A 247,579-nucleotide genomic window follows, 5' to 3' on the forward strand; every position below is an offset into this window, starting at 1 on the left:
GGAGGAGCCGGGGGCGCGGCTGGAGAGTCGGCGCTCGCTCGGGGCGGACCCCTGGGGAGTGGCTTGGCGCACGCAGCCCACCCTCCCGCACCCTGGGACCGGTAAGGCCGGGAGCGGGGAGTCGGCAGGGCTTTGCCCGAGGGCGGGCGTCTGGCGTGGGGAACTCTCCGCGGGGACGGGATGGGAAAAGAGCCGGGCACGTGGAGGCGCTGCGGGGACGCGGTCGGGGCGGGGGTGGGCGCCGGGAACTTGGAGGGAGAGGGGTCCGGGCTGCCGAAGGGACCAGAGAGGCAGGACCGAGCGCACCGGCGACGTGAGAGACCCAGCACCCCTGCCTCTTTCAGCGGGGCCCTTTGGGGCCTGGAAGAGCCCTCTGGAGTTCCCTGGAGGTAGGTGCCTGTTTTCAGGGCTAAAGCGATGCGAAAGTGTGGGGACCTCTGGGAAAGCTCCCGCTCCCCGCAGCACTCCCAAAGCCCGCGGTGAACATCTGCCCGGCCGGCAGGCCGCAGGGGATCTCGCCTCTGTGCACGTGCTGCCAGGGGGACCCCGGCACACCTCCCGCGTGTCTCTGCTGTGTGAGTCCACGGGCCGTGTGGCTGTGCGAGTTTCCTTAGCTTTGGGTGTATGTGGGGGGTGATAGCTGTCCCCGTGTGACGCCCTTTGGCTTCCAGTAGGCGTATTTGTTTGTGCTGAAGGTGAGTGACAGTGTGTATATTTCTATTCAGAAGGGTGCTGTCGTCTGTCTGAAAGCGCGAGTGTCTCTGAGTAGGTTTGCATCTTTCTGTGAGGATGTGACAGTGTCTCTGGTTGTATGTGCGCAGGGATACGTTGACTGTGGTTGTTGGAGTGTGTGACCCCCAGGCTTTATTTCCCCCTGGACTGGGAGGTGTGTTCGCGGGAGAGTGGATCCTGTTCTTGCCTGGAATAGTTTAGAGAACAAGCTGGTAGAAGGCTAAAGGCAGTTGAGATCTTTGCCTTTAGGTGATGGGGTGGGTTGGTGATAGTGTGAGTTGGGAACGTTTGTGGGGGTGCCCCCCCCAAAAAAGAGGAGACTTGGATTTTGAGACTTATGGAGCTAATGCTATGTTGGCCCCAAGGACAAATAGGTATCCCGTAACCAGCCCGAACAACTTCTTACTGGCTCAGCTCTCCTTGGAGCTGACCAAGCAGTCCAGTGGAGGAATCCTTCATTCTTCACAACTTGCTAGACCACTGGACACTGTCCTGGGGGAAAGGAAGCGAGTAGCTCACTGCACGAGCGTGTCAGTGCGGCCTGTCTGGGAAGTCAGGGCTGCTTCCCATTTGCTGGTTGTGCCCGGGAGATTGGCAGAAGTCAGGGCTGCTTCCCATTTGCTGGTTGTGCCCGGGAGATTGGCAGAAGTCAGAGCTGCTTCCCATTCGCTGGTTGTGCCCGGGAGGTTAGCAGAAGTGTAAGACTTGTGCACCGTGCACAAATCCCACACATTGGGACGGCTCACCTCACAAAGACCACGAGACAGAGACCACTGCAATCAAGCAAGAGGAGTTTATTCCAGCATGCTGGGGTCACTTAGTCTCCTGGACAGGAGCGACCCGAGCTCTTAACACAAGTGTGTTTTTTTTGTTTGTTTGTTTGTTTGTTTTTTGTCGTTTTTTCGTGACCGGCACTCAGCCAGTGAGTGCACTGGTCATTCCACAAGTATGTTTTATACAGTTTTTTAGACAGACTTTGGCAACAGGATGAGTTGTATACTGCTTACAGGTTATCAGAGGTGACCTTTGGATTTATTGGTGGGCTTTAGCGGGCTGGCACACTGATAAGGAATAGGGTATTTCCCAATCGTTTATCTTCCTTGTGGCCAGGTAGCCTCTAGAGAAGGAACTGGTCAGTTCCTGGAACTGAGTGGTGATTACGCCCTTCCTGAAATTTAGCGTGCCTGGGCCTGCCTTGATTTGCCTGGCCTCTGCATATCCCCTTAGAAGCTGCCTTACTTAAAATGGCATTAGTTATGTTTTCTCGTTTTTATTAGTACAGAAGCAAATTGTGCATGTTAAAGTTATATTTTATTCTTACAATCCCCCCTTTTTCTTGTGCGTATTTCAATCATGAAATACTTGTCTCTTGTTGATTTAATGCTTGATATTGTTGTCTTAACATCATAATTTGAACAGTACTAACACGTTCTCTAACAAAAGCTAGCAGGTGATTTAAAATGCAGGGACTGAAGGTCAGAAGCAATATTAAAATAATTAGTGGTCCTAAAAGGGTTGACACGAGGGTCGTGAGCCAGGGGGAGGAGTTTAAACATGACTCAAACCAGCCCTGATTTTGTTCTCTTACCTCTCTTTAAAAAACCTTAATCCCCACATATGTCCTTTGTCCCATCCGCTAGCCCTTTTCCCTGCTTCTGTGAAAGACACCCTGAGGGGGTGGCACCACCCATTGCAGGTAGGGACTTGTGTCCACTGAAAGTTGCTGCTTCCTGATCGGCCTGCCCACCCTTCAGCACGGGGGGAGGGGTGGGTATAATCAGCGATTACCTTTATATGGTCCCAGGAGGATGAGGGATGCCAATATGGGTCTAAATCCCAGTTGCCTGGGGCTCCTAGTGCTAGTTTACACACATCTGGAAACAAGTCAGGCCACCACCCTCCTGTGATCACCTTGGATTGACTCCAGGTTGTATCTCCCACCCCATTTACAACATACCAAGTGAAATTTCTGGAGATATGTGGGCTGCTAGCTCTTGGGCCCTGGAAGAGAATTGTTAGGCATAAGAGGAGCAAGAGAGTTTTCATCTTACAACATTTAGGGTGTCCAAACAATTTTCAGTCTTAAGGGGTGTTCCTTGGAACTCTGGACTCTCCAGGCAGTTTCTCCCGGTCCTTGGTCCTCTGGCGGCGCAGGTTTTATGTGCAAGGCATGGATCCAAGCGGAGATCCTGTCTACCTTTACAGCCGTTGGTGTTGTCAGGAGCACCAAGTAAGGTCCCTTCCAGCGGGGTTCCAGAGATTGGGAGTGGTGTCGCCTTACATAGACTGTGTCCCCAACCTGGAACTGGGAGAAACTTCGGGGGTCCCAGGCTGATAGGCGGCCACCAGCTGCATCCAGACTGCCTTCTGCACCACTTGCAGTCCTTTTAACCTGGCATGTGAGTCACTGTTACTGTGGCAAACGGGTTCAAAGGCATCCCCCAGTAAAGTCAAGGGGGCAGGGGTACCATAGAGAATTTCAAATGGAGTCAGGTTGAACCGGGAGGGGGTGTTCCTAGCTCTAAACAGGGCCAAGGGAAGGAGCACCACCCAGTCCATGCCAGTCTCCATGGTTAATTTAGTCAGGGTCTCTTTTAGAGTTCTGTTCATCCTTTCTACCTGTCCTGAACTCTGGGGTCTGTAGACACAATGTAATTTCCAATCACCCCTAGGTATCTGGCCACTCCCTGACTTACCTTGGCAACAAAGGCGGGTCCATTGTCAGACCTGATTACCTTGGGCACTCCGAAGCGTGGGAAGATTTCTTCCAGGATTTTCTTGACCACGACTGTGGCTGTTTCTTGTTTCGTTGGAAATGCTTCGACCCATCCGGAGAAGATGTCTATAAAAACTAGGAGATACTTGTAACCATATTTACCTGGCTTGATCTCTGTAAAGTCTACTTCTCAATCTACCCCAGGTCTGTCTCCCCTAAGTCTCCTGCTAGGTCCCGCTGTATTTTTGCAGACATTTACTTTTTTGACAAGGTACACAGCTTTTAACTATCTGCTCTACTAATTGTTTTAGCCCTATGATATGATATTTTGTTCTTAGGGAAGAACGAATTTGTTTACTCCCAGATGAGTCCATTGGTGCATTTGTTTGATCGTGGCGCATGCTTGTTCTTGTAGCAAGATAGGCTTGCCTGACGCTGCATGCCAGCGCCCTTTTTCCTGATTATAATAGTTATTAGAGTCCCTTGAGATCACTGCTACGTCCTCAGCAGAGTATTTAAACTTGGGCTTTTCTAGCTCAGGGACATTAACTAACAGAATAGACATAGACCCGTGGGCTGCCACCCTTGCTTCAGAATCGGCAAAGTTGTTCCCTCTGGCGATGGGGGAATCCCCTTTCTGGTGGCCCGGGCAGTGCATAATACTCACTTTTAGCGGTCAGTGAAGGGCCTCCAGCAGGGCTACAATCTCTGCCTTGTTTTTGATTTCTTTTCCTCCAGAGGTTAGCAGGCCCCACTGTTGATAGATGGCACCGTGCACATGGGCAGGGGCAAAGGCATACCTGCTGTCTGTGTAGATGTTGATTCTTTTGCCCTCTCCTAGTTCAAGGGCTTTTGTGAAGGTGATGAGTTCTGCCTTCTGAGCGGACGTTCTGACAGGTAAAGTCTGTGCCCATATCAGATTCTGGCCATCTACTATAGCAGCTCCTGCCTTTTGTACCCCATCCTCCAGGAAACTGCTGCCGTCAGTAAACCAGGTGGCTTCGGCGTCCATTAGAGGCTGATCTGACAAGTCTTTCCGCCATCCATGTGCCTCAGCAAGCGCCCATTGGCAGTTGTGGATAGGAGGGTCAAGGTCAGGGTCTGGGAGCAGCATGGCTGGATTTAGGCTCGCTGGGGGAGCGAAAGTAACCCAGTCTGAATTCAGTAACAGAGTCTGATAGTGAGTCATGCGAGCATTTGTGAGCCAGCGGTTGGGGGACTGGTGGACAATACTCTCTAAGGCATGAGGTGCCGAGATCACTAAACTCTGCCCCATAGTCAATTTGTCAGCATCTTTTACCAGAACTACAACTGCCGCTGTGATTCTTAGACAAGCTGGCCACCCCGAGGCTACTGGGTCTAGTTTTTTAGACAGATATGCTACAGGCCTTTTCCAGGGGCCTAGTTTTTGAGTTAGGACCCCTTTTGCAACCCCCTTATTTTCTGCCTCATATAGGTGGGAGGGCTTGGTTACGTCGGGGAGCCCTAGGGCCCGAGCGGACATCAAAGCCATCTTAATGTTGTCAAAAGCTTGTTGCTCCTCTTTTCCCCACTTGAAGGGCTGACTGTTTTTACTGAGGGGATATAACGGGGCTGCCATCTCAGCAAAACCAGGTATCCATAGGCGGTAGAACCCGGCAATACCTAAAAATGCCCTGACTTGTCTTGGATTAGCGGGTGGCAGAATGTGAAACACTGTCTCTTTTCTGGCCTCAGAAAGCCATCTTTTCCTGTCTTTAAGAAGTTACCCCAAGTAACTGACCTGTCGCTTGCAGATCTGAGCTTTTTTGGTGGAGGCTCGATAGCCCAGTTTTCCCAACTCTGTGAGGAGACGCTTTGTTCCTTCCAAACACAGTTCTTTGTCAGCCGCCGCCAGGAGGAGGTCATCTACATACTGCAACAGAGTTACCTGGGGATTAGAGGCCCGGAACACAGCCAAGTCTTGATGGAGGGCCTCGTCAAAGATGGTGGGCGAGTTCTTGAATCCTTGAGGCAGGCGGGTCCACGTGAGTTGCCTTGCTAGGCCAGTCCCTGGATCTTTCCATTCGAAGGCAAAATAATCTTGACTTTTTACAGCCAGCAGTAAACAGAAGAAGGCATCTTTGAGGTCCAGTACCGAGTACTAGGTCCTGTCTGGGGGTAGAGAGCTTTAAAGGTTATAGGGGTTAGGAGCTGTGGAGTGGAGGTCGGCCACCTGCTTGTTTACCTCTCAGAGGTCTTGGACTGGTCGGTAGTCATTAGTCCCAGGTTTTCGGGCCGGTAGCAAGGGCGTATTCCAGGACGATTGGCACTTTTGTAGGATCCCCAGCTGGAGCAAACAGGCAATGTGAGGTCGGATGCCTTCGTGTGCCCCTTGGGACATTGGGTATTGTCAGACAGCTATAGGACTGGCCTGAGCCTTCAGCTCTATGTGGACGGGGGGCCGGTTTTTAGCCTTCCCTGTCCCTGCAGTTTCTGCCCACGCCTGGGGATAGTTTTCTAACCACCAGTCCATCTGTCTGGTCTCCCGCCCTTGTTTTTCAAACAATTGGTATTCATCTTCCAGCCTGAGAGTTAATACCTGGAGAGGCTTTCCTTGCCAATTTAACACCCGAGGTCCCTCGGGGTCAAAATGAATTTGAGCACCCATTTTGGTGAGGAGGTCTCTTCCCAGTAGTGGGTAGGGGTACTCAGGAATGACAATGAATGAGTGGGATACCCGGCCCACGCCTAGGTCCACCGTCCTTCGGGTAGTCCATGAGTACTGCCTGTACCCTGTAGCCCCTTGTACCCACGACTTCTTTTTGAGAAGGGGCATTTGCTCATTGTAATACTGAATTTTCGGCTCCAGTATCTACCACGAACTGAGTAGGCTTCCCCTCCACTGTTAGGGTTACCCTGGGTTCGGGGAGGGGGTCTGAACCCCGTCCCCTCTAATCACTGTCTTCCTGCAGGGCCAAGACCTCGGGGGCTTGAGGCTTTTTCTTTTTCTTGGTGCATTCTCGAGCCCAGTGTCCCTTCTCCTTGCAGTACACACACTGATCCTTTGCTAGGGGTTCCTTCTTGTTGCCCGGTACTATCTTTCTGGGTTCCCTAGTTTCCCTGACTACAGTGGCCAGAATTTTATGAAAGTTTCTTTCTTGGCGCTTTTCCCTCTTTATTTCTTTAGCTTCCTGCTCTTTCTGCTTTCTCTCTTCCTTTTCTTCTTCTGACTCTATATTATGATAAACCTCTTCAGCCTCCTGCACTAATTCCCTCAATGACTTATCTTGTAACCCTTCAAGCTTCTGCAGTTTCTTCCTGATGTCTCTACTAGACTGGTCAATAAAAGCAACTGTCACTGTAGCCTTGTGCTCCTCACTACTAGGATCATACAGGGTAAACTGACGGAATGCCTCCATGAGTCTCTCCAAAAATGCTGATGGAGACTCATTGAGCCCCTGGATCACCTCTCTTACCTTAGTCAAATTGGTGGGGTGTTTTGCTGCCCCTCGGAGACCTGCCATTAGAGCCTGGCGATAGACATTCAGGTGCTCCCTACTTTCTGCCGAGTTAAAATCCCAGTTAGGTCTGGTCAACGGGAATCCTGCATATATGACATCAGGGAGGAGGGTAGGTCGCTCATCGGCTCCTGGAACGTTCTTTCAAGCCTCCAGGAGGATCCGTTGTTTCTCCTCGGTGGTGAACAGGACCTGGAGGAGCTGCTGGCAGTCATCCCAGGTGGGCTGATGAGTAAAGAGAAGGGATTCTACAAGGTTAGTGAGACCCTGGGGGTTTTCAGAGAAAGGGGGATTCTGAGATTTCCAATTGTAAAGATCGGAAGAGGAAAAAGGCCTGTACTGTAAGGGCCGGTTGCCCTCTTCATCAGGAGGGCCATAAGCCCACAGGGGGAAGATAGGAATTGCCTCTGAAGAGGCCACTCGTTTACTGCGTGTCCCTTGAGCAGGCCCTCTCTTGGGTCCTTGTGGATCCTCTGGCAGAGCTGACGGGCAGACTGCCTGTGGTCGGAGAGAAGGGGGATAGGGAGGGGGAGAGTCTAGAAGAAGCCAGTCTGATTCGGTGGGAGGTAGGACTTCTGCCTTCTTTTCCATCCCTTGAAGAGCAAACACAGCCGATGGACCTGCAAGGGGTACAAAGGGATGGACCCACAGAGGAGGATCCATGACTAGATCTTCCCAGACAATGATATAAGGTATCTAGTCTGGGTAACTTTCAGAACTAAAAATCTTTCTTTTTACTGCCGTGATCAGCGGCGGAGAGAAGGAACCTTCAGTGGGCCACCCGAGTTGGAAAGTCGGCCACTCTGAAGAACAAAGTGCCGCCCACTTATTCCTTCTGACCTGCACAGACAAATTATTAGCTCTGTCCGTCGTGTCAGTCCAGAATTTCAGAGTCAGAGTTAAAGGGGTAGAGACAGTCTGCCCCATGTCGCCCCAGAAAATCATCAGTCCCAACACACATGCAACCAGACAAACAAAAACCAAAACACTGACATGCCCCTTCCACGGGCACCACAACCAGATTATCAGAGAATGCGGGAGGGGTCTCCTTCCTAGAGATCTCCCGTGGAGCCGAACTTGTTCATCTCCCACAGAGGAATCTGGAGCGTCCTCCAGGATTCCTGTGGCTGCGACATGCCAGTATGTCTACCCGCCGCTATGACCACCACAGACCGGTGACTCCGTCTCGGAGCCTCCGAAAAACTGAAACCAGACCAATGACTCCATCCCAGAGCCACCAAAAAGCCAAAACCAGATTACAGTAAACAACAAAGACACAAAGACAGACACAGCAGACTGACAGAGACAACTGGGGTACTTGCTCGAGCGATCCTCCGTTCTCTAGTCTCTGGTCCCAGAGAGAGAGAGCCGTTTCCCGGCCCATGCACCAAAATTGTAAGACTTGTGCACCATGCACAAATCCCACACGCTGGGATGGCTCACCTCACAAAGACCACGAGACAGAGACCGCTGCAATGAAGCAAGAGGAGTTTATTCCAGGATGCTGGGGTCACTCAGTCTCCTGGACAGGAGCGACCCTGAGCTCTTAACACAAGCACGTTTTATACAGTTTTTTTAGACAGACTTTGGCAACAGGATGAGTTGTATACTGCTTACAGGTTATCAGAGGTGACCTTTGGATTTATTGGTGGGCTTTAGCAGGCTGGCACACTGTGTATTTCCCAATCGTTTATCTTCCTTGTAGCCAGGTGGCCTCTAGAGAAGGAACTGGTCAGTTCCTGGAACCGAGTGGTGATTACTCCCTTCCTGGAATTTAGCGTGCCTGGGCCTGCTTTGACTTGCCTGGCCTCTGCATATCCCCTTAGAAGCTGCCTTACTTAAAATGGCTTTAGTTATGTTTTATCGTTTTTATTAGTACAGAAGCAAATTGCACATGTTAAAGTTATATTTTCTTCTTACAGAAGTCAGGGCTGCTTCCCATTTGCTGGTTGTGCCGGGGAGATTGGCAGAAGTGATGTAGCACGTGGTGGAGCACGGATGGGGGCTGAGGCACGCAGGCAGACCTAGCATCGGAGTTCTGTCCACATTCCCCCCACAAGACCGAGTGGACGTGATATTTAGGGCTTGGAAGGAAGGAGCGAGAAACTCTCAGAGGGGTGGGGGCTCTTGTCCTCGCGCCTCCATTCATCCACCTCAGGATGTTCTGGTGGGAAACACCTCACTGTCTCACCTGCTTAGGCAAGGTGTGTGGCTAGTCTAAAAGCAGCACTGATGGAGTGGGAAGGGTACAGGTTTGGGGTCAGACAGACCTGGGTACAAATCCTGGCAGCCACACTACCTTTAAGGCTCTCAGGCTCAGTTTCCTGATGAGTAATATGGGATGGGGTGGGGGATAATTAATATCTATCCAGAAAGTTTTTTGTGAAAATTCAGTTTTTGCAGAGAGCCTGGCACATCCTGGGGACCCAATAGATATTGTATCCAATGTTACCTAAGCTTGTTTCAGCAAGGAACCTCTTTCTTCCTGTGGATTAGTGTTCTTCAGATTAGTGTTTCTCTGAACATCCTTTGAGAAACCCTGTCCTAGTCATCATGTTTATTTAAGAAACATGAATTGAGCATTTACTTAGGAAACGAGGGTGGGTAGTGGAAGTGGGGGGCAGGGCTTGCCACTGGGACTTGCAGAGTCTCCAACTCTTTATGTTCTAATTCTAGTTTTGCCTTGAGCCCAAGGTGCATTTGCTGAACATTACTGGATACTTTATTTATTTATTTATTTATTTATTTGGTAGTTGGCCAGTAAGGGGATCTGAACCCTTGACCTTGGTGTTGTCAGCACCACACTCTACCGAACTGAGCTAACCGGCCATCCCCAACTGGATACTATAACGTTAGCATCTGGGGAAACTGAGGCCCCTAGAGGAACAATAGCTTGCTTAAGGTTACATAACCAGTAAGTGGCAGAGCTGGGACTAGAACCCACTCTTCACTCTGCATTCTGTTTTTCTTCGTTTGTTTTTCTTTTTTGTATTCATTTTTTCTCCTTTGCTCTGCATTCTGTCTCCTGCTCTGTGGATCCCACACCCCGACACCCCCCACTCCCCCAGCCACCTTCATCTAACAGTCGTGGAAGCTGGAACAGTCTGACTTGGGCGATGTCTACCATCTCGCGGCTCAGATGAGATTGTTAGGAGGCAGAAGTACTCTCCGGCGTGTCAGCAGAAAGCCCTTGGCTGCCAGGGAAGGAGCTGTTTTACTGTAGAATCTGAGAATGCCAAGTTGCACAGGGCTCTCCGGAGATATTTAAAACACACCCTCCTTTCTCCTGGGTGGTCTGTACATTACTCTGCCGGGTGGAGAAGGGTCTCCCTATCATTTTAGATCTCCTGGGGTGCAAATGTCACAACCTCCTTTGGCTTCCATTCTGGAGTCTTGTGCTGGTAACTGTCACCAAGCAGTACCTATTGCCAAGCCTGTGGCTCCTCCTCCTCCTTCCCAGTTGGAAGTGGAGGACATTGGTCCCCAGCTTTGCTTCTTGCCTTTCCTGTAGTTGAGGTCAGTCCAGTGGTGGCTGGAAATTCAGGGCTTGCTTGGGCGGCTTTACCTTGCCTGTCTTCCTGTGCCCCGTGACCCTTTGTTGACAGGAGTTGGGATGACGGCTCCTTTAAAGCTCTGAAATTGGAGCTGAACAGCTGCTCTCCAGCACCCCCCTCCCCCCGACAGGGGGTGGGTAGAGCCAACCCAGTGGCCCAGGTGGGGGGGCGGGGAGGGCTTTGTCAGTGGGGAACACAGAGTCTCTAACTGCTATATTCTAATTCCAGTTTTGCCTTGACCTCTTTTGAAATGACAGCTCTTCCCTTGCTTTTGGTTTTTCTGTCTCGATATCGGGGAGATTCTAATCACACCTGTGTGATCTGGCCCTGGGCCCTTCAGCTGGTAGGGACTGGAGCTTTGGGAGAAATTCCACTAGAACCCCAATGTCTAAGACCTGTGCCCACTCCTCCTGCATTTAATACAGGCAGGCTCCTGGGAAAGCAGGAGGACGGGCAGGCTCCCTGTAGCGTGGCCAGCACCTTGGCCTGCTGTGTGTGGGCACGCAGCCCCATGGGTGGGGACTCTGCTTCCTCTGACCCAAACTTCACAGGAACGATGGACTTGAGAGGAGTCACCAGGGGCAGGAAATGGGAGCTGTGGGAAGGCAGGGGTGACCCTCCTGGGGGGTGGGGCTGCACATCCGGTGGAGTGCTGGGACAGAGCAGAGGACACTGGGAGGGGCGGGTGACACACAAGGTGGGCCTCTGGGCTGGGGCTCTCCTCTAAAGGGGGCTGTGGACTCAGAGGAAGCCTGAGCGCCCACTCACTGTTTGGCTGAGCGTTCCGCTTTGTGTGCTGCTGGCAAAGGTGCTGTGGTGTCCGGCAGCCTCTGCTCAGGCCACGCTCAGCCCGGCGGGAACCACGTCTCCCCTTCCCTTCAAGCCCCTGAGATGCCTTCGCAATCATCCCGGCCAGGATGAAAGGCTGGTGTGGCTTCTTCCCGGCTGATCTCCATCTCAGCAGCGGGGAGCCTTGAGTCATAGTCGTCGGGCAGGGAGGGACTGAGCAGTGGGCCGAGGGCTGGGTGGGGAGTCAGCAGGCCTGGGTCAGCCGCACAGCAGGCGGGAGATTCCTGCCTGAGGCAGGTGGGGAACGTTCTGGGCGGCAGAGAACTCTTATCTCGCCTTCATCTTTGAGAGGGCAGAGCAGACTTTGTGAGAGGGCCGAGGTGCGCTTTGGGACAAGTGAGTCAGACCACTCGGGGCTGCTTTTTGTGAGGTCAGATTGCCACATTCTCACAGGTCAGATTTTGGGGTCCTGAGAGAAGCCCCAGGAGTCGCCACAGAAACACGGACAGGACCTGGGAGGAGGGCGTGGGGGTGGAGGTGACAGACGCCGTCTTGGTTTATTTCTTCAGGGGGGAAAGGTGGGGATTCTGGATGTGGCAGAGGCTAAGCTTCTTATTGATTGCCTGTCCAATTCTAGGTCAGAGTTTTGAATACACAGTCTGTGCAGACTTTGCAAGTGAAGCTGCGACAGCTGGTAGCCAACACGCGTTCACGCTACCAAGTCTTGGGGCAAAAAGTTACACAGAGATGAATCTGAGTGGAGGAATGTTCAGTAAGGATTTTCCATCTAATGATTTTCTGAGGAGCAAGAGAGATGATGTGTCCTGGCTGATACAGCAGTGAGGAGCTGGCGGCACGCGTCCCCAGGTACCAGTACTCAGCACACATCACCCAAGGGGGTTTTCGTGGTGTGCCACCAAGCTCTCTTTGGCTTTGTCCTCTGTGGACACTCCCATAGGAATGAGCCCCTCTGTCATCCTGTGTGGCCCATGCCCTCAGTTTCTCATTTCTGTGGTGCTTAGGATGGCAAGCTTTGGGGGACAGACCAGGACTCACAATCATCTCATTTGACTGGAACGCTGAGACGGAGTAGAAAGATGAAAGGAAAACTATTTTTTTCTAACTCTTAAAATTAATACACACTCATTGTAGAAAACCTGGAAAATAAGGAAACTGACAGAAGAGAAAACAAAGTGGTACGTAAGACCTCAGCTCAGGGATGAGTTAGTGTTTTGGTCTATGTCTCGCCAAATTTGTGTCCATGCAAATCTATGAGTATATGTTTTAACATAGTTGCAATTGTCCGTTATCCTATTTTTTCTCTACTGAATTCTGTATAGTAATATCCCGTGTCATAAAAGATGATGAAAAACACTAATTTTAAGGGTCTGCATAATATTGCGTTATGTGACTATAGCTTAATTTATTTAACCGAGCCCTACTGAATTTTTAAAAATTGTTTTCAGGCCGGCCCCGTGGCTCACTCGGGAGAGTGCGGTGCTGGTAGCACCGAGGCCGCGGGTTCGGATCCTATATAGGCATGGCCAGTGCTCTCACTGGCTGAGCGTGGTGCAGACCACACCGTGCCGAGGGTTGTGATCCCCTTACCAGTCAAAAAAAAAAATGTTTTCAATTTTTAGCCATTAAAGATTACTTGGCTTGAATCCCCTTACTGGCCAGCTACCCCCCCCCCCCAAAAAAAAGTTTACTTGGTGTTAGGGCTGGCCGAGCAGCTCACATGGCAGTGCATGGTGCCTATAACACCAGGGTCAAGGGTTTGGAACCCTGTACTGGCCAGCCACCCCAAAAAAACAAAACCAAAGAACAGTACTTGACATTGAGCAATGCTGAACATGTATAGTTATCTCAAGATGAAATCTAATAGGTTTAAATGTAAAACCCTGTATTTAAATTCAAAACATCAGTTATATAAGTATAGAATAGGGTGGGACATACTATCATGTGGGGGAAGGAAAAAGTTGGGATTTTTGGTTGCTGAAGGAGGGGGAAGGAAAATGAATATTTATTAAGTGCCTGCTAGGTGCCAGACATTATTCTAGACATTTCTGCCTCAGTCATCTCGTTTTACCCTCATAGCAGCCCTGTGATGGGGGGTTGTTTGTTTGTATTTTTTAATCTCTATAGAAGAGGAAAAAGTTACACAGAGATTAATGCTGAGGTTGGGGTTTGGGATCGACTCTTTCCACTGGCGCATTAAACCTTGAGTCTGCAGGGCCAATGGTGTGGTGAGTTCTGTGACACTCCAGCCACGTTGGTTTTGGAAGGTGGATACTTCCTGACCTATTAAATATTGAGCTGGCTGTTACTGTGAATGTCTTAACGGACATTGGATGAGGACTTAGAACCTGCCTGTCCCATCAGGGTGCTGTCATTTCTCACTTGCAAAAGGCAGGCACCATTTGCTGCAATAGCAAATTGAGTTCATGTGGAACTACAGAAAACTACATAGAATTCCATTATGCAGAAGTGTGTAGAACTTGTCAGGGATGCTCTGGAGAAGTCTCTGCACTGGGTGGGGAATTGGACTAGATGACTTCTAGGGCCTCTGCTTCCTTGAAGATTCTGTGGTTCTGGGCCTCAGTTTCTCCACATAGTAGCATGTGCAGTTGCACTAGATGACATGTGAAGTATTCTCCCGCCTTGACATTCTGGGATTCCTGCTGGAAGGAGGGAGATCTTAGCTCTCTCCAGAGCCAGAGGTAAAGCTGGGAGAGGGGCAGTCCTAGGAGGCAGAATGCAGAGTGGTGGGAGTGATGGCCCGGCCCCTGTCCCTGTCCTCTGTACACGCTCAGTGCGCCGGGTGTGAGGGACAGTCTGCACCTTAGACAGCAACACCAGACTGGTGCTGCCTAATAGAAATAAAAGTAAGCCACATAATATGCAATTTTAAGTAATCTAGGAGCCGCATTTAAAAAGTTAATAGAAACTGGTAAAATGAGTTGTAATAATATGATGGTACTTCAAAAAGTTCATAGGAGAAATAGAATTAAAAGATAATATAAATCCTTTCATGAACTTTTTGAAGACCCTTCATACGTTTTATTTAACCTACTGTATCTATGATATTATCATTTTAACATGTCACCAGTAGTAAAAACTATTGGTAAACATCTTTTTCATACAAAGTGTAGGAAATCCAGTATGTATTTTACACTTAATGGCACATCTCAGTTCAGACAGTCATATTTCACGTCCGTAATAGCCACATAAGGCTAGTGGCTGCTGTGTGGAGAGTGTAGCTTTGCAGCCAGCCTGCCTGGGCTTGAATCCCTGGTCTGCCACTTACCAGCTGTGTAACCTTGGGCAAGTTATCTAAATGTAACGTGTCTCAGTTTCCCACCTCTGCAAAGTAGGGATGATAATAATAGAACCAACCTTATACAGTTGATGTGAAGAATTAAATGAGTTAATATTTGGAAAGTGCTCACTTCTTTGCCTGGCACATACTAAGCACTGTATAAGTGTCTGTCAAATAAATGGTCCTTAAAAACTGGTCAAGCTGGAATTTGTAAGAGGGAGAGGCCAGTAATATGCTTTGAAAAACCCAGTCGTAGAGTGGGCCTGGGAGTAACTGGTAGACTATGCGTGTACCACAGTAGTTCTGCATAATGAACTTGAAATCAGATTGCTGCAAAGAGGGCCTGCCTGCTGGAAATGAGAAATGACAGCATTCTGATGATGGGACAGATTCCAGTCCTTCAGCAGGTGTGTCCTGGGCATCTGTCTGCCTGGGGCTTGGAACTGTGCTGGGTGACAAGCAGGAAGCAAAAGCATCCTCAGAAGTGCTGCATCATGAATTGCATGACCTCATGTTGGAAAGGGAGGTGGGGTCATTTCCAGCACTTGGAGGTTTAAGCAGTAGTTGTGCTGCTTATGCAAGAGAAGTAAAGCTGTATCAGTGGGTTCCGATGCCCTCTTGAGCACTGCCCGCCCCAGCACTGCCAGCTCTCCTCTCTTGTCCTCAGCCGCCTCTGCTTGCACCTGCCCTCGGCCTATCCACAGCAGTCTCAGAGCATGCACTGTGTGTCTGGCACTGCACTAGGTGCTACGGGGGCAATATGGGTAGAAGACCTGGTCCCTGTCCTCAAGGAGCTTGCTATCCAGTGGGGGAGACAGACAGTGACTAGCTAACAGGAATAACCTGCAAGATGAGAGAAGGGCTAACTAGAGGCACACACAAGTGCGGCGGGGGTGCCTGGTAAAGGGTGATTCATTCTGACGGGGCTGGGAGGGGTCAGGGAAGGCTTCACAGAGCAGGAGGCACTCGAGCTGGCTTTGAGGATGGGTAGGGTTGTGTGTGTGTGTGTGTGTGTGTGTGTGTGTGTGTGAGGGAAAAATACCTGTGAGAAGAAAGAGAAATGTGATTTGAGGGCTGTAGTCATAAAGTGATTAGAGGAGGGGAGATAACACCTTGTTTTATGAACAAGGTGGATTTGAGCTGGGCCCTCTGGCCAGGATTAGGAAGACTTATTTTAAGTTTACTTTTAATTTACATACAGCAAAATTTACTCTTTACTGTATACAATTTTATGGGTTTTGACAAATGCATGGAGTTGTATATTCACCGCTGCAATCAAAGAACAGAACAGCTCCGTCTCCCAGACAATCCCCTCATGCAGCTGCCCCTTGGCGGTCCAACCCCGCACCACCCATGCCCCTCCCCTGGCAACATTGATCTGTTCTCCATTCCTGTAATTTTGCCTTTTCAAGAATGTCATGTCAGTAAAATCGTACAGTTTTGTAGCGTTTTGGGTCTGGCTCCTCCATTCGGCACGATGCCTTTGAGATTCATGCCATTGTCACGTGTGGTATATTGATAGTTTGTTCCTTCCCATTGCTGAGTAGTAACCCATCATGTGGCTGTACCAGTGTGTTTATCCATCACAGGTTGAAGGACGTTTGGGTTGTTTCCAACTTCTGTTAACTATGCGTAAAGCTGCTACCAATATTGGTGCACAGGTTTTTGTGTTAATAGGCTTTCATTTCTCTTGGGTAAATACCTGGGAGTGGGATTCCTGGGCCATGTGGTAGACATATGTTTAATGTTTTAAGAAACTGCCAAAGTGTCCTCCAAAGTATATACCATTTTGCATTCCCACCAGCAAAGTACAAGAGTTCCATTGTTCCACATTCTCATCAGCACCTGGCATTGTCAGGTTGATTTTGGGCTTTTTTCTACCATTCTAATTGGTGTGTAATGGAAGCTCACTGTGGTTGCAATTTATATTTCCCTAACTCCTGAGGCTACTGAGGTCTTTTCATGTGCTTATTCGCCATTTGTTTTACTTCTTTGGTGAAGTGTCCAAACATTTTTGCCCACTTTTTTCTTTTGATCGTTTTGAGATTTCTTTAATTTTCTGGGTTACAAGTCCTTTGTCAGATATATGATTTATAAATTTTTGGAGAAAATTCATTTCACAAGAAAATCTCTAAAAGAAGATGATGGGTGTGGAGGGACCTGAAAGTGAGATCAGAGTCTGGTAAAGGTGGGCCCAGGCATGAGGAGTGGGTTACACCTAGAGAATGGCCCATAAAGAAGAGGAGGATCTTCCGTGAAGTGCTGTTCCTGAACCTGCCATTGAGTGTGCTTCAGAATAAGAGGCACATGTGGGTGTCCTCCTTGGCTGGCCAGCTGTGCCTCGTCCCCTCCGTGTGGCCTCCTGCGTTAGGCTGGGCTTGCCCCAGAAAAACAAATGCTGGTGCCCAGCCTTGTTCCAGCCACTTACATGGCCTTGTTTCCCAACCGGATGACCATGCATTCTGGAATGGGAGGTGGGGTGACTGTCAGACCTGCAAGGGTAAGCCACTGGGGGTGTGGCTGGTGTGAGAGGGCCAGTGGGGGTGAGTTTTCTGGGTTAGGGTGGATCCTCTGTGATGGTGACCTCAGCCTAGGGCTGAGGGCTTTGGGCCTTACATTTATGGAGGTGGCATCCATCCTAGCCTTGGTCATTTTTCATAGAAACGTTGTGTTCCAGAGCTACCCGTGTGGTATATTGATAATCCAGATGCTGGAGTCTTCATTCTTCCCAGGGACAGGCCCTTTTCCAGAGGTGATGGGTCTAGGGGCGGAGAGGAGGGCAGGGCAGAGGAACCCTGCTTTCCTGGAGCTTCTAGTGCCGGCTGCCTCCAGGCCCTGCAGGGCTCCTGCAGCCCCCTGTGTTCTGGGTTCTGGAGGGCTGCTTCTCAGCACTGAGAACCGCCTGGGTCCTTCTTCTGCCTGGGCGGGGCATGCTCTGAGCCCCATGCAGGGTGCCTGTGCGCATGGGCGCCTGATTTGGGCTCATCCTCTGGTCCTGCAGGGTGGGGACAGTCTGTCTGTTGTCCCCTGAGGCTGGGGAAACAGGCATTTGGTGTTCTGTCAGCACCCTGGACTTTGAGGGGACTCAGTGGCAAGTCCTGTCATGCAAAGACCCTGCTGCGTCTGTTTCGAGATCCACATTTCTATAGGACAGACCTGTGTAAAGTGAGGGCAGCTGGTTTGGTTCAGTACTTTCATGACTTTTGACTTCTGCTTTATTTTAGAACCCTGCAGAAGGCTGTGAGGAGAAAAGAGTGCAAGGCTTACTTTCCCCGCCATTTTTTTTTTAATAATCGACTTTATTTTTTGGAGCAATTTTGGGTTTACAGAAAAAATTGAGCAGAAAGTACAGAATTCTCATGTTTGCTCCCCCACAATTTCTCTGTTATTCACATCTTGCATCGGTGGGGTACGTCTGTGACAGCTGCTGAGCCGTCCTGCTCCACCGTTACAGTCCACAGTTACCGTAGGGATCATGCTTCGTGCTACACATTCTGTGGGGTTTGACAAATGTGTAATGACAGGCGCCCTCCATAGCAGTATCAGACAGAATATGAAGGTATTTCAAAAAGTTTGTGGATTCTTGTAGACCTCGTGTAGCTAAAAAGAAAAAGAAAACAAGTTCACGGAAAAGTAGAATTAAAAGTTAATACAATTCTTTCCATGAACTTTTTGAAGTCCACGTGTGGTTTCACGGCCCTGAAAATCCCCCGTGCTCTGCCTGTCCATCCCTCCTCCGTCCTGCCAGCCCCTGGTGACCTCAGATCTCTGTCATCTCTGTGGGTTTGCCTTTTCTAGCAGGCCATATAGTTGGAATCATTCAGCTTTTTCATGTTGGCTTCTTTCCCTTAACAATTCAATCCCTTAAGTTTCCTGTGTCTTTTCATGGCTTGATAGCTCATTTCTTCTTTTTTTGCTGAATAATATTCCAGTCTCCCCACTTTTTCTTGGCAAATGGGGACACAGGCCCAGAGAGGGAAGTGACTGGGTCAAGAGGTTCCACGTTCCGTGGAGAAGCTGAACACGGAGCCTCGTTCGCATTCCTTCCACGAGCCTGTCCCTAGAGCCTCTGTGCCAGGCAGTGTGCTGGAGCCTGAGGCCAGTTCTGTCACAGCTTCATCACCCCCTTTAGTGGCTCCGGGGCAGGCAGCAGAGGGGGGAGGGGGCGTAGGACGGTGGACACCTAATTGCTGTGACCCACTTCCTGCATGTGTTAGGCCTGCAGACACCCACGTCCCTGACTGCTGGGAAGGGGTGGCCGGGTGCTGGGTTCCAGCTTCCACCTACGGGGGAGCTGAGGGCTGGGATGTGGGAGCCCGCCCTGTCCTCAGGCCTGGGGACAGGGTGGAAGGAGACTGCGTGGTTGGGCCGTGGGCTCGGGGCCTAGACCCACTTAAGAATCTTATCTCCCTCCATTTCTCTTATCTCTGAGCTGCCCTTCCCACTGAAGCTCCTCCTGACCTGCTTCCCGGGACTGTCCCCACCTGTTTACTTATCTCCCTTCACTCCTGCTCCTCCCTCCACTGGTCCTGCAGCCTGAATTGCCAGCCCTCCATCGTCCCTCTGCAGGGAGGACGCAGCAGTGACCTCAGATGTGCAGGACCCCTCTGTGTGCCAGGCTCTGTGCCTGTACCTTAGGGATATGACTGAATTTCATCCTCACAGCAGTCCTGTGAGAGGGGAACGTTATTCCCCCTTGGGTGTGCTTGGAGGACAGTGAGGCTTAGGGAGGTCGAGTGGCTTGCCCAGGATTCCAGGGTCCCTGGGAGGCTGAGCCGTGATCTGAGCCAGGCCAGGCCTCTGGAGCCCAAGTGCAGGATCTGCCTGCCACACTGCTTCCCCACCCTTCCTTGTGGAGGACACCAGCATTAATAAAGCAAATGTATTTTACAGGGCCTAGCTTTTTAGAATTGCACGTAGAAATGCTCAGCCTGGGAAAGACAGAAAACTTTCCCTGGGCTAAAGTCTCTGTTGTAGATAAAGAATTGTAACACAGCAAAAATGCTTGCTGTTAGGGCAAATGTCCTTGGTGCAGCTAAACCTTATGATGGGAAAGTGCAATGATTATCTCATTATTCTTTTTGTAACCACCTGTGTTCTTTTTCTGTAACTTTCTTGCCTGGAGAATAAAAATGGAGAGAAAACCTGATATGGGGCTGTTCCCAGGATCTTTCTTCTCTCAAAAGAATTATTCCTGGGGGTAATTGTTTTGGGCCTCTCACTGCTCTGGAGAAATGGGCTTTGAATAATCCTTTGTGTCTCCATCAACCTGGGAGAGGTGACAAATGGTGCCCTGTGTGAGGAATTTATGATTCCACAGATCAGAGACTGACCTGCCAAGCCTTGGGGAGGAAAAGGACATCCGACTTTCATATTTACACATCCCAGCAAGGGAAGTCTCAGCAAGGGAAATGCATCCCTCAGCAAAAGGAATCACAGGTGGCTCTAGATTAGCAGTGCATGCCTGCGGCAGGTCAAGTCAGGTCTTTTCAGCCCAAAAGTTTTGTTTCTTTCTTTCATTTTTAAAATATGGGAACTCCCTTATCTAAAGAGGAGACTCAGCATAAATTACAACTCTAATGTCGCCTTAAAGCAGCCAGCTGTAAAGTAACTAAACGGCAGCTTGTGAAACTGTTAGTGGTTATTAAACAACAAAGTCCTTAGTATCCCAAGGAAGGAAGTCTTGACAGAAAAATTTGGAAACTAACTGGTCACTGGTTAATTATGCAATGGGTTTCGTCAAGGCTTCCCACCTAACAGTTTGGAATCTATATCAAGTCGCCCTGAGACCTACTCTAGACCTTGACGAAAAAACCAAGACATATCTGTGTCACCGAAAAGGATAAAACTTAATCTTTGCCAGTGACTGAAAGAACTTTAAATTGGACAAAATAAAGTAAAAGAAGTTAATATTTCTTTGCAACATTGGTTTTGTTTGAGCATGTCTTCTTTTTTTTAACTGCATGTGCTTCTCTTCTTGGCCAGGGACTCTGAGGCTTTATGAGAAATGCAGCCCTGGTGCCAACCAGATGTCCTTTTGAGTCTGCTGCCTTTCTCTGGAAGCCCCAAAAGTCAAGGGTTTTATCTCTATCTGCTCTTTGGCTCAGCCTTAAGCTTAGTAACCCATTTGTAAAACAAAAAACTAAACTAATATCAACCTGTTTTGTTGCCTTATTTTGTCTAAAGCACGGTGATGCCTCACAGATAAATTTTGACATTTTTTAACAAAGGAAAACAACTTAAATCTAACTGTCCTTTTATACTAGTGAGTTTTCTATTTTATCTGTCTGTTTATATCTACATATATATATACAAAAATGTATGTTATGTCTACATGTTCATGGGTTCATGTCTATATGTGTGTTTGTATTGTCTGCATGGTACCAAATTGGCTTATAATTAATGCATGCTCATTAAATAAGTATACCTTTCAAGTTCATGTGCCTTTAACTTTCTAAATTTTTGGTAAAATAAATATATTTTCAAAATTTGATTTAAACCTTCTGCCTAAATTTGCCTTTAGGTTAGCACATTTTGTGGTATGTTTGATAATTGTTTAATTTTTGTTTAAGGACTAAAAGCTATAAAAGAACTGACTGCTAGGTTTCTCCCAAAGCCCTATGTTTGGTTTACTAGTCAAGCAGGATTATATATGTCTTTACTAGAGGCTTTTAAGTTATGAACCCAACCTATAACAATATGATCTCTAATTATGAAATTTTTAGGTCATTGAGGCTAATTTAGTATCGTTGATGAAAAAGGAATCAGTATGTAAAATAAGAGATGTGAAAAAAAGGGATGTGGATGTAAAGATGTAGTAGTGGTTAGGAAGGCTAAAGGAAAGAAAATATTTTTATGTGAGAAGGCAGCTGGTACAATGTGTTCTTGTCTTAGAGTAAAATAACTGGCTATTTAAAAAGTAGGAAGTATAGGACAAAATGAAAATTCTAAAGCATGTCATCAAATGTCTGAGTAAGTCATGATAATGGTTTGTGTGGGTAAGTTTGCTAAAAAGGTTTTACAGTAGAAAGGTTGACTGGATTTCAAAGCAATTTTTTTTTTTTAAAGATGACTGGTAAGGGGATCTTAACCCTTGACTTGGTGTTGTCAGCACCACGCTCTCCCAAGTGAGCGAACCAGCTATCCCTATATAAGGATCTGAACTCACGGCCTTGGTGTTATCAGCACCACACTCTCCCAAGTGAGCCACAGGCCGGCCTTGAAAGCAAATTATGTGTGAGTTCTTCTAAAAATTAATATCAAAAATATTCTATACAGGGTTAAAGTTTGCTCTCCTACATTAAAACAACCAGATTTCCTGAAAACACTTAACTGCTCTTAGCAAAAATTGTAGACAGTTTATCTTTTACATAACTGCCTGGGGAAACTTATTTCATGTTTTGTCATAATTTCTTGTGCTCTCTACCTTTAAAATCCTTTGTCACTTTAGTTTTATTTTTGTAATGATTTGTGAGTGTTTTAAGCCTTTGTTATTTGACTAACTTTCCAAAACCAAATTCTAAAAACTCGGACTTGAACTAACTTTGGGAGATTCCAAGGGCCCTGGAGCTTCTCAAGGGATATATAAGAGATGTATCAAAACCAATTGGCTTATTTGATAAATTAGACTATATGAAAAACATCGTCAAAACAAGAAATACTGTTTGACCTTCTTTGGTTATACTAAGATGTTATTAATATGTGTTCCAGAATTTTGTAAGGTTCTTGGAAATCTGTATCTTGATATAAATGCTACTGGTCATAATCTTGATTTAATTATAATTTTAAAATGTTATATCTTCAAAAATTTCATGAAAAATCTCTGACAGGTACAGTTTCCTGACAAACTTTGAGTTCATACCATTGAACTGAATTTCCAAAATTCTAATGAAGAAACTGATGGGTTTGTGAAAATATTCACCAAGGTCAAAACAACGAAAGTTAATTACATAAAACTAATGAACTGATTAAAAAGAATTATAGGTTTTTACAATTTTTATTTTAAAACATTGCTCTTCTTTTTAATGTCTTGTTTTCCAGATTTAAGAAAACTCTCTCTCTTAAGCTATCTATAACTAATAACAGTTTGGTAAAATATAACTTAAAACAGAGATAAAAACATTTGTTTTCTCCCTATTTGTTCCCCCCCAAATTTAAAAACTTTGAGTATCTTTATTATTATTACAGCAATGTGGCTATTTTCATAAGTTCAATAAAAATTGACTCTCTCTTTATAACTAGATACAATTGGAAAGATTGGTTAAAAAATAGCATGTTTCTTCTAAGTTCCTGACCCCACTTCATGTTGCCTTAATTTGGCCTAACTGCTGTTTCATCCCCCCCCCCCACCATGTGGGACATGACAACCTGGGAATGAGCCTTCCCAGCACCAAGGGATTGATAGAAAGAAGAGTGAAACCTTTTCAATGAGAAAATTGATCATCAATGCTTTTATGAGGAATGCTTTGATTGAAAAGGGGGAAATATTATCTTGTCTACAAAAGCAGTTCTCTAAAGTTCCATGGCCTTGAAGGGGGTGCTCATGACTTGGATGAGACATCCTGTTCCTAAACAAAGTATTCATAATTGATCAAGAAATTTTATGAAGGTTAGATGCTTTGGAAGCAACAGTGTCCTGGATGGGTGAACACCAACAAGCTCTCTGGACTCAAAATAAACTGTTACACAGAACAGAACCCCATTCCAGAGTTTCAAAAATTGGCAATAACACTGCAATTCACACCATCAAAAATGATGCTGATGCAACAGCCCTGAGAGACGAAGACATCATCAGTCCCCACCTGGGATAAATTAAAAAGACTTCCCATGCTAAAATGATACTAACTTTGCTTTAACAATATGTTTTTGTCTTAACTGTGCAACCTTGATTTATAGCTTTTGCTTTTTCTTTTTAAAAAAATTTAAAAAGGAAGATATGTGGAGGACACCAACATTAATAAAGCAAATGTATTTTACAGGGCCTAACTTTTTAGAATTGTATACAGAAATGCTAAGCCTAGGAAAGATAGAAAACTTTCCCTGGGCTAAAGTCTCTGTTGTAGATAAAGAATTGTAACACAGCACAAATGCTTGCTATTAGGGCAAATGTCCTTGGTGCAGCTAAACCTTATGATGGGAAAGTACAATGATTATCTCTTTGTTCTTTCTGTAACCACCTATGTTCCTTTTCTGTAACTTTCTTGCCTGCAGAATAAAAACAGAGAGAAAACCTGATTCAGGGCTATTCACAGGACCTTTCTTCTCTTGAAAGAATTATTCCTCGGGGTAACCATTTTGGGCCTCTCAGTGCTCAGAAGAAATGGGCTTTGAGTAATCCTTTGCATCTCCATCACCCTGGGGGAGAGGTGACACTTCCTCTCTCCTGGCTGGGCAGCTCTGGAGCTGAGGGGTCCAGTGCTCTTGGCTTTGTTCCTGCTCATCCTCACCCTGGCAAGTGTTGCAATATCTTACCCCCTTTTCCCTTCCTTCCTTTCACCCCCTCCCTGTCCATCTGGCCAAGAAGCATGGTGTGGCCATTGTCCCCACACCTAAGGTTGGTAAGGGGGTGGCATGGCTGCCTTGCCTGTGCTCCAGGTGCTTTTCCTGCTTGCTGCCCTTGACCTGACAGTGGCTCTGCCAGGCAGGTCTTCTCAGCCCCTCCTGACAGGTACGGAAGCAGGGGCTTTAGCAGTTCAGCCAGTCATTGAACAGCCACATAGCTGGCAAGAGGCAGGTTTTAACAGGTCACACGACTCTGAAGCTGCTTTATTTTATATATATATGTATGTATGTATTTAGCCTGTAACCTTGACATTGATGTTACCAGCACCACGCTCTCCCAAGTGAGCTATGAAGCTTCTTTAAAGCGTACCAGACTGACTGCTGTGCCTTCGAGGGAGGGTGTCCCATGGTGGGAATTCAGGGATTGGGACACCTAGGTTTTGTTTGGTCTTGTTATTTAGTGAGAAGGGCCTGTTTCTGGCCTCCAGCGAGCCCTGACCTGGTGTTCTAAGGTCACTCTGGGATCTGTGTTTTTCCAGCTGAGTACGTGGCCCAGCCTTGCCCACTGTTTCTCTGCAGAGCTGTCTCCTCCTTCCTTCCATCCCTGGGGATTCTCTTGTCTTCTCTCTCTTTTCATTTCTGGCTGTAAATGGGACATTTTCATTTGTCCTCTGTATTTTGGGCCCAGGTCCATCACAGTAGCCCATCTCCTTCTCTGTCCCTGTCTTCTTTTTCCCTTCTGTCTCCTGTTGTCCTATAGAAAATTTTTTTGGTAAAATATGCATAACATAAAATTTACAGTTTTAATTATTTCTGAGTGTATAGTTCAGTGGCATTCAGTGTTGTGCAACCATCACCTTCCCGATCTCCAGAACATTTTCATCATCCCAAACTGGAACTCTGGGCCCACTAAACAGTTACTGCCCACTCCCCTCCCCAGCCCCTGGCACCCACTGTCCCACTTTCTGTCACTAGAATTTGCCTATTCTGGGTAGCTCACAGAACTGGAATCATATGGTATTTGTCCTTTTGTGTCTGGTCTGTTTCACTTAACATAATGCACGTTGTAGCATAGGTCAGAATGTCTTTGCTTTTAAAGGCTGAATAATATTCCATTTTATGGATATACTGTATATTGTTTATTCATTCTCCTGCCGATGGACATTGGTGCTGTTTCCACCTTTTGGCTAACCTGGTGCTTTTTGACATTTCTCTCTGTCAGGCTTGATATTCCCAGAGCCTTGAGCTCCATATCATTAAAATCCTCCCCCTCATCCCAAGATGTTTACCTACAATGGTTTAACATGTTATCCTCCCTACGTGCAGTGAGTTCTTGTTATTTGTGATTGTTATGCCTTATATGAAGTTGAGGTGAACACTGAATTAGGAAATACTGAACTATTGCCCCAAAGAGAGATACAAGCTTGGGTTCCTGCGAGCCTCTGGTCACATTTTTGTCAGCTGATTGATTTGTAACCTTATTTTGTGTGTGTGTGTGTGTGTGTGTGTGTGTGTGTGTGTGTGTGTGTGTGTGTGTGTTTGCAGCTGGCCAGCATGGGGATCAGAACCCTATAATGTGTGTTGTGTAAAGATACCTTATTTAATATATATTGTTGATTCATTGTCATTGAACTTATGGCCAACAGCACTGTATGAAGGTACTTCAAAAATTTCACAGGACAACTTGCATTACCCTATGAACTTTTTTTTTCCCCGTGAACTTTCCGAAGTTCTCTAATATTGCATACATGGATGAAACTTATCTAAGACGTGCATTTTCTCCGTAAGGCACGTCATAGCCTTCTTGCACTAGGTACACTGGACAGCACTTCAGCACTATGCATGTAGCTGTTTTAAACTGCAAAATCACCAACAAAAAGCACAAAAATGTGAAGAACATGGCACTAAATAGGCTGTGAAAAGGACACTTACTTGCAGAATGACAGCTGAGTCAAGAAGGTGGAGGGCAGCCGTGTTTGACCTCAGGTGGGAGCACAAATACCAGACAGCTCTATATTTGTGGCAGCTCAGCACATGCACTTGTCTGTGAATGACCATGACAGCTCTGCAAGTGTTGAATTTTGGGGTTGAGATTTTAGCGAGGAGGCAAATTTGCAGACATGGAATCCATAACTGTTCTGCGATTCGTGATGAGTGACTGTACCCGCATCTTCACAGTGACTCTGCACCCCTGACACAGCCTAGACAGAAGGACGGTGACGGCAGGACTGTGTCTTATTTGACCTTGTTCCTGTCTTAGTCCGTTTGTGCTGCTGTAACAGAATACCACAGACTGGGTAATTGATAAAGAACAGGGATTTACTTCTTACGGTGCTGGAGGCTGGGAAGTCCAAGGATGAGGGGCCTGACTCTGGTGAGGACCATCTTGCTGCATCGTCTCATGGCAGAAGGAGGAAGGGTGAGAGAGCACAGAGGAGAGAGAGGGAGGGGAAGGGGGCCACTCTTTTATCAGGAATCGACTCCTGCGGCAACAAACCCACTGCCGTGATGACGGCGTTAATCCACTCACGAGGGCTCTGCCTAATCACCTCTGAGAGGACCCACCTCTCAACAGTGTTGTATTGGGGATTAAGCTTCCAGCACATGAACTTTGGGAGACACATTCAAACCATTGCAGCCCACAATGCCTGGCATATAGTATGTGCTCAGTGTACAATTTTGAGGGCTGGCTGGTTAGCTCAGTTGGTTAGAGCTTGGTACTGATAACTCCAAGGTCTAGGGTTCGATTCCTGTACCAGACAGCTTCCCCCAAAAAATCAATATGCAGTTTTGAATGAGTGAATGAAAGACATAGGGGCTGAAGCACGAACAGTGCGGTGTCAGGCAGGAAAATAAGCAGGAAGGGAGAGATTTTTGGCTGGGGAACCTGCTCATCCACCTACGTGGGTCGCCTGGTCCTTCCTAGGAACAGCCCTCTCTTCCCGTCTTCGAGAGGGTGCAGATGACGGTCATGGTAGTGGTCACTGTGTAGCAGAAAAGCGCAGGCCTGAGATGCCGTTCTGGTCCCAGTTTTAACTAGTTGTGCGGCCTTCACCTCTCAGGGCCTCAGTCTCCTCTCCAGTGAACTGGAGGCACCTTGCTGCTCCACAGTTTGCTCCTCAGTCACACAAACCTGGGGAGCCCTGCAGCTCCCGGCAGGGACCTTCACCAGAGGCTGAAGGAGCAGCGGGTTCATGCTAAGAAAGAGACCGGGAAGGCTCTCGCCTCCACAGAGAGCAACTTCTCCTGCTGCCCTCGGCCGCCAGCCCAGAGTCTGGTCCCGTCCCTGTGAGTCTTCACATCGGACGAGCATCCCTCATGCTGCCGAGTCAGCCCACTTCCCCCTCCTGCTGTCCACAGAAGCGTTGGCAAAATAGGTGAGAGAAGCGTCGTGGTGCGCAGGTGGCGGCGCACGGCGGTGACGGGCTTCAGAGCCGGCAGACTGCGCCTCGCCACTTTCTAGCTTTGGGGCTCGGGCACAGCACTTCACCCTGGAGAGCCTCAGCATCTTCATCTGCGAAGTGGGGTGGGGACAGCTACTTCACAGGGACGTTGGGAGCACTCGAGAAGATGCTGTCAAGGCTTAGCCCAGTGCCTGGCACAGATTGGGCGTTCAAAACTGGGACCTCCTTGTATTGATATCAGTGTAGCTCCTCTCGGCGGAGCAGAATATGTGTGTTCTGCAGGGGCATCTGCCCAGTACACAGGGGCATCTGCCCAGTACGCACGGGCTGCACTGTGTGCTGCCTGAGGGACAGGTCTCCCTTCCTACCCCAAATCCCCTGTCCTCATCCCCTTCTCTCTGGCTCCTGAGTTGGAAGTCAGCATGGAAGACAGAGGACACCCGACAGGCCGAAGCAGTCCTTGCCAAGGCCAGAGGAGCGCTGTGGGCAGTGAGTGCTACAGCTTAGAGCCTTTGTGGCCTGGGGCTCAGGGAGCCCTATGGGGGTGTGGGCAGGCCTGGAGTTGAGCTTGATGCATGCAGTGTGCCCTGTACCTTCTGCCTCAGGCATCTAATGCTTTGCAGCACCTACGTGTTAACATATCTGTGCCAGCCTCCTGCCCCTCACTCAACACCTGAACCCCTTAAGAGCCTGAACTCATTTCTCCGGAGTTGTCTGAGAATAGATGCTCAGTAGATGTTTGCTGATGGACTGTTGGCAAGAACTGGGTACAGATGCCCACCCCGAGCAGGGGAGCAGTGTGAATACACTTGGGGTTCAGGAGATGGTGTGAAGACCAGGGGGCTGCAGGGGAGAGTGGAGATGAGTCTGGAAGAAGGCTGGGGTCCACTGTTCCTACTTTTTCCCCTCTCTCTCTTACTTTAAGAAATGAGGTCGGGGCAGTGAGGGCTCAGAGACCCCAGAATCGGGCTGTTTGCAGCAGTATCTATTTTGGGGGTTTTTTTTGGCGGCTGGTGCAGGGATCCGAACCTTTGACCTTGGTGTCATAACACTGTGCTGTTACCAGCTGAGCCAACTGGCCAGCCCCTGCTGCGGTGTCTTATACCTGCTTCTGCTTCAGCAGGTGCAGCACCTCACGGCACTGGCACAGTTGGGCCCAGTCCAGCTGGGATGAACCGGGGCAGAGATGGGAGCAGCCATTTTCTTCTCTGCTCTGATACGTGCTGGGTGGGGATGACCCACATTCCCTCCAGTGTAGATGTTTACTAACCACAGCTGTGTAGGGCTGGGGCAAAGCACCTGGGATTCAGAGGCATGACTCCCCCTGGCCTTGGTAACCAAGCCTTGCAGATAAGTCCACGAGCCTGCAGAAAGATTCCTGTGCTGGGTTGAGGCTGAAGGAGACATTAGCCAATCTCTTGGCCCCCTACATCTTTATACCTCTGAGACTCGTGTATCTGGAAGATTAGGATGGGTTTTCTTTTCTTTTCTCAATTTTTCTTTTTGCTCCCAGCTTCTCAGTTACTGGCAGCCACTGGGATGAAAGGCAGGCGTCTTTCAAAGGGCCCAGGGAGGGACGCAGCTGAATAAGAGCTGAGGCAGCAGTGGGCCGGGTGTCAGCCCACAGGGAAGAGGATCGGGATGTGGCTGGAACCTGTAGCCTGGACCCCAGAGCTCTTGGAATCAGCGGGGGTGGCGAAGGGCAGAGGGAATCATTTCTGTCCTTGTGATCGGGAGACTCAGGCCCTCTCCTAATTGTCTAGCCCTGTCTCTCTGATGACAGCAGGCCAGACATAAACTTTCTGAGCTTCAGTCCTGGGGTTGGGGAGCATGGGGCGTTGGTTTTAACATGTTGGCCGCAGAGAGTTAGAGATGCTGGGGTGGAGGAAATGAGCAGTAGATCGTCCTGGTCTGAGTGAGGAAAGGTGTCAGTGGAGGAGTCAGCTCCTAAGGTTGACGTCCGCTACCTAAATGCCCAGCGTGGAGCCAGGCGTGGCGGAGGATGCTGATCTTGTACTCAAGTCGGGGAAGCAGGTGAACACAGAGGACGTCACTTTACAGGACCAGGCCTCGTCACACATTGATTGTGTGCTGCAGACTCTAGAGGATAGGGGGATTTAGGCAAGGCTTAGAGGTCACTGAGGGTCTTGGAAGGCTGCTGAAAGGTGGGCTTTGAGAGTGCAAGATTACCAGGCTAAGGGAGGACTTTGGGGTCTGAAGTCTGGTTTTGCCACTTTCTTGGGGCAAATTGTCTGCCCTCCCTGAGTCTTGGTTTCTCCACTTACACTTGGGGATTGTGAGTCCCTTCCTCTCCTGAGAGTGTTTTTGGAGGAGCTTATTGTTCTGATTATTAGGAAGATCTCAATAAAAATCCATAAATTCCTGATTCTTCTGAAAATTCCTGAGTAACCAGCATCTGTGTGCCCTGAGCTACAGCAGCATGTGGTCTGGGCTTGGGGTTGCCCTGGGTAGGCCATCTGGAGGCTTGGGTGGGGCCAGGCAGAGCTGGAGGCCCCTGGGCCAGGACCTGAGAGCCAAGCCAGAGATTATTTTTATCCCTGTGTCCATGGCACATGGCCCAGGCTCAATGGTGCCATCTGTCCCCCCCGCCACCAAACTCCTACACTGGCAGGCCCTCGAGGGTCACTGAGGAACACATGTGGATGGGGAGGAGGCGGGGGTCCCTCTCTGGGCTGGTGTCGGCTTACCCTCCGCTCTATAGGCTGCAGGGCAGGGCACGTGGGAGGTTTGCCTGGTGGGGGCCAACAGCTGCCAGGCCTGGGGCTGTGGGTGTGGGAGGGGCTGGCCAGTGGTCGGGTGGACCAGGAGCAGCAGGGCCACACAGGGCTGCAGGCAACTCCCTTTTGGTACCGAGTCCTGTGGCCCAGGGCCTTGGGTGATCTGCTGCCCTGCTTTCCCTGGGACGGACCCAGTCTTGGGACATGGAGTGCAGGTTCTAAGAAAACCCCACTCGTGGGTCAGAGTCTGGCATGAGGAGTCTCCTGTACCCCCCAGGTCCGGTGTTCTCCTGGGCTGCACCGTGCCCAACTTCTGCAGGGACTGACCGTGCTCCTTTCACTGGGCCAGCCCAGCTCGGCTCGGGTGAAGGAAGGGGAGCTCTGAGAGGGGCATGGCAGGGAGGTGCTGCCCGCCTCCCCCTCTCTCCTAATCTTGGCCTCCACAGCACCCTTCACCTGGTTTGGTGTTTATGTCTTCGCTTTGTGTCAGGTCCGAGAAGAAAATCAAGGTTAAAGCCAGGACTTTGAGGCCTTAGGTATTAATATTATTAATTAGCTAATATTAGGTGTTAGGGCTTGAAGTATACGTACCTGTCAGATCTGTTTAGGGCTTTAGACCTTCCATTGGAGGCATCATTTGTAGCTTAATAATAATGATGATGACAAAAAATAGCTCTTTTGAGCACTGACTCTGTGTCGAGTTCTGTACTGTGTAACTTCTTATCTTAGTGGCTGTCACATGGGACATCTCTCCACAGCAGAGCAGTCCCCCAGCCTTCTTTGAGCAAAGCCATGTGTGAAAGACTGCAAGGCATGTTTAGAGGCCCCTGGAGAAGCAGAGGGTCTGGGTGGAGAGTATGAGCCACAGACTGCGAGAAAGGGCTTAAGTCCCCATGAGAGCAGCCCCCTCGTTTCACAGACAGACAAACAGGCCCAGAGAAATGAAGGGATTTGTGCATGGTCACACGGTTGGTTGTGGAACTGGAAGCAAAACCAGTCTCTAGATTGCCACACGTCACACTTTCATTTTACAGGCATCCAAAATAAATCCCAATTCATATAATTCAAGCTCTCTGTCTCTTGTGCCGAAATCCAGACGTTTATTGAGTGTTTCTTTCTTTTCCTGAAACTAAGCACAGCACAGTTCATTCTCCCCGCAGAGAAATCATTACTCCACAAAGAACACTTTCCAACCATCCATTCATTGGCTCATTCTTCGTTCACCAGCACTGTGCAGTGCACCGATGACTTGGTAGAGACATCCCTGTTCTCAAGGTGGCTAAAGTGTGGTCAAGGAGAGCAGTAATTACTGGGAGTTGGGGGCTAGGATGTGGAAAGACAGGGGTAGAGGGCTGGCTGGTAGCTCAGGTGGTTAGAGCACAGCCTTGTAACACTGAGGTCACGTTCAGATCCCTGAACCAGCCAGCCTCCACAAGAAAAAAAAAAGAAAGAAAGAAAGGGATCCGTTGAGGCTCAGGGCTCATGAGAGGGTACCTGATCTAGACTTGGGGTTGGAATCTTCTTCCCAGAAGATGAGACATTTGGCTGTACCTTAAGGATGAGTAGGGGTGGTCATGTGAGAGGGGGATGGGGAGGAAAGTTACAGACGACTTCCACCAGGAGTGGAGAAAGAGCTTAGCATGTCGGGCATGCTGGATTCTTGAGCTTGGGGCTTGGAGGTGAGTTCAAAGGGAGGGCAGGAGGGTTTTTTTGTTTTTGTTTTTTTTCCAGCTGGCCAGTATGGGGACTGAACCCTTGACCTTGGTGGTGTTGTGTTATGGCACTCTCACTAACTGACCTAACCGGCCAGCCCTGTTGAGAGATTTTAAGTAGAGTAAGTAGAGTAATCACACAATCAGAGTTGTATTTTAGAAAATCACTCTGGCTGCAGTGAAAAGAGTACAGAATCCGAATGGGGTTGCCACAGTTGTCCAGGTGTGCATTGGTGGAGGCTTGGATTAGGACTCTGAGATAGAAAGCAAGCAGGGTCAGGAGACGTCTAGGAGACAGACTGGATGTGGTCATTAATTGGATATGGGAGATCAGAGAGAAAATTCAAAACACACTCCTAGGTTTCCGTCCTCTGGGTGGGTGGAAGTTCATTTCCTGAGAGAGAGCAGGGGAGGAAGGACCAGACTGAGGCTGAAAATTTGGATTTGAACATGTTGAGTTGGAGGAGCTTTGGAGACGTCTGAGTGGAGGTGTCTGGTCGGCAGTTGCTGTATAGGCCCGGACCTCGGGAAAAATATACGGACTTGGGGGTTACAAACATACAGTGGAAGTGGAAGTCAGGGGAGGGCATCCCCAGGGAGTCCGGGTAGGGTTTAGAAAGGAGAGCTCAGGTCAGAACCCTGAGGAAAAGATTTATAGAAGGAGCCTGGCAAAGTACGAAGCCGAGGGAGTGTGCAGGAGCGAGAGGCAGTGAGCCCAACAGCTTGAGAGTCGTTTGGTGCTTCCGTGTATTTGAGAATCAGCTCGTTAAGTTTTGTGGATAATAGATCTGCAACATAACCAGCGCCATCTTAGACAAGCCCAAGCACGAAACGGCGCCGTCCACCGCCTCCCTCCCCTCCCCCGTTCTCTCTTACAAAAAGCCTCACGGTTTTGGAGGAAAAAAAAAAACTTTCTGCGTTTTCGCATGCGCAGAACTCTCCATTCCCATGACCTAACTCAATGCCCACCCTGGAATTGCATCACCCAGCTCTTGGCACCAACATACCAATATAAGCTCTACCACCCCCACACCTGGGGCTGTCCCCCATTTTCAGGGCAGCCCCGGGCTGTCCTACATTTTGAGTACAGCCCGGCAGATTTCTTTCTTTAATAAAGCTTGAATGGTAGCTGGCATCTCGGCTCACTTTCTTTCAGTGGAAAACCTTGTAGAATTTTGGTCATAATTTCCTTGAATTTATGATTTATTTCTAGAGATTCAACATCTGTATGATATTGTTCTCACATCCATGAACACAGTTTCTCTCCATTTATTTAGGCATAGTGATAATGTGAAATATTTGTTTGCTCTTCGTTCCTATCTCCTGGCACACTACTCCTAAAATTCTTGGAATCTTCAAAGTGGCAAGTGTCCTTTTGTATGCTGATGTTGACTGGTGGCTGGCAGCACCTAGGTAGCTTCAGGATTGGGGCAGGTTGTGGGAAAGACCAAGGCAGGATTGGAGAGTTGGGACTTTCAGCCCCACCCCCTTCCTCCTGGGAGGGGAAAGGGCTGCAGGTTAGGTTCCCTTTGCCAGTGATTTAATCAGTCATGTCTACATAATGAAGCTTCGATAAAAACCCCAAAGGACTGAGTTTGGAGAGCTTCCTGGTAGCTGAACACGGGGAGGTTCATGCGGGGTGGTGCACCCGGAGAGGGCATGGAAACTCTGCACCCTTTTCCCTGGCCCTCTGCATCTCTTTATCGGTATCCCTTCTAATATCCTTTAAATAAACCTGTAAATAAAGCGTTTCCCTGAGTTTTGTGAGCCGCTCTAGCAAATTACTTGAATCCATGGAGAGTGTCGTGGGAACCCTGATCTGTAGCTGGTCGGTCAGAAGCACAGGTAAAAGGGGCTTGGCATCGGAAGTGGGGGGCGCTGAGCCCTCAGCCTGTGCATCTGACGCTGTCTCCAGGTAGATGGTATCAGAATTGACTTGAATCAGAAGACATGCAGCTGATGTCCTCTGCAGAACTGGTTGTTGGTGGGGAGAAATCCCCATACACTTCCTGGTGACCAGAGGTCACAGTGGTCTTCTGTGTTGCTTGTTGTTGAGTGAGAGAATAGAAAAAACACTTGTTTTTGCTCCTGTATTCTCAGAGCTAGTTTATATCTTTCAAAGTAGTTATAATTTTCTCTGTAAAAGTCTTGTACTCTGAAGGTAAGACAAGCGAGGGACCTAGGGCACAGATGGGCCAGCTTCCCAGAAAGTGGGGCTCTTTTTCCAGTAGGAAAGGTCTCCCTTCTGGGTTCAGGGGGTAGCTGCTGGAGTGCTGAGTCAGTGTGCTTCTATCATTGAGGAGAGTCAGGGTCAGCCTGTGCCCTCTCTCCTGTCCACACAGGGAGGGCCACAGTCCCTTGGAGCTGCAGCCCGTCTCCTGATGTGCCCCACCAGCTCCAGCTCAGAGCAGCCGGAGCGTCCTCCAGACCCCTTTCCTTGAGAGACGCTGGCCCCCCGCAGGAGCCCTACTGGCCCCTTAGTGCCATCGCCCAGAGCCTGCGGAAGTGGCAGAGCCTGGGAGGCTCTGCTGGGGGGCGGGGATTCCTTCCCTCCCTGGGTCAGCCCCACTGTACAGGGCCTCTGCTGACGGATTCCCCTCGGGGCTGCCTGCTCCCATGAAGCCAGGGCTCTTGGGTCCTGGAAGCAGGGGCCCTGCTGGTGAGCACTGGGAGGGAGTGAGCGCTCCTTCACGAGTGTTAACAGCAGAGCCTGTGCGGCAGCTGGGTGGGGAGAGCTAGACGGTAGTTTACATACTTTTTGTTAAAGCAATGGAAGCCCCTTTTCTTTCCCCCCCAACACACTATCATACCAATATGCTATCAAAAGGAGCTGTTCTGGTCCAAGCTAGGTTGATGAGGAGCAGGCTGGAGATCTCCCATGCAGTGCAGCTGTCCCCTGCCCCTGCAGCTGTGGGCGGCACCTCGCCCCTTTGTCCCTGGGACAGCTGGTCAGGCTGCAGCTGTCGATCCCTTCTCCCCTGGAACACCTGGCCCCAGAGCCCACTTGTTTCGTTTCCCGGCCCTGGTCTGCCCTGGACTCACTGGGACCCAGGCAGGTGACCAGAGTGGAGAACAGACTTTCCAGTGCTATGCTTAGAGCATCAAGGGGACTGTGTACTTCCCTCGGGGCCCGGCTGCACGGTGCACGTTTGCTTCAGGGAATCGCACCCGTCCTTGTCCACAGGTTCTAGCTTGGGCCGAGGACGCTTTCAGTGGATCGCTGGACAGGCACCAGAGGGAGCAACAAACCCCTTAAGACACACAAATTTTCACGCCTGTGTGCGTTTTCCTGGAGAGATTGGTCTGAGGCCTTTGTCATACTCTCAGGGTTGTGGGTGGACAGCAAGGACAGGTAGAATCCTCAGGTTGCGAAGCTGGGTTCCAGCCCTGGCTCTGCCCTTGTGGCTGTGGCTCTTGGGCAAGTCACTGGACCTCCTTGAGCTCCATTCAGTTTCCTCCTCCGTCAAATGACAGGAGTTAGCAAGGTAATGTCTGAGGTTCCCTCCATCTACAAAATTCAGGGATGCCCTGGCCCCGCTACCTGGCCACTGATGTCACTCGACATGATGTCCTTCCACTTCCTCCTGACTCTGCTCCACCCCGCTTGGCATGTGGCTTCCTGTGCCCCCGTCATTTGTTTAGGTCAGGCATCCAAGCAGGACGCATGTTGCTGACCCTGAGTGGGTGGAGCTCCCGGCCTCATGCTGCGGTCCTTTCCCACTGAGATCTGCAGCTTCCTGTGGGTACGGCTTGCAGGTCACTCATGTCCTCGTGGACTTGGGCCTGGGTGTGTTTGGCTTTTCCCTCCTGACAGGTGGAATGTCCTTGGGAAGAGGATACCTTAGGCTGATTGGCTCCCTCTTTGGTTGTCAGAGACTTGTGTTGTAGAGGCGTCTCAGCAAGGCCCAAGTTTGGCCCCAAAAGGACAGTGGGGAGGGGCCCCAGAAAGGGCCATTGACAAACTTCATCTATTTTACTGCTTCGTCCAGGTGGGGGATGACCCCACCACTCAGAATGGTCTCCCATGCCCTCTGTGGTGTTTGCTGGGGCTGTCAAATCCTGGCATGTCCCCACCCCTCACCCCCTTGGTTTTCACGGCCTGCTCTGTGCCAATCTGGACCAAGCCAACAGGGCCCACCACCACCACTGTCAGCACCTGGGCACCTAAATCCTCTCAGCCTCAGTTTCTTCTTAAAATGGGGATCCTACTGGTCCTGCTGTTCTCACAGGAATCAGAGTGAGGTAGCGTTCTTGAAAACCTCCTGTGGGCTATCTCGTGCTGTACACACATAAATGATCACCACGAGTGGCTGGGCAAAAGGGCACGCTGGGCTCTGGCTCCACAGCTGTGCAGTGCTGGGACGTGAGTGGACCACCTAGACTCTTCTGAACCTGATGGCGGCAGTCCTGCCTACTGCACAGGGCCATTGTGTGGACTAAGTGAGATCATTCTGCAGAAGTGCTTATGAGCTGCAAGGATTGCCGTCAACTTTATATCACACAAGGCGGATCTGGGTCTACCTTATTAATTGTTAAATAATGGCTAATTTATTTAACCATTTAAAAGACATTCATCATGACCAGCCAGCCACCAAAAATTACTCATCATAAAGATACAGAATTTCTTTTTTTTTTTGGCAGCTGACTGGTATGGGGATCCAAACCCTTGACCTTGGTGTTATCAGCACCACACTCTAACCAAGTGACCTAACCAGGCAGCCCAAGATATGTAATTTCTAATCAGAGTCCTGAGGTGATATAATAGGACCATTGACTAGTACTGTACACACTGAATAATACTCAATACTTGCTGTCGTGGTCCCTGTGCATGGGTCTTATTTCGTACAAAGACAAACTCCCATTAGGCTTTTTGAAGTAGGGAATGTTATCTCAGTTCTTAAGACCTTTGAGATTAGGGAGCTACCAGTGGTTTATACAAGTATGAAAAAATTGTTATTACTATTATAATTACCTGTGTCATACACACAGCTTTCCTGAGTGCTTGTCTGTTCAGGGCCTGTGCAGGGTGAACCTTCTTTGGGGTCTTTGAACTCATGGAGGGCAGCCAGTGGGTATTTGCATTCTGATCCGTGAAAGCTAGCTGAGTCCTGGGCACCCACAGTGCAGGGGAGACCCCCAGGGAAGGAACGAGGCAGGTGGGGCCAAGGAGATGTCCCTTACCTGCAAACAGCCCATATGGCCAAGTTGCATTTGAGGATGGAGCCGCATGTATTTATGCATCGCCTGCCCTGAGCCAGGGGTTGAGCTCGTACCAGGGTACAGAAGAGAACAGGGCATAAACGCCCTGTTCTCTAGGTGTCCCTGCAGTGAGTAAACTGAAAGGTCCCCTTGGCAGGTGGCCTCCAACGTCTCCTTAAGCTCTGGGGGAACAGACAGGGCTAGTGTCACACTCCTTTGTTTGACAGGTGAGGAAGTGGATCGGGGAAACTGAGTGGCTTACTCACAAAGCAGGTTGGCACTCACCAACTGAGCCAGCCCCCAGGCTCTGGCCACTGGCAGTGGAGCAGCCTCCCTGTTCCCTGCTGAGGTCCCATGCAATGTCTCCCCAGGACCAGGCAGCTAAGGACAAGGCCCTGCAGAGCATGGCCGCCATGTCGTCTGCCCAGATCATCTCTGCCTCAGCCTTCCACAGCAAGATGGCCCTCGCCCGGGGCCCTGGCCATCCGGCAGTCTCAGGGGTAAGTGGGGCTGCCAGAGCCAGAGGCCAGGCAGCCTACTCCTCTCTGCCGGGAGCCAGGGGAAGAGGGAACAAGAGGACCGGGGCCATTCTGAGTCACGGCTCCACTGGTACTGGAACCGCCTTCTCAGTGTCTTCGGCAGTGACATGGCAGACCTTTTACAAGGGGGAAAGGGGCCACCCCCATGGGCTGAGCAGCTGGAAGCTCTGCATAGTTGGTCCTATTTGCAGAGGAGGAAGCTGAAGTCCAGGGGATGGAGCTGGAGCTGCACAGCAGCACACGTCCCTGAGCAGCCTGTCGCCCACTCATCCCTGCTGCTCCTGCTCAGGACTCAGCCCTGCTCTCCTTCCAGGCGGAGAGTTGATGTCCAGGAACAAACCCTGGCTTGGATTTTAAATTCTCGGCCTCAGGACTGCCTCTCAGCCATGGCCAAGTTAGCCACACTTTCAAAATGGTCCAGAAGGGTCCCCCTTCCCAGAGCTGCGTCCTCTCAGGGTTTCTTGGCTATAGGCACGGAGTGGGTCTTGGAGATGCACCTGCAGCACTGCCCTAGGGCCTCGTGCCCGGCCCTGTCCTAAGGGGGTCTCGCCCAGGTTCCTCAAAGTGCGTTCTGGAGAGCGCTGGTCCAGCAGGATGTTAACTAGACATGACACAAGATGAGTTTGAGGACAAGTGCGTTTGGACACTTGGAATTAAATGGGTGTCTAGACTCCAGGACTTTTGGAGCTTTGAGTGCTGATGGGCGCTGTGAATCCCCTCAGGAGGAACACAGTAGTGCACGTGGGTGTTTCCCCATGGAGCACCTGGTCCACGGAGCCTTTCTGGAGACTAGAGCTCCTTGAAACACACTTCAAGGATGCTGCTCTGGCCTGTTAGCATTAACAAGCTAGACAAGGGCATCAGCCTTCCCGCCTGCCACCCACTGGGCCCGGGCTTGCAGCCGAGGGCCCTGCTCTGTCCTCCATGCCATGGCCCGTGGGCCGGGGGGCTGTGCTGATTCTGTGCTTTTTGCTTCCTCAGTTTTGGCAAGGAGCTTTGTCGGGCCAAGCCGGAACATCCCATGAGTAAGTATGGCCTGGTTTCTGCTCCTAGTTGCTCCCTGAACTGATCTTGAACCTATAAACTCAGGAAAGTGAGCCTGGCCCCCAGGGTAGGATGGGCCCCCAGCCAGGGTTGGCCTTCAGCATGGCCCTGAGCTTAGGGATCAGGCTTTCCTGCTGTCTGCATTGCTTGGCCCAGTCTGAGATGTCGCCCCAGGGGGTGACATTTGCCCAAACTCCAGTTTGTCCCGGGTATGGGTATGGCCAAGGCTTGGGACCCAAAGGGAAGGAGGCTGGGAGTGAGACCTCTGGCTGGCCTGGGAGGGAGAGGGCAGGTGGATCACCCCTGCAGCTGCTGCTTCTGCGGATCAGCCACGAAACCCGAGGGAGCTGGTGGGATGGGCTGGAAGCCAGAGCTCACCCAGGACACTGCCGGCCAGACCACCAGGGCCTGTGCACAGAAGGCGCTGAGGCTCAGCTCCGGGCCTGCCCCACACCGACGCCTCTCTCCTCTCTCCCGCAGTGTGAAACCTTTCTCTCAGCAGACCTACACTGCCCAGCCTGCGCTGCCTCTGCCAGGTGGGTCCACGTGCCTGGCTCCCTGCACACCACACCCTGTGGCTTCTGCCCCCAGGGCCCAGGCCCCCAACAGCTGCATGTCCCTCTCCCTGCCCCCGGCACACAAACCTCACCCCTCTGTGCCCCTCAGGCTGTCTGGACAGCCGTCCTCCCCAGCTGTGCTCACGGCTGGCCAGGCATGTCCAGTTCAAAGGGCAGCGCCCGTGTCCTGCCGCCTACCTGGCCTTGGCTCCTGGGCTGGCCTCCCTCTTGGTGACGCTAATCCTCTCCTTCAGAATGGGAGGTCTGAGGAGTGCCCAGCTTTCCAGCCTGGGACCCCTGTCTCCAAGAGACCCCTGTGGGCAGAGGCCAGGACACTGTGGAGGGCAGCCCAGGACCCCCACCCTCCCACTGCTGGAGGACCCTGCTCTATCCTGGCCTCTTTCTCATGAGGGCCCCTCACCACCTTCCACTCTGCAGGGCAGGACAGGGTCCTCATCCCTGGCCACCTGCTCTGGCTTGCACACTGATCACCTGCCTGCATGCCAGCTTCTGTGCCTCTGAGAGCAGCCCTGCCGCCCCCCAGGTCCCCGATCGCTGCTTCTCTCGTGCCCTCAGTGAAACAAGTCACGGTGTGCGCAGTCCACCCCTGTGTCTCTGTCCTCTCCTCTCTGTCCACTCAGGCCTTCCTTGTCCTTGCCTGGGTGACTGCAGCAGCTGCTTAACTGGCTCCCATCTCCAGTCCCATCTCCTCTCGTCACCCTGTGATTCACCAGAGCCTCAATCTCACCATGTTGCTTCCAGGCTTAAAAGATGCTTTCATGGTTCCCTGGTGCCTTCAACACATTCTAAACCCTGCAGCAGGACTTAGCGGCTTCTCCGGTTAACCTCGGCCTTCCCTCGCTCCGTCCAGTCCACCACCCCTGTCCCCGCCTGCCTCTGGCCCAGGCTTGCCTCCTTGGGCAAGGCTTCTCTGAGCTGCCCCCCACCCAAGTCAGGGCCCTCCTCCGCCTGCACTGGATGCTCCTGGCTGGCTTGTCTCTGCGTCTCTGTGGATCTGGTCCCGTGCGGTGCACAGCAGCTCCCCAGTGAGCAGTGGCTGAACGAATGAGTGAACGAATGATCAGCCGAGGCACTGGCTCCCCTGCTGGGCCCGGCGCGGCCTTTCACCTCCCTGTGCCCGTTCCTGCCCTCTCCTGCCTTGGCACAGGGCGTGCCTGGATGCCCAGGTGGAAAACCTGGTGTGGTCTAGAGTCCTCCCGAGCCGGCAGCCACCAGCGCTGGGGTCAACTCCGCCCATGTCTGTCCCCCTTGTCTCTCGTCCTCCTTCTGCCGTGTGCCCCCTCGGGTTGTCTTCACGTCCAGCCTGGGAAACTGCAGGCCCTTGATTCCGACCTGCCCCCACGCTGCCCGGTGCTTCCTCTGTACGGGAGCAGGGCCTTCGGGAGCGCAGGTGTGAGCCCCGTGCCCGCCACACTCGGGCCGCAGGCTGGGCCGTCTCTCCAGCCTCGCTCTTGCTGCTGGCCCAGACCTGCCCCCTCTGCAGTGCTGCCCCCTGAGTGTCCAGACTCTCTGCCATGCTGTTCTGCCCCATCGGCAGTGCTGCCCCTGAGTGTCAGACTCTCTGCTGTCCTGCCCCGTCTGCAGTGCTGCCCCTGAGTGTCAGACTCTCTGCTGTCCTGCCCCGTCTGTAGTGCTGCCCCTGAGTGTCAGACTCTCTGCCATGCAGTGCCTTCTGCTGCGAGCGCCCCTCCCTCCGTCACGTCCTGCTCCCGCTGCCCTCACTGCCCTCCGTGGTGTCCCTCAAGTGTCCCTTCCTCGCACAACCTTTCCCCAGTGCCCTGCAGCGAGGCCTCCTCTCCGGTGCTGCATTGCTGGTGCTGCGTCGTGCCTTCCTTGTCGCAGCACGTTCACTCACTCGCTCATTTGTCAGCAGCCCCATGTCCAGTGCCTGTTCTGGGCCACGCTCCCCCAGTTGTAATTGTTGATTTATGTGGTCAGAAGCTGCTCGAGGGCAAGAACGTACCCGTGCCTGCTCTGGAAGCTTCTCAGCCCACAGGTCCCCCGCCCCCTCCAGGTTCTGCACAGAGGCTTGCGGGGACTGAGTTGGATCAAGCTATCCACCACCCCGCTGCCAAGAGGCCTGGTTAGGGAGACAGGAGCTCCCCCAGCCAGCAAAGGTCTCCCCGGTGGGGCCTGGGGTCCTCACAGAGGGTGTGGCAGGGAGGTGTCTGTGGACAGGGACCATGTGCCTCTTCCACTGCATGCAGGGTTTGAGTCTCCTGCAGGACCCACCCCGTTGCCCTCCGCGCCCCCAGCACCCCCGTGGCAGGGCTGCAGTGTGGCCAGCTCCAAGCTCTGGATGTTGGAGTTCTCTGCCTTCCTGGAGCAGCAGCAGGACCCTGACACGGTAGGTCCCAACCTCCCGCTCCTCTAGCTTCTTTTCTGCCTGCTTCTAGCTTTCTTCCCTGCTCTCCTGCCCACTCCACTTTGGGGCTTAGCTTCGGTGCCCTGTTCCTTTCTGGTCTTCCCTTCCTGTTGGCCCTTTTCTCCCCTTTCCTGTCCTCCCTCCCCTCCCCCCCTCACCTGTCCTCCCCTCTTCCCCTGCATGTGTCGGCTCCCACCCCAAGCCCTCCCTGTCCTGTATCCGTCCTCCCCTCCTAACCAGCCAGCTCTTCGTCCAAAGCCACTTGCGTCCCAGCCCACCCCCCACCGGTCCGTCCCTTTCCTGGCTCTGAGGGGCAGACAGGAAGCTGTGGAGCCTCCTGCGTCTGAGCCACATCCTATGGGACACCAGCAGGGAGCAGAGCCTGCCCCAGCCTGTCCCTTCAGTGTCCAGTTCCTGGGTGGCCAGCGTCACGGAGGCCACCTGACAGGTTGCCAGAAACCATCTCACTCCGACATTTTCAAACTTAGTTTTTAGCTGAGGAACCCATTAATCAAAAAGAGTCTTAGAAGCCCTGTATATAAAACAAAAGAAGTAGACGTTTACTGTCTCCATTCTACCAGTGGGGAAACTGAGGCCGGGAGAGGTGAAGCTCCTTGCTGCAGGGCAGGTGGCGGGTGAGCAGCAGAGCTGAGCTCTGAGCCCTGGGCCGTCACAGGTCTGCGCTGCTGTGCCCTGGCCTCCCTCAGACCGCCACTCTCTCTGCAGTATAACAAGCACCTGTTCGTGCACATTGGCCAGTCGAGCCCAAGCTACAGCGACCCCTACCTCGAAGCCGTGGACATCCGCCAGATCTATGACAAATTCCCGGAGAAGAAGGGGGGGCTCAAGGAGCTCTTTGAACGGGGACCCTCCAATGCCTTTTTTCTCGTGAAGTTCTGGGTAAGCCTGTTCATAAATGCTCCCTTCCTGCCCTCAGCGCATCCACAGCAGCGAGGGGAGCAGGGAACAGCGGGCCTGAGGCGCCCTTGCCACAGGGAAGCTCGGGGAGGGCAGCACCTGAGCCGAGGCGGGGAATGGGCCCGCGAGGCCGGAGAGCGGGTGCACAGGATGAGGTCATTTTCCAGTAGGAGGTCACAGCAGCCCACCTGGGTAGGGGCCTCAGGAGGTGCCCTGCTGGGAAGACGTGCAGGAGACCCTGCAGGGGTAGGTGAAGAGCCAGCCTGCAGCACCCAGTCACCCAGGTCTTGGAATGGCAGATCCTGTGTTGGTTTTGGGTCGTGGAGCCAGGCAGCCATCCTCAGGAGCTCATCTCCAAGACATGCTGGGCTGGACCGAGCTTGGAGAAGGGGAGTGTGGGGCTAGGATAGGTCACCAGGCTGCTGCTGCTGCAGGGCTGGGCCACACCTAAAGAAATGCCAGCCCAGCCTCTCAAACCCTCGCCAGCCTGTTGACTTGCCCTCTGCTCTCCCCACTGCCCCCCTGGACAGTGCTGTGTAGGTAGAGCCAGGAGGCATTGTCCTGCTTGGGAGCTTACCTTGCAGGGGGACCAGTGCACAGAGAAAAGGGGTGCAGGGGAGAGAGTCAGACAGGGGAGTGCAGACCATGCCACTGGCGAGGAGGTGCAGGAATCCTTCAGGCTTTGAACATTCTCAGGGCGTCCACACTGGGCTGGTGGCTCCTCCCACATTCCTCTTCCCCTCCCTTTCAGCTCTGTTAGCAAACGTCTCCTAATACCCTTTATTTGCTCCCAGCCCACTTTGATAATCCAAAAGCTTTGCATATTCACGGAAAAATTTATATATAGTTCCAGGTGGCTTACAGATCCCTGGCTAGGAACTGCCAGCCTAGCCCTCATCCATGGGCAAACCCGGGGGGCTGGCTATGTCCAGAAGAGGCAGGTGCTGGACCTGAGACCCAGGGCTCCTGGTCTTTGAGATGCTTTGTTTTTGTGCTCTGTGAGACAGCGTGTTCTGTGAGCAGGGTGGAATTTGGACCTGGGCCTTAGGGATGGGCAGGATCTGTTAAGCAGAGATGGGAAAGGCTGTTACAGTCCAGGGGAGTATGTGAGAAGTAAAGTCATGGGTTAAGGTGTGTAAGAGGGAATAACAGAAAACAAAAACTGGAAAGGTGAGTTAGATCCTGAAAGGTCCTGATCATTCAAAAGTCTGAGTTTTAATCTATGCCGACATGAAAAATGGGTAATATTTTCTTTTAAACATGATCTTTTTAAATCAATGCATGTTCATAGTTATATTATTAACACCAAGAGGCTCATAATGAAAAGCATCAGATTTTTGTCCTACCTCTCCCCAAACCCCATCCCGATCCCCAGAAGCAGTCACTGTTGATGTTAGCTGTTTATTCTGGGTTTTATCTCCTTAGTTCTAAATAATGTGCTCATATTGCTACGTGTCGATGTCACGGCTAAGACATTATATTTTTATTCCATTATGGTAGAAAAAAATGAGCTCCATTATGGCACTTTCCCCCTTGTCTTCCCAGCGTAATCACATCCTATAAGTTACGTCATTTAGTAGGAGCAATAAAATGTCTGCATTTTTGACAATGTGGATAATCACCAAAGAGCCAAGACGTGTGTTACGATTACATTTCACTTCTTGTACAACTTTTTGTTTTTTCCTGCAAATAAATGGCTTTTTCACTTGCATGTTTTTACATAAACCTATTCTTAAATTTTACAAAATGCTTCATCAGAACCACCATATAAAATTTTTCGAAAGATTTTGTCCAAATGCTCAAACCTATTAGATAATTTATCAGCCCTCCTGTCCCCTGGAGATCGTCATTTGGCACACCTGTTCTGTCCCAGTCTCAACTGCTTGCTCTCCAGGCCTGCGCACCATCATCGTCTTGAGACTGTCCCATGTTGAATCTACGGTTTCCTGGATCTCCTGCTTCTCTTTTTATCGGTGTACCCCGTCATTTACACATCCTCTAGTACCTTCTAAGAAAAGGTGCATAGTAGATAAATGACCCCGCCTCTTTGAAATGTCATTTTTGGTACCTTTATCCTTGATTGATTGATAGTTTGACCAGGTAAAGGATCTAGATCATAAATTATTTTCCCTAGAAATGATTTTCAGGAATCATTTTTTAATGCCCTGCCTGTCTTCTGACACAAGTCGCCTGATACCATTCTAATTCCCTCGCCTTTGTTATGTGTTTTTTTTTTTTCTCTCTGGAAGGTCTAGTTTCCTCTGTCCCGTACGTTCTTCATTAATTGATGAGCTCAGGGTGTGTGTAGCTTTACTTCCCCTTTTTGAGCCAGGAACTTAGTAGGCACTTTTAATTTGTGAAATTACTGTCTTTCAGTTTTGGGAAATTTACTTGTATTATTTCTTTCCCTCTGTTTTCTGTGTGTTCTTTTCCGGGAACCTCTGATGTTGGAACCCCTTGGACTCATCCTCTGTGATTTTTACCATTTTAAAATTTATTTTCCAATTCATTTTCTTGGTATGTTTTCTTGGAGATTTCCTTAACTTTATCTTCTAACTCTTCTGAATTAGTTAAGATCATATCTGCGTGCACATTACATAAAGCCCAAAGTCAGGGTGGCGTAAATAAATCGCTTGTGAAAGGAAGTCTGGAGGTGGACTGTCCGGGGCTGGTGGGCAACCAGTAAAGTCACAAGGGACCTGACTCTTCTCCACCTGCCATCCTCAGGGTATGGCTCTGTCCTCCAGGTCAGGACTGCTAGGCTCCCACCGGCATATCCATGTGTTAAACATCAAAGACCACTGATTTCACATTCTGTCGGGCCTTCCTGGAGGTCTTACACACCACGTAATTAGTGGTATGGTTGCACCTAACTGCGGAGGAGCCAGGGAAACGTACCAAGTTCAGCAAGTTGCTGTTCTGAATAAAATCAGAGTTCTAGTACTTTCTGTTGATGCTGTGTCTTGGTTGAATTGATGGCATGCTCTTGTTTCTTAGTAGTTCATAAGTTAATGGTGAGGTAGATGAATGGAATATGGCAGCATCTCTGCCATACCTTCTGTTGAATATTTAATTTTGACTATGAAATTTCAGTCTTTTAATTTGCAAGAGCTCTGTTTTCTTCTTTGCTTGCATCTTGATCTTGTTTGATGGGTACAGGTGTTCTCTAACCTTTCTTGGGGATATGCGGTGGGAATTATTTTTTAAGTTTTCTTCTGCTCTTTGTCTGTTTCCTTTTAATCCTTGTTTTCTGTCTCTTTTGGTCTCCGTCTTTCAAGTTGGAGGGCTTTCTCAAATGTCTATAATTCTTGGCCATCTGTACATATTTTTAGTATCTTTATGGTGATACTAACTTACCGTATGATTCACCTATTTAAAGTGTATGATTCAGTGGTTTTTAGTGTATTCACAGAGTTGTGCAACCATCACCATGATCAATTTTGGAACATTTTCGTCACCCCCAAATTAAACCCTGTTCCCTTTAGCTATCACTCCCTACCCCCAACCCCCAGCCTTATGCAGTAATCTACTCTGTCTCTGAAGCGTTGCCTATTCTGGACATTTCATATAAATGGATTCATATAATACGTGATCTTTTGTGACTGGCTGCTTTGACTTAGTGTAATGTTTTCAAGGTTCACCCACATTTTAGCACGTGTTAATACTTCGTTCCCCTTTCTGGCTGAATACCTTTCCGTCGTACGGATATACCACCTTTTGTTTACTCATCGTCTGTTGATGGGCATTAGGGCTGTTCCCACCTCTTGGCTCTTGTGACGTACAAGTTGTTGCGTGGACATACGTTTTCATTTCTCTTCGGCATGTACTTCATTGTGGAATTGCTGAGTCACATGATAACTCTTCGTTTAACTCTTCGAGACTGTTCTTCTCCAGCTGCCAGACTGGCTCGCAGAGCGGCTGCACCGTTTCACATCCCCACCAGCAGCATGTGAGCGTCCCAGTTTCTCCACGTCCTCACCAACACCTGACATTCTGACTGTAGCCATGCTGGTGGGTATGCAGTGGCACCTCACTGTGGTTTTGATTTGTATTTCCCTAATGACTGATGATGTTGAGAATCTTTTCGTGTACTTATTGGCCATTTTGATTATTGGCCATTTGTATATCTTCTTTGGAAAAATGTATATTCAGATTCTTTGCCCATTTTTAAATAGGGTTATTTATGTTTCTATTACTGAGTTATGAGTTCCTTATGTATTCTGGATAGAAGTCCCTTATCGAGATATGATTTGTGAATATTTTTCCCCATCCTGTTGGCTGTCTTTTCACATTCTTGATGGTGTCCTTTCAAACACAAAAATTTTTAATTCTGATGAAGTCCAATTTATCTATTTCTTCTTTTGTCATTTGTGCCAGTTGCCCGTATTTGCTAGTGACTGGGAGCTCTGTGTGCAAGCTACAAGGTAGGACTCACTTGCTGGGCTTCACTTTGAGATGACTGGGATTGGGGAGCCAGCTGTTTTATTGGGGAATCCAGTAAATGTCAGTATTTTACTGGACTTTTTTTTCCTGAGGTGATTCTGTTTCTCCAGAGACAACTGCTTTATCTCCCTGGAAGGGGTCACAGCATTCTGAGGGTGGGATGAAGGAGGGGGCTTGGGGGCCCAGCCATTTCTGATGCTGGTGTTCACTTAACTCTGTGTTCAGACTTTTGTCATGCTTGTGTTGCACCCTGTGCCTCCCCTGGTCCCTCCACTCGCCCCTCCAGTGCTGGGCCACCCAGCTCACCTCTTACCTGCAATCCCTCTGAAGGCACCTGTAGGTTGTAATTCCTTTCGCCTCCTTTGTCCTGCAGAATCCATTCTGGTCCTAATGGGCCTGTAGTCTCCTGAAATTTGTTGAACTCTCCTGTTAGTTTGGTTTCTTTACCTTTTTGTTCATCGTTGTGGTGCAGCACATTTTAAAAAGTTCTTTGCTATTTTCACTCTAGTTGGGTGTCTGGAAGGGGAAAAAATAAACTTTTATGGTCAGTCTCCCACCTTTAAGCAGATGTCTGAGAAAATGGATTTCGTTTGAGTGTCACCCCCCAATGGATTGGCAGTCATTATTTGAAATGCTCGGTTAAGAAGGATCTGGAGGGAAAAGTGCTGGGCTGATCGGTAATGTCTGCCATGAGTGTGGCAGGGGAAGAGTAGCATGCTTGTGACGGATCTGTCATCCCTTCTCTTTGGGTAACAAAGAGTCATCGAAGGTTTTTGAACAGGAGAGGACATGGCCAGAGGTGGGCTTAGTTGGATAAGTCAGCCGTCCAGAGTGGAAGCAAGTGGGGGAGACTCCTATAACACAGACCAGGCCAGAGACACCGGCCTCGTCAGGACCTCAGCCAGGAGTGGCTTCAGCTGTGAGGTACGAGGTGGGAAGCTGGTCTCTGTTTCAGGAAGGGCTTAAACCCCTCCATTTCCCTTTCCATCTCCTTGCTGTCCCTGCCAGCCCTGGCCATGGGAATTGGAACCGAGAGGCTTTGCTGTGGACAGCCCATCCACATGGTCGCTGTACAGCCAGCAATGGTGACACCTGGCTCCTGCTGTGTGTCTGAGGAGGTTCCTGGGCTGTCCTGGAGAAGCCTGCACCCTGTGTTGAGTAACCTTCCCCCGACCTTGCTCCCTGCCCCGTCCAGGCTCAGCCATGACTCGGAAGGAGGAGCTTGGGTGAGGTGATCTGTGGCTCTTTCCCAGCACTGACTCAGTTTCCCTTAAGGCGAGATTTGGAGTCAGAAGGGAGGCCAGTTGGCAATGGAGGAAACATTTGTGGGCACCCTGCCCTGGAGGGGGAGGTGGCATATTTGGGGTCCTTTTCACTAGTTCCTGCCTTCTTTCAGTTGTTGGGAGTATTCTGTATTCTTCTAGCCACCCTCCCGATGAAGATCATCCTAGGCCCCTCATTTGACAAGTGAGGGACTGAGGCTTGGAGCAAGAAAGGCCTGGCTTTGCGGCACCCGGCTGGGGTGAGCCTCTTTCCTGTGGTCACTGTTGTTATGTCTGTGCCATGAGACCGTGAGACCCAACCGTGGAAGAGCACAACAGCACTGTTCTCATCACCTCACGTCACGTATCAACACGCTGAATGCCTGCCTCATCCCCAAGGTTGATAACCTTATCCGAAAAGGGGAAGCTGAGGCACAGAACGTTAAATAACTTGCTATAGTTAGTTGGGATCCAGACCCAAGCAGCCGGGCTCCAGAGTGTATGTGTGGAACCATTTCCCTGAACTGCCCTACCTTGCAGAGGGCCTGGGTGCCCTCCCTGCAGGGTCCTGGTGCTTCTGCTCCAGCTGGAGAAGGCTCCGATTGTCTAGAGAAGATCCCCAGCCCCCTGCTGAACAGCAGATAGTGGGAGCGTGGAGAAAGCAGACTTTACTCCGCTTGTGCAGTCAGTGTAGAGTTGGACACTTGGGCATTTTCTACACCTCAGACTTCCTTCCAGAAAATGGGAAATTGTCCAGCCTGGAGGTTAAGGCCAGTGGGAAGGAAGGAGGAACTAGACTGTTCTTCTCCAGCCTTGCTCATGGCCCATGTCCTCTCCTTCCTTCTGACTCTTCGGGTGGGTTGGAGTTGGGACTCATGGGAGAAGAGGAGGAGGGGACGGCTGGTGCTGAGGAAATGGGATTAGGCGGATGCCACGCATGGACGTTGCACCCGGCATGTGCTGTGCACACAGCCCGTGCTCGCGGGCCCAACATGGGCTCACGCTGTGGGTGGGAGAGTCCAGCATGGATCTCGGGGTCCTGGGGTAGTAACCACTGTACAGGGGAGCATGGTGGGTTACATGTAAGGTCTCTAGTGTGTGGAGGTGGGCGAGGCAGGCAGCCCCAGGTGGACATGGAGGCCCTAGTCTCGGTTCTGCCATTTGAGAGCTGTGTCCTGAGCACACGTTGGCTTCTCTTTGCCTGTTTCTCTCTGAAAAGCCAGCAGTATGTTCTTGAGGGCTGCAAAGGGCCATGTCTCCAAGGACCCCCGATTTGTGTGTGTGGTCAGCTGGTGGTGAAGGGGACGCTCTGCCCTGCCCCCACCCCACCCCTTGCTGGAGCCTCAGGGGACAGGTGGGGTGAGGACAGGCGAAATCAGAGACAGGGCATGTGGAGGCCAGGGCAGCTTGGCAGCCATCTGGTCCCTGCTCCTAGTGTGTAGGGAGGGCAGAGGCACCAGAGAAAGACAAATGGATGATGGGGGAAATAGATATTTGTGTTTGCTGACAGTGAAATTTCGGGTCAGTCGTGGGGCACTCGCAGCTGACGCGAACACATCCCTCCGCCCTCGGTCCTAGCTGGGCGCAGCGCTCGGGGGACCAAGCTCAGGCGCGTCGCCCCCGTCCCCTCCCCCGCGCAGGCGCTTTTCGCTCCGGGCCCCTCCGCCCCTAGAAACCCTCCCGCATCGCCGGCTGGAGGCAGCAGCCAATGAGGCAGGCGCGGCCGACACGCGGGCCAATGGGCGGCGGCGACAGTGCGGGGTGCGGTTGCCAGGGGCGGGGTCCGGCCGCCGGCCAGACTTGCCACCCTAGCTGCGGCGTCCGGGCTCGGGACGCGGTTGCCGCTTGCCCGGCGGCCAGCATGGAGGCGTCGCGCCACCGCCTCGGACCCCGCGCGGACAGGTCGGCGAGGGCTGCGGGCTGGCGCCCTCTTGAGCGGGGCGGAGGGCCGAGGCGACGAGGCGGAGGTCCTGTCCGGGACCCCGCGGGGAGAGGCGGGGCTCGGGAGGGAGGCCGGTGGCCGCGGGAGGCGAGCCCCGCTCCCCGCGGGGGACCCCCGTGTGAAGGGCGCGCGGCGGGAGCGGGGCTCCGCAGCCTGCGCCGTGAGCAGAGATTTTCCGTTCAGTCCCGCGTGGGAACCCTTGGAGTTGTCGTTACCAGCTCGGCCTGGCCCCGCTGGGCCTCCGCTGTCCCTTAAAACGCGTTAGCCCTCTCGGCTCGCACTGCCTGAGAGTGTCCCAGACCAGACTGGCCAGGTCTTTCCCCGACGGCTGTGGGGACGTTAGTGGTGTGCCCCATTGCCGCTGCTCTGGGCAGGCGACGCTGGATTCTAGAACGGAGTCCGAGGGCTGAAGAAGCCAGACTTCTGTCCTCCGTCTGCCTTCCAGGAGCGTCTCTTATCCGGGCCGGGCCGTCTTGTTTGAGAGTGTCGTGCCCCTGTGAGTGCTCCTCTCCCGGCCGTGACCCCTTTTCCTGCCTTCGCCAGAGGGAGACCTGGGGAAAGGAAACGACCCGAAATCTCAGCCTTTCCGCATCTTGTTTGCTGGGTTAATGAAAAGTTAATGGGCAGCCGCGTGAAGTCACTGGCTTAAAACCAGCCACGTGGATCCCGCTTTTTATTGTGTTGCCACGGCAAATAAAGACTTGGGTGTAAGGATTTAGCCTGTTACTTAGACGGTAGATTTTTAAACAGTTCTAAGCCATTTTTAAAAATTGTCACTGAGGGGCGACCCCGTGGCTCACTCGGGAGAGTGCGGCACCGAGGCTGCGGGTTCGGATCCTATGTAGGGATGGCCGGTGCCCTCACTGGCTGAGCGTGGTGCGGGCGACACCGAGCAGGGGGTTGCGATCCCCGTACCGGTCAGAAAAAAAGGGAAAAAAAATTGTCACTGAGGAGGTCTTGGGGTAGAGAACACTCATTTTCCTCTTTCGTCAAGTTCTATTTGGTGATACAGCACTCAAATTTGTTCACTGTGCTTTTTTTTTTACCCCCTAGTCGAGAAAAAAACTGTATTTGCAAGTATAAATATGGAAGTGCTAGGAGAGATAAAATTAGTATTCAGCACCTCCGGGTGAATTCACACGGTACTTGTTCAGTTGTGGGCACTCCACAAATTTTAATTGAGTGAACTTAAAGCAGTGAATTTCATGGGTACCAGAAGTTTGGTATAACTATGATGTTTGAAAGGGAAAAAAAAGGAATTCACTTTGAAATTGGGATCAGGAGGCAAAATGGTTTTTAACTTATTGGACTTTAATTTAAAGGTATAATTTTGAAGTGTCTCTCCCTTCTACTTCCCCCCAAAACCGGCTCTTTGACTTTTAAAATTGACATCAGAGGGGATGTGTAAGTCACCAAATGTTTTTCCTGCCATAGGTAATGTTAGTGCAATGCCTGTCACTGTTTAACTCATCTGTTGCCAGGAGGGTGTGAAGGTCTCTTGCTTTTTTGACTTTAGGTTTTGTCTTCAATGTTTTGTTTTTATCTACTTGTGCTTCTTACTTTTGTTTTGTTTTGTTTTTTTTTTTTTGAACCATACATAAGATTTAATGATTTAATGTTTAATGTTTTTGATAAAATACATTGATAGAATTTTCAGTATTAATGCCTTTCTATGTGAGGATAACATCCGACTTTTTTTTTTTTTTTTTTGGCATTTGTTAATTATTTTAATGGGAAAACATTTAATGTGTAATTTATGTGACATCTGACTTTTAATTTTCCTGTGATTTTTTTCCTTTGAATTTTGTGACTTTTTTACCATGAGGCAGATTTATTGTCAGCAAAGTGGAAAAATTATTAACGAGTAAATTTCAAATATTTTTCCTGTAGTTGAAGTATTTAGTGAAAATTGGTAACGGGATTTGAAACAACACTCGACCTTTCTTGCACCTAGGCGTTTTGTATGATAGTTTCCCTGGAGATGGTAGGGGTTGGCTAGTACTGGAACTTGAGCTCTATCTGGCCTTTTGTTAGTGATAGAGAATCAAAGGGTGGTTCATGGTGTAGTGTGACCTTGTGACCTAGAGTCTTCTAAGAAAGTCCTGGTCTATGGTTTTGCATATGCTGCAGTTTTTCTTTAGAAATATGAACAGTACTCATGGCTCAAACAGTAGTCCTAGCCAGTCTTGTTACCTTCTCTCATTCTCTCCCTTTTTAAAAAACGTTTCATCAGATCACCTAATTGTTGACAAACAGACTTACCCAGTGCTTAAAAATACTTGGATTGACTAATACATGATTATAGTATGTTTGGTAAATATCAAAGCGACAGTGAAGACCTAATAACGGCTAACGTGCATTTATTTCTTCAATTGTGAACACTACGTAGAGACCTAGAAAGGAAAGAATAATCTCTGTAATACATTCTTTTCTTTAAGGTCCCTCTGTTCCAAGCAGGTATATTCAGACATTTTTGGGAATCGTTTTAATTTCTGGCTTCTGTTATTCTTTTCTGTGGAATCGTCCTCCCTGTATTTGTGCTCACTGAAAGAATAAGTTAATGTTTCTTCTTACCAAGAGAAAAAGAATGCTTGCATTACTCAGAGGAGGAGTTAAAGCTGCCTTGTTCCTCTGTGTTTGAGGGTTTTAGGGCTAGAAGGAGCCTTGATTCTTCCCTTAGTTCTACTGGTGGAGAGCAGCTCCACAGTGGAATTTAGTCTTCTGTCAAACTAGAATTTCCCGTAGGCTGCTTTTGCTTTATTTCCTCTGAGTCGATTCAATAGAAAAAACTCGTATTACTAAATCTCTTCTGCCTCATTGGACATCCTTACTGTTAGTAATAAATGACTGCTGCAAAATTTTCCTGGCCAGATTAAAGCATGAATCCACTTATGTCTTGAAAGAAGGCACACTGTCCACATGTTGGATCCGTGTGCTGTCTTTATTAACTTGGTAGGAATCTTGATAATGAAGATTGTCATATCTGTCCTTTTGCCTAAGATCTTCTCGGAAAACATTAGTGATTAGTATTGTGTGAGTCACCAGGATCTCTGGAAGACCACAATTCTGAAAAGGATTATCGTGGTACTTTTACTATTTATAAAAATTTGCTGTTTTACCACCTAGCATTATGGTGAAGGGAAGACACCGGAAGCTTTCACTGGGTTCTAGCAGGGTGATCCTGCACAGGTTGTCTACCTCAATTTTCTCCTCCAGATATGAGGGCTTCTTTGGATTCCCTCCATGATTTATTATGAATTAATAAAATAACAAATTTATATATTTAAACTGCACATGAGGGCAGGCCAGTTAGCCCCATTGGTTAGAGCACTGTGTTATAACACCAAGGTCAAGGATTTGGATCCCTTTACCAGCCAGCTGCCAAAAAAACAAAACAAAGAAAAAATTAAATGCACATGGCTAAAATTTCAAAATGTACAAAATGAAATTCAGTGAAAAGTATTTCTTGTTTTCTCATTGACTCCATGTCACCTAGTTCATTCATTGATAAGTTTTTTAGGGGGCCTTCCAAAGATATTCTATGTGTTAAAAAATCTCTTAATATTTCTTTCCCACTTTTAAAGTTTAATGTTGTAATTTTAAGGGTAATATAAGGTAATCTAAACTCTGATATCTACTTTAATCATGGGCAAGATGTCTTTTTAGAATATGAACTATAGTTGTGAGGTTTTTTTGTTTTGGGGATTTTTTGGGGGGGGGGGGGTGGCTGGCCAGTACAGAGATTGAATCCTGGACCTTGGTATCATTAGCACCATGCTGTAACCACCTAATCTAACCAACTAGCCCTAGTTGCAAGTTTAAAATTTTTTCCATGTTGTATAGAAAATAAGACTACATCAAGAAAACAAGAATTATTTTTCAGACAGGCTTGTAGAAAAATCATTGCTATTTAGCTTATCAGGAAGAAATTTCAATAAATCTATAATTTGCCTTTGAGTTTAGCTTTCATCTATTTTTTTAATTTTATTTTTTAACATTTACTTTTGCATATTTGTGAGGTACAGTGTGTTTCTTTTTTACGTGCATGCCTTTTTATTATTTCAATACATGCATATACTGCACAATGATTCACTTAGAGTAGATAGCATAGTTTTGTACCTGTTAATCCACCACTTCTCTTCCCCCTCTGCCCCCCTCCCCTCCTGGTCTTTGGTAACCATCATTCTACTTTCTAGTTCTCTGAGAACCCCCCCCCTTTTTTTATTTTTGGTTCCACATGTAAGTGAGATCATGTGGTATTTGTCTTTTTGTAGCTGACTTACTTCACTTAACATGATGGTTTCCAGTTCCATCCACATTGCTGCAAATGATAGGATATCATTTATTTTCATAGCTGAATAGTACTCCATTGTGCGTATATACCACAGTTTTTCTGTCATTCATCCGTTGATGGGCATTTAGGTTGATTCCATCTTTTGGCTATTGTGAATAGCATTTCGATGAACATGGGAGTGCAGGTGTCTTTTTGATATATTGATTTCATTTCCTTTGGGTATATGCCTAGTAGTATATGGTGGGGTGATACGGTAGATCTATTTTAGTTGTCTGAGAAACCTCCATACTGTTTTCCATAGTGGCTGTATCAATTTACATTCCCACCACAATGTAGGAGGATTCCAAAGGGATCCTGGCATCCTCACCAGCATTTGTTATTTTGTGTTGTTGGTGATAGCCATTCTAACTTGGGTGAGACGAAATCTTGAAAGGGACCTTAGCCAGAAAAACAACTATCTTTGGGGTAACTAAGACCAAGCTGAACATTTTTGTGAGCCCTTAACTTGGAAACTGATAATTATCAGGTTCTTGAGGTTAGCAGAAGAATTAAAAAACTGCCCGGAGATGAAATCATTGCCTCTTATGTTGATTTACTTCAGAGGGGGTGCACCTACAATTCAGGACTGAAACTAAGTTTCTTGTTTTTCTTACCTCTCTAATTGACTGTAAACAAGAGGAGATATGAGAGAGGCAAGACAACCTAGCTGGTTGTAAACTCCCCCTCTTACTTAAAGGAAAACTGCATTCACGTTAATTAGAAATCCAAGTCAGGTATATTTATGATGTTTGACTAAGGTTATTATCTTTGAGCTCTCCCTTAGGAGATAAAGACTCCTACCTCAAGGTAACATCAAGGACTTGAAGCTGACCACAGACTCTGATGCTGAAGTTTCCAATCCATCATGGGACCCTGACATTTGACTCAGACCATCTGCTTCTCCCAGACTCTTCCCCCTTTTTTCTTTAGAACAAAGACCCTTATCTCATCTTCCTGCCTCTTCCCCTTTATAAACCCCAGAACAGGCATCAGAAGTTGGGATGATTTTAGCTTGGTCACCCCCAGGTGCCAGTTATCTGAATAAACCTTCAAATCCTTGCGCCAACTTCTGGACTTTTGAGTCATTTGTTTACTGCGAGAGGGCAAGCTGAGCCTGGTCTGTCGGTAACAATCTCATTGTGGTTTTAATTTGCATTCCCCTGATGATTAGTGATTTTTAGCACTTTTTCATGTGCTTGTTGGCCATTTGTACGTCTTCTTTTGAGATAAATGTCTGTTTAGGTCTTTTGCCCATGTTTTACTTGGGTCATTTGGTTTTTTGCTATTATTTGTGATATTAGGTTTTAGAATGAAACAAGTTTAATGGAGGATTGATTTGTTTCCCTGCTGATACATAGTGTAATTTTGTTGTAATGATTTGATATGTCAGGTAAACTAGGGGCAAAAGTAGGGAGGAGTGTTTTGACTGAATAAAGTTCATAAGCCCTGTATTGGGGGAGTTCTTTTGTTGTTTTTTTTTTAAAAGATGACTAGTAAGGGGATCTTAACCCTCAACTTGGTGTTGTCAGCACCAGGCTCTCCCAAGTGAGCTAACTAGCCATCCCTATATAGGGATCCGAACCTGTGGCCTTGGTGTTATCAGCACTACACTCTCCCAAGTGAGCTACGGGCCAACCCTATAAGCCCTGTTTTTAAAGAGGTAAGATCTGGCGAGATAAAATTATCAATAACATACCCTACTGAAGTTTTGGGCTAAAAAAAAAAAAAAAAAAAGATCAGTAATAATGGCTTACATTTGTGTGTCCTGTGCTTTCATATACTTGATCTCATTCAAGTTTCATAACTCTGAAGAAAGCATAGCAGGTGACATTATCTTCATTTTATAGATGGGGAAATTAAGGCTCAGAAAAGTTGTGCTTGTCATGTTCTGACTTAGGGGAAAAAAAAAAATAGCATGGAGCTGAAAACACTAAAGTCAAGGGTTTGGATCCCGGTCCCAGCCAGCTGCCAAAAAAGAGAAGAAAAGTTATGCTGTAGCTAAGATTACATGATGAATAAATTATGTAGTCAGAAGTAAGATCCAGACTTTTGACTTACAGTCTCCTCTTTTCTTTTTCTCACATATTGTCAAAGTAGCTATTACAGATATTCTGGATGCCATTCGTGCATATAAATGATAACTGGAACTGATTACATTCTTACTATTTTTAGAGTAAGCAGTTGAAGAAATTAGATATTTTAGCAATGTATAAATGAGAATTAATTTTATCCAAAGGAAGAGGAGTGGAAATATTTACTTGGTTTTGTTGGGCAAAAGACTGTGCTTTCATCTTTACACAAGAAAGAGAAGGAAAGTAAACAACATTCCTGAGGAGAGAAAATGTAACCCCCGGGGAAGGGGAGAGTCAGGCAAAAGGAGAATGAATCTAGGTTCTGAGAAATGCCCGCTTTTGAACCTCCGAGGAATAAGTGCATTCTTTACCTTCTGGATCAAACCGTACAACTTGACCTTTCTGTTTGGTTCAGTCAAAAGAATGCGTTTTGCTTTTGCAGCGTGGGACGCGCAGTCTGGAGATAGGGGTTCGCTCGAGGGTGGTGTTGGAGCCGTGTGAATGCTCGAGTCGGCGCCAGCTTCCCTGCTCTTTGCCCACCTGTCCCGCGGCTTCTGCCTTCCGAGGCCTCTGCCGAACCGGCCCCTGGGGAGTGGGTGTTCGTTCCCAGCTTCCACTGAGTCAGCGCCGACCGTGGCGGTCTTTCCCGTGGAAGACAGCTGAGCCTCGATGCCAGCACGTCCCCTTAGATGAGGAGGGGAACTTCGGAAGGAATCCTTTCTGGCGGTTCTAATTTGACCTTCACGTGTCTTTTCCCAGAAGCAGTGTTTTGTTCCTGCCACACGTGGTCTCGGTGTCTCAGTCAGCAGCCGCGCACCCTTCACTGCAGGCGGCCACTTTCCGCTTCTCTTTGGCGTACCCCAGTCGCCAGCGTCGCTGCCCTGCGCTGCTCCCAAGTCACACACGGCTCCCGTGGACACGAGCGCGGCGCCCTGACCGGAGGACGGGTCACTGGGGCCACTCGATTTAAAACATAAATTGTTCCTCCCTGGAATTTCCCATTTCATAGTTTCGGACCGCAGGTAGCGGGAACTGCAGAAAGCGAAACCACGGATGAGGGGGACCACTGCAGTAAGTAGTCACGAAGTGGAACTGTACTGCAGCCAGCAAAGTGACAGCGTATTTTAACAATGTTTCAATAGCAATACAATTTTGAACTTTTGAAGATTTATCTAATTCTAGGAATGTCTGGGTTTCTAACATTAGAAAGACTGTGCAGAAGTTTTTGTAAGGTGTTAATGTCTTGGTGAAATCCTTAAAATCTTGTCAATAAAGACAAGATTAAGGTAATACATTTCTTTGTAGTTATTAAAAAAGTAATATGGAGCAAAAATCTTATATCATAGCAGTAGTTGCCATTTATTGAGTGCTTACTATGGGCTGAATCACATTTAATCCTCACGATAACTTTATGAATTAAGTGTCATTATTCTTCCTCTACAGATGTGGAAACTTGAGGCCCCATAAGGTTAAGTTGTATAAGAAACTCAACTCTAATCATCAGCCTTGCTCCTCTAAACAGGCAATGCAACCCCTTAGTCTGAACTAATATATGTTAAGCAGGGGATCAGCAGATCTTTTCTGTAAAGGGCCAAATACTAAATATTTTAGGTTTTTTAGGCTATCTGGTCTCTGTCCCAATTACTCATTTTTGCTGTTGCAGTGCAAAAACAGCCGTAGATAATACTTAAACAGAGGAGCGTGGCTGTGTCAATAAGTCTTTAGTTATGGACACTGAGATTTGAATTTAATATAATTTTTACATGTCTCAAAATATTATTCTTCTGATTTTTTCTAACCTTTTAAAAATGTGAAAAATTCTTAGCTCACAGGCAATATAAAAACAGGCAGCAGGCCAAATCTGGCCCGTGGGCTGTAGTTTGCAGCCCCTGTGCTAAATCACAAGATAAGAATATTTCTTCCTGGAAGATTGTAGTTGTTCTTATTATGAACATTATTATAAGAGCTTAGTGGGGGTTGTTGTATATTAAAATAGAACTAGTTACATTATGGAGTAGAATCCAGACTTTAATTTTCAGGTTGAAATTTGAGTTCTAAAGATGCACGTATTGTTTGGTAGCCAGTCTCTTTGGCTGTACCTCCCCCTTTCCAGTTTCATACTGAGCATGAAATCACTCTCTTTGGCTGTTAGAGGCACTTTGATGGAAATTTTGCCTACAGTAACTGTATTACTGTATTACTGTAAAAAAAAAAACCATTTTTGTGCTGCTTATAACGGAATACCTGAAACTAGATAATTTATAAAGAAAATAACTTTATTTGGCTCACGATTCTGGGACAGCTGCATCCGATATGGGCCTCAGGCTGCTGCTACTAACAGCAGAAATCAGCAGGCAGTCTGTGGGTACAGGCAGATCACATGGCCAGGAAGCTGGAGGGGGTGGTGGTGCTAGGCTCCTGTAAACAACCAGCTCTCAGGGGAACTGATAGAGTGAGAACTCACTCACTACCCCCACCCTCAGCAAGAGCATTAATCCATTCATGAGGGATCTATCCCCATGACTCAAACAGCTCCCAGCACTGCCACATTGGGGATCAGATTTCCACATCAGTTTTAGGGGGACAGCACATCCAAACTCTATCACTAGCCCATATATAAACATCATTGTGCTAATAACAGATTATTAAGTGCAAAATTAGAACTTGAAGGCTATTTAAGTGTCCGTAAACTGAAAGGAAGTAATGATTGGTGATTGGTTCTATGAAATTACAAAAGTAAAACGTGGGACATGGAACCTTTTTCTGTTCTACTACCCTCGTCTCTGATTTACAACTGCTGTCCTGGTATGACTACTAATAATATGCTTTTTTAATTCTCAGAAATGTCTGTTTTGAATAATTTATTTTTTATTTTATTTTTATTACAGTTGATTGTACTTATCTCTGGGGTACAGAGTTGACTATCAATACCTGTGTGCAATATGTGATATTCAAATTAGGATAATTAGTCTATTCAGCATTATACAATGTAATTGTTTTCTGTGGCCCTTTACCAATTCCTCCCTTCCCCCTTCCCCTTGCCACCTGTGTAACCTCAGTTTTGTTCTGTCCTTTTGAAAATTCAACATATTATTTTGATTGTTGTATCTTTCTTTTTTTTTTCTTAATTTATTTGTTTATTATTTAGCTCCCACTTATGAGTGAGGACATATGCAGTATTTCTTTTTCTGTGCCTGGCTTAATTCACTTAACGTGATTTTCTCTAAGCTCATCCATTTGCTGCAAATGGCAGTATTTCATTCTTTTTTATGGCAGAGTAGTATTTCATTGTGTATATATACCACGTTTTCCTTATCCAGTTGTCCAACGACAGATATTTAGGTTGGTTCCAACTCTTGGCTACTGTAAATAGAGCTGCAATAAACATGGGGTTGCAGGTATCCCTTCAACATGATGATTTCCATTCCTTTGGATATAAACTCAGCAGTGGAATTGCTGGATTGTATGGCTGTTCGATCTGCAGTTGTTTGAGGAACCCCCATACTGTTTTCCATAATGGCTGAATATATCATCCCATTTTCCTTTGACCTGCAGAGTTTTTGTTGAGAAGTCTGCTGTTAGTCTGATGGGGACTCCCTTATAGATGACTTGATGATTTTCTCTTCCCATTTTTAGGATTCTCTCTGTCTTTGAGCCAGTTGGACTATAATTTGCCATGTAGAGGACCTTTTGGGATCTGTTTGGGCATCTTTGATCCTCGTGAATCTGAAGGTCCGTGTCCCTCCCTATACCTGGAAAGTTTTCTGCTATTCTTTCATTGAATATGTCTTCAGTGCTTTTTACTTCCTCCTCCCCTTCAGGAATACCTATGATTCAGATGTTTGTGTGCTTAATGTTGTCTGCTATCTCTCTTCAATTTTATTCATTTTTTAAAATTATTTTTTCTTTTGTTTGCCTGAGTTATTTCAAAGACACTGTCTTCAAGATCAGAAATTTTCTTCTGCTTGCTTTAGCCTGCTGCTTAAGCTCTCCATTTTGTTTTTCGTTTTGTTCAATGATTTCTTCAGTTCTTGAGTTCTGCTACATTCTTTTTTAAAGTATTAATCTGTTTGTAAATTTTCTCTTTCATATCCTGGATAGTTTTACTCAGGTCATTGTGTGGTCTAACTGCATTGTCTTGTATCTCATTGAGTTTCCTTAAGATTTTTACTCAGAATTCCTTTTCAGTCATTTCAAGTGTTTCCTGTTCTGTGTGGTCTGGTACTTGAGAGTTATTGGATTCCTTTGGTGGACTCATATTTTCTTGTTTTTTTGTATTTCTTGTATCCCTATGTTGATGTCTGGTCATCTGGTAGAACAATTCTATTACTCTTCTTCCCTGGACTCTGCTGGTGACCCTCCTTGTGTCAGGGCAATGGAGTGGTTGGTGGTCCATCTGCACAGCAGTGATGGCTGCTGCTGTGGTAACAGGCTGCCCTTGCACTGGCAGTGGTTGTGGAGGTGGCTTTGGTGGGCTGCCTGCATGGCAGTGGTGGTTCCAGTGGTGGTGGGCTGCTCGCATGACAATGGTAGCTGCCTGGGGGTGCTGGTGGTGATGACGACTGCAGCAGTGGCAGTTGCAGCAGCTGCCTGCTTGGCTGCCATGTTCACAGTGACAACCCACACAGCTTTGGTGTCTGCAGCAGCAGCAGCAGAATTACCTTGTGCCAGTGGCAGCAGTGTCGGTGGCTGCAACTCCCTGCCTGGCATCTGTGCTGTCCTTAGTGAGAGCAGCCATCTTCCTCATGTCTGCAGTGTCTTTGGCAGCAGCTGGGTTAACTTGTGGCAGCAGCGGTGGCTGTGGTTGCAGCCTTCTTCCTTGTGTCTGCAGAGTCTGTGGCTGTAGTGACAGGCCACCCACAGGACTGCTGCTCTGTGGGGAGCTTGAATAATAAATTTTTTGGTATCCTACCTTTGAGGTAACGATTGTTAACAGTTTGTGTATATCCTTCTGGAATTCTTCTATGCCTGTAAATATCACAGAATTTTTTTTTTGTTTGCACTTACATTTATATAAAGAAAATACAGTACATACACTGAGCCTTTATCAACTCTATTTAGTTATAATATACATACCATAAAATTCACTCATTTTAAGTGTGCAGTTCAGTAGTTCTTAGTATATTTGCAGAATCGTGCAACTATCAATGAAATCTAATCTTGGAACATTTCCATCACCCTCCAAAATAAACCTGCACATTTACAGTCACTCTCTTTTCCCCCTCCTCCACTCCTGGACAACCACTAATGTACTTTCTGTCTCTATAGATATGCCTATTCTGGACATTTTATATAAGTGGAATCATATGATATATGTGGTATTTTGTGACTGGTTTCTTTGACTTAGATAAACATTTTCACAGTTCATTCATGTTGCTATATGTTGCATATATCAGTACTTCAGTTTTTTTTATTGCCGAGTAGTATTCTATTTGTATTCCATGTTTTGTTTATTCATTTTTTAGTTGATGGACATTTGGGTTGTTTCCACTTCTTTTTGACTGTTATGAATAATGATGCTTATGAACATTAGTGTCCAAGTCTTTGTTTAGACATATATTTTCATTTTTCTTGGTTATATACCTAATAGTAGAATTTTAAGTCATATGGTGACTCTTTAACAATTTAAGGAACTGCCAGAATGTTTTTCAAAGTGGCTGCCATTTTACATTCTTGCCAGCAATGTATGAGGGTTCCAATTTCTCTGCATCCTTACCAGCACTCGTTACTGCTTCTTTTTTTGATTATAACCATCCTAGTGGGTGTGATGTGGTATCTCATTGTGCTTTTGACTTGCATTTTCCTAAAGATGAATAATGTTGAACATTTTTCATGTGCTTATTGGTCATTTCTCTGTCTTCTTTAGAGAAGTGTCTGTTCATTTAGTTTGCTCTTTTTGGGGTGGAGGAGGTTGTGTGGTATATTTTGTTTTTTTAAATAGACTTTATTTTTTAGAGCAGTTTTAGGTTCACAGCAAAATTGATTGGGAGGTATAGAGATTTTCCATATACCCTCTCCTTAAACACATGTATAGCCTCCCTCATTATCAGCTTGCTTCCCTCACCAGTGTATGTTTGTTACAGGTGATGAGCCCACATTGACAAATCATTATCACTTAGAGTTCATAGTTTACATTAGGGTTCACTTTTGGTATTGTACGTTCTGTGCGTTTGGACAAATGCATAATGACATGTATCACTCAGAGTAGTTTCACTGCTCTAAAAATCTTCTGTGCTCTGCTTGTTAATCCCTTCTTTCCCCCTAACTCCTGGCAGTCACTGATCTTTTACTGTCTCCATAGTTTTGCCTTTTCCAGATGTCATGTGTTTAGAATCACACAGTATGTATGTAGCCTTTTCACATTGGCTTCTTTCCCTTGGCAGTGTGCATTTGTTTCCTCTGTGTCTTTTCATGGCTTGATAGCTCATTTCTTTTTATTGCTGAATAATACTCCATTGTGGATATACCACAGTTTGTCTATGCATTCGCTTATTGAAGGACATCTTGGTTGTTTCTATTTTGGCAATTATGATAAAGCTACCATGAGTATCTGTGTGCAGGTTTTTGTGTGAATGTAAGTTTTAAACTCTTCTGGATAAATATCAAGGAGAGATATTGCTGTATCATAGGGTAAGAGTCTGTTTAGTTTAGGAAGAAACTGCCAGACTGTCTTCCAAAGTGTCCATACCATTTTGCATTCCCACCAGCTATGAATGAGAGTTTCTGTTGCTCCAAATCCTCACCAGCATTTTGTGTTGTCAGCATTCAGGATTTTGGCCATTCTTGCAGTTGTATAGTGGAATCTTATTTTAATTTGCACTTCTGTGATGGGAGCATTTTTTCATATGCTTATCTGCTGTGTGAATATATTTTTTGATGAGGTTTCTGCTAAGGTCTTTGGCTGATTTTTTAAATTGGGTTGTTTTCTTATTTTTGAGTGTTAAGAGTTCTTTGCATCTTTTGGATAAGTTCTTTGTCAGATATGTCTTTTGCAAAATATTTTCTCATAGTCTATGGCTTGTGTTTTCATTCTCTTGACAGTGCCTTTCACAGAGAAGAAGGTTTTGATTTTATTGAAGCCCAGCTTATCAGTTCTTTTTTCCCTGGATCATGCCTTTGGTGTTGTATGTAGAAAGTCATTGCCATAACCTAGATCATCTTGGTTTTCACCTGTATTATCTTCTAGGATTTTATTGTTTTGTGTTTTACATTTGGATCTGCAATCCATTTTAAGTTATTTTTTTTTGAAAGGAATAAATCTCTGTCTAGATTCTTTTTTTTTTTTTTACACGTGGATGTCTAGTTGTTTCAGCATCATTTGTTGAAAAGATTATCTTTTCTCCATTGTGTTGCCTTTGCATTTTTGTTAAAGATCAGTTGACTGTATTTATGTGTGTCTGCTTCTGGGTTCCCTATTCTCTGTTTCATTGATCTATTTGTCTCTTCTTGCTTATTATGGTTACTGTAGCTTTATAATAAGTCTTGAAGTCAGGTAGTATCAGTCCTCCAACTTTGTTCTTCCTCAGTATTGTGTTGGCTATTCTGGCCTTTTTGTCTCTCCATATAAACTTTAAATCAGTTTGTCAATAATCATAAAATAACTTACTGGGATTTTGATTGGGATTGCATTGAATTTATAGATCAAGTTGGGAATAAGTGATATCTTAACAATATCAAATCTTCCAACTCACGAACATGAAATATCTCCCCATTTGTTTAGTTCTTTGATGTCTTTCATCAGAGTTTTCTTCTCTCTTTCCGTCTTACTTTTTTTTTGATAGCTCACCTGTACAGGGATCAAACCGTGGACCTTGGTATTATCAGCACCACACTCTAACCTACTGAACTAACCAGCCAGCCCTCATCAGAGTTTGGAGTTTTCCTCATATAGATCCTGTACATATTTTGTTGGATATATACCTAAGTATTTCATTTTGGGGGATGCTAATGTAAATGGTTTTGTGTTTTTAATGTGAAATTCCAATTGTTCATTGATGATACATGGGAAGATGATTGATATCTTTATATCAGCCTTCCATCCTGCAATCTTGCTGTAATCACTTATTAGTTTCAGGAGTTTTTTATATATTGATCAGATTTTCTATATAGATGATCTTGTGATCTGCAAACAAAGACAGTTTTTATCTCTCCCTTCCCCATCTGTATATCTTTTATTTCCTTTTCTTGTCTTATTGCATTAGGTAGGATTTCTAATATGCTGTTGAAAAACAGTCAAGAGTGGGGATGTCTTTGCCTTGTTCCTGATCTAAGTGGGAAAGCATCTAGTTTCTCACCATCAAGTATGATGTTAGCTGTAGGGGTTTTGTAGATATTCTTTTTTCAACTAATCCTATTTTACTGAGAATTTTCTTTATCATGAATGGTGTTAGATTTTGTCAAATGCTTTTTCTCTATCTGTTGATATGATCGTGTGTTTTTTCTTCTTTAGCCTCTTGATGTGATGAACTACGTTATTTGATTTTTGAATGTTGAATCAGGCTTGCATACCTGGGATAAATCCCACTTAGTTGCCATGTATAATTCTGTTTATACATTATTGTGCTTAATTTGCTAATATTTTGTTGAAGATTTTTGTATTTATGCTCATTAGAGATAGCGGTCTGTAGTTTTCTTGTAATGTCTTTGGTTTTGGCAGTACACTACTGCTGGCCTCATAGAATGAGTAAGGAAACATTCTTTTGGCTTTCACCTCTTAAAGAGATTGTACAGAATTGGCATAATTTCTCCTTAAATGTTTGGTAGAATTTACCATTAAACACATCTAGGCCTGGTGCTCTCTGTTTTGGAAGATAATTAATTATTGATTTAACTTTTTGGATAGATGTCTTATCTTAGTTCATCCAGTCTGCTATAACAAAATACCATAAATTGGTTAGCTTATAAATAAGAGAAATTATTTTTCACAGTTCTGAAGGCTGGGAAGTACAAGATCAAAGTGCCAGCAGATTTGGTGTTTAGTAAGGTCATTCTTCCCAGTTCAAGGACAGATGGTCATCTTTTTACTCTGCCCTTACATGGTGGAAGGAAGGGAGAATCTTTCTGGGCCTTATATAAGGGCACTAGTCCCATTTATGGGGGCTCCACCCTCATGACTTAACCACCTCCCAGAGGCTCCTCTTCCAAATACCATCACCTTGGGCGTTGGGATTTGGTCATATGAATTTGGGGGAAGATACAAAGGTTCCAACTACAGCAATAGGTATAGGGCTATTCAGCTTGTGTGTTTCTTCTTGTGTGAGTTTTGGTAGATTGTGTCTTTCAAGGAATTGACTCATTTCATCTAGGTTGTATACTTTATCCCCTGACCTTTTTTTTTTGTGGCTGGCCAGTACGAGGATCTGAACCCCTGACCTTGAGGTTGTAAGGCAGTGTTCTCACCAACTGAACTAATCAGCCAGCCCCTTTACCCATTTTTTAATTGGTTTTTCTTTTTATTACTGAGTTGTAAGAGTTCTTTATATGTTCTGGAGACAAGTCCCTCATCAGATACGTAATTTGCAAATATTATCTCTCAGTCTGTGAGTTGTCTTTTCATTTTCTTGATGGTATCATTAGAAGTGCAAACATTTTTTTTTTTTTTAATTTTGATGTAGTCCAATTTGTTAATTTTTCCTTTATCCCTTTCATGTTTGGTGTTGTATCTATGAAATCATTGCCTAGCCCAAATTTACAAAGATTTACTCTGTTTTCCTCTATTGGCTTTACAGTTTTAGCTCTTAGATTTTTTTAGGTTTTCAATCCATTTTGAGTTAGTCTTTGTGTATGCTGTGAGATAGGGGTCCAAATACATCCTTTTGTATGTGTATATCTAGCTGTCGTAGCACCATTTGTTGAAAAGACTATTCTGAACCTATTTTTAAGATAAAATGTCATTGACATCTTTACATTAAGTACCTCTAGACCTACCCCTTTTTTTTCCTTTGTTTTTGTTTTGTGGCAGCTGGCCAGTATGGGGATCCGACCCCTTGACCTTGGTGGTATTAATACTGCACTCTAACCAACTGCGGTAATTGGACAGCCCCCTCTTTTCTTTTTAATGACCACAAAGTATTATTTTTCATAAATGTATCTTATTAATTGTCCACCCATTGACAAACATTGAAATTATTTACGTTGATTTTTCTTTTCCCCAATGGAAAGCAATGAAGCAATAACATTCTAGTTACATTTATCTTTGTATATTTGGGGTATGCAGAGTTTAAGTTTTGATAGAAGTGCCAATTTTTCCTTCCAAAAGGTTTTATAAACCTTTTCTTCAACAGATTATGAAAGCTCATTTTGAAGTGCAGCAATTATCATCCTTTCTTGTTGCTTGGTCACTTGTACGTATGTGATGAGTACACAGTGGGCATCAGAAGTATTTCTAGGTGATAACAATGGGAGTAGAACTGAAGGCTGTCTGCTGTTTCCATCAGAGTCTACTTAAGCTCATCAGTAAAGAGAATCCCAAAATGACACTAAAAACTTGGTGAAATAAAGAATTTAAAGTCAACAAATGCAAAATTGAACAATGAACAGCAAATTTACATATGAAAGGTAGACAAGATTATGTAGCTTACATTTTTATGTTCTTTGTGGCTGATACAAAGCCTATTGTTTGTTGAGTCTAAGATTTTATTGACAGTTATGATAGGGAATTGCCACAAAAACTTTGTCAAAAGTATATAGTGAAAGAAGTTTTTATTGATAGTTGCTGAGTTCAAAAGTTCTGGTTAACAAAATATAATTGAATGTATAGTTGGAGGATATACCACCTTACAGGTGCTAAGGTTAATCAGCATTTGGCTTTCACGTATGGTTTGATAAAAGAATTAACAGTACTTTAATTTCAAATTTGATAATGTATTTTAATAGCACTGATGCCAGCTTTTCTGATATAGAATCATAATCCCAGACTGACTAATCCTGGCCAACAAAACAAAAGGTCTGTTATGTGATAAAACTGATACTACTGTATAGTTTGAAACATTGTCCCAATTAAGCACATAACTGACGGAGGAAATGAAATGATGAGACCAAAGAACAGAGTAGAAGCCTCTGTCATCTCAACAGCCAGGGTGATTGCATCTCTAGAGATTTACTTTTCTAAAAGTAGACTATTATGTACAGCCAATAAAGTAGGCACTACTGTATTAAATCTGTAAATGGTTCATCTGAGGTTTGAAACTAAACAAGTTTATTTCTTTTTTCTTTTTAAACAAATAATTTTAGGCTTACAGTAACCTCTATTGGAATTATTTCTTATAATTAGGCGAGGTAATCAATCGGGATACTTCCTGACTGGGCATTCGAAAACTTCATGATATACTTCTACATTCCTACTCTCGTTTTTGTCATTTTCTTAATTATTTTCCACAGCCCTGCAGCTATAAAATCGGGATGATAATATTTAATTTTTACCTACTTTACAAAGTCAAAGCAAGGAATTATGAATTAGAATGTTTCTTTACGGCATAAGTAAGAGGAATTTTCTTTCATGTAATTAAAAAAAATCATTTGTTTATAACTTTCATGTTCTGGGCACTATGTGCCATTTAGTAGTGTTGAGTAATGTTAGAAAGTACTGAGTTTCCTTTGTAATTTTCTTCTGTAATTCTTTTCTTTTGAGTGTCACAAGTGTTGTCTCTAAAGTCATGAAAGAAGTTACTTGTATGTCACTGAAGAGCTTAGCGGAGGCATTGTTTTGGAACTTGCTCTGCGGTTGGGGAGAGCAAGAGAATTCCCAGAGAAGTGTAGAGTGTATCTCCTGACACCGCAGCTGTAGCATAAACACCCTGTGAAAAAGAGTGATGTGGGTAAATTTAGCTCCACTACCCACCCACATGCCTGCACTGGAACCAGATGAGTCCTCCTCCTCCTTTAACAGACCCCTGCTAAAAGTGTCAACTGTCTTATCAAACTGAGAGCAAGTTGTTCCTGAGGTTGTCCTGGGAGTTCATGTTATTAACAGTGACATTGGCATCAGTAAAAATAATTAAATTTGCAATCTTTTAAAATTTTATAATGCAGCTGTTTAAGAGCCTCTGAGTACATTTGAGTGAGCATGTGCAGCAGTTGGTGATGAGACAAATGTGCTTGTGACTTAGAAACTGGCTTTATTCATGCTCAGCAGAACATGCTAGCTCATATTGATTTCAGCCATTTATAATTTAAATTGTTCTTATAATTTAATATAAATTACATTGTTCTTAAGCGTGACTAAGAATGGCACATTTAGCGGACTAAAAAGCTGACTTTTTATATGTGTGTGTGTATATTTTTGGGGGGCAGCTATCCAGTATGGCGATCTGAACCCTTGACTTTGGTGTTAGTAGCACCACATTCTAACCAAGTGAGCTCACTGGCCAGTTCTGATATATTCTTTTAAATGCATTCACATGGCATAAAATTCCAAAGTTTCAAAAGGGTATAGCCCTTTAGGAAAAAAACTCAATTGGTTAGAACATAATGCTGATAACAGCAAGGTCAGCCAGCCAAAATGAACAAACAAACAAAACAGTAGAGTGTATAATGAAAAGTAAGATTGTTTGCCTCCCCATTTCCTACCTATTTAATTTTCTTCTCTAAAGGCAACACTGATACCAGCTTACTGTGTAGCCTTCCAAAGATATTCTCTGCATCTCAAATGTAAATATATATTTATGTATTTTTTCCTTTCATAAATGGTAGCAAATACTACTCCCCAGTGTTGCATGCCTTGCCTTTTTCTGATTAACAAAACATCTTTGAGATCTTTCCAAATCAGCACCTCTGTATTTTTTTATTTTGTTCATATCAGTGCTGCTTTTTTCTTTTAAACAGCTGTATAGTGTTCCATTGTGTGGATATACTTACTATACTTTAACCAGTCCCCTATTAATGAGTATTAGGGTGTGCTATTTTTGCTATTACAAACGACTGCAAAGTCATACAAAGTTTAATTTTTACTCACACTGGAAAATTGGCTAAAGTCAGAAAGTAGTAAGTTAACAAGAAGCATAAAAACAATAATTCTGCAGATATGTACAATCAACTGTGCTTCGATAATAAGTTTTTTAAAACCCAATAATTCTGTGGAATTGCCTGAAGATGAGTTTCTCTGAGTGTAAGTTTGCATTCATTGATGATTAGAAATTTTATATTTCATACCAAGGTAGTTTTAGGATTTCAGAAACATGTTAAAAAGAACAACTATGAGATAATTATATACAGTTGGGTGTTTTATTTATTGGGAATAAAGAAATAATGAAACTCTGGGACCCATTGGACAGTTGGAGTGAAGGGGAAAGAGGAACGGAGTGGGACTTGTGTCTGTTACTTTTTTTATTTCTTCATTGACAGTGTTTATGATAATTCTTTGTGGAAGCCTCAGGGTAAAATTTTTCCCCTTGATAAATTATGTTAACAGGTCACATAGTTTATTTGTAGCTGCTTAAATTTATTGGGTGCTCATTTTTATTTTATAATTAGTAGATCTCTTTTTTTTGACACAAAGATTTTTTTAACTTTTATTAATGTTAGTACTACTAATTAAATATAAGCTATTTTGAACAGTAACTATATCTTTAACTCTTGCATAACACGCAGGCAAAATAGGAATTCAGAAAATAATATTAAAGATTTAATAAGTGGGGGGGTTGGGGAAGGATAATTTGGGTAAAGGGCATAAAGAAAAATCACGATTTATAATAATAATATACTTAAAAAGAAAGATTTAATGAGTGCTTTTTGTGTGCCTGACACTGTTCTATGCATCTCATATTTATTAACTTGTTTAAATCTTATATAGTTGTATGAAATAAATCTTATTATCTTCATGTTATGCTTGAGACTGAAGTAAGCAGAGGTTAAGTAACTTGTCCAAGCTAGTAAGCAGAGGGGCCATGATCAGAAAAGCCAGTAGTCTGGCTGCAAAGCCTACACTTATATTTATTCTTTTATGTAGTTGATTGACTTTCCATTTACTGTTAAGTGTTTTATGAGATCATTATTATTATTATTATTATTATTATTATCCCTGTTACTAGGGGAGGAAAATGCAGAAAAGTAAAATTGCTTGCCCAAGGTATCTACTTGCCCGTCAGGATACATTTAGGAAGGCCTCAAGGTAGTGTTGTTAGTTTAAAAGCATGGACAGATAAAGGTCTTAGTGGGGAGAAGACAACCAGATTTCCCCTCCTGGACTTTGAATAGCATGGCTATTGAGCAGTGACTGGTTTTAAGATGGCAAATGGTATGTTTAAGTAGATTGTTTTTGTCCTTTCTGTTTATTTTATCGGTCAACGTCGTGGTTTTTTTATTTTATACTAAAAATAATTCACAAGGAAGCACGTGTTGTTTAAAAATATAACAGAGTTGAGGTAGTAAGAAATAAGAATGGTTATGTATCCACTTCACTTCCTAGAGAGGAGGAGTTTATTGTTGAGTTTCTATGTTAATTCCACAAAAAACTTTCCAGGAATCGTGAGCATTATATTCTGCTGTAGTTGTTGACTTTCATCGGATTATTTAATTCACCTGCAGGGTTCTATGTCCATCTACTGGAGGCTTGAAATGCCCTTCCTCTTTAATATTTTGTCATATAATGTCCCATAGGAAGGTGTGAAATTCATAATGAGGATGGTAGTTGAAAGAATTAGAAAAGAACATCAGGAAGCCCTAAGAAGCAAAGACCTGGTAATGTATTTTGGGGAAAAAGGAATCTCTTCATTGTTGTCAGCAGTGGTCTGGTATTTATTAAAACAAGCCTCTGCAAGTCCTCCAGGGGTGTGTGTAAGGTGGGGACCTGGAATGGTGACAGGTGGGAGCTGCCTTGCTGTTCTCTTTCCATTGGCTTTTCTGGTCTTTTTGATTCATCTCAATACCTTTGCCAATTCACCCACAGTCACATTTTTAAATGTTTGTAATATACATATAAATTAATGAAACTAGCTTGTGTGCAGCTTATTCTGATTTTTTGGTTATACGTACTGTATATAATCTCACATGACACATGCCAGAATTCATTGGCAGTGGGAAATAAGGAAGTGCAGGATGTCACAATATAAGAAAATATCATGAATCAGTGATTGGAAATAAATATATTAAAGTATTATGTGCCTTAATTTGAAAGGCATGTGGATTTTTTTTTTTTTTTTTTTGGCGACTGGTAAGAGGATCAGAACCGTTGACCTTATATACACCATGCTCTAACCAGCTGAGCTAACTGGCCAGTCCTGGAAAATTTAGTAATTTCATATAAAAGGAGAAATTCAAAAAGAAAATTGTATCTTGAAAGTGCCTTTAAAATATGAAGTACAAAACATTACTTTGCGTTGGTTGATGTCATAGTTGAAAAGTAGACGGGGGGTCAGGGGGGTGAAGAGCAGTATTAACTGTTTATGGAGCATTTATATAAATATCCATATTTTTTTTTCCTTAGATCTCAACTTGTTCGTCCTTTTCAGAGTTAGAGATGGCAGTTGTGGCCATCTATCAGCTTGCGTCAGTACCATCTTCTTAGTAGGTGTCTCAGTATTGTTGGTTACAAATTAAGTGTAAAGTACAATATCCTTTAATACCTATTTTAGTGCAGTCCTTGAGAGCGCAGACTCTGGAAGCAGAATGCCTGGCTCTTAAATCCTGTCCCTACCACTTACTAATTGTGGGACCACATAACTTAGCTGTGTTTCAGTTTTCTCAACTATAAAATAGAGATAAGGATTTATATTACTACACAGCTAAGTAGCCCATACTGAACTAGGTCTCTCAGCTCCAATATAAAAATCCCAGGCAAGAGAGTCTAATTGTTCATCTTGGAGCAGGTATCTACATCAGTCTTCAGTTTACGGTCACAGAGAAAGGGTAGTACAGAATAGACAAGCCGTACCGATGAGCTCTAGTCTTGTCAGTCTATTTAAGGAATCATTGTGGGCTAGGCAGAAACTGCAGACGGTGCTTTTAAGCATAAAATTGATACTTTTTTTTTTTTTTTTCAGTTAATAGACTTTTTTTTTAAATAATGATCTTGCACAGCTATTTTAATTTTTTTTTTTGGTGTTAAAATCATTACTTTGTTATTTTTAAATAATTAAAATGCATTATAATCTTATTTAATTATGTTTTTACCCTTCTTCATTAAGAGTTTTTATTACTGAAAAATAACAAACATATAAAAGTAGAAAAGATTATATTTTATTCATGTTTTATAAATCAGCCAGGAGCCTAAGAGACCCTGATTTACACTTGTCATTTCTCTTTTGCCAAAAATTTCACTTATCTAGTGAAAAGTTTATTCCTGAACATGAAAGATGGAATCCCATGCATTATTAAAGCTATTGACTAAATACTCAAAGAAGAATGTTCCCATTGAGAATATCAATAAAAACCCTATAGCTACCTTTGGATTTTTGTATTTTCCAAAACAAACCCAATTATGTAAAGAATTGGCCACTGATTTGTTTTTTAGTTAAAAGAAACCGGTCAAAGACACATAATCACATATTTAGGAGTATACAGGAAAAAGAACTTTCAGAATTAAGCACACTAGCAAGCCACAAAGACCTGGCCATAAACTCGTTAGTTTTCCTGGAAAGTTGTATTTCCTTGTTTACTTTTTGAGTATTTCCTAGTTTAGGACCATCCAGCTGTTTATTCTAATACTTTGTCAGGATGTATGGTTAACAAGATGCCAAAAAGGTCACGTCTGGGTGACAACCTGGTGCTGCCTGGTTGTTATCAGATTTTAGTAGCCTGCATTTCTCAAATTAACGTCCTCTGGTAGGCATCTAATAAAAGATTAAGCTGTTCAATTTGTATTTTTATTATTATTTGGCAGGAGAATTTAACGCATTTTTTAAATGCAGTTTCCCATCTAAAATGATTTTTCATTAATTTTTATCACATTATGGTTTTTTCTTTTTGGCAAATAGTAGGCCTTAGAAAAGACTCATGAGAAGACCCAATTAAAAAAGAAAATAGCTATATACTATGGAAATTTAAAATCAGTAATAATAGTAGTAGTAATGTGGTGTTAGCAGTAGTAAAGTAAAAAAGTTGCTAAGGCCTGACATTTAAGTTTTGAAGAGCTCCCATTCAATACTAGACTTAAAGTCTCTCACCATGGTTGCAATCTGTAAGAAGTGAGCAAGTGGAGAGGAGAACTTCAAATGGTTAGGGCTGGACTCTAGTCGTCCTTTAGGATGTCCAGACAGATCACACCCTGGCTGTTAATATTACAGGGATAGATTCTTGTTCAGAAGGGAACCTTTGGAGGTTTAGACGGATAGTCTAGTGAAAAGGTAATGTCAAGAAAGAGCACCTCTCCTTCTTAGACAAATGCTGGGGGTCCCAGTATAGTTGACCTCCATTCATAAATGTTGTCTCCTTTGGGTCCAGCACTGCAATTGGGAGGAGCACCCAACATAATTTCTGCAAGTTCCTTCTGAATTCTTTTAGCACTAGTTGACAATTTAGCAGCTGTTTTGCTTGGTATTTGTCCCTCCTTTTTCTTGGGCTGAACTTGCTCTCTTTCTGGTTCTTGCTGAACACTTTCAACGTTGGTCTCCACCAGAGCTTTCTCCACTAGTGTTTGGACTGTTATCAACTCTTTGTGACTCAGGGGACATTTTAGATCCCTCAGAGCCTCCGTCTCCACCCACTGTCATTCTAGCTCTGGCTTCCACGGCTGCTGCCCGTGACTGCCACCACGGCCGCCCCGGAGTCCTGGAAAGTGAAGCCACCACCTCCGGAGCCACAGCTGCCGCTGCCTGGCCATCCACGTGCACCAACAGACTTTATTTTGTGAAGAGTTTTAGTTTTACAGAAAAATGGAAAGTACAGAGTTGCCCCATGCCACCTCACTCCTTATCCCAGTTTCCCCTATTAACATCTTGTGTTAGTGTAGTGCATTTGTTACAATTGATGAGCCTATATCAATACGATTATCAACTAAAGTCGTAGTTTACATGGGAGTACACTCTTTGTTTTAAACATTCTATAGGTTTTGACAAGTGTATCCACCCCCCCTTTTTTTCTTTAACATGTATCCACCATTGCAGTATCATACAGAATAATTTTACTGCTCTAAAAATCTACCATGCTCTAGCTCTTTGTCCTCTGTACTCCCCCCAGAACCCCTGGCAACCCCCAGTCTTTTTACTGTATTTCGAGTTTTGCCTTTTCCAGATGTCATATGGTTAGAATCATACCATATGTAGCTTTTTTAGATTGGCTTCTTTCTCTTGGCAGTATGCATTAAGTTTCCTCTGTGTCTTTTCATGGCTTGATAGCTCATTTCTTTTTATTGCTGAATAATACTCCGTTGTGTGGATGTACCACAGTTTGTCCATGTATTCTCTTATAGAAGGACATCTTGGTTGTATCTGTGTTTTGGCAGTTATGAATAAAGCTGCCATAAGCATCTGTGTGCAGTTTTTTTGTGTGAATAAGTTCTCAACTCCTGGATAAATACCAAGGAGTGATATTGCTTTATGATAAGGTAAGAGTCTGTTTAGTTTAGGAAGAAACTGCCGAACTGTCTTCCAAAGTGGCCATACTATTTTGTGCTCTCACCAGCAATAAATGAGTTTCTGTTGCTCCTCATACTGACCAGCATTTCGTGTTGTGTGTTGGAATTTAGCCATTCTAGTAGATGCGTAGTGGTATCTCGTGATTTAAATTTGCAATTGCTTAATGACCCCACAGGTAATCACTATTCTGATTTCTATGACCATAGATTAATTTTGCCTATTCTTGAACTTAATATAAATGAAACCATTACTCTTTTGTGTAATGCGGTTTTCAGTCGGCATAATGTTTTTTATGATTCAACCATGTTATTATATGTATTAGTCAGTTTTCTTTTGCTTATAACAAGATATCTGAAACTTGGTAATCTATAAAGAAACAAAATTTATTTCTTACAGTTTTGGGGCTGGGGAGTCCAAGGTCGAGGGAGCACATCTAGTGAGGGCCTTCTTCTGGGTGGGAACCCTACAGGGGATCACATGGGGAGAACGGCAGAGCTCCTCAGCATGCTCATTTACTCTCCCAGTGAAGAGTGAAGCCATGAGTACCACTCCTGTGACAACCCACTAAACCATTAACCCATTACTCCATGAATGGATTAATCCATTCACAAGGGCACAGTCCTCACAGTCCAGTCACGCCTCAAAGGCTCCACCTTTCAAATACCATAATCAGATTTCCCACCCTTTCAACACTGTTACAGTGGAGATCAGATTTCCAGTATGTAAAGTTTTGGGGGACACATTTGACCCACAGCATTGTATATATTAAGTTTCTTTTTTATTGCTAAGTAATATCCCATTGGATGAATACACCACAATTTGTTTACCCATTCTCCTGCTCATAGACATGCGATTCCAGTTTTTGGCTATCCTGAATAAAGCTGCTGTGAACATGAACTGTGAACTTCTTATACAAGTCTTTTGTGGACATAAATACTAATTTCTCTTGAGTACATATCTGCAACACTTTTTATTATTTAAAAAATTAGCAACAACATAAATATCCAACAATAGGGGATAGGATTAATATGCTGTTATATTGGCTAAATATTATGTATCCATTAAAAATTGTGCTTATAAAATTGTTAATTGATGGAAAAAGTTTATGATATATAGCATGGGAAAAAAGGATGCATAATTATTTGTGTAGCTTGTTTTTCTTTTACACTTTTTTATGATGGAAATAAATTGCTTTTCTAATTGGAAAAATATATACTTTAAAAAGTATGTGTGAGGATAATTACACTTTATTTGTTTTAGGCTTTATGTGGACTGTAGAGAGTGGTTAAGTTGAACTTCTTTTGAATCTTTGCTTATATGATTTTTGGGATTTAAATTCCAAATTTTCCCAGTTGTAGATCAATATTTTATCAGGGAAATAGTTATTCATTATATAGCAAAATACTCCTCCTCCCTAGAACTAGACATATGCAAATTAAACAAACTTAAATTAAGTTAGCACACCATTAAGCTAACAGAAATAACATCCCAAATTGGCAAGAGCATAATGGAATAGGTTATTGACTGGCTGGTAGCAATATATGTTGATAAATTATTATTTGGAGGGAAACAGTCTGGAAGAATTATACCTAAGAAGCCACGATAGTATGTCAGTTTATAACTTTTGACTTAAAAATCCCACTTTGGAGAATAAAGATGCTAATTGCAGTTTTATAGTAGCAAAAACAGAAGAAAAAAGCATTTTTAACAGAGGGAAAGTGATAAGAGTACAACTTATCAGTGGGATAGAGCTCTTTAATCATTAAAAGGTTATATGCATATGAACTTTATTAATAAAAGGAAATATATATATATAATAATTGAAAATGTAGACCAAAATAAAATCTTTGTGGTGTTCACAACGAATCTATTCAAGTGTTAAAATTTATAGAACAGTACATCAAAAAAATCAATTTTATTGTATCATAAGTAAAAAATAAAATAAAAACAAACTGAAGTTGGGAAAAAGTATATGAATGTACAGGGGTCAGAAATTAATTCATCGTGATGTTAGAGTTTGGCATATTGGGGTTTTTTTTTCTGTAAAGTTCTTTTTAATGCTTTATAAGCTAAGCGATGTATACTTGTGTGTGTGTATTTGTACAAGTGTACTTCAAAAAGTTCATGGAGAAATGGAATTAAAAGATAATATGAATCCTTCCATGAACTTTTCGAAGACCCCTCTTTTATGTGTGTGTGCCGAATTACAATGAATAATGTATTTCTTCTTGTGGCCTGCTGTCAACAATTTTTGAATGTCACTGCTCTAATGGGTAAAAAACTGATACAAATATAACATCAGGATAGTCATGATAAGTGCTATAACTTAGAAATGTTTAAAGTGCATTTGAGGTAGGGTGGAGGAAATTACTTACTGTGGAGAAACTGTGGAGGACCTCTTCCTAGAGGAAGTGACAGTTGAACTTATGGGAGGGCATGTGTTTGCACATATTCTGTTTGGGGTTCACTGGGTTTCCTGAATCTATGAATTTCTGTCTTTCAACAAATTTGTGAGAATTTCAGTAATTATTATTTTATTTTTTTGGAGAAAATTATCAAACTTTATTGAAAGATATTTAAAAGGTCTAAATAAATGGAGAACTATACCATGTTCATTGGAAGACAGCATTATAAAGGTGACAAGGCTCACCAGATTAATTTATAAATTTAATACAAATCCAGTAAAATTTCTGTGTTTTTGTTTTGTTTGTTTGATTCAGATCTAGTCAATCTGATTCTAGAATTTGTTTGGAAGAGCAATCGGCTAAGAGTAGCCAAGACACTCCCAAAGGAGAAAAGTTTGGTGGTGATGTTGGAGGTAGAGGTGGGATTGGTCAACATTATAATAAAATGTGGAGTCATCTTGGCTTTTAATCAAGACCTTTTTACAAAGGTGTAGTAATCAGGACTACAGTACTGCCACAAAGTTAGACGAACTGACCAGTGAGTCAGAATAGAAACCATAAACAGAGTCACACGTATACACAGAAACTCAATTTATTCTTTGTTTTTTGGTTTGTTTGTTTATTTAGAAACTCAGCTTATGAAAGAGCCAGTGTGAAAGATCAGTAGTGAAAGGATGAACTTTTCAGTAAATGCTGCTGCGACAACCACTTATCCATATGGAAAAATATTAAATTGAACTTCTACCTCATACTTTTCACAAATATCAGTTCAGAGTAGACTAAAGACAAATGAGAAAAGCAAAACTATGAAATTGTTACAAAGCAGTAAAGAGTATCTTTATAACTTTGGGTAGAAAAAAATCCGTCCCCCCCGCCCTGGCAGACTTGTATCCAGCTTTGTAAAATACTTTTCAAAAACAGTGACTTCCAGCAGGACATAGATGATGACCTATAGTATTTTACAACTTATGAACTCCTCTCCCCAAAAAGTCACTGTAAAAGCCAGCAGCGTCTTTTGTTGCTGCTTTGAGCAGTGAAAGCTTTCACACTGGTGGACACGTCACATGAGCATGAAAGAACTTTTCACAGGCCGACTCTGACACGGTGGAAATGAGCTGACACCTGTAGGACTCTCAGTGGGACGAACCCACATAGTAAAACAGGAATCTGAGCTCTTTTGAGTGACACCATCTTAATGTCATCACCAGAAAGCCTGAGTTTTGTTACCTGACACAGTTGACGGAGGGGTGCCAAGGCCACATGAAGACTCTTGGTTTAGGGAAGTCAAGTCGATGCTGATGGCATCAAGGAAGGAGAGACATGAAGCTTTGCTTCCCCACACTGTAAGGCTTCTGTGCCGAAGTGGCTAGCAAGGGTGAATGTCAGAGAACACTCTTCCAAAACGAGAACAGAAGATCCTGTTTCCCCCATTTCAATTCAGCTTCTGACACACTCTATTAGTGGTATTTGCCCTCTCCACCAAAGACAGCAATGAAGCGTCCTGTGTGCTAACAACAAAACTTTTAAAAATGAACCAAAATTCTACATTTTTATAAAACTTCGTTTAAAAAAAAATGTTACTTCAAACAGTCAGGTGCCTAGACGTACAGAGCTAAAGTGCACATTTCACTTGGCTTCCCCAGCGCCTTCCACCTTCTGGACTGGGCTGTGGAGGCATCTCGGTTTTCGCAGGGTTGTTCCCATCCTTGCCAGCGTCTGCTTTCCCCCTTCTCCCTTTGGAAAGCTTCTCTCCCTTCTTTGCTGGAGCCTGGGCTGTGGTTTGGAGGGGAAGTTTAGCAGACAGCCGCGCCAGTCTCCTCTGTGGCTCATCTCTCATTTTTGCCTTGTCACCTTTAGCATGTCCTTTTGCCTTTCTCTTGGGCATGGTGGCAGCAGTGCTTGGCAGGTGGCTTTGCCAGTACAAGGGGTGCTCCTGTCTTCCTCACACTGCTCCTGAGTTTCGTAGCCGTCCAACGGGCACGGGGATGCCAGCTACGGCCCTCGTTGTGCTGGTGCCCTCAGCTTGGGCAGGGCCATCATGGACCGTGGAACAGAGGAGACGAACAAGCTGGGCACTGCCAGGAACAGGAGGGCCAGTAATTATTTTTTAATTACACTATATTAAAAATTTTTATATTGTCTCACAGGTCCCCGAGTCTCTGTTCTTTTTTAAAAAAATAGTTTTTCTTGCTGTTAGACTGGATAATTTCTGTTGGTCTATCATATTTTTCATGTTTCTTTGTGTGTAATTTTCTGTTGTGTCCAGGACATTATGAATGACACATTATAAAGACCCTGGATCCTGTTATGTTCTTGTGAAGAGCACTGGGGTTTTGGGGGGTTTTGTTTGTTTGTTTGTTTGTTTTGTTTTTTGTCTGAACTCTTTTTTTTTTTTTTTTTTTTTTTTTGTCGTTTTTCGTGACTGGCACTCAGCCAGTGAGTGCACCGGTCAGTCTTATATAGGATCCGAACCCGCGGCGGGAGCGTCGCCGCGCTCCCAGCGCGGCACTCTACCAAGTGCGCCACGGGCTCGGCCCTTTGTCTGAACTCTTAACTGCAAACTCTGCTGGGAAGGCAGCTCTTGAAATCTCAGCTTAGTTCTTTTAGTCTTATCAGGGTTGCCTAGAGTCTGCCTTTTGCAACCAGACATTTGGACAGAGTACAGAATTTGGAACTCTTCCTCCTTGGGTTTTTCTCCTTTCTGGGATTTCCCCCTTTACTTTTTAGCTATGGTGATTGCCCCAATCTCTGACCATGGGGTTCTTTCTCAGTTTTCATCTCCCCATTTGCAGCCTAGGGCATGCTCTCAGACTTAAAAAACAAAGAGAGGCTGGCTGGTTAGCTTGGTTGGTTAGAGTGCAGCCTTGTACACCAAGGTCAAGGGTTGGGTTTCCTGTACCAGCTAGCTGCCAAAAAAAAAAGAGAGAGAGAAACTCACCCAATACTTTTCTCTTCTTCCAAGTGTCAAGTCCCCCTCTAATATCTGCTCATTTGGGGTTGTTCTCCAGTGCCTTCGGGTAATTATTTTTTATATTTTGTCTGGAGTTATGATTGTTCTTTGTGGGAGGGTTGCTTTGATAGGAGCTTCTCAGATCTTACTAAAGGAGGAGGAACCTCTCAGATGAGTATGAGGTTTTAAGTGTGGATGCTAGAGATGAAGATTCAGGAGTCATCAGTCATGGGAATAGATTAGATGGCAGAGAAAGGGCCTGAAGATCAGCGCATAATCCTGACCACAATAAGGGTGACCGGGGAGGAGGAGAGAAGACAAAGGAGTGTAAGTGCCGTAAAGCTGAGACTGTTGGCTCCCCTGCTAATTCTCATATCCTGAGTGCTGAGCGCAGTGCCTGGCATGTAGGATATGCTTGATAGTTAAGTTAATTTAGTGAAAGGAGACTGAGTGGCAGCTAAGTGAGAGTAGAACCTAGGAGTTTTCTGGATAATAAGGGATGAGAGATTTTTCTCTCTCTTTTTTTAATTGTATAACAATTTATTATGATTACCACAGAATTTTTGTTTTCTGTTTTACTATTTCTAGATCTGTGGTACTAAGAAAATAGTACATGTCTAGATAGCTAGTTTTCAGAAAAAAGTTTGAACTGACATGTATTAATTTTCCTTTTTTTTTTTTTTTTTGGATTATGTTCATGACATCCATGTGTGGAGGAGAGAGTTTCAATAAGGAGCTGTTGGTTATTCTTGTCAGATTCTTCAGAGAAGTTAAGCAGGAATGAAGAATGAAAACCAGCTTTTATTTTTAGCAAATAGAAAGTCTTTGGTGATTGTCTTGAGAGTTTCAGGAAGATGATGAGGGAGTAAAGCTGGATTGCAGTGAATTGAGAAGTAAATTGTAGTTGAAATGGTGGCAGTGAGTGTAGATTAGCCTTATTTGATGGTGTTGGCAAGTGGAGACAGGTTCACAGCTGTGTGGATACATAAGGTCTAGGAAGGTATCTGTTTTCACCTGCTGGTGGGCTGAGGGAGGAAGCTACTGCAGGTGAAGGGGCTGAGGATACAGGAGCAATGGTCATTGAAATTCTGGGGGAAGCAGGGCTAGAATCTGCACCGGCAGCAGAGCTCACCTTGTGGCAGAAGAGTACCTCTTTCTCTATCATGGGAAGATAGGGGGAGAGTGTATGTATTATGGGTAATGTTAGAGGGGAGGATGACAATGCCCACCTTACCTCAAGAGAGAAGAGCTTTGCGTCCCTCAGGCCCTCTGGGGAGAGGAATAGCAGAGTGGCCGAAGCCTAATTCCCATTATATGTTTCCTTCTCCAATATACATACTTTTTTATTTTGCATATTTTTGTGGCAAGACTGATCCTAGATCACTTTTGTCTCCAAATATTTATAAAAGGTCTAGAGTATGTGCATGGGAGCATTTTAATATATTTTTGAAGTTGGAGATTTTTCATCATTATAGTTTCTAAAAGTTTAAAATATATGATTTGCATGAGTTTAACATTAAATTGATACACTGTAGTTGGAACTAGATTGTGAATTATTTATTTGTTTAATTCCTTTTGTATGTGGATTTTTAAAGTAGCTTTATTACGGCATATGACATATGTGTTAATCTATTTCTGTTGCTTATGACAAAATACACAGAACTGGGTATTTTAAAAAGAAAACAAAATTTATTGCTTACAGTTTTGGAGGCTTGGAAGTCCACAGTCCAGAGAACACATCTGGTGAGGTGACTCTACAACAGTGCAGGGTGTCATGTGGCAGAAAATGGTGGAGCACAGAGACAGACTCACCTCCTCATTCACTCTCCTTTTAAAGCCCTCAGAACCACGCCCCTGACCACCGTTTTTAATCCATTCACTACAGCATGGTGAATTTACTACAACCTAATCACCTCTTCAAGGTCCCACCTTTCAGTTACCCTAATAGGATTTCCCACTCTCGGCAGTTACAGTGAGGATTTAAGCTTCAATGGGGGGGGGGGGGGGGGCAGGGAGGAATCCAGTCTATAGCATGTACATCAGATTCCATATTTAAACTGTAAAGTTGATGAGTTTTGACATACATGTGTACCTGTAAAACCATCACTACAGTTAAGACAGTGAATATATCCCAAAAGTTTCCTTTGTAGTCCATTTCTCCTTGTCACCCCCAGACACTCACTGATCTGTTTTTTGTCACTACTGATTAGTTTCCATCTTCTAGAACTTTATATACATACAGTCTCTGACTTACAATTTTTTGACTTTATTTTTGTTTGTTTGTTTGTTTGTTTTTTGACCGGTAAGGGGATCGCAACCCTTGGCACGGTGTGGTCCGCACCACGTTCAGCCAGTGAGCACACCAGCCATCCCTATATAGGATCCGAACCCGCAGCCTTGGCGCTACCAGCGCTGCACTCTCCTGAGTGAGCCACGGGGCTGGCCCCATTTTTTGACTTTATGATGGTACAAAAGCAGTACTCATTCAGGAGAAACTGTACTTTGAGAACATATAAAACCATTTTGTTTTTTGTTTTGTTTTGTTTTTGGCATCTGGCTGGTACTGAGGTCCAGCCCTGGCCCTTGGTGTTTGTATTAGTCCGTTTGTGTTGCTATAACAGATTTACCTGAGACTGGGTAATTTATAAAGAACAGAGGTTTATTTGGCTTACGATTCTGGGACAGCTGCATCTGGCATGGTACTCAGGGTTCTTCTACTCATGGCGGAAAGTGGCAAGCAGCCGGGTACAAGCACATCACGTGGTGAGAGAGGAAGCAAGAGAGAGAGAGAGGAGGTGCTGGGTCTTTTTAAACAACCAGTCTCATGGGAACTAATAGAGCAAGGTCTCACTCACTACCCATCTTCCCCCAGGGAGAGCATTAATCCATTCATGAGGGATCCTTCCCCACAACTCAAACAGCTTCCAGCACTGTCACATTGGGGATCAAATTTCCACATGAGTTTTGGGCGGGACAACACATCCAAACTCCATCCATGTTATCAGCACCACAGTCTAACCAACTGAGCTAACTGGCCAGCCGTCCATTCTGATTCTCACATTCGGTATAGTATTCAATAAGTTACACAAGATATTCAGCACTTCATTATAAAATAGGCTTTGTGTTAGATGATTTTGCCCAACTGTAGGCTAATGTAAGTGTTCTGAGCACGTTTAAAGTAAGACTAGGCTAATCTAAGCTACATTTGGTAGGTTAGGTGTATTAAATGCACTTTTGACTTTCAATATTTTTAGCTTCCTATGGGTTTATCTGGAAGAAACTCCATTGTAAGTCAAGGAGCATCTGTAAGTGTAATCTTACACTGTGTTCTCTATTTTGCTTGGCTTCTTTTGCTCAGCAAAATGATGTTGAGATTCATCCGTGTTATTGGTGTGTGTATCAATAGTTTTTTCCTTTCTGTTGCTGAGCTTATTTTGCGTAAAATTTGTTTATCCATTCATCTACTGATGGACATTTAGGGTGTTTTCAGTTTATTACAAATGAAGCTGCTATGTACATTCATGTGTAGGTCTTTTTGTGGACATATGCTTTCGTTTCTTAGGTAAATATCTAGGAGTGGAATGGCTGAGTCTAATGGTAGGTATATGTTTGACTCTTAAGGAAATTACCAAACTATTTTCGAGTGGTTGTACATTTTACATACAATTGCTGACTGACCAGCAGTGTGAGAGTTCAGCTTACTCACATCCTCACCAACACTTGGTATTGTTAGTCTTTTTAATTTTAGCCATTCTAGTAGGTATGTGCTGGTATTTCTTCGTAGCTTTAAAATGCATCTTCCTAGTGGCTAATTATATTGAGTATCTTTTTATGTGCTTATTGGCCATTTGTGTAACTTCTGTCAAATGAATGAATCTTTTGACCAATTTCTAATTGGGTTTTTGTTGTCTTAGTAAGATAGTAAGAGTCCTTTAGCTTCTAAATATAACTCCTTTGTTGGGTATATGTTATGCAAATATTTTCTCCCAGTCCGTGGCATTTATTTATTTATTTTTGAATTTATAGTTATTTTATTCTGTTTTTTCCCTCTTCACACTCACCCCCAACAGTAAATGTTTAGCTTTCTGAGGTCAGAAAAAAGATCTTAGTTTTCCGTAGTTCCTATGCTATATGATACTATCAAAGGTAAGGCACAGAAAAGTTTTAGAGTTAAAAAGGCAGGAATAGACAACATCACATTAAAATGGAGACATTGCTTGAAAGATTAATTCTGCCTGTTCAAAGATTAAATTATAAAATATATACATTATATCATCAAGAAAATACAGTATATTTCCAAGTCAGTGTATAGTATTTTTCAATGCTGAATTTATTTTCTTTGAGTACCTGCAAAGCAGAGAGATTATAAAAAGCTTCTCAGTGGAGCTGTGTTGCCTGCATTGTATGCAGTGAGTGTGCTCACTGTGATTGCACAGCCAGGGGTTACTGGGACACCCCAGCTCATGTGAACTGCAAACCCGGCCATGATGACTTGGCTTGACTGGCCCAGTTTTTCAGCCCCACATGAATATTAACTACAACTTTTTTCTTTTGTCCTAAGTCAATTAAGAAAAACATAAAAATTCAGTGCATTTATTTAAAAGAAGAGCACAAAAGAAAAACAATGATTATAGCATTAGGTTGTTTTGAATACAAGTGAAACCCTTAAAACTAGTTCAAGTTGGCTTCTGGAGGCAACACAAAACCTCCCATGTTATATTCTTCACTGTAGGCTCACACCTGCACTTGCCATTGTTATCTATAGTGCACCTAAGACCACCCAGAAAACTAAAAACCACTGTTTGCAGCTCTCCATCACCCCCAACAAGGTGGTTGGGATGGGTGGGCCCAGGGTGGGCCTTGAAGGGAAACAGAGGGGGATGGGAAGCCATACATGGAGGCCCTGGTCTGTTCTTGCACCGTGGGCAGGTGCTGAGCACATGAAGTGCCACCTGCACTGTTTGCTGCTGCTCTTCCCTTTCCTTCATTCTCCCCATATCACCGCTCCCTATTTCTTTTCCTATTTTCCTTTCTTCACCTGATTTAGTTTTTCTAACTTTCCAAAGTGTTGAGAGACTGAATGCACAAACGGACAATGGCCAGACCATGTGTAGAAACACAACAGTGCCCCATGATCTATAGCAACAAACCCAGAAGCCGACTCATCATCTATGAGGGTACTTCAAAAAGTTCATGGAAAAATAGAAATAAAACATGATGTAAATCTTGACATGAACTTTTTGAAGTACCCTCGTATAGTAACCAGCCCAGGAAGTCCGTCTACTATAGACATTGTCACTCACAAACAGTCCAGGAAGCCAAACAGTGACCCTGCAACAACCAGCATAAAACCATGGCATGCTTTTAAATTTTCATGACAGTATCTTTGCAGAACAAAAGTTTTTTATTTTGATGAAGTCCAGTTTGTTGATTTTTAAGAATGTGAATTTAAGTAAAAGTCATAATCAAACCTACAGTTTTTCTCTCAGATGGTATTAAACCTCCTTTCTTTCTTCATCTTGCCTGTAATATCGTTCCAATAATTCCTTGTCACACATAGTACATTTATTCCTGATGGGTTGAGTTGAACCAAATTTTTATAAATTGTATTTATTTTAACTTCATGGAGGTAGTTAATTACTAAAGATTTACAATTGTGAATTCTTCTGACAAAAATGAATAAATTGCCTTCTAAATTGTTCTCCTTTCCAATCCACACTGCCATCTATTGAGTGTATTTAATAAAATAAGGTAAACCATTCCTTCTCCTTTGTTTCTTTTCTTAACTGTAATTTCTTTTGTTTTTTATTTTTGGCGGCTGGCTAGTAGGAACTATGACTAATTTCAAGATTGAAAAGTGTCAGTTTGTGCTGTTATGAAGCAGTATTGTAGTCAGCAAAGGAAGTGTTCGCTCAAGTTACTATTTCAAAAGCTCTGGGCTGCTCACAGCCTGTGTTTGTGCAAGTCTTGTCCTGCTGCTTTCCTGGCCAGGATGCTGTTTACTCTCCAGTGCCACAGAGGGTCGTTTAGCCTCCTGCATCACTGGCCAGATCGCAGTTAAGTGCTGATTACAGCGTCCTTATTATCTGGCACAGTGTAGGAGGCAGCAAGAACACTCCCTGCTTGTTTAGCAGCAATGGAGTTTGTGTTACTGGCAGCTTGAAAAATTTAGTCTTTTTTTGCATGCTGAGAGAACTTGACAGCAATGTTGAGAGTGTGAAATAATTATAGAATCTAGAGGGTCATTAATACATTATTAAATGCTTCAAACTATTTTGCATCATGGTCTGTTGGCTAGCAATGGAATGAGTATATACATTGTAGTTGATTTTCGTGTCCCTTTACCTGTTCCTCTTTCCCCCCTCCCTCTCTCCCCTAGGAATGAATAATATTTTAAAGTAGGTCTGAAGTTTCTCTGTTATTTGCTCTTGAGAAAATTTATTGCTCATACCATCTCCATTCCCTAGAAATACTGTTAGTATTTAGGTGCCAGATTAAAGAGCAGAGAGATTTTTAAGTTTACTCAGTCCATGACTATGAAATAAACATATATCAAAATGTCTGTCATCTTTTTTCCTCTAATTTTTTATTTTGAAAAAATTTAAATTTGCTATAAAGTTGCAAGAAAAGTACAATTGATAACCCATGCTTTTACCTAGATTCATCACTTATTAATATTATTATTAAGGGCTGGCTGGTAGCTCATTTCGTTAGAGCGCAACCTTACAACTCTAAGGTCACAGGGTCAGATCCCGATACTGGCCAGCTGCCAAAAAACAAACAAAATATTTATTAATACCTCACTTTAAGAAATCTTTTAAATTGCACTTACAGAAAAGTTGTAAAAATGTAAGAGAATTCCTATATACCTTTCACCAAGTTTTCCCTAATGTTAACATCTTCTTTAACCATAGTACAGTTATCAAAACCAGGAAATTAATATTGATTCAGTACTATTAACTAATCCTCCAGCCTTATTTAAATTTTTTCAGTTTTCCCACTAGTGTCCCTTTGCCTAGGCCAGGATCCAATCTAGGATCCTTAGTGTATTTAGTTGTCATGTCTCCTTAGTCTCCCCAATCTTCATCGTTCTTTGCCTTTCTTGACCTTGACACTTTTGAAGACTACTGACCAGTTATTTTGTAGAATCTTCCTCTGTTTGGGTTTGCCGGTGTTTCCTCACAATTAAATTAGGATTATGCATTTTTGGCAAGAATATCACAGACGTGGGACTGTGCCCCTCTCAGTGTGTCAGATTAGGGGGAACATGACGTTGCTCTCTTATTGCTGGAGATGTTAAACTTTGTTTTTGGTGGCTGGCCAGCAAGGTGGAGCTGTTAATCAGTTAGGTGGGTGTCTCCCATGTTTCTCCTCTATAACATTACCCTTTTTCCCTTTGGGATCACTAATTATCTTTTGGGAAGTGCTATGGTCTGAATGTGTGTTTCCCCCCAAAATTCACCACGGTGATGATGTTAGAAGTTGGGGCCTTTGGAAGGTGATTAAGCCTTTGGAGGGTGGAGCCTTCATGGATGGGATTAGCACCCTTTTAAAAGAGGCCCTGTAGAGCTCCTTTGCCCCTTGCACCAAGTGAAGACACGGCAGAAAGGCACTGTCTGTGAGGAACAGGCCCTCAGCAGACACTGCGTCTGCTTGTGCCTTGATCTTGGACTTCCCCGCCTCCAGAACCATGGGAAATAAATGTCCATTGTTTACAAGTCAGCCAGTGTATGGGTGTAGCAGTCTGGACTCACACAGGGAGACACCTTGAGACAGTGCGAACGTCCTGGTTCTCGCCATACTTTCACTGATTTTGCCATCTACTGAGGGTTCTTGCGGGCAGCAGTTTTTACTGTGGTGTTCAACTAATGGTGACTTCCTATTTCCATCACCCCTTTCATCTTTATCAATTAGATTTTTTTTCTTTCATTTATTGATTCACATCATACAGACTAGTGGACACTCAGAGAAGTGGCTCCCCCCGTCCTTACTATGCTGCTCCTATTCCCTCATTATTTCTCCCCGCTCCTACTCGGAAGGGCATCCTCCTCCATAACCACAGCACAATTAATCACACACACAAATTGAACATTAATATGATGCTCCCGTCTTGAAGCGGGGAACCCCCAGCGTTTGCTGATTGTTAAACCTGCCCCCTTCCATTGGAGAAACCGTTCTAGAAATTTTATGCTTGGCTGTCTTCATCATGAACTTTGGCTTCTGTAACCCAGCTCGCTTCCTGCACCTGCGTGCTAATGAAAGGTAACAGCGGTTTTGCACCGCCCTAAGGGCCCAGTGCAAATTTGGCTCCAGAACTGACCAGTGAGCTGTGTCTCAGAGCCAACCAGTCCGATTTAACAGACTTGCCTCCCTCGTTTGCATAAGAGGACCTAAATGAGAGCTTGGGTGGGAAGTTTTGGCTATATAAGCCTGCCCCTTTCCTTCATTCGGGGAGACACTAACCTGATGCTCCTGCTCTCCTTGCTTGCGGGCAATAAAGCGCCATTACACCAAAAAGAGCTGTAACACCAAAAAGAGCTGTAATACCAACATTGGTCTTGGATTCCTCTGTGCAAGCAACCTCACAACAATCTAATATAGTCAAATATCCTCAGTGTACCCATAATATTCTTTACTATGTGTATGTTTTGGTCCAGAACTCAAGGATTATGTGTTATGTTTGGTTTCCAGAAATCTGTTAAATCTCTTTCTCTTTAACCTAAAACAGTTCTCCAGTCTTTCTTTGGTGGGGTGGTGGGGGGGGTGACTTTCTTGGTGCAACTTGTTGCAGTTGTTTGCAGGATTTCCCTCTGCTTGCCTTTGTTTCCTCCTGACTACATTCAGGTTTAATATTTCTGGCAGGAGCATCACATACATTACATTGTGCTGTTCTCAGTGCAGCACATCAGGGGATGCCTGATGTCACACTGTCTGTCACAGCTGACTCATCCCACCACTTGGTTAAGGTGTTAACTGCTAGATATCTTCATTGTGAAGTTACCTTTCCCCCTTTTTAATTATTGTAATCTGTGGGGAGATACATGAGATCGTGTTGAATATCTTACTTCATTTAGAGGTTATAGCATCCATTAATGTTCCTTGAAAAAAATGATGGAAATAGAATATCACCGTTTTATAATCAATTATTAATAAATACAGTGATTATAAAATGGTGATATTCTATTTCTATCATTTTTTCTATATTTATTGGTTAGCATTATTCTATAAAGAAAATTTTTGTTGTATCCTTCACTTACTTGTTAGAGTCAGTATGGATTCATGGATTCTTTTTTCATAACAGCTTTATTGAGATATAATTTATATACCATACAAATCACCCACTTAAAGTATACAATTCAGTGGTATTGGTATAGTTACAGATAGGTACAGCCATTACCAGTCAATTTTAGGACATTTGCATCATCTCAGAAAGCTACCCTATATATATATATAAAGAAAAGCTACTCCATATATAAAAAAAAAAGCTACCCCATAGCCTTTAGCTCCATTCCAACTCTCATCACCCCCAACCCTAAGCAACCACTAATCTACTTTCTGTCTCTGTAGATTTGCCTGTTCGAGACATTTCATAAAAATTGAATCATATGTGGTCTTTTATGACTGGCTCTGTCACTTAGCATAATGTTTTCAGGGTTTGGCCATGTTTCAGTAATTTTGCATTTTTATGGCTGGATACTATTCCACTATGTGACTGTGCCACATTGTGTTTATCCATTCATCAGCTGATGGGCATGTGAGTTGTTTTCATCTTTAGGCTTTGTGAATAAAGCTGCTCTGAAAATTTGTGTCCATACAACAATGGAAAAATACTTTACTGAACTGTACACTTAAAAATGGTTAAAATGGTGGTAAATTTTATGATTTTTTTTTTAATCACAACTTAAAAAAAGATTATGGAAGGTCCATATGATAGAATATTATATAGCCATTTAATGTTATATTTGAACAAGCTTTTGAATAATATTAAAATATGCTATGGTATAATTTTAAATTAAAATGATTGAAATATTATTTCAAATATTGTACATTTTTGCAAAATTAACAAAATGGCTATGTATTATTTTTATAATCAGTGTACAAAACTATTGAAAACAAAAGAACTGTACAAAAAGTGTTTGGCACAGCAATCTTGTACCATATATGCTATTTTAAAATGCTTTCAATTAAAGAAATACACTATAAAGAAAAAAGTTCATGTACAAATTTCTATGTGGACATGTGATTTCATTTCTCTTGGGAGTATTCCTAGGAGTGGGACTACCATATAGTAACTTTGTGTTTAGTCATTGAGGAACTGTCAGACTGTTTTCCAAAGTATGTGCACCAGTTTGTGTTCCCACTAGAGAATGAGAGTTCTGGTTTCTCCACATCATCACCAACACTACTTATTACCTGTCTTTTTTATTACAGTCATCCTAGTGGGTGTGATGTGGTATTTCATTGTGGTTTCGATGTCTATTTTCCTGATGACAAATGATTTTAAGAATCTTTTCATATGCTTATGGCCATTGAATATCTTCTCTGGAATTTGTATATCTTCTTTGCCCATTTTTAAAATGATTTGTCTTTTGTTAGTGATTTGTAAGAGTTCTTTAGTCTGGATACTAGACCCTTATCAGATATGTGATTTATAAATATTTTCTCCCATTCTGTGGGTTGTCTTTTCACTTTCCTGATAATGTCCATTGATGCACAAAGGTTTTTAATTTTGATGAAGTCCCAATTTATCTATCTTTTGTTGCTCATGCCTTTGGTAGCATATCTAAAAATCCATTATCAGATCCAGTGTCATGAAGATTTTCTCTTGTTTTCTTCAAAGAGTTTTACAGTTTTAGCACTTACACTTAGGTCTTTGATCCATTTTGAGTTAATTTTTGTGTATCATGTGAGGTAGAGGTCCAGTCTTATTCATTTGACTGTGATTATTCAGCACCACATGTTGAAGGGACTGTTCTTTCATCATCGAGTGATCTTGACCCCCTCGTCAAAAATCAATTAACCGTAGATGTATGGGTCTGCCCTGCCTTTTTAGATAATCATTTCCTTTCTTTTTATTGTTGTTTTGTTCTATATGTGTATTCTGTAAGCAGTCTAGTTTATGTTGTCTTTGAACTTCATATAAAAGGAAGCTTACTATGTGTATTCTTTGGTATTGCCTCTTTTGTTTAACATTTATCTATGATCCACTCATGTTTTTTGTTAGAGTGAAGTTCATTCATTTTCACTGGTGTATGACATTCCATTGTATGACTATACCAAAGTCTTTTATCCATTTCACTCTTGATAGATACTTGCTTTGTTTTCAATTCATCTTGTGATTCTTAGAAGTGTGTATATAGGAGCGAATGAATAGGCAGATATCTGACTTTTACCTAATATTTGTTAGGCAAATGGGGGGTGTTAGGAAAATTTTTTTGGTGCCCATAAACAAAGGTGGGTGGGATGGGGTACGTTGTCAGAAAATTCTGTGCAGTGGTAAGGCCCTGTAGGTGTCTTCACCTTAGATTTCAGTTGGTAACTGGAGAATAGCTGAAGAGAGTAGTGTGCTGTGGGCAGTATTATCTGCCACGCTTAGTGGTAGATCCATGTTTTCCAAGATGTATGTTTAGCGTGTCGCCTCTTTGTACCACATAAATAGGAGATCTTCCATAAGAAAAGTAGGAGGAAAAATAGTAATTCCATTCTTTTATTCTGTAGGAATTCTTTCTGTTTCATGTTGATTTAACTAACCACACTTGGTTGGGTTTGCTATTCAATAACCTAGTTTGAAGTGATGGAATGAGAATATTAAAGGAAAAAATATAAATTTAGTAGTATCATATTCTAGTTTATACTAGAAATCCTAGTTCATATTGAATTTAAGTATATAAAGTATCTATTTCTGTTAAGTTATAGTTTAAATTTAGAATTCAGGGAAAGTATGGCTTTTCATGTATAGGAGGTAACTAAATGTTACAATTGTATAATATCTTTTTATTGTATCTTCTGTTCAAGTCAAAAGGCTTTGATTATACCCTCTTTAGATTATTCAGCTTGCCCAGGCTTGATGAAAGCAATTAAGTGGTGTCTAGATATGACATTGAAGACATATCTGATTTCTTCACTATTTGAGGATTTAAGAGAAGTGTTTGAGGACTTTAGTGTATGTCAGAGTTTAACATTATTGAGGAGGTTTTGGCATTTGAGGGGTGGAGGATGGTTTTTGTTTTCCATTCCAGAAGGCATCAAAGTTTTGGTTTAGTGTTGAGGACAGAGTGAGTTGGAGGAAAAGCAGATTCATAACAGCAATTTTTTGAAACTATGCATCAATAACAGTGAATTTTTTCTCCAGGTTACCCTTATCCTATATCGTGTTCCTAATTTTTTTGTCTTAGTCATTTTATGTAGAACTTTTTCAAATCTATACTAATACCCACTGAATACCTATAATATTCTAGCACTGTATTAATGAAGCTAGGATTAAAAATATGTGATGAGGATAAAAACATTAAGGAAACTGTAGGAACATATCAAGGAGAAACTCAGGGGCCACGGAGTTGAGTGTGTCACATCTGCCTTTTTTGTTTGTTTGTCCCTCTTTTGAGCTGGGAGAAAGGAGATGGTTTATTGACTACTATATATATAATATCTATATCTGAAGGTTGTTAAACCTGCTTACAGGTTATCAGGCAGGAAGAGTTTTGGAGGTGGTATGCAAATTTCAAGTTGCTATGCATTGCTAAAAAGCATAACACATTCTAAAATGTAGGAATTTAGTGGTAAACCTTTAAACCATGGGTAGATGCTTTGGTGTATTTGCCCCAAATGTAGCAAAAGCCATGTTTCCCTTTGTAGTCAAGGAATCTGTCTTCTCAAATAAGGCCTTGTAATTCCAGTTTTTCTGGCAGTAAGCTCCCAGTAAAAGTTTATAATCCAAATAATTAAGAACCATTTCTGCCTTGTTCATACTTTACTCTTTCCAAGAATGCTGAGTCACAAAATAAAATCTTAAATTAGGAAATTGTCAAAAACAGAAAAGGTTTCAGAGAGAGTTAAAAAATGTTTAAAAGGGTTTGGTTTATCATCTGACGACAGTAATTTAATTCAGATTTTGTTGTTTTTTCTTCCGTCAAGCAAATCTGTCTCCCAGTGGTATGAAATCCTATCTGTTTATCCATACCTGTGGTCTCTGTCGATAACTGGCAGAGTAAGCATTATTAATGGCAGACTTGAAGGATAAGTTAAATGACTTGCCTGGATCTTAAGGAAATCAGTGGGCCCGAGGAAGGTTCTACACACAGGCTAATTTTCCCTCTGCTATTACTAGCTCCAAAAAAGAAGTAAAGTATATTTGATTTTTAGGTGTAATATACCCTCTAGAGGGAGACCAAGATGAGTGCCTGCTTGTACCCTTTATTCAGCCTTATGTACAACTCTCCCAGCCTCCACATTCTTCAAAGTGGAACAATGAAAGTACCTAATACCTAGGGTAGTTTCGAGGAATAAATAAAATAATGCATATAAAATACTTAGCACTGTGTTCAGAACATAGTGAATACTCAGTACTTGGTGTAAAAGAAAAAAGACATCCTTGCGCACATGAGGGTCTGTGCTGTCCATCTTTTTTCATCCTTTGGCCACTTCTGTCTCTACAAGTCCCCATGGAACAAGTGTGGTGTTAAGATGGCAAGTGTCTTTCAGGCAGTGTGGCAGCATCTAGAAGCTGACACTTTCTCTAAGGCAGAATTGACTGGTTCCAAATTGCCCAAAGGAGTACATACATAAAAGAATAAACTTGACAAAAAGGATGTTCTCTTAACATGCTTTTCGTATATTTTTTCAAATAGTGCCTTTGAAGATGAGACCATGAAGCTTCGGCAGCTGAAGCTGGATTACCAGGTGAGCAGAGAGCCTCCTTTGAAATAGGCAGACAGCTGTGCTGACCATGATCACTGGTGGTCTTGGCTCTGAAGTCTTGGCAGGGTTGTGGAAAGAAGACTGAAAAGAAAAAGCCTCTGATAGTTACTCATTAAGCAGTGTGTGGAGTTAGTAGTTGTTGAACCAAGGCTCTGGGCTATGGCAAGACCAAAGTGCTTTGAGGATATCAGTAATAAACGTGGCCCTGTATTTATAATCACTGAAAATTCCTTGGTACCTTTCATAAGAATTAGAAGAATGTTAACATTGTATTCCTGCGTAGCAATTAGGTTCTGCTACCTTAAATGCCTCTGTACTCTGGAATATCATGAAACTGCAAGATTGTTTTCTCATTCTAAAATGCAGATCTGAACTTGCTGCTGTGCGCCTTAAAAGCCTCTATTGCCTGCAGAAGAATTTTCTTCACAGATCTGCTCCCAGCTTTTAGTTACACATCCTTTTTTTCTTTTTGGCAATAATTTTATTTATGTTTGTTTCCTCCATTAGACTTAACTCCATGAGACTAGGAACCAGGTATTTTTGTTTGTTTGTTTTGTTTTTTGTGGCTGGCCAGTATAGGGATCCAAACTCTTGACCTTGGTGTTTTAACAGGTATGTTTTTGATGACCAGTATATCGAAAGTTTCTAGCATAGGGCTGGGCATATAATAATCCTTCCTTAAATATTTGAAAGAAGGAAGGAATAAATGAACATGATCATCGTGATTAGGCAGCTTAGAATCTGTACCCAACAGATTGCTTTTTTCATATTTATTTTTTCATATGAATGCTTTTTAATTCAGGAAGTTTTATAATTCTAGTCTGCCTAGATAGGATTATTCATAATCAAGATGTCTAGATTCCATAGGTGACTAAAAATATCTTCAAAGTTTTATCTTCCTTATGTTGATGGTAGAATTAATAATGAGACTTCTAGCCTAATGAGTTACTTTAAAGGTGGACTCATTTAAAACTAGGAAAGAAACTAATTTACTGTCATCACGGGGAAAATTCTGACACACACACACACACACTCACTCACACGCATTATTTTCCCCACCAAAGATCGGAGTAATTGTGATGAGCCCTTTATTTTCTGCATTCCATTGCATAGCAAACTGCAATTAGGGAGAAGTGACTGTAAAAATTTAGGTCTTTGCTTTATTTTTATTTGTAAGCATCCTAGTGTTGTAAGGCCAAATAGTAAAATCTATGGTTCGTCTATCAAGTAATGTTATAAGACATAAGTTTTTGAATTTTGTATATATATATTTTCTGGATTTTAAGGTGGCCTGAATATTTTATAATTTTTATTCTTTTCTGTGAGAATGCTACATATGGTATAAATGGTATAAATCTTGGCACTTTTGTAAGCCTTTTATAGCATTTTTTTAAATTATGTTTTTATGTAGGTAATAAAAGCATGTGAGAATTCAAATAATACAAAAAAGATGTTTGGTGAAGAGTCCCTCTACTTGGCTTAGTTCTTTATCAGAGGCTGTCAGTGACTTCTAAAGTATCCTCCAGAAATAGTCAATGAATGTAAATGAATATAAAGACATAAAATTTTATAGGAATTTTTAAAAATTCAAAGAAATCTTTTTGGGGCTAGTCAGACGGCGATGGGTTATCAGAACTTATTAATGGTATACAACCTCCCCCTGCCAGATTTGACTGGCTTTAAAAAAAATCTCTTTGGACCTGATATATATTCTTGGTGTTAAATAGTATGTGAGAATACTGTTAAAGTTCTGACATGCTACCATGTGCATAAGAAGGGGATTGCTCAGCATGGGCGAGTAACCCCTTACACAGATGTAAGCCAAGCATTCAAATGGTGGTCACAAGTCGTACAGCACCACATAATGAATAAAACATCAGGCTGGGATGCCCAGGCTTTGGTTCCCGTTCAAGTACTGCCATTAATTAGCTGTGTGATTTTAGGTAAGGTCCTTAAGCTTGATGAGCCTCAGTTATTTCATCTGTAGGGTAAGGTTAGACTCGATAAAATAATGGAATGCTAGGAAGGATCTTAGGGTATGGAAGTTAGAGAGAGCTGAGTTGGAAGTATACTGAGAAAGGCTGGGTAGTCCCGCCTCACAGGCTGGCAGTATCTCGGTGGGAACCTCACAGTCCAAAGCATGCCGGCCTGACTTACACAGTGCATGCCGGGCAGTGACAGTGGCACATGGTGCCAGTGTTCATCAGTGGAGGGGAGAGAGGCTGGGGAAACCCTGCCCCTGCCCCAGGTGTACATTAGATTAGACTTAGGAAACCTGCCGTGAGAATGTCCCTTTGGTTAAGAGTCACTGGTCATGAGTTTTGTAGAATGAGGAATAGTTTGTAGGAGGAACCAAAGTTCATCAGTCTAATGAGGAATGGGTCATACTAGCCTATCTCATAAATGAGGAATCTAAATCAGGGAATTAATGTCTAGTGAGCTGTGTACCCGAATCATCTGTTCATCACATTCCCACTAGAAAAGCCTGGGAAGTTTACAATTAGAAAGTGGCCTGGTAGGTTTGAAATCAGCAAGTAAAGTTGGTAAAATGGTCTTTACAGTGAATAACATTAATGTGTGAGTATAATTGCACGTGAGTATCTGGCCGGGACGCTGGCCCTGCCTTGGACAGTACTAGAGACACAGGGTAAAGCTTGCTTTTTGGTTCCTCCTTCCCTTATTTCCATATGGTCCGTTTCCCTTTTCTTAACTTATCCTTTCATCATCCAGGATACAGTATTATTGATTAGATTATAGTTTGTTTCATGTTTTCCTGGCATTTTAATCCTAGAACTTAATGTTTAAATTTACATCTTCAGGAAATTAACTCATGGCTATTTTTGTTCTGTGTAGATTTTTAAACAGCTTTATTGAGATATAATTCATTTACCTTACATATACACTCTGCTAAAGTATACAAATGATTTTTATATTTCATATAAATGGAATCATTCAATATGTGGTCTTTTGTGTTTGGCTTCTTTGACTTAGCGTAAGGTTCATCTACATTTGTAGGATGTATCAGTACAGTCATGCGTCACTTAACAACGGGGATATCTTCTGAGAAACGTGTTGTTAGGTGATTTTGTCGTTGTGTGAAAGTGCATTATGAAGGGGACAGCAGTGAGTTTTCTTCTTGTCCACACTGGCCACTAGTTACAGGAACGAGGGCCCTCTCATTGTGTTGCTAAGTCTCTGTGCCTCGCTTTCCTCATCTGTTGAGTGGGGCTTAGAATAGGACCACTCCCACAAAGTCACGAGAATGAAATCACAGGCAGGGATTGTGCCTGGCACTCAGTGAGTGTTAGCCAGCTGTTATTAACTGTTACTTTGCTATGGGGATGGGTTCATTTAAAAATGCAAGAATTCTAAAGTAGACAACAATCCTTTCACTTGGAGTCAGACCTAATGCTTGGCTTTCTACCTTAAAGGTCTGAGCTACCTTTGGGAGGGTCATCCCATGGGTAAGCTATCACCCCTCCTCAATGTATTCTTCAGTAGGTTTGTTTACACCAGCATCACCACAAATACTTGAGTAATGCATTTGCTACAGCATTAAAACAGCTGCGATGTTACTAGGTGATAGTTTTTCAGCTCCATTATAATCTTATGGGACTGCTGTTGCATATGTGGTCTACCATCGACTGAAACATCATTATGCAACACATGACTGTGCTTATATATATATATATATTTTTTTTGTCCAATACATTCCACTGTGTGGATAGACCACATTTTGTCTGTTCATCAGTTGATGGACATTTGGGTTGTTGCCACTTTTTGGCCATTATAAATAATACTGCTCTGAATATCTGTATATAAGTTTTTGTGTGAACATGTTCTCATTTCTTTTGGATATATACCTAGAAGTGGCTTCCTGGGTCATATGGTAACTGTGTTTAACATTTTAAGGAACTCCCAGATCGTTTTCCAAAAGGCTGAACCATATCACATTCCCACCAGCATGTGTGAGTTTCCAGTTTTTCCACGTCTTTGTCAACACTTGTTATTATCGCCATTTTAGTGGGTGAGAAGTGTTATCTCATCGTAGTTTTGACTTGCATTCCCCTCGTAATAATGATGTGATTTTTTTTATGTACTTAGTGGGCATTTGTATATCTTCTTTTGAGAATGTCTTTTCCAAATTCTTTGCCCTTTTTAAAATTGAGTTATTTGTCTTTTTGTTGAGTTGTAAGAGTTTTTATGTATTCTGGATCCAGGTTCCTTATGAGCAATACGATCTGTAGATATTTTCTCCCATTCTGTGGGTTATCTTTCTATATTCTTGATGGTATCATTTCAGCATAAAAGTTTTAATTTAGCTATTTTTTTCTTTGGTCATTTGCACTTTTGGTGTCATATCTAAGACACCATTGCCCAACCCAAGATTACAGACTTGCTCTTTTGTTTTCTTCTAAGACTTTTATAATTTTAGCTTTTATATTTTCCATTTTGAGTTAATTTTTTTGTATGGTGTGAGATAAAGGTTTGATTTCATTGTTTTGCATGTGGTATATTCAGTTTTCCTGACACCATTTATTGAAGTACTTTCCCACTGAGTATATTTTGCTTTTATTTTTACTAGTTTCATTAGGATGCTCTTATTTTGAGGGTATGTGGGCACCTGAGCTGGCAACAGAATGTAAAGATTTTCTGACTCTTACTGTGATATTACTCAGACATGGATGCATATTAGGTAGAGAACATTTATGCCATCTGGTGGGAAAATGGATTAAAATACCACACAGTCCCATTGGGTTGGGCTGCCGTGCGTTTGTACATACCTTTCTAAGAGAGGTTATCAGAATCGATATTTTAAGAAGTCAAATTTAAAACTTCCAGTTTTTCTTCATATGATCTCACTTTGTGTGTAGCCAAGTTAATTATTTTTAACCAAACCGACAGATCCCAAGACCATTCTGATCTTGCTGGTTGTACTCTGTGGTCAGTCAGCCTGTTCCAGGAGTCATAATGTAACTTCAGCTCATCACCTCTAGGATGACTCCTCCTCTTGGAAAATTGAGAATCAGTTAAATGAAGCTGTCACTAATTTGAGGCTTGCTTGAGCTTTATTATTTTTTGGATAAAGTCCTTTGATAGAAATTTCCCCTTATCTAACCTCCTTTATTTCCTTGTTATTTTGACATCACCATTCAGTATTTTGCCCCCAGCCAATAGTAAGATATAAGATTTTAGAGAAGATGGATTCTGTGAGTTATAATAGTTCAATTCTCAAGGGAATTGGGAAATTTAAAGGTGATTCAATTTCAGTTTGTGACACTTGAAGTCCTGAAGGCAACACATTTAGGGCACCAGTCAGCTTTGTGTCCTCACTCATAAGTGGGAGCTAAATAAATAAGAAAGAAAGAGAAAAATAAAAAGAAGAAAGCAAGAAGGAAGGAAGGAAAGAAAGAAAGAAAGAAGAAAGAAACAAATACAATAACATGTTGAACTTTCAAAAGGAGAGAACAGAACTGTGGTTACTGGGGTAGGGGAGGCAGTTAGTGAGAAAATGGTGGAGTATAAAAACACCACTGATTTTTGTATATTGATTTTGTATCCTATATCTTTGCTGAATTTATCAGCTCTTAGAGGTTTTTTTATATATAGGATCATGTCATCTGCAGACAGGGACAATTTGACTTCATCTTTTCCAATTTGGATGCCCTTTATTTCTTTCTCTTTCCTGATTGCTCTGGCTAGTACTTCCAATATTGTGTTAAATAGGAGTGGTGAGAGTAGCCATCCTTGTCTTGTTCCTGTTCTTAAAGGAGAAGATTTCAGCTTTTCCCCATTCAGGATGGTATTGGTGGTGGGTTTGTCATATATGGCTTTTATTGTTTTGAGGTACTTTCCTTCTACACCTAATTTGTTGAAAGTCTTATCATGAAGGGATGTTGAATTTGTCAAATGCTTTTTCTGCATCTATTGAGCGAATCATGTTTTTTCTCCTTGATTTTGTTGATGTGGTGTATCACATTTATTGTCTTGTGTATGTTAAACATCTTTGCATCCTTGTGCTAAATCCCCACTATCATGATATATAATCTTTTTGATGTGTTATTGTATTCTGTTTGCTTATATTTTATTGAGGATTTTTGTGTCTATGTTCATCAAGGATATTAGCCTGCAGTTTTCTTTTTGTTGTTGTTGCATCTTTGTATGATTTTGGTATCAGGTGATGCTGGCCTCATAGAATGAGTTTGGGAGAATGGCCTCTCTTTCAATTTTCTTGGAATAGTTTGAAAAGAATAGGCATTAATTCTGCCTTTAAAATTTGGTAGAATTCAGCAGTGAAGCCATTTGGTCCTGGGCTTTTCTTTGTTGGGAGACTGCTGATTACTGCTTCAGTCTTGTGGTGGCTCATTATTGATCTGTTCAGATTTTCTGTTTCTTTGTTCAGTCTTGGTAGTTTGCATGTGTCCAGAAATTTATCCATTTCCTCCAGGTTTTCAAATTTGTTGGCATGTAGTTGTTCATAGTGCTCTCTGATGATTCTTTGTATTTCTGTGGTATCAGTTGTAATGTCTCCTTTTTCATTTCTGATTTTTGCTATTTGGGTGTTCTCTCTTCTTTTTTAAGTTAGTCTGGCTAATGGTTTGTCTATTTTGTTTATCTTCTCAAAAATAAACATTTTGTTTTATTGAACTTTTGTATCTTTTTTTGGTCTTTATCTCATTTAGTTCTGCCCTGATCTTGATTATTCTTTCTGTCTGATTTGAAATTGGATTGTTCTTGTTTTTCTAATTCTTGGAGGTGTAACATTAGGTTGTTTATTTGAAGTCATTCCATTTTTTTGATGTAAGCATTTATTGCAGTAAACTTTCCTCTTATTACTGCTTTTGCAGTTTCCCACAGGTTTTGGTAAGATGTATCTTAACTTTCATTTTCAAGAGATATTTTTATTCCTGTTTAATTTCTTCTTTGACCCATAGGTCATTCAGGAGCATGTTGTTTATTTTCCATATATTTGTATAGTTTCTAAAGTTTCACTTGTTATTGATTTCTAGTTGTAATCCATCATGGTCTGACAAGATACTTGAAATGATTTCAGTTTTTTAAAATTTGTTGAGACTTGATTTGTGATTTAACATGTGGTCTATCCTGGGTAATGTTCCATGTACTAATGAGAAAAATGTCTATTTTATAATTGTTGAACGAAATGTTTTGTAGATGTCTTGTCAAATCCAGTTGGTCTAAAGTGTAGGTTAAATCCTGTGTTTCTCTATTGATTCGTTGCCTCGATCTATCCATTGTTGAGAGAGGGGTGTTGAGGTCACCAGCTATTATCATATTGGGGTCTCTCTCTCTCTTTAGGTCTAATAGTGTTCGCTTTATATATCTGGTTGCTCATGTTGGGTGTGTATACATTTATGATTGTTAAGTCCTCTTGATGGACAGATCCCTTTAGCATTATACAATGACTTTCTTTGTCTCTTTTTATGGTTTTTTGTTTAAAGTCTATTTTATCTGATATAAGAATAGCTACTCCTATTAATTTTTGCTTTCCATTTGTGTGATATGTATTTTTCTCTCCCTTCACTACTAGTCTGTGTGAGTCTTTGTAGGTGAGGTGAATTTCTTGTAGGAAGCATATAGTTGAGTATAGTTTTTTAATCCATTCCACCAGTCTATGTCTTTTGAGTGCGGAATTCAATCCATTTACATTTAGGTTGTTTTTGAAAGGTATTGTCTTACTCCTGATGTTTTGATTTTTGTATGGTTGTTTTAAATATCTTTTGTGTTTCTTTGCTGTTTGTTGTTTTTTTGCACCACATTCTTTATTTTGCTTTTATCCGTAGTTGATTGCTTTCTATTGAGAATGTTCCAAGTGCTATTTTATTTCATTTTCACCCTTAGCCCAAATTTGTTTGATTTCTAGTTATGTTAGATGAACAAGAAACCCAAACTTATTGATCTTTGGCTGATTAAAACATGAAAATAGGGAACACATCCTGTTTCATGGAATGATGTGTTGTGTAATTCTAGACTCACAATAGAGCCAATTGAGATCTTTAAATAAAAATAAATAAAACCCAAAAATAATTTTGTGGTTTGAGGATAATAATTTCTTTTATTCCACTTACAAAAGTAAGAAAATTTGGAAAATGTAGAATAAAGGAAATAATAATCCATAGTCTGCTACCCAAAGAAATCACCATTGCTATGTTCCTCCATCTTTTCCCCTATGTTTATGTGTTTATGTTTTGAAGTTGTGATCATGCTTTGATGATGATAATATAATTACCATATATATTTTCAATAAACTTGAGTCATAGCTTTTTTTTTTTATTTTATTTTGTCAATATACAATGTGGTTGATTATTGTGACACATTACCAAAAACTCCCTCCCTCCTCCCTCTCCTCCTCCCTCCCAACAATGTCCTTTCTGTTTGCTTGTCATATCAATTTCAAGGAATTGCAATTGTTATGTCTTCGCCCCCCCCGCACAGTTATTTTTTGTGTATTTATTTATTTATTTTTAGCTCCCACCAATAAGTGAGAACATGTGATATTTCTCTTTCTGTACCTGACTTGTTTCACTTAATATAATTCTCTCGAGGTCCATCCATGTTGTTGCAAATGGCAGTATTTCATTCTTTTTTATAGCAGAGTAGTATTCCATTGTGTAGGTATACCACATTTTCCGTATCCACTCATCTGATGATGGACATTTGGGCTGGTTCCAACTCTTAGCTATTGTAAAGAGTGCTGCAATGAACATTGGAGAACAAGTATACCTTCGGCTTGATTATTTCGATTCCTCTGGGTATATTCCCAGCAGTGGGATAGCTGGGTCGTATGGTAGATCTATCTGCAATTGTTTGAGGAAACTCCATACCATTTTCCATAGGGCTACACCATTTTGCAGTCCCACCAACAATGTATGAGAGTTCCTTTTCCTCTGCAACCTCTCCAACATTTATCATTCAGTCTTTTGGATTTTAGCCATCCTCACTGGGGTGACATGGTATCTCAGTGTGGTTTTGATTTGCATTTCCTGAATGCTGAGTGATGTTGAGCATTTTTTCATATGTCTGTTGGCCATTTGTATATCTTCCTTTGAGAAATGCCTATTTACTCTTTTGCCCATTTTTTAATTGGGTTACTTGTTTTTTGGTTGTAAAGTTGTTTCAGTTCCTTGTATGTTCTGGATATTAATCCTTTGTCAGATGTATGTTTTGCAAATATTTCCTCCCACTCTGTTGGTTGTCTTTTAACTCTGTTAATTGTTTCTTTTGCTGTACAGAATCTTTTTAGTTTGAAATGATATAATCCCATTTGTTTATTTTTCCTTTGGTTGCTCGTGTTTTGGGGGTCGTATTCATGAAGTCTGTGCCCAGTTCTACTTCCTGAAATGTTTCTCCTATGTTTTCTTTGAGAAATTTTATTGTTTCAGGGTGTATATTTAATTCTTTAATCCGTTTTGAGTTGATTTTGGTATATGGTGAGAGGTATGGGTCTAGTATCATTCTCCTGCATATTTATATCCAGTTATCCCAGCACCATTTGCTGAAGAGGCAGTCTCTTCTCTAGTCTATAGGCTTGGTGCCTTTGTCAAAGATCGGATGGCAGTAGGTGTGTGGATAGATTTCTGGATTCTCTATTCTATTCCATTCCATTGATCAGTGTGTCTGTTTTTATACCAGTACCATACTGTTTTGGTTATTATAGCTTTGTAGTACAGCTTAAAGTCAGGTAGTGTTATGCCTCCAGCTTTATTTTTTTTGCTCAGAATTTCTTTGGCTATACACAGTGTTTTCTTATTCCATATAAATGTCTGTATAGTTTTTTCCATTTCTGAGAAAAATGTCATTGGAATTTTGATGGGGATTGCATTGAGTTTGTATATCACTTTGGGTAGCATGGACATTTTCACAATGTTGATTCTTCCAATCCAGGAAGATATCTTTCCATCTTCTTGTGTCCTCTTTAATTTCTCTCAGCAGTGGTTTGTAGTTCTCATTATAGAGATTTTTCACATCCTTGGTGGTTAACTCAATTCCTAAGTATTTTATTTTTTTGGTGGCTGTTGTAAATGGGCAAGCTTTCTTGATTTCTCGTTCTGCATGTTCACTATTGCAGAACAGAAATGCTACTGTTTTTGTGTGCTGATTTTGTATCCTGCTACTTTGCTGAAATCATTTATTAACTCCAAGAGTTTTTTTGTAGAGACTTTAGGCTGTTCAATATATAAGATTATGTCATCTGCAAACAGGAACAGTTTGACTTCATCTTTTCCAATCTGGATGCCCTTTATTTCCTTCTCTTCTCTGATTGCTCTGGCTAGTACTTCCAACACTATGTTGAATAGGAGTGGTGAGAGTGGGCATCCTTGTCTGGTTCCTGTTCTTAAAGGAAAAGCTTTCAGCTTTTCCCCATTCAAGATGATATTGGCAGTGGGTTTATCATATATGGCTTTAATTATGTTGAGATACTTTCCATCTATACCTAACTTATAGAGAGTCTTTATCATGAATGAGTGTCGAATTTTATCAAATGCTTTTTCAGCATCTATAGAGATGATCATATGGTCCTTGTGTGCTGGTCCTGGGCTTTTCTTTGTTGGGAGCTTTCTGATAACACCTTCAATCTCTTTTATTGTTATTGGTCTGTTCAGATTTTCTGCATCTTCTTGGCTCAGTTTTGGTAGCTTGTGTGTGTCCAGAAATTTATCCATTTCCTCCAGATTTTCAAATTTGTTGGCATGTAGTTGTTTATAGTAGTCTCTAATGATTCCTTGTATTTCTGAGGTATCAGTTGTAATATCACCTTTTTCATTTCTAATTTTTTTTATTTGGATCTTCTCTCTTCTTTTTTTAGTTAGCTATGCTAATGGTTTGTCAATTTCATTTATCTTTTCAGAAAACCATCTTTTTAATTCCTTGATCTTTTGTATCATTTTGGGGGTTTCAATTTCATTAAATTCTGCTCTGACCTTAATGATTTCTCTCTGTCTGCTAACTCTGGGTTTGGATTGTTCTTTTTTTTTCTAGTTCTTTAAGGTGAAGTATTAGGTTGTTTACTTGCCATCTTTCCATTTTTCTGAAGTAAGCATTTAATGCAATAAATTTCCCCCTTAGTACTGCTTTTGCCGTATGCCACAGGTTTTGGTATGATGTATCATTATTCTCATTAGTTTCAATAAATTTTTTGATTTCCTGCTTGATTTCTTCTTGGATCCATATGTCATTAAGTAGAATGCTGTTTAATTTCCATGTGTTTGTATAGTTTCCAGAATTTCGTTTGTTATTGATTTCTAGTTTTAATCCATTGTGATCTGAAAAAATACATGGGATAATTCCAATTTTTTGGAATTTGTTGAGATTTGATTGGTGATCTAACATGTGATCTGTTCTGGAGAATGATCCGTGTGCTGATGAGAAGAATGAATATTCTGAGGTTGTTGGATGGAATGTTCTGTAGATATCAGCCAAGTCCAATTGGTCTAGAGTGTTGTTTAGATCTTGTGTTTCTCTGCTGATTCTTTGCCTAGATGATCTGTCCAATATTGATAGTGGGGTGTTCAGGTCCCTTGCTATTATGGTATTAGTGTCTCTTTCCTTCTTTAGGTCTAATAGAGTTTGTTTTATAAATCTGGCTGCTCCGACATTGGGTGCGTATATGTTTATGATTGTTATGTCTTCCTGATGGATCAATCCTTTTATCATTATGTAGTGGCCCTCATTATCTCTTTTTATGGTTTTTAGTTTAAAGTCTATTTTATCAGATATAAGAATAGCTACTCCAGCTCGTTTTTCTTTTCTGTTTGCATGGTAAATCTTTTACCATCCTTTCACTCTTAGTCTATGTATGTCTTTATAGGTGAGGTGGGTCTCTTGAAGGCAGCATATAGTTGGGTCCTCCTTTATAATCCAGTCAGCCAGTCTATGTCTTTTGATTGGGGAATTTAATCCTTTTACATTAAGAGTTGTTATTGAAAAGTGTTGATTTACTTCTAGCATTTTATTGATTTTTGTTTGGATATCTCAAGTGTCTTTTTTCCTTTCTTTCTGATTTACCATTTGTTTTCTGTATTTGTTGGTTCCTTGGGTTGTAGATAAACTTTTTTTTCTCTTCATTGTTGCCATTTGTATTTTACTATTGGGTTTTGATTTTTCTTGGGTTTTTATGGCAGTGGTAGTTATTTTTCAGGTACCAAACCCAGTACTCCCTTGAGAATTTCTTGTAAGATTGGTTGTGTGGTAGTGAACTCCCACAGCTTTTGTTTGTCTGAGAAATATACTATTTGCCTTTCATTTTGGAAGGATAGCCTTGCGGGGTAGAGTATTCTTGGCTGGCAATCTCTGTCTTTAAGTATTTTGAATATATCATCCCGTTCCTTTCTGCCTTTTAAGGTTTGTGATGAAAAGTCTGATGTTAGTTTGATTGGGGCTCCCTTATACGTGACTTGACGCTTCTCTCTTGCAGCTTTTAAGATTCTGTCTTTGTCTTTGAGTTTTGCCCATTTGACTATAACATGTCTTGGAGAAGATCTTTTTGGGTTGAATACGTTTGGGGATATCTGAAGATATGTGCCTTTTCCTATACCTGGGAAGTTTTCTGCCACTATCTTGTTGAATATGTTTTCAATGCAATCTCTTTTTTCCTCCCCTTCTAGAATACCCATGACTCGGATATTAGAGTGCTTAAGGTTGTCTGATATCTCTTAGATTTTCTTCAATGTTTTCAATTCTTTTTTCTTTTTTTCTTTCTTTCTTTTTTTTTGTCTGCCTGTGTTATTTCAAACAGCCCATCTTCAAGTTCAGAAGTTCTCACTTCTGCTTCTGCAAGCCTGCTGGTTAAATCTGTTGTGTTTTTTATTTCATTGAATGAATTCTTCAGCTCGGCAAGCTCTGCTACATTCGTTTTCAGGGCATTGATTTCCTTGTACATTTTTTCTTTCAGGTCCTGTATACTTTTCCTCATTTCATCGTGTTGTCTAGTTGAGTTTTCTTGTATCTCATTTAGTTTCCTTAGAATTATCACTTGAAATTCCTTATCAGACATTTCAAGGGCTTCTTATTCTATAGGATCTAGAGCTTGAGAGTTATTACCCTTTGGTGGTGTACTTTCTTGATTTTTCATATTTCTGGTATCTTTCCTTTGATGTTTAGTCATTGTGGCAGGGGATTTCTTGGTCCACTGGTTTGACACTATTGTCTGGCTAGGATGCTGATGGGGCTGCCAATTTGGTATGGCTGCCTCAGTGTCTGCTTGGTTGCCCACTAGTGCCTCAGGTGCATGGTCACCTCGGGTCTTGGGCCTCTCCAGGGAGGCACTTCTCTGATCAGCACGCACTCGGCTGGGCTGGGAATGGAGTCGGGCAGCAGCGGCAAGGCCTACCTGCTGGGTCACGTGCTGGCACCACAGGATGTGTGGTCTCCACGGATCTTGGGCTTCTCCAGCTGGGCACCTCTCTGATCGACGCACACTCGGCGGGGCTGCAGATGGACTCAGGCAGTGGCGGCGAGGTCTGCCTGCTGGGTTGCATGCTGGCACCACAGGGTGCGTGGTCTCTGTGGATCTTGGACTTCTCCAGCTGGGCACCTCTCTGATCGGCATGCACTCGGCCAGGCTGGGGATGGACTTGGACGGTGGCACAAGGCCTACCTGCTGGGTCATGCGCTGGCACCGCAGGGCACGTAGTCTCTGCGGGTCTTTGGCTTCTCCTGCTGGGCACCGCTCTAATCAGCACGCTCTCGGCTGGGCTGGCAATGGAGTCGGGTGGCAGCAGCAAGGCCTCAACAACAAATGTTATCTGAGTGCCAGCTATATGCCAGGCCACTGAGCTGTGATGCTTAGTTATGGCCACTGTGCCAGGTCATTGAGGCCTCAGCAGTACACAAGGCAGCCATAGTCCTCATGTTATGGAGTTTATGATCTAGTAGTGGTTTCCAAGTTATTCTGAGTCCATAGCTTACAAGCATTTCCTGAGTTATAGCTTCTGCTTGGCTAGAAATGCACTATGATTTTAAGTAGGTCTTTGTAGGTGTTCAATAAATATTTGGTTTTTTGTTTTGTTTTTTTAAGAGCAACAAAATTTGCAGACCTGTATCTAGACTGGCCAAGAAAAAAGAGAGAAGACTGAAATTACTAAAATCAGAAATAAAGTAGGGGCATTATTACATTGTCACTGTGGCTTTTTGTAGTGGTAATATTTAGTTTCTTTCTCTTTCTTGTTTGCATTTTTGTTCTGCAGTGGCCTTTTTTCTTTCTTGTGTATTTGTGGTAGTGATTATCATTTTTGGATTCCAGATTTAGGATTTCCTTGAGGATTTCTTGTCATACTGGTTGTGCGGTGGTGAATTCCTGCAGCTTTTGTTTGTCTGGAAAATACACTATTTTTCCCCCATTGCTGATGGATAGCCTGGCTGGGTATAGTATTCTTGGCTGGCATTTTTTTTCTTTTAGTATGTTGAACATATCGTTCCATTTTCTTTTGGCCTGAAGAGTTTTGTCGGGTCTGCCGCCGGCCGACCCGAACAGCCCTAGCCTCGTTCCTTTTGGTGGGCGAGCGAATGGCCCGGATTAGTCTTTCCCTCCTGTCCCCTTTGGAAGGAGACGGGGGAAGAGAGCTGTGAAGAGAGGTGAGCACAGCCGCCGGCCCCAACCAGCCCAGTTAAAGGACACTCAGATGCGGCGGGGGTTCTGTCGAGCAGTTCCGTTTATTATCACACGAGCACGTACTTTCAAAGGCAAATGGGGAAGGGAGGTTTTTTACATAATCCTATCAGCTTAAAGGTCAAGGGCATGCATCCTGTCTCAATGCCTAGCTATTGCAACCACGCAGTGTTCACGAGCGCAGAAGCACGTATTTGGCCAATAAGGGCTAAGGCAGGGTTTCCGTAGACACCCGCACTCTACTTCCTCCCAGCGCCATCTTAGGCTGCAACATTAATACGCCCTTGTGGGCCCATAATGGCGCCACTTGTAATGTCACTTAAGGTGGCGTTAGTTTTTAAGGCCCGACAGAGTTTCTGTTGAGAAGTTTGCTGTTAGTCTGATAGAGGCTCCCTTGTGACTTGATGCTTTTCTCTTACTTCTTTTAAGATTCTCTCTTTGTCTTTGAACATATCATTCCATTTCTTTTTTTTCTTTTCTTTTCTTTTTTTTTTTTTTTTTTTGGCCTTTAGAGTTTCTGTTAAGAAGTTTGCTGTCAGTCTAATACGGGCTTCCTTATAGGTGACCTGATGCTTTTCTCTTCTTTTAGATTCTTTGTCTTTGAGCTTTGCCAGTTTGACTATAACATGTCTTGGAGAGGATCTTTTTGAATTGAATCTGTTTGGAGATCTCTGAGCCTCCTGGATCTGAAGGTTTATGTCTCTCCATATACCTGTGAAGTATTCTGTTATTATTTCAGTGAATAGGTTTTCCATGACTTTTTCTGTCTCCTACCCTCCTGGAACACCCATGATTTGAATGTTGTGCACTTAAGGTTGTCTGCTAGCTCTCTTAGATTTTCTTCATTTTTTAAAATTATTTTTTCCTTTTTTTTTTTGTCCACCTGGGTTATTTTGAAAAGACTTGTCTTCAAGATCAGTAGTTCTTTCTTCTGCTTGTTCTAGCCTGCTGCTTAAGCTATTGGTTGTGTTTTTTATTTTAAGTGAGTCTTTCAATTCTATGAGTTCTGCTACATTCTTTTTTAAAGCATTAATCTCTGCAAATTTCCTCCTTCATATCCTGGATTTTTATTTCTCATTTCATTATGTTGCCTAATTGAGTGAGTTTTTTTGTATCTCAGTGAGTTTCTTTAATATTGTTGCTTGGAATTCCTTTTCAGTCATTTCAAGAGTTTCCTGCTCTATAGGGTCTGGTATTTGAGAATTACTGTATTCTTTTGGTGGTGTCATATTTTCTTGGATTTTCATATGTCTGGTATCTCAATAAATATTTTTAAATGAAATGAATAAATCTTTGCTCCTCTCTGTGCCTCAGTTTTCTCATTTCCTAAGTGGGATAAAATAATTTACAAGAGGTTTTATGAGGATCATTAACAAACTATAAATGTTTGAAGTGGCTAGGTCTTGTGATAACTCTCCTGAGTATAATATTACATTTTTTCCCTAGAGAGCACTGCTGGAGAAGAAACAGAGAAAAAAGCGCCTTGAGCCACTCATGGTACAGCCAAATCCAGAAGCCAGAATACGTCAGTCAAAGCCAAGAGGTAGTGAGGAACAAACTCCTTTGGTGGAACTTCTTACTCCTTACAACGATGTCATCCTGCATGGTGTGTATTTAGGCAGCATCACTTCCTGCTGGGTAGTTTTCACAAACCTAGAAGGCAGGAGGATTCTCAGATGGACCAAAGGGACAATATTAGCATCTTACTAAGCACCTTCATAAATCTTCATAATCACATTCTGGGTCTTTAATGTGTATAAAAGCAGTGGTCTAATCAGTGACAGATGCCATAAAGATCATGTCCATGTGTTAATTATGAAGCCAAGAATAGGTAGAGAGCATCCATTCTTCCAGTAGATAGCTCAAAAGATCATTTGAGATGGCAAGGGGGAGAAGGAACAGTAGGATGAAGAGCCTCTGAATCAAGCCGCTCAAGCTATTGGCTTGGGTAGAATCTGTACTGCGGAGGACCTGCTTTGTCTTCGTGGTCTCATTCTTAAGTTTAAGTACAGTATCAGATACATACTACTTCAGTACCAGAGCATGTTATAATGAACACCAGTCCTGGACTGTTCTCTTAACAGATGTCCTTGTGCATGTTAAGGAAGGAGGAGAGGTGAAATGGTTTGGTAGTTGTTTGTTTGTGTTTTTGTCTTGGTTGTTCTTAATTCTGATCACAGATATCAACAGCACTGGCTAAATCGTAGATAACACTTCCTTCTTCTTTATCTTTTTGTTTTTTTCCTTCTCTTTTGGCCCCTAGGCATTGATGGTCCAGCTGCCTTCCTGAAGCCAGATGCTCAAGATTTGGAAACAAAACTTCATGTTCTCTCAGTAGGTTCTTCTGCTACGGAAGAGAATACTGAAGGGAATGTGGATGAGGAAAAAACTTCGGATACTGCTTCCAAGCCAGATCTTCAGCAGATTCTCCAAAAACATGGTGAGAATTGGTAATGATTTTAAGGCAGTTTATCTTCTTAATCATTTGTAATCTTTTCCTTTTCTTTCTTTTATTGTCGGTTAACAGTCTAGACTCAGTATTGCTCCTAATGTGGCTTAGAGCATTAAGCATCTTTGATATCTGAGTATTGATCATTCTCAACAATAGTAATATTTATATTACTGCCTGAGAAAAATAAGATAATTCAATCAAATATAAAATATTAGCTACTGTATGAGTATTTCTCTCTTTCTGACAGTTTGTTTTCAGTTCCCACCCTCTTGACAAAGGTGCCACTCAGTACCTCTATTCTGCCTCCATTTCATAGCTCATGGTGATCTAGAGCCTACCTTCTGCCAGTTAGAGTTCTCATTTCCATAAATATTCCTGTACATTTAGAGAAATAATTTTATAGTTGAGAAGTGATCAAGCATCTGCTTTTTAGATGAGAAAATTGAAGCCCAATAATGAGGTAGGCATTGCCAGGTCCTGGGATATATGCTTCAGGAAAGTCTGCCACAGAATGGTAGAATATCTATTCAAATAAACTCAGATACTGATTCATTTAGAAAGTATGTTTTGAGTACATACTGTATATGAGGCATTATTCTAGGCACTTAGGATATAATAGTACTCATGTTTCCTGCCTTCATGTAGTGTTTATTCTCATTGAGGCTTTCGGTGGAAAATCAAGGTGCTAAGAGAGCACCAGGAGAGGCACCTAACCCAGACTTAAGTTTGGAAGGCTCCGTGGAGGAAGTGGTGTCTAAGCTGGGGCTTGGCACAGAAAGAGGAGCGGGCTGTTCAGAGTAGTAGTACCTCAGAGTGTGAGCTGATAGGGTGGGAAGGGGGAATGTAGAGAGATGAGCCTGGAGGTATAAATGGGCTCTAATTACACAGGACCTGTGAGGACATGTCAGGAATTTAGACTTTATCTAAAGAGTAATAGGAACCTATGAGGGATTTTGAGTGGAAGAATGATAGGATCACATTTTAGCTGTAGAAAAATCATTCTGCACCATGAAGTATGAATTGGAGGCGGGCAAGTCTGGAAGCAGGAAAGCTAGTTAGGAGATGGTTTGATGAATGGTCTGACCTAGAGTGGCACTATAGTGTGGTGTGTGTGAGAGTCCACAGCAGGGGAGAAAGAGAATTACTCTGCCAAGGCAATGAGAAGAGGGAGGAAAGGCACCAGGAGGAGGTGGTGATGACACTGAGCCGAGGAGTGCAGCTGGGGAAGTAGTCGGAGGCTGGCACCTTCAATGTCTGCTGCAGTTGGGCACTTGACAGTTATAATCTCGTTGACTTTATACTTGTAACAGTCCTTTGACACACTTATAAGTATCTGTCTCTCCGTTTTATATATAAGAAAATTAGTCCTTTGAGAGGCTTAGTAATTTGTCCTACATCACACTGCAAGTTAGGTGGCAAATGTTGGCAGAACGCAGAGCATGTGCAAAGGCATCCAAATGTAACAAACACGGGATGTTTGTGCACACCGGGACAGATGACCAGAGTGCAGGCTGTAGCAAAGGCGGTGTAGTGAAATGTATTAGAGCGGAGCTCCAGAGCTAGCTTGCTTGATTTCGAACCTCTACTCTGCCGCTTCTGGCTGGGAAAGGAGACAAACAGCTTCACTCTTTTCAGCCTTGTTTCCCTGTCTATAATTCTCTGCCTCATTTCCCTGTCTAACCATGGTACGTCCCTATAACTTTGCTACCACTATTTTTACAACAAAAGAAAGTGAAGGATGTGGTTGTACAGATAGGAGGAATCAGAGCAAGAGAACTTCATATTTAACCAAAAGCTAAATTACTTACTCCAAGTCATCCAGCTGAATAGTGGCAGGCCTACATTTTCTGATTCTTGGGCTAGTTCTTTATCCCTGACTGTGAATACCAAGTCGTCTCCTTTTGTACTGCCTTCTGAAATACTGCTCTGTTCTTTCTCAGAATCAGCCTTTCAGTGTCAGATAAAACAGTGTCTTTCTATTTCTCAACAAGTTACCTCTTGACTGTAAAACCCATTAGGTGCTCTCTTTATTAAGTTCTAACAGGTGTCAGTTTGGCAAATTATGTCCCTTAAGTGGATCCAATTTGCTTGTCTTAAAAGTTTGAGAGAAATCTTTGATCTCTTCTCTGTCAAGACATGTACTCATATGCATGAGTTCACGGTATAAAAACAGCGTTTGAAAACATAGTATTAAATGAAGATATCCATATGATAGTGAGACCTCAAGATTTTCTGCCTTGTTGCTACCAAAAAAAAAAAGTTAATACTTTAGAAAGCAGAAGAAAAAAATACCCTTCACAAGCCAAAGAATTTTTTTAATAACAGCTTTTTGGGATATAAATCACATACTATACAATTCACCCATTTAAAGTGAACAATTCATTGGTTTTTAGTATATCCACAAAGTTCTACAACCATCATCAAAATCACTTTAAACTTTTTCATCACCCCAGAAAGAAACCCTGTACCCACAGCAGTCACTTCCCATTTCCTGCCAACCCCCCAGCCCCAGGCAACCACCAGCCTTACTCTCTGTCTCTGTGGATTTGCCTATTCAGGATATTTCATATAAATAGAATCATACAATATGTGGTCTTTTATGAATGCTTTCTTTTATGTAGCTTAATGTTTTCAAGGTTCATCTGTTTTGGAGCACATATCAGTACTTCGTTCCCTTTTATTGTCAAGTAACATTTCGTTATATGGGTACACCACATTTTTTCTATCAGTTGATGGACATTTGGATTGTTTCTACTTTTGGCTATTATGAATAATGTTGCTATGAACATTCATATATAAGTTTTTGTGTGGACATATCTTTCCACTTGAGATCGATGTTTAACTGGCCTTTGTCTTACTCTTGGGTGTCTTTGAGTAAAGCTAATGCCATTTTATTTATGCACCATGTAAAATAAATAATAGTTTTCTCTTCTCTGAAATGGTGGAATGTGGGCAGGGAGTCGTTTGAAAAAAAGACAAAGACACACTGTTGTTAAGTCTACATGTAATCCATCATTTGGGGGCTATTTCAACTATTACGTGAGTGATGACTTCATCTTGTGGACAAAAGAGAAAAGAGAATTTAGTTTAAGTTGTTCTCTGCCTCTTTCTCCTGCAGAAATTATTCTCCCTAAGCCTCATACTCCCATGTGTAAGTCTGAACACCACACCACACTTTATTTTACATGTGTATTCCCCCTCCAGACTAAATGTCCCATAAACAAACAAGAAACAAAACAAAAAATAAGACCACCAGTATCTCCTGTAACTGAAATAAATGTGAGGATAAAATGAAAAAAGTTTTTCATCTAGTAGTTTTAAATTTTCTATAAAAGTCACTCCATAAATCCAAGGTAGTAGTATTTCAAATATTTCTAACTGGAGTTAGTTAACTAGACTGGAGATTAATAAAATGCAAAAAACAAAAAAATAACTGGCATAGAGAACAGTGGATCATTGTGTTTTTTATGATGGCAAAATATATATAACATAAAATTTACCATTTTAACCATTTTTAAGTGTACAATTCAGGGCTGGCTGGTTAGTTCAGTTGATTTAAGGTGTGGTTGCTGATAATACCAAGGTCTAGGGTTCAATCCCTGTACTGGCCAAAAAGAGAAGGAAGATAAAAGTGTCCTACTCAGTGGTGTTAAGTACATGCTCAGTGTTCTGCAGCCATCACCACCATTTATCTCCAGAAACTTTTTATCTTCCCAGAGACTTGTACTCACTCAGAGTAATTCCCCGTTCCTCCCTGCCCCCAGCCCCTGGTAACTTCTATTCTACTTTCTGTCCCTCTGAGTTTGCCTGTTTTATGTACCTTATATAAGTGGAATCATACAAGGTCTGTCCTTTGTGAGTGGCCTATTTCACTTAGCATCATGTCCTCAGGTTTCCTCCATATCGTGACATGGATCAGAATTGCATCCCTTTTAAAGGCTGTATAATATTGCATCGCATGAATACACCACCACTTGTTTATCCGTTCAGCAGCTGTAGACGTTTGGGTCATTTCCACCTTTTGGCTATTGTGAGTAATGCTGCTGTGAACATCTGTCTACAAACGAATCTGTTCAGGTTCTGCTTTCAGTGCTTTTGGATATAAATCCAGAAGTGGAATTGCTGGAGTATGGTAAATCTGTGTTTAAGTTTTTTAGGAATCACGGCACCATTTTCCACAGCAGCTGCACAATGTTACATCGCCACTAGCAATGCACAAGGGCTCCCTTCCTCCACATCTTAGCCAGTGCTTGTTGTTTTCCATTTTTAAAAAAATAATAGCCATCTAATGAGTATGAAGTGGTATCTCATTGTGGTTTTGATTTGCACTTCCCTAATGGCCAGCGATGTTGAGCATGTTTTCGTGTGCTTATTAGCCATTGTATGTCTTCTTTGGAGAAATGTCTGTTGAAGGCTTTTTCCCATTTTTAAGTTGGGTTGCTTGTTTGTTGTTGCTGTTGAGCTGTAGGCATTCTTTATATACCTTATCATTTATATATATATAAATATATATCAGATATATGATTTGCAAATATGTTTTCCCACTAGACACGTTTTAAAAAGCTAAATTAGGGTGGCAACAGTAGAAGGGAAAATAAGAGATGGAGGGCCGAGCCCGTGGCGCACTCGGGAGAGTGCAGCTCTGGGAGCGCGGCGACACTCCCGCCGTGGGTTCGGATCCTATATGGGAATGGCCGGTGCACTCACTGGCTGAGTGCCGGTCACGAAAAAGATAAAAAAAAAAAAAAAAGAAAATAAGAGATGGAACTGTCAAAATTTGTATAAAATAGCTGTATGTTGGGTCGGAATGTTATGGAAAGAACTCGGCGAGGAAACAATTCAAGTCACTCGGAGAGATGGAGTCAGGAAGTTTATTATGCTAGTGAGACAGGAACTCTAGTGGGACCCAGGTAAACTCCCGTTTTGAGATCCTGGGACCCCGAATACAGGGAGAGCTGTGGTTATATAGTTTTCTCAAGCAGGCATGCAAGCCTTTTATTGGCCCTGTCTGTATCCAGGCAGAGTCACCCAAGCTGGGGGGCTTCATAAAACAGGTGAGGGGCTTCACCAAGCAGGGTTACAGAGACAGGAAATATGGTTAAGGGGTTTTGAAACTTGAGCATGCAGCTTCTCTGAAACAGGCAAGCAGCAAGGTTTACAACAAAGGGGCTTAGAAATCTACTTTTTGGGGTCCACTATAAGAATAGTTAGGAATGTTTTAAGCAAGAAAATTAAAATTATCTTTGTTTCAGAGTATTTCTTCTTTGAACCAGTGTTGGCAGTTGTTGATAGTTCTTCCTTTTCTACCAGGTATCTCAGGTTGTTTGAACTTCGATGAGGAGGAGACTGATGGTGAGGAAGAAGGAGGAAAAAAATTAAGATCCTGTTCACCATATTCAAAAACAGAGAGACCCAATTCTGCTTCCAGCCACAAATCAACCACAGTATGCGGTTCTGAAACTTCTTCCTTTGGAGATAACTTTAACTGTTTCCTAAACATGTCTTCAGTATTTAAATACGATTACTGGATGGGGAGTTCTTTCAAAAGATTTAAACTTGAATTTGGTTTTTTTGTTCATTTGTTTTTTGGTGCTGGCCCGTACAAGGATGAAACCCAGGACCTCGGTGTTATCAGCACCACGCTCTGACCAACTGAGCAACCGGCCAGCCCTAAGCTTGAATTTAGACTTAAAGTTTATCACCTCTCTGGTTTCTTCTGTCTCGGGTCAGCTGTTGTGAGACTATATCCCTTTTTCATGCTTAGCTCCTTCATTACTCCCAATGTTCACATCCTTGTTTAACTTTTCAGAGTTTCCCCTTATTTTGTCAGAATACTGAAGACATAGGGGTGAATTAGTAAGTTTTTTTCCTGTTGTTTCTCACAGAGTATGAGATTTTCTGACCCAGCCTCCTATTGCTCATGCCTGGCTGTCCTTTCAGGATACAGGAGCTTCTGGTACTGCAGCCCAGCAGGCTGATAACCAGCTGGGAGAAGTGGAGAATTTAGAGGACTTTGCGTATAGTCCTGCCCCTCGAGGTGTCACAGTGAAGTGTCGGATAACCAGGGATAAAAAAGGAATGGATCGGGGTCTCTTCCCCACCTACTATATGCACTTGGAAAAAGATGAAAATCAGAAGGTATGAGAATTGATTCCTAGGACAGCTCTTGAGAGAGGGGAAAAGAGTGTTGTAGGAATAGAATGTTGATGGGCCTTGTGATAGGGAAACAGCACTGGTGTGAGACCGAGTCAGCTGGAAGAAGATTACGCTGTGTTCTCAAAGTCTGACAGGCATGATCTACCCTCCCGACTGCCCCAAGAAAAAGCGTTTTATCTGTAATGTAAGAAAATAGAAGGGAATATTTTAATGTAGTCATTTTTATCTCCCTCCCATTATTTATTTTTTGGGTGTTGTTTGGTTTTCTTTTTATTATGGCAGAACATGACAGTGTAGAAGGAGAGCAAATTTTAGGGAATTGGAAATATAGAAGGACATGCAAGTTAAATGTCTCCTTTTTCACCCTAGAAATTCTAATTTATAAGTTTGAGATAATTTAATACTTGCTAATGAAAATGTATTTTGTATTAATACCAGGACTAAGTGGATGATTTTAGGAGCCTAGAGATGAGATAGTGATAGTAGGTATCCTTACTATAACCACTATTTGTTGAGTATTTACAACATACCAGACATGCATTAAATGTTTTATTATCACCTATACTCCTTGTAACAACCTGGTTAAGTTGGATTTCTTATCTCTGCTTTATGGGTGAGGTAACTGGGGCTGAGGGAGCGACTGACTTGCCCAAAATTGCACTAGTAAGTGGCAGAGCCAGATTCAAACCCATTTTTGTGTGATTCCAAATCCCCCACTTAGCCACTGCCAGTCTCCTGCTTGTCTATTGTTGTCCAAGTCTAGTAGAATTTAGGAAGGATGCATAAATGTGATGGTGTTCACATGATTGAAGTCACAGGGGTTTAAAATAACAACAAAACACAAAAAGGAGCAGTAGGAAAGCAGTGACAGTGAAGCATGGAGGGTGTTCAGGATCCTGTCTCTTCTAAAGTTGGAGAGACGCTTATTTATGGCATTGGAGGGAAATTTTCTAAAAGTTACTGGAAGTTTTAGGATAAAGTTGTAAATAATTATACGGAGAATCAAGCTAGCAAATTTAGAAAAATTGTGTTGGAAGGAAACCCTGATAGTGAATTCTGAGAAGCGTTAAGAGGGTTGGAAAAAGGGATAAAGGCCCAAAGATTGACAGGTTGGCATATGATAGGCACTTGCTGAACATTTGCAGAAGGAAAAAGTAGAACGACCCTCAGGTGCTCTGGACTTCATTTTTGACTGACACTGTTTCTTTTTCCAGATATTTCTTCTTGCAGGTAGAAAGCGGAAAAAGAGCAAAACATCCAACTACATTATCTCCACTGACCCAACAGATTTATCTCGTGAAGGGGAACGTTACATTGGCAAACTCAGGTGAGAGCAGCCTATGTCACTGTCCTATTCTTTCTGTTTTATTCACGTAGTTTCAGAACAATAGTTTTTTTTTAATAATTAGTATGTATTGATGTTGTAATCTTAAAAAAAGAGTTTAAAGAAAATCTAAGTCCCTTCCTTGTTTTAATGAGAAGACCTTTGAAAAGTGATGAACATTTAGACATTTGGAAAACAGGCACACACGTACCTCTCCTAGATTATGTTTGTATGAGAGAAAAACTACAGATTTTTGTGATGACTTTTTTCAATGGCTGGCCTGTTGGCTCAATTGGTAAGAGCGTGATGCTGATAACACCAAGGTCTGGGGTTTGATCCCTGCACCAGCTAGCTGCCAAAAAAAAAAAGAAACATGGTGACTTTTTCTCTTAATTCTAGATCCAACTTCATGGGGACCAAGTTTACGGTTTATGACCATGGTGTCAGCCCAGTCAGGGCCCAGGGCCTGGTAGAAAAGGCCCATATCCGGCAGGAGCTGGCTGCCATCTGCTACGTAAGTGCTGTTCTCATGACGCATTCTTTGCCTTAACCTCCTGGGTGCCCTGCCAGCTCTTTAAGCTTCATGTAAATAAAGCTGGACTAGGAATCTTCCCTCCCAAGCCTCTTTCTACTTTTATGATCCCCTTTTCTGTTGCTGGTATAATTTTCCCCATATATTCAAGTTTTAATAATGTATGCATTGCCAACTTTAATTATTTTTTGCTTTTGTGATATTTCTTGCCTTACCCACTCCTCTCTCTTCCCAATGCCACTTAATTTAAACCTTCCTTACCTCCTATCCATTGACCAGAGGTTACCATAAGTTAAAACTGATCTCTTTGCTTCTACTCTTTTCCTATCTGGTTCCTTCTGTACTGCTGCCAAATAAATCCTCTTAAAACAGGGCTCCAGTTGGTCCTGTTCATCTTCTCCTGCTTCAGATCTTTTCATGGCTACCTACTGCATATAGAACAAAGCCCTCACACATTAGCATTTCCTTTCAGCCTCCTCTAGTGGCACTCTCCCCTCCCATTCTGTCATTCTAGCCACCACAGCCTTCCTGCAGTTCCTTTGTCCAGCCACCCTGATCTTTCCTCACCTGGAGCCTTCCCTTTTCCCCTTCCTTGCCTTTGGCCTTATCAGCTGCTACTGACATCATCAGAGGAGTCTTTCCCGACCACTAGATGTGGTTGACATTCCTTTGTCTATATCCCCATGGCATGTAACTCACATCATGTACTTGTTATTACTTGCTCAACGTGAACCTTCTCTGTGAGCTTATCCTCTCTCGTGAGCTCTTATTCACTGCTGTATCCACACTAGCACAGGGCCTGGCGCACAGTAGCCATTCAAAGAGTTGTTACGTGAAAGAAAGCAAGAAGGAATTAACACCACTCAGTTGTTGCCTTGATCCCAAAGTCTCAACTTTCTTTAACTTGATCTCATCATTTGATTCTGATGAGATTTTATCTGTGTGCCTGAGAACCATTTGACTTGAGGCTTTATGATGTATTTTTCTTCTGTGGCTTTCATATATATGTATATGAATACATGCACACACACACGTCCATCTATTTAATGTGCTTATATATATATATATTCATATAATCTCCCTGGCTTGACAGGCATTTGAATTTTTAACCTCTTGGTGCAGGCCCTGTTTAATTAAAAGTGTAATTCTCATTGTATGTCATGTAGTGCCATGCCCTCCCCGGGAAATAAACACTTATTGATGATGACAGATTTGGATGGTTTTTTCAGTTGTCTCAAATTCTACTTAGGACTAAAGAGTACAAGTAAGGTGTCGAGCCAGCAGAATCTATTTTGAATGCAGGTGGTAACACTCTACGGAGAGGCGCAGTGTTACTTTCATTTTCTGATTCTCTATCCCTGGTGCTCTTCACATTGTCAACATTTTGCATGCCCAGAAGTCTCATGTTATAGCAGAGTGTGGTCTCTTTTTCCTTTCCGTTTCCAAGTTCTACCTTATTTTCCTATATTCCAGGAAACAAACGTGCTTGGATTCAAAGGCCCTAGGAAAATGTCTGTGATCATTCCAGGGATGAATATGAATCACGAACGGATCCCATTTCGGCCACGAAATGTAAGTAAGAACATATTTAATCAGCAAAGGACTCTGTAAGACAATAACACAATACAAAAGAGACAGGTACTAGAAAAGTATTGGTTCTTCCAGAGCCCCAAACTGGAGTATGGCTGAGACTCTTCTTGCGGGGCGCCATCACTCCGAAACCTCAGGGTGAGTGCAGCTGCAGAGCTGCTGCTGAAGTGTTGACTTGCGTCCACTTCATCTGCAGAGAGAAATGTGGGGCGGAGCCTAAGAATAAAAACGCCGGGCTTAGTTTGTGGCTTTAATTCTTTGCTTCTGTTTTGCCATTTCTGAAATGGAGAAAATATTCCTCTACCCCATCTTTTACTTCACAGAGTTGAGAATGAATGAGTTCTTACGGTTCTCAGTACAAAGTAATGATTTCCCTTTGAACAGGACGATGAGAGCTTGCTCTCAAAATGGCAAAACAAAACCATGGAGAACTTGATTGAACTGCGCAACAAGGCCCCAGTCTGGAATGACGACACTCAGTCCTATGTCCTCAACTTCCATGGCCGGGTCACTCAGGCATCCGTGAAGAACTTTCAGATAGTCCACGGAAATGACTGTGAGTCTACAGGAAGGGTTGAATGGGAACAGGAGAATAAAAGTTCTTACAAGATGGGGAAATGAACATTTCCTATAGTTGATAGGAAGTTACATTCAGGAGGGAATTATTAGAAAAAAATGATTTCTTTGGGGAGAGAAAACTACAGTTTTAGAAGAAAACTTGTAAATCACTATATTGAGGCATGGAGTGTGAGAGATTTACCAGGGCAAATCAGAGAAGTCTTAGATAAAGCTGGCAGGGAAGCAAACGCAAATAGCCCTCAAAAAGGGTTCATGGTACCTGTAACCCTTGGAGCTTGGACTGTTCCCAGCAAGCTACCCTTGAGTTTTCTGTCCTCTTGCCCTTTCATGCTACTCAGAAATAGTCTCCCATTCCCTCCAGGTGAGAGGATTAGTGATAGAAACTCTGCTTACAGTTAGCAGACACTCTTGTTAATGCCTCTTTTCATACTTAAAGTGGATGGATGTTTTAAAGAGAACTCATGATTGACCTATTTGGAGGACTTTTTTCTGTGTCTTAAATAGGTTTTTCCCCAGTACAACCATGTTACCTTCTAATGTCCTAATTTCTTTCTGTTTCTAGCTGACTATATAGTCATGCAGTTTGGACGTGTGGCAGATGATGTATTCACACTGGACTACAACTACCCGCTGTGTGCACTTCAAGCCTTTGCCATCGGGCTCTCTAGCTTTGACAGCAAGCTAGCATGTGAATGAGAGGACAGGCAAGCACAGGGCGGGGCTTTCTCCCTGCAGAGCTTTCGGGGGCAGACAATTGCCACCCTTGCCCTTGCCCTTGCCTTACATGAAGAGCAACAGTCTGCTCCTTTTGGAATGATTGCTGAATATATGTACGTATATGTGTTTATGTATGTTGTATTAGTCCGTTTTGTGTTGCTATAACAGAAATACCTGAGACTAGGTAATTTATAAAGAACAGAGGTTTATTTGGCTTATGATTCTGGGACAGCTGCATCTGGCACGGGCCTCAGGCTGCTTCTACTCATGGCGGAAAGTGGCAGGCAGCTGGGTATAGGAAGATCACATGGCAAGAGGAAGCAAGAGAGAGAGAGGGAGAGAGAGAGAAGGTGCCAGTCTATTAAGCAACCAGCTCTCACGGGAACTAATAGAGTGAGAACTCACACATAATCTCCCTTCCCCCAGGGAGAGCACTAATCCATTCATGAGGGATCTGCCCCCATGACTCAATCAGTTTCCAAATTTTCACATGAGTTTTGGAGGGGACAACACATCCAAACTCCATCATATGTGTATATGTATGTTTGTGCACACATATATGTGCATGTGTGTATACATGTATGTATACACACTCATTCCTCCTCTGGGTTTCACAGTCTTGGTCAGGGGTCACAGCTTAGCATGAGTGAGAGATTGTTTAAAGCACAGAGAGGTTCTTGTCCAGAGCATATTGGTGACTCCTGAAGTTATTGCCTGACAGATTCTGTGCCTCAAGAGTGACATTTCCTGTGCTTGGAAACTTGCGGCAGAATCAGGTACTAATGGGTAAATACTTGGGTCTCTTTTTCTGAAGACCTTTTTAAAGAGAGACAGTTCCTTAGATTGCCTTTATAGTCTCCAGGGCAGACAACTACAAACTTTTTCTGTAAATGGCCAGTCGCCCTCATAGCTACTCAGCTCTGCTTTTCTTGTACAGAAGCAGTCACAGACAGTGAAAGCTAAGTGTGACTGTGTCCAGTGAAACTTTATGTACAGAAACAGGCAGCAGGCCTGTGGGCTGTGGTTTGCCGACTCCTGCTTCAGGTATATCCATGTACTCAAGCATCTTGCAGAATGGGCCTGCGGTCATGAAATCATGAACAGAAAATGGGTATATCTAGGAAGCAACAGTCCTACAGGCTGTGTCTAAGAGGCACCTACCCTACGTCCACTGTTGATAGCTTTATGTGCTTTGTTAATGATGGTTTGTTTCTGGAGTATTGTCTGCCATTAGGACTGGGAAACCCAGTCAGTCATCGCTTAGAGTCCACACAGGGGACTTAATTCTGCCATCCCACCCAGCCTCCCCATGGGGGAAGGCAGTGGCAGCCACATCACCCCTTAAAAGAGGACTTTATGCATACTGCAAAACAGTCTAGATAGTTGTCTATCTAGACTGTTTTGCAGTATGCATAAAGTCCTCTTTATGGTATTTGTTTCTTGGAGCCAGTGTGTTCTCCCTGTGGGGTGGAAGTCACCGATGTCCCAGATCCTCTCTTCCCTTGTCTTCCCTTGGAGCAGGTTGGCTGGCACCAATCTCAGTCACAGTGCCTGTGGCCAGATTTGGGATCAGTTATGTAAGAATTTGACATGATGGTCTTCATTTCAGTTTAGGCTGAAAACAAAAAGTCTAGAGGGGACTTAGTCTAGTTAAGACTGAGAGTAATTTGATAGTTGCCTTCATTTGCAACCCAGAAGTGCCTCCCACAGCTCTGTCACCAGGGGTCCATTTGGGTGGAGGGACACACAGAGCTGTAGAAAGTGTGAGAGGCAAGAGAATATTATATATAGGAACGTTGTCATTGTCATTATCAAGGGAAGTGGCATCAGAGGCTTTGGTGAGGACCAGCTGGCTGACCCTTGAGCTGTGCAGCCTCTTTGGGCAGAGCGTTGGCCTTTCTTCCTGACATAAATATTACCAGCTCCCAGAGCTTGTGTCATCGGTATAGATTGTGCCCTTGTCACTTTTCCTCACAGATTATAAGATTTCTGCCAAGTGTTGCAGGTTATTAGCACCTCCCAGCAAATCATATGACTCTTACACCAGTTCACCGGTCCCAAGGTGTGTCTGAATTTTGAGAACCCAAGAACCTGGTGAGTCCCATATTCACCACTGTTCAGTTCCCCAGCCAGGGGCAAGGAGTCCGTGACATTTCCCTTCTGTGGACTGTCTCTCCATCCCTACTTCCTGTTGCTCTTTGCTCCACGTCAAGTAGCCATATGAAGGAAAGAGATCTGGGAGATGGAACGACCCCTTGCCTTGCTCACCCCCCACCGGCAAGTCCTGCCTGCCTTGTTTTGGTGTGACTGGTTTCCATGTCAGGCATGCTGCCTGCCCCTCAAGTGCCTCGTTTATAGAAGTGCTCTACAGCCCCTCACTCTTCCATCACCCACCGTCATGAGAAGAGAGCGCTGTTCACTCATCTCCAGTTACAGTATATGACAGTGGCTGAGGAAGGGACGCCTGCCATCGGGCAAGTGAATCTGATCGTGCTGCCTCCTGTCTCTGGCTTGGAGAGCTACAGCCCTAGTTTCATGTGCTTTCTGCTTCAGTGTGCAGGTGACTGGTTTTACATAAGTCATTTATACCTTTTGTATGCCACAGAAATAAAAGATGATTTATATAAAAATGTGAGTGTCAGTCTCATCCCTCAGAGAGTTCCTACTGTCTCATTCTGTAATAATAGTTTTCATCGTGGCAAGTTATTTGAAGCCAAGAAAGTATTGACGTACGCTTTCATCCTGGGTCCAATAGCCAGCAGTCTGCAGGCTGAGAGCTCTGTATTCTGGAGATGATCTAGACACATAATATACGTATACAAGGTTTCTGGAGGGATGGTAGAATTGAGCTTAGCATAGAGGGGGCACGGAAGGGTAGGATTTATACTGTTCTGGACATCTGTGCTGATCAGCCTCCTGGGTCATTTGTTTACTGATTCAGCAGCAAAACACATGAATATCTAACAGTGAAGTAGACCCCATCTCTTGCCTCTGAGTGTTCGCATTCTTTTTTTTTGAAGATGACCAGTAAGGGGATCTTAACCCTTGGCTTGGTGTTGTCAGCACCACACTCTTCCGAGTGAGCCACGGCCGGCCCCTGAGTGTTCACATTCTAAAACTACCTTATACTGACAAGTTGAAAACTGTGTGCTCACAAATCTTTGGTTGGCTTTCCTGCTATCATCATAGTGATAATGAAACACGTGGGAAGAAGCAGGAAAAGCCTAAAGAGAGGACGAGAGATGGAGTCAGGGTTTAATTCTTACAGCATGATTCTTCTTTTTCACATGATTCTTTTTGCTAAGGTGCATGGCTGGCCAGATGGATTCTTTGTGACATAGTTTTATACACTTAGTGGTCAGGGATATATTGGTGGCCACTGACATCAACGATTTCAGCGAGTTTAAAAGTCTAAATAGGCCTCCAAAAGGCTTTTTTTTTTTATAAGAAGTTTAGTAGATCATAAAAGGAACTAATGTGCATCTGTTCACTTCCTCTAGACAGCATTATAGGTGCAGAAATAAAGCGATGGTTCAGCTGAGGCAAAAGCCCTGGGTGCTGACCCTGTTCTGCCAGTGATTCGCCATGTCCCTCTCTGATCTGTAGATTGAGAGGTTTTGAGCTGCGTGCTCTTTTCCAGGTTTTGAATTATATAGTTCTCCCCCCTCATGTTGGCAACGATCTGGAACTCCCCTAAGTGTGTTTGGAATTGAGCTCTCTGGTTCCCTCCTGGACAGCTTCCTGCTGCTGGTGGCTGAAGTCACTGCTGGGAGGAGGAGTGACAGACACCTCAGCAGAAGACCACAGACTGCTGAAGGGAAGGAGCTACAGAGGGGAGATTCTGGAATGGTGGGGCGCACATTGTTGAGGAAAGACGAGGGGTCTTCAGAAAGTTCATGGAAAGATTCGTCTTTTAATTCCATTTTTTCACAAACTTTTTTAAGCTCCCACGTAGGATCTTGTGCCAAGGAAGTACAGGACCTCAAAGCTGCTTTTCCTCAACCACTGTGTGGAGACTTTTTCTTCTTTTTAAATGTCCTCTTCTTTTGCCAATTATAACTTATCAGTTAAGTTGACATCCGTCAGTTCAGTTATAGTAACCATAATTCCCTTAAGACACATAGACGTCTCGCTCCACAGAAAACCTTGGCATGTTGCAGGCTGTCCTTTTCCTCAGCCTCCTGCTCCTGTAGACAGGACGGCTTCCGACCATTGCTCACCCTGTGTCTAACATCTGCTCCTCTCCTGTCCATAGTCCTCTTCCCCATGTGGGCCCCAGCCAACCCTACCTATGGTTCAAAGTTGTTTTCTTTAAAAACAAAACAAGACAAGCTCTAAATACTGCCTATTCCCCTTGAGGAGCTCAAATGTTCATGGTCTTCCGATAGAAATCATATGTTTTAAAATGATTGCATTCAAGTCAGGCTTGCAGAGAAGGTCTGTCTAACTGGGAATTAATGGAGAAATATGCCCACTAGGATTCATCCATTATCCATGCACATGGAAGGGGCGTGCTGGTGAACTGCATCTGTGGACTGGTACCTCTGGCTGTCTTTTCACAAGGAAGCCTTAAGCAATGGCCTGTTCCTCTCCCATTCTCCCCTTCATCCCCTCTACCATAGTTTCCTCTAGTTCTGCTCAGATGATTATAAATGGGTGTATAGCTCCCAAAGCAGGAATAAAAAATCTGAGGCTAGGACACTAACATGTAAAAACTCTCTACATCAGGTTCAAGAACGAAGAGGCCTTCTCTTTCCTGGGCAAAGATGGCATGGGGCCGTGTGAACCCAGTGCTCTGAATCCTCAGGCTGGGCCTTTCCCTAAGTTGTAGTGAGTCTTCGGGGAAATGACAGCCTTTCTTGACCAGCAACAAGAAATGCAGGAAAGCCTCCCCAAGAGATGCTCCAATAGCTGAGAGGATGGTTATCTGAGGAAAGCGGTTTAAATTCAGTCCTGCCTAGAGCCAAGGGACAGAGCATAATGGCTTCAAGGGCCTCCTACATTGCACAGTCTATGACTATAATAAATGGTGGACTAAAAAATATTAACCACATCCATGGGGCTCTTTAGAACACATTTGACTAAGCACAGTGTCCAGTTTCCTTCCAATGTGGGGAGGCAGGAAAGAGCCAAGGGACAAATGCCCATCTTGGTGAAGGGGGATCTAGAGGGGCTCTGTTCTGCAGAGGACCAAGCCAGTGAAGAACTGGAGAAGCCGCCAGGAAAGCACAAACTCATGTCAAGAACATTAGCCCCACTTGGATTTTCCAGACACGATTAGGCAGAGGATAGAAATTTGAGGGGAAGAATTTCTTTAACAGCATATGAATTTTTAAAGAGCTTCCAAACCCTGCTGTGGAGAGGACTGCCTGGAGATCCAGGCTACTTCCCAGGCAGAACCTGTTATACCTTGGCTTGGAAGATGGTTACCTAGGAGGCTGCTGCCCCACAGCCTCCTCTTCCACCTGCCCAGGTTTGCTGAAGAAGCAGTTTGTGCATTTGCCCCCAGACTTCCAGTAGCTACAGCCAATTTTTATCTCCTTCCTTTCCCACAGCTGTCAGGCTGTCGTCCTGACTGGTCTTCCCTTCCATCCAGTGGGGCTGGCAGTGTCCCAGGATGCTAGGCCACTGGGCAGAGTTCCCAGCGGTGTGGGCCATGCTTCCTCTGCTCAGCTGGGCACCCGCCTGCTGTTCTGAGCAATCTAGGTCTGCCATTTTACCACTTCCAATTAGAAAAAGTCACAGACATATGTACTGCAATCAAGAGCATCAGCCTGGGGAGAGGGATAATTGCCCCAGCCTCATCTCTGAACACTCATGGGATGAATTTAAGAATTTAAGGGACAGCAAACATTTGATGGAATGGTGGCAGCCCCAGCCAGGTAGCCATGCTGCTTTAGGCATCAGAGAGAAGAACCAGGGCTCCATGCCAGCGTGCCATGCTCATTCTACACTTTATACCATGAAACCACACGGGCAGCTCAAGATTAGGAGACCTTCTGTATGGCCACTTGCCATCTGTCTCAGGGAGATGACTCCTTTCTCTCTTTTAATGCACACAGTTAGCAAAGTAGGCCCTTGACTCCCACTTCTTTTGTCTTATTTTGCTTTTTTACAAACTCTAGTATTTTTCTTAGTGGGAGCCAATGGATGGTAAACTCTCTAAACTCATGATGTCCAAAATGGCTCTTTTTCACCCACATACTTGAATGACAGTTTTACTTGGTATACAACCTCAGGTCCAGAACCTTCCCCACACCCATGGATTCGAGCATGCAGCTCCATTGCCTTTTTGCATCTAGTGTTGTCAGTGAGAGGTCTGTTGTCGCTCTTACTCTAGTTCCTTTTTTAGACGGTCATTTTTGGTTTTGGTTTTGTTTCATCTTTTTCTCTGGAAGTTTTGTTTCTGTGTTAGTAGTTTTCCTTTATCTTCAGTATTGTGATGTGTCTGGTTATATAGGTCTTTTCTCCTTCATCATACTTGGCACTTGGTCCTCTATTTAATCTTGGGATTTTGTCTTGTACTGTTTTCTACTTTTTGGCAGATTTTCTTGTACATTTTGGGGGGGGTTGTTTTGTTTTGGGGTTTTTTCTATTTTCTTCATTTCATCCATTTTACCCCCTGGAGTTTTTGGTATACAGATGCTGTAATAATATCTGGATGTGTTCTCCATATCTCAACTTTTCTTTCCATCTCATGATCTTTTTTGACCACATACTTAAGAGAATTCCTTCATTTTGTCTTCTGTTTCACTAATTTACCCCTTGTGTCTACCCTGCTAACCCAACCCATCTGTTTGTTTTTAAATTTTGTTGTGAATGATTTAATTCCCAAGGTCTCTGGCTGATTCTTTATGGATCCAATAGCTGTACTTATTTCAAAGACCCATTGTGCTTACACTATTAACATTTCCTTCAGTGTGAACTTTTATGAAAATCAGTGCCTCTTCTTCACAATATCATTTTTCACACATTTTTGGTGACTACTAGATTCATGCTCATTTTAGTATTTGAAAATCTCTGTTAACCTGGTAACAGAGGGAAAGAGTAGGATGTACAATGGGCAGATTTTACTTTGGCCCGTCCAACATAAGGGAAAGTAAACCAGTAGGGAGAGTAGAAGTAGAAATATCTCTCTTGGGTTGTGTAGGCTTCCTGGAGCACAGCTCTACCTCTCTGACACTAGCATGCAAGCAATCTGTTGGCCACTGTCTGCCCCAAGGGAGCCACATGCTGAGTTAGAGAGAGGTTCACCTGCCTGTCTGATCTTCCTGGTAACCCCAACTACTTGCCCTGTCATGTACTCTGGACACCTTTCTGCCCCGCATCTGTCACTTACAGACCTGGGACATATCTTTCAGTAGTCCATTTACAGGAGCATTTAGAGCAGTGACTTCTTTTATCAATCTGATCTCGCCTACTTTCCACCTTTTAGGGATTCCTCACAGTTTTGATTCACCAGGGACATTCTTTGCTTTGTAGCACTGTTTTTGTTTATATTTTAAAAGTACATATTCTGTCATTCCTGGGAATTTTAGATGGAACAGTGAGATTGCTGTTGAACTGAAAGACATGATATGTTCTCACTAAATAGTTGTTAGATGAATGAATGGATTCTAATGCCTTCCTGTAACTTTTACTTTAAATTTTTTCTGCGTTTGAAAAATAATTGTTGACTTACTGATTTCAATATGCTCTCTCCCACCCCATTTCAAGTGGATGCCACATTTGGCATCAGATGGTAGGATCTTAGGCCCCATGTGGTCAGCTTTTTTCCTTGTCCCTCCCTATTGTTCCAGATTTCCTAAGGACTGTTAAGTTGAAATAAAACCCTAATGTTTTTCAGTAATAAGAGATGTCCACATGAACTAGCACCCATTGGTGGCTCCTGATTTCAAATTCTGCCTTGTAACCCTTTGGAAGTATTAGGAAAATTTGGATTCTAGGGAATGAGATGGGCCTTTACCAACACAAGAAGAGATGAAACAAATCTTCCTCTGCTGCCTTTGAAGTACATGTAGAAGCTTAGTGATACCATCACATTTCATGTCGTCTAAGTAACATCCAGGGTACAAGTTTCTCTTCTGCAATTCACCCTCACCATCCAGGAAGCAGTCACAGCAGTAAATGAACCATGGCTTCCTACAGAACACGGAGAGGCCCAAGCCAAGGATCTGTGGAATAAATCCCTGCATGGGCTGGCCAGATAGATGACATGGTATCATATACCCTTGTGAAGAGTTACATAATGTGAAGACTCCATTTGATCCCCTTCGAGAGTTCAGTCTAACTGCTCTTCAATACTGTGGCCATTTCCTCTCAGCTCACCGAGGCCCTGTCTTGTCCTCAAGGTGCAGTTAAGTTTCATTTCAATAAAGCTTCCCTGGGGCCTCCCCGCCCACAGGGAGGCTTTTTCTTCCTCATACTCTCACTGCGTTATAGACGATGCCACTCGCTCAGACACCTCATTTTATAGAATATCGTCCTATCTTAACAAAAATTACGTGCAACAACTGTGGTTATGCAGAACACAGCTTAAAAGAAAGGAAGGAAAACACTCTCAGAAAGGTAAGGAGAATATTTATCACATTATTATCCATGCAACACCCAACCACCAAACCAGAGTCTATTAACCTTGAACTGGATAGAAAGTTAAACTTGCTCATTAAACAAAAACGATTATCTTGTTCCTCCAAGTCAATCTTCAGTTCTTAATGATTATAGCCAATTAGGGTATAGGAGCAGCAAGAACTTGATGCAATGAGAAATGACTGCCAGAAGTTTGGAAGAAAGAAGTACCAACAACCAGAAAAGGTTTAAGGAATGTTCAAGGAAAGATTGAATTAGAACCAAACCATCAAATAGAGATGAAATTATGTTCTGTGAATTCTGTTCTCTAAGGCAGAAAAGGGTATCTTTTTAAAGATCTCCATAAGAAGTGTTCACATAAAAAGTTTCAGAACCTAAAGACAATGTGAGTAATGTGCTGCAGGAAAACCCAGGTCCGTGGGCACCCAAATGTCCAAACCAAGATTAAAAAAAGAAAACCCAAGCCACCTCCTTCTTCCTTGCAGCACAGGTGCTTAGCCGTTTCAGGGCCATGCCTCTCAGTTACTCAGCTGTAAACGCCAGAGGACAGGGCCATGACTCCTATTTCGTTTCTCTCCCAATGCCCACCCCAGGGCTGAGCACACAGAAGGCGCTTGTACATGCTAGTGAGATAAATGGATGAATGAACACATCTCACTTCTGATCCCTTCTTCTAACTTCTATGTTAGTCCCACTACCTTTCATTATTCTAGAAAAGGTTAAGAAATGGCTTTCTAAAAATAACTTTTGAACTAGGAAGCCTCGTACATTAACCACAGTTTCAAGATCATCAGTCAGTCAGCAGCTCCACCCATCCTCCTTACTTCCAGCCCAAGTATAAGGAGGACTGGCTCTCACACTCCAGGCTGACCCCACAAATTTAAAACACTTCAACTACTTGAAGTTGATACGACAAGCAAACAGAAAGGACATTGTTGGGGGGGAGGGGGGAGGGAGAAGGGAGGGAGGTTTTGGTGATGGGGAGCAATAATCAGCCACAATGTATATCGACAAAATAAAACTTAACATAAATAAATAAATAAATAAATAAATAAATAAATAAATAAATAAATAAATAAATAATTTAAAGCACTTCAAAGTACTGATTCTCTTTAAAATACTCGCCAATCTCCCTGAGACCCGGGCCTCAAGGGCCTGCCTCCTGAGGGGCCCTCTTGACTCCACAATCCACCAAGTGGACAGCCTGGTCCCTACACAGGTCGCAGTCCTGCTGCATGCTCATGTGTTCATCCAGCGCCCACAAACGTAGCTGCAGACCCTTTACCGGGTAGAAAGGAGAAAGAGAATGCAAGGGGCTGCTGTCCGTGCTCCCGGGAAGTCATCCCTTTGCTGACTTCTCTGATTTAGCCCAGCCCATGGAGGACTCTGCCCAAGAAGGCTTTTTTGCAAGGACTCACCCAAACTTTCTTATCCCATGACCTCTCTGTACAACATTGAGCAAAATTCCTCTCTGAGAGGAGAGATAGGAGAGGGAGAGAGAACACATGTGTGCTAATGAGACAGGGACAAGGCTCTTGCTGAAAGGCCCAGAGCACCAGTGGACCTTCCATGTACATGCAGACCAGCTCACAAGCACTCCCCTGGTTCACTGTTTATGTAGCTGCCAATAACAAAACTTAATTCTAGCAGAGACTCAGACACCTTGCAAGAAATGGTCTGCCTGGACGAACTGGCTCAGTCACTCATCACCCAGCAAGCCAGCATGCCTGGCACATAGATGAGATTTCTTCCTTTTTAAAGACCTCTAGAGGACAGGCTACCACCTCCCTCGTTCCCAAACGCCCTGACTCCCAGCAAGGAGTGCTGACATGTGTCTAACCTGAAACACTACCACTTAGGGCTGAAGTTCCCTTCAAATTGCTTGGCTCCCAGTAGGGCTAGACAACATCCGCTCTGGAAACTCACATTGTTGTAGGGAGAATAATACGATTTTTATTAAAGGTGGTTTTAGGGCCGGTTTCCCTAATGAGGCCTTTCCTTTACAGAGATGCCTAGATCCTAAAGACTCTGTCGAGCATCCAGCCAACCCCATTTCTTAGTAAATTATGAGACAACTTTAAAAGCTCTGACATGGAAAAAGATACCTAAAAAGAGAACTTGAGGCATGAAGTTCTTTACCCTTCAGCCCTTAATCCTCCACATCCATCATATACCCACGGATGTGGAAGACAGTGAGAAGAACAAACAGAGTGTTCCAGGGCACCGGGCTCCCCAGGAGATGAGCTCGCTGTCCCAAGTCTGCCCCTTCTCCCTGGGAGTCAGCAGCCCAAGGCCACACTGCTGGTGCCCGGGAGGAGTGAGGCTTTGCCTTACGGTGTGGCCAGAGGGCATACTCAGTGCTCAGGCATGTGCAGCACAGGAATAAGTAGTCTGTCTGCAGATTGCTTATAATCGGTCTCCACTTCTGTTGGAGACAAAAATCAATGAGCACCTCAGGAATATCTGACCCTCAGGATAGGGTAGTTTTCTATAGATGTAGGGACAGCATGGGGCAGGGGGCTGGCAGGCAAGCTGGATCACAAGGCTGAAGAAGTCCCCAGGGACCCCTCTAACTAAAACCAGACAGGCTCACCTGCAGACTGATGGGAAGTGAAATCCTGACTGAAAACTGATTTTAAAAGAAAATCTAAAGCCAATTTGGTGGTAAAGGTCAGTCCTTGCCTGACAATCCCTGGGACAACTGTCCACAATTCTCCCAACCAGCCACGAGGTAAAAATGAGCATTTCCTCTAGGATTCAGCTTGGCAGCTCACCTCCCAGATTTCCTCTGCCCCCTCCCTCATGACCACCACCACCCCAGGACCACCAAGACAGCCCAGGGTCTCCATGGCCTCTGTGTTGGATTTGCACAAGGTAAGATAAGGCCCTGGCTTCCTTATGGGTAGACTTCCCTTCCTTCAGGCGCCTGCCAGCCATATGATTCCTGACAGAGCTGCCTGTTTGCTGATTCTAGAGGGCACCAGTGCTGCCAGGACCACGATGGGCTGACAGCCACTGCTCCTAAGAGGAGCGTAAACATAAACAAGAAACAACAAGAGCAGGAATGTGAATGGCACCTGGGTGGAATTCCATGTGTAAGCTTGTTCATTCAACAGATGTTTATTGCCAACCTGGTATGTCTGAGGTGCCATGCTAGGCACTAGAGATAAAAAGATACATAAGGCTGATCCCTTCCCCAAGGCGCTTCCTTGCACAGGGAAGAGCACTTGGGAGAGAAGGCGATTGCAAGCCAATGAACTGCGGGCCGCGCGCGGGAGCAGGAAAAGACTGCCATGAAAACATTTAGAAGCAGCAACGTGTCTTGCCGTGCTCAGGAGAAGCTTCCAGCAAGTGATTCCTGAGGAGACCCTTAAACTACTGTGAGGAGTCAGTCAAGCAAAGACGAGGAGGGTGCTGGGGTGGGCTCGGGCTGCAGACAGCAAGCTGGTGGAGGTCAGAAGTGCAGCCTCTCCTGGGGAGGAGGAGCCCCTTGGGATGGCTGGGGCAGAGAGCAGAGTGTTGCATCAGGGTGAAAGCTGATGGAGAGAGACAGGGTGCAAGAGGGACTGGGAGCTGAAACAGTGCATCCCACTTGCTGTGTGCCTACAAGCCAGGCACTTGGCTAGAGATAAGAAGGCGAATGCAAGAACAAAGAGGTGTATGCTCTGCTTCAGTTTGTCCTCATTCCATCCGCGAAGCATGCATACCACCCACCATTGCTATATACATAAGAACACAACGACTCACAGAGGTTAAGTAACTTACTCAAAGCCATACAGCAAGAACGCTGCCAGGATCTGAACCCAGCTCTATCTGCGTCCCACTCTCCATGCTCATACTACTATGTGACATGGAGGGCCTTGGACACCCCGCTAAGGAGTTTGGACTTTATTCTGAAGGCATCAGGGAAGCCCTGAAGAATTTCAAGCAGGAGCATGAGCAGGTTTACATTTGTAGAAGTTCATTCTGGCAGCTGTGTGGAGAATGGACAGGAGGAATCCACAAACCAAGTCAGAGAGAGCAGGTGGGCGGCTGTTGCATAAATCCCAGCAAGAGGCGATGGGGGCTGGAGTTGGATAGAAGCAGCAAGTATGGAGAGAAGGATGAAGTCCACAGCCAGGAAGAAGGTAGCATCAACAGGACTTAGCGACAGGTTGGATATAAAGAAAGCACCTTGTTGGACTGAGTCAGAGGTGGGTGTCCTGCAGTGGTTAATTTGGCCAGTTGGATGGCTGGAGACGCTATTTACCAAGGTAGGGAATAAAGCAGAAGGAGAAGATTGTAGCCAAGAGGAGATGCCCAGGTGACAGGTGGCTTTACAGCTGTGGTCTTCAGGAAAGACAATTGGCCTTTGGATCCCAGTTGGGACTCACCAGCATCACAACAGCAGTTGAACCTTGGAAAAGAATCAGCTCACCCAAGGGGAAGGTGTTGACTGGGAATTGCAGAGAGCACACTGGAACTCTGGAGACAGAGGAAGAGCATCTCAGGAAGGAGACTGAAGAAGACCAGCTAGAGAGGCAGAAGAAAAACCAGGAGACAGCACTGTCAAGGGAGGGCAAGTCAGGAGAGCAGTTCGGGGAGGGGTGGGGAGTGGTCAATGGCATCCCATTGAGGAGCCTTCTAGGAATGTGAGCCCTGAGAGGTAGTGTCCACTAGGCATTTTGATCGCAGCTAAAGGGGTTGCACAAACGTTCTTGGGGGCGGGGGAGCGTGACAGTCAGATTGTGAGGGTTGAGAAGTGAATGGGTGGGGACGCCGTAGAGACAGTACATGCAAACAAAACTTTCAAGAACTTTGACTGTAAAGACAAATCGGGGCAGGCCACAGCTTCATAGGGACTGAGGGATGAAAGGAGGGTTTTGTGGTCATTTCTATTGAAAGAGCCAGGAGCATGTTTAAATGCTAATGGGAGAGAGCTGGTAGGGAGGAAAAGATTTAAATCCAAGAGAAGAACCATGAGTGGAACCAGCTCCCTACGAAAAGGTGAGGGGAGCAACTCAAAGCTCTGGGGAAGTATTCACTTTACTCCAAAGGAAGAACCCTCTGCCATTGTTATGGGAGGAGAAGCTGCCAGAAGAGTGGGCAGGAGAGGGCCAGAAGGTGAGAAAGCTTCTCCCACATAATGAACTTGAATTTTACCTTGAAGCAGAGGGTGAGGTTGCTGGGAGTTGGGAGTAGGGAGGGGCAAATTAGTAGGAAAGACAGACAAAAGAGACTGGTGAGGGTCTGTGATCGCTATTACAGGGAGCAAGACAAGCTGGCCAGAGACCATAGGAGGACTTTGGGGCAACACTGAGGACAAAGGTTGGAAGTCTTGTGCTGGCCTGCACCCATGAGCTTGTGTGACCTTCAGCAGCCTCAGCCACCCCAAGTAGGAGCAGAGAAGGCATCAGCTAGATTGAGCCAACGTTAGTTTTCAGTGATTGTTGAAATGGGTGGACGGTGAGGTCAAGGACGGGAGGTTTTGCGGAAGTGGTGTCACACGGTCATAGAGAAGCAAGTGAAGATGCTTGGGAGGAAGCAGAATGGCCAAGCCCTTGGTGCTGGACGAGGCCTCAAGGTAGAGGGCAGAGAACTGCAAGGACGAGAAATTGGGATAGAAGAGACACTGGCATATCCACTCCAAGAGGTGGAGCCCTCGAGATAGTGAGGAGGAGGAGGGGCTTTGGTGGGAGTGTGGGAGATGCTTCATTACCGCGGCAGGTGAGCACGTGTCAGTCTCATCTGCAGAAGGAACATCACTGGAGCTTCTCTGCCCAGAGCCGCCTCTTCCCTCCTCCCCATCTCACTGCAGCACAGACTGACCGTACAGTCAGCAAGCTGGCCCACATTGGACTGCAGGGCTGCATCTTTGAGACAGGAGGGGTTTAGACTTCCAAGGCCACCCACCCCAGGAGCTCAGCATGAGGGGGACCTCTCATGCTGGCGCTTCCTGCTCTTGGGTCCTGCTAGCTCTTGGCTTTTGCCTTTTGCCCCCAAACTGACCCACAGACTTGACCTCTGATTCTAAGCCTTCATTTACCCTGTGTAGATTTTGGCACTGCTCACATTGGGTCCTGGTCTTCCCCAGCTCTTCCCCAGAAGAGCTTCCAGGGCATAGCCCCCGCCTGCCAGGCTTTTATCCAAGTTGTGGTTGGCAGTGCGGCCTCTCCTGCTCCCTGGATGTTGAGGATGAAACACATGGCTAGGGCATGGGCCTACCCTTCCTTTCCCTCTCTCCACAGCCACAGCCAAGCAGTGAAGTCCCCATGCTGGGCCTGAGCACCCACCTCCACATGGGGAGTGAGCGGCCCCCGCCCTTCTGTCCCCTGGTGCTGGCCTGATGCCAGTTACAGCTGTCAGTCCCTGGGCTAGGAAGTACACGGTGTTTCAGATTTCCCACAGAACTTTAAAGTGGGCATTATCCCAATCTCACTGATGAGGAAAGGGAGTCTCAGAGAAGTTAAGTAACTTGTCCCGATGTCACACAGCTTGCAAGTGGCAGAGCCAGGATTCAAAGCTATGCCTTTCTTACTACCAAAGCCAAGCCACTCGGTCCTCTCCTGTCCTTCCTTCCTGGGGGCTGATGACAACCTCTTGTCTTCATCCATCCACCCATTCATTCATGTATCAAACATTTAAGCATTTGCTATGCTCCAAATACTACTTAGAAATTCAGAAATGTTAAGGAAAAGGTTCAGATGAGCTGAGGTATCAGACAAATAGGAGCACAGTGAAGCCCATTTCTTAGGGCAATCCATGGGTCATTGCCAGTCACTAGAAAGAGCTCTGCGAACCTCTCCAGTCACTTTCTTCTTGTTCTCATTTATGGAACCACAGAAAAGAAGAGAGAGAGGGAGAGTAGGAATGCGGCAGTACTTTCCAAGGCAAGTACCTTGCTGCTCGCGGCAGGCTGAGGGGGGCTCTGACTCAGACAGCACTGTGGGCACTGGTGTCTCTCCCACACACATTGCACAGGCCTTTGGAATGTTTTCAAAGCACCACCAGAGCGCTTCATAACTTTTATTGCTGGGGCAAAAGTTCAGACAGGCCAGGTCTTAGGAGACCTGCTATTACCTTTTTAACATCCCCTTTTTCCACCCCTTACTCCCAACACACACCCCACCATCACCATAAACAGTCCATTCCACATAGGAAATGAGGCCATCATTGGTGATCCTGCTTCCCCAGCTACAATGGACAGGACAGGGGTGGGCACCTGGCAAAGGACAGCTTGTCAACGGGCCAGCCAGCAGCCCGGGAGGTGGCCTAGCATGAAAGTGGCTACTAACATAGGCCATCATGAAAACTGGTCTCATCACCTTATCTCAAGGAGCTGTGGGCCGGTGGGAAGTGGCAGTGCTGGGCAGAAGGGGCAGAGGCGCTGACCCCAACATACATCATAAATGACACATTTCTGTTGTAGAAATCTAGCAAATCAGTTTAAACTTCATTAGCCAGAGTCAGCTAAGCCCTTAATTTCTCCACAGCTACTCAAAGAGAAATTTGTGCTGTGTCAATACAATTATGTCACCAGGTAAAAGGAAAAGCCGCCTGGCTCTCTATGAAGCACATCCAGATAGATTCTGGGACATGTTTTCATTATCTGAGTTTTATAATCTAGGTCCCTTGGCTTTGAGACCTGTTACAGGGATTAATAATTCTTCTGTTTCTGATAACTGCCTATGCTGCAGTTGATTGATATATTCTGTCCAGGGTCTAATTGTGCTGGGCAGCTATTGTTAAGTCACCGGAGTCAACAAAAGAGCCAGAAGAGATCGGCCCTAGTGCAGCTACACACTGTGTTCTCTGGACACCCTCCTTATCCTCATCAGCAAAAACTCAGCAACGGCCGCAATCTGTACATCAAAGATCAATGTCCGACAGCTTGACTTTGTCTCCCTTGGCCAAAAGGAGGAGTCTTTGGCTAGAGGATATTGACACATTAATTTATCGATTTTGAAGAAAAGGAAGAAAAGGAAACAGAGGTAGAGTGACGTGCCCAAGTTCGCTGCGCTAGCCTCCAGCAGGGCCATAAGACCTTGCAAGGTTCTGAACACAAGGGCACCCCATTGTACCACCTCCCTCAGCACCAGTACGAGGGAAGAGAACAGAGGGGATCATCAGATTTGCTGTGCCAAAGCTGCCAGCAGTCTTGCTCCTTCCCAGGGACCTGCAGAATGCTTGAAAGGACTTTAGAGACCCTCTAGTCTAACCTCTGAGTTTACAAATGAGGACACTCAGGCCCAGTGAAGAAAAGTAACTTGTTCAAAGTCACACAGCAAATTAGTGGCAATGCCCAGACTTAAAGCAAGATTGCCAGAGCTTGGTGCACTGCCCCATCCCACCCCCTCGACAGCAGGTGCATCCGTCCTTGTTCCTGCAGCCCATCATGCTTCTCTGCTTCAGTGCCCTTCCTCTGAGGAAGGACCATCTCTGGACTGGGGTGGCTGCTTCCTTCCTTTCAGCCACATGGAATTTCTCTCACGGCATTCTAGTTAGAAATGTCATCTAGATTTCTTAAGTGTCTGAGGCTATCTCAGACACAGGGATGAATTATGAAAGAATTCAAGCCTCCTGTGTGCATGTGCATAGTTCTCCAGGCTAAATAAAGCAAGACCGAGAAGCAGCAAGTGTGATATTAGCAGGAGGACAAGCTGAAGCTGCTGTTTCCTTTTAAACATTCTCAAGTCATTCTTAAATCCACCCATGTAATTATCTTTTAAGTTCATTCTCAAAAACGAGATTTCAAATTTCAGGATCTATTTATAGGCAGGCGATCATGCCAGTCCCCTGCTCAAAAACTTCAATTACTCCCTATGCCTTCAAAATAACGTCACAGATCCCTAACACATCATCCAAGGCCACCTGCAATGTGGTTTAATGCTACCTTCTTGCATTATTACCTACTATTTCCTTTCAGGCACTCAGTCTACCTCCAGCAGATAGAATTTCCTAGAAATAGCTGCTTCTCCTTCTGAACCCCAAATCTGTTCTCTCTCTCAACAAATCGTGTTCTACCCAAATAGAGATACTGGGGTAGAAGTCTTTTCTTCCCTTAAGGGCAGGACCTCTGGTTTACTTTGGTTATCCTCACCCAGTAGACAGCCCTGCACATAATTGGAGAAATTGCATCTACCCTCCCCCACTCCGTGCCTGGGAAGAGTCTACTACTCCTGAAAACAGAAAATGCCTTGAGATTTTTCTCAACAGAACATAGATGTAAAGCTCAGATGAGATAACAAGCTGAAGAAAGTGCAACACTGCTTTGCTTTTAGGATTTTTCTTAAAGAAACACGCTAAGAAGCGTGGCACACCAGGAGATAAGAGGACGTGTCGACTGCCTCCATGGTTCGTTTACATCTAACCAGGGCCCGGCTGGGGAGCAGAGGAGCCTCTTTGCCTGTGTAACTGTGTTCCCTCCCGTCAGTGCTCTAGATTGGCACGATGTGGTTTGCATTCCTCGTACTGCTAATGTTGTCTGCTTTGTGTTCCTGAACGAAAATAACTTGCCATTCATATTGCTCTTGAAGGTTGTTCAAGATCCCTCCCCTTATGCATTTCCCTCCTTTGCAACCGAGGGTCCCTCAGCCCCGTATCTTCTGTACATAAAGCAGTAGATGGTGGGTCTCGTTATGTTAAACATCAGGTACTGTCAGTATCCTTTAGCCTGACTATGAGACTCCTGAAGAGGGAAAGATTCTCTTGTGCATACAGTTTCTCTAGACGAGAACGTGCATCGACCATCCCAGGAGTATAGAAGTCATCACCACCACCGCTGGAAGGTGATGACGGCTCCTTACAGTAAACATAGCTTTTTCCTGATTATTCACCATCTTAATCATTACAAGAGTCCTGCAACATGTGTGTAAATCTTTCCAGAGCACAGATGAAAAGGTTAAATGGCATGTCCTAGAGCATACAGCTTGGCAGGGCCGAGAGTCAAATTTAAATCCAATGCCTTCTCCTCTATGCTACACTGAACTTCCACTAGAGTTTTATGAACACGCAACTTCCTGACAATTCAGAGAAAAAGCAACTATAACCTTCCTTGATATTTTCACCTAGCTGACAATCTTCAGCTTGGAGAAAATCCTCCAAAACTCCAAGACAGATAAGTACACATGCCTGCCTATATGTGTAGACATTCACCTGTCAACCATGACCTTAAATCCAAAGCCAGGAACCAGAGGAAATGCTCAGGGTAACCCTGCTTCAGTCATGGAGTTTCACTGTCAGGGCCAGTTATAATTTGGTTTTATTCTCTATACCCCAAGATGTCTCTGACCTTGCTATGACCAAACCCTGACTTCTAGGGCCTTTCTTCTGTTAATTTCCCTCTTTCTATACACACTTTACAGGGACTTCCACCACTCACACCCTGTAAAAGGGACTAATTCCTAAACATGTGCAGTGATTCGTGTTTTCCATGTCCTTCCCATCTGCCTGCAGCTATGTTACAAGATCTCTGGGGAAAGGACCAGCCAGGTCTATCTAATAAATATGTGACTTAACAAACTGGTGTCTACCACTTTGGGCCCAAAGTTAGAGCTCTCTTCAGTTCCGGCTGCAGTCAGGGACCGCTCACCCTTCCTGGGCACTTTATCTCCTGCACACTCTCTCCTTGGCTTCTGTCTGCCTCTGCCAGCAGCTCTTCATGGGACAGATCCTGACAGTCCTATTGAAGTAAATAATGGGGTTCCTGATGGGAATAAATGAATGTCCCAACTTCTCTGTCTGAAGCTTGGCCTCCACAGGAGAGGGCTTCCTACTCCAAGACAGGAGGGAGGCTGTCTCGGAAGAAGGAAGAGCTCGTGTCTGCTAAGGACCTGGTTCTGACCAGTGAAGTCGGGGGAGGGCCGTGGACACTTCCGTTAATTCTGTTGGGGTGGGCAAGGGGCAACTGGCAGTTAGTTCACGGTTGAGCTGAGGATGCTGGGACAGATCTCAAAGTGAACAGCGAGCGGCCCTCCATCATGAGCCTAGCTTCAGTGCCCAAGGAAATGGAATAGCAGGGAGAAGGGATATCCACAAATAATGCCAAAACCTCCTGTTAGTCTTTGGCTTCCATATCCTTCCCAAAAACTTTAGCCCACGTGCTAAGCAGCCCAACCTCTCCATGAGTAAAGCCACAGCTGAGAAGTGGAAAAGATTAAGGGTTGTAAAAATTACCGCAGATAATCTACAAAAAGTTTTGTTGAATTAGGTTATGGATCTCTGAGGATGAGCTAGGTCTGTCGGGTCAGTGGCCGTGCTTGCTTACTGGCTCAAGAACTGACAGAAGAGGGGCCTAAGACATGCTTGTTGGATGGATAAATCAACAGCTCATTTTATCTGAGCCTGAAAACTGCCTTCACCAGAACAAAAGTAACACCCCAAGACCCTCAGACCACACCTTCAGGAAAAATCTCCGTCTGTCAGCCCCAGGAAAAGTGGGCAAGGCGGAGCAGGTGCTGACCAGGGCAAGTCCCTCCTCCCCTTGCCTTCTCTCACACTGTGGTGCTTAAAGTCCCATCAAGGCCACTCATCCAAAGAGCAGGACATAAGACAGTCATTCTTTGCTGTGGCCATTTAGAAGTTTCCTGGAAACCTGACCTTCTCCCTACACCATGGCCTTATGACCATGGTAGTGACAAGCTTGGGCTCTGAAATCAGAAAGCCACAAGTTTAAATCCTGGATCCTCTTACTTACTAGATGTGAGACTTTGGGCAAATTACTTAGCCTCCCTCAACCTCGATTTCCTCAATCTGTAAAATGGGGATAATATTGGGTAAAGCACTAAGCATAATGTCAGGAATATAGTTAGTGCTCAATAAATGTTTACCTTTATTTACTCTGCCCCCATTCTGCCATTGCCTTCTTTCTCTTCCTCCCCAAAGCCCCCAACTGCATTATTGCCATGAACAGCCAAAGGGGAGAGTGATCACAAAAGCTGGGCCCTTTCGGACAGCCCAGAAGTTGTTTGCAAGACTAAGAGCGACCACCACAGCCCAGCCGACTGCCTGGTCTTTTGAAAAGCACAGTTAGAAGCTGGTGATGTCCATAAGTCCACAGAATTTCTTAGGAATGACAGTGGTGTATACTCGTAATGTGGCTCTGGACCCTTTAAAGAAAAGCATTTTTTGCTCCCAGAATATCTCAAATGACACCTGGATTGCTGAGGACCTGCTGTTGAGTGAGAAGTATGACTGAGAGTCTAGGTCTGCGAACTGGGGTAAGCCGCTTCTCAGTGTCTTAGTTCCCTCGTGTGTAAAACAAAGGGGGTCATGATCACTGAAGAATCTTCACATTTTAAGACAACGTTTAAATGGTTCAATGATATTCAGAGAAGAATCATAGAAAAGTAAAATCCACAAAGCTTAACTTCCCAGGGGGAAAATTTAAATCTTTTAATTTGAAGTTACTATAAAGTGGCATAGTTTGGTGTAAATGTAATGGCATGGGGAGGTCAGAGGACTTGGGGGCCCTCCCAAACTTATCCTCAGTACCATATGTGGCATCTGGAATAATCCAAAGGGTGGCTAATAGATTCCCTCCTCACCCCAGTTCTGAAGATGCCTCCACAGTGAGAATGAGACGGGGAGCCCCTTACTCTCTTTTGCACCTTCACTGGCTACTCCCAAGTTGGAAGATAGGGTAGGAGGAAGACCCCAAGGTCTTCCATTACTGCTGCAGACACCAACCAAGCCCCTCTCTCCTCTCCTCTCCTCTGCTTCAACTCTCACCTGCGCCCCCACCCTTAAAGAGTCCCGTGCTAGGTATTAGTTGCACCTGCAAAAAGGTCTTCTTTGCTAATTTTTGTCACAAGTTTTTGCATATTGTTTGCATAATTTGCAGATAGGATTCAAGAGGCCCTGATTTCAAATACGAGAGAAAGCACAATGACTGCACTTGCAGTCAAAGGCTTTCAGGAGATCTCACTTGGCTTGCTGTAGAGTGCCAGGAAAGGCGCACTAACTGTGTGAGGCTAGAATGCCATACGGTAGCTGTCCCCGTGGTCCAGGAAATCAGCGCTTATTCAGTGTTGGCTTGAAGTCATGCCTAACATGAGGTAGAAAAAGCTTTGGGGGAAGACTGGGGAAGTGGGGAGGAGTGGGCGGCCAACCCATCTGCTCCATCCAAGAGTGAGCATGGACGGGCAGTGACAAGCCCAAGGTGACCGATGTTCCTGCCAAATAGTCAATGTTTGGTAATTTTTCCCAGAAGTTCTTATGTTTCTCGTTACTCAAACCAGGCTCTGATTTCCAAACTAAGACAAAATCCAGAAGAGTTTGGAGAATGACAGTATCTGGCTGAGAGATGGAAGTTGGAAGGGATGCCCTGCCGGCCATGCTCTGGTCGCATGCACAGAGGTCAGCAGCTCTGCCCACTCGTACTACAGACAATTTTAAGAGAAGGAAATTCTCAACTAGAAAAGCAAGGGGATGCGTGCCAACCACATGAGGCCAATCGCTTTTGAGTGGAGACCTCTGAGCAACTTGGTAAACAAGCAGGGCCCTGTCAGTCCCCAGGAGGCTTGGGAAAAGCTCCCCAGAAATGAAGAAGGATCTCAAAATGGAGCAATAGTCCGCTGGCCACAGAGATGACTGGAGTGAGACCCGGGTCATGGGGAAACACACAGACCACCAACACAGTCTAAAGCAAACGCTGAGTTTACTGTTGTTTGCCACACAAGCCGTGAGCCTCATTTCCTTAAGGAAGGTCAGGACAGCTCTCTGCACTGAAGGTGAACGGGACAGGGATGATGTGGAAAAGAGGAAGTTGTGTCTGAACGCGTGATTGGCTCAAAAAGCAAATTGTAAACTCTTTCTTGGGACTGGTGGCTGCTCCAATTTTGCATCATAGAAGTACAAGCACAGTTCTCAGAAAGACCTTGGATGGATCTGTCATGTGTGGTCCTAGTGAAATTTTTCGTTGATATTTTGAAATTTTGAAATTTTTCTTTGAAATTTTCTATTGAAATTTTTCTAGGAGCCCCAGGGTTCCACGAGCCTGCTGCATGGCTTTGTGCCCATTACTCCAGCTTTTTCATCCTAGCTGCCTATAATGGGCAGATATGCATCTCTCCAGGTTAATAGATGAAGTAACCACATGAAAGCAGTTGGATAATTTTGTTTTTCTAAACAGGAAAACTGAGGCAAAGAGCTCCAAGCCCCAGTAAGTTGGAGGATATATAACTTAAATGCCACTGAAAAGGGAAGAAAAAAAAGACAAACAGGAAAGAGCTCACCAAATGTTAATAGTGTCTAAATGTGGGTTGGTAGAATCGTAGGTGGTTTTTATTTTCTTCTTTTCTTTATTGGTTTTCTACATTATTCTTTTCTGTATTGGTGTTCTATCTTCCCCAAATTTTCTACTAAATGTGGTTTTGAAATCTTTTGTTTGTTTTGTTTTTTAATTTTTGATGCAGGAAGGATGAGCTCAAGGTCAAGGTGGCTGTAGAGTTAGTGTGCTTAGCTGTTATACTTCTCACTGTGTAACAGATATGAAAAAAAGGATGACTCAAAGCACCGTGAATGCGATGAGAAGTCCAAAGGGTCTGTACCCCAGCAACTCCCCTGTTAGAAGAAGAAAGCTGGGTACAGCAGCCATTCAAAGTTAGCTTCTGTTTTTTATAGTAAAAACAGGGAAGTTTCACAAGGAAAATCAGTTGATTCAATCATTACAAAAGGACACAAAAGACATGGGCAGTGTTACAAAAGTTATCTATGGCTAAGTATAGCTTAACAATGGAAACTATGACATCAATAAAATTAACAAAGTGCCATTCCAAAGTACAATTACTGAAAAGCTAAGTTGGTCAAACTGGCTCATTATCTAAAGCATAACCTCTCCTTAAGCAAAAGTTATGTTCTTATGATAAAATCTAAGTACAGTTATCTCTTAAGTTTCCCTCAACTGACAGCTTGCCCCTAGCAAACATTTTTTCCACATCTTTCCCTTCGGCAATTCTTAAAATCTCTTAACAGGATCAATATGACAACCACCTGTTAGCTCCAAAATCGTTAAGGTACACAATTCCATACCTAAGCAGTGATTAGAGTTGATTAAATGGGGTTTTGCCATGCTATCTATGGGCTGTGGCCCCTATCCGAGGGCTTTTGCCCCATACATGCATTTACCTAAAAACCCTATTCTAAAATCAAATGAGAATCAAGATTTCTAACCCTCCACATTTCCCCCCTATTTATTTATTTTAAAATTTGGAAGCTGTCAAGGAGTCTGAGTCAGTGGAGTCAGAGTCAAAGATGTTCTGATGAAGAAGTGTCAGCATTATTTCAGCTTGACGAGTCCACTGGAACATGGAACATAACAGTTTACTCACTATAAGAAAACACAAGATACATAAGACACTAATTCCTGCATTAATCCAAAGTCTTATGTTTAAACCAGAAAACCACAGGGTAGGATAAAAGCCAATGGGCCAAATCATTTAAATGATTAATAGTAATCTTTTGAGCTTCTTCTTGAAGCTGTGTCATTTGTTGTAGAAGTTTAATTATGAAGTTTTGAATATCTCCATGTAAATCAGAATGGAAAGTTCCATGTGAAAGTTTTTGTACATCCATGTAGTGGAGGAATGAAAGTTTAGTTTGAGATAGAAGCTCAGAGGTCATATATTGAAAAGAGCCATTCTTTGTGCCATATGGATAGAATGAGAGCAGTTGTAGCTGTGGAGGCCATAAGAATGTCCAAGAATCTCTCAGGGTACAGTCTCTCTAGAGCAGAGGTGACTTGATCCAGGGCAGAATTCCCCATCCATTGTCCTGTGAGGTTAACAGGTAACCAAGCTTCTGCTCTCTGTTTTAATAGAAACATACAAGAAATATTAAGATTAGAGATATCAAAGTGTAGAGGAGATGGCAAATATATATGGATCATAACTTAGTTGATGGTAACAGTAGCTATCCAACATAATTATTTTCTGTAAAATTATTTGAATGGCAAGAGACCCAATTAAAGTCCAGACTATTTCCAATATCTGAGGGTGAGAACAGACAGGAATATCGGATTTAGGATGATTGTTTTCCCATTTAGAATTTCCACCGACTCCTGCAGTTTGAATAAATATTTGGTGTTCCACAGCTTATAATACGATTAAAAGCTGTAAAAACATGATTTATATACCATTGTGGTTGAAAGGGAATGCAAAAGTTGCTAGCAGTAAAATTAGTGCTATAATTTATTCTGCAATCTTGTAATGGACCAGGATCCCTCCAGTGTCAGCAGTATCATTAGGTGAAAGAAGAGGCTCTGAGTCACCCCAAGTAAGCAGATCAAAAATGAGAGGATACAAAACATGGGTCCAATAAACATTATTACTTACGGGAGGCTGAATAAAAAGGAAAAGTCCCTATGTTATGAACAGGCATGTTACCTTTGGACCTTTGGAATTTATAGTTACGTGATTCTGGAATTCTGGAATTGGATTTGTTCCCACGTGGTGCCACACGATAGGGGCAAAACGGCCTTTTCTGGTATCCAAAGTGGGCCTGTAGGAGAAAAAGAACAGAAGACCCTCTTCCCCATATTAACAATTTAACAGGTTCCAACTATTGTGGTCCTGTTGGTAGGTGATAGTATAAAACCAAGGGTTTAGGTTTTTCCTCAGTGGTAATAAAATGTCATTCTATGGCTGTTAAATTTTGAGAATTGCATTTTTAAAAATTTAGAGTATGTAAGGCCTTAAAGACCTGTTCATGAGGGGCCAAACCTTTCTCCACTTAGCAAAGTCAGGACATTCTCCCAGAACAGGAGTTGAAGATTCAGAGCTTGTAGCTAAGTCTGGCAGCCCCATGCTGGCCTGTGCCCTGGGCTCCATCAAAGCCAGATAGGCCTGTCTCTCCTCTTGCACAGCTTTGGGAGTGCAGCAATGCCTACCTGGGCTCAGAGGCCCCAAGCCCACCCTTGAAATGCTCACTCAGATACTAGTGGAGCAAAGAAACCAGGTAGCAGCAACTTTATGAGACAGCTCCTCTCTAAAACTGGTGGTGGCAAAATCCCACTGGGCCTCTATTTCTCCAGACTGAGCGTTGCTGCAGCAGGAATGGTCAGTGAGGCCAGTCTCCTTTGCACACTGCTAAGACCTCAGCCACACCAAGAAAATGCATGTCTGCCCTGTTTTTCAAAAGCATTTGAGTTCAGAGAGCCCATAACTTCTGTTCTGTTGTTCACCTACTTTCCCTGCTGGAGGGTTTTAATTCTGTCTGATAACATTTTTTTTTTCTCTTGTTGAATCCTTAGTGCAAGGGGAGAAGAGGCGGTGGCCACTCTGGTGTTTAAGCCCTTCTCAGCCGATCGTCACTGCTCTCTCTCCTCCAGGCCAAGCCAGCTCAACTCTGCCACCTTTTCTGCAGGGTCACCTTCCCAACCACTCACTCACATTCCCAAACTTCTCATTCTCACCCCACTGGGTACATTCAGAAGGCTCATCCTGGCCATTGCACAAGGGAAAGACTGTTTGGGCTATACAACAAGTCACCCATAATGTTGGGTCTATGCTCACACATCCCAACCTTCCGTCTGGTAAAGGAGTTTTGGGTGTGGTTTCAGAGTTCCTGGGAGTCCCCTGAAATTCTATAGGAAACAGTGTGGGTGGTGGATGTGCGAGCGTTCATTTTTTTCTTGGGAAGAGGAATCCATAGCTTTCATTAGATTTTCAAAGCAGTCCATGATCCAGAAAACCATCAAGAACCTTTATCTAATGGCTCCATCCCCTAAGTCAATTATCCCAGTGGAAATTATAGCTTGAGCTCTGCAGAACAGCAAGGCCAGGGAAGGGCCGTCTAGGGAGGGTGCCATTTCCCATCGGGGGTGCAGCATGGTGTGGCAGCCCTGACACGCTTGGATGTGGTCATCAGGTATGTGGCTAGAGAAGGAAGGAAAGCAGCACGCGTGGAGCATGGAGCTCACGGCCAGGAGCTGGGCCAGGCCACGTGCACAGGTTTTCTCGCTTTGGCCTCACAATGGGACTTATTTTCCTCATCTTACAGATCAGGAAACAGGCTCAGAGAAGTTAAGGAGCTTCCCCTATGTCACGCAGCAAGCAAGAGACAGACCTGGATTTGGAACTGGGACTGCATGGTCAAAGGTGCCTGCTCTTCTCACTATGTTGTGCAGCCCTGCCCCATCTCTTATGTCGCTGACAGAGTGGCACAGACATGTCACCTAACCTCTTGGGGATTCAGGTTCTCATATCTTCAAAATGGAAATGCAGTCTGCCCTTCTTCCATTCAGCTGCCCACTATTTGTCAAATTAAGGCAGGGCAGGAGGACCTCGCCACCTTCCGTTCACAGGCTCAACTCCACCCCCTCTCCCCACCAACCCTCCCAGAGAGTGGGCCATGTCACCACCTCCTCTGTGTAGACTGGGCTGGTGGGCGAGACAGGAGTGGTGGTGGGTGAGCGTCCCTGACTGCAAGGTGGGATGGAGGTGCGCAAGACTTTCCCTGGCAGCCTGCCCACCCTCCCCACAGCCAAGTGAATGGCAGTGTCTTTGTTCAGGGCAAGGGCGAGGGGGGCGCATCAGTTCACTCTAGGGAGCAGGGGAAGGGCGGGAGCTGAAGTGAGGGCAGCCCCTCCCCCATCCTCCACGTCCAACCTGCACAGGTGACCTGCCCCATCCTAATGCTTTGGTGAGGGACTGGGAGCCCTTCGCTCCCTTAAACTTGGGCTCCCACGTGAGAACTGTGCCCCGTTCCTCCCCATCCCTGCTCCCTAGGCCTCCTCCGTCCTCAAGTGCTGAGTGATGAATGGCCCCCTTTGTGGCTGGTTTCCCTTCCTCGCCGGCCCCTAAGCCCCTCTTCTGTAAAGTGCTCTCCCATAATGTGGTCTCTCATGAACGTCGGTGATTCATTTCCCATCACACTCTGGCTGTTTCCCCTGAAATGAATAATTCTGACTTTGAGGGGAGCCAGGCGGTGGCAGCCTCCTTTCTCTGGTTGCGGCTGCCCCCTGCCTTCCCCATGTAAGGCCTTACATGGCAGGGGGGGCGCAGCGAGGGGAAGGGGCCTGGTGCAGGCAGCTGGGTCCAGAAAGCTCTGGGCATCCCGCACTAGAGGCGGCTCAGCACAGTACAGGTGACCCTGACGATCCTTTCCAGCTCCCAGTTGGACGAGTGTATTGACCTCGATGGGCATGGATGAGGAGCTCTAATAACATGTGGGGAAATGTCCATGAACCTTTTCCACACACAGGCAGAGAAGGGCGTGTGGCAATGTTGTGGGACATGCTGAGCACCATCAGGAAGAGCTTCAGACAGGGCCCACGCCCTGACAGGACCCTCAACGCACTGTGTGGCTTTGGCCTCACTCACGACTTGCAGCTCTCTTACCTGTGCTTTCCCTAAAACCCTGGTGCACGCCCCGATCTGAAGAAGGCAGCCTCGGGCGGACCCTTAGACTCAGGTCACGACCATTCCTTGTGCCCTCTGACACCACCTCCCAGCTACCAACGTCTGCATGTGGGGCTTGTGCTGGAGCCAGCAGTGGCCACCTGGAGGCTGAACAGCACCCAGGAGGCAGCTCTGCTGGGGATCTGGCCCTGGGAACCCAGGCAGATCCTCCGTCTTAGGGAGTTAGAGAAATTTAAAGAGACACTGACAGGAAAGCACAGCAGAAGCCAAAAGACACATGGGGCAGGCAAGTCATGGCTGGGGCCCCTTGAGAGCCCCGTGATCATCCAGTTCTCTATGAGGCTAAGAGCTAGATGGGTGCCTTACTTCCTTACACATCCTCACAATAAGCCCCCATCACCTGAGGTGACCTGTGCATATCACTGCTTCTTGATACCTGAAAGAGCCCATCACCCATTTGCTGCAAGAACACAGGGTTGAGCACTGAAGACAACACTCCCTGGAGGCTGGAACTATACTCAATCTCTAGAGCAGGGAGGGTGCCAAAAGCTCAGACTTGGGTGTGGGGCTGAGAAACAGACTTAATGGACTAGAGCACAAGGGTGCTAACAGTGGGACACATCAGGACATGAGCCTCAGGGGGCCTGACAGGAGAGGGGAGGGTGGAACAGACGGGACAGAGCCCGCCTGGCCTGCCTCCTGGATGGATCCGAACAAGGCACAGCCAGTTCTCCTTGGCTGTGGCAGCATGAGCTTAGGGAAGTCAGCTCGTCTCCTAAAGATGCCCTGGGCCCTGAGCTCACCAGTTCCTGAGCCAGACACATCACTCCCACCCCTACTTCAAAGTCACATTGGCACATGGAATGTAGCATCTGGATTCCCCCAACAAAAAGCAAGAGCTTTGAGGTCAGAAACCATGTCCTGATTCTCTTCCAAGCCCCAACAGCAGTGGCCTCCACTCTCGACCTGGCAAGAGCTGGCCTAGGAGTCTGCATTTCCAACCTGCCTCGCCTGCTGGTGGGAATCCACAGCCACCATTTACAAACAGCCATCCTCTGGGATCTGCCACCGGGCTCAGTAAATGACCAGAGGCATGAGGCCTCTAGAGTACTAGGGGTGACCTCTGACCTGGGCCTGTGGCAAGTGAGGTGGGATTAGTGAGAGTGAGGGATGAGGAGAGGGGAGGAGGGGTGTGACTTCCCTTTACCCTTCCTAAATGAGAGGGCTGCTCTCCACGAGGGTTTCCCTGCTTAGCACAGTCCCTCTCCATCTACCTGCCCTTGTGCAGTGCCCTCATGCTGTCACCTTTTCAAGGATCCCATCCTGGGGTTATAACTTTCCTCCTCTATCAGGTTGTAATCTCTGAACAAGCAGGTTTGTTTTCTGTGTGTGTGTGTGTGTGTGTGTGTGTGTGTGTGTGTGTGTGTGTGTGTGTGTGTTTCCTTGAAGTGCCAACTACACGGCCATCCTGCCTTGCTGAGTGATCCTCTGATGTCCTTCCTTGGCCCTTCTTGGAGACATTGGCTTCTCAGGCCTTTAGGTATTTCCATAGCAGCCTCCAGGGGAGCCAGCGCTTTCCCAGAGTGACCCGGGCTGTGGCTTTAACTCTCCTCTGTGCCTTTAACACTCCCCAAGATTGATGGAGTTTGGATGTGTTGTCCCCTCCAAAACTCATGTAGAATTTTGATCCCCAACGTGGCAGTGTTGGAAAGTGATTGAGTCATGGGGGCGGATCCCTTATGAATGGATTAATGCTCTCCCTGGGGGAGGGGGGATTAATGAGTGAGTTCTCGCTCTATTAGTTCCCGCGAGAGCTTGTTGTTTATAGACCCTGGCACCTCCCTCTCTCTCTCTCTTGCTTCCTCTCGCCATGTGATCTGCTTGTACCCGCTGCTGCCTGCCACTTTCAGCCACTGAGGCCTGTGAAGATGCAGCTGTCCCAGAATCATAAGCCAAATAAACCTCTCTTCTTTATAAATTACCCAGTCTCAGGTATTTCTGTTATAGCAACACAAAATGGACTAATACAAAGATTAACCAGTTGTGCAGTCCAGATCTTCACCATCTTGGGAGGCCTGACCAGGGGAACCCAACCTGGTGAAGCCCAACCTGGAAGAGGCCCAGGAGACAGCAGACCCTGTTCTAGGCCTGCAGTCCCCAGACACCACGGGAAGGAAGGCTGCAGCAGGACTGTTGTGAAACAAGGTGTTTATGTGCCACACAGCTGCCCTGCACACTACAATCCTAAAACCTGAGGCACTTGGTTACCAGTAGAAGGATCAAAGTGCTAGAAGCGACCAGAAGAGGGTACCTAATCCAGCCTCTGCCCCTGGACAGGTGATCTCCAGCTCAGGGCAGTTTCTGAGGAAACCACCCAGGATATTAAGTCCTGGATCTATCTGGTGGGGAAAATGCAAGAAAGACGTGGCTAGAAACAATTCTCAAGTTTCATTTCAGACTTTTCTTCTGAAATTTCTTCCCATGCTCTCGCATTTTGCCAACAAGCGTCTCTTCATGGTTTGTGAACGCATTTTCTCAGTTCAGCTGTCCGAAAGCCACGCAGGCCCAGTACTTACTCTCTACAGGAAATTGCAAGTCACCAGGAAGTGTTTTTCCTCTCAACTTTCATCAGTCATTTTGACCTGATGTCCTGCACCTTGTTTACATGGAGAAGCCACATCTGTCTTTCCTACTCCCCAACTGCCAGATAAAGAAAAATGGATACAGTTTTCTTCTGAAATTCCATGAGGCATTATAGATCAAAGTTATGACTGGGATTAGGGAAATTAGCAATGCCAAGACAATCCAGTTAAGGCAGTTCCCATGGAAAATGTTCCAGAGGCTTCTTTTAAGTGAGCCAACATGTAGATGGAAAAGTAGACTCCTTTGGCAATCGTTAATAGTGATGTGGCCTAAATAAGTGGAAAAATCCACACGGTTCTCTTGGTTAACCAACTCTATAGGAGGTGTAATCGCTGGGGCACGAAGGCATAACTAAGCGTCCCTGTACACCTGACAGCCAATTAGAATAATTATAGGTCAAGCAACTAGAGAAAATAGGCATCCTCCTGAATGTTGGCTAAGCAAAAACAAACTTACAAACCAACAGTAAATATGCCAACAATAATAGAGCATTGATCACCCTGAGTATACCAAAGGTCTTTTTGCATGTGGACAAAGTGTCAGCACACGGAGTACTTGCAGGTGACCAAGCATGGTAGAAAGAGCACTGGACTGGGAATTAGAACGCCTGGCCTGTAGCTCTGCCTCTGCCACAATAGCTGGGAGGCTCTGGGTGAGTTACTTCCTCTCTCTGGGCAAAGTAAGTTTGTCTGTCTCAAAGAGCCCTTCCAGCCTGAAATTTCGGATCCACGACTATTTTCTTGGCATTTGTGAGCTAATCACTTAACTAGAACCCCTGTATTCTCATGTCTGACTCTTGCTGTAGTTTCGTTTTTTGACTAAAGTAAAACAACATTGGTATAGACCAAGGTGTTCTGTATACCCCAGGGTCCCAAAACCCTTTTGGTGTCAGTGAGATGCAAACTGTTTTCATAAGACTAAGATGCTGTCTGGTCACCGTATTGACACGGGGCACTCACGTCGCCACTGTGCCGTGGCACCCATGGAGGCAGCGCCTGCACCAGCAGTGACTGTGTCTTTCCAGCCAGGTGCCCGCGGCGGGAGCCAGGTTCACTTAGGAACATCCTTGAGGAAGCAGTTCGCATTTTCAATTTTATTAAATCTCAATTCTTGAGTACGCTTTTCAAATTTTTTGTGACAATAAGAGAAGTGCACATGAAACATATGGGTTGCACACCAAAGAGCGGTGTTTGTCTGGAGGAAAAGCACTATGCGATCGCTTCAGTTGCAGGCTCGCCTAGCCACTGCCCACATGGAACGCTGTTTGTACTTGAAAGAACAATTTACCCCGTATGATTACGTAGATTTTGGTATTTGGCAGCCATTTTCTCAAAACCAAGTGAGCCAGTCACTTCAGGGAAGATAGTTGGTAATATTTTTCGCCGGTGATAAAATCCAAGCTTTCAAGAGGAAATTGGAGTTTTGGGAAACTTGCATCTGCTACTGTGACCTTGATAGCTTCTCTGTGCTTTGAGAGGGGAACACAGGGAGTCACTGCAATCTGAGGGTGTGTGTGTGCTGACAGTACTGATCTGATCACCACCTTGTGGGCACAGGTCAGCTCTGTGCCCCATGAATATGTATAATCAATTTTTTTTTAAAAAACCTTTTCTAATAAGATTAACAAATGTAATTTCTTTTATATTGTATAAGGAGATGTGTCAACATTTAAATGACCTGCATACATATTTTCCAAATGACTAATATATGATGTTACAAAATTTCATGGGTAAAAGATTCACTCAAAGTCCAAGATAAACCAATATATTTTAATGTAACAGAAAAAGTTTATTGATATGGTTTCAAATTCCACAATGCAACAAATCTTTAAGAAACCACCACTTGCTGAGTTTTGGTACAGCATCAAAGGAGAATATCCACAATTTTCTTAAAAAGCTGTTAAAATACATCTCCCTTGTCCAATGACATATCTACGAAAGGGTGTAATTTCATCCCACACTTAAACCAAAACAACATATTGCAACAGACTAAATACAGAAAAGATGTAAGAATCCAGCTGCCCTCTATTAATTGAGACATTAAAAAGACTCACAAAATAATAAAACCATAGTTCTCACCCAGGGTGAAGATGTTCTCTCCCCCCCTGCCCAGGGGATATTAGGCAACTCTGTGTCATAACTGGGAGGAGGAGAGAGCTACTAGCATCTGGTGAGTAGAGGTCAGCAATACTGCTAAACATCTACAATGCACTAGACAGCCTCCTACAACAAAGAATTGTCTAGTCCAAAATGTCAGTAGTGCCAAGGTTGAGAAACCCTGATATGAAATAATGCCACTTTTCTCACAAAATTTTTCGTTTCAAAAATATTTATGTCAGCATGTCGTGGGCTTATTATTTTTAAATGCGCTACTAGGGTTTTTTTGTTTCACCATTTTAATTTGTAATACAATAACACTATCAATAGATATAACCCACATAAACAAAATCTCCATGGTGTCCTCAGTAATTTTTGATTATAAAGGAGTTCTGAGACCAAAAAGTTTAAGAACTCTTCATGCAGACGATAGAGCATATAGGTTACAAAGCTAAATCTGTTGAGCAGCCACTATAAAAATAAAATGTCATGGCAGGTGTGCCCAAGGACACGTCATTTCTTCTTAAGGAAGGAAGGTTCTAGAGGAAGGCGATGTGAAGAGGTCATGGCAGGGGAAACACCACCAACTTAAGCACCAGTTACCTGCAAGGGTTTGTGATCTCTGCGAGGAATGTAACCAAGACTAAAATTCATTAACTATTTCCAGAAAGCTTACTGTCTAGAAGGGAAAAGAGACACACTGAAATCTACTTAAAATATGGGTAGAAAGAAGGGAAGTATCTGCACAGGGTAGGAGAGATCAGGGGGGAAGAGCCGTAGGGTTGGGGTGGGAGCGGGGTTAGGGGCAGGAGGAAGGCTTCCTGGAGAAAGGGATGTCTGAGTTGAGGCTTGAAGGATGAGTAGGAATGTGGCTACTGAGGGTGGGAGAGGTGCTGCAGGGGAAGGCGGGGCTCCAGCAGCGGGGCAGCATGTGCAAAGGCCCAGAGGTGTGAAATGGCGTGGAAGAGATACGGAAGCATGCAGAGGAGATGAGAAGCAGACTAGATATGCCCCTCACAAAATAAATAGGACGTCCCCAGCAAAATGAAAAGATCAAAAAATAGCGCCTCTGACAACATCGCGTATTCTGTTTTCAGAAGAGGACAGGCTGGTTCATAATTTAGGTACAAGGATACAAAGTGTCTGTTTTAGAAAACAAAACTGCGATTCTGCTCTGTATCTTGATACACAGTGAAATGCCCCTTCCACCCTCCCCCTCCTAAGAGCATCCCTGCCTTTACACGAGTTCTAGCTCTGGCTCAGAAGGGGTGCCCGGAATGGTCGTCGTGGGTGAAGAGATCCTTCTGAGCCAGAGGAGGAGGAAACCCACCCCCTCGGGGCTCATTATCATGAACCCCCGGGATTCACTCTACATTCTTCAGAAAGGGGTTAGTTACATGGTTAGTTCATGCAACGGCATGTGAAATGTTTTTCCCACCAAAGGAGTTGGTCAAGATGGTTGGACGGTTCTTTCAGAAGCCATATGTCGACACCGATCTGAAAAGCCAGCATGCTGCTCCGAAGCACGCCGGGGCGGGCAGGCCCTGCTAGTCGCGGGAAATAGAAGAGGGAAGAGAAAGGGAACATTTTCTAAGAGTAATCGGTGCCCACCTGTTCCCACCAGCAGCCTTCGTCAAAGGTTGAACAGATCCAAATGACACTCTGGCATTTGCCCAGGGGTCCCAGGGGAGACCCTGCCCTTTCCAACAGGCATTGGTAGGTGGCAGAAGCAGCCTATTTGACACACAGCTGGGACTCTGCTTCCAATAGAAGTCTTAGTGAAATCCCTGAATTAAAGTGGGCTGGTTGTGTCCCCAGACCCCCTCGACAGGCTGCCCCTGAGGTCAAACCTGGGTGGGTGCTTGCCCAGAACCAGGACAGCAGCAGCTGAGGCTGTGCAGGACAGCAGCAGGGAAGCCGCGGTTGTGGGGGAAGGGAGCTGGTTCTCACTTGCCTGCAGGTTGAGGGACCCTACAAACCAGAGAAGGAAACTGTCCAGGGAAGCGGGAGGCCCCAGCAGCATGTGGAGAGGGGGCTCTCAGAGCAGCATGGGGGCGAACGGTAAGGGCGTGAGGATTCGAGTGGTGACAGAGGGAGCGAGTCCGTCCTCACAATCTCAATGGCTCAGGGACAGGCAGCCTATCATGAGGATCCCACTCTTGGGGGCCTTGGGCTTAAACCCCTCTTGCCATTAATCCAGTGGCCTAGTGTCACACAGGGACTTTATCAACACCTATCTGCCAGGGCCCGGAGGGAGGGAGGGTGCCTGAGGAGTAGGCATGGCAACGTGTCCCCAGCAGGGCCCTCACCGTGGGATGGGAGAGGAGGCCTGGTGTGCAGGCACATCACTCAGCCTCTAGCTGCAAGCGGCCTCCTAAGGGCACCCCCATCAGTGGGGCCAGGAGGCCAGCGGCTCAGAGGTGGCTCCACTAAGTGGTGTGATGGGCCTCACACCTGACCCCAGTAAACACCATTCTGGTGTTTATTTGCCATTGAAAACGAGTAAGCTCCTGTTTCACCAGTAGCTGATATGGTACTTTAATAAGCAATTTAAGTAAGTAAAGTAAGTTACATGTGTTTGGTGACTGATGATGAAACAGAAAGCTTATGGCACCAGCTTGGTACACTTCATACTCTGAGCAGGCCCCACACCCCTGGGGAGGCAGTGACAAGCCACAGCCTGCCTGGACGGCTCCCTCCGGGCCACCCTGCGCAGGGCATTTGCCTCTCTGGATGCTTGTGATGACAACGAGGAGAACACATGGGACAATGCAGGTGTGACTCTGGATTTATTATTTACACTCTCAATCTGATTAAAAGCAGGAGTGGGAGTCCCCAACCCACGGTTCCAAAGCACCCTTGTGTGCGTCACTCCAAACCTCCCCTCCCAGCATTCAGTCCTTCCTAAGGCACAAAGCCCCAAGACTATACTTTCAGGGATCATTTCTATCATTCGTTACTAGAGAAGTTTCTCTGAATGTGTTAGAGCACCCAGAATCACGAGGAGGAGGTGTCGTGTTCTCTCCTGAGTGTGAGGCTGGTTCTTGGTGTGTCAGGCCTTAAAAACTAATGCCACCTTAAGTGACATTACAAGCAGCACCATTATGGGCCCACAAGGGCGTATTAACGTGGCAGCCTAAGACAGCCCCGGAAGGAAGTAGGGTGGGGGTGTCTGCGGGAACCTTGCCTTAGCCCTTATTGGCCAAATACGCGCTTCTGCGCTCATGAACACTGCGTGATTGCAATAGCTAGGCATTGAGACAGGATGCATGCCCTTGACCTTTAAGCTGATAGGATTATGTAAAAAACCTCCCTTCCCCATTTGCCTTTAAAAGCAAGTGCTTGTGTGATAATAAACAGAACTGCTCGACAGAACCCCTGCCGCATCTGAGTGTCCTTTAACCGGGCTGGTTGGGGCCGGCGGCTGTGCTCACCTCTCTTCACGGCTCTCTTCCTCATCTCCTTCCAAAGGGGACCGGAGGGAAAGAGGAATCCGGGCCATTCGCTCGCCTACCAAAAGGAACGAGGCTAGGGCTGTTCGGGTCGGCCGGCGGAGGACCCGACATTGGTGGTGTTTTATTGCAACCGCCATTTACCACTGATGATCGTCCTTGCTCTTCTTTTAGAAGAGTAAGACAGAGAGAACACAGGCTGAATGGTTTTGTTTAAAAAAAAAAAAAAAAAAAGTAAAACTCTAAGGCACAAAACCCTCCCTGCCCCCTAGGGAGCCAGGGGACCACAGGTGGTTGAGCTCCAGACGACCATGTGCTCTGCTTACCCACCATGCCAGGGCCACCAGGAGGAGTTTGTGCAGAGCAGCTCCAACAGGCCCTGGGCTAGGTGTGGTCGGAGGCCCACCACATCAGCCCTTCACTCGTGCTGTTGGTAGAAGGCAAACCAACCGCTGAACTGCCTGGGTTTTCTCCTTGTTTTGCTCTCTTGTCCCATGAGATCCTGTGGCCTGGAGAGTGTCTCTTAAATGTACCTGTCTCGCTCCTTAGAAATTGTGCTGAGTGGCATAACCTTGACACCTTTCCCTCGCCATCTTATGTACAATTGACCTCTAAATTTCCCCTCGGAAAAATTTCACTTGACATTTACTGATCACGAAACATGTCTAGAAGAAACTGAGAACAGGACTGAAAATCAGATTTCACAAAAAAACTAAAAGTGGGTGACTTTGGAGGAAAGCCACTGCCCCCTAGGATTTTGCCCTAGCAAGGCTGGCTCCAGGCTGCTGAGGACCGTGTTCCCAAGACCGCTGTCCTTCCCTTTGTCCCCCATCCCCTCACAGGTCTACAGGCCAAAACAAAAAGCAAGATGACAGTGAGAATGGAGACAGTACCTGGTTTAGAGGCATGAGGGCCAGGAAGACCTTGCAGTCAGGACGGGAGTGTTTAGTAAGCATCTGGGAATAAGGCTCTTCTTGATCCAGAACAGCTGGAAAAAGATCCATAGCACATCTGATAAGAAAGGATATTACCCCAAATCCTTGTCTGGGTTCTAGGCTAAAAGGACATAGGAGAGTGACCTTGTCATGACCAGCCATTTCTATACATGTATGGAAATGCATAAAGACTTCTATGTCACTTACACATAATATATTGAAAATATAACAGGCAGATGTGATAGAGTGAACAGTGGCAGAGCCGTATATCAAGTCCAAAGAGACTGTGTTTAAGCTGAAATCAGACAACTGAAAGAGATTCATTGTCTCTCGGGGGCGCACATCGCAGGAGAGGGAGCTAACACACGTCCCTAAGGCAGGAGCAAACGTGAGGAGCAGATCGTGGCAGAAGCACAGCGTGTGAAGGGAAGAATGTCCAGGGCTGATGTTGCCAAGGGCAGCAGGGCTAGGCCCTGTGCAGCCTTCTAGGGAAGGGAGTCTGGGTCTTATCACCAATCTAATGGCCAGCCTTAGAAGGTTCTAACCAGGAGGGTGGTGATGGTCCATTCACATTTAGAAGCTAACTCCAGGTGGTCTACGAAGAACACCCAAAGGGAAAAAGAGCAGAAACACAGACTGTGTAAGAGGCTGCTGCAGTGCTCCAGGCAAGAAATCCTGGTGGCTTCGACCAGGGTGGAAGTTGTGGAGAAGGAGGGAGCTGCGTGGATCTAGGAAACGTTTCAGAGGTCGTCACGACAAGGCTTCGTCGTGGTTTGCATGTGAGTTAGCCAGGGAAAGGGAATGGAGGAAGGACCTCTAGGTTCTGTCTTGAGCAACTCTGGGTGAGGGAGGGTCCATTTAGCTGGATGGAGAAGGGGAAGGCAAAGCAGTGGGAGGGGGAGGTCATTAAGATCCCTGGTTTTGAACATGGTGAATTTGAGTGTAAGTAGCTTTTAAAATTTAACACTGTCCTAGGACACGTAACACCTCCCAGGGACTAGGGTTTTTTTCACTGGGGTTTTAAGCTCTTCTGGGAAAACCATTGGCAGAGCCCACAGGTTTGTATGTTATCCTCGAGGTCAGCAAACAATGGTTACTCTGTCAGTTTCCTCCCACAAACTCATGCGCATATGTCCCAGAGGCAAGGTCTGCACTTCTCTCAGTCTTCATAGTAATCAACCAATAGAGGCCTTTAGAGCCAGAACCTGTCATTTTACTTTTTAAAAAATACCTTCCTTAGTAGATACAGGCACAGAAAAGTACCAATGAGGCAAAGCATGGCCTCCAACCCCCCAGGACAGCAAATGCACCCCAGTGGTGGCCCCAGCCCAGGCTGGCCAGCCTCACACCAGCTGGTGTGTCCCAGCCACCTTGCAGCCTATATGGGAATTTTCTATTTCCTGTCCCAGGAAACCAGGCGGCCCCACCAGGAGGGGCTGGAATGTTCATGGAGGTGGAGGTAGGGGTGACAGGTTAGGCATGGAAAGTGTGGTGACCAGAAGCCCAGGCCAGAGCCTCCACCAGCCAGCTCCCTTTCTCTCCACCTACCCACAGAGCTCTAGACCGTAGCTCTGAAAATCTATTTTCTTCTACATCTTTGGTTTTTTATTCTTTCTCATTTTCAACACAACATTTTTGCCTTCTCTGTTTAAAAGGAAAAATTATAGCCACCCTATAATTAGCTCTTTGATTATTTTATCAAGCCCCCAGATTTTCTGAGTTCTAAAACATTGTGTTTCAATAGTACTTCCATTACTCTGCTTTGCTCGAGTTTCCTTTTTTCCATTTCTGACGTGTTAGCTGGCTGTTCAGTTGTCTGGTTCATTTTCACTCTTTCATCTTAAGGATTAAATGCTATGAATTTTCCTCTTTGAACAACACTAGCTCTGCTCCACAGGTTTTGATATGCAGCATTTTTATTGTTAGCTTTTTCTAAGTAATTGTCCAGTTTGGGTTTTGCTGATTCTCTGATCCAAAGTTTATTTGGGAGAGTTTTAAGATTTTTTTACAACTGCTGTTTTCACTTCAATTTTTGCTACTTGTTTCTAAATTTACTGAAATGTGATTACAGAAATTGATCTCCATTAGAGAATTTTATTTTTCAAATAATTCTGAGGTCTTCTTAGTAGTCCAAGAGTGAATTTTGAGGAATGGTTTAAATTTTCAATTACATTGTACAGATATTCTACATCTCCTAATGAAACCATCTGCCAAGCCAATGGAGTCTTCGGGGACAGCCAGCAATGGTTTTGTCCCTTCTCCATTCACTCACTCACTCATTCATTCATTCCACAGACATGTGTGGAGTACAGAGCACCTGCTCCATGCCAGGCCCTTCACTGGGTACTGAGGAGACACAGGTGATGAGGCCCCATGGTTCCAAGTGGATGTATGCCTGCCACACAAGCAGCAAGAGCAAAGGCTTTCCAGGCAGAGAGAACAGCAGATACAGAGGACTGGGAGGTTGGTTCCTTTGGAAAAGGAGAGCCCTGGGCAGGTTGAGGGCATGTGAGTTCTTGGTCTATCGTTTCTGCCTTCCCACTGTCTCCAGGCACATTCTGCCCTAGCTGCCTGGTACAAGTTTGGTTTTAGGTGAAATCCTGCAAAGTTATAACCCAGCTGGCCATGCTCTGCAGCAGCCTGCAGCCCTGTGGTGAGCCCAGGAGACATGCAGTCTCGTGGAAGAAGTATCTGACGGTGAGATCAAGCCTCACTCTCTCTGGATACCAATGAGAGATGGAGCGTGCCATGCTACTTCTTGTGTGCATTAACAGTTTTCTTGATTTTAGGCAGAACTTTTCAGTTGGTAAAAGTGATTTTCCATGCATAGAGATGTGCACACCATTAGCAGTTCAGCACTAGTTTGAGTAAAATGTAAAACCGTCCTCAAGTTTCACCCTCTGATGGAAGAAGACAAAACCCCAGAATCTCCCAGTGCCCTGGACATGCCCATCCTGTGATTTGGTCCATCACATGCTTTACAGCAAACAAACTGGGAAAAGAATTCAATGGCTCACAGCAAAAAGAGCATGTCTGTTACTTCAAGAAAGATCCAAGCACTGAAAGAAGAAACTGAATCCATCAGAACACAAGTAAGGAAGCTAAAGTGTACTTACAGGCAACTGGAGAAATACTCAGGATCTCCATAGTGATCCCTAGGACCTGTGCAGAAAGGCAGATGAGGTCCCTACAGGAACACGAGCTAAAGATAAAAGAGTTGGCAGCATCCTTGAGGGATGAGAACACATGAAAACTTAAAGCCAGGAGGTAAGACCATGTTGATGACCAGGTTCCTTTCTTCCAGAGCCAGGAGGAAACTCATGTGCACATCTCAATACCAAGATGGAAAGAAAAATCAATTCTGTACCAACACTGCTGAAGAACAGAAAACCTGAAAGGCCCAGGCTGAGCAAGCTTCGATTAATAGAGCAGATCAGAACTTTCAAGAGAGAGTAATGAAGTGACTGGACTTAGTCGACAGAAAAAAAAATGGAGCTTCTCAGGATATTACCTGTCAAGGCACATCATGACAGAGCAGAAGGAGGAATGTTTAGAAGCAAGTGACAAGATGAGCCGTGCAGGTGAAGAGCTGGAGACCTACAGGAAGTAGTGAAAAGACCTTGGAGAAAGCTGGAAATAACCATTTCTTCTTCTCAAAGCCAGACTGTGTCCCTTGAAGTAAAAACTCTTGATCATCGGTTGAGAGCTCAGGGGCTGAAAACCTCACCATCCCCAGACAAGAGGCTACAGATCTACGAAAAGTAATGGAACAGCGATTAAAAGTCAAGCTTCTAGAAGTGGATCCTTGTGCATCTGACAATCCAGATGGAGCATTTGGCAGAGAACATTTGCTCCCCCACCCTGGGCATGGGGTGCTGCTTCCCCTGAGACTAAGGGCCTCGTTCCCCTCCCTTCAGAACCTCGTCTTGGCTGCTGGACTTTCCTCCTTTCACCTCCTTTTCTGGTCTTCCTCCTCCTCCTCCTCCTCCTTCACCGTTCATTCCCAAATCCAATGTTTCCAGTGGATACAAATGGGATGTTAATGACAAGAGGAACTCCCACCCTCCAGGAATCCTGGGTGGACCACCACCTCCCCCCAAACCTGGCTTCCCACCAAGACCTTGTCCTGTTCATCCTGTCTCATGGGCTGAGTTTTTTCCTGGAAACCCCATTCCAAAAGTAGAGTGAGCCCTTCACAGGTTTCCTGAGCCTCCATGTAACTATACCACTCAAAATCATGAAACACTGAGGAGGCTTTAGGACACTTTTCTTCTCAAAATATTTTTGAATTATCTACATTTATTTTTAGTTTTAAAAACTTTAAATAGCAATTGAATTTTTGCTCAACATGCATCTTGATAACATTATAAATTTGGGGATAATTTTAGAAAGTGGAGACTATTTAAATTATTCCCGTTATACAAGGGGTCTTCAAAAAGTTCGTGGAAATGCATATTATGAAAAAACTAGTCATGGAGTTCAAAAATTTTTGCACCAGAATAAACTGATACTAACTTGTGTGGAGTATGCATAAAGCAAATGTACCTCACAGAGCCTGATTTTCCAAAGCCTTGCAGTTTCAAATATTGACCTTGCAAAGGACAGGAAATTTTCCCCATGCTATATATAGTCTCTGTTGTAAGACAAAGAATTGTAACACAGCAAGGTTCCTGGCTCAAAGACAGACAGGTTACTGATTGATATATAAAGATACTGGGAAATTGCTGTAAGAAGAGGATGTTTGCTAAAATCAAGCTTTTGTTGCAAATCGCATTATGGTATGTCACCTTGCTTGTCTTACTGAATGTTACCAGCTTCTATTGTTAAACTTGTTAAACTGTACTTAGCAAAAACCCCACCTATGTTCTCTTCCTGTAACTTCCTGGTCTGGAGAATAAATGCGGGAAGAGAACCTCAATCCATGGTTAATTTCCCAAATGGAAGGAATGCCTCTCTCTTGAGGGTTCTGAGAGATTAACCCTTTTCGGGGCTTCTCACTGCTCAGAAGAGATGAGCTTTGAGTAATCTTTGGCAGCTCCATCACCCAGGGGATAAGGGGTGACGAATCCGTGGGAGGCAAAGCAACAAACTTGTTATAACACGCCTGAACATGATCTAGTTTGAGGCACTAAGAAGGATAAGACATCAGTTTGAAAAGAGTCCTTGTCAGAGCAACATGAATTCTGTTAAAAGTGAAGCAAGAACAAATGTCAAATTTATGGTGAAGCTTGGGTAGAAGAACAGTGAAATCACCGATGCTTTATGAGAAGTTTATGGGGACAGTGCCCCAAATAAATGAGCAGTTTATAAATGAATAAGAAGGGACAAGACAATGTTGAAGTCTGCAGCAGCAGACAAGCCACATCAATTTGCAAAAATAAAAAATAAAAAAAATAACCTTGTTCGTGCCCTAATTGAAGAGGACTGGCAATTAACAGCAGAAACAGCCAGCACCATAGAAATATCAGTTGGTTCAGCTCCCCCAGCTGACTGAAAAGTTGCACTTGAACAAACTTTCTGTTTGATGGTCGCCAAAACTGTTGCACCCAGATCAGCTGCAGACAAGAGCAGAGCTTTCAACGGAAATTTTAATCAAGTGGGATCAAAATCCTGAAGCATTTCTTTGAAGAATTGTATCAGAAGATGAACCGTGGCTTTACCAGTGCAATCCCGAAGACAAAGCACAGTCAAAGCCACGGCTACCGAGAGGTGGAAATGGTCCCGTCAAAGAAAAAGTGGACAGGCCAAAAGCAAAGGTCATGGCAACAATTTGGGGGGATGCTCAAGGCATTTTGCTTGTTGACTTCCTGAGGACCAAAGAATGATAACATCTGCTTATTATGAGAGTGTTTTGAGAAATTCACCCAAATCTGTAGCAGAAAAACGCCTGGGAAAGCTTCACCAGAGAGTCTTTCTCCCACAACAATGCTCCTGCTCATTCCTCTTACCAAACAAAGGCAATTCAGTGAGAGTTTTGATGGGAAATCATTAGGCGTCCACCTTTCAGTCCTGACTTGGCTCCTTTGACTTCTTTTTGTCTTCTAGTCTTAAAATCTTTAAAGGGCACCCATTTTTCTTCAGCTAATAATGTAAAAAAGACTGCATTGTCATGGTCAAATTCCCAAGACCTTCAGATCTTTAGGGATGGACTAAAGTGGCTGGTATCATGGCTTACAAAAGTGTCTTGAACTTGACGAAGCTTATGTTAAGAAATAAAGTTTATTTTTTACTCTTATCTTTTAATTCCAGTTCCATAAACTTTTTGAAATTCCCTTTTATTATACTTTCTAGAAAATATGAGTATCGGCTTCCAGTCGAGATGGCAGAATAGACGGTCCACAGTGTCACCCTCTCCCACAAATCAACCAATTTACAACTATTAAAAAGCAATGACAGGCCAAGTTGGGGCCACTAGAGCTCAGGGGAAGAGGAAGAGAGACCTACAGAGTTCATGAAAGTAGGAGAAGCCACAATGAGAGAAAGAAATGTCCACTCCTACCATTTCGAGCCCCGGCCACTTCAAGGCTGGCCCTGGTGAGATCACAGAGCAAGAGCTGGCAAAAGCAGCAGCTGTGCCCTTCGGATGGAGTTGCTTAGAGGCAAAGGGGAGAAGAGGGCCTTGGTGGCCCCCAGGTGAGCCACACCACTGACAGGGTTCCCATGGGCCCACATAGGAATGAGGGGCCACAGGCAACTGAAAAAAGGGAGCCAATCAGAGGCCAGTGAGTCATCACAAGGGACTGGTGCACAGCCCATCCCATGGGAAGTCTTTGGAGTATGGGCAGTGGGGAAGACAGGCCCGCCAGGGAAACACTGGGGCACAGCATGGACGGCTGATCTGCCCTCCAATCAGTGCAGGACCACTCAGTGTAGACTGGTCAGGAATATAGAACCGCAGGGGGTGCAGTTTGCTGAAAACTCTCAGGCCCAGACCAGAGTTTCTACACAACCCAGGTGTACCACATTTCAGACCTGGAAGTACCTACAAAGTCAACAATTAAAACCTGAACTGCACAAAAAGCCTTCCCCAGGGAATCAGCAGCAATTCAGCTCAATCACAGGGCTTGAGTGCTGGTCCCCATAGAAAGTTCTCCCATTTTGGAAGCAAGCAAAGGACAACAAATTAGTTCCAGTGCACAGTTTAAGTGGTGGGAACAGCGAATAATCCAACACAGAACTGAAACAAAAAACGAAGTACCCACAGACCAGAGACATAGCTTGATATTAACAAGTAAAGGTCTCACTTCACCAAAGAACACCTATAACACCTAGGAGGACTGAAAGCCCCCTGAGCCCACAAGCCAAGGAGAGGGGAAGGCTGGCGGCCTCAGCCATGCCCCACAACACCCACAACCAGCTCAGCAACGACCACCAAGCCAACACAGGAAGCACTCCAGGCCCCAGACCTGGGACTGTGGGGGGCTGAGGGCCTCATCCATGCCCCCCCAACATCTGCACCCAGCCCAGTGACAACCACTGAGCTGCCACAGGCAGCACTCTGGACTCCTGAGCCAGGAGACTGGGGGGCCAAGGGCTTCAGCCACGCCCCCCTAACATCTACATTCGCCCAGCAATGACCAAGCCAGCACTGGAAGCCCCCTGGTCTCCCCTGCAGGAATGAGGGGTTGCCATGGTCCTCAACCACATCCCCTTTCCTCCTCCCACCCTATCTCCTTCCCCCTTCCCCTCTCACTCTCCCACCCAACTGCTCCACAACAACAACTTAGAATGTAAAAACAGATGGAGCTGGGACTGACCCCCCTCCTCCCACAACCAGGCAAGGAGCAGGCCAAAAACACCACTTCCATGTGGGTGGCCCACAACAGCAACCACAATAGCCACAGCTGCCACTAAAGCAGCTAGACACCACAACCACTGTGCAGTTAGTCCGCCAGTCACTTGAGTGCACTGACACAAAGAGAGTCACCAGTGGAGACCAAAAAAGAAGAGGATGTCTGTCTCCACAAAGCCCATTCCAGAGTGACAGAAGAAGCATCTGCTCTACGATAATAGTGGGGGACCTGAACTTACGTCTCTCAACACTGGACAGATCACCCAGGCAACAGATCAATAGAGTAACTGTTACTCTCTCAGAAGGAGAGAAGAAATCTAGGGTATTCAGAGGTGGCGGGGGGAGAGACTGGAAAAGGGGCATAAAGAATAAGTACAATTTATAATAATGTATATGCTAATAATACTGATTTGCTTAACATATGTCAATGTTGAACCCCAAAAATATGTAAAATAAATTATGATTCAATAAAAAATAAAAATAAGAAAAATAAAATATGAATATCAGTAGTAAATTTTTATTTAATGATTTATTCCACTATTCCCTTAAAAATATGAGCAGTTCGGCAATGAGGGACATTTGAAATAGTAAAAATCCATGTTCCTCCATTAACATTTCTATGTTTATTTTTTAATTCAAAATATTTTAACATTTAATTGTATATATTTGTAAGGTACAGTGTGTTGTTTGAATACGTGCATATACTATGTGTGCACACACACACACGCACACACAAACTGCCAAAGTGTTTCTATGTTTGCAATGGCAAAAAGAAGTTATTTGTTTTTCTCAATAAATTATTTTGTTATAATTTTTATTATTTTGTTATAATTTATTTTAACAAAATAATGAATATTGCATATTCATTATTACAAATCATAATTGTTCTTCAAGCCCCTTACCCGACCAATCTCTTCCCAACCCCCCTCAGTCCCAATAAATTTTGATTGATCTTTTAAAAATTAATGCTAAGTGTTAGATCTTGTCATATCTCCCAAAAGCTTCTTCCTGTAAGTGTCACCTGGCTTCTGAAAGAGATTCTAGGGAGACAATTACTGCCAAAGTACTGCTCGAAAACCACCTAATTCACATCTTCACCCTTCTTTGATTGGATATCTCTATCAATAAAAATAGTAACACACACTCGCATATACATATGTTTCATTATACATAAATTACATGTATGTACTTTTTACTAATAAATTAATGTAATACTTTTGATAGGATGCTATAACATTTTTTAAATGTTAATATATTTAAATTTTGTTATTAGTTATATAAAAATGTCTACTGTCATTAAAATTTATCCATAATCATATTTTTAGTTAGAACAATATGGTAAAAGCTGCACCATTTTTTTTAAACCTTGGGATTACACTTTGAGATACATCAGTTCAAATATCTCAAATATCAAGCATTTGATACATTAATTCAAAAGTTCCATTTATTTTCATGCTTGCTTTTAATGATTGTCAGAGCTGAAAAGATAACTCACAAAGGCACAATGGACACACTACGCAAAGTATATTGTTAACAAGAAGCAAATTCATATTCTTAAGGCCCAGAGAACTGGAGGGTTTTAAGTCAACTTACTGTCTGACCTAATTAGATCTTCATTGTTTTTAGCCATAATGTAACTGATTCTGCCGTTTTCCTGCTGTTTTCTTGTCCTCGTGTAATTACTATTATCTTCAACCCACCCATTTCTTTGCAGGAATCTTTAAGTCACTCACCCATTTCATGAGGGTTAGTTTGGTTCAAACTAGATAAGACCTGTGAATTGGGCATAGGTAGACTGCTAACAAACTAGTCAGGACGCCACTGTGAACACCCCTGCGACACCAACCTCCCCGTCCCCCCAGTCCCGTGCATGCTACCTGACTGCCTGACAAAGCGCATCACCACCATGCAGATGGGTTTTTTTAAAGATAAAATAATTATCAGTAGAAGGTCTGATATCAGCGTTTTGCAACTCAGTGGTTTGTGTGGGCCCCCACGTAGAGACCAACCTGTTTGTTTCCCAGATTCAGAAAGATGTGGCGCAGAGAAGCAGCGACTCACTCCAGGTCACATAATTGCACATGACAAGGGGCTGGCTGGTTAGCTCAGTTGGTTAGAACACAGTGTTGTAACGCCAAGGTCAAGGGTTTGGATCCCCACACTGGCCAGCCACAAAGGAAAAAGCAGTTCATAAACATGACAGGGTAAGAGCCTACTGCACCCAACACCCAGTGCTCGCTCGCTCTCCACCCGCCACCAAATCAACCTCTGTCACTACCACCCTCGCCATTTCTGGCCCTGTTTGAGATTCCTAATTCCCACTGAAAACACTGAATGCTCCAAAATTAAGGAAACAATTTTATACATCAGAGTAAAGAGGCAAATGAAAGCGGGTTTATCTAGTAGCAGAGGCAATACAGAAGGCACCGTTTTCTGACTATCAGATTGAAGATGAGTCCCCTAGGATCACCCCCGTCTTTGTCTCTCATGTGAGCCACTCTGAGTCTAATGGTGACAGTAGTTGCTGTACATGGAAGTTAAAACAGTAAATTAGTGACTATTGAAAAGTGTAAGTGATAACAGCAATTGCTGAGAGTGAACAGTGCGCTAACAGTGGAGATTTATGCTGATCAGGAAAGACACTGGGATGTAAGCTGAGAAAAGGGGGAGTCGAAGGTTTTAGACAAATGACGAAGTTTTTAGAAGATACATTAGTTTTATTTGTTTTTAATGGATCACAGAATAATAGACAATACAGCCAGGTGTGTCAGTGACATCTCTGGAGCTTAACACAAGTTTTTAGAAGATACATTAGTTTTATTTGTTTTTAATGGATCACAGAGTAATAGACAATACAGCCAGGTGTGTCAGTGACATCTCTGGAGCTTAACACAAGGCGTGGCAGGACTGATGGGCCTAATTCATAGAGACCCACAGTACCCAGGAGAGGCAGGAAGGGAAAGAGATGACCGAGAGCAGTGCTTGCCAGACATTCAGACTTTACAGATAATTAAAATCCCAACAATCTGGGACTTCACATAGGGTTGCCTGCTTTTTAATCTGTCCAAAAAAGAACATAAAAACAAAAGGGTGGGAGGAGCCAACAAATTTAAGACTTATTCAAGTTAAAGTGAAAACAAATCATACGAATTTGAGAAAAATGTAGAATACAGTTAGACTTATTTTCACTGCTTTTATTATCCAAATTGCATAAAAATTGCATTAAAATGTAAACTACACATCGAAAAGCATTCATGATACATAAAATTAAGTGACATGACAAACTGATAGTTTTGCAAATATTCTCCTTAGGGGTTAATGTTTTTAAAACATAAAATATCTTGCAAATCATATAGAAAAATGTTAACATCCAGTGGAAATGTGGATAAAGTTGTTAAACAGAAAAATCACAGAAATTAATTTAAAATACCTTTGAAAATTAAATGCTTCCATTAAAAAAAAGAAATGACTTTTGTTTTAAAAATGACATTTTTAATGCCAAAAAAGTTGATCTCTGAATCTCAAAGGGTAAAGAGCAGCCGCATAAATTGAATGTGCTTAGGTTTACGAAAACTCACCACTCTGCTCTTATTTTTCTCATTTCTCCATGTCCCAGTGACTGAACCAGTCTGTGGACCACTACTGGAACCACTGACCTAGAAAATTCTGAGCACATAGATAAACCTATGCAAATCGTTGGAGGGAGCCTCATCTGCACAAACACCCAGGGATCGCTGGGACAGCAGAGGAGGTCACCATGTGTCTGATGGCCCTGGAGCCTCCTGGCAGAAACAGTGAAAAGACTTCAGACTGCCGACTCTCCCTGGGCCCCAGAATGAAGCGGCTCTACCGACAAACAATGCCAGGACCTGGGGGGCATGGTGGGAAGAATGCTCAGCCTTGGGGGCAGCACACTGCCAGGGGCTGACGACCAGACCCCTCGTGTTCCACGTTCTTCAACAGAGGAGGCTGACAGAACAAGACGTGCTCTGTGGCACTGGGGGAAAAAATCATGGAGAATAGAGGCCACCAGAGTAAATGACAGCGACAGCCTGAAGGAGAACTTCCGGTGGCTCTGGTCACCTCACACAGATGGCAGCTGAGGCTGCAGCCCCCCTGCGGCACGGCAGAGTGCGGGGTGCCTAAAACCACGACAAAACTGGAGAGGGTCCTTGCATGAGGACCCTGCACCAGACCCCTCCATTTCTCTGGACACAGCGCCCCACCTAGGGTGGGGAGCACCCCTCACAGGTGTGCTGCTGGCAGCCTGAGCAGATGCAACATCCTGTCCTCTCCCTGGGCTCCACCCCTCAGAGGGGCGCACCTTTGTCTGCAGATACTGCAGGCTGGGGACAAGCTGGATCTGCATTTCTCCAGTGGCTTCCTCTTTATGGCCCCACACCCTGTGGAGTCCTAGCTTCAGTGAGAGCAGTGAGAATTCTGGCAGGCGGAGGAAGACTTCCAAGCCCAAGTTACCACGAGAGTGAACTGGGCACTCACTGTGTCAGGTGCTGGCTTCTGCACACTCAGTGTACATCATCTCAGTCTCCTCGTGTCACTGCGAGCTGGGTGCTGCCCCATTTTGCAGCTGAAGCCGTTGAGGCTAGAGGAGCTTAGAGAACATCCCTAAGGTCACACAGTAAATGGCAAAGCTGGGGTTCAAACCCAGGTCTGTCTACTTCCACGGCCCCCATTTTAAGCACTCTACACTCCCGGAAAGAGGAGCTGAGAGCAGAGCAAACTAGAAACAATCTGAACATACGTCAGAGGGGAGCAATTAAATAAATCATGTGTTCACGTACATCATACCTGTAATTTATAATTGCATGCAGCTATTATGAAGAAATGAATGAGATTTATGTGTACTAACCTAGAACTTTCCATGTGATATGGTTAAGGGGGGAAGAAAGGAAGTTGCAGAAAATATGTACGATATTATTCTATTTTTCTTTTGGTTAAAGTTTTACATGAGTGAATTTGATTTTAGAAGCACAGAAAAGGTACAGAATCCTGTAGTGCAAACTCAACGCTGGGTACCCCAGGGAGGTGGAGTTGCAGGGGGAAGAGGGTGACCTTCCAGCTTTTCATAATTTAAAAAAGACCCTTGTTTTGGAGCACTTTGGACACACAGTAGGATGTGAGTAAATGTTTGCCAAACTGAACCAAATTGAACCAACCAAGCCTTCCCATCCACAGCTCTCCCCACAGCTGGGCAACTGCCAGAAGCAGGAATGTGGAGCCTGTGCTTCCAAAGATAAAGTGTCCCTCTGCCACCAAGGCGAGGACACTGGTGGAGGGAAAGAGCAGCCTTGCCTGCTACATCCAGTTCTGCCTCCCCCAGGCCTCCACGCTGGTGAGAGAGGCTGCAGTGGATGAGCTGGAAATAACTTCACCTTGATGTTTAACTGACTCGTGGCTTCTGCATTTACAGGCAGCACAGCCACATTAGCAGCCCCATAACCCAATTATGGCCCTGCACACAGCCAAAACGTCTCCATGCAGAAGCGGACAGCTAAGCCCAGTCGGCTGCACCAATGCCTCCTTTTAGAAAAATCACTTGCGGCATGAGATCATTAGTCTATTGATATAGCCGTCCCGCACTCTAACAATAGTGGCTCATATTAAAAAAGGTGGGGGGGGGAGCGGCTCCCTGGGTTCTGGGGGATAGAACCAGAATTTCATCACAGTAGCTCAGCCTCTGGCTTACTCAGGGCTGCTGGCGTTGAAGAGATGGAGAGCTTTTGCCTTTCAAAGGCATGAACTTGAAAGTTACCAGGTGTTTCTGTGGTGACTGTATTAAGGTGTTTTAGGAGCAAGTGGGTGTCAAAGACAAATGTGAGGCAGACACGCAGCAACAAGAGCCGAGTGTTTCTGCAGGAGTGTGAGATGAGCCCAGGGTGAAACTGGACCCAACTGTCCTCGCAAAATCACGGGGCAACTTGACTTTTTGTGTGGGTGGGTAAAGAAGGACCCGAGCAGCCCAGGAACCTTCACTCAAGGTCACAGGGCAATGGAGGCCAAGCCCTAGACCCACCTCAGCCCAGGTGCGGATATCCTGAACCCAAACCATGTCCCCTGCCTCTAATCACTCCTCCTACGGAGGAATAAATCAGATACCAGGCCTCAGTTTCCTTGCTGACGCAGGTGTCATTTGGGACCAGTCCCTCGGTTTCCTATAGGCGAAATATTATTACAAGCTTACTTTCCCATCCTAGGACTGGAAAGGACGCACACACCTGTGATGTTCAGAAAAGGTGCAGAACAAAACACACGACGGATGTCACCTGCCTCCACAGCCAGCCAGCCAGTGGTTTTGAAAGCGTTGCTGCAAGTTAGGGGAAGGCGGGACTTGCCTAATTAATGATCCCCGTTTAATACACATAGACTCAAGCAGCTGGGGACAGGCAGAGCCAAGGCTAGAAACTCTTCTATTCCCCAGCCTGCTGATCTCCCTGTGGCACTTAAAGAGCAAAGCAAAGCAGACCACGCTTCTCTGGAGACGCCCCTGCCTCTGCCACCTTGGCCTGGCCTGAGGGCGAGGGGCGCCACCCAGCGCAGCCACGGAGCGGTGCCCGCCACTCCCTCCCGAGCGCGCGTCCGTCCCGCCGCCTGTCCCCGGGGCTTCCCCTAAACCCTCGTGGGGGTCTCAGCCCGAATGTGAGTTAAAAAAAAAATAGACGGGGGATTCGTGCGCGTTCACCATACCCGCTCACGCACACCCGAACACTGGCTCCTGCACCAGGTCTGGAAGCCACCCTGCCGTCGGCGGCACCTTCTGGGGACGTCCTTCTGGCACTTGCTCTTCCAGCCACGTCGCACCGTGAGAGGGAAAGACCCCGATGACACGGCAGAGGCTCTGGAAGCAGGACCGTTCTACGGTGTGCCTGTCTCAACGTGCTGCTCCCTAATTTCATGTTGCTTAGGGTTACGTTAAAATTAGCACGTCCTGGAAACAGCCGCAAGAAGAGGTGGCCCAGACGCCTGTGTTAGGTGACAAGGAGGACGCCGGCCTGCTTTTAATTCCACGCGTGCGGACAGACCACGGAGCGCGCGTGGTCCTCGGTGAGCGGGTGACGCAGCCTTCGCTCTGAGCTGCTCGCCGTGGGCTCGTCCACCGTCCCCAGTGGGTGGTGTCCTCCAGAGGTCATCCTGCTCCGGGGCAGAACAGGCACCCATCGCTGTTGGGTGCAGGACTCTCGTGTTTCCTTACCTCCCTGCTCCCTGCTCCCACCTACAGGGGCTTGCATCCTTTCACTGAAGGACACATGAATTTTTTGTGAATATACGTGCTTTTATTTTATCGGTGATACTGTGTTATGCATCTCACTTTTCACTCAACCCTAGGCTTTAAGATCTTGTTGCTAAATCTACTTCACGGTTTCTGACCATGCAGAGTGTTCCACCGTGCTCGCCCCACCGTACCCCAGCTCTGCCGCTTACTCTGCTATGTGATCTTGGGCAAATTACTTACTGCTCTGTGCTTCAGGTCCTTATATCAAATGTTATAGTACGTGCCTACATCACAGGATGCTTAAGAGGATTAAATGAGTTTGGGATGTAACTAAAGAGCTTTGAGAAATGCTTGGCACGTAAAAAGAGCTAAAAACAAACAAACAAACAAACAAAACAACCTAGCTAACATTATTATTATTACCTCCCCAGTCCCCTGATGAAGAGTAGGTTGGTTAGACAGCTCTCTGCTACCACAAACAATGCAGTAATGTGCATCCTCGCTCATGTCTTATCTTATAATTCTCCATGAATTTCTGTGGGACACACATATATATATACCCAGCACTGGGACTGCTCAATTATGAAGTATGTAATTTCACAAAAAATGCCAGACTGCCCTCCAGGATGCTCAATTTACAACAGTCCCAGCAGCAGTCTAGAGGGTTCTGGTTGCCTACGTCCTCTCCAATACTTGGTGTATCTTACCTTCCGAAGGCTGCTAATAGGATGAAAAATAGCATCTTGTTTGATTTCCTGAGTTTTTGACCACTAAAGAGGTTAAGCATTGCTTCATGGATTTGTTGGTCTCCTGTGAATTCATACCTTTTGTCTAAATTTTCTAAAAAGTTTTCTGTCTTTTCCTTCTTGATTTGCGGTAGGCCCTGGTAGACCCCTAGAAATTTCCTTCTCAACTTTAAAAGTTGCAAATATCTTCAAGTCTATCATCAGTCTTTCACCTCGGTCTACAGTGTTCTTTATTAAACAAAAATTCTTAATGTCACATTCATCCATTTTTTCCTCCTTATAATCTGTGCTGTTTAAGTAGTGCTTAAAAATTCTTTTGCAACTCTTGGCTATTGTAAATAGAACCGCAATAAACATGGGAGTACAGGTGTCCCTTCAACACGATGATTTCCATTCCTTTGTGCATACACCAAGCAGTGGGATTGCTGGATCATATGGCAGTTCCATCTATAGTTGTTTGAGGAACCTCCATACCATTCTCCATAATAGCTGATCCATTTTACAGTCCTACCAACAGTATAAGAGGGTTTCCCTTTCTCCACATCCTTGCCAGCATTTGTTATTCTCTGTCTTTTTGATGATAGCCAGTCTAACTGGAATGAGATGGTATCTCAATGTGGTTTTGATTTGCATTTCCCAGATGCTGAGTGATGTTGAGCATTTTTTCATGTGTCTGTTGGCCATTCATACATCTTCCTTTGTGAAATGCCTATTCAACTCCTTTGCCCATTTTTTAACCAGGTTACTTGTTTTTTTACTGTTAAGTTATTTGAGTTCCTGTATATTCTGGATATTAATCCTTTGTCAGATGCATAGTTTGCAAATAATTTCTCCCATTTTGTTGGTTGTCTTTTTGCTTTGTTGTTTCTTTTGCTGTGCAGAAGCTTTTTAGTTTGATATAATCCCATTTGTTTATTTTTCCTTTTGTTGCCTGTGCATTTGGGGTCATATTCATAAAGTCTGTGCCCTGTTCTATCTCCTGAACTGTTTCCCCTATGTTTTCTTTTAGAAGTTTTATAGTTTCAGGGCATATATTTAATGCTTTAATTCATTTGAGTTGATTTTGGTATATGGTGAGAAGTATGGGTCTAGTGTCATTCTTCTACATATGGCTGTCCAGTTTTCCCAGCACCATTTATTGACAAGGCAATCTTTTCCCCAGTGTATGTTCTTGGTACCCTTGTCAAAGATCAGTTGGCTGTAAATATGTGGGTTGATTTCTGGGTTTTCTATTCTGTTCCATTGGCCTGTGTGTCTGTTTATATGCCAGTACCATGCTGTTTTGGTTACTATAGCTTTGTAGTATAATTTGAAGTCAAGTACTGTTATGCCTCTGGCATTTTTTTCCCCCCCATCAGGATTGCTTTGGCTATTCAGGGTCATTTGTTGTTCCATATGAATGTTAAGATTGTTTTTTTACATTTCTGTGAAGAATGTGATTGGTATTTTGATGGGGATTGCATTGAATCTGTAGATCACTTTGGGTAGTATGGACATTTTCACAATGTTAATTCTTCCAATCCAAGAGCATGCATGGAATATCTTTCTTCTTCTTGTGTCCTCTTCAATTTCTTTCAACGGTGATTTGAAGTTCTCCTCATAGAGATCTTTCACATCCTTGGGTAACTTTATTCCTAGGTATTTTATTTTTTTGGTGACTATTGTAAATGAGCTAGCTTTCTTGATTTCTTTTTCTGCTAGTTCATTATTAGAGCATAAAATGCTACTGATTTTTGTGTGTTTATTTTGTATCCTGCAATTTTGCTGAAATAGTGTATCAACTCTAAGAGTTTTGTTTGTTTGTTTTCTTTTTTTGGTTTATTTTGTAGAGGCTTTAGGCTTCTCTTTATATAGGATCATGTCATCTGCAAACAAAAACCCAAATGCCTATCACCAGATAAGTGGATAAGGAAAATATGGTGTATTTATACAATGGAATACCACAATGCCATAAGAAAGAATGAAATATTGTCATCTGCAGCAAGATGGATGAATTTAGAGAAAAGTATGTAAAGTGAAATAAGCCAGGCACAGAAAGAGAAATACTGCATATTCTCACTTACATGTAGGAGCTAATAAAAAAAAAAGATACAACAATCACAATTGTACATAGAACTCCTCATGAGAAGAGAACAGAACTGAGGCAGGCAGGGGTGAGAAAGGGAGAGAGGGAGGGGGGCAAGGAAGGAGTTGGTAAAGGGCCTTGAAAATTGATTATATTGTATAATGGTAAATATACTAATTTTTTAAAATTTTTAATAAATAAATGTATGTGAGCATGTGTAAATACTTGCATATATACCTTTAAGGTCTGTGCAAGTATGTGCATTAGTGGACATTCATGTGTGTATCCCTTTGTGTAGATATGAGAATATGTGTGCACTTGCCTGTAGGGTGTGCCTGAATGAGTGAACAGAGGTTAGGATCTGCTAAAAAGAAAAATCTTTTCCCATCCCTAGATCACACACACACACACACACACACACACACACACACACACACACACACACAAACTCCTTCATCTTCTTAATATCATAATTTTACCTTTCACATTTAGATCTACATTTGAAGTTTATTTGGAGTTTATTTTTGTATATAATAGAAGACAAAGATCTGGATTATTTTTCTCCAGTACTAAGCCAGTTGTCCAAATATCACCTATGTACAAGCCATAATTTTTCCACTGATGTGTATGCCACCTCTTTCATATACAGAATTGACATAAAGTCATGAGTTTATTTCTGTGTTCTCTGTTCTGTTACACTGGTCTAATTATTCCTATACAAACAGAACACTCATTGTATTAGTGTGGAATTTGTAGCATGTCTACAGTAGATGTTAAGTTGAATACATCTATTTTCTTTCTTTCAAAATTGTCTTAGGAACTGAACTTTTATTATTTCATGCACATTTTAGGATCAGTTTGTTAAGGCAGTCCCCAAACTCTGCCCTAATTCTCGTTGAAATTTTATTATGCTTACGAGTTAATGTGTGGAGAATTTACATTTTTAGCATTGATTTATAGATATATATTACCTCTCCATTTAGCAAAGTCTTATAATAATCTTTAATAGAGTTTAAAATTTTTTCATTAAAAGTCTTGCACATTGTTAGACACTTCGTAGGTACTTCATAGTGTTTGCTGCCTTTGAAAACAGTTTCTTTTTGCCCCATTCTATATTCTAGTTGGTTATAAAAAACACTGTTGATTTTTGTAAGTTGACTTTGTATCAGTAACTTTGCTGACATCTTTTGTGAGTTCTAATGCTTTGTATCTTGCTTCTGTTGGGTTTCCCATGTCTGCAAATGATTTTTGTCCCTTCCCTTCCTATATTTATCCTTTTATTCCTTTTTCTTGTTTTATTGCATTGACCAGGATCTCCAGTAGTACAAGGGGTCTCCAAAGAGTTCATGGAAAATGCATATTATGAAAAAACTATGTGTGGATTTCAAAACTTTTTGCACCAAAATAAACCAATACTAACTTGTTATAACATGCCTGAACACAATCTAGTTTGAGGCACTAAGAAGGATAACACATCAGTTTGAAAAGAGCCCCTGTCAGAGCAACATGAATTCTGCTAAAAGTGAAGCAAGAACAAACATCAAACATTATAGTGAAGCTTGGGTAGAAGAACAGTAAAATCATTGATGCTTTATGAGAAGTTTATGGGGGAAATCGCCCCCCAAATTAGCAGTTTACAAATGGATAATTCATTTTAAGAAGGGACAAGACAATGTAGATGATGAAGCCCACAGCAGCAGACCATCCACATCAATTTATAAGAATAAAAATAATCTTGTTTATGTCCTAATCGAAGAGCATCAACAATTAACAGCAGGAACAGTAGTCGACACCACAGATATCTCAATTGGTTCAACTTACACAATTCTGACTGAAAAAATTACACTTGAGCAAATTTTCTGCTCAACGGGTGCCAAAACTCTTGCACCCAGATCAGCTGCAGATAAGAGCAGAGCTTTCAATGAAAATTTTAAAGAAGTGGGATGAAAATCCTGAAGCATTTCTTTGAAGAATTGTAACAGGAGACTAAACATGCTACCAGTACAATTCCAAAGACAAAGCACAGTCAAAGCCATGGCTACCAAGAGGTGGAAATGGTCCCGTCAAAGAAAAAGTAGACTGGTCAAAAGCAAAGGTCATGGCAACAATTTGGGGGGATGCTCAAGGCATTTTGCTTGTTGACTTCCTGAGGACCAAAGAACGATAACATCTGCTTATCATGAGAGTGTTTTGAGAAATTTACCCAAAGCTGTAGCAGAAAAACACCTGGGAAAGCTTCACCAGAGAATCTCTCCCCCACAACAATGCTCCTGCTCATTCCTCTTACCAAACAAAGGCAATTCAGTGAGAGTTTTGATGGGAAATCATTAGGCGTCCACCTTACAGTCCTGATTTGGCTCCTTCTGACTTCTTTTTGTTTCCTAATCTTTAAAAATATTTTATTTATTTATTATTGCAAAATAGTTGGTTGTACATATCTGTGGGGTACAGAGTTGAATATCATACCTGTGTGCAATATATGATGCTCGAATAGGGATAATCAGTATATTCAATATTATACAATGTAATGATTTTTCATGGCCCCTCACCAATTCCTCCCTTACCCCTCTCCCCGCCTCTGCCTTTTCCACTTCTCATAACCTTAGTTCCGTTCTCTCCTTTTGAAAGTTCAGTGTATTATTATGATTATTGTATCTTTTTTTTATATTTGTTTATTGTTTAGCTCCCACTTATGAGGACATGCAGTATTTCTTTCTGTGCCTGCCTTATTTCACTTAACATGATTTTCTCTAAAGTCATCCATGTTGCTTTGAATGGCAGAATTTCATTCCTTTTTATGGCAGAGTAGTATTCCATTGTGTATACCACATTTCTCTTATCCAGTCACCTGATAATGGACATTTAGGTTGGTTCTAACTCTTGCCTACTGTAGATAGAGCGGCAATAAACATGAGAGTGCGGGTATCCCTTCAACATGATGATTTCCATTCCTTTGGTTGTATATCCAACAGTGGGATTGTGAGATCATGTGCCAGTTCTACCTGTAGTTTCTTGAGGAAACTTCGTACCATTTTCCATAATGGCTGAACCAATTTACTGTCCCACAAACAGTGTAAGAAGTTTCCCCTTTCTCTGCATCCTTGCCAGCATTTGTTATTCTCTTTTTGACAACAGCCAGTCTAACTGGGGTAAGGTGATATCTCACTGTGGTTTTGATTTGCATTTCCCAGATGCTGAGTGATGTTGAGCTTTTGTTCATGTGTCTGTTAGCCATTTGTATATCTTCCTTTGAGAAATGCCTATTCAGCTCCTTTGCCCATTTTTTAACTAGGTTATTTTGTTTTTTACTGTTATTTGGGTTCTTTGTATATTCTCAATGTTAATCCCTTGTCTTTTCCTTTCTCCTCCCCTTCAGGAATACCCATGATTCAGATGTTTGTGTGCTTAAAGTTGTCTGCTATCTCTCAGATTTTCTTCATTTTTTAAATTCTTTTTACTTTCTTTTCTTTTTTTTTTTTGTCTGCCTGAGTTATTTTGAAGAGACTGTCTTCAAGATCAGAAATTCTTTCTTCTTCTTGCCCTAGCCTGCTGCTTAAACTCTCAGTCATGTTTTTTATTTTGTTGAATGATTCCTTTCATTCCATAAGTTCTTCTGTGAGAGGAATGTGCCCTGGGCCAGGGAAATCTTTAAAAATCTTTTAAAGAGCACCCTTTTTAATGTGCACCCATTTTTAATAATGTAAAAAAAAAAAAACTGCATCAACACAGTTAAATTCCAAGGACCCTATGTTCTTCAGAGATGAACTAAATGGCTGGCGTCATCAATTACAAAAGTGTCTGAACTTGATGGAGCTTACATTAAGAAATAAAGTTTATATTTTTTACTTTTATCCTTTAATTCCATTTTTCCACAAACTTTTTGAAGTCCCCTTGTATATTAAAAAGTGACAATGTTTTATAGGTACCTTGTTCCAAATCTTAAAGTAATTAACAGTTTCTCTGTTGACATATATGTTCACAGTAAACTCTTGGGATATAGACATTATCAAATTAAATAAATTCTATTTCTAGTTTTATGGCCATTTACTTTTATAAACTTTATGATTTTGAGTGATCTTTGCATTTCTGAAGTAATTCTAATTGTCCATTATACATTTTTAAATACACTCTTGGATTCAGTGAGTTTATATTTAATTAGGAAACCCAAATTAAATAGACTATAATTGTATTTTACTGTTCTTATCTGAGCAAGAATATACAAACATCATAAAAATAAATCAGGAAGAATGTACTAGTTTCTGTTACTTATAATAAAATATTTGAAACAGGGTAATTTATAAAGAAAACAAAATTTATTGCTTTGTTTTGGAGGCTGGCAAGTCCAAAGTCCAGAGAACACATCTGGTGAAGGTCTTCTTTGGTGGTGGCTTTATAGCAATGCAGGGGTCTCACATGGCAGAAAACGGCAGAGCAGAGAGAGAGAGATCTCACATGCTCTCCTTTTAAAGTTCTCTGAACCATGCCCCTGACCATCATTATTAATCCATTCACTATAGCATGGTCCTCAGAATCTAATCACCTCTTCAAGGCCCCACATTTCAATTACCATAATAGGATTTGCTACTCTCTTTATACTATCACAATGGAGACTAAATTTTGGGGGGACATCAATACACAGCATTCTGCCCCTGCCCCCCCAAAATTCATACCTTTTTCACATACAAATATATTCATTTCATCCCTATAGCCCTAAAGTCTTAATTTGTTTCAACTCAAAAGTCCAAATCTCAAGAGGTACCATCCATGAAATCAAGACAAGTTATCTACTTCCAAGATACAATGGTGGGACAAACATAGGGTACAAAGGGAGAAATCGGCCAAAAGAAAGGGGTAACAGATCCTAAGCAAATCCCAAACCCAGCAGGGCAGTGCATTAAATCTCAAAGCTGGTGAACCACGTCCCTTGACACCACATTCAATGTCCTCTGTGTACTGGTGCAGGGGTTGGGCCCCCAAGCCCTCAGGCAGCTCTACTCCTGTGGCTTTCCTGGTCTCAAGTGATACTTCAGCTCTTGCAGCTGATGTCACACACTGGTAGCTCTAAGTCTGGGGTCTCCATGACATTCCCACTCCCATAGCTCCACTTAGCATGGCCTTAGTGAGGTTTTTCTGCTGCAACTCCTACCCCACATTTCCTCCTGGCATTGCTCTAGTGAAGGCTCTGTGCAGTGAGTTTATATTTAATTAGGAAACCCAAATTAAATAGAATATAATTGCATTTTACTGCAGCATATTTCTTTCTGGGCCCCCAGGCTTTTCCATACATCCTTTGAAATTGGGGTGGAAGCTCCCAAGCCTTCACAGCTCTGGCATTCTGTGAGCCTACAGACTTAACACCACATGGACACCACAAAGGCTTCCAGCTTGTAGCTTTCAAAGCTGCAGGTCCAGCCACAGGGACCAATTCAGCCACAGTTGGAGCAGCCAAAGCAGCCTGGGTGCTGGTGCTTTCCCAAGGTGGCTGTGGGCAGTGAGCCCATGGAGGGTGCCTCATGCCTGTTCTCCATGACCATTCTGTCTCCTTAGGCCTCAGGGCCTGAAATGGAAGATGTAGCCTCAAAGATCTCTGAAATGTCCTCAAGGTCTTTTTTGTCTTCTCTTGATAATCCTTTTCCACCATACTCATCTCCTTACCAAAGCATCCCTGGGCTATACCACTGAGTTTTTCCCTGAAAATGTTCTCTCATTCTCTACCACATGGCCAGGCTGCAAATTTTCCAAATCTTTATGCTCTGCTCCTCTTTTAATTATTAATTCCAGTTTTACATTATGCCTTTTCCACCATAACTAAGTGTAGGCTGTTGCAAGTAACCATGCAGCTTCCTGAGTGTTTTGCTACTTAGAAATTTCTTCCGCCAAATATTCTGGGTCAGCACCTTAAAGTTCCACATTCCATAATATTTGGGGGCTTGAACAGAATGCAGCCAAATTCTTTGTTCATAGCACGGGTGATCTTTGCCCCAGTTTCCAATAAGTCTCTTCTCATTTACATCCGAGATCTTCTCAGAATGGCCTTTACTGCCCATATTTCTATCAGCATTCTGCTCACCACCATTTAACCAATCTCTAAGAAGTTCCGAACTTTCCGTGGTTTTCTTTTCTTCTAAACTCCCACCAGCAGCTAGGCTTTTTCTAGCCTACGCTTTCAAATTCTTCCAGCTTTTCCTCAACACCCAGTTCAAAAGCAGCTTCCACATTTCCTAGTATTTGTTATAAGCAACACCCCACTTCTCTGGTACCAATCTTCTTTATTATTCTGTTTCTGTTGCTTATAACAAAATACTTGGAACTGGGTGATTTGTAAGGAAATGAAATTTATTGCTTACAGTTTCTGAGGATGGGAAGTCCAAAGCCCAGGGAGCACATGTAGTGAGGATCTTCTTTGGTGGTGGCTTTACAGTAATGCAGGGGTCCCACATGGCAGAAAATGGCAGAGCAGAGAGAGAGAGAGACTCTCACATGCTCTCCTTTTAAAGCCCTCAGAACCATACCCCTGACCACCATTTTTAATCCATTTACTACAGCATGGCCCTCAGAATCTAATCACCTCTTCAAGGCCCCACCTTTTAATTACCATAATAGTATTTCTCATCCTCTTTACACTGTCACAGTGGGAACTAAGTTTTGGGGGGACATCAATCCACAGCAGAGAATTCTCCCTTTTTCTATTTCCTGAAACAGTTTGCTCAAAATAGGGATTCTTGGTTCTTTCAAAGTTTGGTGAAATTAGCCTGTAAAACTGTGTGGATCCTTTTTTAGGGAGGATGTGGGATGGTTTTGACAATTTTACAATTCCTTCAGTCACTAAAAAGTTGTTCAAATTTTCTTCTTCTTTTTTTTTTAAATTCTAAAAAATAATCTTGTAAGCAGCCTGCCGGACTGTGGCCCTGCCCTGCCACCACCACCATCTCAGCCATGTCAGGCCTCTGCCCAAAGCCCCCCCAGTCTGGACCTTCCACTTCAGCCTGGGCCTTCTCTGAGACCCTGAGGATTCTATGTCCCATCATGACTGTTGGGAAAATAGAATAATTTGATGAGGCCCCCTCACCTGCCCGTCTGGTTTGGGGTGGTGCAGTGTATTCTTTGTAAATAAGTTGTGTGGGTAGAGTTAGTGTGCATGCACGGCACCGCCACTTGGCTGGTGTTTACTGCCTCGGGCGTCTGCACCTCGAATCCATGCTCTCAAACCTATGGCTCCAAGAAACTTTTTGCCTGTTACCTAGCTCATAGACCTGCGTGTGAGGGGTCTAGTGACCCAGCCTGGTGTGTGAGGGGTCTGGGGACCCAGCCTGGCATGTGAAGGGTTTGTGACCCAGTCTGGAATGGGCTGGAGGGGTCTGTGAGCTCCAGACCCAGCCGTAGCTCGACAATTGGCCTGTCATCAGCAGGATTACAGGCAGGTAAAAGAGCATGACAATGACACACACCTCCCCCTGGGGGGGCACTGGCCCCGCAGGCTGGGAAGGAAGCCTCAGCATTCTTTAAAGTCTGCCCCCCATTTCAAGCTCCTCTGTCCTTAAGTAAAAGCCCTTCTCTCTGAATGCCCCCCTGGCAAGGGCATTCTCCAGCCTTCCCTGTTGCTGCCAGCCAGTGACCCACTGTTCACTCTCTACTTCTCCCGGCTCCTCCCTGAGAGCGTGGATATGATGAAGCTTCGGCTGGACCCTCAGAACCGTGGCTCCACAGCTCACTCTCTTGAGACAAGCTTCTTGCTTTTTGGAAGAGTAGGCTATGAACATCTCTACTCGTTTACCTCCCACGCACTCCACAGCCCTTGGCTCAGACTCCCCAGGCAAATGGCTGTGGAAAATGCCACTAGAAGTGACCTTCTACTTTGATAATGTAATTGACACTTGTTCAGCCCTTGTCTTGCTTGAAGGCAGCTTTTGACACTATGTACCTCTCCTTCTTGAAATTCAATCTTTCCTTGATCTCTGGGACACTGTTTCCTGATGGTTTTTAGCCCTCTCCAGACTTCTCTTCCCTTTAAATATGAGTGTTCTCCAAGTGTTCCCCCTCTGACTCCTTGATCCTGACCTCCCACGCTCCCCACCACAGTGAAAGACGTCACTGCCACCCAGACCTGGGGTCCTCTGCCTTCTGTAGGTCTCTCTGAGTCTTTGCTCTGCCTTAAGCCCCCATTTAAATGGTCACCAAGTGCTAGCAGTTCCACCTCACTGCCCTCTCTGAGGCTGGCCCCTGCCCCATGCCCGCTGTCACTGCCTACACACGTCTCAAGTCAAACCACTACCGTAACTTCTCAACTGGTCTTGGGGCCTCCAGTTATGCTTTCTCCAAACCCATCATCTGAAATGCAAGCAAAAGGATATTTTGAGAACAAAAATCTACATAACTCCTCTGTTTAAGGCTACCCAGTGACTTCGAAAATAAATCTAAATTCTTTAGAGTGGCACACAAGGCCTTACAGGATGTAGACCTTCCTTGTCTCTAAAGCCTCAAGTCTCTCTGGCTAACTCGTCTCATTCCTTGAGAGAGTCAGCAAGCCCCTCATCAAGCATCCCCCTGTGCTCACCCTGCCTCTGGCCAGCAGCCCATCCCACGTGCTCCGGGCCCCTGGGCTCACCGCCTTCTACACTTCTGATGCTGTATTGGATTGTGTCCCCCACTAGGCTATAAACTCCTTGTCTTTGGCTTCTGTGTTTCCAGAAATGCTCACAGTACTCCAGAAATGTTGGATGGATGGATGGATGGATGGATGGATGGGTGGATGGATGGATGGATGGATGGATGGATAAATGAATGAATGTTCTATTCTGTGGGTTAAACACTTCCTCAAGTATGTTATATTATGGCTATTTCTTAGTGCCAAACTGGATAGGTTTAGATAATGTCAAACAGTACAATTAAGTGACTTTAAATTATGTGTCACTTGACAAATTTAAAAGGAATGGGGAATAGGATAAGAAAAAGGGACCTAATGTTTGTTGGGTAGCTACTTATGGCTTCTTAGTAGGCGTTTTTTTAATGTTATCTCATTCAATCATCATAAGAATACTCTGAAATTAATATTATCTTTGTTTTATAGATCCAGAATTAAGGCATAAAAAATTAACTTGGCTGAGGCTATACAACTAAGTGATAAAGCCCAAATTTAAGCACAGATCCCTGTGTGGTCCCAAAATCCATGCTCTTCCCACTACATTATGCCAAAGGACCACCCAGGTCACAGTGAAGGTTAGAAGGTGGGGGAGGGGGCAGAGACCAGTGGCAAGGTGACCGTGGTGGTCCTGGGAGAATTCAAAAGGCTCGGTTAGGACAATGACAGCGAGGATGTTGAGACAAACACAGATTTCCCAGGCTCCCACAAGGCAGCGCTACCAGCCTGACGTCCAGTCGGATGTGCAGATGCGAGAAGGAAGCCTGAGGGTGATTTCCGAGTGACTAGATGGACAAAGGTGTCATTTCAGAGAGAGATTTGTTCTCCATGAACTCTAGAGGGACAGCATATGGAGTCACATTTCTGCTCTTTACATGGGAGGACTTTCTGGCCAGCATGACAGAGAATGCCTGCAGAAGTGGAGTGAGGCAGCCCCGCTCACTGCCCCTCGCTGGAACAGTGGGCAGCAGCGTCCATAAGATGGTGATTGAGCCTAAAGGCCCAACACCGGCTCCAACAGAATGGGCAACAAAAACGTACTCATCAGCTTTTTCTCAACCTGCACAAAGAGAGCAAAGATAAGGGTTTCTAAGCATGGTTTGAGAGGACGGATTTACAAGTTGAAATGCCAGATATCAGGTAAGTAGGGCCACAGCTTCCTTCCCCTCACAGCCCCTCGCTGCCACCCAGCACTAACAGCAGACTAGATATCGTTTAGCTTTTGCTTGAAAGGAAACATGAACTTTCCTATTAACTCCTTTAAATTCAGCAATAATCTGTGCATAATCAAATATGCTTATGTGGTTAAATGGAATATTTTGGAACAGTTTCTAGGGGGCTTTTTGTTGTTGTTTTGTTGTTGTTTTTAATTGTCCTCTTTGCTGCCTTGCCCTTTGAGGGTCTGACATCTGGGACCCACAGACAGTCTAACTGTGCCCGGGGCCCCTCATTAATTTGGTCTTAGATAACAGCAGGTGGCCAGTTTATTCCCAGGTAGCACAACCAGGGAGCTGTACCTCCAGCTTTCCCTGTTTATTACCAAAATAAACCCATGCAATTCCAAGGAGGAAATTCCCCTGAGGTAGAGAGACACTTGTCCAGTGTCCTGTGGGGGACTGCAGCTTTTGCCTGTTGAAATGGCTGATAAGGGAGAGAGGGGCTGTGGCCCAAACCCAAGAACGGCAGCCCAGCACCCTGACACCCCAGAGGCTTGATGGAAATGTGGACCCACCGAAGAAAAGCTGGAGTTAGAAATGGGCTTGGGCGTCATTGGGTCTTACTCCCTCCTCTTACAGACGAGGAAACCAAGGCCCAGATTCCTGAAGGGGGTGCTCACTGCTGGGCTGCTATGGGTGGGCAAGCGCCACTTCCAGGGCCCCCGCACAGACGCCCTCCCCCCACTGCCACACCCCACCCTGTGCCCCGAGAAGCTGGAGCCCCATGCGGCCGTGGCTGAGAGCTCAGAGCTCACGGCTGTGTGTCCCCGTGGAGACCCCGGGAGGTCGCACCGCTCCCCTTGCAGCAGCCCGGCCGGGGTCCCCTTGGTTCTTGCGCTTAGTTCTTCCCGCAGGTGATGTCTCTGCTTTCACAGAAGTCAGCCTGACAAATTGCTCTTCCAAAACAATTTTTTAAATGCTGCAATTAAATACTGTGCCTTCAAGGGACCTCTGTCCCACGTGGCAGTTAACGGGGTGGGGCCAAGTGGGGGCTGCAGTGGCTGAAACAACAGCACTGGGACAGCAGGGCTCCGAGGACCATGGAGCAGCCGAGCCTAGGCAAGCAGCTGCCCCGGGCAGGCGGGGCCGGGGATGAGGCCCAGCCGGTGCTGCTGCGAACCTCGCGTGAAGCCCAGACCTGGGCCTAGAAGGTTCGCGCCCAGACAAGGCTGGCCCACGGCAGGAAGGAGAGCCCTTCTGTCCTCCTGCCCTGAAAATAAGGGTGACACAGGAGGCCACCAGAGCTGGACTCAGAAAATCGCTGTCTGCTCCCAGTTACCAACAGCCTGTTGAGATGGCCCTGCGCCTCTCCCCGTCTGTCTCAAACAGTCATGTTTCTAAGCTAAACTGAAGACGTGGACGCGGAGGAGTGGGAAGGCTCTCCACTGGTAAGGTAAGGAGCACATCTTGCATTTCCCCTGTCCTTCGCAACGCCTCTGCACATACCTGTCACAACGGAACACCTCGTGTTTGACATGATTTCTGACTTGCTCATGTTGACATTACAACATCAGCTTTTTAACGAGCGTGCGTGCAGTGGACACTACGATCCCAGGCCCAGGGCTTCAGCTGCACTCCCCGCCACTGAAGTGGCCCAGCTCAACATCCTGCTCTATCCCAACTGCCCTACGAGGTAGGGGAGAGTGTGAGCCAGACTCTCAGTCCCATCCGAGAAACTGACTCTGGCCAGCTTAAGAGCACAAATGGAATGTATCGAGAAGAAATCAGGCTCCTCCCAGACTTGACCAGTAGGCATGAAGGAAAGAAACCAAGTTCATGCAGCGAGAAGAGTCTGCTCTGGACATCACACAGTGACACCAAGACTGCCGCTGTCACTGCCACCCCCACTCCCGCCTCTACTGGGATGATTCTCAGCTGCTCCTGCATCTCTGCATTGCTCTTAAGATGCAAAGACCTGGCATGAGCCTCTCAGTCCATCGCTGCCGGGGCCCAGCCACCGTGTCTGGGTTCTTCAGCTTCCCAGTGGGAGACAGTAGCCCCCTGCCACGGAGGTTCTGTCGTGAGCACAGAATCAAGGTTATGATCAACTCGACGTGACTGCAATTGTGTCTTCCACAATATCAAGCTTTATTGAATTGCGTGAACTTAATTCAGCAATAAGCTACACAGAGTTCACCGTGAGCTATTTTCACTTAGCAGCGTGGAACAGCACACAGAGATCTTAACAAACAGGAATTAACACACTTCAAACAAGGGAAAATCAAGTGATAATAAGAAAGGGCGTGAGAAGGAGGAACTCAATTAACTCAAGGCTAGACAGCAGTCAGTGGCGAGGGGCTAACGACCTAGTCCCAGTCCTCGATGCTGTTCACCTGGAGGTCCTGACCTCCCCGTCTTGCAAGGCAGAGTCTGCGGAGGAGTCCTTCTTACGTTCGAGACTCTGCTGAACGATGCTGACAGCGCCTAGTTAGCCTGCCAATGGAACAGTCTGTCTTAAAGGTAGATTTGGCGGATCAGCGCAGCAGAGTGGAGGTCCACGAGTCGAGCAAGAGTCGTCCCTGTGTTGTGGCAGGAGTAATTCCTCTTTATACATGCGGCTCGTAGTTTATCTTTCTTGCCAGAAGTTGTTTCATTGATTTGCATAAGCAAGCAGGTACGTTTGGTTATGCCCCAATTGCAGTTTCAGGTAAACACTTTAAACCTGTAAACATCAAAATGGAGTTACTTATGCTAAGTTGGTCTTGCTCTGCACAGGTTCACACAGTGGAGGATCCCCAGCATAGGAAGGGAGTTCATGTGCAGTGCAGCCAAAACAAATAAGAAGACATCCACACAGTAGGTCAGCTACTATCCCCATTTCACACATGTGGAAACTGAGGCTTGCAGTCTCATTATATTAAACGACTTGCTCAGTGTCACATAGCCAGTGAGAAATGTCACATCTCTTAAGGTCACTGTGCTTTGCTCGCCAAATCAGGCTGTACTGTCTGGAGAGAGAGCTTTGAGTTTGCAGTCTTGCTTTAACCCACCTCTGAGTCTGATGACAATGCCTTCTAGGTTGAACGTATCCTGTACAAAGGGAGTAGTTCCGTGCTGGCAAACGATTCCATACAGCCAGGCTCTAAGCCTCTCTCTCTCTCTCTCTCTCTCTCTCTCTCTGTCTCTCTCTCTCTGTCTCTCTCTCTCTGTCTCTCTCTCTCTCTCTGTCTCTCTCTCTGTCTCTCAGTCTCTCTCAGTCTCTCTCTCTCTCTCTCTGTCTCTCTCTCTGTCTCTCAGTCTCTCTCAGTCTCTCTCTGTATCTCTCTCTCTCTGTCCTCTCTCTCAGTCTCTCTCTCTCTCTGTCTCTCTCTCTCAGTCTCTCTCTGTCTCTCTGTCTCTCTCTCTCTGTCTCTCTCTCTCTCTCTGTCCTCTCTCTCAGTCTCTCTCTCTCTCAGTCTCTCTCTCTCTCTGTCTCTCTCTCTCAGTCTCTCTCTGTCTCTCTGTCTCTCTCTCTCAGTCTCTCTCTGTCTCTCTCTGTCTCTCTCTATCTCTCTCTATCTCTCTCTCTGTCTCTCTCTCTGTCTCTCTCAGTCTCTCTCTCTCAGTCTGTCTCTCTCTGTCTCTCCCCCCTCTCCCCACCCCACCCTTCATTCCTGATCTCTCTATGGCTCCTCTGGCCCCATCACCTAAGTACCTAGAGCATGATGAGGTCAGAGAACTGCGCTTCCTTCTGGCCAGACCGCAGTGCGTGACGCAGAAGGACGGCAAGTCTGGGGAGGAGGGCAGGAGCCTGTGATAAGGTGTCTGGCTTTATTTAACCTGAGGACCTTGGGAGTCTTGGAGGGTTTTCAGCAAGACAGTGACCTGTATGAGTTTTAGGAAGAAGGGGAATGGACGGGAGGGAGTGAAGCGTGGTGTGAAGAGGCTACTGTGGGCTGAGGTGGCAGACAGTGGTCTTGATAGGGACGGAAAAGAGTGGATGGGGCTTCTGATCAGGAGGGCAGCACAGACGGCCCCCAGCATCACTCTCTCTCACAAATCAATGAGTTTACAATGATTGAAAAGCAACTATAGCCAAGCCAGGGCTGCTAGAGCTCAGGGGAAGAGGAGGAGAGACCTACGGAGTGTATGAAGGAGGAGAAACCATGATGAGAGAAAGAAAGGTCCACTCCCACCATTTCAAGCCCCGGCCACTTCCAGGCTGGCCCTGGAGAGATCACGGAACTGGAGCTGGCAAAAGCAGCAGCTGTGCCCTTCAGACGAAGTTGCTTGCAGGTGGCAGGGGAGAAGAGGGCCTTGGTGGCCCTCAGGACAGCAAGACCACTAATAGGGTTCCCGTGGACCCACATATGAGTGAGGGGCCATAGACAACAGAAAAAGGAGCCACTCAGAGGCTGGTGAGTCATCACAAGGGACATGTACATGGCCCGCCCCATGGGAAGTGTTTGGAGTGCGGGCAGTGGGGAGACGGGCCCATTGGGAAACACTGGGGCACAGCAAGGACAGCTGATCTGCACCCCAATCAGCGCAGGACCACTCAGTGGAGACTGGTCAGGAATATAGAACTGCAGGGGGAGCAGTTTGCTGAAAAGACTCAGACCCAGACCAGAGTTTCCACACGACCCAGGTGTCAGTACCGGTACCAGGTACTCACGAGACCAGAAGTACCTACAAGGTCAACCACTAAAACCTGAGCTGCACAAAAAGCTTTCCCCAGGGAATCAGCAGCAAAGCAGCCCTTTAGGTCAATGACAGGATGTTCCCCCATTTTAGAAGTAAGTCAAGGACAACAAATTAGTTCCAGAGCAGAGTTTAAGGGGTGGGAACAGCAAATAATCCAATGCAGAACTGAAAGAAAAAACAAAATACCCAAGGATCAGAGACAAAGTTTGATGTTAACTACTAAAGTTCTACCACCACCAAAGAACACCTATAACACCTAAAAGGACCAGAAGCCCCCTGGGCTCCCAAGCCAGGAACGGGGGAGGGCCGGGGGCCTTCACCATGCCCCCCCAGCATCCACAACCCACCCAGCAATGACCACCGAGCTGGGGCAGTGGGGGACTCAGGGCTTCAGCCACACCGCCCTGACATCTGCATCCAGCCCAGCAATGACCCAGCTGTAACTGGAAGCCCCTGGTCTCCCCTGCCAGAATGAGGGGGTGCCACAGGCCTCCATCACACCCTCCCCCCTTCCCCTCTTCCCACCCCATTTCCTTCCCCTTCCCTTCTCTTCCCTCCCCCCAACTGCTCCACAACAACATCTGAGAATGAGGCGTGGAACCGGAGAAGCCAAACCCAGACACAACCAGGCCTGCTGCTGCCACTGCCCCAGGGCCCTGCTGGGAGCCTGAGGCGTGGAGCCAGGGGAAGCGGAACCCAGCTGCAGCCAGGTAAAGAGCACGCCAGAAACACCGTTTCCACGCAGGCTGTAGCCCACCACAGCCACTGCAATTGCCATGGCTGCCACAAAAGCAGCTGATCTCTATAGCAGCAGTCACAGCCACCGTGCAGATGGCACGGCAGACTCTCAACTGCATTGACTCAGGAGAGGCGCCAGCAGAGACCAAAATAAATACATAAGTAAATAAGAAGAGGTCCTGTCTCTCCACAAAGCACACTCCAGAGTAACAGAAGAAGCATCTGATTTCCAGTCATAGGGGAGGACTTGACCACACCTGCCTCATACTGGACAGGTCATCTAGGCAACAGACCAACAGAGGAACAGTTAATCTATCAGATGGGAGAACAAATCTATGGTTATTAGAGAGCAGAGGGGGAGAGATTAGATAAGGGGCAAAAAGAATAAGTATGATTTATAGCAAAGAATATGCTAATAAAAAATAAATTAATAGAAAAAGAGCAGATGGAGTCAAATATTAAACCGATAGGCACAGGAAGTGGGGGGAGTGGGCAAAGGGAAAAGTCAAGCTGCTTGGGCAACTGGGAGGTGGGTGGTGTCATCCTCTGAGGGCTCAGGAGGGAGGCTCGGAAGCTGAAAGGGCAGATAGGCCTCTGGCTTGTTCGGTGGGGGTCGCTCCCCTTCCCGCCCCTCTGGCCAGTCAGCCGCAGCATTCCCTGCTGGGTACTGAAAGGCAAGTTAACTGAGCACAGCTGAAGTCCCCTGCACCGTGACCATGACCACGCAGCACACTACTTTCACAACCTCGAACAAATCCTCCCAGGGTCTTGGTTTCCTGGCCATCGCCACCATTTCAGGGTTTTATGGATGAATATTGTTTACTGCTAATAACAAGCCAGCCACGAATCGCCTGGGCAACCCAACGGCTTTACAAAATCTTAAGTGACTCTTGTTCTGATTCATCACATTCTATGCATTTAACTTCCAGAACAAATTTAGCCCTCAGAATATCTTGGTACATTTTCTACCCACCCCTTAACATTTAAATCCCCCGTCTCCCACGCCACTTCACCATCTCTGCATCACCTGTTTCCCCAGAACCCTGATCCTTTTCCTCTTCAAGCAGCCAGTCCAGCCCTTCCACCCTTCCTCCAGAGCAGACAAAAGCCACCAGATACATTACTTTGCTGGGTCTGCTCCAGCCATGTCCTGAAGGAGAAACCAGGAGAGCACGGGGTCGGGGAGGGGACCATGAGCAGGGCAGGGGAGGGGAAGTTAGGGCCCAGTGAAGGGACGCGGTAGCCAGAGTCAACCCTGACAATGAGAATATTCCCCAGCCCCCCACACACTGTGGGCTTGAAGCCACAGGACTGAAGGAGGATTGCTGTAGGATGCCAGTTTCAATGGCTATTCCAAGCCATTCTGGTCACTGGCTGGAACACCAGCCTAGCAGCAGCAGCAGGGCTAGAACATCTTGAAGTTTCAGCCTGCGCATCCCAGATTTCATTTGGACAGGAAGCTCATCAGGAAATGACTAGAAGCAAGCTTTGCACTGGTCTGGAAGCGTTTGCCTTAGCCACCCTCAGCTCATACCATCTTTTTTTAATTTTAAAGCAAAAACTGTCTCTAAAATATCTAGCAATTCTAAGTCCTTAAACACAGGATTTAGAATATGCCACGAGGATTGCTAAAGAAAGGGCTGAAGAGCCTCTCAAAGTGTTTGCAGTTGGGAAATGGAGAACTCAGAGCTGTGCATCGCCTTGCAGCCCTAGCCATGGGCTCTGCCACACTTGGCTGGGACTTAGCTGGCAAATCCTTTCAGATTAGTAGGTGCCACCATACTGAGAGTTAACAGAAATGTTTTTAAAATGTTTACTGAGCACTTACTAAGTGCCAGGAACTGTTCTAAGTATTTTACATGAAAATCCAAGTACCAAAAGGTTAAATAACTGGCCCCAAGTCCACCACCCCCACCCTGACCCCCTCACTAGTAAGCAGCAGAGCTGGGATTTGAAACCAGGCAGGTGGCTTCAAATAGGGCCTCTGTGAAGATAAAGCACGCTCAAGGTTACTCTAAAGGCAGAACGAGTCAGGTAGGTGGAATTTTTATCTCTTCTTCCCATCTCTTCTCTTTCCAGGTACTGCTCTAAGCTCCTCCCATGATGGGAAGAGTATTCTGTAAGCCTCACTTGTGTAAAGTGCGAGTGACGAAACGGAATGAATGCCTGATGGTGAGATCTCAGGAGCTGAGGCCCCTCAGTGTCGGTCATATTTTAAGCTGAGTTTAAATTATCGATCGCCCCTTTAAATCATATAACACCACTTCAGTGATATATAAAGTTCATCCTGCCCTCGCTCCTCCTCCCTCACCCTCCCCAAACATCTAGATCACCACGTGAGACACTTTGGATGCCCTTTAAAAGCTACTTCCCAAACCCACATGGTCCTCATTCTTTTGTAAATACCCTGTGAGCTGGAGGCTCTTCTGCATCCGAGAGCTCCTTGAATTAGCCTGCGTGGAGTGACTGGCTTTTCTGAAGTTAACTCCTTTGAGTCCAGCCTCTGAGAATCTGCCAAAATCCCCCAGCCAAGATAAAGACAAGATTCCCTCTCCCACCCCATCCTTATGTTGCTGTCTGACATTTGATTGCTACGACAGCTCATAATAATATGATAGACCACAAATCCTTTTCCCCAAATAAACCTCAGTGCTGCAAGGAAGAGATCCCCAAATTTATGAACTCCACATCTTCATTGAAACATCCTTGGTTTATAAATCTCCTACACCTCCTCATTTAATTACACGCCTCTGCTCAGGTACCTAATGGAAGCCATCACCAACCTGAAAAACCCTGGCTGGCTTCAGATCAGTGTCATAGTTCCTTTGATAAGGCTCTCTCTGCTAAAGAACTGGAAGCATCCCCTCCTTCAAGACCCCGAACACATCAGCTTATCATTATTACTTGCCACTAAAAATCTCACATACTGTTCGTTCTCTGCCCAATCTCCTATTCTGGCTCTCTGCTTGTGAGGCCGGCTTGCCTCTCGCTGGAGCAAGGAGCTAACGACTGTAGGGGCCCAGTCTCTCTCCACATGGTTTCCAGTCTCTGCAGACCGGGTCCCATGATGGTGCCTACTCTTTACATGCTCTTTCCCTCAAACAGCAAACTCATTTTTCTCATTTCAACATCTGTTTTCCCCTGACTCTTAAGTCTTTCTGAAACTGACACCAGAACCAAGGAAGAAAAGCCAGCAGCAGAAAGCCTTTGACAGGCTCCTATAATGAGCTCGGCGCTGCCCGCCCCTCCCTGGCTGCTCTTCAAAATTTGTCAGTTCTTTCTACATGTCCCCAGCCTGTCACGCACAAGTGTCTTTTAAACAGCCCACCAGTTGCTCCGTAAGTGCTTACTTAGTGCCCACCTCATGCAAGACATCGTCCTCTGTGCCAGGTAACATGCCACAATATGGAGGGACTGATCCCTGCCTTTCAGACCCTATAGTCTCTGTAAGGAGACTTGACACTAGCCAAAGAAAATGCATAGCCTGGAGAATTCTCTCCAAATGAGAGACACAGACTTTACCAGCTGGAGAGGTTGAGGATTCAAGTGAAACCCGGAGAAGGAGGTAGAATTCCAGTTGGGGGTGGGGGGGATAACAGGGGATCATGTGAGCAAAGACACAAACATACTCAGGGACAGTAAACCCATGACTCAGCATGGAACGACCAGAATCCGGTTGTTTCTGGGCATTTAGAGGAGTTGTTGAAGAGGTCAGATGAGTAGGTGGAGTGGGGAGACCTGGGCAGACTGAGGAGGCTTTTGAATGCTAAGCTACAAAGGTGTCTTGTCCCTTGTTGAAGCTGACCTCTCACCAACAACGTGGAAATAAAGCAAGGAGAAGAGGGCACATCCTCCCCCAGCAGCCAGGGCCTTAGTCCTCCTCTAGAGGAGGGCCAGCTGAACCAGGCTGACCTTCCACTGTCAGCCCCAGCCCAGCCTGTGGTTGCAGTTCTGCAGGGACACATTTACTTGCATGTGCTTGACACACTCCATGGGAAGAGCACTAGCCTGAGAATCAGGGGCTGCCCCTAACACCGGGCTGCCGCTGACCTGGCAGCCATGCTGCTTCAGGCATCTCCGTTTGTTCACATGCACCTCAGCAGCAAGGGTGCAGGCGGCATGCACTCAGTCCTCCCAGCTCTTGCATGCTGTTCTGCAACCTCTCTGTGGCCCCACCTGTAAGAAATGCTCTCACCCATCCAATGCCAAAGGATGGACACGAATACATAAGATACAGCAAAGTGAGACTTTAATAACAGTCTTGCAAGTCCAGGTGTCTGTGAATGGGACAGGGAATTGAAAAAGTGCTATAGCAAACAATTTATTCCCTAATATGCAAGTCTCTCCCCCCAATTCCTCATTGGCTGAGTACTGCAGTGTGCACAATCTTCCCAAACAATGCCTAAGATTTATTACCCTCTTGCAAGAAATTCCTTTGTCTGGGGGCTCAGGACAAGCTCACGAAAAAGGCCTGGTGAAGCCCTGTAAAGCGAGAAACACCAGGGAATGAAGAAAACAAAAGGAGCTAGCAACTAATTACCATCTCAAGGAGAGCTCTATCTGTTCAAAGAAAACAATAGGGGCTAGTAACTAATTACCATCTCAAGGAGACCCTTATCTGTTCAGTGACCCTCCAGGAAAATGAAGAAAACAGAAGGGGCTAGTAACTAACTACCATCTCAATAAAACACCCTCAGATTAGTCATTTCTGAAAATGAATCACTTAGATTTTTTTTTTTTTTGTCTTTTTCGTGACCGGTATGGGGATCGCAACCCTTGGCTTGGCATCGTCCGCACCGCACTCAGCCAGTGAGCCCACTGGCTATCCCTATATAGGATCCGAACCCGCAGCGGGAGCGTCGCTGCGCTCCCAAGTGCTGCACTCTCCCGAGTGCACCACAGGGTTGGCCCACTTAGATTATTTTCTTACACCACCTTCCTTCCTTCACTATCCTGGGGGTCTCATGGGAGATCTTATTTTTCAGTTTCTGAGGTATCACCTTCTTTTTCTCCAGATTTCTTCCTTTTTCTACCTGCTATTTTCTGGAAGTTGTCTCTTTCAAAAATAGCATTTTTTTTTTTTTTTGTCGTTTTTTCGTGACCGGCACTCAGCCAGTGAGTGCACTGGTCATTCCTATACAGGATCCGAACCCGCGGCGGGAGCGTCGCCACGCTCCCAGCGCAGCACTCTACCGAGTGTGCCACAGGCTCAGCCCAAAAATAGCATATTTTAAGTATGAAAAAACTCATATTTATTATAGAAAACTTGGAAAATACAGAAAGCACAAAGACAATATGAAAATCACCTATAATCCACTCATTCAAAGAGAACAGCCATTAACAACTTGGCCTATATCTTTCTGGTCTTTCTATACATAAACATGCATATTTACAGGCTTCTACTTTTAACCAAGTTAGCATAATGCAGAACATACCATTTTGAAGCCTGCTGTTCATTTTCAGCTTAAAATACATATTGTTGAGAGTTCTACATCTGGTATTGACTGACTAGGTTGGTTTTGGATCAGTCCTCCCACTGGGAACTAGAAAAATTGGGCACCATATCACAAAATCTATTTGAAGGCATCTGAAAGACGATAAAGGCAGTGAAATTTTGTGGTGCTACAATCTGAACGAGGGAGGAAATGAAGAGAAATAAGCCCAGAATTTGGGGCCTCTTTACCCCTCGAAGCAACAGCTAGGTTCCATAGGCAACAGCAGTGGCTGAGAGGCTGAGAATCAATAGCTTCCAGCAGCCTCTGAGGCTGGAGCTCAGGACCCACTAGGGAGGGGGGGTTGGCCATCACCCTGGGCATCCAGTGGGGACCCCAAAGAGCTGTGCTCCAGTCACAAGAGTAAACCAGCCCTCACAAAGACGGAAGCCAAGCTTCAAATTGTGTCAGTTTGAGACTTGAATCAAGGTGACCTGTCCCGGACTAGCTAACAGCCAGAAGCAAGCCTATATCCTCTCTGGAGAAAAATAGCATCATCCAGAACCTCAAATTATCTCTTCAATCTTTCAATGTTTGGCACTCAAAAATATATGAAATAATAAAGCCTAAAAGTCTTTTGCTACCAGGATGGCATAGCTGTAGCAGACTAATGCCCCATAAAATACAATTAGAAGAGCAGATAAAATGCAACAGTCATGGTTAAGGGCATCAGAGAGCTTGTGAGCCAGTGAGGACTATACAGGATATGATTCTGGGGAGTGTGAATCACAGGGAGGAAGCTGATGGTCTGCAGCTGCTGTTTCTTTGTGGGCCTCTGTCAATTCTGTGATCAGGAAAAAAGTTGAGAAAGTTTTGCCCAGGCAGCGGGTTTTGCCCAGGCCAGGGGACTGAGAAATCATCAGAACTTCAGAAGTCTCATGAGGTGTATGTGATAAAAATTGGAGACTTGAGAAGTCTCAAAAATATGGTTGGGTTTTGCTTCCATACATTGGCCAAATTCTGTAACTTCATAAGACAGGAGGGGATTTTCAGCAGTTCTGTGGTGATGAGAAGACAAAGATTAAGACTTAGGGCCTGCCAGGGAGAAGGGCCCCAGTGGACATTCTGGAGACTCAGTTGGAAACATTAGAGGTCTATGCCCCAGAATCAGGAGCTAACCAGAGGTAGACAAAACCTTACCAAACACCAACACAACCACATCTCAATAAAAGTCAGGAGTCCCTGACTCCTACTCTATCTAACAGGGGGAATGGCAAACCCTCTCTGAACACTGCTAATATCTTCTAGAGTCTTAAAAAATGTATGCGTAATGTCTAGAATTCAATCAAAAATTATAAGGCATTCCAAGGAAATTGGACCATAAGACCAAAAACTAAGGTTAAAAACAAATGAAAGAAACAGACCTACATTTATCCACATATTGAAGTTAACTCACAAGAAGAACCATAAAATAATAAGTATGGTTAGTACCTTTAAGAGAATAGAGGGAAGATAGTGAAAATAAATGAAAGGATTAAGAATTTAAATAGAGAACTGGATTTTTTTTTTTTAAGAATCAAATAGAAATTCTAGACCTGAGAAATACCATGTTTGAAATAGTGAACTCAGTATCTGACATAAAGAATTCAACAGAAGTCAACAAGAGGCCAACTAGAAGACCCTAGCACTTGCCCCCTTCCCCCACAAAGGGAGCCAAAGCAATGACTAAACAACCACATTCTGATGAACATAACTAAAGGACTATGCTGGAGTACATCAGAAAAAGTAGCAAAAACCCTGTAGGGCACAGAAATCCAGGACAGTCACATAGGAATGGAAGGAAACATCTCCCCTTTGCCTCCCCATCTCCCAGTCAGGATTGGCTCATCACTAGGAGGGACTTCTTCCCACAGAGGAAAGATAAGCAAGAGGACCCCAGCCACCTCCATCACCACTATGCCTACAGCCCTCACCACTGGGGACTCCTGCAGTCCTCACAGGCACTAAGCCCAGCTGAAGGAGCTGCCTGGAGTCCATCCACACAGCTCTGCCCCTCAAAGTAAGAGCCAGCACTGTGCCTCAGCCCCTGTAGCCCATGCTGCCACTGTGCTACACCATCTTGGCATCAGAACTACTTTTGCAGTGTGTCCTACTCCAGAGGTGAGTAGCCACTGCACCCTTTCATCCATGAAACTTTGCCACACTTCATCCCCTCCTGTTGGCCCACCATCTGTGAGTGGAGCTGCTGCTACACCCTATCCCTTGGGGCCAACCTGTCATAGAGCTGGAGCCAGCTTCCTAGTTGCTGCTGTGCCTTGCCCCTTGGGGCATGAGCTGAAGCAGTGCCCTCTCTCCAGGGGCACTGGTGCCTTGGCCATTAAGTGCAGTCATACTCCCTGGCATTTGACCTGAAGCAGCACTCCACCTCCAGGGTAATCAATTCCTTGGATGATTTGAGCAGCAGTGCCTCCCAGGGCTGAAGTGATGTGGCACCACACATCCCAGGAAAAGAGGGCATTCACTGGGACACCCTTCCCTCCATGTAAAACAACTGTAGAACCCTGCCTCCCTGAAACTAAACTACCCCCAAGTTTCTGAGCTGCTGAGGCATCCCACATCCCCAGAGAGTAGAGTCATCACTGCACTGCTCCCTGCTTCCTGGGGCACAAGTCACAGCTATGCTCCACCATTCCTGAGTCCTTGCTATGCTGCACATGGCCTCAGAGAGCCTGGGATACTGCCATCTCCTACCATCCCAGAGTCCAGAGTCACCACTACACAATGGATCATCATTAAAGCTTGATATCTGACCCCTGAGGGTCAGAGTCACAGCTACAACTTGGCCCCCTGGGCCTAAGCTGCTTGGGTTGCCTCACAGTCAGAGACCCTAGCTTTGTGAATAATCTACATCCATCATACCTCAGAGAGTGAACCTGTGCCCCAGGTCCCAGGTGCCACAGAAGGGTTGCAAGACCTCGAGCCCAAGACCCAGGATCTACAGCCACTCTGAGCACCTACACCCTGGAACTCAGTTACACTGTGGCTGCTAGCAGACCATGTCAATTTCAACATCAACTAAGCCTCCCCATTATGGGGAAAACAAGAACAGGAAGACACCCAAAAGCCCTTGCCACTGAGTACAGTAACAGCACAAGCTGCCACCACCACAGACTCCCATGTTCTAGGCCACTGAAGCACCCACAATTGCTGCTGAGTTTGATTGCAGCTGAAGAAGTTACATAGAGACTCTATCACTGCATCCACTCAGAATTAGAGCCCCCACAACCTGCACAAATGGCACCCTAAGACCCACCTGCAGGTGAAAGTCTTTCCCTATGAAAGCCACTTTGTAGATTTTAGAAGAGGTGACTGTCAAAACAGGGACACAAGAAACATGAAAAAGCAAGGAAACATGACACCACCAAGGAACACAATAATTCTCCAATAACTGACCACAAAGAGAAGGAAATTTACAAATTGCTTGAAAAGGAATTCAAAGTAGTGATCTTAAGGAAACTCAGTAGGATACAAGAGAATACATGACTAGCCAGTTGTTTCACTTGGTTTGAGCATGGTGCTGATAACACCGAGGTTGAGAGTTTGGCTCCCCATACTGGCCAGCCACCAAAGGAAAAAAAAAAGATACAAGAGAATTCAACAAAATCAGGAAAATAACTCATGATCTGAATGAAATATTGAACAAAGAGATAGACATCATAAAAAAGAACCAAACAGAAATCTTGGAGCTGAAGAACTCAATTAATTAAATGAAAAATACAATAGAGAGTTTCAACAGGAGACTAGACCAAGAAGAAGAAAAGAATCTGTGAACATGAAGATAGATGTTTTGAAATTGCCCAATCAATAGGGAAAAAAGAAAAAATTAAAATTAAAAAAATTAAGGAAGCCTGAAAGACTTACGGGACACCATCAGGCAAACAAACATTCATACTATGGAAGTTCCAGAAGTAGAAGAAGCAGAGAAAGGGACAGAAAGTTTGTTTAATAAAATAATTCCTGAAAACTTTGCAAGCCTTGGGAAAAATATGGAATCCTGAGTCATGAAACTCAGAGGTCCCTAAACAGAGTCAACCAAAAGAGTTTCTTTCCAAGGCACATAATAATCAAACTGTCAAAAGTCAAAGACAAAGAGAGAATTTTTAAAGCAGCAAGAGAAAAACATTAAGTCACATATAAGGGAATCTCCATTAGATTATCAGCAGATTTTTTAGCAGAAACCTGCAGGTCAGGAGAGAATGGGTTAGTATATTCTGAAAGAAAAAACTGCCAGCCAAAGATACTATACTCAGCAAAGCTGTCCTTTGTAGATGAATAAGAAATAGTCTTTCCCAGTCAAACAAACATTGAGAGAATTCAGTGCTACCAGAACTGCTTTACAAGAAATGCTAAAGGGAGTTCAAGCAGAAATAAAAGGATGCTAATTACTAACATGAAAATATATGAAAATATAAAATTCCTGGATAAAGGTAAATATATAGTCAAATTCAGAATACTCCAATACTATAATGATGGTCTGTAAATCATTATATCTGTAGTACAAAGTTTAAAAGTCAAAACATTCAAAAATAGCTATTGCTACAATAAGTTGTTAAGGAATACACTATATAAAAAGACATAAATTGTGACATCAAAAATAAAAATTATGGGAGAAAGGATAAAAACCTAAAGTTTTTTGTATGTGGCCAAAATTTAGTTGTTATCAGTGCAAAATAATCTACTACAGCTATAAGATGTTTTATGTAAGCCTCATGGTAACCATGAAGCAAAAACTATAATGGGTATACAAATAATAGAGAGAGAGGATTCCAAACTTAGCACTATGGAAAATGACCAAATCACAAAGGTAAACAACAAGAGAGAAAGAAAGGAACAAAGAATCTAGAAATGACCAGGAAACAATTAACAAAATGGCAGTAGTAAGTCCTGAGCTGTAAATAATTACTTTGAATGTAAATGGAATAAATTCTGTAATTAAAAGACATAGAGTGGCTGAATGGATAAAAACACAAGATCCAACAATATGCTGCCTATCAGACCCACTTTATCTACAAGGGCACATATAGTCTGAAAGCAAGGAGATGGAAGAAGATATTCCATGCAAATGGTAACCAAAGGGTGGCTATACTTATAAAAGATAAAAAAGACTTCAAATCAAAACCTGCCACAAGAGACAAAGAAGGTCATTGTTTAATGTAAATGGCTAAATTCATCAAGAGAACATAACAATTGTAAATAAATATGCACCGGACATTGGAGCACCTAAATATATTAAGCAAATATTAACGGACACCAAGGGAGAAATAGATAGCAATACAATACTAGTAGAAGACCTCATACCCCACTTTCAACAATAGACAGATCAACCACACAGAAAAATAATAAGGAAATACTGGAATTGAACTGCACTTTAGACAAAATGAACCTAACAGATATATACAAATCTTTCCATCCAATGGCAGCAGAATACACATTCCTCTCTAGTGCACATAAAGCATTCTCCAAGATAGACCACATGTTACACCACAAAACAAGTCTTAACAAATTTAAGAAGATAAAAATTATATCAAGTATCATTGCTGACCCCAATGGCGTGAAACTAGAAATCAATAATAGGAGAAATTTTAGAAAATTCACAAATATGTGGGAATTAAACAACATGTTCCTGAACAGTCAATGGGTCAAAGAAGAAATCAAAAGAGAAATTTAAAAATATCTTGAGACAAGCAACAATGGAAATACAACATACCAAAACCTATGGATACAGTAAAAGCAGTTAATCATAAGAAGGAAGTTTATAGCAACAAATGCACACATTAAGAAAAAAGAAAGATTTCAAATAAGTAGTTAAACACTATGCCTCAAGGAACTAGAAAAAGAGCAAATTAAAGCCAAAGTTAGCAGAAGGAAGAAAATAATAAAGATCCAAACAGAAATAAGTCAAATAGAGAATAGAAGAACTATAGGGGAAAAAATCAATACAACTAAGAGTTGGTTTTTTAAAATATACACAAAAATTGGCAAACCCTTAGCTGGACTAGCTAAGAAAAAAAGAGAGAACACTCAAATATGTAAAATCAGAAATGAAAGTGGAGACTACAATAGATGCCTCAGAAACAAAATAGATCATAAGGGACTATTATGAACAATTATTTGATAACCTAGAGGAAATGGACAAATTCCTAGAAAAACAAACCCACTAAGATTAAATCAGGAAGTAATAAAAAGGCTGAACAAACCAATAATAAAGAGATTGAAGTAGTAATTAAAAACCACCCAACAAAGAAAAGCACAGGACCAGATGGCTTCACAGCTAAATTCTACCAAACTTTTGAAGAAAAATTAACACCAATACTTCTTAAACTCTTCCAAAAAATTTAGCTGGAAGAAATAATTCCTAACACAGTTTATGAGGCCAGCATCTCCTTGATACCTAAGCCAGACAAAGACACCACAAGAAACTCACGACAGGCCAACATCTCTGATAAACATTGATGCAAAAATCCTTGATAAAATATTAGCAAATAGAATTCAACAACACATCAAAAAGATTATACATCAAAATCAAGTGGGATTTGCCCCTGGCATGCAAGCCCGGTTTAACATACACAAATCAACCAAAGTGATACATCACATTAACAAACTGAAAGACAAAAACTACATGATCATCTCAATTGACACAGAAATATCATTTGACAAAATTCAACATCCTTTCTTAATAAAATCTCTCAACAGTTTAGGTATGGAGGGAATGTTCCTCAACAAAACAAAGGCCATTTATGAAAAACCCGTAGCAAACTTATCATCAATGGAGAGAAACTGAAAGCTTTTTCTCTAAGATCCGGTAGAAGGCAAGGATGCCCACTCTCACCACTTCTATTCAACACAGTACTGGAAGTACTAGCAAGAGCAATCAGATAAGAGAACAAAATAAATGTATCCAAATCAGAAAGAAAGAAGAAAAATTATCTCTATTTTCAGATGACATAATTCTATATGTAGAAAACCCCAGAGACTCCATCAAAAACTGTTCAAACTAATAAATAAACTCAGTAAAGTTGCAGGATACAAAATCAACATATGAAAATTCATGGCATTTCTATAGACAAATAATGACCTAGCTGAAAAAGAAATCAAGAAAACAATCCCATCTATAGTAGCATCGACAACAACAAAAAAAACTACTTAGGAATAAATTTAACCAAAGATGTGAACAACCTGTACACTGAAAACTATAAAACACTGATGAAAGAAACTGAAGAGGACACAAATAAATGGAAAGATATTCCATGTTCACGGAGTGGAAGAATCAATATCGTTAAAATGTCCATACTACCCAAAGCAATATACAGATTCAATGTGATCCCTATCATAATCCCAATAGCACTGTTCACAGAAATAGAAAAAACAATTCTAAAACTCATATGAAGCCATCAACAACCCTGAACCACTAAAGCAATTCTGAGAAATAAAAACAAAGCTGGAGGTACCACATTTCCTAAATTAAAAAATCCACAGCAATCAAAACTGTATGGTACTGGCATAAAAAGGACACATAGAGGCTGCTGACACCCAGGACCTAAGGCAGCAGAGCCGTGTAGTTCCCAGCACCCTCCACACAGGACCCCAGGCCACCACCAGGCAAGTCCCTGCCCCTGAGAGAGGCCACAGCCACCACCGACCCCTAGGACCTGAGGCAGCAACAGGCAGATGAGCGTCAACAAAACTCCCTGATATTGCTCCAGACACCAGGGTAGAACAAGTAGACTGTGATAACCTTACCCACAATGACTAAACATCAATGGAGAGATTGGAAAAGATGAGGTCAAACTGTCCCTGTTTGCAGATGATGTGATCCTATACATAGAACAGCCTAAAGACTCTACAAAAGAAACTCTTAGAGTTAATAAATGATTTCAGCAAAGTTGCAGGATACAAAATCAACATGCAAAAATCAGTAGCATTTCTATCTTCCAACAATGAACTGGCAGAAAAAGAAATCAAGAAAGCTAGCCTATTTACAATAGCCACCAAAAAATTAAATACCTAGGAATAAATTTAACCAAGGATGTGAAAATTCTCTACAATGAGAACTACAAACCACTGTTGAGAGAAATTAAAGAGGACACAAGAAGATGGAAAGATATCTCATGCCCTTGAATTGGAAGAATTAACATAGTGAAAATGCCCATACTACCCAAAGTGATCTACAGATTTAATGCAATCCCCATCAAAATTCCAATGACATTTTTCTCAGAATTGGAAAAAACATTCCTCACATTCGTATGGAAGAACAAAAGACCACGAATAGCCAAAGTGATCCTGAGCAAAAAAAAAATAAAGCTGGAGGCATAACACTACCTGACTTTAAACTATACTACAAAGCAATAGTAACCAAAACAGCATGGTACTGGCATAAAAACAGACACACAGACAAATGGAACAGAATAGAGAATCCCGAAATCACCCCATGCACCTACAGCCATTGGATCTTTGACAAGGCTCCAAGACCACACACTGGGGAAGAGACTGCCTCTTCAGTAAATGGTGCTGGGAAAATTGGACACTCATATGTAGGAGAATGAAACCAGACCCATACCTCCCACCATATACCAAAATCAACTCAAAATGGATTAAAGAATTAAATATACATTCTGAAACAATAAAACTCCTTGAAGAAAACATAGGGGAAACTCTCCAGGAAGTAGGATTGGGTACAGACTTAATGAATATGCTCCCTAAAGCATAGGCAACTAAAGGAAAAATAAACAAATAGGAGTATATCAAACTAAAAAGCTTCTGCACAGCTTTTTAGAAATAATTAACAGAACAAAATGACATACAACAGAGTGGGAGGAAATATTTGCAAAATATACATCTGACAAAGGATTAATAACCAGAATATGCGAGGAACTCAAACAACTTAACAGCAAAAAAACAATTAATCCAATTTTAAAATGGGCAAAGGAACTGAATAGGCATTTCTCAAAGGAAGATATCTGAACAGCCAACAGACACATGAAAAAATGCTCAACATCACTCAGCATTTGGGAAATGCAAATCAAAACCACTTTGAGATACCTCTCACTCCAGTTAGGATGGCTAATACCCAAAAGACTGAGAATGACAAATACTGATGAGGATGCAGAGAAAAAAGGAATCCTCCTTCATTGTTGGTGGGACTGCATAAGGCTGCAGCCTTTATGGAAAATGATATGGAGGTTCCTCAAACAATTGCAGATAGATCTACGATATGACCCAGCTATTCCACTGCTGGGAATATACTCAGAGGAAGAAATCATCATGTCAAGGGGAAACCTATATTCCCATGTTTATTGCAGTGCCATTTACAATAGCTAAGAGTTGGAACCAGCCTAAATGCCCATCATTGGATGAGTGGAAAAGGAAAATGTGCTATATCTATACAATGGAATACTACTCAGCTATTAAAAAAAAAAAAAGTGAAATAATACCATTCACGGCAACATGGATGGACCTTGAGAAAATTATATTAAGTGAAATAAGCCAGGCACAGAAAGAGAAATACCGCATGTTCTCACTTATTTTGGGGAGCTAACAAAAACAAATAAGTAAGTATACAAGCAAGCTGGGTCAGGGGTGAAGAAGACACAACAATGGCAACAATTCCCTGATTTTGTTAAGACAAGTGAACAGATATCACGTTTATTTGGGAGAGGGGAGAGAGGGAAGGAGGAAAAGGAGGAATTAGTAAAGGGACACAAAAATCAACTATATTGTATATTGATAAATTAAGATTTTTTTTAGGTTAGATAAATTTCAACTATAACAATACACGGATCTGGACCTTTTTTAAAAAATGTGGATATCAACATTTCCAATATCATCCATGGCAAATAGCCTGTTAAGTTTTTCTGCAAAAAAATAAAATAAAACAAACCCACAGACCCCTCAGAAATAAAACCAAGCATATATATGGTCAACTAATTTTCAAAAAGGGCACCAAGAAGACAAAATGGGGAAAGGATAGTCTCCCCAGTTAATGGTGCTGAGAAAATGGGATTTCCACATGCAAAAGAATGAAATTGGACCCTTACCTTACACCATACACACAAAACAACTCAAAATGGATAAAAGACCTAAAAGTAAGACCTGAAACTTTAAACTCCTAGAAGGAAATATAGGAGGAAAGCTCTTTGACATTGGCCATGGCAATGATTTCTTGGATATCACACCAAAAGCTCAGGCTACAAAAGCAAAAATAAATAAATGGCACTACATCAAACTAAAAAGTTTCTGTACAGCAAAAAAAAAAAATAAAAAATCAGCAAAACAAAAGGCAATCTACAGATTGGGAAAAATTTTGCAAGCCATATTTTTGATGAGGGGTTAATATCCAAAATGTATAAAGAACTTATACAACTCAATAGCAAGAAAACATATAACTTAATTTTAAAATGGGCAAAGGACCTGAAAAGACATTTTTCCAAAGACAACAGAAAAATGACCAACGCGTATATGAAAAGGTGATCAACATCACTAATTATCACAAAAATGCAAACCAAAACCACTGTGAAATATCATTTCACAGCCATTAGGATCACTGTTATCAAAAAGACAAGAAAGATGTTGGTCAAAGGCCACAAAACTACAGTTACATTGGAAGAATAAGTTCAAGAGCTCTCTTGTGCATCATGGTAACTGTAGTTAATGACGATAAATTGTATTCTCGAAAAATGCTCAGAGTGGTGATGTTAAGTGTTCTTCCCACAAAAATGATTACTATGTGTTAATTAGCTAAATTTAATCATTCCACAATGTGTGTGTATATATATATATACATATATGTATATATGTATATACTTCAAAAATCATACAATTTTATCTGTTAATTTTAAAAGCAAATAAATTTAAAAACAAAAATAAGAGATGAGTGTTGGCAAGGGTGCAGAGAAAAGGAACCCTTCTACACTTTTGGTAAGAATGTAGATTGTGCCGCTATCATGGAAAACAGTATGGAAGTTCCTAAAGAAATTTAAAATAGATTTACCATATGACCCAGCAATTCCTCTTCTGGGCATATACCCAGAGAAAATGAAATCACCATCTTGTAAAGATATCTGCACTCCCACGTTCGTTGTAGCATTATTCAAAATAGCCAAGCTAGGAAAACAACCTAGGTGTCCATCAATGGACAAATGGATAAAACAGACCAACAAATAGATGTGGTGTGTATATATATACACACAATGGAATATTACTTAACCTTTAAAACGGAAGAAATCCTACCATTTGCCATATCATGGATGGACCTAGGGAACATTATGCTAAATGAAATAAGCCAGACACAAGAAGAAAAATATTGCACAATCTCACTTACATGTGGAATCTTAAAAAAAAAAAAAGGTCAAAAATGAAGAGATAGAGAATAAAACAGCGTTTAGCAGAGGTGGGGTGTGGGCGAATAAATAATACAAAGTAGCAGATATGTAGGATGGACAAGTTTAAAGATCTAATGTACAACACAATAGCTATAGTTAATGACAGTGTATTGTATTTAGGATTTTTGCTGAATGAATAGATTATAGCCACTCTTGCCACAGGGGGAAAAGGTGGGTAACCATGTGAGGTAAAGGATATGTTCATTTGTTTACTGTAATAACCATTTTACTATATATGTATCTCATAACATCATGTTTTATACCCTAAATATACACAGCAAAGTTTATTTTTTAAAAAAAGAACTCAAACTCTTTAAGAACAATTTAGACAAAAGACTGAAGTAGTGAACTTAAAGATGAGTCAATAGAAAATGTCCAAATGAGATCATTTTAAATGGAAAATATGCAAGAGAGCATAGAAGACTCAGAGTTATAGTGACAAGATTTAACATATATGAGGTCTCATGAAGAAAAGAATCATTTCTCTAAAAGTAATGGCTAAGAATTTTCCAGAACTGATACAGAATATCAACTCACAGATTCAAGAAGATCTGTAAACGTCAAGCAGTAATAAGTATAAATGAAATCATGCTTAGTGCATCACAGGAAACATACTGGAAACCAAGGAGGGGAAAGTCTTAAAAGCATTCAAACATGCAACACCAAGACTATCTCTGACTTCCCACAAAGACGATGGAAGCCACAGACAATGGAATGCTAGCTATAAAAGGATAAAATGAAATAATTGCCAACCTAGAAATGCATCCGTACCAAAACTAGCTCCCAAATATGAAGGCAATAAAAGACATTTTCAGACAAACAAAAACGGAATTTGTTACCACTAGACTGCCTTAAGAGAAATATGAAAGGTATTTATTTAGTCAAAAGAAAAATGTTTCCAGGTAGAAATACAAAAAATGTAAGAAGGAAAGCAGATCAACAAAAAAAAGTTAAAATGTGGGACAATGTAAATGAATATTGATTTTACAAAATAATATAATATTAACATATGGGGAATTAAGATATATATAAAATAAAAATGCATAAAGACAACAACACATAAGGTTGGGAGGGAGTAAATGAAGACAAAATATTCTAAGGTCTAGCATTATTATGGAAGTGGTGAGAGTGATAACTTGTATTCGACTAAGTCAAGGATGCACATTTTCCAGAGTAACCACTAAAAGAACAGGAAAAGAATGTACAACCATCAAGTTAATACAGGAGAAAAAATGAAATAATCAAGATATTTGCATATTGGCATGAAAAGAGAGACAAGGGAACATAATAGAGGGAGGTCAAATAGAAAACAAATATGGCAAATGGTAGCTATAAACCCAAATATCACAGTAATTGCATTCAATGTAAATGGACAAGGGGGGAGGTGGAGGGAGGTTGGGGATAATTGGGTGGGGGACACCAAGTACAAATGCAATGTGTGGTAATGGGTATACAGCCAGTATGAATCTGGCCCCCACATCATGGGGATGAGGGGTGACAATCAGCTTTGTGTCTCATGAATATTTACAGCCAATAAAAAATGCAAAAAAATAAAATAAAAATAAATGTAAATGGACAAAAAACTAAATATTGATAAAATGTAAATATAAATTTACCTAGATTATACAAATGAATTTTGAAAACCCAACCATGTGCTGCTTACAAGAGGAACTCTTTAAATCTAAGGACCCAGACAGGATTAAGTGTCAAAGAGTTGGACAGATACCCAAATGAAGACTGGTGTGCCTATCCCAACAGCAGGGAAAGTATTCTTTAAGCAAAAAACATTACTAAAGATTTAGAGGGTTATTTTATAATCATAAAGGGGTCAATTCATCAGAAAACTATCACAATTCTAAATCTGTTTGCATGCAATAAGATAGTCTAAAATATTTAAAGCAAAAATCAACAGAACTAGGAGCAACAACAAATCCACACATAGTGGGAGAGTTTAGCACATCTCTCTCAATATCTGATAAAACCAGTAAGGAAAGAGAAGAACTGAACAACATAATTAACAAACGAACTAATTGGTAAATATCGAGCACCACAAGATTCCTTTTATGTAATGTTCAAAACCAGGCAAAATGATGTTATTAAAAATCATGACGGTCACTACTTTTCAGGGGGAAAGAAGCACAATTGTTGGAAATGGGCATGAGGAAGAGTTTCTGGGGTACAGATAATGTTCTAGAATGTTCTGTTTCTTCAGATATGATGTGGGGGGGAAGGGAGAGGAGGGGACAGGATGTGTAAAGGGGCATGAAGATCAATCACAGTGTATGTTGAGAAGTAAAATAAATTTTTTAAAAAAATAATAAATAATAATAATAAAGAAACAACACCCTGTACCCCCCAAAAATAAAAATAAATTAAATTAAATTAAATTTAAAAACCTCATGGAATGACCAAAAAAAATAATTAAATAAATAAATAAATAATGTTCTATTTCTTGACCTGGTGGTGAGTTCACTTATAGATAATTCATTGAACTGTTACAATTCAATAAAAAGTTCATTAAATATATTTGCATAGTTAGAATACTATCTATAACAATAAAAAATAATTTATCTGCATATATCAAAATGGGTAAATCTTGAAAATTTTGTTGAATGAAAACAGCACATTGCAGGAGGTTAAAATTTTGTACATTATGAAAAACGCTCTATGTTTTTGATGGAGATACATCTCCATAGTAAAAGTATACTAGGAATGTACGTGCCAGTTTCGGGAAGTGGTTATCAATGGGGAGGTAGGGCAGGGAGGAGCACAAAAGAAGCCTCAACGCTATCTGAAAAGTTTTATTTTTATTTCTTAAAACATTCTTAAGTAAACATGGCAAAATGTCAACTTTTCTTAAATTTGGCTGGAGGGCATATGGATGTTCATTATATTTGCTGTAATTTTCTACATAAAATATTTCACAATTTTTTTTGTTTTAAAAATTGTAAGTACGCTCTCACGTCTCAAATATTCTAAATAGCAATTTTTAATGACTGTAGCTTTTTCCTATGATAAATATAACTATGATAAACATCCTTGTCTTAAATACTTGTGGTATCTCTAATTTCTTTGGAGACACTCCTCGATGTTGGATTCTTAAGTCAAAAGTTATGAGCATTTTTAAGCCCTTAATAGATATTGACAGTCATCATAACACTGTTACCCATTAACCCTTACAAAAGAGTGGAAACCAGAAAAGTCCTCCCTATCTGGCCCAAGCGTATAGTCAGAGACTCGGTCTCAATTAGACTCACCTGCCCACCCTAGCCTGTCCTCTCCCCGAACCCTTTTAGCTAATTTTCATAGTCTGAATCCGTGATGAATGTTCTCCTGCTGGGTCTAGAAGGAGCAAACAAGGAAGGGCAGCTGAGCTAATCTCCAAAGTACGCAACTTGCGTGTAGATAATGAGCCTGGGAATGAGGGAAGAGATGCTATCGTGGCTGTGCCTAACTTCAGTGTGAGAGTCAGTACGATTTGTGACCCTGACTATCCAAGCACGTCATTTCAGGTAGACTTCTACTCCTCAGATGGTTTTCTGTACATGGGGGATTCGTGAAGTCCATGGCTCGTCTGCCTTCCACCGTGTCATTTTAGTAGATTACAGGCAAACCTGCTGCTTCTCAGCAGAGGAATACTGGTTTTCCTTCCCTGAATGCAGTTGAAAGGAAACTGGGGGTTTCTGGTTACGAGTCCCTCCCTCTACTCCCCAGATTCATAGTTTCTTATTTAAAACCCCCTAAAAGCTGGACACTAGAGGTTCTTTGAGCCACTCTGTTCCTGCCGCTGCCCCAGCTCCCCCATGCCCCAACCCTGAAAGCTACGCACTAGTTAAAAGTGTTGCTCACCAGCATCTGTGTCCTGTGGGCCCAGGGACAGTTACAGAGACCATAACCCTAGGTGGAAAACATGTTGGTGAGCTGTGCTCAGGCCTGCTCCATGATGAAGCAGCAGAAGTATGGTGGGCGGACCCAGTGAGCCCCTTTAGTTAACTTAGACTAAGTTGGAGTAAAAGGTACAGGGTGGGACAGGACAGGAAGGTGGGAGCCTTCGGCTCCAGCTGGGACCAAGACCATTTCCTCAAAAGAACAGCTGACAACTCTCAACTTGACATGGACTTGCGTCTTCATTTAAGAGGGCCCCCACCCCCAATGGCCTCCCCTCCCCCACCCGCGCCAATGGCTCCATGCCAGATCTATCAGATGGGAGCCTTTACATTCTCCCTGCCTCGTGTGACAGAGAAGCCTCTTAGTGTCATCATGACTAATCCCTGCCCTCCAGACTAGGTCGGAGTGATGCTACATGCCACATAGGGGCAGAGCAGGTCATGTCTGACTTTGCTCCAACCTCCTTCAGCACAGTAGAAGAAATGAAATAAACCTGGGAGCCTTATGGCTGATTGATTTTACACAAGGCTGGATAGGTCAGATGAGAAGCATAATGAAATTATAGCTGTTTCTGAGCTGGACATAGGTGCCTACTGGAATACACTTGAGTAAACTGCTAAGTCTTTCATTGTGCAGTGTCAGAGGGCTCCACAAAGGTGAGTCCCCAAAGGCTTCTCTGACTCTCTCCTGCCGCACGTGACAGTATTTCTACACACAGAGTTGACACAACCAGCAGTGCTGCATGTGGCCACAAAGTGAGGCACCGCCTGCTCAGACACACTCCCTGATGTCCTCATGGCTGAAAGCCAAACCTAGTGGCTGAATCCTGCCCTCCAAGGTGGATACACACCTGTAAAATCCTGCAATGGCTCCCGCTGCCTGTGTTATGAAATCCAAACTCCTTAGTGTGACACGCAAGTCCTGCCATGATCTGGCCCCTGTCTGTAATTCTGGTCTCCCATCCCACTGCGTGCCTCCTCTCACCCTATGCCCCAGCAACATTTGTCTTTCCATAGTTTTCCTAATATGCCTTGCACCTGCATGCCTCCAGATGTGCCGAGATTAAAAGGCACTTGCTCCATAGAACACCCCATTCCCTAATTTAGAATGCATCGGACCTTCCTCTGAGCCCTCGCTTGCACCCAATTCAGCCTGATTCATTCTGTTTAGTGTTTTTCACGTGTTTATTCATTTAACAGGCATGTATTAAAACATCCACTAGGTGCCAGGCACTGTGCTCAGCACTGGGAATACGTACATGGTCCCGGCTTTGAGGACCTCGGAGTCTAGAGGGGGAGACAGACATGCAAATAGCTACGATGCAACAGAACACAGAAAGTCAGACTGTGCCCCTCCTCTGCCAAAATCCTCCTGTGGTTCCTAGCCTCCCTCAGAGTAAAAGCCAGGGTCATAACTGTGTCCTACACGACCCTGCACAGCCTGGCTCTGGTTACTTCTCTGCACTCTTCTCCTGTTACTCCTCTGCCTCACTCCAGTGACCTCTGACCTCCCCACTGCTCCTCTAACACCCAGCATGGTTTTGCCCCAGGGTGTTTGCACTGGCTGTTCCTACCTCCCTGAGGTATTTGACTGGCTTGTCCCCTTACTTCTTTCCAGTCTTTTGTCAGTGTCGCCTGCTCAATAAGGCCTTTACTGATCACCAATCTTCCTGATACTTCCCATCCCCTCCCTAAGCACGTATTGACTCTGTGTATTCACTTATGTATCGTTCACTGTCTGCTCCTCCAGTGGATTGCAAGCTCCATGTCAGAAGGAAGGCGTGTTTATCTGTCTGGAACAGAATCTGCCGAATAGCTAAACCACAGAATGAGCGCATGCCACAGGAGATGTGAGCAAGGGCAGAGAAAGGAACGACTCCGGTGGGTCTCCCCAGAGCCTGGAGAGCTCACGTAACTGAGAAACACAGATCCAGGGAAATGGCCCATATTCGTTGGCTTCTCCTGCTAGTATAATTGGCAAAATTCTAAATAGGCTATGTGGCCTGCTCCGTGTCTGTTCATTCAGTCCAAAATATATAAGAAACATCTGCTCTGTGCCAAGAACGGTGGACTCCTGGGGCTCCGTGGTGAACAAGACAGCCCGTTCCCTGTCCTTGTGTACTTTATAATCTCATAAACAACAAAGTGAATGAACATCATCATTATAAATTGTAGCAAGTGCTAGAGAACCCTTGCTCAAGTCAGATCCCCATGGGACTAAGAGGAAATTTTGCTTGGTGGGCAGAAGTACAAGTCCAGAAGTCCTACCACCAGTTCCTCTGCTTCTCAGCTGTGTAACTTGCCCCCTCTGAGCTTTGGTTTCGTCTGGTGCAAAATAGGAATTGTAATAGTACCAGATTATTTGGGTTACTGTAAGGATTAGATAGGTAATCCATAAGCAGCCTGGCACAGTAAAATGTCATTCAATTGTCACCATTATTAGGGGAGGAAGGGCTCAATTGAGAGGTACAGCATAGCCCAAAGCCATGCTGTATGAAGTCATTGCATCAGCTCATGACAGGTAAGCAGATGTTTCCTAATTGGCCTGAATTGTGCAATCGATCAAAGTCAGGGAGAGAAAAAAGGGGCCAGAACTTTTCACTGCCTGTGTCATAGTCTAATCAGCCTAGCCTACTCCTTCCCTCAGTTGTGCTGCAATTATTCTCTTGTGCAGAATAAGATCCAGGCTCAGTTTGGATCCCATAGCTACGTGTCCATTATTCAGTGTGTGAGCAGCAAGCAGAAAGATCACAGGCCTACTGCAGCTGGAGCTGCAATTAGTGCCCTTGGGCAACCGTATCCTGGCTTCCCAGCATCCTCCCCTCTTCTTCCCTCTGGCTCCCTCCCCCATACCCACAAGTCCAAATGTCTCCGGACACTGCGCAGCCTTGGAGGAGGCTCAAGCCTTTGAACTGAGCCAATAACTAGCTTTAGGCTTCTAATGGCCGGCAGCAGCTGCAGCCACCCCAGCTACACCAATTACTCCTGAGTGTGTGACAGGGCGTGTTTCTGGGTCCCTTCCAGAATCCCCTCAACGCACATCGACAAGCCCTGCCCTGCCCTTCCTTTGCTCCCCATACTTTCCCTCCTTTCGTTTGGAGGTCCCTCCTTCCCCAGCACCCTCTCAAGCAGCCACCTAATTTTCCATGTCCCAAGAGCAGTACATGAGCAGCTCCACTCTAGCGCTCAACCTCGGGTCGTGGTGTCAGATTCTACTTCCCTCCCCTCCTGACAGGGGCCTCCTTCAGGGCAGACACTGTGTTCTTTTTTGCTTTGGGACCCCCTGTGCCCAGTGTGGGGTCTGGCCCACAGCAGAAGGATAATAAATGTCTATTAAGGATGAACAAACCACTGAAGGGAGGAAGGCAGGCGTGAGCCAACGCCTCCCCAAGGACAAACCCAGAAGGGTAAACAGGAAGAGTAGCAGCAGGACCAGGGCTGGGCGAGCGCCCCCTGACCCCAGCAGAACCTTAGTGATTTGGTGGCATAACAAGCACAAAATCCGTAGGTCCAGCCCCACATCTGTCGGTCACCAGCTATGCCCCTGGGCAGTCCACTTACCATTGTGCGGCTCAGTTTCTTCATCTGCAGAAGAAGGGAGTCGAGCTAGGTAATTTCTTCTAGTTTTATCATGTTATCGTTTTTGAATCCAATTCTTAACGGGCAAATTTGATACTAATGGAAAAATATATTCCCCACCCCCATCTCAGGTCCTCCCAAGTCCCCCTTTATGTACGAAAGAACCCAGAAAGAAGTTCACCGTAGTCATCTCTATGGATTTATGTCGTGGTCTTTCTCACACTTGCATGGACCACCACCAAACGTAGTGCTGGCAGGCAGGCAGGGGCCTAGGCACCCTGGGATCAAGTCAAAGCAGAACGGCACAGTCTCGGGTCTACTGGACAAAGCATAGTTTATTCACCACATTTCAGGTAACAGTCAGAGAAGGATAAATTAAGAGGCGTCAGGCTTCAGGGGAAAAAAGTACTTAGGGAATAAGGGACTAAGAAGGAATACACTTGAGAGATGAAATAAATTGTGTCTTACATGATCTTAAATATCACTTTTTCTCTTGTCTTGCCTGAAGCAAAAGAGAAGAGAAACTCTACCTCCAGATAATCTAGTGTAGTAAATAGTAAGAGTACAGACTTTAGAGATAGCCAGGCCTGGGTTGAAAGACTAGCTCTCTCCCTTACTTGCTGTGCAATCTTGAGCAAGTTTCTTTATTTCTCCAAGACTCGCTTCCTCATTGTAAATATATGGGTGATAATAGTATCTACCTCACAGAGTTATTGTGAGAGTTTAAAAAGAAAATGCACGGGGCTTTTCAAGATGGCGGCGGCTGCAGCGGCTGGTGCGGAGTAGCTGAGGTGGAAAAGGTGGCCACTGGGCCTCAGGCAGCCGGGAAACTTGTGGACCTTCCTCTCGCCATCTCTTAAGGGAGGACCGCTGCTGCTGGCCGGTCGTCGGGGGTGACCGCCACTTTGCCCCCGGCAGGAGAGGCTGCCTCATTTACAGGCAACAGCTTTGAAGTGTGGAGCAGGAAAAAAACTGTTTCTTAGCTGCAAAAGCGAGTCTCGAAACAGGGAACACGGCGCCAGGGCTGCTGTGGATGCAGCCAGGATCCCGGAGGCTGGGGCCGCGCTGAAGGCGGCCAGCTGCCCTATTCAGGATTCGAGGTTTCAGGCCGGCATTAAAGAAGATTCCTGGGAGCGCCCGAGCCGCACCGCGACTGAACAGCCCGAGGCGGCAGCGGCCGAGAACTGGGAAAGGCGGCAAACCAGAGACAGAGAGCGAGCACCCGACCTGGCACAGCACTGTGAGTGACCCCTGGCACAGCTCTGTTCGGGGGGTGGATGCCCACGCGGCTCCCGCCTGCACCACCAGGCCACTCACCGCCCGGTGCTGCCTCCATTTTCCCAGGTGCGGGCAGCTCCGCCCTGCTCGGCCATCACTGAGCCCTCCCACTTGCTTGGCCTGGCGCCGGGCTTTCCGGAGCCTGTGGACCGGTCTCCGCTCTCACTACCTCCGGGGTTCTCTAGCAGGGCTGGTGGCGGGGGGTGTCCCGGGCCAGTGTCGGGAGGGCAAGGAAGTACGGGCGGGCCGACTGTCACTCCACCATACCCTGGACTCCGGCCCCAGGTAAACTCCCTGTTACTGGGAGGCAGATACCATCTCTGCGGCCACCAGTTTGGAAAAAAGCCTAACGAATTTCTGGTTGGGAATAGTGTGGTAGGAGAGTTCCCAGGTCCGCTTGAACCTGCCGGAGACCAGGCTGCAGGCAGGCACTAGACTCGGTTTATACCGGGGGAAACAAAGGTGAACAAGACCCGAGAAAGATCTACACAGTGCTACAAAGGCACCCAGAGAGACCGGTCGTCTGTGCCCAGCAGAAACCTGGTAGACTTCCTGGGCGAGGTGGTGCCAAGCAGGGTCTTGAAGGCCCAGCTGATAGACGAGGGGTGCAGAAGACACGCCCCAGCCCAGCACAGTGTGCACAGAGGGGGGAGACGTGCAGCCAGGGAGGCGGAGACTCGACAGAAACCACACACCCGGTGGGGTCGCCACTGCACGATCTAACAGCCTGGGCCAGAGCACACGGAACGGGGAGAAGTCCTGTACAGAAAGTGAAAGCTCAACAGAGATCACACACCCTGTGGTACGTGATCCACCAGCCCAGCAGAGTCCAAGCTGACCAGAAAGGTGGCTCCCCGGAGAAGCCCAAGACCCGAGGCAACCACACACACAAGGCACTACAGGCCAACTGAGCAGTCATGGAGGGAGCCATACGAAATTGGCAACCACAGCAACATCCTAATTAGTCATTACTCTCAAACCGGTGAACTGTGAAACCCCCGGCCACAATGAATAAACACCAAAAAAAAAGATACCAGAAATACAAAAAATCAAGAAAGTACACCAGCAAAAGTTAATAAATCTCAAACTCTAGATCCTATAGAACAAGAAGCCCTTGAAATGACTGACAAGGAATTTCGAGTGATAATTCTAAGGAAACTGAATGAGATACAAGAAAACTCAGCTAGACATCATGATGAAATGAGGAAAAGTATACAGGATCTGAAAGAGGAAATGTACAAGGAAATCAATGTCCTGAAAAAAAATGTAGCAGAACTTGCAGAACTGAAGAAGTTATTCAACGAAATAAAAATCACAACGGAGAGTTTAACCAGCAGGCTTGTCGAAGTTGAAGAGAGAACCTCTGAACTTGAAGATGGGCTATTTGAAATAACACAAGCAGACAAAAAGAAAGAAAAAAGAATCAAGGACATTGAAGAAAATCTGAGAGAGATATCAGACAACCATAAGTGATCAAATATCCGAGTCATGGGTATTCCAGAAGGGGAGGAAAATGGAGATTCCATTGAAAACATATTCAACAAAATAGTGGCAGAAAACTTCCCAGGTATAGGAAAAATCACAGATCTTCAGATCCAGGAAGCTCAACGATCTCCAAATATATTCAACCCAAAAAGACCTTCTCCAAGACATGTCATAGTCAAATTGGCAAAACTCAGAGATAAAGAGAGAATCTTAAAAGCTGCAAGAGAGAAGCGTCAAATCACCTATAAGGGAGCCCCAATCAGGTTAACATCAGACTTTTCATCACAAACCCTAAAAGCTAGAAAGGAATGGGATGATATTTTCAAAATACTAAAAGACAAAGATTGCCAGCCAAGAATACTCTACCCTGCAAGGCTATCCTTCCGAAATGAGGGGCAAATAGTATATTTCTCAGACAAACAAAAACTGCGGGAGTTCACTACCACAAGACCACACTTACAAGAAATCCTCAAGGGAGTACTGGGTTTGGTTCCTGAAAAATAACTACCACTGCCATAAAAACCCAAGAAAAATCTAAACCCGCTAGAATAATAAAAATGGCATTCATGAAAAGAAAACAAGCTAATAAAAACACTATCTACAACCTAAGGAACCAACTAACACAGAAAACAAACAGTAAATCAGAAAGCAAGGAACAAAAGACACCTAAGACAACCAAACAACCAATAAAATGCTAGGAATAAATCAACAGCTCTCAATAACAACTCTTAATGTAAAAGGCTTAAATTCCCCAATTAAAAGACACAGACTGGCTGACTGGATCAAAAAGCAGGACACAACTATATGCTGCCTACAAGAGACCCACCTCACCCATAAAGATTCACACAGACTAAGAGTGAAAGGATGGAAAAAGATTTACCATGCAAACAGAAAAGAAAAATGAGCTGGAGTAGCTATTCTTATATCTGACAAAATAGACTTTAAACTAAAAACCATAAAAAGAGACAATGAGGGACACTACTTAATGATAAAAGGACTGATCCATCAAGAAGACATAACAATCAGAAATATGTATGCACCCAATGTTGGAGCAGCCAGATTTAAAAAACAAACTCTATTAGACCTAAAGAAGGAAATAGACACTAATACCATAATAGCAGGGGACCTGAACACCCCACTGTCAATATTAGACAGATCATCTAGGCAAAGAATCAGTAGAGAAACACAAGATCTAAACAAGACTCTAGACCAATTGGAACTGGCAGATAACTACAGAACATTCCACCCAACAACCACAGAATATTCATTCTTCTCAGCAGCACATGGATCATTCTCCAGGATAGATCACATATTAGGTCACAAATCAAGTCTCAATAAATTCAAAAAAATTGCAATTATCCCATGTATCTTCTCAGACCACAATGGATTAAAACTAGAAATTAATAACAAACGAAACTCTGGAAAATATACAAACACATGGAAATTAAACAGCATTCTACTTAATGACATATGGGTCCAAGAAGAAATCAAGCAGGAAATCAAAAAATTTATTGAAACTAATGAAAATAATGATACATCATACCAAAACCTGTGGGATACTGCAAAAGCAGTATTGAGGGGAAAATTTATTGCATTAAACGCTCACTTCAGAAGAATAGAAAGATGGCAAGTGAACAACCTAACACTTCACCTTAAAGAACTAGAAAAACAAGAACAATCCATACCTAAAGTTAGCAGACGGAAAGAAATCATTAAGATCAGAGCAGAACTGAATGAAATTGAAAACCAAAAAACAATTCAAAAGATCAACGAATCAAAAAGTTGGTTTTTTGAAAAGATAAATAAAATTGACAAACCATTAGCATGGCTAACAAAAAAAAGAAGAGAGAAGACTCAAATAACAAAAATTAGAAATGAAAAAGGCAATATTACAACTGATTCATCTGAAATACAAGGAATCATTCGAGACTACTTTAAACAACTATACGCCAACAAATTTGAAAATCTGGAGGAAATGGATAAATTTCTGGACACACACAAGCTCCCAAAACTGAACCATGAAGACGTAGAAAATTTGAACAGACCAATAACAATAAAGGAGATTGAAGCTGTTATCAGAAGGCTCCCAACAAAGAAAAGCCCAGGACCAGATGGATTCACAGCAGAATTTTACCAAACATTCAAACAGGAATTGACACCGATTCTTTACAAACTATTCCAAAAGATTGAAACGGACGCAACTCTCCCAAACTCATTCTATGAAGCAAACATCATCCTGATACCAAAACCAGGTAAAGATATAACCAAAAAAGAAAACTACAGGCCAATATCCTTGATGAATATAGATGCAAAAATCCTCACTAAAATACTAGCAAACAGAATACAGCAACACATACGTAAAATTATTCATCACGATCAAGTGGGATTCATCCCAGGGATGCAAGGTTGGTTCAACATACGCAAATCAATAAATGTGATACACCATATTAATAAACTCAAACACAAGGACCATATGATCATCTCTATAGATGCTGAAAAAGCATTTGATAAAGTTCAGCACTCATTCATGACAAAGACCCTCTATAAGTTAGGTATAGAGGGAAAGTATCTCAACATAATCAAAGCCATATATGCCAAACCCACAGCCAATATCATCCTGAATGGGGAAAAGCTGAAAGCTTTTCCTTTAAGAACAGGAACCAGACAAGGATGCCCACTCTCACCACTCCTATTCAACATAGTGTTGGAAGTACTAGCCAGAGCAATCAGAGAAGAGAAGGAAATAAAGGGCATTCAGATTGGAAAAGATGAAGTCAAACTGTCCCTGTTTGCAGATGACATGATCCTATATATCGAACAGCCTAAAACCTCTACAAAAAAACTGTTGGAATTGATAAATGATTTCAGCACAGTAGCAGGATACAAAATCAACACACAAAAATCAGTAGCATTTTTTTTCTCCAATAGTGAACATGCAGAACGAGAAATCAAGAAAGCCTGCCCATTTACAATAGCCACCAAAAAAATAAAATACTTAGGAATTGAGTTAACCAAGGAGGTGAAAAATCTCTACAATGAGAACTACAAACCACTGCTGAGAGAAATTAGAGAGGATACAAGAAGATGGAAAGATATCCCATGCTCTTGGATTGGAAAAATCAACATAGTGAAAATGTCCATACTACCCAAAGTGATATACAAATTCAATGCAATCCCCATCAAAATTCCAAAGACATTTTTCTCAGAAATGGAAAAAACTATCCAGACATTTATATGGAACAATAAAAGACCACGCATAGCCAAAGCAATGCTGAGCAAAAAAAATAAAGCTGGAGGCATAACACTACCTGACTTTAAGCTATACTACAAAGCTGTAATAACCAAAACAGTATGGTACTGGCATAAAAACAGACACACTGACCAATGGAATAGAATAGAGAATCCAGAAATCAACCCACACACTTACTGTCAGCTGATCTTTGACAAAGGCACCAAGCCTATTCAGTGGTGAAGGGACTGCCTCTTCAGCAAATGGTGCTGGGATAACTGGATATCCATATGCAGGAGAATGAAACTAGATCCATACCTCTCACCGTATACTAAAATCAACTCAAAATGGATTAAGGATTTAAATATACACCTTGAAACAATAAAACTTCTTAAAGAAAACATAGGAGAAACACTTCAGGAAATAGGACTGGGCACAGACTTCATGAATACGACCCCAAAAGCATGGGCAACCAAAGGAAAAATAAACAAATGGGATTATATTAAACTAAAAAGCTTCTGCACAGCAAAAGAAACAATTAAAAGAGTTAAAAGACAACCAACAGAGTGGGAGAAAATATTTGCAAAATATATATCTGACAAAGGATTAATATCCAGAATATATAAGGAACTCAAACAACTGTACAAGAAGAAAACAAGCAACCCAATTAAAAAATGGGCAAAAGAGCTAAATAGGCATTTCTCTAAGGAAGATATCCAAATGGCCAACAGACATATGAAAAAATGCTCAACATCACTCAGCATCCGGGAAATGCAAATCAAAACCACATTGAGATACCATCTAACCCCAGTTAGGATGGCTAAAATCCAAAAGACTATGAACGATAAATGCTGGCGAGGCTGCGGAGAAAAAGGAACTCTCATACATTGTTGGTGGGACTGCAAAATGGTGCAGCCTCTATGGAAAATGGTATGGAGGTTCCTCAAACAATTGCAGATAGATCTACCATACGACCCAGCTATCCCACTGTTGGGAATATACCCAGAGGAATGGAAATCATCAAGTCGAAGGTATACTTGTTTCCCAATGTTTATCGCAGCACTCTTTACAATAGCCAAGAGTTGGAACCAGCCCAAATGCCCATCATCAGATGAGTGGATACGGAAAATGTGGTACATCTACACAATGGAATACTACTCAGCTATAAAAACGAATGAAATACTGCCATTTGCAACAACACGGATGGACCTTGAGAGAATTATATTAAGTGAAACAAGTCAGGCACAGAAAGAGAATTATCACATGTTCTCACTTATTGGTGGGAGCTAAAAATTAATATATAAATTCACACACACACACACACACACAAACCGGGGGGGGGGGGGGGAAGAAGATATAACAACCACAATTATTTGAAGTTGATACAACAAGCAAACAGAAAGGACATTGTTGGGGGGGAGGAGGGGAGGGAGAAGGGAGGGAGGTTTTGGTGATGGGGAGCAATAATCAGCCACAATGTATATCGACAAAATAAAATTTTAAAAAAATTAAAAAAATTAAAAAAATAAAAAAATAAAATAAAATGCACAATTATCATTGATGGATGCTAAAAGTCACCATCTGACAATAGACAGATGGCAGATATTCACACAACCTCAGTAACGCTCCCCAGATTACTTGCCACTTACGAAGGAAAATGGTGCCTCTACAATGCAGAAATCTGACGAACATTACTGCTATGGGTCAAATGTGTCCCCCCAAAGTTCGTGTGATTGGAACTTGATTCCCGTTGTGACAGTGTGAAGAGGGTGGAAAGTACAATTATGGTATTTGAAAGGTGGGGCCTTTGAAATGTGATTGGATCATGGGGACTGTGCCCTCGTGAATGCGTTGATCATTCATGGAGTCATGGGTGGATGGTTCCATGGGCTGTTGTGGGCGTGGGCTGGTTGCTTAACAGGGAGAGCACATGAAAGCTCTCTTGCCATTCTCGCCATGTGATTGCCTACGTCACCACAGGACTCTGCACAGAGCCTCCACCCAGTAGAAACCCGTCAACAGATGTGCCCCGGACCTTGGACTTCCCAACCTCCAAAAATGTCAGAAACGAATTTCATTTATTTATAAATTATCCAGTTTTAGGTATTCTATTATAAGCAACAGAAAACGGACTAATACAAATACCTTAGTCAAATGATGGTAGCATTGTCAGGGACAGGACAAGCTGGCATTTTATGCCCCTGATGTGATCAACCGAGACGGTCACAACATCACTTATGCGATATTCTTGCCAACATTTTAATGTGAGTCTTTCTGTGAGAAAAGATCACGCAAACCAAATTGAGGGCATTTGACAAAACAACTCACTTGTACTCTTCAAAACTGTCAATGTCATGAAAGGAAAAAAAAAATGAGAAACTATTCTAATTTCAAATTAAAGGAGACTAAGGATATATGAAAAATAAGTTAATGTGTGATCCTTGATTAGATCCTGGATTGAAAGAAAGAAGAGAGGCAGAAAGGGAGGAAAGGTTATTGAGAAAAAAGGGGGAATTTGAATAAGGATTATATAATAGATAATGGAATTATCTTATTGCCAGTTTTCTTGAGTATTTTCATTGTGTTTTGGTTCTGTATGTTCTTGTTCTGAGGAGATATGGGCTGGAATACTTAGGAAGGAAGTGTCATGATGTCTGCATGTAACTCTCAGATGGTTCAAACATATGTACATATAGAGAGAGACATAAAGCAAAAATGTGAAACTAGGTAAAATAGACTAGGTGTAAGAAATGGAGCAATTAGTTTAGTGAAACCAGATGTTTCACTATAAATTCTTGCAACTTTTTAATTCTTGCAAGTTTTAAATGTTTCCAAAGTAGAGACTTGGGGAGGGTCATGCATGTGATGCTCCTGGCACGCGATAAGGGCTCAGTAGATAGTAAATATAATTTGCTCATGATGGTGCTATCTTGATTTGATTAAAGCTATTAAAATCTATGCCTATTTTGTCCCCACATCTCAGTTGCTGACTTGCCGTGTGAGACAGCTCAAGCCACTAGCCCATTCTGGGGGTCAATTTTCCCATCTGTAAAGCAGGAGGGACACCAGAACCATGTGTGGACTCCCAAAGAGAAAAGGGACACACAGAGGATGATGGAGATGGTAGTAGATTGAATTATGTCCCCCAAACTCACCGAAGCTTGAACTGTGCCCCCCAAGTTTTGTGTATTGGAAACTTAGCCCCCACTGTGACTGTTGAGGGTGGGAAATCCTATTATGGGAATTGAAAGGTGGGGCATTGAAGAGGTGATTAGATTGTAGGACCCTGCAGTAGTGAATGGATTAAAAATGGTGGTCAGAGGCGTGGTTCTGAAGGCTTTAAAAAGAAAGTGAATGAGGAAGTTGCTCCCTCTCTCTCTATGCTCTCTCTGCTTCCACCATCTTGCAATGTGAGACCCTGGATCACTGTTGACACCACCAGATGAACTTTGGAATTCCCAGCCTCAGAAACTATAAGCAATAAATATCTTTTTTTTTTTTTATAAATCACCCAGTTCCACGTATTTTGTTATAAACGACAGAAACAGACTAATACAAAGATCATACATATAATGAGGAAACCAAATTGTTCTCAGGGGTTGGGATATGTCAATCCACATTACTGTAATCACGATGGTGACACTCTCTGGTTATGCATATGAACTCTACCCTGGCTTGTTTTTCTCTTTTTGCATCTTCTTTCATATTTATGATGTTATTATCTCTGTGCTTTTTATATGTCCTAGGAAGTTTAAAAGGGGAAAAGCAATTCCTGTTTAAAAAGGCTTGAAGAGAAGGCAGGCCCCTTTGGACAGACAATGCAATTTTGCAATGTGCATTGAGTACCTTCCTCTGCGTCAGGCACTCGGCGTGCGAAGAGAACCAGAAAACCCTTTTCTGCCCTTGTTTGAAGGGCTCATAACCTCTTGGAGGGGGAAAAAACTACACAATTAAGAAACTAGACGAGCCACATGAACTCTTTGCTAAACATTGTGTGGCATGTAGAAGGTAGTAGATTCATAGTAAGTAGGTATTTGCTAAACAGTTGTTGAATGAAAGAATAGCTGAGTGGATGGGTGGATGGATGGATGGATGGATGGATGGATGGATGGATGGATGGTTGGATGGATGGATGGATGGATGGATGGATGGATGGATGGAGGGAGGGAGGGAGGGATGGGTGGGTGGATGGATGGATGGATGGATGGGTGGATGGATGGATGGATGGATGGGTGGGTGGATGGATGGATGGATGGATGGGTGGATGGATGGATGGATGGATGGATGGATGGATGGATGGATGGATGGATGGATGGATGGATGGAGGGAGGGGTGGGTGGATGGATGGATGGATGGGTGGGTGGGTGGATGGATGGATGGGTGGGTGGGTGGGTGGGTGGATGGATGGATGGATGGATGGATGGATGGATGGACAAGCAGACAAGAGAATGGAGAGGTCAGTCATGAATAACTCCAAACACAGGCAAAGTAGAAATGCCCAGGGAATTGCCTCCTTAAGACTATGTCTACCCCAAAGCTGCCAGTAGCTGGTTTTGGTTCCTGGAGGACTTGCACAGGCAAAAATGCTTAACAATGCCTAGAATCCCTTAGAAAATGTAAAAGAATAAAGAAGACCAAAGCTCAGATAAGTAGCAATTGAAAATAGTACTTCAGTGAGACAACTTATACTCGCTGCCATATTTTAATTTTTCCCTAATCATACCTTTTCTTAAGAACTGTATAGCCTAAGTTATAATTAAGACATTGCCTAATAGTTATACTGTTGATCTAATAAGGAGTTTTCTTCTTAGAAAAAATAAAATAATATGGCTAAATCATGCTTCTCATCTCCTACCCTTCTCTGTCATACAGAACTGGAGTAAATTCATTCATCTTCCCTCTACAGCTCCTCCAACTGGTGGTGAAATTGTGGGCACATTCTAGAAAGGATTACCTGGCCTTCAGAGACTGTCTTGCTACCACTCAGAATAAATGACAGCATTGGCTTATTTTACTGGGGAAGCAGAATGATGTAGCAGCTAATCATGCTGATTCTGGAATCAGACCTTGGGCAACTTCCTTAATCTTTCTAGCCCTCAATTTCCTAAGCTGTAAAATGGGGACAATAAAAGTACCTATCTCATAAAGTTGTTATAAAGATTAAAATAATAAAGGCTGTAAATCAACTAGCACACCGTATCTCATAGTAAGCACCCAGGTTTCATAGAAAGATTCACCTTCTCTTTTTATTCCATTTTTCCACGAACTTTTTGAAGGACTCTCATACTAGATATCACTGAGATGAGAAATGACAGAAAGGTGGATAATTGGGAACTCTCTGTATAGTGTTCAACTTGGTCACTCCACTGGCTGACCTGGAGCAATTCACTCACCATTCTGGGCTTTGATGCCTTCATCCATAAAATAATGTTCATGATTCCAAGGTCCCTTCCAGTCTAGAACACGATCCCAGAGAGAAAAAGAAGTTAACCTGGTTAAGACCAAACACCCTCTCTGTATTAGTCCGTTTTTGTGTTGCTTATAACAAAATACACAGAACTGGGTAATTATAAAGAAAAACATTTGTTGCTTACAGTTTCTGAGGCTAGAAAGTCCAAAGTCCATCTGGTGGTGGTGGCCACAGTGACCCAGGAGTCTCACTTTGCAAGATAGTAAAGCAGAGAGAGCAGAGACAGCAAGAGAGAGAGAGACAGACTCTCCTCTTTTAAAGCCCTCAGAACCACGCCCCTGGCCACCATTTTTAATGCATTCACTACTGCAGGGTCCTACAATCCAATCACCTCTTTAAGGCTCCACCTTTCAGTTACCATAATAGGATTTCCCACCCTCTTAACAGTCACAGTGGAGGCTAAGTTTCTAATACATAAAACTTGGAAGTACACAATTCAAGCTTCAGGGAGTTTTGAGGGGACATAATTCAACCCACTACACTCTCCCACTGCAGTCTTTCTCTCACCGTATGGCCAAAGTTGGTGGGAAGTCTGGGCCCATGTTGCTACCTCAGAGGTACCTGACAGCAGAAAAAGTAAGTCCCTGGATTGCGAGGCTCTGGGAGGGAATGCTGGGAGCCCCCTGGATCCAATCACGTTTCTGGCTCCGTTTGAGGATGTTTCTTCCCCTTCAGGGGCTGACATTTTTGGTGGTCTACTTGTCAGCCATTTCCTCCTTCTTTAAGATATTACAAGGGCCCGTCCCCTGGGGGTGAGTCATGGTTGGTGTAAACCAACGGCTCTCAATGGGAAGCAGAATTGCCCCTTAGCGGAAGTTTGAAAGAAGTTGTCACAGTGACTGGAAGGCTCCCCTGGCACTTAATAAGTGAGGGCCAGGCATGCTAAATGTCCTGCAGTGAGAGGACAATCCTGTACAGCAACAAATTGTCACTCAAAATGCCAAAAGCAGCTCTATTGAGAAGTAGTGGATTAAACTATTCATGGGAATTCTATTCCCCTCTCCATTTCCTTTGCCCGATTGTTGTAGGCTTGTACATGGGACTATTTTGGCCAATAAGACATAAAATCCTGTTGGGTTTCTGAGAAAGATTTTCCTCATAATGACAAAAGGAGCACGTCCCCTGCATCCTGCCTACTTGTGAGACCTGGAGCCTCAGCAGCCCGCTTGCAGCCATGAGGGGAAAGACCAGAGAATGACAGAGAACACCCAGAGCTCCAACATTACTGAGTTGCTGAATTAACCAACCTTGGAACTGCCAACCTCCAGAGATGTCTTATTCAGGGAAAAAAGTAAATTTCTCTTTAATTTAATCACATTTTAATCTGTTATTTGCAGCCCAAAGCGTCCTGAATAATACAGAAGGCTAATTTTTTTTTAAATCACATAATCATATCCATTGATGCAGAAAAACATTAGACAAAATTTAACACCTATTTATGATTTTTTTTAAAAGAAGCTCTCAGAAAAAATAAGAACAGAGAGGAACTTCCTCAATCTAATAAAGAGCATCTATAAAAATATTTATAGCTAAGAATGCTTCTTCCTTGAGATCAGGAACAAAGACATCTTCTCTCACCACTCTTATTCACCATAGTACTGCAAGTTCTGTTCAATGCAATAAGACAAGAATAGGAAATAAAAGCCATGCGGATTGGAAAGAAGGGAATGTAACTCTCCCTATTTGCATATGACATAATTGTATCTGCAGAAAATTCCAAAGAATCTACAAAAAATTTCTAGAACTAATGAGTGAGTTCGGCAGTGCTGCAGGATACAAAATAAAGGCACAAGTCAATTATATTTTTATATACTAGCAATGAACATACAAACACCAAAATTAAAAATAAAATGCCATTTACAATCACTCAAAAAAAAGAGGAAACGTTTGGGCGTAAATCTAACAAAATATGTCCATTCAGGCTGCTATAACAAAGTACCTTAGAGTGGGTAGCTTTAAAGCAGCAGAAATTTATTTCTCACAGTTCTGGAGGCTGGGAAGACCAAGATCAAGGCACCAGCAGGTTCGGTGTCTGTTGAGGGCGCACTCTCTGCTTTGCAGATGGCATTTTCTTGCTGCATCCAGATAAACGAGCTCCTTCAGGCTTCTTTTTAAAAGACATTAACCCTTTTATAAGGACTCCACCCTCATAACCCAATCACCTCCCAGAAGCCCTACCTCTTAATGCCACCACAATTAGGTTTCAACACATGAATTTGGTGGGGGACACGATGATTCAGACCACAGCCGACTTGTATGCTGAAAGCCATAAAACACTGTTGAAAGAGATCAAAGATATAAATAAATGGAAAGACATACTCTGTTCATGGTTTAGAAGACTCAGCAGAGGAAGGATGTTACTTATCTCTCAGATGTACGTACAGATTTAACACAATTCTTATCAAAGTCCCAGCAAGATTTTTATAGATGCTGACAAGCTGATTTTGAAATTTATTGGAAAGGCAAAGGAACTAGAAGAGCCAAAACAATTTTGAAATGGAAGAGCAAAGTGGGAGGAATTAGTCTACCCAGTATTAAGACTTATTACATCAAAATATATAACTACAGTAATCAAGACTGAATGGTACTGGTGGAGGGATAGACACATAGGTCACTGGAACAGAACAGAGAACCTAGACACAGACCTGCACAAATACATGCGAATGATTTTTGGAAAAGGTACAAAAACAATTCAATGGAGGAAAGACAGCTTTTTCTACAAATGGGGCTGGAACAATTAGACGTTTACATGGAAAAAAAAGTACCTTGCCCTAAGTCCTGCATGGTACACAATAATTAACTCAAAATGTATCACAGACTTATGTACCACTATAAACTTTTAGAGAAAGCACAGGAGAAAGTCTTCACAATCTGGGGAGTTAGGCAAGGAGTTCTTAGACTTGACACCAAAAGCAAGATCCATATAAAGAAAAACTGATAAACTGGACTTCGTCAAAATTTTAAAATTTTGCTCTGTGAAGGACTCTTTTAAGAGGATGGAAAAACATCCCACAAACAGGGAGAAAATATTTGTAAATGACATATCTGTCAAAGGACTAGTATCTAGAATATGTAAGAACTATTAAAACTCAACAGTAAAAAAGCACTCATTTAGAAAATGGGCAAAAGGTATGAACGAATATTTTATCAAAGAGGATATACAGATGGCAAACAACATGAAAAGACGCTTGACATCCCTAGCAATTGGGAGATGGAAATTTAAACCATTAAGATATTGCACACACTTGTGTGCATGACTGCAATGAAAGGGAGAGACAATAAATGCAGGTGAGCAGGAGAGGAGCCAGACCTCTCACCATCACCGGGGAACGTGAGGTGCTGCCGCCACTCTGGAAAGCAGTTCGGCGGTTTCCTAAAAATGTAAATATGCAACTACCATGTGACCCAGAAGTTGCACTCCTAGACATCTATCCCGAGAAATGAAAACTGATGTACACAACTGCCCACAGCAGCTTTATTCGTAAAAACTGAAAATTGGAAACAGTCCTGATGTCCTTGGGTGAGTGGATGGATAAACAAACTGTGTCTGTTCATAGCACAGACACCGCTCAGCAATAAGAGGAAGGAACTATTGATACAGGCAGTGGCTTGGAAGTTCTCCAGAGAATCATGCTGAGTGAAACAGAAAAAGCCAGTCCCAGAAGTTCACATACTGTATGATGCCATTTATACAGCTTTCTTAAAATGACAATGTTATAGAAATGGAGAATTATAGAAATAAATTGGTGGTTGCTAAGGTTAAAGAAGGGGGTTAGTAAGAAGGCGGGAGGTGGTGGCTATGAAAGGGGAACATTAAGAATCCTTGTGATGGGATATTCTGTGTCCTGAATGTGTCTTCATCATATCTTGTTGTGTATTATACTACAGTTTTGTGAAATGTTACCATTGATGGAAACTGGGTAAAGGGTACATGGGATCTCTCTGAATTATTTCTTAACACTGCATGTGAATCTAAAATTAGAAGTTTAATTGAAAAAAAAATTGCCCCAGTATAAAATCAACAAGTCTGTTGAGCCATGAAACCTCTAACAGTATGCTATGGACTTAGGAGACCAGAACAAGCCCTGCAGGTAAATAGAAGGAAAAAGCCAACAGCCCCACATGGGCATCGAGATAAATGTACACTGAATTTGACTTGCAGAAAGAAGAAAGAAAAAAAAAATTACCATACAAGCTTATTTACAAAGGAAACCTCTTTCAGCCCGAAACCATCTGAAGCCAGAGGCTTCAGCCTTCATTCAACCTGGCGCAAGTTCAAACGCAAGTCCCACCTCTCCCTGGTGCAGAGATGGCCTCACCAGCACACACAGAGCAGCTTGATCCGCTCAACCCCGGCCAGCAGTGCACATGTGTTTGCAATCTGAAGGCTTCCTGTGAGGTGCACAGGCCCTCAATAACATTTCTTACGGGAACTTTTCCGTTTTGGATGCCAGGCCCAGCTGGAGCTGGACTGAAGTTGTACATAAACAAAGGTTCTCAAGGTCAGCTCCCCAGCCAGCAGGCTGGACTGTGTGGACCTTGGGTGTGGGGGTGGGGGCACTGCTCTCAATGGGTTTTCTCAGAAAAAGATTGTTTGCATGTGTTTCCCTTGTATCAGAGAGAGAAGAAAAGCCCCCAGGACGTTTCCCTTTTCCACTCCTGCCTGTGGGAGGCAGAGGAGATGGCACAGGGCCCTCACCCCACCCTCCACCCCCAGTTCTCCTGCTGCAGCCTCAAGAGGAAGGCTAGCATGCCTAGTCCCACAGGGAGCAAAGCCAGGCCTCCCCTCCCAACCCACCCCCCCACCTCGGGCAGCTGCTGCACCGGCCCCAGGGCTTTTGCAAGGAGCCCATTTACACAAGTCACTCCCACAGCAACAGTTCTCTTCCTAATGGGCTGCTTTGACGTTGCAAGTGACTGCAAACCACGCACTAGAGAGTATCAGTTTCACCAATGTCCCATAAAATCTGCCCCTACTGTTCTCACCTTTGTTTACCAGAGAAGCCCATTTACTTAACGTTAACATCCTCTTAACAGTTTCATCTCCTCCTTTTGCTTCAGGAAACAAAAATCAGAGTCAGAAGGCATCACTCCCTTAAATGAGGGACCCAAACCCTGCCCGTCTGTGACCTTTGACCTAGAGTCCTAAGCCTTCTCCCTTCCCTTGGTCTCCAGGAGGCCATCCTCAAAGGCCATGTTCACAGGCAAAGGAAAGTTGACCAACTGGCAAGGGGCACTTCTAAGTTAGTGGCACTTCTAAGCTGTGGCCTCACCAGCCCCACTAAGTGGAAGCCTGTAGGCTTATAGGAAATCAGCAGCCAGCCAGGGAGAGAATGAACGTGCACTTCTTCCTCATGTAGGTGGATCTTTCTCATTTCCTGTGCTTTTGTTCAGCAGGGGCTGAGGAAGGGCAGAGACAAGACAAAAACAAAAAACAGGACAAGAAAACAAACTGCCTAAATGATTAAGAAACCTTGTTCCAGAATGGTTGCTGAACTCAGAAGTCCTGTCTCCCAGCTGCCAGATCATATCTCCTGTCCTGGAGAGTTACGGGGTGGTGTGCTCCTGAGCACGGGCACGGGGGCAACAGTGTGGCTTTAGATTGCTCACCACTGCTCACAGCCCTGCTGGGGAGGTCACACAGAAGGCAGGAAAAGCAACAGAGCAGATGTGGTTTGGGGTCAAGAGCACTGGACTTGGACACTCCCAGGGTGGGCTCAGTTCTTATTTCTGACCTGTGTGATTATATGCTAGTGCAAGTCCATAGTCCTTCTGTGCCTCAGTTTCCTCATTAGTAAAATAGAAAAATCAGTACCCATCTCAGGAAGTGACTGTGAGGAGTCGGTGTTAGGAATGCGTTTTGCTGCAGATAACAAAGCCAAAAACTATACACCTAAAAGAATTAGGAGCTTGTGGTGCTCACATAAGAAGTAGAGAGGCAGCTATTCCAGGGCTCAGACATCTGTTCAGATCTCATTGGTTCTAAAGCCCATGTTTTTTTATTTTTATTTTTTTTTAACATTTTAACATCTTGTGGATTTAGAAGTGTCTTACAATGTCGGGTTGTAGTTTAATTAGTAGCATTTTATCTTTCCTAATGGTATTTAAATAATGGTGTGTCTTACAATATTTATCATGTTTCCACTGAAAGATGATATGTTATCGGGACTAGACTCTGTCGTTTATCTTCTCCATCCTTAGCCTGGTAGACGCCTTGCCTCATGATTGCAAGACAGCTGCTACACCTCTGAGCATTGCATGCACATTCCAGGCAGGAGGAAGAGAGAAGTGGGAGGGACACAAGGGCTTTTCTCTCCCTGACACTCTGTCTTTTTAGTTAGGAAGAGATCCTTTCTCCACTTATATATTATTGGGTAGAATCACCTGGCCACTCCCTGCAGAGTGCTGGGAGTTGAGTGTTTAGACTTCCTGGCTCTATAAACAAGGCAGGCAAGGGAGGAGGAAGGTGGCGGGGTGCTGAGCGAGCCAGCCCGTTGTTAACAAAAGGACTGCGGGATCCACCAAAGAGAAAAAGAGAGACTTTATTTTCCAGGAAAGAAGCAATCTGCAGATTGGGGAAGAAGGTATGTGCTCCACCAGGGGGAGGCTGGCCGGCGTTGATGCCTCGTGGGATCAGTTTTACATACATATTCAGCTTGAAGGAATGCTATGAATATTTATGAGGGAAGTCTTATGCCTGCACAGTGAGCAAGCATACATGTAACAAACGTCCCATGTTCATTTGAGGGTGGAGATTTAGTGCTAAAAAGGGGTGGAATTTGGCTCCTGTCATCAAGAGGTCACCACAGGGCACAGAGGTGAGTTACTGCACAGACTCTGTAGACTGGCCAAAACTGGTTTAGAGGTGGCACTCGTTATCAGAGGAAAGTCCATGAAGCTGACTCTGTCCATCCAGAGCCAAAGTGGGCCCCCAAGAATGAGAAGGGGGGGCAGTGGCTGGTGCCAGGTGGACTTGACGGTCAGTGTAGAGTTCCCAGCCGTCGGTGACTTGCTCTTATCGACCATGATTTCTCGTGATTGCAGGAAAGAGAAGTCTCACGTCAGTTAACAGCATGTACACATACACATGTAGTAGACATGGGGATGCGTGCCTCACCCCCATCCTACTGTGGCGGTTTGGCTCTATTTGTTATTTTTAGGGTGTCTCTTTGTTGTCACAGAGAGCGTGTCTTCCTCTATCTGTTGGGGTATGTTCTAACGTTATTGTGTCTGCCAAAGTATTTAAAATAACTGGCATGTAGCAGAGACTTAACAGAGAGCAGGCTTGGCTACTGCCCTGACAGGTTCCCCGGTTGGGGTCACAGGGACTTTTGAGTCCGCTACCTGGACCTTCTCCGACCATGCTATCCCGGGTGGTTCTTTCTGCCGCCGCCACAGTGGCGCCGTCTCTGAAGAACGCAGCCTTCCTAGGTCCAGGGGTATTGCAGGCAACAAGGGTCTTTCACACAGGACAGCCAAGTCGTGCCCCTCTACCACCTCTTCCTGAATATGGAGGAAAAGTTCGTTTTGGACTGATCCCTGAGGAATTCTTCCAGTTCCTTTATCCTAAAACTGGTGTAACAGGACCCTACATGCTCGGAACTGGGCTTATCTTGTATTGTCTCTCCAAAGAAATATATGTGATTACCGCAGAGACCTTCACTGGCATATCAGTAATAGGGTTATTTATCTATATAACTAAAAAATATGGTGCCTCTATTGGAGAATTTGCTGATAAACTCAATGAGGAAAAAATTGCCAAACTAGAAGCAGCGAAGCAGGCTTCTATCAAACATATCCAGGATGCAATTGATTTGGAAAAGTAACAGCAGGCACTGGTTCAGAAGCGCCATTACCTTTTTGATGTCCAGAGGAATAACATTGCTATGGCCTTGGAGGTTACTTACCGGGAACGGCTACATAGAGTATATAAGGAGGTAAAGAATCGCTTGGACTATCACATCTCTGTGCAGAATATGGTGCGTCGGAAGGAACAGGAGCACATGATAAACTGGGTGGAGAAGCACGTGGTGCAGAGCATCTCTGCACAGCAGGAAAAGGAGACAATTGCCAAGTGCATTGCCGATCTAAAGCTGCTCTCAAAGAAGGCTCAAGCACAGCCAGTTATGTAAATGTATCTATCCCAATTGAGACAGCTAGAAGCAGTTGATGACTAAATGGAAACTAGTCTATGTGACAAAATCTTTCTGTATTGCTGTCTACTGGAGTTAGTTCACCTGTCCTAAAAATGAAGTTTCAGTTTCATATAGTAAGAGAATGAGATCTACTGGCCAGTCAGATGTTCTGAACCTTCTTTCTCTGCGTTTTGAGGTGTTCCACAATCACCTTTGAGTAAGCAGTTTTCTTTTATTAAAACTTCCTACCTGACTAAAGATTACCAAGTTATAGTTTAAATTTGTAATTAATTCTACCATCTTGCAGTAAAGTGACAATTGAAACGGGTTTTTCAAGTTGCATAATTTTCTGAAATATTATTTTAGCATATTTTAACATATAACATTTTGTCATATGGGTAAAAGTGAAAGATGTCATTGAACTGTATCGTGTTTATGAAACCATTCAGTGGTGAGCTATTTCTAGCTAAACTGACAGGTTATGGGAAATTTAAAGCTTTTCATTTCTCTTAAAATAACTAAAGGAAATGTAATATATCAAATCATATTATTGACTTTTTATCATTTTAGTAGTATGCCTGTAGAAAATATTATTGACTCGATGTGTCGTAAAATCACTCTTAGGAATCCAACAGGTAATTATTAAAAACACAGAAGATAAAAAAAAGAAAAAAAAACAGAGAGCAGTCTTGTACCTCTGCGCACAAACAAAACTTCAAGCAATTTGTTGTGGAGATCAGGTAAGCCAGCCCAGCAAACAAACTGATTTCTTGGAACACTACAATCGGCATTCTCTAGAAATGCAAATGAGATTTACCCAGGAGGGAGTGCTAAACACACTACTATCCCTTTCAGTTCTGCAGAGCCATTTCCGTAGGCTTAAGTGCAAAATTAATGAACTGTGTTGCTTGTGTCACAGATGAGTTTTTTTGGTTTTCCTCCACCAAACTAAACCCATCTCCCCCTTCAGCTCTGCGGTGGTCACAGCCCTGCAGCCCCTGCTGGCCTCAATGGGGACAATCTACAGGCTGGCATTCATGACCCAACCCTTGGGCCATTGCTGTGGGCACAACTGAGCTTTCTAAGGTAGTGAGCGGGAAGGGAGCTGACATCTATTCAGTCTCAAGTACGAGTATATTAACTCACGTAACCTGTGAGCAGGTGTAAGCATTCCCACTTGACAAAACTACACGTCAGAGAAATTAGGAAAATGTTTGGGATTCTCCAGTTGGTAAGGGAGCTGAGGCACAAACCCAGGTCTGTCTGGTACCAGTACCCTTCCTAGTACATCCCATTGCCTCCAGAAGTCTTGCCTTCTGTTTCACTCTCTCCACCAGCATCAGGATCGCTTGGAAAGGTTGCCCGGTGACGATGGAAAGTGGAGGGGCTGCAGTTGGTCCTTGGGGGAGAGCTGGCCTCTCACTGTGTAGTTGAGGGGTGGTGCGCTGGAGTCACAGACTCCCAGTATCTGACCTCAGAAACCACCCAGTCATCCCCTCCCAGCACAGATGAGGAAACGGGGACCCTGCGAAAGACGCTAATGGCAGCAACGAGGAAATGGACTGGGACGCAGACCTCGTGACGTCCGAGCCATTACTCTTTCCAGAACAATAGGCTCCTATGGGTTTTCAGGTGGACCCTCCCCGTCCCTCCGCAAGACAGGCTGGGAAGCCACCACCACCAAGTCGCTGTGGATTTTGATCCATTCATTTAACAAATATTTCTAGAACACTTACCATGGGGCTGGCACAGGTATAAGCACTGCAAGTGCAGCAAGACCCCCACAGGTAATGTCCCAACTCTTGTGGGGCTTAGAGGCTAGTGGAGCAGAGAGATAATAAGTAAATAAATGTGCAGAAACGAGACCACATCTGATATCAGGCAGGAATGAGCTCTGTGAAGAGAACAGACAGAGAGATGCTGTGCAGAGGAGTAGAGGGTACTTAGAATCAGGGTAAAGGAAGAGCTCTCCTAATGGGTGACATCTGAGACCTGAATGATGAGGAGAGACAGTCAGTGACGGCTAGTTGATGGTAGAAAACCAGGCTGGAACACAGGTGCAGCCAAAGGACACGACAGGTGCAAAGCCCGCGAGTCGGGCGTGAGCTCGGCTGAAGGAGGCAGAGAAAAGAGTCTCGTGGGGCCCGAGTTCGGTGAGTGAGGGGAGAGGTGAGACAAGCAGCCGGGCAGGGCCTGGGGGCCAGGTCTCGGTGCAAGGAGAGGTCATGGAGGGTCTCAAGCAGGAAAGGGCCATGCTCTCACTTGAGCTTCAGAAAGATCATTCTGGATGCTGCGGAAAGAACAGAAAGGGGACAGGAGTAAAAGCAGCAAGGTGAGTTGTCAGGCGACACACAATGCTGAAGATCCTGTCCCATCACGCAGCTCCCCAGGACTCACGAGCTGGGCACTGCCTCCCCAGGGGCGCCCTTCGCCTGCACGACAGTCCCAACAGCACCGTCTGAAGCAGGTGCAGCAGGCCTGCTGGTTTGGTGCCTTCATGATTCTCAAAGACATTTACAACCTTTGTACACTCATGTCAAAGGAGAAAAAAAACACCTTTAACATCATTTTTCTACACAAAAATGAGACAAGGTATAAATCACTATACTATATCCAAGACTTAATTATTAATTATGCTATGAAGTAAATATGAAAAATAATAAACTCTAAAATATTTTTTTATTTTTAATTAACTCGTGTCCATTGGAAAATATACTAATTCTTTGATTACCTGCCCCAGCACTAGAAAAAGAATCATGGATGATCAAAGGTAATTACTTATGCAATTTATATTTGGTTTAAACTTGCACCTAATGATGAGTATTCACAGAGACAAATTATTTTGGTTCATATCCTTGTCCAAACTGAACCATGAGTGTTAAAAAAAAACTTCATTCATTCTCTCATCAAATATTTGTTGAATGCCTACTATATGCCAGGCATTGCTGTGTCCTTGGACAAATGAACAGTCAGTGGGCTTCCTGCCTTCATGGACTTTAAGGCCTAGTGGCCTGAACACACATTAAATAAAAAAGAACACACAAGGAAATAGGCAATTAAAAATTGTAATAAGTGCTGTCATGGAAAAGAACAGAGAAATATGAAGGGGGGCTCTCATTTAGATCATGAGGGTCAGGGCAGGCCTCCCTGATGAAGTCTTTAAATGGCCAAGGGCCACCACGGCTATTTACACACTCCCAGTGCTCCCCCACCTCATTCTCCTCTCCTGTGGCTCTTTAAACACAAACTCACCCAGGGACTCACTCTCTTACCCCTTCTACCCTCCTTCCCAACCCATCCTTACTGTCTGTGACCCCATGGACAAGCAGATGACCCTGACAGCTAGAGTCAAGGAAGAGACGGGAGCCAGGGAAGCCCTAGGCCCCAGGCAGAGCAGCAGAAAATCCAGGGTCCCACTCCTTCTATGACCTTTGGAATTGCTTCCTCTCTCCAGAAGTCTCAGTGTCTCCTGTCTATCAAGTGGAGGGAAGCACACAGTCCCTGGAGTCCCCAGATGAGCCCCAGAGATTGGCTCTGCTGCCCAGGTGTCCCTGGAGGGTCCCACAGCAGCCTGGGAGCAGAGTGGCAGATAGCATGATAGAAAATCCCCAACCCCCACGGAACCCCCTACAGGCTCCAAGCCTGGGTCAGTGTCAGATCTCATGCCCAGGCTTCCAAAAAGACTTCTTTGCAAAGCCTGCCTGCGGGCCCCAAGGCTTCAGAAACACACAGCTGACACAAGATGCAGAGCGTGGTGGGAATTCTGTGGCTGAATGAAGTGTGTGGGTTTGGCTTCTGGAGGCTGCACTGGACACAGCCAGAGGTGAGTAGTCGCTCACGCCTCACTGCAGTCCCCTCGCTCGGTTACCCTCCCTCGCCCCCAGCCTCTGTCTCCTGAGAGCATGACTGAAAGTGCTCTTCATTAGCACAAAACCCAGCAGTGTCTCCAGCCAGAGGCCCAGCTGGGTCTGGGCACTGCTGGGAGGGAGACAAAGCTTGTTTCCATTCCCTGTGCCCACCTCTCCCGGAGCCAGACTCTGCCAGATCTCAGAGCAGGACTGGGGAATGGCTACCAGAGCACCTCATGGGGCAGGTGGGGAAGGGAAACTGTGGTGGGCCTGAATAAACGGCACAAAGGCACGCACACGATCACAGGAGGGAGGTGGGCTCAGCCTGGGTTCCAGCTGCTATCTTGCCAACAACCACTTGTGTGACAACACTTTCCTCCCTAGGTCTCCTGTCAATAAGATTAGACGAGGTGACCTCCAAGTCATCTCCAGCTCTAAGATTTTCATACTCTCAGTCAGTGCCAGTTTCTAAAGCCGGGCTCATCACGTGTGTGCTATGTAGGAAAGGGGGCATGAAGGGAGACTGGGGGGCTCCTCTTTGCTAAGAAAGAAGCCACACGGGTGCAGCAGTCCCAGCCTTTTCAATGACAGCACACATGATGAACGATGACTGAGAGCTCTGCATACTTCCAGGGATTTTTGTGGACTTTAGGACCCAGGGCTATACATGATTCTTGTGGGCTGGGGACTGGAGGATGGGGGGAAGCTGTAATTTACCACACCACACTAATGTATCTCATACCACACTTAAGATCCCCTGCGCCAGCAGACCAAATTGGAAAACTTATGTTAACAGCATTATAGACGAGGCCCAGGCTCACTGCACACTGTCAACAGAGCCTCTTGACTGTTTTAAGGTCTGTTATTGTCCCCCATTGTACTAAATGCTAGGAAGTGAAGATGAACAGAATCCAGTCCTTACTCTCCAGCAGTTCCCAGGAGTCCAAATGGTACCTTTTGTACAAATTAGGACAAGGTGCCCCTTCTGGGTAGATGCAGTCCGGTGGGCATACAATCTGGTGAGCAGATGACAACTGACCGTTGTCCTCTTCTGCCCTTCACCTGAGCACCCTGGTGCAGTCAACAATCTGTCGACCAATCCTGGTGGTCATAGTGGACTGCCAAATTTCAGTCGATGTTTAAAATACATTTTTTATTCTAACAGAGTATGTGTGTTAGCAATGTCTGTCAAATGAGTCACATGACAGTGGAGAGCAGGGTGATGTGGCTGCGAGAGGAGTGAGAAATGTAAAATCTGGAAACCTTAGTGTTTATTAGAACATAAGAAAATGTGTCATGTGAGATATTCAAGAGCACATATTCAGAACAGGAAGCTGGTACTAAAGGGAGACCGAGTGATAGTGTGGCACCAGCAAATGCTCTTACAGTCACTGTGAGACCCAGTTATACTGCAGCAGGAACTGCACTGTAATTATCCCTGACTTGTGTGATGTGTTTTTAGTATTTTAATGCCTTCAAGTGTGCATCCCCCCCGCAAAAAATCAGTAAGCACAAAAAAAGATTGAGAACCACCAGTCTGGTGGAAAAGAAGCGTATAAAAAATAATTTCTGCTCCATGATTAAGTTCTTATTGGAGATATGAGATCAATGAGAGCAGGTCACTTAGCTCTACCTAGAGAGGCCAAGGAGGGCTTCCTACAGGAGGTGAAAACTGAAGCAAATTTTGAACACTGAGTAGGAGTTAACCACGCAGACAGGGTGGAAAGTGTGTTTTAAGCAATGGGAACCACTTGGGGAAATGTGTGAAAAAATAACAAATTTTATGTACTGAATTACAAGCTGTGAAACAGCCTAGAGAGGCCAGTGTGAGTGAAAGAGTATCAAGAGGTGAAGCTGAGACCAGCTCACAAAAGAATGCTAATGAATGTGGCTCCATCATAGGCCTTCCTCCAAATTCAAGCCGCCTCCCACCACCAACCCTGAAGAAAAGGTAAGTATTTTCCAAAGACTCATGATGGATCTCTCTTTGGGCTCAGCAAAATACTATAAATCATATCTCTTACTTTGGATGGAAAATGCATAAGACTAGCTAAGTATTGTGCAGAAATACCGAGAACAAGGCTGGGCTGAGTAGAAGCCTATATTCAGGATTAGCTACCTAGTTCGTGTGACCCAGTGCAAAAAAATCTGGGGCTTCTTGCTCAAAAATTACAACAAATTTCAAGACAGCAATAGCAGAGCATTAAATGAAGAACTGGGCCTATCTAAGTACAGAGCCTTGTGTGACTTCACAGGGTGAACACCCAGAAAACCAGCCTTGTATGAAAAATGTTACGAGCAAGGTGACTGGTTATGAGATAAATATACAAAAACTGACACCTAGTGATGGATCAGGATGTCAGACTGCATCCCAGCTTCTACTCACCTACTCAAAGTCCCATGAAATAACAGAAATTATATTTTGAAAAAGGAATAAATTTGTAATGTTGCCAGAAATCAAGATAGGAGGCTACCTACAGACTAGAAATATTGAGAATGATTTTTTTAAAGGAGATAGAATCGGATTGATAAAGAAACAAGAACAAAAAACCAAAAAACAAGAAACCTCAAGCCAAAAATGAGTAGGATAAATTGCACAAGGTAAGAATAGTTCCAGAGCACCCCAAGTTCCGAGTGATAAAATCCACGTGGAGAAGAGGGTCTGGGACCTCAGTGTTATCAGATGAATAGTTCAGAACATCTGGGGCAGTCAGGCCTGTCCCCTCCCAGTCCTCCATCAACACAGAGCAATTTGTAGATAGGGCATTTCCTCCCAGGCTAACGCTGTTATCACTTCTCTCTGAAAGGGCAGTTGTCACTCAACAAATCTTGTGAGCTGAGCCACTGGGCAGAGTAGGACCTCAGGAACCTGGGCTCCCAAGACCGATGGAGAGTCCTTACCATCAGGGTTAAGCTACCCACAGACCCCTCCCTGCAGTCCCTGGGGAGGGCTACAGTGAGTGGAACAGGCAACAGAGATTTCCATCTGAGCTGTGAAAAGCATTTGTGGTTAGATATCACAGCCTGTGTAACAGGTAGTTTTCACATTTTTGAGATCTTTCTATGGTCAGGTAATTGATCAATTTATAAATGTTGCATGACTGAAATGAATGTAAAATCTCTGAGAAGAAAATGTTTCTTTTATGGGATTATTTGTCCATATTTGTTACTTGTATTAATTTAAATCCTCTTCTGTACTGTCCAATAAAAATATAATGTGAACCTCATGTTATTTTAAATTTTCTAGTAGCCACTTTAAAATAAGTAAAAGGAACGTAGTGAGATTCATTTTAATAGATTTTATTTAACTCATAGGTAAAATATGATCTTTTCAACATGTAATCAATATTTTTAAATATGATTGAGATGTTTTACATTATTTTTTCATACCAAGTCTTTGAAATCCAAGGTATGTTTTTCATTTACAGCACATCTCAGTTTGGACTAGCCATGTCTGAAGTGCTCAATAACCAGGGGCTGTTGGCTGTACTATGTGGCTAGTGGCTGTTACCTTAAGCAAGTGCACTCCTGAGTCCTTGGTTATTCTTGTGTGCTGTGCTGTCGTGTTTGCTTTGCCCATTGTGAAGCTCTGTGAAAAGGTTCAGAGATGGACAAGAACAAATCAAAAAAATTCTTCTTGCACCATTAATTCTTTTGGCTTTGAATTCATTTATCTTGCATTAGTATTGGCACACCTGTTTCTTGGTGTTAGCATGTTCTTGGCAATATATCTTTTCCATTCCTTTATTTTGCAGCTTTCTGTATCTTTTTTTTTAGGTGTGCACTTTTTAAACAATAAAAAACTGAATTTTGTTTTGTTACACAATCATAGAGTTGCTATCTTTTAATGGAAATATTAACCAAATCATATTAATTCTAAGTGCTGGTATGTTTTGACTTACAGGATTTTGTTCATATACTTGTACTTTCTATTTGCTGTGCTTTCTGGTTGTTTCTTTTTTTCCCATTCCTTACTTTTGTTGGATTAATCAAGGTTTTGTTGGATTAATCGAGTGTTTCCTTTTTTTTTCTTTCAGCAGTTTAACATTTATATATCCTGTTTCTATTCTTCTGGTAGTTTCCTTTAATTATCTTTCAGCAGAAGAAAACAAATAGTCTTATTTCCAGTGATGTGTGGTTATCAGTAGACTACTTTATCTTGTTCTTTTTTGTTATTGTTACCTTTAATTTTAACTAATATTAAGTTACACAGATATTTTCTCCCCGTGAAAAAACTAAAACATTATAGATTTTATCAAATTCCTCTTCAACTGCATCCCTAATTCCAGTCCTTTCTCAAGAGGTAATGATTATATTTAAGTTTAAAACATAGTCTTCCAACTTTACATATATATATACACACACATGTGTATGTATATGTGCATATATGTACACATACACACATACATATGTATGTGTGTGTCTAAATATGTGTGTATGTCTAAACACCAAAAGAAATATTTTCTATGACTTCATTTTTAGGCATATATCACGAAGAAATAGTTGAATAAGTAGGAAAATATAATGTAAAAGAATGTTTCATAACCACATTGTAAAATATTTTTATTGAAGACATTCTAAATATTCATTAATAGGGGATTGGTTACATAAATTGTGATACATCCATACATTACATCAAAAATAATGTAATATATTCACAAGCTCATTAACATAAAAAGATGTCTAGAATATATTCTCAAATGAAATAAATCAGGTTAGAAACACATACATACAATTAAAAGGCTATTCACCAACATAATACAAAGATTATCCCTAATGGCTAAGATTTCAGGTTATTTTTACTTTCTTCTTTAATATTATAATGATTAAATTTTTTCATTGCTATCCAGATAGCTGGTTTATTTATTTTTAATTAAAAAATAATTATTAAACACATTTGTGGGGTGATGATCAAATTTTTTTCAGTGAGCATATATGAATGTTATACTTTTGAAAATATTAAAAAGAAAAAAACTTTATTTTCTTACCCCAAAAATCTTAAATAAAATCATAAGTAGCATAGATGCTCCAGGAGAATTCACGATGTTTTATCCAAAGGCTTCTCTTCCTCCCTGGCAGGTGAACTTGGACCTGGAGAACCTGTACCACAGTTACAGAAGCAGGCTTTAGAAAACTGCCTAGAGATGATGAGAAAGGACTAGCGGTGTTTGCTACATGTACCAAAAAAATTCCAACTGTAAATATTTGTGTCAGTTTGTGTGTTATTTATATATTTGCTCAGCTGTTTGTACTTACTATGTTTTCTGTATCCTTCATGTGTTTTTCTATGTTTTGCCTTAAATAATCTTCTCCTGGGAAAGAGCTGGGCTGTAAAGTCCTTCATGTCGACTGCCAAGAGAGCATGAACATGTGAGCGATGCTTTTGACACTGCTAATGAAGATCAATAATTATTTCAAGAACTAATTAGTGCCACTAATGCTCTTGGTGTCATTGGCAGTATGCCTCAGAACACTTGAAAAACTCCTGCTTCTGGTGTAAATCTCTCTCGAGGGAATTATACCTGAGACTGTGAGATCGAATTCCACAATCATTTTTTTACTCATTAAGTAACAGGTATTATTGCAAAAATGAGCAGTGTCGGACACCAAGCTCATAGTCAAGTGCAGGTTGAATTAAAGCTAATTTTAAAAGGTCAATATTTAACATCTGGTCATTCCCCAGTCCTTCTGGGAGAGAGAAGGATGCTGACCAGAGGCTTTTGGGCTCTACTTTCACATGGATTGAGGAACCAAGGCCAGTTTCCACTCTGTAAGAAGATAGAAAGAATCTGGAGAGTTTCTCCCCATCTTGAAGATGGGGAACAGGCTGAGTCAGACATGCTGTCTCTTGATGTGTGTGCAGAGGGGAGTGTCTTCTACCTGGGTGTTTCTACCTGCAAGAGCATAGCTGTTGTTCCTGGGAATGGCTCAATTGACAGTCTATATACCAAGAGTACGTGTTAGGGCCACATCAGCATGGCACCTTAACCAAGCAGGGATGTCAGGGAGGCAGAAGGAGAGGTTGTCAAGGGAAACTTCATTTCCTTGCAGCACTCCTAGGAGATGAAATTGTTTTTGAAGGACAGGCTTAAGCTCAGGAGGTAGAGAAATCCAAGTTGTACAGTTCCTGACCTGTGAGGGTTTATGGTACAACCTGAATGTAAGCTAATGTGACATATATCCTGGAAATGCCAACAGTAACAGATCGTACTCTTCAGTGTCTCCTCTTTGTGTGTGTGTGTGTGCGTGTGTGCATGTGTGTGTGCGAAACCATTCACTAAACAAACACAAAAACACCATGGTATTTTCTGTGACTCCATTTCTGGGAAGGGATATAGGTACTGTTGCTGGAAGAAAGGACCTCAGGCCCTGTGCTGGCGTGAAGGGGAATCTCACGAGGTCCACCCTGCACCTCCAAGTAACAAGAGATGTTGGCCATTTTAGGTGGAAGGAAGGTAGTTTCAGTATTATTACTATTTTCGCATCTCTAAAGGCGTCTCTAAGACTGCCACCTCTCCCTCAGAGGTAAAGGCAGACAAGTGGTGCTGGGGTGCCGGGTGTGGACGGGTGGCAGGAGCCAGGGACAGAAGATTAGCCACAGACTTGGATGAGGGAACAAGTCTGCAACGCTGGCGTTAAAACCTCTCCTTCAGAGGACTTCGCCGGCCCCTCCAAACAGTATTTTCCCCAAATAAGAGACTACTGTCGCGATTTTGCAGATACAGGAAACGAGGCCGGGACCTAGCAGCCACATCCACGTGCTTGTGAGGCTGCCAGTGCCCAGCGCTCCGGGGAAACTTCCAGAATGGGAGCTCCTGCCAGCAAGAGCTGTCCCGCGCCTGCCACGGCAGCTCTCAGCGCAGTCCCTGGAGCACCGGACTTGAGGGAGAAACCACGTGCCTCAGACCAACACACAGTAACATGGAAACGGGACAACGCCGAACGCCCGGCTCCTCTCATCGACCTCAGCGCCTCTCCGGTCCGCACCACACTCCCACTAACCTTTCCAGAGAGTTCCGGATTCTCGATCTTCTCCCAGCGCTTTTCAGGTGTGTTTTGTGAAACAAGATGGAACAGATTCGGATCTGGTTAGCGGTGCAGCACTGGGAGCCATTCCTTCCTAGACAGTAAAGGACAGAACAAAGGCCCAAATGTGCAAGTCTAGGAATCAACATTCTAGATCTGTGTGGTCTGTGTGACACGGTAGCCACCAGCCACGTGTGGCTACTGAGCACCAGAGATGTGCTAAGTGCAACTGAAGGACTCAATTTTTTTTTTCTTTAACTTCTCAATGCATATT

At 43.9% G+C, this 247,579-nt stretch overlaps 3 protein-coding genes, 1 non-coding gene and 2 pseudogenes across 4 annotated transcripts; 4 read left to right on the top strand and 2 right to left on the bottom strand.

Annotated features, from left to right (window-relative positions):
- Window positions 1–368: 368 nt before the first annotated feature.
- LOC134391870 (transcriptional enhancer factor TEF-3-like) lies at window positions 369–50,104 on the top strand. The gene is made up of 7 exons (XM_063115775.1): window positions 369–389; window positions 37,515–37,643; window positions 38,664–38,707; window positions 39,207–39,262; window positions 41,512–41,651; window positions 42,396–42,728; window positions 49,871–50,104. The coding sequence occupies exons 2-7, from the start codon at window positions 37,548–37,550 to the stop codon at window positions 50,102–50,104; spliced, it is 903 nt and encodes a 300-aa protein (XP_062971845.1). The 5' UTR covers window positions 369–389; window positions 37,515–37,547.
- Window positions 9,682–9,756, bottom strand: TRNAV-GAC (transfer RNA valine (anticodon GAC)). The gene has a single exon. It is a non-coding gene; the product is annotated as a tRNA-Val (tRNA).
- Window positions 50,105–50,120: 16 nt separating the features above from the next.
- On the top strand, window positions 50,121–123,743 carry TULP3 (TUB like protein 3). The gene is made up of 11 exons (XM_063104442.1): window positions 50,121–50,194; window positions 94,351–94,402; window positions 110,493–110,652; window positions 111,310–111,486; window positions 116,809–116,942; window positions 117,439–117,636; window positions 118,869–118,981; window positions 119,378–119,492; window positions 120,984–121,082; window positions 121,485–121,656; window positions 122,242–123,743. The coding sequence occupies exons 1-11, from the start codon at window positions 50,154–50,156 to the stop codon at window positions 122,373–122,375; spliced, it is 1,395 nt and encodes a 464-aa protein (XP_062960512.1). The 5' UTR covers window positions 50,121–50,153; the 3' UTR covers window positions 122,376–123,743.
- LOC134384138 (ubiquitin-conjugating enzyme E2 E2-like) lies at window positions 60,966–74,245 on the bottom strand (annotated as a pseudogene).
- A 34,239-nt stretch (window positions 123,744–157,982) lies between the features above and the next one.
- LOC134364931 (small nucleolar RNA U3) lies at window positions 157,983–158,170 on the top strand (annotated as a pseudogene).
- Window positions 158,171–235,590: 77,420 nt separating this feature from the next.
- LOC134390202 (ATP synthase F(0) complex subunit B1, mitochondrial-like) lies at window positions 235,591–236,613 on the top strand. Its single transcript, XM_063113444.1, is given in 1 exon segment — window positions 235,591–236,613. A coding segment is annotated over 1 exon segment (771 nt). The 5' UTR covers window positions 235,591–235,657; the 3' UTR covers window positions 236,429–236,613.
- The last annotated feature ends 10,966 nt before the right edge of the window (window positions 236,614–247,579 follow it).

Source organism: Cynocephalus volans, chromosome 1 (genome assembly GCF_027409185.1).
Source record: "Cynocephalus volans isolate mCynVol1 chromosome 1, mCynVol1.pri, whole genome shotgun sequence".
Lineage (NCBI taxonomy): Eukaryota > Metazoa > Chordata > Mammalia > Dermoptera > Cynocephalidae > Cynocephalus > Cynocephalus volans.

Excerpts from the sequence above, each read along its gene's own strand:
- LOC134391870 (XM_063115775.1), top strand. The coding sequence starts at position 37,548 with ATGGCCGCCATGTCGTCTGCCCAGATCATCTCTGCCTCAGCCTTCCAC. Across the intron at positions 38,708-39,206 it reads CAAGCCGGAACATCCCATGA|TGTGAAACCTTTCTCTCAGC; the intron begins GTAAGTATGGCC and ends TCTCTCCCGCAG. Across the intron at positions 41,652-42,395 it reads AGCAGCAGGACCCTGACACG|TATAACAAGCACCTGTTCGT; the intron begins GTAGGTCCCAAC and ends CTCTCTCTGCAG.
- TULP3 (XM_063104442.1), top strand. The coding sequence starts at position 50,154 with ATGGAGGCGTCGCGCCACCGCCTCGGACCCCGCGCGGACAG. Across the intron at positions 110,653-111,309 it reads CAACGATGTCATCCTGCATG|GCATTGATGGTCCAGCTGCC; the intron begins GTGTGTATTTAG and ends TTTGGCCCCTAG. Across the intron at positions 121,657-122,241 it reads GATAGTCCACGGAAATGACT|CTGACTATATAGTCATGCAG; the intron begins GTGAGTCTACAG and ends TTCTGTTTCTAG.